At 43.4% G+C, this 247022-nt stretch overlaps 3 protein-coding genes across 8 annotated transcripts; 2 read left to right on the forward strand and 1 right to left on the reverse strand.

Annotated features, from left to right (window-relative positions):
* Positions 1-19764: 19764 nt before the first annotated feature.
* FAM72A (family with sequence similarity 72 member A) lies at positions 19765-26976 on the reverse strand. Its single transcript, XM_067531514.1, has 5 exons — positions 26884-26976; positions 26186-26407; positions 23726-23803; positions 22406-22530; positions 19765-21361 (listed from the first exon to the last, which is right to left on the reverse strand). The coding sequence occupies exons 2-5, from the start codon at positions 26335-26337 to the stop codon at positions 21267-21269; spliced, it is 450 nt and encodes a 149-aa protein (XP_067387615.1). The 5' UTR covers positions 26338-26407; positions 26884-26976; the 3' UTR covers positions 19765-21266.
* Positions 26977-27321: 345 nt separating this feature from the next.
* On the forward strand, positions 27322-194125 carry SRGAP2 (SLIT-ROBO Rho GTPase activating protein 2). Of its 6 annotated transcripts, XM_067531798.1 has the most exons (23): positions 29090-29607; positions 94350-94542; positions 108523-108685; positions 129340-129402; positions 139145-139360; positions 140220-140348; positions 145122-145346; positions 148256-148357; positions 149577-149774; positions 154153-154237; positions 156930-156957; positions 158698-158728; positions 162433-162493; positions 165170-165247; positions 167176-167310; positions 168771-168876; positions 173357-173581; positions 177134-177213; positions 181211-181391; positions 181862-182008; positions 184592-184919; positions 188181-188606; positions 193601-194125. In XM_067531798.1, the coding sequence occupies exons 1-22, from the start codon at positions 29541-29543 to the stop codon at positions 188562-188564; spliced, it is 3225 nt and encodes a 1074-aa protein (XP_067387899.1). In that variant the 5' UTR covers positions 29090-29540; the 3' UTR covers positions 188565-188606; positions 193601-194125. The 6 variants fall into 6 exon arrangements, with proteins under 6 accessions (XP_067387902.1, XP_067387899.1, XP_067387898.1 ...); XM_067531801.1 differs by lacking the exons at positions 29090-29607; positions 193601-194125 and adding an exon at positions 27322-27339 and having other exon boundaries at positions 188181-190508; XM_067531797.1 differs by lacking the exon at positions 193601-194125 and having other exon boundaries at positions 188181-190508.
* A 15544-nt stretch (positions 194126-209669) lies between these two features.
* On the forward strand, positions 209670-238003 carry IKBKE (inhibitor of nuclear factor kappa B kinase subunit epsilon). The gene is made up of 20 exons (XM_067531504.1): positions 209670-209756; positions 211171-211311; positions 212030-212159; positions 213106-213287; positions 213944-214104; positions 215415-215525; positions 219174-219353; positions 220162-220358; positions 221659-221723; positions 221818-221909; positions 222690-222791; positions 225110-225185; positions 225304-225416; positions 228282-228358; positions 228569-228608; positions 229591-229692; positions 233695-233791; positions 234131-234243; positions 235081-235152; positions 236169-238003. The coding sequence occupies exons 1-20, from the start codon at positions 209670-209672 to the stop codon at positions 236200-236202; spliced, it is 2172 nt and encodes a 723-aa protein (XP_067387605.1). The 3' UTR covers positions 236203-238003.
* The last annotated feature ends 9019 nt before the right edge of the window (positions 238004-247022 follow it).

Here is a 247022-nt window from a genome sequence, read left to right on the forward strand (position 1 = left end):
GATTTTAGAGCAGAGAGCTGTGCTCCAACACACCATCCTGTTTGCCTGATGAGATGGAAAGCTGTGGCCACAGGATGTCTTCCAAGCTCAAGGAGACATAAAGCAAGGTAGAGAGCTTCCTTCAGTTACTCCCTGCTGCAGCTTCTGTTGACCAGCTGCCCTTGGCAATTGCTGCACCTTTACCACCCAATCACCCTGGGCGATTTAGGTACCTTAGCTACCTCACAACATTCAACCCTGCAAGCAAGACAAGGTCTGGCCAGAGACATCTGAGATTTGCGGGAGCGTGAGAACAAAGCATCCCCTTCCCGCCTGCAGCCTGGTATGCACTAGCCCAGGGGTCATTGGCAAACTCATTCAGTTCAAACTGATGCAAGTGCAAAATGTTCCTGATGAGGTTCTGGGCTGCCTATGGGTGTGTCTGCTCTCAGAGCTGGGGAGTGTGATGACTCTGCCTCGGATTGAGCGAATGCACTAAAAATAGAGGGTGGCCCCAGCAGCTGCCCCAAGTAGGTACCTACGGTCTCGGACGGGCACGTGCTCGGGGCCTGGTTGTCCCATTCATAATGATTTAGAAGGTGTGTCATGCCCTGCGTGAGTTACAGGGTACAGATTTGGAGTCATCTCTTTGATGTGAAAGCTATGTTGCATGGTTAGCACCGTTGGCCTGAGCCTCTTCATCCCACATGATGCCATGATGACTTTGGAAGGGTAAGTTCCAATCATGCCTGGACACGTGGCGGCCTGGTCTTCACATTGGAGTTGCAGGAGTTCGGCCCTGCTGAGAACCTGGCCATAGGACATGGCTGGGGAAGATCTGGATTCAAATCCTGCCCCAGATCACAGAGTGAGTTGGGTTTGATGTCTGTCTGGTCTCACTCTAAATCCAGTCCAGTACAACAGGCGCTCGGCTCTAAAGAGACCCAGGTCTAAAATATCAAGTCAGAGCTGTCTAGTGCCCGTTCCTCCAGAGGTGGCTGCAGCCAATGTCCTTGATCCCTCACTGGCGTGAGCACAATCGCAAATCTTTTTAAAGGGAATCCAGTGCTGGTGAAGGGGTGGCTGGCAGCCCTGGAGATGAACACTCTTACCTACAGAACTGCTGCGGCCCAGGCTATGACTCAGAGAACAACCTCTAGAGGGATCCTTCCCCCTAGGAATCCCAGCAAGGGGGATAGGATGGAAGGAGCTCATGTGAGGGTGACTTTTTACCTGCTCACTAGGAATTGGACTGGGGCCACCAAACTTAATTTACACAGGCTTCAGAGCAGCCGTTGTTGCTGCAGGGCTGGATTGCAAGAGGCATCCTGCAGGCGAAAGACTCTTCAGTCTCAGACCACAGACTGCTCCGAGGTGTCTGTTGTATCCAGACAAGGGTGGGGCTCTGCATCTGTGGTTCTGGTTTCAAACCATCAAAACCTGAATAAAATTTGCTTGGATTCATTAGATGATCCTTAACCAGTATGGAGAGCCTGGCTGTGATCCTACACCCACTGAAAAGCTCTTCCACCGATTGCAGCAGTGCAAGATCAGCCCTTAGATGAGGAGCTAAGCTGCTAACCCAGTGCTGTGTAGAGGCTCCAGCCTGCCTCGTATGCCATCCATACCAATTCTCAAGGTATCTAATTCCAACCAGTGGCTTAATTCAAGCACCTCACCTTGTGCAGGGAGGTGAGAACTGATGCAGTTTCAATGAGAGGAGAGATTTACAGCTAACTGCCAGATCAGAAGGAAACATGAAAGCCACCCTTAAGCCCCTCTGCATTCATCCAAACAAAACAAGGAGAACTGAACCCATCCTTTCTGCTTCAGGGACCCAGGCTCTGGAGGCTCCTTTGCTTTGCTGATAATTAGATTATTGTTAAGTCCTCAGTAAACTAATCACGCAGAGAGGAGGGGGTAAGAAGATCTCTGCCTGATGTGACCTGGGATTAGTGTTGTTGCTGGTGATTGGATGTGTAATTTTGATACCCTCACAATATGCACTGCTATTCACAGGGCATGGTTGGTTTGTCAGCCTTTCCTGGTTACATTCTAGGGCCTCACTGGACTTGAAACACAGCCCCTTAAAAGGGACTGGCATCGAGGCACTGCCTTGGGACTATCCGCAGGGGTTGGGCCTGGAACCCTAACTCTGCAGCACCAACCTCTGCCACTTGAGATAAGGGCCTGACCCAACGCCCATTGAAAGCGGGCTCTGGCCTGCCACACAGGGCATTTCTACCAGGTCTCGAGGGGGCATCGGATGTAGTCTATAGTGTGGTAGGTGGAAGCAGTAGCAGGCAGCCGTTGTTTTGTTTGTTGGCTTGGTTTGTTTCCTTTGAATAATACCTGTTAAGGTGAATTGGTTGTTAATGGGTGAAACATAAAGCTAATTGGCTGGTGGTGGTAATAAAGCTAGTGTAGTGCTTCTCATTTCTAGATCTCCAAGCAAATTGCACAGGTGGGTGGGTGGTATCGTAGAATCATAGAAGATGAGGGTTGGAAGGGACCTCAGGAGATCATCTAGTCCAATCTCCTGCTCAAAGCAGGGCCAACCCCAACTAAATTATCTCAGCCAGGGCTTTGTCAAGCCAGGCCTTAAAAACCTCTAAGAATAGAGATTCCACCACCTCCCTAGGTAACCCATTCCAGTGCTTCACCACCCTCCCAGGGAAAAACCTTTTCCTAATGTCCAACCTAGACCTCCCCCACTGCAACTTGAGGGCATTGCTCCTAGTTCTATCATCTACCACCACTGAGAACAGCCTAGCACCATTCTCCCTGAAACCCCCTTTCAGGTAGTTGAAGGCCATTATCAAATCCCCCCTCACTCTTCTCTTCTGCTGACTAAACAAGCCTAGTTTTCTCAGCCTCTCCTCATAAGTCATGTGCTCCAATCCCCTAGTCATTTTTGTTGCCCTCCGCTGGACTCTCTCCAATTTGTCCGCATCCTTTCTGGACACATCCACTTTGTAGATGGGGAAGCCAATGTGCAGAGTTTGAGTGATTTTGTTCAAGGTCACAAGCAGTATAATGATGGAACTGGGATCTCCAAATTGGCAGGCTGGTGCCCCAGCTGCTAACCCATATTTCTTTCCGTCCCACTGCTGCTACGGTAAGTGGCTCTTTTGGGTTCTATTCCTGGCTCTTCCACAGAGTTGCTGTGTGACCTTGGGCAAGTCATTTAATGTCTCTCACTTTGTTCGCCTGTGGGCTGGGGCCTCTTCCCTCTGTAGCCTGTTCCTTTGATTGGTTTGTTTATTTAGTGTGAGGGAAGGCTGTGGGTGGTCTCGCGGGACTCCAGGGGCCATATCTGGGTTGCCTGTTGGTCATGCCTGCTGTATGGTGACAGTGGATTTTCAGAACTTTTCACTGACTAGCATGGGTGAACTCAGTTTATTTTAAGTCATTGTATGTAAATGGCTTTTGCAAAACTTGTAGCCTGCAGCTTGGCCACCATGTGCCGTGATCCCCCTAGATCTCACAAGCTAAGCAGCATATGGCCAGATGCATTTGAGGACGGGAGACTTCCTCCAAGGAACACGTCTGTACCTAAATGTGTTGGTGACTGAGGAGTGGTCTTCCCTTCCTTCCACCTGAGTCAGTGGTGAACCAACGTCCCCAGCAGGATGTTAGGAGACTGACTTTCATGTGCATAATAAAATGAATGTATACCTCTGGTCACTGAAGATCCCACACAATTTTATGTAGCAGCAGGGTGTGTTAGCCCTGATGCCTTGACTAAATCCCAATTTGGCTCAATCCCAATACCACAGGGAAGCAGAAATTCATTCAATTCTCCTTGCATTTTTTTTGCAAGATAAGACCTTCTGTCCTAAGCTGTTGTGTAGTGTTGCTGTGTGCTGTTAAGCGGCTGCTAGGTCTCACACCAGGGATGGCTGTGCTTCGGTGGTGGGTGATGTGATGCTTTATTTATATAATCTTTTGAAATGCCTTGGGATGAAAGATTAGATCACTTACCTCTGAAGTGGGTCAAGTAATACTTAAGTCTCACAAGGGTCTTGGAATTAAGTGGCTAACAGCTGATCTGAGGTGCTTGGATAAAAGGTGAGATGGGAGTTCCGGTCTTGTTGATTTGGGGTGAGATTATGTGATGGTAGCAGAGCGCTTGCTGACTGACTGCTCAGGATTTCAATCTTCATGTTACTTTGGTATCAGAATGCAGAGACCCTCTGGGAATGTGGCATCCAAGATGTTAATTGCCCTGAGGATCTATAATACCCAGGGTTGAGACACTAATGAGCTCTTGTGCTAAGTAAGTAGAGAACCAGTCAGTGAATGAGTTTCAGGTTTTCATCCCGGTCACAAATCCATTGCGTGCTATTTGTAACCATTTTGCTGGGTGTTTTTGGCAGCAACCCACCTTGCCAGGTGCACACTCAGCTGACTGGCACCAGCTTTAAATGGTGCGTGTCTGGTCGATAACCAAGTCATGCCCTTCAGCAGCGTCTCCTCCTGAATAATAACGTTCTGCACTCCACAGGCCCTTCCACATCTCAGTGTTTACAGGCAATTTGTGAAACCTTTCAGGAAGGTGTCATCTCCATTTTACAAACGGGGGGGTGGGGAGGAGGAAAGGAAGCACAGATTGGGGAATTACGCTTGTAAGAGCATTTGAAATTCCAATTGGGCACCTATTTTCAGTTACTTTTTGGTGGAAACAGGAAGAGAACCAGGAATCCGAGTCCCCATTCTCTGCTCTAGCCACTATGCTAAATTGCCTAAACTGAATAAGACGCTATTTAATAGGAATATCAGATTTGTAAGTATCTCTTTTTATTATTTGGGGGGCACATTTTTCATTATTCCCAAAAGAGTTGCCCACTTAGATTTTATGTTGTTGTAAAGTGGAAATAAACCTGAACAACACCCCTGATCAGAGTACCCCTCCCCCAAATGTATGACTCCCATCTATCTCTGGTAAAAGTAACCTTCTCCCTGGGCATCTCCTTGACAGCTGTTTCTCTTTCTCTCTTGGCTTTCCTCTGCAGCACCAGAGAAGGGAGCCTACTAATTAGGGTTAAATGATTCTGCAGTATCCATTCATTTCTTGATGGTTTGTTTTCCCCAAGAGTGGCACTAAATATTCATTGAACTTCTAAGCAAATTAACAGGGAAGAAGTTTGCTTATTTGAAAGACTAGTCAGGGAACATAATGGCCTCCAGCAATTACCCTGATTTGGCTGGTGAACAGAAAATAATATAACTTTGGGGACTTCTTAGCTGTTCACAGCTCTGACATGCTTGTCTCTCACCAAGAGTTAAAATGATACCTCCCGCAAGACTTGAAAAGCTATTGTTCTCCAGCACTAGCCAGGCCAAAATTTGCCCAAAAACTTGAAATGAAATGAACTTCTGAGGCTGAGAAGAGTTTGGTCAACTTTTTTTCCCTTCATTTTTGTTGCATGTGCCTCTGGGGGCATTGCAGAGGTGGAAGCAGCCCTGATGAGCAAGACGTCAGGAGTGGTTCACTTGGAATTCTCGGTGAAGATTCAAGTCAATGTCTATTTTTGGCAAACCAGATTGCCAGACCCTAATATTTTTTTTAACATGGTGCTCGCTTAGCTGTCCCCTCTAACTTTTGTTGGATGCTGAGAGATGGAATAAAAACAACCAGCTGCAATCATTCTTGTGTTTAAAATGATAGCTATGGTAATCTACATATGTATGTGGCCTGGCCTCTTTACGATAGCCTAGAGGTGTCCCAGAACAGAGGTCCAAATTCTCTATGGGTGTAAATTGCTGGAGCTCTGTTGACTTCAGTGGCGATGCGCCAGTTTACAGCAGCAGAGAATTCGGCCCAGAACTTTCATCTAAAAAGCTTACAGTCTAATGCATTAGAGAAGAAACACAGCATGAAGAACAGATCTTACGGCTGGGCTGGAACCCCCTTCTGTGTGGCTGTTAAACGTTTTCTCCCAAATGCAATATGGAAGGCAGCCCTGAAAACCTGAATGCCTGCAAAGATGCAAATTAAGATGAAGGGAAAAGGGGTGCGTTACATAGGCCACATCTACTGTGATGGGGGCTGAGACGCAAAGATCCAAGTCAGTTTGTAAGGTACAACTGATTGTAATGTTCACATGGAGCAGTAAATCCTGCTCCTGCTCCCACTGAAAACTCCCGCTGACTTCATTGGGGAGGATCTGGCCCGCAGAGCACATAGCTGGATTAAATATATGAAAGAAGAAAAGCCTTAGAATAGGGAACTGCTGGGCATAGTCTCTGCCCCATCCTGTCCCACTTCTGTTCTAGTCTATAAGGTCCTGAACTGCTCTTTACATTGGCAGCTAGTCCGCGCACTGTGTCGGATTCGCTTTAGTGATGATGCTTTGAGGACTGAACTGTATTGAAAAGGTGCCACAATGGCTTGATTCAAGCCTGTCTCAGTTAAATGAAAATAGGACCTAATGGATTGAGACTAAACTAAGCCTAAATCAGGGCCTGCCAGGGCTAGGCCACGATACGGCCTCTTGTAGGAAGCTCCCTAATAGGGTACGGTCCTCCAGTGGAGAGAGGTGACCACGGCAATAACTACCAGGAATGGTTTGTATTACAATTGTGCCTAGAGGCTCACAAATCCCACCTTTTAAAAGAAGTTAAGGCATCTTCAATGTGTGTGAGACTCGTCATGCGTCCCAAGAGCTCTTGGCTACTGCTGCATGGTAGGATTTTCAATGGGGAGATCGGCAGCTGCCGTTGTTATCCAGGGGCCTGAGGGGAGAGACCTTCTCAGTTTTCAATGGGAGCTGCTGGGTGCTGAGCACAGGTGAAAACCTGGCGCTACGGGTCTTCACTCCGCTCGAACTTACTTCAGGGAACGCTCAGATTCAGAATTAAGTGATCAACTGGTGTATAATGAAAGGGGGGAATGTGACATGGTGTCTGAACCTGAATTCTTATTGCTCATTGCCAGCTGTCATACTGTAACATTGGAATACCGGGTCTTAATGAGAGTGTATTGTGGAGGGGCACCGGGTTACCCAGCACTAGTCTAACTGTTGATTTTGCTGCCATCTGCTGGTCTTATTCTAGGCCACCTGAGCTCTTCAAACAGCCGAGAGTCAGCTGCTCCCCAGAATCCTACTGTGAAACTCAATGCAGCCCCCCCCCCTTTGAAGTCTGTCCATGCGGACGACTGACCCCATCACGTGTTTGGAATTTGGATTCCATCCTCCTGTCGTCTGCACCCTGAGTCCTTCAGTTAAAGAGGGAATGCTTCAGCACCCTCAGTGCAGGAGTCTGGGCTGTGCCCCGGGCCTTCTGGTGAGTTTTCTGGTGCGTAGCCTAGTCCTTATTTTATTTTTGTTGAGTACTTGCGCAACTGGAAGACCTGAAACCCTCTTCCCATCCTTCCCCGCCTCCCTCCCTTCCCCCCCAGGTGTAGGACTTCACATCCCCTTGTGGTCAGAGGTTGCTGAGATTGCCATTCTTATCTGGCGCATCCCTCCTACATGGCAAGTGGCCATGCAGACCGATGGAGGTATCCTGTAACTACCACAGTGTCCGGCGGCTGCAGGTCTCGAGGAGTTAACTATACATACGACCTTTATTTTTCTAGGACATGAGGTCAAATTCTGTTTTGGGGACCTGCGTCTCTTGTCCATTTATTCAAGCCTTGTGTCTTGAGCAAGGGCCTGGAGTGGAAGGGGGAGCTCGCTTTCTGATAGTGTGGCCAGCTAAAATCCCATTGGGGTGAAATCGAGAGGCAAAAAGGGCCCCTGCCTGCCATTTAGTGCCTTTTGCCCTGATGGCATCTGCTTTCCTCCTGCAGAAACCATCTGGTTTAATGGCCAGCTTGGCCGGGACAGGCTGGGGCCAAGGGGGCAGCGTTTGTTCAGCATTTCTCTAATATTACTGCTGAGCAAAGGTCCTCGGCTGTGAAGTGCTCTGCTTATCATGTGGGTACAGCATGGACACCAGCAGTGCAAGCTGCCACCCATGCTGCCCTGCCCGTGCATCTCCACCAGTGACTCAGAGGACCTCTGTCTTAGGTGATAAGGGAATTCAATCTGTATGTCCAGCTTTCCCAGGCCTCTAAACTGGGGTGTGTTTTGTGCCTGGGTGGTTCCTTTTCTCCTACTGAGAGCATCTCCTTTCCAGCATCCTGTGCGCTTTCCTCCCTGATCACATGTTTGAAGATCTGACACTTTCAGCAGAGACCTTTACCAATCTGAACACCTTTCTAATGTGAGCGCTGATAACCCCATGAGTGGGGGCCCAGAGTTGGCCCAGTCTCAAACTTATCCTCCGTCTGCTGTTGTGCAATGTGTGAGATGATTACCAACCTCCCACCCCAGAGGTGGTTGCCTTTCTGTGGTGCCATCTGTAAATTGTACACGGCTTTGGGATCCTTTGCGGGTGAATGTTGCTGTAGAAAGGGAAGATATAGTTCCTGCTTTCTTAAACACGATGTCCTTCCCTAATCCGCTTTATTAGATGTCGGCATTGTCTGTCAACTGAATGAATTTATTGCAAGATGCTCTTTTAACCCACAGTGGTTCGTATGGCTGAGTTCCTACCATCTCCTAGAAAATGTAAAAGGACTGGGTGACAAAAAGGGTCTGTTTTGAGGGATGTAACCAGAACAGGAGAGTGGTACAATTCACCCAACCCTGTGAACACCACATCATGTCCCATGCGTAGATTGTAAACTCTTTGGAGCAGTGGCTGTCTTTTATTAAGTGTTTGTCCAGCATCTGGCACAATGGGGCCCTGATTTGGACTGGGGCCTCTGGGTACTGCTGGAATATAAATAATAGATTTCTCTGTTAGAAAAAGCCTAGGATGAATAGAAAGGATTCAGCACCAGACCAGTGCTGCTGATGGAGGTTTTCACACTCTATGCTATACATAGCACAAAGCGTGGAGTCGTAGCTGAGGAAAATAGGGCAAAGACGTACGTGTGTATGGGGGGGAGGGGTGTTAAGTGCATGCAAGGGATTGAAAAGAGATGATGAAAGAAAGTTGAGGTCAAAGGGTATTGGAATGAAGGCATGAATGAGAGAATTTATTAAGTAGCATGTGAGTAAAAGACCTTGAGTTAAATGATACCGGTATCTATTTGCAAAGCCCATATATTCTATACGTGGGGATCTTAGGGGTTTTTTGTTTGTTTTGTTTTTAAATTTAAATGTGCTATAGATCAGCCTCTTAAGTCAGTGGGCATCTTTTTTTCGGTTAATTTTAGTGGGCTTTGGATAAGATCCTAAATAAATAAATGGCAGGTACACAGCAGCACTCCGAAGCAACCCCACAGTAACAAACCAACATGTGCCTGCATCACTCAAGAACAACTCTACGATAACCAAGAAATGTGTGTGCAATTGCAATTACTTTTAAGATCCCAAGGATTCTCACAAACAGAAGGGAGTGAGTGGGAATCTATATTTTAAAATTATGAAAAAACATTTTGATGGGATTTGTTGTCTCTCCCTCACACGCCCTGCCGTCACCACAAATCCAATTCTCATTGTACGGCAGGTGGCGCTACAGCTTCAGTTTCCAGACTGGAAGCTGGACTAGCAAGGGTGGTAAATTTCCTGGACCATGAGGCTGCAGAGAGGCAGGCAGAGCAAGAGGTGGCTTTGTGAGGCAGAGCTGGCTTGGCGTTGGCTGACTGTACAACATCTGGTTTGAGCATTTGGAATCTGTTATTAAACCCGACAAATGACAGATCTCGAAAGGAAACGATGTTCAGTCAAGCTGAAGCAGTTTGATGTCGCTGCTCCATGGCAGGAAAAAGCCATTCCAGCTCCGTTGATGCCCTGGAGGCTTCTCCAGTTTCCACCACAAGTGACAAGGGAATTACTGTTTGGTCTGTTGCTCCTGCCCAGACATGGCCCCGGTAGGATGTCAGACGCTGGAAATGGCTTCTGCAGGCTGTGAGGATGCTGAGGTCACACACAGGGCCTTGGCGTGGCTTCTCTTCCACCCTTGCTTCGGCTTAGCCGTCGCAAGTGGCAGACCAGCCTTTCAGTGCTACGGTTTGCTGGACTGACTGTTTCTCCCCTGTTGGTGGAATGCATCTCACAACACTCTGGCAAACCCACAGGGTGTTGGCTTTTTGGCACCAGGAGAGCATAGTTGCTGGCACCTTACAAACGCCGAGATAGCGCTAGCTGATTGCCAGTCTCAGCACGTATGCTCACTGGGATGTGTGCAAGTTAAGCATGTCTCTTCTTTCATGCCTTTTATAAGGTGCCCATCGTCGCCGGAGTAATTTAAAATATTGTCACAAATCCATAGTCACCGAGGACTTCCCCACTTGCCAGTGTGCGGCACAACATATCCATTCAGAACATACTGGCCACAGGGGGGCTAGCACGCTGATCCTTCTGGTACAAAAACATGGGCCCTGCCACATGAACTAAGGGACAATCTCCATGAACTTTTAGGAGTATAGGAGCTATCACACACCATGGAGCTTTTGACCGTTTGAAAGCAAATGGTTGTTGCATGTTCAGTACAGTGTTTGGTTTTTTTTTTTTCAGAACAGGGAACCTATTACGCCATCTAGTCTCATCAATGGTGAGATTTCCATGCTGGACAAACAGAACCAGAATCTTTCAGGGCACGGTACAGGACCTGTCCCTTTTCTCAGACTTCAGCTTGTGGGCATGTGACTGGGTGGATAGGTGTTCAGTTGATTTCCTAGGATGCATGTCTTTTAACTCATGCCTTGTTACATCAATTATTGTTTTGAAATAGTGCATGTGCCTGGGGATCTTGTGATGGGCGTGTCTTCTAATCCAAAGCTGGAGAGGCAGCGTGCTCCAGTAGGTGCTGGTCTGGGACATAGTTTCTGGTCCGACTCTGCCACTGATCTCTGTGGCCTTGGGCAAATCACTGTGCCTCTATTTTGCTTCCCATCTTCTGTCTGTGGACACTGAGAACGCTTAGGAGCAGACAGTGTCTCTTACTAGAAGCACATGTACAGTGCCTAGCACAATGAGGCCCTGATCTCACCTGGGACCTCATTGTGCTTCCATAGTACAAATAATAATAAACAGGCTGTGGTACTATTCCCAGCCACGCACAGGCTGGTGGCATTTTTGTCTGTCTGGGAGCACATGCAATGCTATTGTGTGGAACAGAGTGTCGTCATTTTAAATCCATTATTTTAGATGCTGACATTGGAGATGATGCCTCATATTCTTTGGGCCATCACAGGTCGCGACTGCAACCTCCCAAGGAAAGCAAGATTAGGATGTCGCACCAGCTAATTCTGGCCAGATCCCTTGCAAACGATGCCGGGGTCTTTATCTTGAGAATGGCTGATGTGATGTTCCCTCAGTGATGTATAGGCAGGACTCTTCGAGCAGCTAAATATTGTGGCTCCAGCTGGGGAAACGTTGACTATCTGGAAGGAGGCTTGTTTTGTTGGAAATGTCTGAATTTTCCCCCTGGGGGCAGGAGGTGGGTCATGTGGTAACTTGGCCAAATTCTTGAGCTGTTTTTAGTTCTATCAATGCTTTATAGTATTAGCTGGCAGATTTTTTTGCATATTTGTTTTTCTGCCAGGAGTAAGGTAAGGATAATCTAATCACATGCTTCAAGCTGTGAAAGGGAAGGGGACAGGCACCATGGTGATGGCTGCATTAGCTATACCTGTGTAATGTGTTTTTTCTTTTGATTCTCTTTTTTGTTCATCTTCCTCTGAAGCTGCAGTTATAGGCCATTGCTCCAGGAAGGATGTCAGACAGAGACAAATAACATAGGCTGCACTCCTTAGGCTAAATTTTCTTTCAATTCAGTGGTAGCTTCCGAGTAGTGAACGCAGGGTTGACTCTCAACCCTGCATGGCAGATGCTCTGTTGCTATAAGAACTGATGGGTTAGTTGGAAGGTCTGATAAATGTTGACATATCTGGTTTGTGATCTGTTACTTGGTTCCCAAGGATACTGCGTAAGTTATAATCTAAAATAAACTGCTTATAACCTAAAGATGAATGCTTTAAAAATATCCGTGCCCCCTCTTTTTTTGCATCAATATTTATCTCTTGCTCCTCCTAGCCCCCCTTCAGCAATCTTTATTTCACACTGTTATCTGTGAATAAATCCTGTGAATTCTGCAGAGAAGAAGCCTTTTTTTATAGATTTTATAGATGGAGCCAGATCTTCTGTTACCACATTTTATGTAAATTCACTAAGCACAATGCTAATATCTCTTACTCGTTTACTTGGTGTGCTGATGACAGCTAGGGAATTGAGATCTAGAGACAGAAGTTCTCTAGCTATCCATGGAGCGTGTGCATGCGTGCAGTGGCAGTGCATGCTTTCTCTCCCCCCCCTTCATGCGCTTCAACCTGGTTCTGTAGAAATTACCTTTAGAGGTAGGAAAGGAAGATCAGTCTTCGTGGGCTGATCAGCTCTTGACCTCTCTGCTAAGACTGCCAGGAAGTGGGAGGGTGGCCTTGAGATGAGGCCTTTCCACTAGGAACCGAGCTGCACACCAGTCCTGGCACAGCCATCCGAGGATAAATACTTGTGGTCTCTCCCAACCTAGGCTGAGTTTGAACAGGTGACTTTGAAATAAAAGGCCCCATATCTTATTAAATAACAGAGTTCTAAGCCACTGCCTCCTGCATGTCTCCCTTCAGCAGGAGTTCAGGTTGAGCAAGCCTCAGCAGCAGGAGAGGATCTTGTCTTTCAGTGTGAACCAAGACAAGAAGGATACTCGAATCTCATCCCTGGAGATCTGAGGGGTCAGCCAGTCACTTGCAGGAGCTCCATGCCTTGTGTGGCTGGAGAGAACCCTCTCCTGAAGCCGTGCTGGCCAAGGCTGGAGGACCATCTTGGGTTAGACAGACCAGCCGTCTGCTGAGGTTTGGCAATTGCTTGATCTCTGTAACGGCACAGATGGGCTGTGTTGATCTGGCTGGCGTGCCCGCACTTCACTTGCTGCAAAGAAGCCTCTCCCCTGACCAGCAGGAGGAAGGGTGAGCGCTGTCAACGTCCATGGCTCTGTCCCCCTCCTCTCCCCTGGGCACGTGCCAGCTGGCTCAGCACCCAGTGTCAGTTTTTTAAGGCATGCACAGATCTTGCAGGCTCCTTGACAGATATGACCGACTAAACGTGTAAAGCCCCTTGGTATTTCCCCTCCCAACTTCTTCATTAACTCTCTCCCCATGAGGCCCCTCTTGCAATTAACACCTTCCCTTCCAAGCCCATCCATGCTGGGCGGAATGAGGAAATGGAACAAAATTAGGCTGAATATCAAGAAAAACATCCTGACCCAGAGCCAGTTTGGATTGTGCAATCACCTCCCAGAGCAAGTACGATGTGTGATGTTGCATGATGTGTGCAGTGTGACATGCACGTTGCAGTGAATGGTGGTCATTGGAGGCTCTGCACTCCAACTCTTCCATGAATATAACCGCCCCAGAGCAGAGCAGTGGTTCTAATCCGGTATCTTCCCTCTTTGTCCCTAACAGTAGCAGCTGCATCAGAGGAAGATGCAAAACACCTATGCAGTAAGCAGCTGGAGGAAGGTTCTTGTGAACTCCCATTAGTAAGAGGTTGTCTTTTATGCCCTGAGGCATATTTCATTTCAAACTGGAAACCTCTGCCCTACAGCCTCTCTCACGCACTCAGATACTGAGCAGTACTCCCTTTGGGCTGTTACACCAGGCTAGCACAGGAGTGAGGTGGTGTTTGTAATGTTTCGCCAGGAATTTTTCATTTAATAAAAAGCTGTTGCTTTGCTCCTGGATGAAGTGACCTGTCATTTATTCTCCAAGAGATACACGAGCCTCATCTGTCTTTCTTGGGGACTGTGGCGACTGCTGGTCTTGCAACTCCATGAACAGGCAGTTAAGGCTTGGGAATGGGTCCAGGTTTGTTCCATGGCAGCAAAGTCAATGCTATCACTAGTCTCCTGCCCTTTCAAAATGCAGTCTCCTTGGCAAATTGTTTCTGGATGGATCCTCTCGCCTCTAGGTCACTTCTGACCTGAGTTGTGTTTGAAGTAGTCACTGAAAGTCAGTTTGGCTAGTGTGGGACAGTTTAGGGATTCTGTGCACTTCCTAGTACAGAAGTGCCACATCATAATTGACTGACACACACACACACACACACACACACACACACACACACACACACAAAAATCTGCTTCATTGAGGCTCTCTGCAGAGATCATCAGGGATTAGATGGGTCATGGAGATGGAATTCCTCTCCGTTCCCGATCATGGGTCAGACACGTTAGCAGGGACAGGATGAGTGGAAGTTTGAGCTGCCTCTGCCCATGCTGTGGAAAACTGGAGGGCTTTGGTTTCCTCCAGGACTGTCCATCTAGCCGCCCCCTCTTTCCCCCCCGTCCCCAGTCAGCCCCTGTTTTCCCCTTCTCCCGTAGGGTATTTTTAGTAAAAGTCAGGGACCGGTCACAGGCTTCTGTGAATTTTTGTTTATTGCCTGCGACCGGTCCCTGACTTTTACTAAAAATACCTGTAATCTTAACCTTAACGATAACATTTCCATACAGCAATCTCAAAGTGCTTTATAAATAGCTAATTAATGGAACCATACAACAGACCCATCATGCAGGGTATTATCCTTCTCTTTTTAAAGGAGATTTGTATTTGCCAACCTGCCAGCCCATTGTAGCTTTTCTTGGAATGCACAACACTTTAAAGTGGGTTCTTATGTCTATTTTTAATTACACCGTTCCAATAACATGCAAGTCTCCAAACAGTTCTATTTTAGGCCAAAGCCTGTATAAAGCTCCCACAATGAAGATGGGCTCTTCTCACATTCATAGTGGTTTGCTTTGAACTGTTCTTCTCTGTCATGCTTGAATAGTGATTCCACACCATCTTGTTGTGCTTACCCAGGTGGCTTTTTAGTAGGGGGGATGTTCGGTAAGCACAATGGGCCAGATTCATCCTTAGTTGAACGCCAGTAGTTTTAAGGTTGAACTTGGCCCTGTTGTTTCGTAATGTAAAGGAAAACATGTGTTTCATAAAAGTGAGGTGCTGGTGGCAGAAGCGTAAGTAAAGTGAAGTCAGATGGTGTGCAAGCTTCCTCCACCGCAGCACTGCCAATACACTTCAGTCCTGACCTCTGTCGCCCTTGCAAATCCTTGGAGCATGGAGTTGGCTCTGTGATGTGGGCCAACAGCAAGAAGGGGTAAAACTAAGCCCGTTTTCACTGGTGACTCAGGAATGACTGTGAGTGGGAATCTCAAATGCCTAAGTGACTCGTGCACCAATCCCATTGACTTTGAATAGGTCTTGTGCGCCTAACTCGAACTCCAGTGCTTTGGGAAAATCCCACTCTGAATGCCCAGATGAACTTCCCCCAGCCAGGGCAAATATTGTTATACTGGAATAGGACATAGGCTAGGACCCATCTAAGAATAATAAGCTTCTGCTATAACACAGCACCAACTAATTATGGAGCAGTTGCAGCTGCATCTAAGTGATGTTCATGGTATTTTAATAAGCACTTCTTTTGGGATTTATCTTCCACATTTCTCTGACTGCCCCATAGTCTCTTCATATCAGGGTTGCTTCACGACCTTGCACACACAATTCTGACATACCTCGACATACAGATGGAAGTTGGTAATAGACATACAGACCTAATTTCCCTCGTGTGGTGTTACCCAGAGACGTCAAACTGTCAGTAGTGTGAAGAGCTGCAGATGACATGGAAACTGAATCACCAGAGATTTTGTTTTGTAGAGTTCAGATCTGGACCTCTCCCTGCCCCCCACTGCTGTCCAAAATGTGAGACATGCTTTCTAATGGGAAATCAATACGGAGTGCAGGCCCAGTTTGTTCAGTATGCATTGGGCATGAAGTCTGACAAGAGACATCATAGATAGCAAAGCAGTGGCGATGCCCCTGGCTAATCGCTGCTGTCAAAATACTGCTGCTTTTTCGTTTTTCATACTATATTGGATCATCCAAAATTCAACGATCTGGAGTTACTTTTGCATGAGATATGCAAGGCCAAGCCACCTTATGCACTACTGTTCCCCTGTGATAGCCCTTGCATACTACATGCTTTGGGAAACAAGTCCTTTAATCTCCTGAATGCTGTGTTTCCATACATAGGTGTGGCAACCTCTCTCCAATGGGCTCCCTATCTTCGTTTGGGGTATTGGCTATATCCACCCTTTCAGGATATGGTAAGGCTGAAGAAATGTCAAGAAAGCAGCAGAAGGATGCTATGGGAGGCCACCAGAGGAGCTCCTTGGCCCCAGTGCGCTTGGACAGTGAACCAGTTCTTGGTGTCCAAATCCATGAGCTGGTCATGTTCACTAGCCCGCAGATGCATACTGGAGATGGAGGAGGAGGAGGAAACTGGTGTACAGTCGCCTTTCTATACCCTGCAGCCACTGCACCATTCTAGGTTGCTTACTGCAGACTTGGGGATCAGGATTCTCCTTCTCAGACTCGCTCAGAGTCTGCACCTCTGACCTGCTATGCACCCTTGGCCAAGTCACTCTCCGTGCCTCTGTTTTCCCTTGCACCTGTTGTCTGTCTGTCGCCACGTATTTTGATCGGAAGCTCTTTGGCCCAGGGATGATTTTTCTCTGTGTCGAACACAAAGGTCCCTGTCTCTGTTGGAATCTCTAGTGCTGCCCCAATACAAATGATAGGCTTTTTGTGTGGCCTGGGTGCTCCTCTTAGGATATGCTTTTAGGGGTCTACTTAGATTACAGACTTAATAAAACATGGAGAAACAATCATGTGGTTTATAACATATGACAATTATGTCAATCGCTGGTGCATATGTCAATTATGAGCATAGCATAGAGGAGGGGGCAACAAAGCAAAGCTCCATACCACAATGGCTGCTAGAGCTGCCTGGCAGAATAGCTCTCTCTGAGATACCTACAACCATCGGTTCCAATCCCAGCAGAGGTGACTCAGCCCATCTGTCTTCAAAGTTAAAGAAAAGCTGCATTCCAACCTATATACAGAGCAGGGCATCTTTCAAGTTCAACCCTCGATAATCAAGGGCCTATATGGTCCATGTGGATGAAGATCATATGCCAACGTTCATTACAGGATGGGGTATGCCCAGGTGTTGTGGCAGCATGCTATCTGCCTGGCAGCTCCTCTCTAGCGTGGCGTTGGCTGTATTTCAATGGCAAAAGGATTCCTGTCTGAGTATCATTTCTGAACCACTTAGGCATGAATGATGTGATATAAATCTAAGATTATGATTAGGCATTAATTTATATCTGGGAATAATGAAGAATATTTAATTTTTTTTTGTTTCCCTTCTCCCTGGAAAAAAAACAAACCCTTGCAATTTATCACTGTCTCTGATTTTTGTTTTCTCCCCTCCTCCCTAGAATCAATGCTGAATTATGGAAAGAAAGGAAAGAAAATGCATCACCACTGACAGCAGCATTGCTGCACAAGATCATCATGAAAGCTATTTACTTGATTTTTTTTAATTCAGGTTTTAAATACCTTTTCATCCAAACCAGATCTGTGACCCTTAACCTATATCTACGTACTTTGTAATGTCTTAGCTGCATTGCTGTGGAGCATCTAACTGTTTAAGTATAACATGGTGTTGTAGCCAGGGTGGTCCCAGAATATTAGAGACAAGGTAGGTGAGAGAATATCTTTCAATGGACCAACTTCTGTTGGTGAGAGAGAGACGCTTCTGAGGCACACAGAGCTCTTCCAACCTGAAGAATTCTTCTGTTGACCTAGCACTGTCACTCTACAAGTGACTTAGGTCAGCTTAACACTGGTCAGGGTTGTAGAATTTTCACACCCCTGACTGATACAGTTAAACCTAATTTTCTAGTATTGACCAGGCCTAAGTTTAGGTCTATCTGTTGTGTTTCTTGTCAAATGGCTCAAACAGGCTTGTCTTATTGCTTGTATAATTAAATAAAATTAGAGTGAATGAAAAACTTATCTACTTGTATCTGGATGAACAGACTCAGTCTAGACAATGCAGCCGAAAAGTGATAGTCTAATAGTTCTCTCATATTTTAGAGGTATGGTCTGACTCCTTAAAGTGAGGAGCTGTGCAGCTCTTAACCCAGCTCCACTAACGAAACTATACAGTAAATCACTTGACATTTTAGCTGTAAAGTGAGGATAGGTTGCCTCCTAGGAATCATGAAAGCTGAGTATGTAAAATGCAGTAAGTATTGAGCAAAGTAACAATGGGAATATATTGTTTGAAAGACTATACTCTGAAAGGGACTCTATATATGAACCTGAGAACACAATGCTGTATAGAAATTAAAAGCTAATTTGAATTCTGTTGCAGTGTCTTGAGCATTAGACATAACGCTGAAATGAATGGGATCAGTGGTTCTGCGCGTCATCTAAAACAAACTGGTAAGAGGATTTCTTTGGTGTATGCATATTGACAGTGATGTACTTGTATAATCTCAGAGTGTAGTATCTAAAACAGCCCATCCTCACCCAATCAGAAAGTATAGCACACAGTATGAACCTGGATATTTAAGGCTTCCTTTTCAGAGTTGCTAAGCAGCTAGTAGCTCCCTTTGACTTCAACTGGAATGATGGGTGTTCAGCCTCTTAAAATCAGGCCATTACTGTCCATACGTAGTAGGGAAGATTTTAAATGAGCGTAGTTAGCTATAATGTGCTGTCATTATTTTTGGTACCTAACCACTACAGTATATCCTTAAGTATAAAAGTTAGACAATCCCCCAGCTACATAATGTGCACTTAATACATCCTCCAGAAGAATGTGGGTATAAATCAACTTTTATTTGACGCACATGTAGACGGCACACAGTCATAACAAGACATCCAAATACAGAAGAAGAGCGAATACACATTTTAGCCAACACAGAAGAGGTAGTAACACCAATTGAGAACAGATACAGTGAAGTAGTAAAACGAGTCTGCTTTCACTGCATCTTTTCAGAGCCTAACAGAACATACAAAATGTTAACCTTTTAGTTTGTTGCTTTTAGTAAGATTTGGGAAATCCAGCCCAGCCGATCATGCGCTACTTCACTTTTGTATTTTGTAAATGCATTTTCAAGTGACGTACCTTAGTCTAACTAGATCTAGCAAGCCTACATTTGGTTTATGAATGGAATGTTTTGGCTTCTGAAACGCCCCTGATCCTTGTGCTGGCGGCTTGTTACAGGGAGCAGGACGCCTGCACTTGCCTTTCTATTGTATTCTTCAGTGTCTAAAACTGTTTTTTTTCTATGACTGTTAAGCATGTTTTTGGTATTGAGGCTGTGGAGGTAGCTAGTGGCTTATGATAAAACAAGGACTTTATAAAAAAAAAAAATTGACTATCAGAAGTGGCCTCAGACAATTCCTATGTGAGAAACTCATTTAACACACAGATTTCCAAGGCAGTCCTTTGTAGGATCGGAACCTGAGAGGCTTTGCATAATAGGCATTGAGGCTTGCAGAACCCCAATAAATGATGAGGCATCTACCTACATGGAGCTCCTTGGGAGCAGGACCGCTGACTTACACTGTTGGTTCTTCAGTTTAGGCACTGGGAATAGGATTTTCCTCAGTGCTTCAGGAGCACAAGGCCCCTTGATTTTCCAAGAAGCTGAGACTGGGTGATGGGATGGATCAGTCAATTGCTCTATTGTGTTCATTCTCTTTGAAGCACCTGGCATTGGCTACCGTCAGAATACAGGATACTGGGCTAGAGGGACCGTTGCTCTAACTCAGTATGGCTGTTCTTAAGTTCTTAAGCCTCCCCAGTCTATTGATGATATTTCTGCTACTAACTCACTTAGGCATTTCTGAAAATCTCACCCTATGTCTATACTTGGTATGTAAAGCACCATCTAGCTAGAGCCCTGTTCACATAAATGTAAAATAACCACTTAAAATCTTCACATTAAATAGCATATTTCTGCTTTGAAGTAAACTTTTACTTTTTTAAAAGCTGTTATTCAGATAAAGTTTTTTCTTTACAAAGTTATTCTCTTAGAACCTCCTATCATTGGAAACAAGAAAACTTCTTTTGAGAAGGTAAGCTTGCTGAAGCAATTACTTCATAGCTGCAAGCAGAACAGTACACCTGAAGCCAGATTTCACTCCAAACCCTGTCTGGCTGCCTCTTTTTCAAAAGACACCATGCTATCTTCCACCACCAGCTATGACTGGATTACCCACCTTCCAGCAGCATAGGAGCCAAATGGAGATTTTATTGAATCTGGCCCTAAACTTGTCTCACATGCTACTCCGGCATCATACTTACTGCTCATCTCATTTAATACTGACTAAATACACACATGATTACAGATTATATTGCTTGGAAACTATGCCTTTTCTCATTCCCACACATCTTACTGCAATAGGGAGACTTCTGCAGGGCAAGAGGAGTTTCCCTCACTTGTGTAATGTTTCTTAAAAATTATGCCAGTATTTCATTGAACGTGATCCCTTTACATTTAAAGCAAGGAATCGTGCTTGTTCCCAGCATGCTTCCTTGTTTAATATTTGTTAGCCATCCTGTTCAGTGGCAGCAAAAGTAATTGAATACATTTCTTATGCAGCTTAGTTTTTAGCAGAACTGAGTGCTTACTATGCTTGGAGGAAAAACTCAGGCAAGAGACCTAGACTCAAGAGCATCCCAACACTCATCTCCCTAGTGGTTTCACAAGCAAACAAGTCCAAAGCAGGAGGAAGAGAAACAGCTATATGATTTCAGCACTCACTGCTGGCCCACTTTTTCAATAGCACTGATGGTGGCTTCAGAGGAGACTCTGCATATACCTTCTTCCTGACTATGTGTGGAATGGGAGGAGAGAAAAGGCAAAATCCAGGAGGCATAACTGGTCTTGACGTAGAGCCCATAGAAATCTCTTCTTAATGTCATAGCTCACCCAGAATAACTATTCCTCCACAGTACTACACTAAAGGTAAAAATTAAATTCCTTTCATCAATGCCAAAAGACTTTTGATCCACCACTAAGCTGTTAGTTAGGAAGGAAAAACAGGCAGCAGCTGGCACTTGTGGAAGCGTCAAAGCACGTGTTCTCCTTACCTGCAGCTGTTCAGACTGAGAACTACAAGAACAAAATAGACCTAAAACCAGAGGTAGCTGCCGTCTGTATGCCATTCATTTTCCAGATAGGTGCATATTAAAGCTGAGGGAGACTCTTATAAGGCATGCTACACTGGATTAAGACAGCTTCTACCCTTTTTGAAGAACTGTTTGCCAGCCTTCACATTTACAGTATTGCTTGAATTTCTATGTTAAGACAGTGGGAAGAAAGCTGCAATACACAGTAACATGGGAATACACAGTGATGCACATTGCTGATATTTATCTGATATACTCCTCCTCAGAGATGTCTGACATGTCTTCATCTGTACTTTCCTCCAAATCTGGTAAATTGCCCCAAAGCAGTAAATTCACTCCTGGAAAAAAGGATTGTAAATAATGTAATTTGTGTTCTGACCTTGTTTGAGTTAGATTAAAAAAGTGAATTCATTGCCACAGAATGAAGGGCTCTAGTCCTTGCAAAACTTATTAGATGAAATTAGATAAGGTTGCCCAGGTTTAGGTTATTTTCTCTTCATTCAAAATAGATCTCTAGAAATATCCCTTTGAACTACACTATAGTAGCAACAAGTTCTGTGTGAAGAGTAATATGAAATTGTCATGTAGCTATTGATAACCCCCAATGGCTGGGTTATATTCATAGTGTTGATTTGAGGCACACATGACGTAGTGAAAGTGTTTAAACTAATTCCTCTTGTGTATAAGAGAGAAATATAGACGGTACAGTGAAAGACCACATACTTTGGGGAGAACCCAAAAGGACAGATTGCTAGATACTTGTAGTTTGTGTGCCAAGTAGCTGTTTAAAAGTTGCTCAGGCAAACTAAATTGTAAGTATCGGTTGTGACCTCAGCCTAAGCTAATGGGGATCAACAGAAAGTGATACAGGATCACAGTGACAATACAGTTCAGCTCAGAGTGATCAGTCAGAGGGTTGCTTCATAGCACAGTGAAGCTACACATGCTGCTATAAATAGTATCTGGTGGTTCTGCCATTTACACAACTTGTATTTGTGCAGTTTAACAATATTGCCTCAGATAATCCTGACTCCCATCAGCAAGAGGTTAGAGTAAATTTTCTGATCAATTAATCTTACAGCCTGGCGACTTTTTTTTTTTTTTTTAAAGACACAAAGTTTGAGGTAGCTTAATAATGCATTTTAGATACTTAAAGCTCAAGTGACGTCAATAGTTTCCTCGTACAGCATTCCCTCCCCAGAAGCCTCTGTTAGAAAGGCAACTCAGTATAGAATGGCTATATGCCTTAAGTCAACTGCATATGCTTTGAGACACTTTGCTATATCGGGGGGGGGGGGGGGGGTGAGAAAGGGGAAGAGTTGCTAGTTAACTCTCCTGTGAGTTAAATAGAACTTCCACATTCAGAACGAAGAGTTCCTTACCAGAGGAGTCTAGTCTGTTTATACCAAAGACTGCTTGGCTGTGAAACATCCAGAAATGCCCATTGTTACAGGACAGCAGACAAGGTTTGCATGGCGCAATCACATGATAACCTACAACATTGCCACTAGAACAGCAAACAAACAAAATAAAGAGCATGTACATTCTTGGATGAAAAATACTTTGAGCTGAAGAACCAACTAAGATTAATGTTAACCATGATCTAACCTCTTTACCAGGCAAATTGGTATTCAGTGTTCCTATCTGGGGAAAATTTAAACAGTGAGTTTTTAAACAGGTGCATCAAGTGCATCAAGATTTAAATGGGAACAGATTTTGGCCCAATTAATTTACCTGTAGATTCCTTTCACTCCCAGTAGCACACCCAGAAGAAAGTGTGTACTTTCTGTTTCAGCATCTGGACAAACCAGAATTCCTTGCTACCCAAGTATTTTTTTTTTTTTTTAAGTAAAAAAAAAAAAAAAAAACAAACTTGTTTTTAATCCAAGAACCTTCCTTCCAAATCTAAGCAAGCTGAAATCTTAGATATAAAGCAGCCAAGTGTCCTTTTTGAGCAGGTCAGCAAAATTTTTTTAAAGGAACAGCTTTGGAATCATAAGTATCAGGCATTAATAAAAATAAGCAACAAGCTCCAGGAACTTTTATGTTAATTTTTTCCATCTGCTAGTGAAGACTAGGTCTGCCAAGAGCATGTTCTGTTACAGCAGAACCTCAATTTTATGAACCTGTTATACAAACCTACTGTAATTGAGATGTTGAATTTTATGAACTCCTGAATCCCCAATTAGTTCATAAAATAAACATTCTCCACTGCATGGGTTTTAATAAAGTGGAAGATGAGTAACTGCATTTCACTGTGACCTTATTCACACAACTATCTCAAATCAATGTTTTTTGGAGTCAGTCAGGTGCTATACAAGTTTCCTATAGAACTCCAGCTTAGGGCTTATCTATACTCACACTTATCCTGGCAAAAATGTTGTCGCTCAGGGCTGTGGAAAAAAAACGCCACTGAGCGACAACAGTTTTGCCAGCATAAGCGTGAGCTTAGACAAGATCTTAATCTTGATACGCATTGTCCCATGCATTTCTGCTAGAGCTTTCTACAACGACAGACTAACAGTTGTGTCCAAAGGTAGTGGGCCAAGTTTCCACTAAGCAATGTTATATTAAATTCACTTCATGTGTGACCCAGGCACTTGACTCTAGTGATCAGTAATGAGATGTTGAAATGTTGTTGCTACAACACATGCACCTCTGAGCAGGTGTTTGTGTGATCACACGAGACTCACATTACTTACCATTTTAAACATGCAATGTTCTTCAGTTTGCATTTACAGATGTCAGTGAAATAGCAGCTTCCAATGAAGTCAACAGTACTGGAGGGAGAAAAAATTGTCACAGCAATAGTTTAGACATTTAACGTAACCCAGCTATCTGCTCTTGTTGTAAGAGAGACTTCCAACAAACCAACATTTGAAGTTCTCACTTTTTTATTTATAAACACCTCTCCGCTGTCATCCTGTCTCCCTCTTCCCCCCTCTATCACCTATCATACAAGCATCAAGATAGCAAAGATTCCTATATACCACCCACACACCCTCAGCCAGCAGCACAGTGGACATGTGCAAGCTTCCACCAGGAACCTGCTACCTTCCACTAGAAGCACTGTGTTAGTATATCCTGTTGCTCATGAATCTAAAGAAGATGCTATTGGGAGCACCTTTGGGAGCTTAGGACTGCATATTTAAGTTTCAGCATAAGAGCACAAAATGCTATTGAAGGAACTACAAGTCAGTCCCAGCAGCAATTAAAAAAAGTCAGCCTCTGATTACACAATTCCTATTCTTACACTGGGGCCAGGAAAATGGGCACATTTCAAAGTTGTGAGCTAAGTGATAGAATGCTAGTATATTAGCCCTGTTGTACTCCTCTCTACCTCTTGAAAATAATGCCTCCTCAACAGCTCATCTCTAGTTGTCTGGTAGGACAACACAATACTCTATCATCTAGGGTCAAATGTGCATTAAAGTGATCTGTGTGGTTACAAGTGTAATCCACAGTTTGTGTACAATAAAAATTAACTACACAAATGAGTTTAGGACAGTCCGTAAACCACACACTTCATATGCAAGTTAAAATAGATGTGTGTTTTAGTGACTCAGGAAAAGATTTACTGGGATGTGATTTCCTTATACTGTAATCATTTTTTCCCCCCATGGCAAATGATCGTTTGGTCAGGGCTGAGTAACAACTAGCATTATATGAAAGACATTTCACACCAGTTTACACATCTGTGGCAGGAACTTGGTGTCTAGTGTATATCTCAAATGAGACCACAAAACAATGGCTTAGTGATTAGAACATGTTCAAAAATAAACCTTTGTTTTTAATTAATTTTAGTCCATCCTATTTTATGTTTTAAACTCATGCTTACAGATTAACATATTTAAATATTAAGAATGTAAATTAAAGTATCTAATTTACTATTTAAATATTACTTTCCCATAGTTACTCATCCTCTGACTCCAGATTAAATTTGATTAATTAACAAGAAAGATTTGTTTTTTAAATCCTCCCCTTGCTTAAGCCTGAAAGCCAAATTGGGTTATATCTGCTTCTTTCATCATCACCAGTACTCAACAAATCTGTTGATGTATGAGGCTAGGCCAAATAGAACACAGCCTGCATTCCTTGACTGATATTGGTTCCTGCACAATTGAGAGTAAAAACATGTTTGTATCCATAAAATAAACATTTGACTTGAAACAGAACAAGCAGTTGTATTTGAGCGTGGGGAAGTTTTTAAAGAGCTGGTTTTCTGACCACAACTGAATTTTAAAGAAAAACCAGCATTTATTTTTGTCCAGCTGGACATACAAGATATGCCAATGAACAATCTTATTATCCATCATCAAAGTCATTAGCTCAGAGAGTGTGTGGTCTTGAAGGTAGAGTAGCAGAACGGGGAGCAGGGCTGAGATACATTTCCAGCTCTAATACTATCATGTTCTAACATCTTGTGGCAAGTCATTTCAGGGACACTGCTTATGATGAAAATAATTTTCATATATATTCTTATTTTGTTAGTAACTCTTGAATACAACAACTGAAACAACCGTAGAAAAATCTAGATTACTTTCCATCATTTAGGCTACCTACTTTTTGCTTTTCACCATGCTGATAATAGATGGTTTAACTTTTGGAAACATCCTACTGAAGCAGGGCCTCCTGGGTTTATACTGCACCTGCCGGGGTCTCTAGGGGTGTTACCCTACTACAAATAAAAATAGACTAGAAAGTGGCTTTAAACAGGAGTTTAACACTGACACTTTCACTTCTGTTTAAAGGCTAGTTACTTTCTAGAAGAGACTTTAACACAACACTACAGTGATTGAGTTACAGTTCTCACAAGAGTCTATTTAAAACTAAACATCAAGAAAATGCCACAGTTTAAAGGGGAAAAAAATTGAGTCGTTTATTATTTAGAGTTGGTGTAAAGTATATATATATATAAAGTACCAGTCTGTGGTTGAAGGCTGTGCCTCAGGTCCCATTGCTGTAAAACGGGAATAATGATACGTGCTTGCCATGTGGAATTATAAGGAATAGATTGAGAGTTGGGGCAGGAACTAGGCCTTTTAAAGGATTCGCATGGTACCTAGCACAATGGAGGACTCCTCCTGAGAAGGGTCTTTGGGCACTACTGTACCATGAGCGAGCTGTTGAGATGCCTTGTGCGGTAGCTGACGGGGATGTACCTGGTGGGTGGGATGTCAGTGGAGTACAGGTCAATCTCTGTGTTGGCCAGCAGCACAGCCTTCATGCCCCGTGAGCTCAGCACCTCCTGGCAGAATTTGCAGCACAGCACTGACACACATCTGTCCTTGAAGCTACAGCCGCTCGTGGACATGATGGCTCCGGACCACAAGGGTCTGTCCCGGGTCTCTTCCCAGTGAGTGAGGCGGGTGCTCCCTGTTGCTCTGAGGGCAAAGGGAGCCAAGACCCACTTAGCTGCTGCTAGCCCCCAGGCTGCCACGCTTCTCCAGCCCTTCACGTTCCCCATCCCTCAGGATCCTTCCCCCAGCTCGTTCTCCCTCTGCTGCTCCTCCCGCCCCCACTGCCCCCTCCCGCAGGGCACAGCCCTGCGCCCTCACCTCTGCCTTCCCCTGCAGATTGACTCCCCTTTCCCATCCCACTCCCCTCCCCCGGCTCCAACTCCGCCCCGGGGGGGAGGGGCCTGTACTCCCTTTGCTGCGCCCCCCCAGTAGGAGTCTGCTCTCCCCCCCAGCCCACCCCACCCCTGGGGACCCCGCACCCGCTTTTATACTGCCCCCCACCCCCACCACCCCTGGGGGCCCTGTGCCCCCTTTATACTGCCCCCCACCCTCACCACCCCTGGGGGCCCTGTGCCCCCTCTGCTCCCCCCCCCCCCCACTCTGACTGACCTCCCCCTTACCTGCCACACCCCCGAGACCCTACTTACTGCCCCTCCCCGGGCTCGGCTCGGCGGCCCTGCTGCCGTTAGACCCCCAACGGGCTAGCCCGTGCGAACCCCTTTCTTCAGAGCTGTCAGACGCCGTTTGAATGCCCATCCTCGCTTCCCATTGGAAGAGAGAGGACACGCCCTTAGTGCCGGATTGGAGGGAGCGGGGCAAGGGCCGCCTCTCCCAGCACCTGGGACCCGCCCTCCCGCTTCCTAATTGGAGGAAGCGCGAGACGGAGGCGGGAACAGGGAGGCCAGCGGAACACTGCCATTGGTTAGGAGGGTCGCCACTCCGGAGCATCGCGGCTGCTGATTGGTGGAGGAAGACGAGGGGGCGGGGTGGGTGCGTAGCCTAGGCTAACAGTCGCGGAGGAAACTGACCGCGGGACTGGCTGGAGCTGGAGCGGAGCAGGCTGCGCGGCGCTGCAGGTAAGAGCTCTGCCTGGGGCCGGGGCGTGCGCCGCGCCGCGCGTCGACCTGCGCTGTCCTGCCATGGGCGTGTCCCAGCCCATAATACTCCTGCCTCCCGGGGGCAGCCGCGCAGTCTGGGGGCCGGTACCGGCTGCCCCGCGTGCCCGGGGCTCGCCCGTAGTGCTCCTTCCCCCCCTGCCCCCGACGGTAATTCTCCCTCGCCCGTCCAACGCACCCCCGCGGGCCGAGCCCCCCCGGTGTGTCTCTCCTCCCTCACGGCGCCCCCCCCCCCCGGTGCGCCCCCTCCTCCGGCCCCCCGGTGTGTCTCTCCTCCCTCACGGCGCCCCCGCCCCCCCCGCGGCATAGCTCTCACAGGATCGAATTCCCAGCCCATAAATCCCCCCCCCCCCCCCCCCAGCCCATAACGCTTCAGGATCGATTCTTCGCCCAGCCCCACGCGCAGTGCCGCTCCCACACCTTCCTCCCCACGCCACGCTGCAGGGCTGGTTTCCCCCCATCCTTGGAGCTGATCTCGCCGCCTCCGTTCCCGGAGCGCCTTTTCTCAGCCTTCAATGCTTTCTTCCGAGCCCCTAATGCTCCCCCCGCTCCCCCCCATCCCTTCTGCCTGCTATGGCCAGCAGCAGGAAAGGGAAGACAGGGCTGGGCCCTTCATTCCAGAAGGGAAAAGCAAATGTGGTTTAGAGGGGCCCATGGGGTCCCCTCCTAAGATGGGGTTTGCGGCAGCCGCGATCCCAAGGTGGGGTTGGTGGTGGGGCCAAGAGGGTTTTGCAGTCAGCGGTGGGGGCTCTGGTGGCTTCTCCGTGTGTTTTTGGGAGAGGTTTAAATATGTGTATTTGTGTAGTCCCTTTGCAGCTGGGGGGATAGTACTGTAATTGCATAGAGCAGCTTGGAATATCTTCCAGTCCCTCTGTAACTATGGGCGGAAGCCAGCCACACTCTTTCTGTTTGTTTTCCATTTAAATGCTCTAACTCTAGTCTGTAACCCTTTCCCGTTTCCTGTCTCTGCTAGCCACGTTGTTCCTCTTGATGTTGGATGTAGATCCAATTGTTGGCTGGGTTTTTTTGTTTTTTTTAAATGGATATCTCTATTACTAAGACCAGCTTGTAACCCCCCACTCCTTCCTCACACACACCCAAGTTGTGGCTCTGAATTCCCCCTGGTGAGAGATTTGCATCTGCTTCGCACATGCTGGGCTGCATTTCCCTTGGCTCCAGATCCCCTTTGATGTCTAGAGAAGATACCAAACAATCATAATAACAATAATATGTAATTAAACAAAAAAGGTGCCTGTCTCTCGAATCAAAGGCTGCTTTTTTAGCTATGCCAAAAGGGATTAATTTTGTTTATAAAATGGTTTGTGGATTCATTTTTGAGCTCCTGCAGTTCATGTAATTTAAGGATTTGGGTCTAATTTTTCAACATGTCATGTTGCTGCTTCTCCAGTGTCTCTTTTGTCCCTGCTCATTTAGAGAAGTGATTTTTGCACAGGCTACTTTCCTTTCACGCCTACTCCTTTTTCCCTGGGGAATAAGCTTTCCAAATGTGAGAGAGAGATATTTTGGTGCTTGCTAGGATGCAGGCATTTTACCTTGCTTACCTGGTGGCTGTGCGTGTGTAGTAATCTGCTGCAGTTTAAAGAGGAATTTGCAATGCTAATGCAGCTTTTCTTTAAATCTCAAATTTTCTTCACGGCTTGTAACTGACAGCTTAATTTTTTAAAATTTTTTTGTTTACAGGCAAAAAACCCAAAGAAAACGACATCTGATCCTTCATTTCTGCTCCCCTTTGGGATTTTATTTGCATCATCTTTGAGTCCATTTAAAAAAAAAAAAAGGCCAACCAATCCCATACAAAACATGTTGTGCAGAAGGACTTCCACTCCCTGACTGTGCTATTAATGTTAGTGATCAGGAAAAGCCTTTGGGGGCTACAGGATCTAGTCTAGTCTGATGCTTGCTGCTGCTGAGGCTTTTGGTGCAGGGAAACAAAACTGCCTTTTCCACCCACTGATTTCCTAACATCTGCATGTTTCTCCTGCCACACTCTGTCTCACACCCTCTTCCCATGGACTGATTTTTTTTTTTGAAAGGCGGAAGGACAAGAAAACAAGGTATTTATTTGGGAGAAACAGAATTGCTTTTATTTGTTGCATTCTGGTGGATCTCTTCTGAGATTAATCTTTTTGGAAAGGAAAAACATGACGTCGCCAGCTAAATTAAAAAAGGATAAGGAGATCATAGCAGAATATGACACTCAAGTCAAAGGTAGGAATAATTTTACATCCATCTATATTGTTACAGTTTTGACAGCAAATGCAGGCGTTTGCATTCAATATTTGGGTGTGGACGTGGAGAAGCATTTGCAGGTCACCAGGAATTGCAGTGTTTTCTGATAATGCAACCTTGTAAGGGATTTGCAGTGTGGGGTGGGTTTTGTTTTGTTTTTTGTTTTAATTGGGTGGACTTCTGGTATATTAGTGCTATTTTAATGTAATGCATCCTAGTGAGAGAAATTTTTTTTCTGTCTATGAAATACCCTTGAGTTTATAGAGAGGTTTTTTTTCTGGGTGCTTTAAAATATGGTTAGGTTTGAAATGTGATAGGCAGTGAATAGCTTTGCAATTTCTTTTTCCCCTAGGGAATCTTTTAAAACCTGTGTAGAAGCAGAAGAAGGTATATCACTTGCCAGTATTGTGGACCCTTGTGTACAGGATCTTTTCATAGCTGTCTGTGCCAAAAAGCTACAGTATTCAGGCTTTCACTCTCAATAAGGTCACACACCAGTGTTTGTTCATAGAGCCTTGACTTTTACACCCTATGTTTGCTGTGCATATATGGACCATTGTTCTGTAATTGATATTTGCAGTGGCAATAATTTTGCGTGTGTATTCCACAGGAGTGTGTGTTGGTGCAAATGGCCGTAAGGCTTGGTCAGATCATCACATGCCCTGGATGATGAAGAAGGTCGTGAAATGCTAGCACTTAATGTGTTTGTTTGTAAAGTTAATTTTCCTGAAAATATTCTTCTGTGCTTATGACTTTGCAAATTGTTACTGGTGGGCAATCAACTGCATTTAGCTGTCTAAAACTTGTTTGGTACATTGGTTGTGGGGTGGGGGGGAGAAGATGGCTTTGGGGTGGAGGCAGAGCATGGGAACTTGGATAACTGAATTTAGCTGCAGTCTTATTGTGTGACCTGTGCCAAGTCACTTACTCGCTGTGTAAAATAGTGAAGAGTGTGTTGCTCCTCAAATGGGTGCTGTGAAGCCTAATTCATTAGTGTAAGGATTTAATGCTTTGAGATCCTTTGGGTGGGAGGCAACAGAACTGAAAGCTATTGATCTTTTTTATTTCCCCTGCATCTCTTCTTCTTTAATGAAACCTACGTTAACTTGAGAAGCTAGTCTTGTGCAATGTCATAGCCAGCAGGAGGTGCTGCTTCAAAAAGATGGACTTGGTCCAGTGATCTAGTGGCTTGAAATGTGACGTAGGTGGTCCTTAAAATGCAGTAAATTACAATATGCATGGAGATGTGGTTTTATTTTTCCCCACCCCTCCTTGTTTCAAAATGGGTTTGGTGATGGTTCCCTCCTCCAGCTTTTGGAAACAAGGCATTTTCCTAACAATGAGTATTTGAATATTGTAGCTCGTTTCTGTTGAATGACTGCTCTGGGAAGGATTTAGAGGAGTAAGCGTGTTTTTTAATTATTACTCTTAAGGTTTGTTTCGCTAGCTTGCTATCATACACTCTCTAGGTGTGGTCCCATCAGCTTTCCCACCAAAGTAGGATCAGGTCTGGTTAGTATTGGAATGGAAGCTGTGTAAGAAAATGCCAAGAAGCAGTAGGAAGTAAGTCATGAGATGGCATTCATTATCTCTCTAGAACCAGTGCTCCAGCACAGTGATTGGGGCACTGAACTATTGAAGAGACTAAAATCCAAGATTCTGACCATTTGTAGCTATTAAAATACCCATCATCCTTGTGTAGCAAAAACTGTTAGGCTAATTGTGGTGCCCTGGTCAATTTCAAAATCCAGTTAATAACATGCTGCCTCTAAACTGCTCCCTTAGTTACATTGGGATGTTGATCTTCTCATTTACTCTTTCTGTTTAGTAGTGTTGCTAAAGGCATTTCACCCCTGAGGTGGCTGCATCAGTGGTAGCTGAAATGAATCGTGTTTGTCATACTTGGATGCTGTATAAATGGTAAGATATTATCTGTCTTGCTCAGATATGAGAAAATTCCTCTATCTTTGCTGGCATTTGAAAACCTGCCACACTTTTTCAGCTGCATTCCTCATGGGGATGATGCAAGATGATGATGAGACTTCACTTAAAATCATTAATTTACAAATGCATGAGTTTGCATGCAAGCTCTAACCTAAAAGGTGCAAATAATCCCTGAACTTGGTTTGAAAAATTCATTAACTACTTGGACTTGGCTAATAAAAGACAATATGAAGAAGGGCATTAGTTTATGATTAATAAGGTCATAATTGCTCGTAGGTCTGTGGTTCCGAGCCTCTGAGTGAATGTGATCTTCATATTGTGAACATCTTCAAACAAAATGGCATCAATTAGTGGGAATTTATTGTTCAGAATTAGTTTTGACATTGTTTCCTTTTTCCCGCAGCCATGATCATATCCCTTTTGAGTTGCACCTGTACTCATAGGTGAGCTTTCTCTTCACACTGACTCTGGTTCCCAGCCCACAAGTAGCTATTGTGCAATCTGCAGATCAAAAATGACTTGTAGCCTCCTCCCTGGAGACTAGGAGTTTGATCTCCACTTTGTAAACAACTTGGAGCAACGGCCATGTCATCTTCCCTTTTTAGATCCAGCGTCTAACATAATAGGACTGTGACTCTGTGTGTGGTCTGTGGGTGTTAATAATATCTTTGTGTGGATGTTCAAATGTTGGCAGAAATGTAGAACTCCTGTGTCTGGTGGCATCCCATTGAGCAGTCTAGAGATTGTGGCTCTCCAAATCAACTTTTAGTGGTTTAACTTCCCCCATTTGAAACATAGATGATACAGATGAAACAGACCGAATTTTATTGGTTGGTTTGTGCTTTCCTGAGCATCAGAGTATTTTGCAGTATTTCGCTTTGAATAACTGTGGTTGAGAATGGATGTAGGGTTGGAAGACTGTTGTTTTAAAATAGCGAGTTGAAATTCTCCTGAGAACCAGGAGTGAAGCTGGAGGGGAGAAGGTTGTCATGCCATGTTTCTCCATTATTTGCTTATAAAGATTAAGAGATCTGTAGAGTTGGAAAGTGAGAATCCATGGCTCCCATATGCACCCTTTGACAATGCAAGCCCATCTTCTTGCTTGGATTGCCTTAACCCTTTCACCACTTCTTTGTACTACTTGTGGTAGGGCAAACAGATATGCCATGTAGCATGCTTTCCATATCTGACCCGGACTACTGCACATCTGGGTCTGACACAGACCACAATGTTCATTTTTAACTTAAATATGTTGGAGTGCAGACTGAGGGAAGAATGGCCAATGCTTTATGCTCTATTTTCTCTCTCCTTCCCCCTCTAATCTCCAGAGAGCATATTTAATCAGTTTGTGGAAAGCTGCAGTAAATAGCTCAAATGGTTGGTGCTACAGAGATCTAATACTAGAGCTTTTAGGACAGCGAGGGTTCCCAACAGCATTTTCTTTTTCTCTTGGAAAAGTAACATCTAAAAAAGCCCTTAAAAATCCCCCCTCCCCCCTTTGAAAATCAAATCACTTGACACAGGTCCATTTAGTTCTGTTTTTCCCCCCATAGTCCTAGTTAATCCATGACAAGAAAAGAATGTGTGCGCATGGTCATGCAATCAGCTGATAAATAGTTCTAAACAAAACTAACAGAAGATGTTTGGCTGATGTTCCTATAGTTAAAAACTTCCTCCATATGTTGTCAAATTCAATCTGCTGTAAAACTTGCCTTACTGATCTTTCTTTCCAAAATAACTCTACCAACTTTCACATACATCCTATTTCTCCCTGCTAGGTAGAATTCCAGGTGGCTTTTTTGACCGATGCTTTCCTTTAGCTTTCACCACTGTTTGAAATCAGCAAGTGACTGATCTGTAAATTAAGGTGAACGGTAAGTGATGGTACCTGGATTCTTAATTTTGGTCAAGTCCCTTGAGCTGTATAATACTTTCCTTCATGGGAACTACTGTGCTACCTTATAAGGGTCATGGTGAGATGGGACCCCTTAGAAAATTGCTACTCTGTGGAAGGGAGAGTGGGGACCAATTATAACTTTCTGCTTATGGTAACTTAATTTTTTTTAATTCACCATCTTGTTCATAGACTGACTCTTGAAAGGTCCCTCCTGAAAATTTGAAATCTTAATACTGATACTGTGTACAAAACAACTGTACAGAATGGGGTTACTTGCAGAGATGTCTTTTGTTTAGTATCCTATTGAGATCTGATAGGTTTATTTTATGGGTCTGGGATTGGAGGCAGGAGTTGTCAGCATTGTCTATTGAACCACTTCTGGGATAAATGTCTTTGTGGCTCTTTTCAGAACTTACAAGTCTCTTGTTTATATATACATGTACACATGCATTCGGGAGTTGCATTTGGACTTCGGGGTGTTTCTTTGGCAATGGCTGCTCAATAAACTATGTAAATAAATAATGGAATCAAGTTTTCAGTTATTCACTTTGACAGGGCTGAGTGGACTATCTTAAAATTTCCAGTTTGTATATATTGGATTACTGTTTACATTTTAAATGTAAAACTATCTTTTAAGGGTTTTACAGTTAATTATTGCTCACTGTGTATAAGTGATTCCAGTTGCTCGCAGCAATGAGTGACTCCAAACCTCTGGGTATGGAATTGCTTTAGAAGTCATCTGTTTTCCTGCAGTTTTTGATAGTGCTAATCCTCTGAGCTTTGAATCTGTTCTGAATGTGCCAACTAAAAAGTTAGATCCCAGATGGGGACCCTATTGGGAGACTGGTGTAGTGTTACAGATATTATTTTGGGTTTTTTTTTTTTTTTTTTTGCTGGTGATTCCCTTCCCTCCCCTCTTTCCCTTCCCCCCCCCCCCCACACACACTTTGATGTGAGCTTCCTACTAATGGATTATGAAGGAGGAGGGGGAAAGGGGAATAAAGCTATTTCCTACTTCATGCTCACCTTTCTCTCCCCCTAGAAACCTTAGTGTATGTCTAGTCTTCTCCAAATTCATCAAACATTCCAAGGCTAAAATCCAAAGCTGATCAAAAGACTTCAATCCATATCTAATGGGTATCACTGTTGCTTTGGAAAGCAAGAGAAAATATCCTTGCAACTTCTGCTTGAGCTCTTATAAGTAGGTGTGGCAGAACTAATCTTTTTAAAATTATGGATAAAAGTGATGCTGATATTTAAACATTTGTTCTTTTTATTGATTCTTAAATTTTCACTGTTGCAGGAAATTTGGGGGGAAGACACCAGTGGGAGACAGACAATGATGATTTGATGATGGTAGATGTTGAGATTCGAAAAGCTAAACCTTTTTACCGTTAACGCACATTGTCAACCTCTCACACAAGATATACAAAATAAATACCCTTAAATGAAACTCTAATAATTTCTTAAGCAGCATTTATTACTTTGCCTATCTGTAAATTTCTGTTATCAATGGAAGTACTTTTTGTCAGTTTGTCTGCATATGGTGAAATTGACTTTTACTGACCCTTGCTGGTAACAATCTAATCCTTACAAGCCTGTTTATGAGCCTGGCTATCCTTATGCCTCTTAATTTAATCCAATTAAATAACTGAATTTAAACCAAAAAAACCTTCCTTACTTTCATTTCTGGGGGATTGCTTTAAGACCATAAATTGCACCCCCTTCCCCTTGCATTTAAATTCGCAAGAGGGAAAAATCTAGACTCTGAGCACACTTATTGAAAAGATGAAGGTTGGAAAGCAAAATCCAGGACAAGGGAGAAGTACTTCATAATCAATTACCAATCTCCTGTGCGTGGATTTACCTTTAGAGTAGACAGTGCAAATAGTTAATCAGTATTTCTTTTCATACTTAGGAAAAGGAAAACTGCGTAAGGTCTCTCAAACATACGGAATATGAAGAATTTCTGAAATGGGATGTCTCGACTGTTCATTATTAGTTTCTGCTAACCTAAGAGGTTCTGTTCTCATTGCTCATGACTGAAAAACTACCAACTTTTCCTGAAAATAATCTTATTAAATTGGCATTTTCTGAACTTTAAATGTGTGTGTGCTTGGAGGAAGCAGCTGGGAAACTTGGATCCCTAGCTCTAGTTGAGTGGGATTATTTTAATGTGCCCATCTGTCAATTAAAAGCCACATTTTATTCTCTAAAAACGTACCAATCAGTGGGCAGGTAACCAGGAAATAGCATGGAAACTGGAAGCTGGTATCATGCATTACAGATGTTTCAATATCTTTGTAAACAGGCTCATTTAAAAGTTTAGCATATGGAACATATTGGCCAAAAATACAGATCAGATTTCTTTGACATGGTTTCAAATGAGTAAATTGTGTGCTGTCATGTGCTGTATATACCAAGGACTTGATCAAGGCATTTTCTTGTATTCTTCTCTTCTCCCCCTCCCCTCCCATAACAGGTGGCAAAATTTGAAGCTGGAGCATGACCCAAGGAAGAACCCAATTGACAGTTTGCATAACTGTAATGCGTAGCCACTAAAAATGGTCCACATCCAACCACACCCTGACATTTGTGGAAATTGGACCTGCAGCTTGACCTCACTTTTAAACACAACAGCTTTAGTCTTCTATATAACTCATTTTGGATCAGGTTCTCATTGCTTATGCCATTCTTATTTTGGGGCTACTCTGTGGACTTAAATAGTTATTTCTGATTTCCATCAGTCTGAGAAGGAGAATTAGGCCATTCTCACCGCTTCACCATTCAGACAGCCTGTGCAACCCAGTATGCTCTGGACTAGGCATCAAGATGTTCAAAAGGGCTGGTCTCTCACAAATGTCAGTCATGAAATTACAAAGTATTTAGGATGTTGCTGCTTGTTCTCTCCCCCTTCCCCCCCCCCTCCCAAAGCTCTTAATTTAGCAAGTGTGTTTATTCCAGATTTTATTCCCTGCTCTGGTGACCCCCATGACAGCCAGATTGATTTGAAAATTCTTCAACATTCAGTTTGCTTTTAACTTCATGTCTCTGCTTCTCCCCACTCCCATCTCTTTGTAGTTAAACAGTAACGTAGTGGGAGAAGTTTATACTCAACTGCATCCGCCTACCTAGTTATGCTGAAACATTATGTTCTTCTGGTCTCCTTGGATCCTCTACTTAAGTAGGCATCAGTGTGGGGAGGGTGTATCATTAATCACTGGCGGATGAGCTCTTTCTTGATGACTTTGTGCAAAATCTCTACATTTCCTTTCCACTTGTCATGTCCTTGGTGGCTTTTGGGCGTCACACTGATAATTGTACATTTAATGTCAATTTCAGAATTAATACATTTGTTCAAATTAGGTTTGGGTCACAATCACCACATTATAGTTAGTTGTGATGTATCCTACTTGGATTGTGGTGGTAGTGTGATAAGACTAATGCTTTTGAATTTTGTCACACCTTACTTCTGAAGAACTGTCTATTCCAAAGTGATCGTATTAGTATTTGGATGGTGTGAGGATTACCTTCGATATACAGAGAAGGGCGGGAGAAACAGACAATGAACAGTGAAGTGACCTGTCGAAGGAGTGAAGGCTGTATATGGCAGAGATGAGCATAGTAGTCCTAATTTCAGTCCCGTTGTTTAACTAGAAGGCCATTCTTCACATTTTCTGTACCTTCCCTCTCCCCAATAATTTATTGTAGATTCTCTGTAACTTGAGTAGTGAAGTGTTTGATGTGGACGTTTTACAGCCAGCAAACATGTGGACCTCAAACATTTGTGTTAAGGAAACGAAACAGCTCATTTCTTTCCAAAAGTAAACATCACTCTACAGATGGATTGAGTTCATTTACACCAGTTATTTCTCACCATCAGCGTAAATATTTACCTTATTGCTGTTACACTGTGGGGCTTGTGATCCAGAAGTGCTGCCCTGAATCAGTAGCATGCGGGTTAATCATTCCTTGAGCAAAAAGGAAGGATTTGGAAATTAAAAAAATACCTTTGCTGCACGTCTAATATAAAATGATCATATGTTGAGAAGAATAGGCATTATTTGAGAGTGCAGCTTGTACTTGGGATGTGACAACAGTACTGTGCAGTCCGTGACAAGTCTAGATAAGAATAAGCGATAGGCAGTTCAGTAAGGCTTTAAGCATTGGGAGAAATAAGCCTACATCTTGCTTCTACCTCTATATTAGGAATGACAAATATGTATATGTAAATGTGGCTTGGGCAGTAGGGAAATATCCTAAACTGGATAGGTCTGGCACAATTTAATGCAATGTGTACATTTCTGTATGCTCCAGCACGTTCTATGGAATAATGCTGTAAGTCTTGGTTGTAAAACAAGCAGTAAAACCTCTGTCATTGTTTTTTTGGGGGGGGAGGGGAGAGGGGCGGGGAGATGGGTTTTTTTCCCTTCCTTCTCTCCTGCAAGGCACTAGTAAAATGTGGGGGAAGCCATACAATGACAGGATCCCAGAAACAGGAGAAAAGTGACTATTAACAAAAACAAAGCTGGAATAAAGATAAGGGCGTATGCCGGACCTTCAGTAGAAAAGCCTGTTTTCACTTTGTCCATCATGCAAGATTTTGTACTTTGTGGGAAATTGAACTTTACTTTCCTTATGTGGAGGAAGGGGAACCCTTCAGTCTTGGACTGGCTACAGGTTTTAGTAGCAAACTTCCTTGCTACTGATGTTCAGCTCAGTCGAAGCATAAGTTTTCATCTCGGAGAATCCTTGATCTGATTGTGGTGAGTGCATGAGTTGGGAGGGTGAGAAGATTAAAGCCATGTGGCGTGTTGGGGGAAGTGGTCATAAAAGAAGGCTTTGAGCTGGTTTACTGAGGCCCATCCACAAAACAGAAGATATTGATTTGCTGTCTCTTTTTCTTCTCCTCGGATGTGGGTGGACATGATGTTGCTTTAAGCACAGCAAAGGACAGGAATTGGTGCGTTCTGTTCTGCATATAGGAATGCTATCTAAAAGCGATGAGGCATTCGTAGAAATATGCTAGCTCAAATGAAAATTGCTATGTGAATGTTCTTGCACACCGCATGTCTTGAGAGGGGAAAAAGGCTCTTCTGAGGAAACCAGGTCTCGGTGCCACTCAGGTTTGGCCCAGCTGCTGTAATGCCCAGAGTGGGAAGCCAGGCCTAGGCAAGCAGACAGGAACTGTTGTGGGGGGATGGGGGGGAAGCGGGGGAAAGTCTAGGGTGGGCTTGCTCTCCAGCATCCCCCCCCCCCCCCTCCCGCCACCATCTGCTCTGCGCTTCCCCTTTGCATTGTGCCAGGATTAGACTTGTGGTGCTAGGATGGAGGGTGCTCCTGCGGGTGGGGTGAGGAGGTGGTTAGCGGAGGAGATAGATGATGCCTATGGTCTTGTGCACATGCGTGTGCCGCTGTCTCTCCTCCTCCTCCCTCCCTCCCCCCGCCCCCCGATGGGTTGCAGAAAAAGAGAGTTGACAGGTTGCCTTGGCAGAAAGTTTGGGAATCGCTGAGCTAGAGCTCTGACTATGCCGGGCTTCTCCTACTGTGCGTGGTTAAGAGCTGGCAATCCTGTAGCTCAGTTTCATTAACGCTAATATCTGTGCACTTTGGCCTGCCAGCGTACATATATATAGGTTACATAGCTAATAAAAGTGCCAAGATTTTTTTTGTAAACCTAAACTCCACATTTACTTGCCAATCCTGTCAATTGAAAAAATAACCCAGACGAGGGTCCCTCGTCCTTTTGTATGTCAATTAAAATTAGAAGTGGGCGGGGGGGGGAAGCTGCAAGTAATGGCTGTTTAATGGTAGATGCTTGGCTGACTCTGGTCTGGTTTGGTGAGGGTGGTGGTTTGTGCTGCCTGGCGGTAATTCCTGACTTCATTCAGAGGCTGCTGAGGTGATATTTTTGACTGCTCTAAAATAATCACCCTGAAATCTTTTAACACACTGTTAAAATTATTTTGGTATCCTATTTATTTCTATAAAATAAACTGACTTAGACAAGGGTGAGGCTGCTTACTTGAGCAGACTTGCTTATTGTGGTGGAAATGTGGCACATAAGCAGCTCCTGGCATCTTGACTCTTAGTAGGTAACTGAATAAGCAGATTAACTTTAAACCAGGAGAGGATTTTGATCTACGGGAGTGAAGTGGTGCAGTGAAGGAATTTAGACAGCACTATTAATTTTAAGGCTTATTTTTTTTCTTATTCTAAGAATTTTCAATAATAGCATCTTGGCTTCCATTCTCTCTCTCTAATCTAAAATAGTGTTTTTCCGTCTACATTTGGACAAGTATTTTCACGCAAATTAAAAATAGAAGAGCTTTACGATTTACAGATGGCAAGAGCTTACAATTTGATTCTACTTGAAAGAAAATTAAAAAGGCTAGAAATTGTAGCCTGGAAATTAGTCTTTGACTTTATTTGGATAGCTGCCTAATTCCCTTTCTACACCATTCTCTTCTGCGTCTTTGTGAAAAGTAGTTCAGTTTCTGCCAAACTTGTCGCTGACTTAGTTGCCCTGAACTCTCTGTGCCTAAGTCAGCGCATCTTTGTTTTGTTGGTGTGTTTTTGTTTTTGTGTTTTTGTTTTTTTTTGCCAAAGAGGCAGCATTTTTTTTGACAGGGTAAATTAATCTGTTTACTTGCCATTGGATTTTAAGTTGTTAATACAGGTCTCTCTCTGACAATTAGTCATGAGTATTCATTTTCAAAGTGTGGGTGGGGTGGGGTGGGGTGGGAGTTATTCTATAAACCAGCCAGAGACTAGTACTTCTATAATAATACTCATCTGAGACCTTGATTGGTTTGATGACCATTCAAGCAGTTTTAGGCTTATCTTCTAATTTATTTTAATTTTTTGCTTTATTTTGAAATGGCTATTTATACTGAAGGAATATATAAAACATTGCTGAGGAGAGAACCATCTCAAGCTTTCTCACTACTAATAAAAATATTAACGAATTCTATTGCCAGTTGCGTGCTATGGCTTCTGTATATGCATGCAATTTTCCATATGTGGTGTCTGGACACATGTAATACAATGATGAACTTGTAGCATAGGATGTAGAAGCATCTGCCAATCTGTGGATTGCTTCATCATGGACTCCTAAAATAAAGGGAACTGCATGGCTTGAGGAGGCTAATATGGGATCAAGAGCCTTTCATCTCTGGGTTTCCAGTTGGAGTCTAGGTAGTCACTGAAGGGGTGTGCTTCTCCTCCCTCTCCAAAAATCTTTCCCTAGTGGTAAGAACAGTGCGAATGCAGACAAATTGCTACTGGTGAGTGATGTTTAACCCCGGGGTTATTTAGGTTGGCTAAGGGCATATCCAGATGCAGTAATATAAATAAATAAATAAAAAATGTCAACAGTCAGTGGTGCCTTGTCTCTCTTAGCATTACCACTGGATGAGGTGCACTGTTGATGAGAAAATAGCTAGTATAGACAAGGACTTCAGAGCAGTTACTCTGGCTAATTGACCTGTATGGGACTAGGCTGTAGGTCTGTTTTTAGTGTACACCATTGCATTTTAGGGGCTAATTGATCCACCCTCCCTCCCCCCATTTCCCATCTCAGCAGAGGCCAAAAATGGAATGGTTGGTAGAGACTGAACTCCTTTATGATGCCTACAAGTGATCTATCCAGGTCACAGGGAATGGTAACTTACAGGACACCTATGAGGATGCTTCTGTTGCTGCTGTCTATGCTGCTGCCTATTATCATCGTTCTTTCTTGATCAGTAGATGGTTTTATAAGGTGACCCTCACTGTGGTATCCAGGGGCTTGTAAAATAATAAAACTTAACTAAGTGAGGCAATGCACCAGTCTTGCCTAATAGTGCTGAATCAAATTGGGAAGCTCTTGGAGAGAGAGAGGTGCATCTTACCATGAACTAATATACTTGAAAGACCTGACATGTCAGAGTTATCAAGAAACTGAAGCGCACTTTCCTTCTTTGAGTGTCACTAGTTGTTCGGGAACACCAGTGGACCTCAGTGCACTGCAGCAGAATTTACACTCTCTTTGCACGTGTCCAAGTTAGTGCTTAAGCTTATTTCTATAGGAAGTAAGTTCCAGAGGCCTAGGCCTGCTTCCAGGAATACCTGGCACCTGCAAGCTTCATCCTTACGCCATACCTGTTTCTGTGGATAAGAGGGCTTTAGACCCCTGGGCTGTTGAACTAGAAGCATGGATTCCACTTTAAATTTCAAAGAAATTAAAAAAGTCTTCTAGACTGAGATGAGGACTGGATGGTGGGTTGGAGAAACATCCAGTAAGCTACTAGATGCAGTTCTTTGATCAAAACAGTACCGACGTGGTAACCACAAGTCAGTCAGCAGTAGGCTGCTATGCAGCCAACTCTTGGAATTCTTCCTTCTCTACCCAGTTCCGTTTGTGGAGTGCAATATCTCGAATTCTTTTTTGGCAACTACTCGTATGAGGGCATAGCTGCTTCTCCCAAGGTGGTGGTTGTCATTCCAGATAATCCTCCTGGAAACTTGAGTTAAGAAACAAAAAATGAAACTGCACAGAACATGGTCACTGTCCTGCTTTATCTAAAACCCAGCGTGTCGGTTGTATTATTTTGGAGCTGAGGATAGAATCATAGAATCATAGAATATTAGAGTTGGAAGGGACCTCAGGAGGTCATCTAGTCCAACCCCCTGCTCAAAGCAGGACTAACCTCAGGATGTTTCAGCCCTCCTTTCCTTTGAGAGAGGTTTGGTGATGCCTTTTTGTTGATTGCTTTAAAGTGATACACTCTTGATCACGGTTTGATGCATCCAATGATTTATAGTGTTGTTGTACTTTGTCAATGGTTGGAGGGATTGCCTGAGCTGAGAGCAGTAAAGTTGTGAGCCATAAAGCAATGAGACCCTCTTGCTCTATTGCCCCTGGCTTGGATTGGAAAATGTCCTTGGAAAGCGTATTAACTCAAGGTGGAGGCATTGGGCCATTTATGTTTGTGGAGTGCAGATGTTGATCTTGAGTGTTTTTTAGTGTGGCCTGGTTTGTAGAGTTAATACTTCAGACTGTCCTCCAAGATGTTACTCCATTGTCGACACATGGAGCCAGACTCTTGGTTATAACCAGAAAAATAACCACACTGTGTACGTTTCTTGAAAGCTATAAGAAGCTTTCTTTGCTGTGCTTTGTTAGATGTTCTTTTGTTAGCTTTTTCTATTCCTTCAGAGCGGTTGCGTTCTGTTTTATAAAACTTGTTTTCCACGTTCTGTGAAAATACCCAGTGTATTTGCCCATGGACAATAACAAATCACAAGGAAGGTAGCGGATTGCCTGTTCCTTCACTGTGCATCTCTTGATGAAGTGTCGACTCTCTGATGTCCCTGCTCCTTCCCCCCCCAACTGACATAAAGGGGTCTGTTTCATCAGTTGTCCTTTTTAAAAAAAACAAAACAAAAAACCAGCATGCTTCCTGTCTGTCTGTCTGCTTAGTAGGCTAGTTATACTAGTTTCCATGTGATGTCTCAGTAGGACTGTCTGCAGAGCACTATGGGAAGATGCTGAAATAGGAACAAAAGACTTTGTAAGTAAAGAACTGAAAACTGCCTCTGGAGCAGGGGGGAGAATCTTCACTGCAGAGAGGGAGGAACAATTAAAGCATTACAAAAGTCACACGACCTAGTAATGATGTTTGGATGTGAACTTGCTTTGAATGAAAATGTGCTCTCTGCTGTTCAATCTTGACAGGGTCTGAAGGCTTATTTTCATATTTTTTCATGCTGTGGGCTAGTGAATTTCCTTCAGTTGTGCAATAGAAGTGATGGATTGGAGGGTGAACAGTAAATGTGCAAACAGCTGCTGCCAAAGGCTTTGGCTCATTAAGGCTTAGTCTACAACTTGTTTAACAGTGTGATATTAAACCCATTTCATTTCAACTGTTTAATCTTTTGCATGTGGACAACCATAGACCTTGTCTAAACTAGACAAACTTGTGCATGGTTCTTCTCCCCCCCCCCCCCCCCCCCCCCCCCCCCCCAGCAATGATGTGACTGCACTCTTTGCTACTAACGATTTTAAACTCTAGTGCAGAAAGGGTTACCACTATTGTATCACCTATTCTGAGCCTGTGGCAAAAAACCATCAGAGCCCTGCCTATGTTATCATTTGAACCATTGCTGAGAAACAGGTGGTCATTTTTCTTAGATGCGTTCTCTGTGTCTTCACTGCACAGTTGACCTGGGTTAGCCTATCCTGCGTTCAAACATCCTTACCACAAACCATACCTGCATTACTGTGTGCTTTATTGTTTCTGCTGTTGCCTGTGTGTGTCTGGGGGTGTATCCCATTGTTGTTGGGCTGCAATATTCTAGGATTATTTCCTGGCTACTTGTGTCAATTGTAGGAGATCTTGTCTGCCTTTCAGGGCAGTTGTGGGAAGGGTGTTTGAGGACTAATGGCACTCAAAAGAATTCTGCCTGTGTTCTAAATACAAAGTGGGTAGCTTCAAATCTGAGTTGAAGTGGAGCATGGGTTGTAACCTATATCTTCACCCATGTAACCTAGCTCATGTTTTAAGCGCTTCTGAGCCAGAGGTTTTGGGGGGGGGGGGGTGTGTGTGGGGTGTGTGTGGGGGGTGTGTGTGGGTGTGTGTGTGTGTGTGTGTGTGGGGGGGGGGTGGAAATGGGACTAAAACATGGGTGAGAGCCCAAGTTAACTGCGGTGAAGGCACTCTTTATGGCTATGTCTGCACTACAGGCTAGGGGTGTAGTTCCCATTTGGTTATACACATTCATCCTAGTTTGAGTATCAATAGCTGTGCAACTTCAATCGTTCGGCTAGCAACAGTGGAGGCATGGCTGAGCTGCACTGAGCACAAACCATTCTGAAAGTTGTGGGCTGTGCCGCCGATGCAGTTAACCTTGCTACTGTGGCTGCGCTATTTATACTCAAGCAACCATGAATATGTATAAATAAGCAGAGGCATCCCGTTCCGGCTCATAGTATAGACATAGCTTGTGAGATGTGGAGAGGTTTTAAGAGGTTAAACTCATGCTAATGCTTTAGTTGGAGTCGGAGATTAAACTAACGTACAAATCTGCTTTGTCTGAAAAGATTGTGCCCCTGCAGCATATAAAGCACAATTTTGTTGCTGCAAATGTATACTTCAGAGTAATAGAAAAATGAAGGGAACCTGATACTTTGTTGCCTGAAATTTGGAGACTGCTTTCCTTATGCAACTGGTCCCAGGACAAAACTTAAACGCTGCAGCTGGGAAGCAGATTGTATTTGTCACTCCAAAGAATTTTTAGTATTGAGCTTATTTCCTGCCCCATACCCTGATAACATTTCCTGCATGGTATGAATCTTCCTCATTGTGCTCTTAAATCCCACTAGACTTCTCCTCCCCCACTTTTACCTGATCCAAACTGGCTACAGGGCCTGTGGTCTCTCTGGAGTTGGTCTGATCTCTGATCAATACATTATGTAACTCCCATTATCACTGCCGGTGGGAGTTAGTTACATAAATCACTTCACGCATTAATGGAATGAATTCTGTTTTGGCCAAGGCCTCTTACTCAAAATGTGTCCCACCTTCATATTTATTTTGATTTATAGCCAATAAAGTTAAAACCATCTTTTTCTCCCAAATTAGAAGAAAATAACTAATCAGAACAAAATCAAACACTCCAACAAAACTCAGTTCACCCCAAATGCTAGCTTTTATCCCTTCCATCCTAGAAGCTTTGGTTAAAAGATGTGCTATGCAGTATGCCCTAGAAGTCAACATATATGGTCAATTTCAGGGAGGGGAGTCCATTCCAAAGTAGAAGGCACCTCCTGGAGAATGTCCAACAGGCAGCTCCTTCTCCTGTACCAGGGAAACTATACCAGCTTGAGTGCTTCTGGTCACAACAGCTGTAGCAGTAGGGCAAGGAGGGAGCTGGTCTTTTGAGGCTTCAAAGGTCACCGCTAACACTTCAAACTCCGTTCTGAAACCAGATGATGCAGATACACGACACTAGGTGTTCCACCCTCCCATCAAGCTATGTTTTATTAACTGCCAACTGCTGTATTTGTCATCGGTTGATTTCTAGGTTGATGTTGGGGTGTAATTGTTGAGGTGACAAAGCATGGATTACGGTGTGCAGGGTGTTCTTTGCCACTGCTGCTGTATGACGATCCCTGGCACTTCGGTGTCCAGCAATGCTCTCTAATTGTGAAGGTCAGTTAAAAAAAATAGCAGTCTCTCACTCTCCGCTAAAGGGGCAGCTGTAATTCTCTACAGAGCTGGTGGCTTTTCCCAACCCAAGTGCATCAATGTAGTTTTCTCAGGATTGAGCTTCTAGCAAGCTAGCCCACATCTATGCCCCCGTCTCTTACAAATGCAGCTGAGGCATTCAACAGCAGTGGTTGGATTTTTTTTTTTTTTTTTTTTTTTTTGAGAGAGAGATTAAATGGTACTGCCACTACTTTCAGTTTAATAAGTCTGAATCTTTCTTCCTGCCGGAAGCCTTGCTGTTGTCCTTATTGGTGTGGAAAAATACTTGTCTCCATTTTTAAAGAAAGGAGAAACATTTCTAAGTGACTTTTCGTATGAAGTAAGTCAGGGTATGAAAAAAAAGTGTGTACTGAGGTTGTTACATCTGCCTTAGGAAGAGTCAGATGATCTCTTAAATGGTTCAGCATTTAACCAGCCTGACCTGTATTGCTTCTCATGAGAAGGTTAAATGGTGCTTACAGAATTACTTTGACTCTTTGACAATGACAGTAAAAATAAATTAGCTCTGTGAATAGACAAAGGGTTGTCTGGTGTATTGGGAAACCAGCTCTTTTCCCCCCTACCTCCCTTCCCCCCCACCCCCCCTTTGCTTCTAGCTCAGTGGGTTTCTCAGCACATTCTTACTATGTGAAAATTCAAAAAACCTTACTGGTACACCCTTGTAATTTTACAGTCATGATATTAAAAGCTGTTGACCTCTGTGTTCAGCTTGCGCACACTGCTATTTCTGTAATATGGGATGGTTTTTCTGCAGACATGTGAAGAGCAGCCTTTTAAAATCTCCAATTATGTAGCCTTTACTTGCTTGTGTGGGGGAGGACTGTGGCGTAGAAATAGCACATTGAGCTGTCTGGCTTTTATATACTCTAAAGTGCTATTGAATTAAATGTTTCCTGATTTATTTTAGCTTTATTAGCACACTTCTTAAATCTTCTTTTTCACTTGAGTGGTATTCACTTTCTTCCATGCGATCATTTGAGATCAGCAACCCAACTGCAGTATGTAACGTTTTGAATTCTGTTAGCCAGAGCAGCTCAATTGAGATTTGGCATGCTGTCATGTTAAGGAATTTTAAAAAACCTCCCTCGGACTATAGACACACAGCATTTTACAAAATTGAAGGGACTTGTCCTCCATTTTTCGTTTTTGTTTTGCTTTTCCTCATTCGAACGGAACGAATCTGTGTAATTTTTGCACTGAAGTTGGGCTGGGTGAACAGCCCTCCTCTTCCCTCCATCTTCATCCAAGCCACAGGACAGCAGCCCCACCTGGGCTATTTGAGCTGTAGGCTCTTCGCTACAGTGTGTGTCACTCCCCCACCAGCCCTTGCGGGGGATGAGCTTAACCAGGTTGGTTATATGCTGGACAGCTTTTGAATCTGACAGAACACGCTGAAGATGTTTATGAAAGGGGATTGATTACAGGACCGGTGTTTGTCAATATTTCACGCTACCTATGATACAGTTAATCACCAGGGGCTCTTTGCCATGGTTCTCTGTGCAGCCCCACTGAGTACTATGGCTCTTAAATTGCCTTCTCTGATGTGTGGTACACTTGAGTGTCATACTTTAACATAGTTGGTGGGCAATTTAATCAGTCCAGATGTTAATGTCCTCCCCTCTTTGTATTGTCAGAGGCTACATATGGTAGGCTGCACTTGTTTGCTCTTATGGTTCCAAAGGTCTGACCTATGACTTTAAAAATAGCAGTGTAGGTGTTCTGGCTTGTGCTGGAGTTACAGCTTTGAAGCCCATCCACCCATCTGTAGGCTTTAGAGCATGAGCTCCAGCCTGAGCCAAAACATCTGACGAGCCTAAGTCTGTGGATCTGAGACTTGCTGCCACAGGTGCGTGTGTGTGCAGTGCGTGTGTGTGAAGTGTGGCCATAACCAGCTGATCTGTGTAGATGTAACACATTAGGGGCTCTGATTGAGTTAAAGGACACTGCCACAATCTTCCAGCAAAAACAAGGAAGTCAAGAGTTGATATTACTAATGGGGGGATGGAATCTTGTTGGTTGCTTTTACATATCCCACCTTGCTGGTAAGAACTAAGTTACCTAGTGCACTTTAATCTCACATCTCGCTCTCAAAAAACCTATCCAGTTTTGGTTTAAAAATGGCCAGTGATGGAGAATCCACCATGAGGCTTAGTAAACTGTTCCAGTGGTTAATGATTCTTACTGTTGGGGCCTGTGAGAATTAATTTCTTTTAAAAATCTGTGCAAGGAGTAGGTATATTGTTCCATTTTTTTTCCTCAGAAGATTTAGTACGTCTTCCAATCAGCACTGTCAGGTTTTGCAAATCATTGGAATGAGATTCTGGAAACTACTTCAGTGTCCGTACTCGTTTTGCAAATTGGCCTTGGGGCTCACCTTGATCCTTCTTTGTTAATGATTCTAGAGTTGTTTGTTTGAGAGACGCTTTGCTACAGGCCTTAGCAAGTCAAAGCCACTCCAAAAAAAAAAAGTGAATTTTCCTTTTTCTACTGCATTTTCCCTATTTAGCCATATGTAAAGGGTCATATACTTGACTCCTGTAGGTAACAATGTGCTAGTCTATTTAAAATGGCAATGTTTTTCTGCCTACATACACGTATCTATACTTGCATTCCAGCTTTATAAGAGACTCTGATCATACTACTTGAAATAAATCTGAGCATATTCCAGAGGTGTTGAAGGATCTTAGTTCCAGGCGTAAGTTGTGAAAGGACACAGCCCTCCACAGCATTGCTCCTCCTTACTTACCCACGCTTGTCTTGGGATGAAATCATCCCATCCTCCCTACTCAATTCGGGATGCCCTCTTTTTTCAGCTTCTCCCACAAATGTCTGTGCTGCCCCATTAAGCATGGAGCCCACTCCCTGAGCTGATCTATAAGTCTGCTATCCTCTCCTTCTGCTCTGTCTATCTTAGGTGTTTAGACACTACACTAATAGGGACTATGAGTGCCTCACAATCTAGTGTATTGATTCTCATAACACTGGCGCAAGATAGGGAGTTACTATTAATACCTAAGTGACTTGCCCAAGGCCATGCAGGCAGTGGGTAGCAGAGCAAGGACTAGAACCCAACTTCTACAAGTCCTAGATTAGTGCCCCAACTCCTGGACCGTCCTTCCTTCCCAACACTCATTTCTTCCAAGATGTCCTAAGAAATCTGCCAACGAAGAGTGGCTAGACTGTATGTTCGATCCAGTACCTAAAGCAGATGTGTACATATAATAGAAACTGCACATATTTTGATCCCTTTCTCCTCTCCGCCCACCCTTTATATGTTGCTTGTCTTGGTGAAAAACCAAAAAGAAGCTAAAAATATGTGCTTATGTTCACCCTAACCATTCTGCTTATGTATTGTATTCTGCTCCTGGTGTATGTTGCTTATTTTTTTAGATATTGAATGGTCTTGGACTGGGACCATGCTTTGCTATAAGCTTGTACAGATCTAGCCCATTGGGGGAGGGGGGGGGAGCAGCTCTGATTCAGTTAAAGGGCACTGCACAGTCTCCCAACAGAAACAGGCAAGTCAAGAGCTGATATTTCTAATGGGGGATGGAATCTTGTTGGCTTCTTCTATATATCATAAAGAAGCAAAAGGAGGACACGTAATTTTTCCTCCCATTTTCAGATCATCTTTAGAGTAATGCAGCTTTGAGACTTCCTGGGTGTTCTAAACACTGTAGACTGTTTCTCCAGGCCACGTTGAAGTTGGACAATCTTAATTGCAATGGGATATGTGTGTGTATATAATTTAAAATGTGCACTTGGCATTTTTCCCTTTTAAAATACTTTTTTTCTCTCAAAGAACTTAGAGAATGAGGAATAAACTAAGTGTTCTTGCAGTGACCATATACTACATCAAATTAACTTTTTTACTGGTCTCAGGGTGCTTCCTCTTACTTTTGCATTTGAGTGGAGGAAGAGACCCTTCTAGATTCTATTGTGTTAGTTTTGAAGCATTTCCATTTACTAAGTTAGTTTCTTTCTGAAGAAAAAGAAGTAAAATCTGATGGCATTGTGTTGTAAATAGACTAAATAAACAAACACAGAAAAAAGATTAAGGGGTCATGAAAAATTGGGAATGACCAGCAAGGTTGAAGAGATTCAGTTGTACATCATGCACAAGTTAAAGAGCTTATTTGGGCTTTTAAATCTGGAAGTAAAGAGGGCAGCGTTAGGGAAGACGTGCCTTTGTTTCTAAGAGAAGTTACTCTTCCTATACTGTTCCTTTTGTTACAAAATGGCAAATTCCAGCATTGTTATGAATGGAATGAGGATCCAATAGCCAAACACTGGCTGGTCCAAGTTGGACAGAAATAGAATTGGGGAGGTTGTAGGATGTGCAGTCTGAAGCTTAACTCCAAGATTGGCTAAAGCACAGTGAAATGTGTTGGGATGAACACTGTTTATCTAAAACTGTCTGAACAAGTTCAAACCTATTGAGACTGGGTTTCTGTTTTCTAAAATGTTTGAAATTAATTAGTTTTGTTTTCCTTGTTCATGAGCTTTTACAGGTCATGTTTGTACTAGAAATTCAGCTGTTGGACTTGTCACATCAAACCTAGCACTCTTATTCTTTTGTCTTGGCACTCCCCTACCCCAGGCTTTTCCCTAACCATTTTCATTACAATTCATCCACTAGCAAGGATCATGCCCAGTCCCGTGATGACACAGTGCAGAGAACATATGCTGTCTCAGGCATCATTGATATTTGTGCTATAGCCAAGCTATGCTCAGGTTCCTTCCAGACAGACACATAGTTGACATTGTGTGAAACCCAGATCTTGCCGAGGTCAACATCAAAACTCCCATTGACTTCAGTGTGTCCGGATTTCACTTGTGATCCCTGCCTCGGAGCTTACAGAACTTTTTGTTCGAACGGTTTAAATTTCTTTACAAATAGGTCTTTTTTTTAATGTTGGCAGAACTTTTTCATAATCTGAACTTTTTTCATGAATAATGGCTTTCATGGCGTTTGTCTCCTCCTTTCCCCTTTTTTGCTATTGAGAGGAAGAGTACAAAAAAGCCAAACCTTTAACTTTTTTGTAAAATCTCCTTTAGTCTAAAGATTTTAGGTGAGACTCAACATATGTCAACCAACAGTGAGGTGAGGACAGTAATTGAAGGAGGATAAGGGGTGCCGAATGAAGCTGAAATTCTAGCGCGCACAGGCCCAAATATGTCAAAAGCAATTTGCTCTCCTACCTACTCCTCCACAAAAAAACCCCAGTCCAAATATATTACTAGCTAGGTAACTAGGAGGTTTTTAAAACGTCAACAGTGTACACAGAATTATAAAATACTCTTGTATTATCCCTATGTTTGCCCCAATGGGAAAGAATCTGCAAGGATTTCTTAAAGGTTTATTTTTAGGAACATAAAAGTTTAAGACTTAGTGCTGGCAAAAGATATCAGATGGACAGAGCTAGACTTCAAAGGTGTGCATTTAAATTTAAATCCTCAATCTGCCAAGAAGATAGAACCGTTGAAATTAGAGGACCTAAGAGATGGTTATTGCAGTCTTTTTTTTCCCTATTTTGATGATGATATTGTAGATCATTCATGTGTTTAAAATATATATACATACATGAATCCCTCAAGTGTGCCAGGGTGTAACATCCTTTTTTCATCAGTGTAATCATGGAAAGGAAACTACTTTTATGGTGGTGCAGGGAGGATGAGCATAGTAGTAAAGGACTTCGAAGATAAGCTCTGTTCAAAGGGGGGAGAAGTTAAACTTTTTAAAACAAATTTCCTTTCTTGTGTTGCACATAATTTCTTACAATATCAAAACTTAAAATCTTCTTCTTTCTCGCACTGTTTTTTGTATGTTTTAGTTTGAATAGTGAAAATAACTAGTCAGTTTCACTTTTGTTTGTTGTGTAATCCATTTATATATTAAGGCCTCATATACTAGAACAGGGTTGCAGTGGTTGGGTTTAAGTTACTTTCAGGAAAGCTTTGAATATACATCCCTACTTAATTCCGTTGGAGTTGGAGTAGGGGAGAGAAGTAAAGGAAAGCCTGCTAGTCTTAGGTACAGTAAGTGATTTGACTTGATGTTTTTTTAAACCAAACCTAAATTTGGATAAAAAATGTCATGGTTATGTCCTGTTTAATTGCAATGCATAAACTAGAGAAGTCTTTTTGCCCTCAGCCTTGGGTCAGGGACTCGATGTCCTGTTTGAAGTCTGAAAGTTTGTTGAATAGCCTCTTTGCAATGTGAATAAATGAGATGATGATCATTCTGTTCTCCCCTTGGAAGTGGAAGGTTACATTAGAGGTTTTCATACAGGTGCTGGAACTTTGTGGTGCTTTCGATTTGAATTAGGAACAAATTCATGTTTTGAGCTCGTTCATAGAATTTAAACAGTCCCTGCTTGGTGATAGAATAAGCAGGAACTGCCAAATGAGGGCAAACTACTTCAGATTTGTACAGTGTCCTTTTATTTTACTTGAAGTGCTCATACTGGTTTGAGTACACTGGTTAAACTGTACTTGATGTCCTCCTCTGGATATGTGTGTACGTTGGTTATATTGATGCCAGAATTAACAGAAGAGTTGGGTCTTGGTAGCTGCTTTATTGAGGACTCTTGCTCCTCTCCGTATTTTCTACAGAATGTTTTGGGAGTCCTCTTTTTTTTTTGCTTTCTGGCACATGTTTATATTGGCAAGCTGTAGACCCAAAGGTGAATAGGTGGAGTGAGGCTGGTATTGAGCCCACTCTTGTCAAACGCTGTTTACAGAAGCTTTTTTGTTGTTGCTCTCAAATGCTATTAATCCAGGCGAATGCTTCAGTGCTTTATTTTCTTTTGCAGTTTGGAGTGGTGAAGGGAAGCAATCCAAAGGCCATTGCACGTGTTCTTGGGTAGAGGGGAGAGGTACCTAGAGCCAAGAAGAAAAAACCTGGTGTTAGACATAATTAGTGCAAACTCATGAACTTCACTGATGCATAGGTGTTCAGACTTCATTTTCTTCATGCCTTCGCTTGGTTTGAGGTTAGATAGTTCTTAATAAAATATATCTTTTAAACATCAGAATACAGCTTGAGTATTTTACTTGAAACATAGAAGTGGCTAAAATACCTACGTTGCTTATATTCTAATTCCTGTGTTTACCCTATCCATCCATTCCCTCCTCTCCCCCCCCCCCCACACACACACACACACACACACACAACCCTCTGAACAATGGTGACAGTGGGGATGTCTCTTTATCGCTAGCTGGACTGAGTGGCAAATGGACCAATAATGTAGTTACGGTAGAGCCTCAGAGTTATGAACACCTTAGGAATGGAGTGGTTCATAACTCTGGAACGTGGGTAGCTCTGAACAAAAGTTACGCTTGTTCTTTCAAAAGTTTACAACTGAACATTGACTTACTGCAGCTTTGAAACTTTATTGTGAAGAAGAAAAAGGAATTCACTGCACTGTCTTACATTCAGTTTAGTCTTTTTCTTTGTCACTACTTATATACATTGTGTGCAAACTTAGTTGGATTGAAAATCACTATCCGTTGTGTTGAGCAGCAACCAGCCCTTGGTTGGGAGGTACTGGATTATAGGTCCCCATACTGGCATGTTGGGTTTCACAGGAGCAGTTCTAATATCAAACTTGCAGCTTAGAGTGTTTAAATAGCAGATCCAATTCTGAACTACTTCATCAGTGGGCAGAGTCTTTGAAATACAGTGATTTCAAAGGAGGCATTAGCCTGGCTTCCCATGTTTAGGTTGTCTTTTAAAATGTGAAACAAGCAAGTTTCTCTTTGAATAACCCTCAGATTGTAACATGGATAGGGAGCAAACACAATACAGTGGAGACTGCTGGAGTATGTGGATTCTGCAGTTCTATTATTAGATCACAATAACCAGAATGAAAAGCTGTAGACACTGCCTCACTTTTGAGCCTTTGCGTGTGAGTGATGTTTTTAATTCTGTGAGTCAAATGTGAGTCATATACCAGATTTTTGGGACCTACTCTTATTTTTCTTTACTAGAATGCGGTGAGAGTTTTGAAGGGCAGGGGCTGCGAAGTGGTAATTTAAAGCAATCTTGTAAAATTGTCCCTGCGTGTGGTGGTGGTCTGATAAATGGGATAATGTATCAATAAGGATTTCTCCCTGTATCATTATGGTACGTGGTGCGTGAGTATTTGTCTGGAATGGGACGTTTTCATGATAGTTTTGTAAAGATTTAAAGAACGTGAAAGTTGATAAGCTCAAGCCATGGTCTTCCTTATTCACTTACTTCATTGATATGCTCCTGTTTTCAAAAAGACATTTATTTCAGCAAAAGGGTTACAATAGTTTTAATCTAATGGTGCAGACACAGCACAGGATTGCTTGTTCTCTCGGGGAATTCACAGATTTGGGTTTACCGAGTGGCATTCTTGTTTTGTGCAACCAAAGTCAGGAATGAATTTGACTCCTTGCATTCAGATGGCTGTCTCTCATGGTTTTAGAAGCACTGATGTCTTTACATTTTAGGATCAGTGCACTGGTTGACACAGCATATGTGGACATTACCCCTCAAAAGAAAGTAAGCTATATATTTGGAACCTATTTAAACGGAACATCCCCTGTCTAAAGCTGTTTGTAAGCCAAATGATTGATGTCTTTGAATTAATTTCCAGAGAATAATCAACTGATGAATCCAAGCAGTCAGTAGAAGATCCTTCATAATGCATACTGACTACTATGTTTTTATGAAAATATTGTATTTCCTGATAGGAGTGGCATATGCTGATGTTCAACTCCTCCTTTTCCTACACTTCAGGTGCATATTGTAGCAGTAGGTGTGGAGTCAAAAAACTGACTTAAAGGGGAAGGATACTTGTTTATACTGGCAAATCTTTCCTATAGTCTGGCTCTATTCTATATAGTCATTCCTCTGTGTCTCTTGGGGAAAAGAAGGGAGGTGCTTGGGGAAGAGGTGAGGAGGAAGGAGTTACTAATTTCCTCTTTAGAATTCATTAGCTCTCTTTTAACGAGACCAGACACTATTAGAGGTTTCTGACTAAGCAAGTGTGCAGATGATGTTACAGGAGGGTTGGGATGGCGGTTCTCCCAGCTGTAAATTAACTGTCATTCAGTTGAGTTAATTTACAAGAGTCAAAAATATAACTGGGTAAGAGTGCCCGATTATGAGGGCCCACCACTTCTAAAACCTCATCCACTCTGGAGGTCTAATGAATATATTGTAAAAAACCCAGTTTTTAGCAGAATATGGAAACTCAACTGAGAATACAGGAAAAGCAGTTGCATCTTATTTCTCACAGCAACCTCTTATGCTAGATGCCTGTCTCCTCTCCTCTGACCCCAGAACCAGGGTGGATAAAAATCAATGATTTAAAAAAAAAAATCAAATAAGATTTTTATTTAAATCGGTTTTTTAAAATTTTTTTAAATCAATAAAATACTAAATTTCCCTCTTGTTTAATAAATAAGTTGCAATTAAATCTCATCACAAACATGCTAAACCTACACTTAGTCTCAGAAAAATGAATTAATGGTTCTAGTCTTTCCAGCTTAACTACCAGCTCTTGCCCAGAACTTTCGAGAAGCTTGCAGTTTCTGAATTAATGGCACTACTCTAGACAACAGAAGATGGCGTTGCATATTTTTCAGGAACAATAGATACACCAGGAAATGCCCACACAACCGAATATTTAAAAGTGGCAGTGAAAGCTGTAATAAACTGAACAAAAATTTAATGCTCACGTGCGCAATTTGTCTCAGACAATGTAACATTTAAGATTTAGTTTACTAAAATATGTGCTATTGTTTGTGTGATTTAGTTCTTACCATTTTTAATATACTGATGCTGCATCTGCAGCTTGACACACGAAATGAGTATTATGTACTATTTCCTAAATTAATAAAAATCAAGTTATCTAAAAAATTACACAAGTATACCCTTCTAGATGTTGTAAAATGCTGAATTGAGTTGTAAATTAACTGTTTTAGTGATCAGACTTGCACCATTGTTTTAGAAATACGTGAAGTAGTATCAGTGGGGAAACTTGATTTAAATCAATGACTTTCTCTTAGTGATTTAAATCAATGATGTAAATCAATCCACCCTGTCCAGAACCCTAACAGAAAGAGAGAATAGCAGCAGGTATATACATTACATTTTTACTTTCCTTCCTAGTTCTAGGAAAGATGAAGTCATTCAAAGACACATTCAGCCTGCTGTCTTGTGAAAATGGCACATTTCACTGCAAATTCTCTGGAGTTAAGTACCTCCTACTGTTTAAGTAGCTCCAGACCTACGTTGCAGTTCTCTTAGCAAAACATTTCAGGTTTGCTGAAATTAAGTACCTGGCACCTAATAAACAATCCCAATTGTCTTGAAGCAGTGGAGTGTGAGCTGTGAGTGAGTGAACCAGTAACTGAGTTTAGTTTCACATCTGATTTTGTTTATAGCAGGAAAATGCTTCCTCAGGGCTGAGTGCAAGAAGAATGCTTCATCTCACCTTGCCGAGGGAGCACGTAACGTTCTGACAGATGCCCCTTTCCTCAACCTAAGGTCCATCCTTATCCCTCTGCCTGTTGGCCCAGATTCAGTTGGGCTTTGGTAATTTATGTAGAGGAGGCACTCCCTGGAATGCAATGTAGAATATTGCTCTCTGGCTTCCTGGAGGCTGCTGCCAGTGCCTTGTGCATAAAGCCCAAAGAAAGCTTGCTTGTTGCTGTAACATTACTTGTAGTCCGTGCAGGAACCAGAGCTCACTCCCACAGAGTGTCTGCTAAACTGCTTAACCACCACTCTCTTGCCTTGTCTGTCTAGACAGCCCCTCATCACTGTATGTCAGGGCTGATGAAATTTAGAAATAAACTTGATTTTGTATGACTCGAGGATTTGAATAAATGTTTTATGCCAAAGGATAAAGGCCCACAGTAGGCTTCCCTCTGACTAGTGTTACCTGAGAATCCCTTCTCAATGCTGAGAAGGGGAGGAGAATCAACCTCCGAAGGAGAAACCAAAGAAGGTAATAGGAGCCGTGAAGCGCAAAAGGTGATAGATAGCCTGACGGCAGAGGGGTTCAGTTCTGCCTCCCAGGTATTTTGCTGTCTAAAGTTGGCGTATAACACTAAATTCAGAAACAGTAAGTGGTCTGGCACACCAGAGTACTGGGTGATTTCGAACATCGCAGTGTGATGGAATTCACACTTGGAGTGGGCAGGGCTTGGATTGGTGTAACAAGCCCAACACTTTTGATCTGGTAACCTCAGTTACAGTGCCAGGCTTCAGCAGCGCTCCTCGTTGTTTAAATGTCCAACCTGCCTTTCAAAATAAAATACAAACACACGCCCATTCTACAAACCAGCCAGATGGCCAGTGTCATCGTGCCAGTGAGCAGCTAACTTTCCCCAACCGAGCTCCTTTTTCATGTGGTTTAAAACTCATTATTTTTGTATTCCAGGACTGTTATAAGGTCCCCATGAAATAATCCAGGTGCATTTGCTCAGTGGTTAGTGTTTATTTCTGATGGCTTAATTTTTTGGCACCATCTGGTGGTGATGGGTTATGGTGAAGGAGATCTTAGATGTTTTACGTTCCAGCTGAAACATTTTGTGGTGTTCATCTGTTATCGTTATCACACAAGCTAGAATGATTTATTCAAATGCTTTAAAGGAGGAGAAGCTCAGAAATGCCTTTGCCAAAAGCTAAATATTTTGTGTTTAAAAAAAAAATAAATAAAAAATACAAGTATACATGTCTAGTTTATTTGTCCTATCTTCCTCTTGTGATAGGAAATGGAGCCAGCCAGCATTTTGTGTATGTGCAATATTTATACTCTGCAGAATGGGTAACAGTTATGTGGAAACTGTACCTTCTGCGGTAACATTGGTATATAAAATGCTCTAAATATGTAGCACTTTTACAGGGCCAAATTCTGCTGTTTTTAGTCAGGTAAAACACCCACTGACTTGAATGGGAGCTGCTGTTGCTCAGTATTTCTGGTTATTATCCCCTTATATGAATGGCTTGTTCCTAGTATGAGGTTAATTTTAATTTGCATATGGTAACAGAACCAAATTTCCTACTTCAGTATTTTTCATGAATCAGATCATACGCTCATGCATTCCACGCAGAAAATGTTTTTCTCTGTTAACCTCCAGTTTAGCTGACCTCCTAATTGCTTTTGTTTTAGAGTTGGTGGCCAAAATTTTCAAACCTAGAGCTCCTCAAGCCATATATAGACACAAATTAAAAGAGCTTGATTTCAAATATCAGTGTACAACTTTGTTTCAAAGGCTGCCTTTGTGCCTCATTGTCTCAATTAGTCTTGATAAAGAGCCAGCTCATCCTAAAACAAGAAGGTCAGTTTTTCAGTTGTCCAGAGATTTTGGCTACCTGTTTTGGCGTTCCCAGTTGGAGTGAGACACACTGGCCGGTGTGGGTGGGTGTGGGTTTGTTTGCTTTGTTGGCTTGATGATGTTGTTTCAGAGGTGCCTACAATTCCCATTTAGCTGGAGCTGGAATTTTGAAGTATTGAGCCCCTCTGAAAATCAGGTTCTCGGGGTCATAAATTGGGCCATGAAAACTGGAAGCATCCAAAATCAGTGACAACTTCTGAGAATGTGGGTGTAAATTCATTCTGAATGGAACAGCTTTGTCCTTCCTCATTTTTAGAGCTATGTCAAAAACCACTTGTGAACAGGGAACTGAAACCTCTTCAGGGAAGAATCTTGTATACATCCCATTTCACAATATATGGCTGAAAAACCAACTAATATAACATTGAAACTGGATTAACTCATCATTTACCTGAAACGAAGTTCTATCTTGTAACTGTGATTGGCCTTCCCTTCTTTTGTTGCAATGTTATTTGGCTGGACACCCCATAATAAGGACTGGTGAAGCAGAACAAATGTTTGTGTGGAAATGTTACATGGGGAATGTGGGTGTGTACTGAACCAACTATATATACAGTTGTATCATAATTGTGCTAGCTATGGTGCAGCTATGTTAAATATGTGCTTTGTGATGCACCCATTGCAACAGATTGCCAGTTCACTTTCAAGGGGCTTCAGAATTGAGTATAATGGAAGTCTTGAACAGAAGTATTGAAGAAGTGGCAGGGCTTAGACTTAACACTGGGGAGGACTTAGTTTTAAACCCAATTGTTACTACCAAAGATCTAGTATGCTTTTGATTGCATTGAGGACAGGACTGGGTCGGAAGCAGCAACAGCATTTGCCAACAGCTGATATCAGTCCTCACAGCCAGACCTGACTTAGATCTAAGAACCTGCTGCATATGTACTACTGGATGCTGTTTCTAGACATGGAGTGTAGTTCACTTCTGTTTTCATAGTTCAGTATGTTTTTATGCTTTGTGTAGTCTATTTTGAGGATAGTGTCATTAGAAATTATATAAACCTGCAACTTTCTACCCTGGCCCAAGGCAAATAGATTTCTACCAGTTTGCCATAAAGGCTGTAAATGCAATCTGACTTTCGGGACTGGAACATGTTTTAGGCTCCCCATGAAGTTAGGTGGATTGTCTTCTGACTTCATTCAAGTTTGGAGTCTTCAGTACATACAATCTGTCTTCTAGATAAGAGCATGACTATTAACAATTTGCTAGGGTTGGATATTCGATTCTGGAAGAGGATTTCCAGTTTTACTGGATTAGGTGCAGGTTGTTATAACCAGGAGCACTGGGGGAATTTGTCTTATTCTTACCTCATTAACTTTGTGCAATTCCCAAGTCCAGCAAGGGTCAGAGTAAGTATCTTTCAGCAGTACTCTGACAGCCAAATATAACAGCAGCAGCTGTGCTGAACACCAGTGGAGTTCCTACAGGGGATTTTTCTCACCATGCTGTTTGGGCTGCCTGCCTACACACCCACAAGGAAGAATGAGGGATGCTGTAAGGTCAGGGGAACCAGGCTTGAATTCCTTGTATTGCAAATGTCATGTAACTGGACAAGTGACAAGTTCCAGGCTTTTGGTCCTGCAGTGAAAGGTAACATCTCTTTGTCGTCGGTCGAATCTCTTGCTATTGTACACGAGACTGTGAAAGCTGCAAGAGCCTCTGCAATAATGCTTGGATATCCTCTGATGAGCTATAAATGAAATCTGCTAACTTCGCTCCCTTCCGCACCCCCAAATAGATCTTTGTTGGGTTTTTTTTCTTTCCCAAAAACTGTTGGACATTGCTATCATGTGTAATTGCACTCCTCTTCTCCTGACTCTGCACCGCTCCTCCCCTTAAGACTCCCCCAACCACCACCACCACCAAAAAAGTAGAAGTAATGGTTTAGTAGGGTTAGCTTTGAGAAGGGTGAGGACAATAGGTTCCTATGACCTCAAACATAATTTTCAGGAATGTTGGTTAAGCTCCATTAGTAATAATACAAGATGTTGAGATAACATGATAATATGCATGAAATAAGAACCTGAGCTGGACAAGATATATTCTCTGCCCTTACTGGATTTTTTTTCCCTCCTTGTACTATGGTTGCAGGCACGGTATCTAAGAGTTGAAAGCATACTAAATAAATATCAGTTAAAATCTGTTCCTCTATGGCATTTGTTGCAAACCTATTGTACTGTTGAGTACTTCCATGCTGGTTAACTTACCTTGTGATCTGTGGTCTCTCTTAAGGCATGTGAAATGACTGTGCCCAATAGTTATTTAACCCAATTTTATGACTTTGCTGTGGTAATAGGCAATTTTGTAGCACATGTGCAGGTCTGAGTGCTTTGTGAAAGTGGGTGTTATCCCCATTTTACAGAAGAGGAAACAGAAGAGCTACTAAAATGACCACATCGAAAAGAGGTGCTCAGTTGAAGGTGGCTAGGTAACTAAAAGAATCCCTGATGATACTAAGGAGTGATTGAGGAGCAAGCAAAAAACCCTGCATCTAAATTGTGCTTGTGGTTCGTGGTTGGTTTTGCTGGACTTGTAGAGAAAATTTGCAATGTGACTTCACAGCATTGCAAATCTGCCTGTTCAGTTTGGAAAAGCTGTTCTGGCCATCATCAGCAGTCTAACCAGATACTTTACAGAGACATTGTACTAGAGAATTAAATGGATAACTTAAGAGAGACATACACATACACGCAAGCAGTTGTTAATGGGGGAATGTGACTGCTCATTTAACGTCTTGTAAGAAATCATAGGGCCATGTGCTCTATCTAAACCTCTTATGCACTACATCGTATCGGTTATGCATCTGACAAATGTTAAGACCCATAAAGGTTATATAAAAGCGGATCCCAAAAGGATTCCAATTTCCTATGCCTTGTGTCTACTTTCAAAGGCTTCCTGGCAATCTCCAGCACAGTGGATGGATCATTCTGTGCCATTTGCTCTGTCTGACAGTTTGCTTCAAGATGTCTTTTTTTTTTTTCTTTTCTTTTTTTTTTAAACCTCTTGTATGTCTGAATTATTTCCCCAGATGGTCTCAGTATGAGGCATAGAGTAAGGTATGATGTCTTATTTTGACATGGTCGCACATTGTGTTGCTCAAATAGTCTAACTCTGTTGTGCTATAGACCAGATCCTTCTTTGATTAATGTTGATGGGAGTTTTGCCATTTGACTTCAGTGAGAGCTGGATCAGGCCCAAGCTGTCTTCTTCCCCTTCCCCAGTTACTTGGATATTTCTGACTGGCTGGATGAGCTGTATAGTGTTTTCAAAAGCTTCTGCTGACTTCTGTGAAAAGCAAGAACCAACCGCTACAGTCGTGGTAAAATGGGTCCTGTGTAAAAACGGGGGTTAGATGCTGTGTTATGGTGGGAGCTGGAGTGGAAGAATGTTTAAAAAGTCTTGAAAGTCTGCCTTCAAATTCAAAGCCACTGCCTTGAGATGAGCTCTCTCCTTCTGGAAAGTGAACAAAGTAGAACTCCTCTGCCTTTGCTGCTGCTACAGGAGAAATGGCAGTTTCAAGGGCTCAAATGTCCCACGATCACATTTTATTTCCTGTGGAGGTGAGGAGGAATTTTCTTTCTAGGGGCAATAGATGTTGTTGGAGACAGCATAGTCATTGTGTATACTTAGTGTGCGGAAACATCTTTTGGTGGTAGTTCTCCATAATCTACCTTTAAAAACACGTTTGTATGGTGAAACAGACATTTTGTCCTTCTGTGACTCATGCTCTGCTCCAAGAACGCTAAAATTCGCTAAAACGCTAGAAGTGAAAGCCCTGATGTGGTTGGGCTGTCGCTGTTGTGTTTTCAGCGCAGAGGTATCTAACGCTGCACAAAGCAACAGGCCTATTCTACAAAGGGCTTTAAATGCTGGCCGGAACTGGAGACGAAAGTCTGTCTGCTCGGATGTTCCCAAAGTTGCTAGTGCTGCAGCATCTTCGGTAGCATATCATTTCTAAGGCTTCAGTTGTAGCTGCATTTAAAATAAATAAACTGTGCTTTATTTTCCTTCAGTTTGCATGGAGGAAAGGAATGGAGGGGAATGTCAATAAACTTAATGAGCCTGCAGAAATGACTGTTCCCAGGTTAATTAATGGGGCTGTGATGTCTGTGGTTCAAGACTCAGAATTTGTATAGCATGTTAGAAGTGTGCTGTAGTAGCCTAGAGCATTTAAAGAACATGGATAACTTACATTTTCCCCAAAATCAATATTTAATTAAAAAAACCAAAACAAGTCTTTCATTTAATTTTTTTAAGGCCAGTGGAAAAGTTGCTCTAACACCTTTTTTTATAATTTTAGTGAAAATAGTTGTTAAACTAACTTTCTTCTCTAGTGATTAGGCCCCGTTGTGCAGAGCTGATGAAACAAGTTAGCACTACAAAGTTATGACTTCCAAGGACCAAATTATCTGTATATAAAACTAGGTATAGAGAGAAACCAACATGACTGATTATTCAAAGCTGAACAAAGGGCTTAAATACTGACTAGTAAATGAATTGCAAAACTATTTTTCTTCAGATAATTGAAGTTGCTATTAACACACACTTCTTGTTTATCAAGTTGGAAGTTGATAGTTTCTGTATGGCAGCACCTGCTGTCCTTTTGTTTTTCTTTAGGCAATATTTTGTATTGAACTTCCTTCAGTCTCCTTGTGGCCAAACTACTACTTACATTGTAAAAATCAAAACATCTTCTGCATTTAAATCAGGCTGTGAACCACAGATGCTGCTGGGTTGTTGAATATTACGGTTAATCTGATGTCGTGCTATATAAAAGCTTATGAAGAGCTCTATATCCTTTTTCTAATTCAGAAGTGGTGTTCCATGAAGGGATTGTGTTCAGGAAGCTGTCCTGAAATACTGCTGTGCCTTTGCCTGATGTCGGCAATGACTGCTCACTAAAATGCTCAAGCACTTAACAAGTGGGCAGTGCAGAGATTTTAGAAATAGTTAGCAGGTTGTAGTTGCTGGTAAGTGAACCAATGTAAACACTCCTTGTAACAAGGCTTGGCAGAGATGTTCAAGCCAAGCACTTTGCTTCTGGCTTCCTTGTTGATGCTGGCTAGTACTGCATGGTGCCTTTTGAAGAGTTGAATTTGGCTGATTTGCTGCAGCTTCAAATAGTGAATGTAAATTAGTCATACTCTAGAGTGAACTGTAGTAGTTATTTGTAACAGGCTTTGTGTAATTGGGTTCCTTCCTGCCCCTAAATGGCCTTCCAAACAGAAGTTGCAGAGAGACTGAGGTGCTTTTTAGTACAGCTGCAATAGAAGTCAAGGATTAAAATGTGAGGATGAGTTTTAGGGCAGGATCGAGGTAATACATTGATAGACCTGTACTGGGGAAAATTTGTACAGCACTTGGCCATACGTTACCCGGCTGTGGTTGCTATCTTCAGTTTTGCACTTTGAAGATCTCTTGTGCAGTCCAAATTCTTTTGGAGTGAAATGAAATAACTTAAGTTCAGCATCCTTTGGGAAGGTCTCACATCCAAAAGTGGCTGTGTAACATTAGGCCATGTCGACACTAGCGAGCATACAGTAAGTAGCTCAGCTGTACTGATGCAGCTGCGCTGCCGTAAGATCACTCGTGTAGCCGCTTTCCTGCCGACACAGTGTTGTCCACACTGCCACTTATGCTGGTGAAATTTAGGCGTGTTTTTTTCTATATGCTCAAGCAGCATAAGTTTTACCAGCATACGTGGTAGTGTAGACATGATGTTAGACTTGTAAGAAGATTCCATGTGCAGAAACTACAAAAACATTCATAAAAGCTTTGTAGGCGTAATGGTCAGAGAAGGCATGCATTCTTCTAAAAGTAAAAAGGATGCAAGAAAACAAAATAAGTAGTATCATTACATGGGGATTCTTGACCATTCCTCTGAAGTAAGTGGCATGGGCCATTGCCAGATGATATTAGATCAAATAGACCATTAATCTGATCTGATGTGGGGTTTCCTATGTAATTCCAAGTCCTGCAAAGCCCCGTTTTACAAAGTCTAATAGGAGATAGTTTATAGACTTGAATTTCTAATGTTTTCACCACCTCAGACCGAGATTTTTTTCCATTTGAAGAGTAGTACATCAGAAGCATGCTCAGGAAAAACAGTAGCAATTTAATAACCCATATGATGTAATGAGAGCTCGTGACACGATTCGTGAAGAGAATAAAATGGATTTTCAGTCCATAATAGTCAGGTGGATTTTTTAAGGCTTTATGTGACATGGAAATAAAAATAACACCTGAGTGTGTGTCCTTGTCTCTGTGTGACTCAGGTTCCCATTTGCTCCTTCAGAAGGGCTGAATTTGGTCTGACATAGATTGGGGGGAAACAACTTTTTGACCTTAATAGGTGTTGAAGCACTTCAAAATCCTAATGTGAATTTTTATAATGGTGACAATGTTCCTTAGTCAGGGGGAAAAGCCACGGGCATGGGTGTTTCTGAAGGCTGTACCTTTTTTTGCTTTGTGCAGTTGTATCCAGAGTTTAAACAAATGCTTTCTTTTAGGGATTCTGACCTCTTCTGGGTTTTCACAATAGAACGTAGCCCTTGAAATGCACTATTGGACCGAGAGTTTTTTTCCTCTTCTGTTTGAACTGAAAAAACCATTGGGATTCTTTAAAAATAGATAGATGATCCTAGCGTCTTACACAGTCTTCCCTTTCTCAGTTATCTGATCCTGAGTTCTGCTCTTGTCGATACTTGCTTGTCGAGTTTGTAACTACGGTCTATAATCCATTTAGTGCTTGAAAATCGGATTAGAATTTTGTTTTCAGTAGCACCTTACTTACTTGAGTTACTGTAAATAAACTGCAAGATTCAGCAATCGAGCTCTAAATTTAAGATTTTTGAGTCATCTGGTTACAATTGATGTCTCCAATGAAGAAGCCTTGAGCTTCGTGCAAGAACATACAAGAAAATACAACTGTTGCCGCTGAGTTTTGATCACGTTGTTTAATTTTACATGCCAGCAATCTAGTTCCGTTTTGGTTTAGGTATCGGCTCCTCATTTTCCCAAAAGGTTATCCCTTTCCTAATAAACCTCAATTCTTCCTCCAAACACCATCATCTCATCCACCCATTGAGACCCTGCAGTTCTGCCTGTCTAACTGGCCCTGCGCTTGGAACTGGAAGCATTTCAGAGACTGCTACTCTGGAGATCCTGTATTTTAATCTCTTACCTATAGTCTAAAACTGGTATCCAGGAGCTCTCTCTTCTCCTTCCCTGTGTCATTGGTACCTCCATGTACAACAGACACCAGCTGTTCCCCAGCACTGCATATAAATCTATCTAGATGTCTCGAGTGGATGGTAACCTTCACACCCGGCAGGCAATTCACCATGCACTTCTCCCGGTCATCACAAATGTGTGGATGTACATTTCTAATAATCTAATCCCCTGTTGTTGTTGTTGTTGTTTTCCTAATAACAAGGGTCCCCTCCCCCGGAAGGGTATCCTCAGGGTGAGAGGCTACCATGACATCATCCTAAAAGTAGGGTCCTAACTATGGGATCCTTTCATCTTCCTCAGCAGCACAGAGGCTGGGAGATGGGACTGCTCTATGTCCTGGTCTAGTCTGTGTATCTCTCTGTCTCCCTTAGCTCCTGCAGTTCAGCCACTCGACTCTCAAGTGCCTATAGACTGTGTGTGAGGGCTGTGAGCTGCTGACACCACATGGATGCACACATACCACCTGCCCACAAGGCAGGTAATCATACATGCTGCCTTCAGTGCAGTAAGCTGGAAACCCTCGCTCTGCTGCTGGACTCGTGCCTGCATTGTTTACTCTTGCGATGGGTTTGCGTGTGTGTGCCTGCCCTTTTGGTGGGGGGGAGATTATTGACCGAAATGGAAAATGTTTGTTAGGTGTTTCTGATTCTCATGCTTCCTCCCTGAACTCCCTTGCCCAAGCTCTCCTGGTTGTTTAGGAGACGATTTTTAAACCTCTGTTCTCTGAGTTAGCCCCACCCCTTTGTCAGGGGCTCCTAAAAGGATTAGGGATCAGAGGATGGCAGACTAGAGCCGGGTACGGAAGCTCTCAGCTTTGCCTAGCAGGCCGTTCGCTTCAGCACACAGCCCCCCCAAACAGGGGATAATGGACAAATTGAGAGGAAACCCGTTGATGCCGTTAGGGATTACATGAATGAGGCATGTACCCACCTTCAGACTGGCCAGAAGTAGTCCAAGCCAGCTGTGGACTATCTTCTGGTTGTTCATGATCTAGCAGGCAGGTCTCTCCTGGCTGCAGTCTAACTAGTTGGGCAAGATCAAATCCCACCTTGCATTACTAGAAATGCTTATCTACAGGATTTTAGGGGGCGTCGAGTTTTGATGGTGGCTTGTTGGTTTCTAACTGTGGAAGTATAGGAAGGGAGTTCACACTTGGAGGGGGGAACATATTGACAGTATAGAGAGAGGTGTTAGTTGCCATGGCAACTCATCAGGAGTGGTAATGCTGGCTCAAGGTTATCTTGCTGCAGTGGTGCAGCAACCCGATTAAAAAGAAGCCTCATCCTGCTCTTTGCTACTGTGCCTATATGAAATATCACAGGCAGAGCTTTGTTCGGGTTGTCTAAATATCAGCCAAAACATGTAGCAGGTTTTTAAATTGCTGACGTGATGAAAAAACACATGCCCTAGATCTTTTCCTTAGTTGCTCATGACAACTGAAAAAGTTGGGAATGTGTTAGAAATGATTTCTAAATATTGTTTTCATACTGTCAAGCTTTTGATTAGAAATGTTGCAATTTTCTCCCTTTTAATTTTACTACTTGATCATTTATGCATATTAATGTCAGTTAAAGAAATCTTGAGATGAAACTAGATCAGAAACTAACATAAATCATTAACATTAATCTGTTTGTCTCTGACTAAATGACACCCATCATCAAGGAATTTTTCTCTTCCTGGAGAAATTAAAACATTACCCCCTTGTAGTGCTTTTGTTTGAGCATCTCAGTTGGGCTGACAGATTATTTTAATGCTACTAAATCTAGGATGTCCACCAGAAAGCCTAATCTTTGTAGCTGCTGTGTACTCTCACTGCCTGTTGATGTTAGTGGAATTTGAGAGTGCAGAGCACCTCGCTACATCTTCACTGGTTGGGAAGTGAAGTATCCAGTAACCAGTGAAGACTCAGCAGGAATTATATGCAAATACTGAAACTGGGACTCTTACTTGTTTGTGGGAGGCTTGTAGGTCAACTTGCTGGTCTGAGTAAATCGTAATCTACCCAATGGTCTTTCGGCAGGCTACTAATAGTTCATTCTCTTTAGAATGTCTTGTGTACGTGATCTTGAATAGCAGTGAGGTGAAACTCCAGTAGATGTATTTAAAATTTAAGATCAAATAAGGAGCGGTCACTCAGTACTTCTTGACACTCACTGTTTCTCCAGCGAACTCAGTTATAGCAGAATATAAATGTATGGTTTCCTATGATGTCTAGACAATTTGAACAGAATTAATTTTAGACATTTTGAAAGTAGTACTCCAACACAGACATGCTCAAAAAGTCTTAATTTGAATGAGGGAGTGAAACAGTTTTAAATATTAACCATCACTTTCTATTTTCAATTTAAAAAAAAAATACACTACTTCAATAAAAACACAAGTGGCAGAGGGGGAGTGGGGGTGGGTGGAAGAGAGCCTGTGCGTGTGATCTGAATCAGATGTTTGGCAAGCTCAGTAGTAATAGGAGATGGGAAGGAAAATTTTTCTAGCTACCAACCAGTGGTATAGGAGGTTTAGCCAAGCGATATTGAGTTTACTTACTGTCTGGGATAAATTAGTACCAGTACCTAGGCAGTTTTTATGTATGCATGTTTTCAAGGACCTGAAGATGGGGTATTTAAAAAAAAAAAAAAAATTGACCCGAAGGACAAAATTTCATATGAAAAGTCAAGCTATTGAATTTCTGACTAGCAGGCAAAATAGTTCGATAGCTAACGCGTTAGATTACCATTCCCGTAAATAATCAGTATCTTGATTGTGCTAATGACCCCTGAGACAGGGCATTATCTTCCCTTCAGATAAATGAGGATGCTTTCTCTAAGGTTTGGCTGGAGAGTGGGACGAGAGGAATTTCTCCTGACGACTCTTAGAGCAGTTGTAAGCAATACTGGTATGGTTTAGTAGACTGTGTTGGAATCCAGAGCTCAGGTATAATTGCAGATTGAAAAAAGGGCTGATTGGGAGAATCACAGACAATAATTCTTCAACGGTTTGAGAATCCTCCTATGGCACCCCTCATCCAAGCGCATCTGGGCACTTTCCGAACTTGAAGGTTTTCCGTAGATGCGTGTTTTTTCCATGTTAGATGAGGAAACTTGACACGGGGGAGGAGGAGTTTAGTCATGTTAACTAAGGTCCAATAATGGTTCAGTGGTGGTTGGGAATTGCACCCAGGAATGCTGGCTATCATTCTTGTGCTCCATCTACTAAACTCTTGTTGAAACAACGTGGATAGTATTTGATATGGTGCAAAAGAAATTTGCAAAGTGCTTGCATGGAAGGTGTGTGTTCCATGTCCCTCAAATACCCGACTGACAAAGAAATTAAGGAGCAACTTTGCCTGCCTCAGAGACACAGCCCATTCACACTATCCTTCATCAGAATTGGATTGTGACATGGGGTGCTGGAATTAAAATGTATTGGGAGGGTAGGGTCAGAGGACATGTAGAGCTACATAAATAATTCCATAAGGGCAAGGGAAAAGGCACAATGGTCTTCAACATTAACCATTTGGTAAGACCATTAGGAGTGCACCTGTTCTACCAGCGCCTGATACTCTAGCTTGGAGGTTGTGAACATAAGGAACAAATGAACTTTGCATTGTCATTCAGGCCTAATCAAATCATTGGTATATCGGGGAAAAAATAGCACATAATGACAGATTTTCTTCTCATCCCGGCAGCCTCATTAGTGTCCTACTGTTCCTTCTTCCATGTGGAGGTGATGGGGCCTGAACTCAGCATTTCATGCTGGGTCTCAACCCTGCATGTGTGTATTGTTTCTCCTGTACACGTCTCCTACAATCAGCACAGTTACTAGTTGCTGGCTAGACGCTGATCGGAACCAGCAGTCCCAAGCAATGCACAGTGTTTCAGAGGCAGCTTCTTAGCATTCCAAAAGCTAGAGGAAAGAAGGATGGAAGGGGAAGGAGAAGAAGCTATCACTAAAGTGTAGCAGTTGGCCTTCCTCAGCTATATTTAATTCCCATCTGTCAGTATCGTTAATAGACTTTCTTTGTGGTGGGTGCTACGTGACAAGCATGACACAGTCTCAGTCCCCGTTCCCCCCGCCCCAAATTCTTATTTAATAGACCACAGAAATGAAGACTTGAGGAGATGGAACAAAGCCAAATAATTGAGTAGTAATGGTTAGAATGCATTGTTACTGCCCCCAATTTTTGTAGATTTTTTTTTTTCTTTTGCACCTTTTTAGAGGAGGATTATGATTTGTGGATCTTGTGGAGGACCGTATTCAGTTCCTTAGTTTTTAAAATGGGGCACGTTCCAAAAAGAATACCTAATTGCCTTGAGTTATTTAAAAGCGAATTTCATTTTTATTTTTTTGCATACAGAAACTTGCTGCTGCTGCTGCTCTTTCTCAGATCTATAACTTTTGAGGTAAAACTCTGGAGGGATCTGATGGTGCCTTAACACGTAGCATGCTCAGTACCAGAGTAGAAGGATGGATTAAAGATAGAATTTCCCTGTGTGTGGGAATAGTTCTGTCCCTTTTCTTTTCTCCTGAATGTGCTGTACATGCTGAAAGCACATCAAGGGCTTGTTGATGCTTTGCTACAAGTCCCAGGCAAGGGGCGGTGATTGGTTGTGCTGGTGCTGTCCCAAAAGCAGACCAGGAAGCAGATTGTGAGTCTGAAAGTCTCACTCTGGGACCTTGTAACCCCACTTGTTCTGGGAGGGTTTTATCTGTGTATCCCGATTACCTGTCTGCTAGGTCAGCTGCACCATGGAGTGCAGTGATGGTGGGCAGCAAAGTCTGTTCCACCTATTCTCCATTCACAGGAGGGGGAGTAAGTGGCCCACAGAGGTTGCTCCCCTGCATGTGTTATACTTGTAAAAGAGGGACAAGGCAGTATGCCACGTTTTATTGTACATGTAAGAATATCAAAAAGCAGTCATTCACACACACATTCATAAAGTTCTGCAAGCTGGTGTGATATAATTACCAGCCCTTCTATGCATTGCTCGAGCCGGCCTAGTGGCCAGCTAGGCTGGGCACGAGGAGGGAGCCAGGCCTCTGTCAGATGCGAATCCGATGCTCCAAGATGACAATTGCAGAATGAGATGAGACCCAACGTTTCCATGTTTTTACCCATCTTGACGCTCATGTAAGTCTATGGGCCTTGCTGTGTCATGCTGCCTCTAGGTTCAGTACAGCAAAAACAAGGCGAGTTCTATGGCACTTGAAAGACTAACAAATTTATTTTCAGCGGTTTCAGTTTCAGCAGGTTCAGTATCGTTGTTAATCACCAGCTAATTGAAAGCATGACTGGTCTCTTATTTCTGTACTTTGTTTGTTCCCAGGGTGGATTCTTCTGTACTTCAGGGTCGTCTATTTGCACTTTCAGGTCGTTGATCGGTATTCTTCAGCCTTCAGGGTTAGGATGGCAGTTGGTGTCTTTACTCCCCTTTGTGGTGTTACAGCAGTTTATGTTGGTGTCGTCTTGTGCCCTGCACAGACATTCCTCATTCTAACAAAGGGAATTTATCAAGCTATTTTTAGGTTCAATAGTACAAGTTTCAGGAAAGCTCACTTCAAGAAACTAACAAGATGGAGTCCTCTTATGCCACACTACATAGTATTATACCATCATCATGACAGTAAAGGAAAAATTTCTCTCTCCCTCAATCTCACTTATACAGTAAAACAAGGAATCGACATCTGATTTGTTTGCACAGCTCCTGGGGATGGCTCACACATGCTTTTATCCATAGTGTGAGTAGCCCATGTAAAGTAGTAAGAGGATGGCTTGTGTCCCCTTGCTGCCATGCACAGAGGTGAAAGGGGCTCACAATTAAGCCCTAAAAAGCAGCAGATTTAAAATGACTATCACTGTCCTGAAGAACTCTGCAGCACTGAAGACCAGTGCAGTCTAACATCACAGAGGTCAATGATGTGTACAGTGTAGTGCCTTGCTGTGAACCTAATTTGGGAATTCTAAAATGAGTTGAGGTGGTGAGCACCCATACGCTGTACTCCAGAAATAACAATCACATTACACAGCTTTCATGAATAATTCAATTCAGTTTAATGCTGTTCCGCCATGCAAATAAAATCCGTGCAATATTTGGCATGTTGTAGCCAAACCATTTTATATTTTTTTAGAAGGAAGAAATAAGGAGCCCTTTTCACTTCTATTTCTAACATCACTAACACAGGGAGCCTTTACTTTCTGCTCAGTTGGAATAAATAAATATGTAAAACCCTGACCGGAGCTATTGGTATTAAATAGTTCCTGTTGGTTGCGATGTGAGAGTACAGAAGGCAGTGCTGTGGTCACGAAGGATAGCATTGAGCTGGGAAGATGAAATGTTCCTGTTTTTGAAAAAGGAGTGCATTCCAGACACTGATGAAAGCAGCCGAAGATGGGAGAAATAAAAGCAGCCAAAGTCAGGGAAGTGTGCAAAAAAAAAAAAAAAAAAAAAAAAAAAGTGGGGGTGGGGGGAAGGGAGATGCAAGTCTGGGATTTTCAGTAGGTACCCTCAGCTCATTGAATTCCTTAACTCTTGTGAAAATCCCACCCTATGCCTTTGGTGACAAAGGTGAAATTGTGTTCTTGTGAACACCAGGTGAACATTTTGCAATTACAGCATGCCATTCATGGTTCTCAATTTTATAGACACTGTAAGCTTTACAGAGTCCTTTGTAGTATGACATTATACCCAATTTTGTAAATGTGGAATCTAAGGCACAGATTGAATTACTTGTCGAGGGGAGAGAACCTGGAATGGAATTCAGAAGTCCAGATTTAACACTTGGTAGCACTGCCTCATTGTGTGTAGACAAAAATTATGATGAAAATTTTAAGCTTGAGATATGAAACTGTTACATGGGAAACAAACAAAGGTATTTAAAATAAGTTACCTTCTTTAAGGTTACATAGATTGTGAAAAGATAATAGTATAGTTCTTGGTTGGAACAGGGTCTGAATGAAATGCAGGTAACCAAACCACTTGCTGTTTCTTAAACTGAAAGCTAACATGCCATATAGTATAGTCCTTAAACGCACGGATGGATGCATATAACGGTCTCCTTTTTGGGCCTCTTTTGTGTAGCTCATGATAGAAGCAGCTGCAAGCTGCAGAAATACCTGCTGTCTAGGAATCTTTCAGAGGCATAGGCATCTTTGTGGTGAGACTTCAGATGGTAGTTTTTGCTTTTCATTGGCTTTTTTAAAGTTTGCTTGCCTTAACACGTCTCTGTAGAACACACTTGCAGATCTCTGACTGATAGGGCCATGAGACAAACCAGTACTGTGGAGAGTAAGATGTTCTGCAAACATTCTAATATATTGATCTAGTGTATTCCTTGAAATCAATGCATCTGTTCAAAGGCTGTATTCACCTATCGCTAGGAAATGCAATGAGGCAATGGCTTTTTAGCAGTGCTTCTGTCTTCTTCAGACCTGTTCTGCTGGTCCCTGCAGATGGATTTCTTGTACTGGAATGAGCAGATGTTTCTGTTGGAAACACGTGCCAGCCTCTCCGTGCATACATCCATTTCACATCCTTTGTTTAGTAGTGGCACAAAATACCGCAGTACAAGATGCTTTTTCAGCCAGGCCTCTGTCCTGTCCATTAAACTAGAAGAGCTGTGTGAGTGCCTTGGTCCCCTTCCCGCCCCTGTCCAGCTCTTCAAGAAACGAGAGGACCTCACTTTCTGAAATGCATTGTCATGGTTTCGTTTGTTGTGGTCACCTTCAATGATTTTAATGGATAAAATGAGCTTGGGTTTGTAGTTACTCTTCCTTCTGGAATTAAGAATACCTCACTCTTCCACAGCATTCCCTCCTGACTGTCTCAAAGTGCTTTACAAATGAAACCACAGCGCTCCCTATGAAGGAGGGTATTGTCACCCACTGCTGAACTGTAGCCAGTTCTGGGGTGGAAAGTGTCCGTGATCTAACAGTAAAAGCAACTGTTCAAATCAGGAAGTGAAGAAACCATATCCCACTGTAACTGCAGAGGAACTGGAGAATTTAGGTTGGCAGAATAAGTGCTTCAAATTTGCCTGGGATGCAGGAGCCAGAACTGAATAACGTTGCCCAAATGACCCTGGGATTGTTCACATGTGGTGATCGTTAATGAAGTGGTTTACATATCTTCAGAAGAGGCACTATTCCGCAGTATTGGTTCATTACTGACTTGGGGAGGGGTGGGAGGAGAATGACCCTTTCTGAATTACCAACACAGTTTCTGGGAGAACCTAGATGTTCCAGGAAGATCTCCTGCTCAAGGTGTGACCTAACTTGACACTACATAGCCTGTGAGATCTGAGAAGAGTACAGCACGAGATAGTCTGTCTGGCTGTAGAATTTTTCAGGATGGGCCATTTTTCTTACAAGTCTAATTTAATTGCATTCTAAATCCTTCTATCTTAGAATATTGTTGGGCCGTTACCCTGTTCTTTCCCCTGTCCCTACTATTGATATTTTTAAAACCATGTTAAAACCTAATCTTCAATTTTGTGGTGAATAACTCTGTCCTGTACCTATGCCTAGCCTTGGAAGGATGGATTAGGTTTTTATTGATAAATGTCGCTTTCACCCTACACACAAACTAAGATGAAAAAATATTTCCATCAGTAATCAAAATTTACAGAGACAGTGTAAAAAAAAAAAAAAAAAAAAACAAACAAACAAAAAAAAATCTGCTTGAGAGCTTAGGGGTTCAATAAAGGATATTTGTTTGCTATATTTTGACATTTGGCATTCACAACTTGTGTTAATGGCTATAAATGGTTGTAGCTGTCTGTCATTAAATAATTGTGACTCCCCCTCATTGTCTGATGCCACATTTTTCTGAATTTGGAAATTTAAATCAAGAAACATAGAAGAAAGTGCTTAAAACTAAACATTAATATGTGTTGCAATTGTTTGACAAACAAAATTCTGCCAAGCTTACATATGCCATATGCCCTGGGGAGTTAAGCTGGAATATGATTGGAAGAAAAACATGGTGATATGTTAGTATCTTGCAAAGTACAGAGAAATGAACTGTTGGTGAAACATTTGCAGTCTGGCACAGCATCCTCTATGTTGGTATGGACATTGAGATGATTACATTCATGTGACTTTTCTGCAGTGATAGTTTTTTCCTTAGCATTTGAAGACTTTTCTATCATTTTGAAAAAAAAATTAAATGGGCCGTTGCCTCCAAATGATTTTGTGCCTACGTGTGTGAAACAGCCTTCCTGAGCACATTCACAATGCCCTCCCTCTTCCACAGGGGTCTGCTGGAGGGACTTAGATATCTATCTGGAGTCCTGTGATAAACTTGCTAGCTGACATATTTGAAGAGTACTTCTGTCATTTCCTTGTCCTATATTGAACAAAACTATGTGCTTGCTTCCTTCCTCTTCCCAGCTATTGGTTTCCTTGGCCGTCTTTATCCTGAGAGATCTCTAAATAAGGGTTTTTACTGCCTTGGCTGCTTGCAAAGCACCTAGCTTGATGTAGGTGCTGCAGGGTAGAAAGAATAAATGTACTCTATTCTTGTTAGAAATTTTTCCTCAAAGGAGGCATATTGGCTTATGGGACAGAGAGGTATAAAATTCCTGGGGTTCTGTTGCCAGTTCTGCAATTGATTTGCTGTACAACCACATGCAAGGGGCTTAATTTCTGTGCCTCAATTTCTCCATCTAAATGAGTATAATGCTATTTACAGAGATGTTGAGGATTAGTTTTCTAACTTTGGTATAACAAAGTTCTGGACAAGTGCTTAGTATTTTACACCACAAATCTGAAATAGAAATATCAAACGCTGGGGGCAAGAATCTTTTTTTTTTTTTTTTTTTTTGGCCTCTTTTTTTTGCCAGATGTTGGCACTTGACCTATCTGCCTCCCCTTGCAGCTGCTGTTTAACTGAGTCTTCAGATCAGGATGCTTTTTGGGCAGATGGATTTGATGGGAGTTTTTAATGAGCCTCACTGCTGTCTTACTGTATATGCCCAACTAAGTTAAGAAGAGACAGTCCGATGGCTAAGGACCTTGATTTGTCTGGTCAAAGTAACAGACTCTATCAGCTGTCGCAGAGTAGTATCTTTTCCCTTTTAATCCTGACCCACATCCCTGTGGCGGCTTGTATTTATTTTTCTCTTTTTAAAATAAATATAATGCTAGTGAAAGGGGCAAGATGGACACCCCCATCCATAGGAAAGGTCTTAACACAAGCAGCAGCAGTGCCGCCTTCCCTGCCAATGTGTCCCAACCCTGCCTTAGTGGGGAGTTGCATGTTGGTTGGGGTTGGATTTGATGCACTGACCTGGGGGTGAAAAGCCAATTTTCAAAGCTGCTCAGTCTCTCAAGCCTTCCACTTAAACAAACAAAACCAAAAACCAAAAAAAACCCCCAAACAACAAAACAAAAAGTGGCTCATGTAAATGGACTGTCCGGGTCACACTAGCACCTCTGTGTTGTGATGATCACTTAAGGCATGTCTACAGTGGACAAAGTTAAGGAGAATCAGCTGACGGTGTGAAGTCAATATGGGTAAACTAAAGCATGTTAACTTGGCTTTTGGATGCTCTCACTCAGAAATAAGGTGGCTTTAGTTGGCTGTAACTTAATCCTCTGGAGGACAGAGTAGCCCTTACTATGCAAGCATGTATGCCCAATCCCTAACATGTATTGAAGGGGAGTAATGCAAGTATCATGCAAATTACCTTCTTCCCATGATCAAACCCTGATATCTCAAGTGGCTCTGCTAGCTTCCCCTTGCCCACAGTATCAAGTCAAAACTGTATCCTCACTTTCAAGAGCCTGCATCACTCCGTCCTGACCTACATATGGTCTCTTATCCTTTTATCATATTCCACCTTTGCCTCGGTGTCAGCATCAGCCTCCTTCAGTCTTTGTGTCGTCTTCCATGTTGCTCCCTATTCCTGGAACAGTTTCTTAATCCCAGTTGGCTGGGACTATACACTTCTGTTGTTTGTCATTGACTGTCTCCATGTCCTTCCTAAAGATTTGCTTTTTCTGCAATGTCCATAAATGAAATAGAAATGGAAACACAAAGAAAAAGTGGGGTGGGGGGTGTGTGGAGGGAGGGAGGGGGCAGAAGGCAGTGATCAGGCGAACAGTTTGTAATACCTACAGTAACCCCACTACATTCCAGGACTCCCAGTGTGTGTTGTCAGTCTTCATGTGCTTGGTAGTTTGTAAGGCAAGCTGTCTTAATAACGTGGTTGGGGTTATCTGCTCTCAACAGGGTTTTTGTGGACAGGTTGGTGCTCATGAAACATGCACATGTTGTTGTAATCCTATCAAACGTGCACGTCTATGTAGTCCTAGAAAGAATCAGAGGCAGACAAGAACCCTCCCTTAGCTTCCAAAATGCTGTTTACTCCTGTTAAAGTCAAAGGGAGAATTGCTGCCAATTTCTTAAGGAATCGCCTTGGGTGGTGTAACCTTTTTTTACCTTCAGAAAATGACCATTAGGGGTTTTATATGGTCCCTTGAATGTCTCCTCGTTGTGGGGGAAGTTGCATTTCATGTCCACATCAACTATGTTGAATAGTCTTTTTGGAAAGACATCCTAATCAGTCACTTAAGTGTGTGTGTGTGTGTGTGTGTGTGTGTGTGTGTGTGTGTGTGTGTGGGTAAGGTTGAGAATCCTCTGCCTGGAATGCTCAGACGTTGGCTTTTGTCTTATTAATGGCCAAATTCCAAAAGCTGGGGCCATTTGATGATGATTTTGCAGTTGGCAGGAGGCAACACAGGAAGGCTAGTCACAATAGGCAACTTCTCTAGAGAATCTCTCTAGTAAATGCATCTTAACCTGGCAGAAAAGCTCTCCATAGCGCTTCAAAGTTTTGTTGATCCAGGTCACTCATTCCTTTTTCTATTTGATGATATAAACAATAAAACCATCTGGGATAGACGAGTCAATAGTGGAGCTCTGCCTGTAAGACTGTCTGGCATTTAGATCTTCACTGCCTAGACACATGGATTATGAACTAGGCACAGATAGACCAGTTCTATTTTATTCTTTTTATGGGTTCTTCCTTGCCAGAGTATCCCCTTGTGAATTGAAATCCTGTCTGGTGATTTCTGTAGGCTAGAGCGTGAGCTGCTTATGCTCTCTAGTGAAAGACATTTCTGTGAGCTGAGAACTCGGTGCTGCTATAACAGCAAGGACCTTATTTACAATTTTGCTTTACAAGCTAGTGGGGAAACTTGAGATTTCTGTCTCTAGTTTCAGTTTTGCATTCTAGCCTCTTCTCCTTTCATCAGAATATTCCAATATGGTTAATGGCCTAATGTTTATCTCTTGAAAGTAATAGGTTTCGTTTGTTCAGGTGGTGCTCAATTTTGGACTTAAAGTCATGTCTTTAACAGTGTAATGATTTTCTCCTTGAGTTCTGGTAGCTCTTGCCCTGCATTTCCTGACATCCTTGGTATTTGAGTTTTCCACCCTATGGGGCAAAATAGTGGCAAAAACTCAAGTAGCCTAGTTTTTTCCAGACACATTTTTAGTAGCTTTCATAACTTTTTGGCCCAAAGTTTAAAAAAAGAAACAACTTTTATGCTATATAAGAACTAAGCAATATTGTTTGTTGCACTAAATGACTTGATAACCTACCTGACCTCTCTGCAGTGCAGAACATATCTGTGAAGCTGCTCTTCTGGTCTGGATTCTACCTATATGGAAATGAAGTGATCATGATACTCTGCAATGATGTGTAGCGCCTTTTATCAGGATCTTAGTGCTTCATAAAGATAGGTATTATCTTCATTTTGCATATGAAGAAATTAAGGCACAGTTAGGTGAAGTATGGTATTTAAATAATATCAAGGTAGATGGATTTTTCTTAGGTCCTGCTGTGAGATCAGTGACCATCAGGATTGGAATCTTTTGTCACCTGGCTCCCAGTCCCCTTACTCTAAGGACTAGAATACTGCCTCCAGGTAGTCCCCCTTCTTTTCTTCCTTCCACAAAGATGGTGAGGTATTCAATTCTGATCCTGTTGTTTTTTTGTTTCCATGGACAATTGTGTAAGCATTTAACTGGGGCTCTCTTAATAGAGCTGTTTAGTTGCTATCAAAATGCTCACTTACTTTAAGAACATTTGTTGACGCACAGTTGTTCCCTGAAACATCAGACAAGCTAAATGTATTTATTGCCCAACTGACGAGTACCTAGACATCAAAGATAATTTATTTTCTAGTCGTGCTGGATAATACAGCGGGAATTCAAGTTGGAAGGTTAAATGGTAATGACAGGATTGGTTTCAGAAACCATGTTAATGGGAGGTTGTTATACTTCAGCACAGTATTGTATGGAGCAGCCTGCCAGAACATTGTCTAGCTTCATCCAGGAGGAACTAAGCTTTTTTATTTCTTCTTTGCACAGATGTATTGTGCAACCACCAGGGGGAAATTTCCCCCCACCTCAGGGGAAAGTTTATACAGAAACTTACATTCTGTTGTTTGTCTTATACCTCATGAGAGTCAGGGTGTAGGCTAGCTCAACATGCTCAGCGATAGCATGTGTTTCAAATCCTCTTTTTATCGTAACTCAGCTCAGAATTGGCCACGTGTTTTGTCTCTTTGGTTTTTGTGGCTGAGAACGCTTTGGGAGTTTCCTCAAACCTCTAGTTGTACTAAAGGCCACTTTTTCTCCTTCATAATTTGCTCATCAATCTTTCAAGAAAAGTTTCCTTCAGTCCAGATCCTGATCACAGGAGGACACTTTCAAACTGTCATCGAAGATAACATCCCGATGGTGGAAAATAAATATAATTCTACGATTTGAGAGAGACTGTATCTGCCTCAAGCAGTCCCAGGCTAGCAGCAGAGAAAAAGCACAACTGAGGCAGAACAGCTCCTCTTAAATTTAAAACGTTTACTAGCCTCCTTTGCTCCTCTCTATTGGCAATGGCTTAATAGCCCTGAATAATAGGTAGGAAGCTCAAGCAGTTATTGAAAAGTTGTTGTTCTCTGAAAATGTCTAAATTTAAATCACATAATGTACAATATGCTTTACCTTCCAAAAAGCGCAGATATTTTAGCTGTGCAATAATGCTTCTCAGGATGCAGTCAGCAGACAACATATGTATTGCTAGTGAATTGAAGGTTTGAACCGTTGTGTTACCGGTCTCGTGCATGCTAATGGTTCATGTGTTGGATTGGAGTTTTAATCCTATTTGTTACACAGATGCATGTCACAATTTTAAATGCATACCGAAATTTAGTTTTTACTTTTGTCCTTAAGATTTTACTACAATGTATACTTGTTTCATATTTCGATTGTATCTTACAATATCAAATCTGGGGGATTGCTCCTGCATTTTTTTTCTTTAATGATTGATACCAGTAATTCAGTTGGATAGTAAAATCCTATCTCTAGAACATCTTTAGTGGGAGGGGAGGAAAAACATGCATGTTTAGTAACCCTTAATGATTTCATTGTGCAAGCCTCCTAGAACAGTCTGAGCTTTGTAGATTGAAGTGACGGAGCATAGAACAATTGTTTAAATTTTGAAGTACTATCTTGTAACAGTGGGAAACAAAATATCCTGTAGAGGCAGAAAATAAAAGGCATCTTTGTAAGTATAACCTAATTCAAAATGATCTCTAATGAAAAGGAAGAACAGGTATCCTCTGAGTCCTAGAATGCTCTTCTACAATTGTTGGAAATGATGTAGAACTCTTCTAGTGGAAGACTCACCTCTTTTTCCCTGTAGCTGTCTGCAGCTAGCTGCTTTTACAAAGTGGATCACGCCCCCTCCCTACCATCCCAGGAAGTTACTACAACACTGAGCCCATACTAACTTAGACCACACCTTAACATCGAAAAGGTACGAAGTGTAAAGAGAGGTTTCTTTTTTAGATGTTTTCAAAAGGTGGCCCCACTCCATTCATTATACACCTTACCACAGGACATACATTTACTTAGAGACTGAGAAACCTTTTAAATGCTGTAGTACCTCATCCAAAGACAAGTATATGTAACACTGATACTGTTGGTCCTCCTTCAAAAAATACTATTTCTAAAGGTATTGATTAAAGTTCTCAGTGGCTTTGACTCTCCCTCAGCTAGTTTTAGGACTTACAAAGCAGAAACCCCTTCATTTTACTACCCTTATGCTTCATTAACACTCAACTTCATGTGGTCATCCATGACCTCAGTGCCATTTAACAATCCAGTTTAGAGGGAATAATAGCTGCAAGTGTCTACAATTCTATACCAGCTTTTATCCAAGTACTTAAAAACCCTTTAAACTCTCATACTACCCACTCCCATGAGGTAGGGAAATAGTAGTATCCCCATTTTTTAAATGGGGAAACTGAAGCGTGGAGAGGTGAAGTGCCTCTTTCAAGGTCCCGCAGTATGTAGTGGCAGGGTTTGAACAAGAAGCTAGATTTCCTGACTCCTATTCCTATAGCTTACCCAAAAGACTAAATTCCTTGCTCTCATTTTCCTGTTTCCACATCCGTGGTCTAGTCCCTAGATTCCAGGGGATGTCTAGTGTTGCTGTTTGTCAACAATGTGCAATTTTATGCGCTTTGTTTGTTGAAATTCTGAGTTTTTGACTCAATCAAAGCTGCAAACTTTTCCAAGCCATTTAATCACCCAGTGGTATTTAGATTTGCAGACTGATCGAGACTGTTGCCTGTATGTATATTTTGCTTATTTCCTTTCCTTAGGGTTAGATATTGATTTTTGTATACAGCTCACCTCTTTGTTCAAGAGGCCAGATGCATGAACATGATGCTTCTTTCTGACTGATGCACAATCCAATGGTTGCCAGTTTGAACTCCGGCTCTTCAAGGACTGAGGGCTGATTTCTGTTTTGCCTGTCAGCAAGGGTGGCTGGAAGGTATTATGGCTCATAAGCTGCTCTGTTTCACCCATAAACCTGGAAACATACAGCCTCTACAAAACACATTAAATCCATGGGTTTCCGGGAATGAGTAACAGTTCTAGGGTTGCATCCAAATAACTTGCTAGAAATAGCTTGGAAACAGTGTTTTGAAGGTACAATATCCGTAACATTTGAAATCCAGCAGTGGCCTAGCAGTTGAACTTAACATTTAACAAATCCAAAGGGATTGGCCAATTTTAATTGACTACATTATTTGACTCTAAAGTTTGATTCTCCTTTTAATTCCTGCTCAGTCTGTGTGTGCGTGTTAGTTTCATTTCTGCACATTACACCATTTCTTGTCACATTACATCGTATTTTGTCAGACTTCTCTGGTGGCTTCCTTATGTAGCCAAAAATTATTTTTTTCTTTTTGTTATTTTTAGCTTTAGGTACTTTTTTGTTCTGCCTGTGGTTTTTTGATTTTGGTTAAAACTTGAAATGGGGGGGGGTCAATTTTTATTTTAAACCATAGCCTTAACTTTAACGTCCTTGGAAGGTTTAAAGGGACAACCGAAGGTCTGCATTATTGCAAGGCTTACTCTGACATTTAGAACACAAGTTAATTATACCTTTTGGGAGATGGGAGTTTTTGTTTAAGAAACTGATTGCAGGCAAGGTCTAGGATCTAAAATTACTATTTTAGCCTACTGCATAATGTGGCAGCATGTTCATCTTGCAGCCCTTGGTCTTTGTCATGCTATAGTCGCTTGAAAGAGAGAGTATCCTGGCGAAGCCATGCTTGTAATTTAAAGTATCATTTAAAAAAAAAAGTCAACAAGCTTTATGTAGTTGCTTCCCATGCTCTCGCTTGTGGGCTGTAAAATTAACTCGTGACTAGGTTGCATTTAAAGCTCTTAAGTCTGGTGACCCTTCCTTCCCTTTCCCAGTCTTTTTTCCTTTGACTTCAGTGTCTCTGCTTGTCTTTAATTTATGTGGAAGTTAGTCTGGGAGAAGGACCAATGCTCGCAAAGGAGTCACGAGGGACTTTTCAGGCAAGGCAAAACTGTTGCGAATTTTCCGAGCTCTCGCTCGATCTGCTCTGCTGTTAAGACTAATCCATGTGGCTGGTGAGAGACTTTTTAAAAATCTGGGTGGGTGTTGGGGATGCTACTTTTGTTTGGTTGCCATCCCAGTCCTATCTTAGGTGTCTGATAATTTTAAATCGCTTGCCCTCTGGGACAGCTTTGAAAGTTCAGTGCTGTTACAGGGCAGAGGTAACTGGAGAGTGAAAAGCTGTGCTGGCTTCTTGTTCTTCCTCCTGGAATACTGAAGAGTAGAAAAATGACCATTGAAGAAACTCTTCATAAGGAGATATCATGCCCTTTTTTGTCTGCGTAGAAGCGTGGTGCAGAGTAGAGAAGGTGACTAGGAGTAAGGATTCCTGGGTTCTAATCACATCTGTTGCTAGCTTACTGTGTGACACTAAGCAAGTCACTTGAGCTGTCTGTGCTTCAGTTTCTACACCCCCAAAATGGGGATAATACTGATTTCAGGGGTGCTAAGAGCCACAATAGTTGGTTCTCAAGTAATTTCAAATGCTCTGGTGCGAGTATAGAAGAGAAAAGCATTATCCTCCTAGTCTAGACTCTAAAGTGCCTGTGTTAAAATGGTTTTGAAATATCATCTACTCCAAGACACATCTCACTGAGTATTTTTCAGGCATGCTTTGATGGGCATTCAAATAACGCCATTTAAAGTCATACTGACACCATAGGATCTTTTGCTCTCTCTGCTTGCTAAGCAGTTGAACTTCCCCATGAAGTTTCCCAACTCTGTAAAGTGCCATACACCACAGTTTATCTTGTCATTAAACTCCCTCCTAACTGATGATCAGCTGGAGAATGATTTTAATTGCAGTTCCAATTGGTGGAGTGGGAAGGGGAAATTCTGTAACTTTCGACTTAGACACAGGATCTGTATGAAGATATACTTAACAAACAAAAAAAATCCTTTGTATAACTGGTGTCTGGCAGAAGCAGCTATGGAGAAGCAGATGTTTTGAATGATGTAAAAACGAAACCTGAACTGTGAAATAGTCAGTCCTCCTGCTTAGAAAGGGAATGGTCAAATCAGCTGCTGGGTTGTTTGCTGAGTAGAGTTAAGCAGATTAAGTGAAGATAAAAGGTGTAAAGAGATGAAAAGTGGAGCCATGAGGACTTCAGCAATTGTATTACTGCACAACAGTCAATGTAAAGGTATTTAATTTCTCCTCAGATTCCTGAGAGGATAGCTGTGTTCTTGTAACCGGGCAAAAAAAGCAGTGACAGGCTTCTTAAGAGGGCGGAAGAAGTGCAGCTGGCTGGTAATGACCTGCTCTTGTATTTTCTGCCTCATCCCTTGAGATGCAAGACAATCCCTTTCATGTAGAGAAGTACTAGCTGTTCAGAATGGGCTATATATTGCATGCGATTCTTCAACTTGGGTCCATGGAGCACTTCCAACTTGTCCCTGAATCTGCTTCTGTCACATTGGTGAAGCATCTATCAGGTTTCAAAAAGGGGACCTTATTGCAGGCCAGGACTCCTTCCCCCGACCCTGCCTTAAGGTTTCACCAACTAGACTTGAGCTCTTCTCTGCACCCTATGTGGCTGCTTCACATGCATCTGTTCTCCTTGGTGCAAATGTAAATATGGCCAAACACGTAAATGCAGAAGGAGAGAAGGATGTAATAAGCAGCTGTATCCATCATATTAAGGGACTTGATTTCAAGTTGTCTCATTACCACTGATTTAGGATTACTTAGATTCCAGCACTCTGATGGCTCAGGAAAATGTGGTAGGTTCGAATGGGGAGTCCTCCACTGGAGGATCCACAATCTGAAAGTTTTGAGAACTCCTGCTGTCTGTCTTTGTTCATTAGTTTGTGTGATATAAAGCAAGGACTAATTTATTCCTCTGCAGACTTTTTTTCTCAGCTTTGTTCACTCATATTTCTAAGGAGTAACATAATTATAGGGAAGCCATCAATTTCAAGAATGGTTTTGATTCTGTATTGATTAAGCGTAATGACTGTTCATATTTCTGTACTTTGTGCCAATCAAGTTGTTAAATGGCAACTAGTGATAAAACAGAGATGCAAACCCACAGTGCAATAATGACCCAGCTTTCGAGGTTTGTCCGGAGCTCACTCAGAGGGATGCAGTTGGTTAATACGGGCTTCACATTCGCCTTTTTGTCTGACTTTTTCTGTTACTGAACTGTAGAGTGGAAGTGGCTGTGTAGTTGAGTTGAGAGTGACTCTAGTCATAGTCACTCTTTCATTAACACATCAGAGGCCCCCTCGTTTAAATGCTACTCTCGAAAACTGCACTCTTGTGTGCACAAATCACTGCACTCATGGTGAGGGTGGGCCATCAGTGCTTGATGGACTTGAGGGGAAAATAACTTCTCCAGTGGGAGGAACTTCAGGCAAAAAGGTGTCATTTCCAGAGCTGCAGTTGGTCAGGGCTAGCAAACAACTTCCCCCGGTTTGGTGCTCTAACCGGACGGAGGGAATCTGTCAATCCTACATGCTTCGCAATAGTTACTAAGTTCTGACTCACCTATCTGCTTTAAGGGTTGAGGACGGAATTCCTAAACTTTGGCTTTCTTAGCTCACTTTTCAAAATGAAAAAAGAACTTGCAGCATATTTTATCTTGTATAGGAAAATAGCAACACACTTTGAGCTATGTCATTTGCTTTTTAGCAGCTGCTTTTTCATGTTTTCCTTTCATTCAGTCTGCATCTGTACATGGGATTCACTGGAAAATTAACAAGAAAAGGGGAGGAAGGGAAGCTATTTAGTTAGATGGAATCTGCTTAATGATAAATTTATGAATAAGACATAATGCAGAGCGTCAACTCTTTCCCTCTACTTAGCTTAATTCACAAATTACAAGACAAACCAGATGGCAGTTAAGGCCTTTCCTTGAAGCTACTTACAAATGTTGAAGTACTGAAGATGGCTAGGGAAGGGATTGATATTGTACTCTTCACCTCTGCTTTTTATAATGAAGGGTCTTCATAACATGATGTTGGAAGTGATGATATGGTTTCCGGTTTTCTCTTGTTACTTTTTAATCTAATTGTAAATAGATGGAACCTTTCTTTTTTCCTCCGACCTTGAGAGACTTCTGTGTATGTATATCAGCTATGCTTTGTTTGTGGGAACCAGGTAGCTTGGTCCAGTATTAGCGCGAGGCACTGTATTTGGAATAAGAAGACTTGAGGTCTAAGTACTGGTTCTGCCACTGACGCTGTATGACCCTGAGAGTCATTTTCCCTCACTGTGTCTCGGGGTCCCCGTCTATAAAGTGGGGGATACTTATTCACCTTTTGGAAGCAGCTGAATGTGGAAAATGGCAACAATTGAGGATTAATTTATTACGTGGATCTAATTCCCACTGTAACTTCAATACCAGACAAATAATAGCAATTATTTCTTGGCAGTGACCAACTCAGCAGGAGAGGTTCATTGAAAGTACAGCTGCTTAGAGTGCTGATCCCACTGAGGTGTTGGGAAAGCGAGTACAAGAATCAGGGCAACACATTCCTTTGGCTGAGGCTGGGCTGAGGATTTCCATACTTAGTGCAATCAATTTTGGGGGGTGGGGATTGCCTCATATTCTGCAAAACCAAGAAAGAGTATGTTACCATGGGTGGGGAAAGGAAGGCATGTAAATGTCATTGAAGCCACCCTGCTACTAACCTGTAAATCCAGCAGTACAGTAATAGGGGCCGGAAAATGTCCAAGTTTGAGAATACATGGTGACGGATGAGGTGAGATTAAACCAGTGTGTGACATTAAAATTCTGGATGATTCTGATTCTCTGACTTGGCTTGCAGCAAATGGTGGTATCAGCAAATGATCAGTGGGGGCTTTAATTTTTGGAAAAGGAGCGGAATGAGGTGCTTTAAAAAAAAGTGGGTAACCCTAATTTGGGCTGTGTAACTAAAGGATGCTAAACCAATGAACTGAAATATAACATCTTTGTTTATTTTGACTGCTATGTTATAAAAGCTCCAGTGTAATACAGGAACCCACAGTTGAGAGCACACATTGCCTTGGTATGTTCTGACAGTATGTCTGAAAAAATCCTCGTGCCTGTGTAAGCAGTGGGATAACAAATAGACGTCTTATAGCCTAGAAAACCCAGTGAGTCTCAGGAAATTCCTGCATTCTTGAATTTATTTTATTTGTAGCCAGAGCAAAGGACTGTTTGGGTTTTCTTTTTTTTAATGATCAAGGTTGCCCCACAGCCTGGGTGCGCTGGTGTTCAATAGCCTATTGTTCCCCACTGTGTAGCCCGATCAGCTGTTGCTTTTCCTCTCGCAGAAACAGTGAATTTATTTACAACAAAAGTCCTGATGCAGCACATTTTGCTAGAGGGAAAGGTTACAATTAGCCTTGGTGTTTAGCAGGAGAGGTGCATGTAAGGCAGTTTGAGAAGCATTTGCTTAACTAAAATTAATATTGGATTTTAAATGATTTGTAGCACTGTGTGCTAGTTTTTTGTTTGTTTGTTTTTGAAGACTTGTGTTGGAAACCTTAGTTTGTTTTTAGTTGGATTTGGCACCCAGCTTCCTCAGGGAACGAGCAATGTTCTTTTTTGCGGTTGTCTTTAAGTCAAGAAGTGGGTGCCCCCATGCCACACTTCACGTCCCCCAGTGTAAACAGTCTTGGAATTTGGAAGTGTATGGATTTCAATCCTGGATTCAGATCCAAACCTGGGAAACTTGAGCCTACCAAAGGCCTGATTCTGCAAGGCACTGTGTGTCCTCTTTTCCCACTGAAGGCGTTTGGGAGTTGAGGTCCTTCAGCATGTAGCAGGATAGGAGGCTGAATTTTTTGCAAATAACCCACTCACTGAAGTTCATGACTTTTCGTCTTCTGTCTTAGTCCTTTGTCCCTCATGTAGGTCCCCAGTGCTGTGAATTACTGAAATCAGTGCCAGATCAGGGTGCTTGTGAATCAGTTACAACGGTGGTTCTCAATCAGGGGTATGCAGAGCTTTCTCAAGGGGGTACATCAGATCATCTAGATATTTACATAGTTTTACAACAGGCTACATAAAAAGCACTAGCAAAGTTGGTACAAACTAAAATTTCATAAAGACAAAATGAGAAAGCAAGCAATTTTTCAGTACTGGTGTGCTGTGACGCTTTTGTATTTGTATGTCTGATTTTGTAAGCAAGTAGTTTTTAAGTGAGGAGAAACTTGGGGTATGCAAGATAAATCAGACTCTTGAAAGGGGTACAGAAGTCTGGAGAGGTTGAGAACCATGGAGTTACAATGCCTTGCAAAATCAGGCAGTCACTGAACTCTGTTTTTCCCTCCCCCTTTTTTTTTCCCCTCTCCCCTACTTGCTATGGAAGTCATTTCCTGAGCAGTTACAAGAACATTATTGGTGCATAATTGTTGAGCTTGCCTTACAGCTACCTTCCGAAGAAATAAGTGACAAGTTAGCGGGAGGTGGGAAGAAATAACTAATGCAGGGAATGTAACAACACCATTACCACTCTTGGCTATATCTTTGTCTTCCACTCCACCCCCATCCCTGTCTTGCTTTCTGACATGTCCTCCGCATTGCTTCCAATACCAGCTATTGCACTTGCATGTGCCAATGGAGTAGCTGACTTCCTGCCTCTCCCCCCTTCACCTCCCAGATAAAATAATGCAGCTAATCAAGCTCTAAATGTGCAAGTAGATATCTGAGGGAAGCGGTGGCTGAATCTGAGCTGTGTGTTTCACTTCCATATCTGTTTAACAGAAAATGCCAAATCAGCTTTGTTCTGTTCACATGATGGATGTGATTGTAAATAAGCTTTTGTGACAAATGACTGTCATAGCTTGTCTAGGTGTGGGACAGCGATTCAGCCAAGAGACTGTTTAAAGGAGTAAACTAGCTGTCATGTGGCTACATCCTAAAATGCAACTGGGAGTGGAATTCTAGATGGGCTCCATCTTAGAGAAACGAAGTCTGTCCTGTGTGGTGTCTTACACCTGATGCAGTACAGCAGGAGGCATATGGATTCTAAATAAGAAACGTATGTTTATATATTTAAGAATATCATAACATAAGAATGGCTGTACTGGGCCAAGCCAGTGGTCCATCTAGCCCAGTGTCCTGTCTTCTGGCAGTGGCCAGTGCCAGGTGCTTCAGAGTGAATGAACAGAACAGAGCGATTATCGAGTGCTGTCCAGGCTCCACTTCTGGCTGTCAGAAGTTTAGGGAGATGCAGAGCATGGGGTTGCATCCCTGATCATCTTAGCTAATAGCCATTGATGAACCTATCCTCCATGATATAACCAAATTCTTTTTTGAGCCTAGTCATACTTTTAGCCTTCACAGCATCCGCTAGTAATGATTTCCACTGGGTGACTGTGCGTGTGTGAAAGTGTTTCCTTATGTTTGTTTAAACCTACTGCCTATTAATGTCATTGGATGACCCCTGGTTCTTGACCCCTGGTTACGTGAAGAGGTAAAATAACACTCCCCTATTCACTTTCTCCATACCATTCATGGTTTTATAGACTTCTGTCAGATCCCTCTTGGTTGTCTCTTTTTTCTGAGTTGAATAGTTCCAGTCTTTTGAATCCTTTCTTATACAGGAGCTGTTCCTTATCTCTAAGCATTTGTTGTCCTCTGTATTTTTTTCCACTTCTAATAACATTTTTTGAGATGGGTGACAAGAACTGCATGCAGTATTCAAGGTGCGGGGGTGTTAGGGAGGGAGAGAGGGGAAAAAATGGTATTTTCCATCATCTTAGTCTCTTTCCTAGTGGTTCCTAACATTGTTAACTTTTTGACGGCCACTGCGCCGTGGGTGGATGTTTTCAGAGAACTATCCATGATGACTCCAAGATCGTTCTTGAATGGTTACAGTTAATTTAGGTCCCACCATTGTGTATGTATAATTGGGATTGTTTTCCAGTGTGCATTGCTTTGCATTTATCAATACTGAATTTCGTTTGCCATTTTGTTGCCCAGTGACCTGGTTTGGTGAGATCCCTTTGTAACTCTTCAGTCTGCTTTGAACGTAATGATCTTGAATAATTTTGCATACCTGCAAACTTTGCCACCTCCGTGTTTAGCTGCTCTTTTAAGATCCTTTATGAATATGTGGAATGGCAGTAGTCCCAGTGCAGATCCTTGAGGGACCCTGCTATTTACTGTCCTCCACTGTGAAAACTGACCATTTATTCCTATCCTTTGTTTCCTATGTTTTAGCCAGTTACTGATCCATGAGAGAACAGTCTGTTATCCCAGGACTGCCTACTGTGCTTAAGAGCCTTTGGTGAAGGACTTTGTCAAAGGCTTTCTGAAAGTCCAAGTGCACTACGTTGACTAGGTCATCCGTCTCCATGTGTTTGCGCTCCTTTCTGCTTTTCCTCAGTAGGATTTCATTTTCAATTGTTAAGGGATGTCTTTTTGTGTCTCCGTCTAGCCACGGTGGCATTTTTTGGTCCTCTTAATGCTTTTTTTTTTTTTTTTTTTTTTTTTTTTTTATTTGAGGTATGCAAATCATTTGAGTTCTATTATATTTTTTAGAAGTTGCTACGCAGCTTGCTGACATTTTCCTCTTGTGACGGTTCCTTTTAATTTCTATTTAACTTGCTTCCTCATTTTTGTGCAGTTGCCTTTTTGTAAAGTTAACTTGAATTGTGGTGGGCTTTTTCGGTATCTCTCCCCCCCCCCCCCCCCCCCCCACACACACACACACACACAAGGAAGTTACATTTAATTACATAATGGTCACTATTACGGAGCAGTTAAGATGTGTTCACCTCTTACGCCTAAACCTGTGCAACACTTAAGACTGAATCAAGAATTGCCTCTCCTGGTAGGTTCTGTAACTAGCTGCTCCAAAAAGCAATCATTAATGTAGACATTTTTTTTCTCTGCATTCCATCCTAATGTGACATGTACCCAGTCAATACGGAAATAGTTGAAATCCACTATTATTATTGGGTTTTCTGTTTTATGTGGCCTCTCTAATCTCCCTGAGCATTTCAGTCACAATCCACGTCCTGGTCAGGTGTTCAGTAGTATATGTCCATTGCTATGCTCATTATTTATTATTAGTCAAGCTTGGAATTTCTATCTGTAGAGATTCTATGGTATTGTTTGAATCATTTAAGGTATCTTACTATATTTGACTTTGCTTTCTTCCACATATCATGCCACTTCCTCACCAGCATGACCTACTCTGTAATTTGTATACAAGCGTTTATCCAAGTTGTCAATATTTAGTGGTCTGCATTCATGTGGTGTAATTTAATGGGACTCTTGCCTTTCTTCAGTTCCTGCCTATACTTTATCAACATCTGTGTTCTCCCCTTTGCTAGGATATAGAAGATCCCCTTTAATAGATGCTCCCCAGATGATGCGTCTGTCTGAATCATGTGCTGCTTGACACCTGTCGTCTTTCCCCAGCCCTTATTTTAAAAACGCTTCTACGACCTGTTTAATTTTACCTTTTAGCAGTCTTCCATTTTGGTCTAGGTGGAGCTCATCCTTCCTATACTGGCTTTTCCTTTCCCCAGAGATTCCCCAGTTCCTAATAAACCTAAGTCTTTCCTTCAAACACCATTGTTTCATCCACACATTGAGACCTTGCAGTTCAGCCTGTCTAACCGGCCCTGCGCATGGAACTGGAAACGTTCCAGACTAACATATTTTTCTTCCACAACGGTTAAGAAATTTGAAGGGAAAAATCGTGCCACTTTTAGTGCTTTCTCAAGTCTTTGTAGTGACAGTTCACTATTATACAAACCTGTCAGGAGCTGTGCTGCAGTCCATAGGATCCGGTGCACGAACAACGAAGTCAACAAAATAAGCCATTTTAATTTTCTACTACTATTTTGGAACTATAGGGTGAAAACAATCGCCAATTTGCCAAATGTAAAATAACATATTACAAAAACAGGGAGGAAGCGGCATTTTCCTTTCCAGGCATTTGGAGGAAGCATTTCTAAGCAGCAGATCAGTAAACTAATAAATAACTTTGAAATCTATTCGGTAGGGCCCTCTAAAATTGGGATGTTCAAAGAGGGCGAGGGTTTGAGGTAGTACTGGGCACTGCCATGTTCCTCCCCCACACTCTGGTAACAGAAACCCTCCTTTTAAAAAACATTTCCTTTCTTTTAGTAGGAATGCAAGTGGTTGCAGTTCAATAGTAGGAATGGTTGTTGGCAACCCACTGACCTGCTGCATGCATGATGCAGGTGCCATTTTTACTGGAGTGCGTTGCACAGATGGGAATCTACTTTTCAGGTGTCTCACCATGGATGCGAGCTACAAATTTTATACCTTGGTAAAGGTATAGAGCCTGAGCCAAAGTTCATTGAAATCAATGGGAGTCTTTCCTTAGTTACCACATAGCAACACCACCTGACGAGGTGGGACCATCAGTTTTACTTGAGGAGGTGGGGTGTGTGGGGGAGGAGGAACTCGCTAATGTCAGCCTTGCAGCGTGGCAGGTTGTTTGTGTCAGAATGCCATACTCGCAAATGAAATGAGTATTAGGTTAAGTGGTGAGGAGACTGATTCATTACACCAAGGAAGCACTGAATTACTGCACATTCCTTAGGGAATGCAGTCTGCGCCTCAGTCTGTTGTGTGTAGCTGACTCACCTTCTGTCCTGTATCAAAGTCTTACCGACAAAGCCACAGACGGCAAAGAGGTCTATTTGCATAGCATGTTATTAAGCTCATCATGCACACAAAGCTTTGAAAATCCATTATTGCTTTAGTAATTGGGGAAAAAGCTGAATAGGAAGAAATGAAGTGTAGACTGAGCGTCAACCAGCGAACATTAACAGCCAGTAAACTTTGTGTGTTAGTATTAAGTGTTTTGCTTCCTCCAATCTCTGTTAATCCTGAAATATTACTGCCGTGTGGAAGTCAATGTGCAGCAGGGTAAGTGTATCACAAATTGGTGAGAGAGAGAACAGGTCGTTTTTTCTTTAATGCTGTGTATATACAGGGTACTCCAGAACTTGTTGCATGCATGGTTTCATTGGCCGTTTTCAAGAAGCCCATGGGTCACACTTGGTGTACACTTAAAAGAAGACGGTGTGCCACTCTGTGTGTTGTTGGAAGACTCCATTGTGGTCTCCTCTGACTTAGCTTCTGTGGAGCTCCTGATGGAAATGGAAACTGACGCTGACTGCAGAACAGATGGGAGTTTTGTAGCAGGGTTAGACTAGGAGAAGGAAGTGTAAATGACACCTCCCTTCGCCTGAAGGGATGAGCATGGCTCTAGTTTTCACGGATAATAAATGTGCACGACCTATGAGCTTGCATATTTGCATATACTTGTAATGTGTTTGTATACTGCTTTGATTTCGCAGAGCAGTTATAGGGAGAGAGCGCGATCCCCTGCTGCTCTAAGTCCACAGGCTACACCTGCTCCTTGAGCTACATATTGCGAACTGCCTTGGATGGGATACCATTGGAAAAGCGAGGCTTCCAATTTAAACAGTTTTAAAAAGGTCAACTGCAAATTTGAGAGCCTTAAGTTCTCATGTGACCTGAAGGAAAAATGAACTAATACCCTGATTGTTTGGGGGGGAAAAACAAAACCCTGAAACAAACCCTCCTTCCACTGCTCCCTCTTCATCCTTTCCCCACACCCCCAAAATAAGGGTTCATGATCACTTTGGTTGAGAGTTGTCACTGAACTCCCTGAAAATGTTTTTTATTCATGCTGTCCTGCCGCTATCTTTGTGGTGCATTGGCGAGGGTAAGGATGTCAGAGCTGTTTGAGTTTGTCATTGACAAGAGGACAGATGTGCTCAGGGATCCAAGCAAAGATGGTTGCTCTAATGTTTAAGCTTACTCATCTATCAGTATGTACTACCATTAAAAATGGTCTTGTTAATGTACTTCAGTGTCTATTATGTTTTTCAAAGGGATCATTCTAGAAATAAATACTTTCTTACCACAACCCCGGGTAAGACCATTATCATAAAGTTTGCATGTGTACAATCCATGGCTATAAATAAAGCTGTGCATATAGAAGAAGAGCTGAATACTAAGTACTTCATTTGTTAACTTATATTGCTGTTTAAATTCAGTCCTGGAACAACATGTTTTTTAAACACTTTGGAAAAAGCAGCAGCAAATCACCAGTGATAGGCAACTCTAATTAATGTTTGAGTGCCCAGAGATCCTCAGATGAAAGTACATATAGTATTATTTTCTTGTTGTGGTGTTAATTATTAGAGTTGGGAGCTAAATAATCTTCTAGTAACTCAATAGCCACAAATTCTGATTATTTTTTTTAAAAGGCAGGGAGCTGTGACATTTCTTCCTCACTCTGATTCACTGTGTGAGGGTGGGCTTACTTATTAACCTTCTGTGCTTCAATTTCTCCATCAGTAAAATGAGATTAATAGTCTATCTCAAAAGGCTTTGAGGGTTGATTTCACATTTGTAAAATGCCTTGAAATCTTACATGAACTATGCTATATAAATTCAAACTGGTATTGCTGCCAATAATTCTGCGTCATGAACAGTATTGAACACTTGTACCTGAAAATGCTTGTGGATGGTATACGTGTGTACCCACATTCCGAAGGATCCTTTTTTAAAGAAAGTGTTCTTTCTGGAGGCCTTTTCCCAGTGGAAATCTATCTGATGGGCTCCTCCAACAAGTGTTTTATCAGTTGGGCCGTGTGGTGTTGTTAATGGAGGTTGCACAGCTGGAGTCCCAGCACTTAACTGGATAATCCCAAATTGGTGTCTTTTGGGAATACCCAACACACACAGCTCCTTTGGTTCTGCATCAGGAATAGTCAAAGGAATTGGATTGAAAGACTTGATGGAGTGATTTCTGAGCTGAGGTGGGAGCATTGCAGTCTTGATCCAGGCTGAGATAAAGGACGTTTTTGGGCAGAGGCCACTTCTAATGCCAAGTATGCCCTTGACACTTGGGCCTTGTCTACACTAGCACTTAAGCTGGCAAAACATTTTTGTCACTCAAGGGTGTGAAAAACACCCGCTTAATCAGATGCTTTTGTTGATTTCTTGGTGGGGGGGAGCTTTTTAACCTTGATTTAGTAGGTGACTCATTTGGTTTTCCTTCATTGGGATTCTATTTAACGCTTGGTGTTTTGTTTGGTTCTCTCCTTGCTCAGAGATTCGCGTCCAACTCATTGAGCAGCTGAAATGCCTCGATCAACAGTGCGAGCTTCGAGTCCAGCTACTTCAAGACCTGCAGGATTTTTTCCGCAAGAAGGCAGAGATCGAGATGGATTATTCGCGGAACTTGGAGAAGTTGGCTGAGAGATTCCTGGCGAAAACGAGGAGCACCAAAGACCAGCAATTCAAGTAAAGTTTTGCAAACGTTACTTCTGGAGGCTGGGTGTGGGGATGGGAAGAAAGAGCTGAAATAATGAATGTTCGGGGAGTGGGGGCAGCATGGTGCTTTGTTAGGAGCTTGAAGGGAAAATATTTGTTAGCCCAAGTGGCCCATAGTTTCCCTTTTATGTGCTAGTTTATTAGCTATTGCTGGTGGATTGTAACTCCTACAAGGAAGGGAATGGTGGATTGTGGAAAACCGAGAATAACTTAAGGAGGGAGCTGACACACGTAAAGTCAGAAAATTCTCTGACCAGAGATGGATGGAATGGGAGCCCTTTCTTAAATCTGTGTAGCTTTTATCTTGGCTATTAAGGGAGTAATTTTTTCTAATATTATGGATGTATTGTGTTTGCCATATAACTCTCTAGTTAAAAATCCATTAAGTAAAACTCCTCCGCTCTTGCGGGGGAAATGGACTCCTAAGAAAACCCTTACTTCTACAATGCCATCACTTTTGATCCTGGCCTCAAGAAGAAAGCAGCATTAAGCGATGGAGTGGTGGAGTTAATGGTGTGTTTGGATGGAGCTGATGTTTCTAATTTTTGTATATGGTGCCTAGATACCAAGGTGATGGGCAGATGAAAAACTCTTCAGCTAGATACCTTGTGTGTCAGACAAAAGTATGATTCTTCAGTGGAGTTTTCATATGGTCCACGTCCGTCTGCAAAAGATTGCTTGTTCCTTTGCTTCTGCCATGGTGATGACAACATGAAGCTGGAGGAAAAAAGAGAAGATGATTCATTTATTTATCAACGTGGGTGTGTAGGGTGTTACCTGATTGAAGAAGTGCACTGAACAAGCGAGTCCCTACCTGAGGAGTTTGTAGTTGAAGACTTTGTGCAAAACAGGACAAGCCAATACAGTTCTGCCCAGATGATTTTAGGTGTTTCCGTGGTGCAGCTCTTGTTTTTAGATCAGGGTTTGCACTAGTCTCACATGCTTGAAACATAAAGTTGTGGTGCCCTTGGCGGCTGCCTTCCCTCCTCCTCTTTGTTCTGATGAGTTCAGTGCTTGAGTGGGATTAACCAGCATGTGATGGATTGCTGATCTTTTCCTTTCTGCCCTCAAGGCAAGAATGTATATTCATCATATTAACTGTAATTTAGACGAAGTACGTATCCGCAGTGTGCTGTGGTGGGGGTGGGAGTGTGCGCACAAATTTGTGGAATGCAGAGCAACTTAAAATTTGGAGACCATCTTGTGGCCAGATCGTCAGAACAAAGGAATCCCTTATCCTGGCTTTCTTGCATGGAGTTGCTGCAGCTGATATCCCAAAATGCACAAAGCTTGTCAAGTTTTGTTGTCAAGATAGCAGCTGTGGTGGCAACTCCAGGCAAAAGCAGCCTTGGGCTATGAATCACTTCAGTTTTGGACAGATCAGCCTGTCTTTGCTGAAGGGATCCATCTGGATCTGCCTCCACCCAAAATACAGTTTATTTAAATTCTAGCCGTGGTTGGATCATGGCAACATTTTTTATTGGGTTTTTTTAATTGCTGGGGGCACACGTTGTTGGTGCTGGTGGGGGAGCAATTTTCCTTTTTACTAGAAAGCTTTCTCTGGAAGCCATTAAATAGTCACCCTTTGGCTTCCTTTCTCTTACATAGCTTTGATGTAACTCACCTTTTGTTCTCTGCCAAACTGATACTTAATGCAAACATCCTCATTAAAACATACACTGCAATATATCACCCACAAAGTCTGACCTCTAAGCAGAGCTATTAAACAGAGGTTGCCAGAAAATTCTTCTATGTATTTATAGACCCATAATTGTGCCTTTAAGATTTTTTTCTGTCCTTTCCAGAAGCAGTAAAAGCTTTTGTAGAACTGTAAGCTGTGCACATTCTTCAGACACGACTAAAAATGGGCTAAAGAAGTGATGCCTTTAACACTGATTAACTCTGCTACAACCTGATTGGACTGTCCTTGGTTTTTCCAGTGAAATTTGAGAATATAAATGTACATTAAATGATGGTATAAAGCCTCCCAGTGAAAATGCTCTTGTATTAACAATATTTGAAGGGTATATATTGCTTTCCTTGTGTTTGAGGCTTTTGATTGGCTCTTTAATATGGGAGCGATTTAATAAAAATCCGGTAGGGTCCTAAATGAGACTACACCATTGGCTGTTCAAAGGTGTTAGGCAGAGTGCTGCAGTTAATGATTTCTATGCATGTGATCTTTTTTTAGAGAGCTTAATTTTGTATTTCAAATAGTGCTTTAAAAATAAAGATCAGTTTTGCCTGGAGGCCAAAGAAAACAGTCTGTCTGAGCTGGTCAGGCCATTAACACACACTACCTTCCAATGTTTCTGTATCGGGTGGCTATCCTCTTCCAGGTGCAATTCAAGGTGTTCTCTAAATGTCCTGAAACCTGATTACTTTAACTTTTCACGTCACATCCTGTAGCCATGGTTAAGGCTGGCTGTAGGACTTCTGTTGGTCATTCCTCATGCTGATTTTTCCAAGCCAGAGCAGAGCATTTTCAGTGGAAAGTCCTCTTGCCTTTTGGAAATTGCGTGCTCTCTCCAGTAATTTGTTGGTGCCTATACTTGACCGTCCTTACGGCAAAAATTTGCTCAGACTTTGTGCTGTTTTTCCCCTTTACTCCTAGAATGAGGATAATCTAGATGTGGATGGTTTTCTGGCCACAACAGTGAATATGGATTTGCAATTACCCGTTCTGGGTAGCTCTCTGTATTGTTTGGTTGGTGGTCATTATCTCTTGTAGATGTTAAGGAAAGCAATACTTAAAAATAATACCTCAGGAAGTAAGCAACCTATTGATTGTGCATGCTTGGTCACTTGGATGGATAATGACAGTTACCATGCTCATGGCTAGTAGAAGATGGGAGGGGATAAGGCATGGCTAGAATACCTTGTACTTGGATAGCATCCCAAAGCCCTTGAAAACTCCAGGGACTAAAATCCTGTACTCATTTTTGGCCCTTGCAAAGCTCATACAGGAGCTTTATGTACTGTAAGGTCTACATGAGTTAGACCTAGATGTACTGTAATAGCTTAAGTTAAACCTACCACTGAAGTGCAGCCACTCTCAATCTCTGCAATGGTGCACAACAGAATTAGGAGAAAAGTTCAGTATTTCAAGCATTGTCTCTTGCTGCGGGGTGTCATAGTTATAATTGTGCAGTGTGTAGGAAAGCAAGGGGATAGGAATTTTGAATGATGGGGGTCAGGGAATAATATCGCTATTTAAAAAACAAAAAAACCCTTTAGTCTCTCCTCGGACACAGTATCTGTCTTCAAATCAACTCACTTTAAAAATTAACCAGGTTTTTTTTTATTGCATAAAGCTGTGTATAGATGCCAGCATATGGTTTCAGTGGGACCTGGCTTGTTTACACCATTCCTTAGATTGGCTGGATGAGGCACAATGAACTGAAATGACTTCTCTGAGGTCACATACCATAATGACTCATGGATTCAGTGTGGAGTAAAGGGATGGGGTTCTCTTGGATCCCAGTCCTTTGGCTGTAACTATTGAGCATGTGATCTCCTAGTCCTTGTATGTGGTTCGGATGGAAGGGAAGTCTGGGTTTAGGTTAGCCACTTAACAAATGTTGCTTTTTTTGAGGCCCAGCAGGGTGCTTGGATCTTTACAAAGATGACAGGCTCTTGGCCCTAGGAGCTTATTGTCTAAATTGGACGTAGACTAAATAGATGAGATGCCCATTGTTTTCCAGATAAGGGTGTATGTGTGATATAGAAGCCTTAAAAAAGTTTATTTTTGAAAGGCTTCACAGAGGTGCTTTGAAGGATTCTTGATGCATTGGGAGAAGGAGGCTGCTCTGGATGTAGAGGGCAACATGGAAGAAGATGTGAAAATGGAAGTGGAAAAAGACTACAAAGGAAGCCACCAGAAAGACGATAAGCTCACAAAGCAATTGATCTGGAGATTGAAAAGAAACAATAACATATGCAGGAGTGGGCCTTGTGGGGGAGAACAAAAACAGGAGACCAGTGGAGCAGGCAAGGGGAAGTCATTGAAAAGCTTTAACGTGGAGAATGAATCAATCAAAGCTGTGAAGGAGAGGCAATTTTCAGTAGTGTTTTGGATGGATTGAATCCTGCTGTTTGTGGGATCATTTTGGTTGTCTACATAATCTTGCTTTGTACAAGCATTGCTTCCAGGGTCCATAGTGAAATGTGTCCAGTTGTCACAGGCCATTTTTAGATTGCCTAACAAACTTATAGAGGAGGAAATTTCAGGCGATGATCCTATAATTTGCATGTACTTTGATAATCAAAAGCTACCATTAATTGCCAAGTGACTGTACATGAGTTCATTTAATGGAATGCTATCCAGGGCAAGAAGCCCAAAGTTTCAGCCTTGAAACTGAAATGATTTTGCCACCACTCTCACTGGCGTACGAGAACAGAGCAGTAGAAATGGGTACGGTGAGGTGCAGACTTCTGATTTCAACAAACCCACTGTATTGGGTTTATTTTTGTTAGGCATGGCCACTTCACGAGCTTGGTTTTGAGACAGCTGCAGCCTTCGTTTGAGTGGCTATTTTGAAACCTAGACTACTGGCTCCTTGCAATAAACTACAAATAGCAATGGTGGAGTTGAAAAGTGGTAGGGGGTGTGTGTGTGTGTGTGTGTGTGTGTGTGTGTGTGTGTGTGTGTGTGTGTGTGTGTGTACGATATTCTATAATCACCTTCACTGAGCATCTGAGTGGTTTACGAAGGTGGGTGACAGCTATCCCCATTTTACAGCTTGGGAAACAGAGGCACAGATTGATTTAATTAACCAAGATAATGCTTGAGTTGATAAGTCAGTATGAGAATTCAAGTTTCACTTGCTTTTAACCACTAGAGCATGTCTTTTGGAACTGTCAACTTTGACTTTTTTTTTTTTTTTTTAAACGGGACTTTCAGGTAGAGAACTGAAGAGAGAATATTTGTGTCCAAAGTATTTATTTGGTGAGTACTTCTTAGTACCCCTTACTTATATATTCCCTTAGAAGATGTAATGTTCAAAATGAGCGGTTTCCCTTGCAGCCTAGCTTCTCTACCTGCTGCAGCCTGACTTTCGAAGAGTAGATACTCGGCACTTTTTCTAAAAGTTGGACATTCAAAAATTGAGGCACCCAAACACTAGTCACTCTTGACATGCCTTCAGTCTTGGCCTTCAGTCTGGAGAGGTTCCTTAGAGAAGCAGGACAAAATTTGGAGTGTAACTTCTACCATCTACTGAAGGGTTAATCGAGCACAGTGGAATATCTTAGACCTCAGCCCTTGCACCTTTTAGTCTCACATTCAGAATTCTGAATCTTTCGTGGTTTGATCTGCCCATTCATCCATAGAGGCAAATAGCATGAGCAATATAAATAGCATCTCATGTGTTCAGTGATTTCCATAAAGGGAGGAATTAAAAGACTAAACAAATATAAGACTGCTGACTGTTTTAAGACAGGATTATGAAATAGCTTTAGAGAACCAGGATAATCTTTGGAAGTAGGATGCTGAGCATCAATTGTCAACTGCTGAATAGTGGAATGGCCAGGACATCCCAGTGTGAGATTCAGATGACTTTCTGGCAGCCTCTGTGCTAAAGTAGAGGATGCAGAACAAGTCTGGCAGCCTTCAGGCATAGCAGTTGTAAACAACAGATGTTCGGATCTAGAGTCTTTGGAAGGAGGGTTGGAAAGCAGGGGTATGTCAATGCTTGAAATTCTTTGAATTTACAGCGAGCACGAGCAGTGTCAGGAAGGTTTTCTTCTGATAACCAAAATTTTAGATGTTGAGAATCTTCATACATTAGCTTTTTGGGAGTGCGGGCAGAAGGCAGGTTTTTGGGTTGATTTGGCAAAGTATTTTGACGAGAGGAAGACACTGTTAAAAAGTGTTAAACCAAGATGAATTTTATTAAGTAATTATAGTGCTGTTTTGTCCTTTTAAATGTTTTTCATTGGAAATTGGGAATCATATCTATTTGATTTCTCATCCTAGTTGTATTGGCCTAATCAGTGGCCTTGTCTACACCTGCGAAGCTAGGACACATGGTTCTCCACCAGTGGAGACTTCTGTACACACACGGAGTGTGCAGGTTATTTTTTTTGTTACCACTATATCATCTGTCATTGTCCTGAGTAGGGTTAGATAATGCAGTGATGGTTCAGGAGGCTTGTCTACAGTACATCTTATACCATTGTGACCAGTGTTGGGTCTGCACATGTGAGGAATTATGGAACCTAGTTTTTTTTAGCATATATGTAGCTTTTGTCTGTTTCCAGCCCTGCTGGGTCATAAAATAGACTTCAGAATGTCACAATTCTAATGAATCTCTTATTTCTCTCTCCTGCCTTTGACACTGTGCTTTGAGCAGCCACTACGCACAAGCTGATGTGAGTAATGCTGCATACAATGTAAACTAGGAAGTTCTAAAGTCTGAGGATGTAGAGAATTAGTTTCTAGATCTCATGATTCAAAAGATAGTAGCTGCTCCATTAATGTTGGAGTTGACATGAGATGGGGAATTAGTAAGATCATAGTCATGATGCTGTGACTAGAAAGATCTATCACTTTCCAGGTATCTATAAACATGCTTTATACGTTTGGATAACTGAGATTCCCCTTTTCCAATGGGGGGAAAACATTAACTTCTAGCCTGAATGGTGTATGTTGGCATTTGAAGACAGACTGAAGGATCTCAGACAATCAGTACTATGGTTTTGGCACTGGCCCAGAACTAAACCCAGTTACACTGGCCCAAAGTCCGCAGTTACTTCCATTCCTTGGAAACCTTTTGTTTTCAGCAAGCTCTAGTTCCACGTGATGTACATGAAGACAAGCTTCTTGTGTTGCTAGTTCCTCAGGCATAAGACCTTGTTCTCCATCCCCACTCTGACAGAAAATTAAAAGTCTCCTTTAATACTGAATAGAAGCTTTAATTAAAGCTGTGAATGTTTGGTATTTCATGTGACCTATTTTTTATTTAATTTCTTTTTTCTTCTGTGTGCAAATGCTATACAACCATTCAGATGGATGAGGTTTCAAAACAAAGGCTTTCATGTCATTTTCTCTTTATTAACAAAAGAAAATCATTGCATGAGCAGAGTTGGATAAAGCATGGCCTGAGCAATCGGTGCTAGAGCCTGGAAGTTTTCCCCTTAATAGATAAGGTTTTTCCTTCAAGGAGGCATTCAAAATGTCCGGTCTTAAGGAGGAAATGTTCCTAGCAGCAACTTAAAATGCTGTCAGTGACTTGCCAGCACTAAGAATCCTACTGTTGGTTACCGTCATTGAATTTTTGCCTGTATTGGCAATGGTGCAAAAATGTAGGCAATCAAGTCTAGTGTAGATAAGGACTCAGTGACTAATGAGGCTACATGATCTGTTGGCTACGTCTGTATTGAATTGAATTGAATACAATTGTATTGTATTGAAGACTGTCTTTCCTATGCAATCCCCAGGCTTTAAGGTGACACACAAAAGATGTTCTTTAAAATATTTGAGCTTGTTCTTTTTTTGGCTTTCTTGTGATGTATTAATCCCAAGAGGCTGCTGTTTTTCAGCACTAAGTCCTGCTTGAGCACCTGTTTCTATCATGACAATGGAAAATTTGCTTATTAATAACGACATTGAAGGGCAGTTGGAGAACTGTACTCGCAGAGGTGACATTCCCAGGGCAGTGTTCACTTAAATGCTAAAATTTTTACAGGCTTACATTGGTTGCAAAGCTGTTCCCTGGTGCCGCATTCATTCTCCTCTGGCTGTTCCCTGATCTTACCTCACTTTTCTCATCCAGATGTAGTCTTCTGAGCACCTTTTCTCTGACTTTAAGGAGAGTTTGTATCTGGGCTGAACCTGCATCCTGCATGTGACTACCTGTAAGCTGTGGGGGAAGTTCAGATCCAAACTTTGCAGTTTGGGCTCATGTATTTTAAATTAATTTAACCAGATCACCCATTGTAACAATTCTTTCAAGCCTAGAGGGCTGGTGGGGGGGGCTCATCCAGTTTCCACATTTCCATCTCCTTCGTGGGTGACCCAAAATCAGAAACAGAATAAAATGTGCCGGCCCCTCTGAGAACTGCAGTGAGCAAGAATAGCTGCCATTCTGCCTGTAGTTGTGACTGGAAATTGTATTTTTAACATCCTATATTCAACGGTTGTGTAGCTTTGCTGTATGCTGTGACAATGGCTGCCACACTCCACCCCAGAGACTGCTGCAGTTCAGTGGAAATGTGAGTGTATCGGGCAGCTCTTAAAAAAATTCCCTCCCCCTTCATTTATCCTCACCTCTGTATTTTCCAGTGCATCCTCTCTTTCCAGTCTCTCTCTTCTTGATTGTAATCTCTTCCATGCAGGGATTGTCTTTATCTTTGTCTATTAATAGTGCTGAGCACACTGTCTGTCAACCAAATAATGAATTGCATTTATTTGTAAAGAGGTTGGAGTGAAAGGTAATAGACTTGTAAAAATGCAAGAGGGTATTATTGTAACAAGGCACTGAATGGGTTAGGGGAGCCCACAGACAGAAATCAACAGAATTTTTAAAAACTCTGTTAGAGCACAGCTGTGTTGTAGCTGTATGAGGTTGAGATTAGGGGTGCGGCACCAACTGTGCAGACCTTAAAGTGACAATCCCAATTAGAAATTAGAATCATGTGGGGTTTGATTATTTTTTCCTGCAAGACTGCCTTTCATGTGTAACCACATGGAGTGTGTCAATGTGCTGTCTGGCGCCATTAGATACCAGCCATTTTAGTCACCATACTTTCATGGGCTCTTGGTATTTCTGCTATGTGCAGCCTTAGAATAGCTTTGGGTGTTACGGTGCAGCAGTTTGGACAGCTGGGAATTGTCCATTTAACTTTTTAATCTCTTATGGTTGTCAGATTTTGTGTCTGGGTTTATTTAAAAAACAAAGCACATCTTTCAGGCTGCACTCTGGCCTCCTGCATAGATTCTTGTCTGGTGCTACATACTTAGTCCGCTCTTGCAAACTAAGCAGGGTGAGGCTGGGGTAGCATGTGAATAGGAGATGTCCAGGGAACAACCAGGTGCTAGTGACTTGGTGAGCAACAGTCTTCACTAAGCCATCATAGTTCTGCATGCTCTTTATTATCTTTAATGTCATCTTTAAATGTAAAATCTAGTTACAGATCATTGATCTGTGTTCAGTGGTTGATAGGATGGCCAATGTGGTAGGTGAGTGTGGGTGATATTGTGGTTACATGTGTTGGAAAGCTGGCGTGATGGAGGTGGACAGGGACCCGAGCAGAGGTTACTAGTGGCTGAGGATGCAATATGCAGGCTGGCTAGCAGGCTTCACACAGGTGTAGCTGTGCTGGCTGAGCAGGGAGGGTCTGTAGACCTGTACTGGTCTGTGTGAGAAGAGTGAAGAATGAACTGGAAAAGAAGCAAGATATCCTCCTCAGGACTTAGTGCAGAAAACTGCAAGTCATCAGATGTGGGTTCTATTTCTGGACCTTCCACTGACGTGTTATGTGAATAGCTTCATCTCTCTGTCTCAGCTTCTTCATCTTTTAATGGAGGCTGTTAATCATGCTTTGAGATCCTTATCAGAAAGGCTCAATGTACACACACCGTGTTGTTCTCGCTTAAGGGTGATCTTACAAATCCTGGCAATTCATTTTACTTAATTTCTATGTGTGACATTGTCATCACAACCTCTTTTGCAAGTTGTCTAATAGAATTTGCTGTAAAAGCTGCATATTCCAACAGTAGTTTTCATTAGCTTGCTTCCAGCCTTCTTTCATTGGGTTACAGATTAGAGATGGTGTCTCTTGTCCTGTGAAAGTTGAAGGCATGTTCTACCAGACCCGAAGCCAGCTTTAGAGAAAGGGTTTTTTAACATAGTAAAATATGCAGTTAAAAGTTTTCACTACAAGAGAAACTTATCTGGGGCCATAAGGAGAAGGGGCAGGATATGGAACGGCTCCTCCTTATGTGTCATGGAAGGACAGACTGAAACATATTCACATATACATACACACCAATATAGAGTATAAGATGCAGAAAGCTTCCCTTCACGGGCAAGAGTCTGTTACCAATTAACTCTTCAGGTTAACAAAACCGTCAATCACTAACTGCACTGCAGATTTCAGGTTATCTGGGCAGTACAGTAGCAAGCATTGATTTATATAGCTTAATGTCTAGCAGTTTCAACTTGAATCAGTTCTGCATTTTGATCATTCCATCAGCTTTTGTCTGTCAGCAGTACGGGCAGTGTAGTACATAAACTACAAAAGCTAATGCTCTCTTTAAATAAAATAATCTTTGCTCTCTCACCCTTGATTTTATTTTCTTTAAATCAAAGCACTAGGAGAAAATTAGGAGCCCAGAATGTTACCGGCCCCCTTCTTTACACTCCAGACCTTGAAACAATCCAGATCACAAGCTTCAGTCATTTCCTGTGGTATGTTTTTTAAGGGTAAGAAATAAACATCCAGATCAGCTGCTTTGAAACTATTCTTCTGTTTTCTTTGTTCAAAACATATCTATTTTGTATTGGAGATCCACCCCTTGCTTTTATTATTAATCATATTTATTACAGTAGTGCCTGGGGACTGGCTAGCATCGGTGTCCCATTATTCCAGGCACTGGACAAACAGAATAGGAGATTGTAAACTCGTTGGAGCAGGAACCATCTAAATAGACAGGGTGGGGATATGGGTATAATGCACAAAGAATGTACAAAATGTGGTAGCTGCAAACATCATGTTCTCCTGTTTGTGGGGTTTTTGCTTGGTTCATTTTGGGTTGGGTTTTTTGTGTGGATTTACTTAGGCAAGAATAAACTAAATGGAAAGAAAATGGGGTTGAGGGTGGCAGGGCACAGGAAGGGAGGATAAAAGGGCGGTTGTGGAAAGTAACTGAAGGGAGATGGAGGAAGGGGATTGGCACAAACAAGTAATAAGCTCAGGCCAGAGAGAGTCCAATCAAAACTGTAGAAAGTTCTCAATGTCCAGAGGCCCCTGCTTCTGCTCTGTCTCCCTGGAGTCTCTGGCCAGCTCCTTTCTGCACATCTTCAGAATGCCAACAACAAATCTTGTGTCTTGGAGTGGTTGCTGTCCGTCTAATGAAGGATACGCTCTGAATTTGTGGGAACTGCATCCTAGTCTTGCAGAGTGATGGGGTCTGATGTAATTTTACGTCAGTTCCTGCTTGACAACTCTTTCATCTCTCGTGTAAAGCCAAAACTCATCTTGATGTAATAATCACTTTACCGGGATGTCTAGATGCACATATTTAACAGACCAGGTATGTCTATCAAATACATATAGTCAAAAAAATTGGTGCTAGGTTTTTTGCAGGTGAATGCATTTGTGTACTGAATACATGGATATTTGGTTACCTTTTATCTGTCTCTGTCTGTTTTTCCTAGTGTGTTATGCTATTGCAGTGTGATAACTTTTCCGTAACTACGGCCTGCCATATTTTTTTGAATCATCCTTCAATGGTTGGGCTATTTTTTGTTTTCCAATGAGAGGCTGCCAATAGCCAAGAAGCTACTAGCAGATGACAGATTAACTTTGTTTCCTTTTGCGTGGCTATTTCCACTAGGAGGATTACCAAGGGATTATTTGATAATAAATATCTAACAATTTGTGATATTTGTTAGTAATTTTAACTTTTATGCATGTTTAATCTTGCTTTAAAACATGAGCACATTACTTCATTATAAACCCTGTATTAAAATATGCATATGTTGCTTCTCCCCCCCATTCAGGTTTTGTTCAAAGGTCAGGGTGAGGGCGATGTAGATATTTGTTAGTGTGAAATCTGAACGCTTTTCTTCTCGCTCAGAACAGACTCCGTAGTGCCTCTTAATCATACAAAGAAGGGTGATTTGACAAACGCATTCCAAGCCATACTACTGTGCTTTTAGAGCAGCATGTCAGTGAGCCAGTGAGATTGCTCTTTTGAAAATCTTTCCTGTGATCTTTAACACACAAAGTCCTAGCCACATGCCTTTCTAGTTTTCTACCTAAAGATCAGTTTGTTTAATTTTGACAGGTCTGTTGGTAAGAAGAAAATTCAAATGGGGTTTTTATCTTTGTTTTAGTAGAGATGAGCTTTTCAGGCCATTTTGCAGCTGTTGGACACATTCTTGCCATCGCCTGGTTTTAAAAAATATTTTAAGTTTTGTCTCTTCCAAGAATGACACAATATAGGAAAAAAGAACACATGTAAACAAATGATAAACGGGAATTAAGTATTCCAGCCAAGAAAACAGGCCTAGGCTACATCAACCCAGTGCTGCAGAATCCCTCAGGTACTGTAGAAAATCACAGCTTGGCTCTTTTCTTGCGTTCTGAAATGAGATTTCCTAAAACCTTCTTCTGCTTAAATTATGCAACTTGTCACTTGTGTTATCTCTGCAGTGAGGTAAGGACGATGTCCTCCTTACTTCGTTGTATTAGCACTAAACATTAATCTTTTTTTGTAACCCCATTCTTTATAGAATAAGGGGGAGAAAATGGTATAAGCAAAGGAAGAATCAGAGATGGGATCATGTAGCTCCCTGATAAATTGTAGAGGTGCCATTATTCTGTTGTTCACAGTAGGTTTAGATGCAATGGAGCTATGTATAAAAGTATTGCAGAAATGCATATAGTGGCTGCGCTTTATATCTGCCAGTTGGTTATTTTGATTGGAAATTAATGAAACAAAAAAAGCCCTAAAGTAACTCTTCATAAAATGTCGGGTAGTAAAACAGAATCTTTAAAGGCTTAAATTTGCACAGTGGATAAAGCTAGTCTTTTAGGCTATTAATCCATTTTCCAAGAAAACAGCCAAGTGGAGTTTTTTAAAACCGAATTCTGCCCTAACTTGATTTAATTGTGTGCACACCAAGGTAGTATCTGACTCTTGATAAAGCCTTGGTTACTCATTAGGTTAATATCTTTCAAAGTATGTGTAAATATTGAATTTATACTGCAAACCATTTCATTTACCAAATTAAAAAAATTCACACAATATAGTGTTTAAAATAAAGCTGATTATCCAGATTTTCACGGGAAAAGTGTAAGTTTGCTGAAGGTTCAACTACCAAAAGTCCTAAAACCTTTGAAATGCATTTCTGCATGCTGCAATTGAATAATAAGGCATGGGTATAGGACAAAGCAAATGTTTGTGTGAAAGAGGAGGGAGATGATCAAAGAAGCATCATGTGCTATATCTGAGTCACTGTAAACCACACATAACATGTTCTACCCTCTGTTTCTGGAAATAAAGATTCAGTCAGAACATTATTTGTCCAGATGAGGGCAGTGACCTGGGAGGTGCTGGATTCTTTGAATTAGGGTAAGGTAAGCAAATAATCCTTTACTGTTCTGTGCAACCAGCTTGGCTCTGTTTAAAGTACTATGAGAGGCTTCAGACTTCCTGAATACAGAATTGGTCCAGAACTCTTTTTATTGAACAGAAAGTTTTCTGGTGCAAAAGCTTCATTATATTCTGTGGCTTATTGTTTTTGGACTGAGAAGCATGTTATAACTGTGTAAGGACTACCGAAAAGGAGCACACCTGTTGAATGTGTCTAAGAAAACCGTCCCTCTCCACATTTATCAGAGGCAATCTTGCTAGAAACTAGCTACCAGCAGCTTTGTTTAAACTTGGTACGGTGTAGGTAGCATTATTCTGCTGCCAATGTGGATGGTGCCTGAATGATGGGATGTTAGAAATCTGATTACACCATAGACAAGAAACAAGTCTGTGGATAAAGCTTGCACAATCCCTCAGTCTGTAGTTGATGCTCTGTCTCTCCCTGCTGCAGCTAACAAAATTCAGAGTTTAGCGCACAAGAAGCTTGGAAGCTGCATATGGGATGTTACAGTAGCTACACGTCTGGTGTGGAACCTATAGAAAGTGTTCAATTGAATCATTTCAGCCTGCTTGACCTAAAGTCCTGTCCCCTCCGCCCCATTGTTTCCATTTTGCGTTCCCTGCAGGAAGGATCAGAATGTCCTGTCTCCAGTCAACTGTTGGAATCTCCTCTTAAACCAGGTGAAGCGAGAGAGCAGGGACCACACTACATTGAGTGACATCTACCTGAACAATATCATCCCTCGGTTTGTCCAAGTCAGCGAAGATTCTGGGCGACTCTTTAAGAAGGTAACATTTTCTCTGGCCTTCTAGAGAAATAAGCTTCAGGTGTCTTTTCTGCTGTGATTCACTGACGAGCTGGTTTGCTATCTTGTCTGCAACTCCGAAATCTATTTTCATCCTATGCAACTGTACTCAGACTTCCTTTGATGCTTTGGTAATTACACTCTGATTTTTGTGGCTTGAGGATTCTCCTAAAAGGAATCTGTCAGTTTAGTTGAGTCTGGTTATTGGGCTCAATACAAGGGTAACTGAGTGGTGTTTAGTGACCTGTGATATGCAGGAAGTGAGACTAGATGAGCTGTTGGTCACTTCTGACTGTAAAACTCTATGGCCTTATCTACACAGTAGGGTAACGTGTAGCAAGTCAAGGTGTGAATCTACAGCACAAGAGTTAGCTGAGCACTAAATCGCCTTGTGTACAGTGCTACAAGGCAATGGACGTCTAAACGTGTGGCCTGAGGCTCCATAACACGAGTTCATAGACACCAAACATGGCCTGACTCTCTCCTCTTTGCCTCCTTAAAACATGCAAATACGCATGCACACCCACAGAGGAAGAATTACATGTGATTTGTTTCAAAACAAATGTTTCAAACCTCTAACTTCAATAACAAGAATAAGCTGCCAACACTAATAATGTATTTATGACCAGCCTTCCAATAACAAACCTGGGCCAGCAATGGAGAGATTTCTATTAAATCTTGGGTTTCCATTTTGCCAAATGATGAAGAAAACCATTTTGAAAATTAGATACGTAACTGTCTTTGAAAACCGAAGGGAAAAAACCATAAAGAAAAAAGTGTTTTTTTTAGAGATTACTTATCTTGGTAGCACTTGGAGATAGGTTTGGGCGGTGGGGGGAGGGTGACTTGTGTATTAAGAAATTTATAGTTGTCCAGCTGATGAAATTTGATGCAGAAGATTTGGAAAAACTTTAAACAATAATGCACTGATCTCTTGAGATTTCTTGACATTGAGCCCTCTGGCTGGTCAACTTACTAAAACCTGTGCAGTTTTAAAGCATGGTCTGTCTCTTGGTTGTGGCGTGATTCCTAAAAGAGTTGTTTCCATTGAAACTATGTTGGAAGAAAGGACTGCAAAGTTTCTTGTGACTATTTAAAGAATAATCACATAGGCACTCATCCTGGGCAGTAACACTCCATGTTGGATACGCATGAGGACAGTTCTGACAGTATTTCCTGGCTGACTTTCATATCTGTCTCTTGCTTTCTGAGGTTCTAATTGGTGATATGCTAAAATCAGTCTCACAAGTTGTGTATACGTGACTTTAAAATGTAAATCTATCTAGGTGAAATCTTGACAGTAATTGGGGACCTCCTCAGCTTTTTAGTGTGGTCTTGACAGCTGCTTGAAATGTCTTTAGAAAGTGTTCAGTCACTCTGAGCATCCATATGTGCTTTTAACCGGTTAAGACACTCCATGCAATGCAGCGAGGTTTCGACTACTACAGAATTCACTGGAAGGGGCAGGGAAATCTTGCCTTCTGATGATTCTAAGCAGTCTTAGTTGCGGTATTATGGACGTTTTTTGATAAGGTGGCAGCTGCCTATGGGGTGGAATGAAAATAAGTGGCATGAAATGTGCTCCTTTTGGAGTCTGTCTGTATACTGAGCATTAATGTTGTTCCACAATATGTTGGAGCATGTCATCTGATGCAGAAAATTTAAGGCTAGGAACCACATCAAGCTTAAGTTTCCTTTGACCTTTTTTAAGGTTTCTGTGTTCATTGGGTGCCTCCTAAATAGAGGTGGAATCACATTGGTTTTTCAAGTAATGTAACAGCCAGACCTTTTTTTGAACTTTTAAAAACTTGATGGTAATTAAATTACAGTTGATTAGATACTTACATGGGATTATTAAATAGCATCCACTCTTTAGTTCCTCTGATCCTTACAGAGGATAAGTAATGGCTCCTCTTTGGGTTTCAAGAGGAGTTCTGCAGGAACAATGGCTGAGAAAATGTGTGGCTGAGGAAGTCCCAGGGAATCTGATGAACTCTGGGTTGGCTGGAAACGAACATTCTCACTTTCAGACCTCTCCTCCCCTATGCAAACATGTTCTTATCCTGTTTTTATTTTAGTTTGATCAGTGGAATTTGATACATTAATAAAAAAAAAAAAAAAAAAACCTTGCCTTGTTTCTCACAGACTGAGTGGAAGCTTCTCAGTCTCGTGAAGACCGGAGACCCTCAGTGTCAGAAATGAAGTAGTTTGGATTTAGTAACTAGATAGTCCAGGCTTGCCAAATGGGCTTAATGGCAGGGCAGGTATTTGAGTGAACCTCTTGTGTTTATGCTGTGTTGCTAGAAAGGAAACTTGCATGCAAGCCCTATCTAGGGAACTTCACTACTGAGCTAAATGCCAAACGTTAGATGGAAAAGATTTGACTGAACTCGGAACATTGAGTATTGCACCTTTTTTTTTTTTTTTTGGAATCACTCGGCTTCCTGAGCCACAATCAATCTGACAAGTGTGAACTAGCACAACTGCTGATAAAGGCTGGAAATAGAAGTACTCGAACAGATTTGTTAGGTGGGCTGTAGAATCTCTTCTCGGTTCAACAGTTAAATGCAGAGTCGTGAAGTTCAGCTGCACTCTTGTGGGTTTTAAGGTATTGCAGTTTATATAACTAACAGTATTTGGCATGTGTTCCAAGAGCTTCACAGACAACTAATTAATCTCCAGAACAAACCTGTTCAGTAAGCAGGCAAGTAATAGTAAGCCCTTTTTGACAGGTGGGGAAACAGACCAATGGGTGAAGTGTCAAACAGAGTCACGCAGCAAGTTACTGTCAGAGCCAGGAGGCTTTCCTTACTGTCAGTCTTGTGGTCTGTTCCTCCAGACCAGGCTGTCTTGAGTTTCTAGGCCTTGGGAGGGGAAGAAAGGTACAGAATGCATTTATGTCTTTAAAACACGTTTAGGTGGGATATTGTCTGGAGCCCTACGTTATTGCATGATCCGTACATTGATGGATATAAAGATGTTCTTGTAACTGCCCCTGGGCCTCTTTTGTGCTTACTGGGCTGTCCAGGGATGAGACTGTGCATTAACTGAATGGTAGTTTGTTATTAGGCACTGTCCCTCCCCCATCAAGAGGAAATCCTAGAAGAGTAGGACTGGAAGGAAGGGACCTTGAGGGATCATCTAGTCCAGCCCCCAATAGCAAAGGAGGAACAACTAAACAGTACCATCACTGGCAGGGGCTTGTCTAACCTATTCTTTTATCTCCAGTGACAGGGATTTCCCAGCCTTCCTCGGAAAGTTATGCCAGAGTTTAACTACCCTTCGAGTTAGAAAGTTTTTCCTAATATCTATCCTAAATCTCCCTCCCTGCAGATTTAGCCCATTACTTCTTGTTCTACCTTCAGTGACACAGTGAATAATTGACCACCGTCCTCTTTTCAACAGCCCTTAACATGTTTGAAGACTATTATCAGGTCCGTCCCCTTCAGTCTTCTTTTCTCAAGACTGACTATGCCCAGTTTTATAATTTTTTCTTAGAGGTCAGGGTTTCTAAACCCTTTGTCATTTTTGTTGCTCTCCTTTGGGCTCTCTCCAATTGGCCCACGTCCTTCCTGAAATGTGTCACCCAGAACCGAACACACGACTCCAGCTGAGGCCTCAGCAGCACGGAGTAGAGCGGCGCAACTACCTCCCATCTCCTCCATACGAAGCTCCTGTTGATATACCCCAGAATATTTGCTTTTTTGCAGCTGCATCACGTTGACTGTCTATCAATCTGTGATCCACTAGAACACCCAGGTTCTTAGCAGTAATGATGGTCAGTTAGTTGAAAGCGGGGTAGAGAAGAAGGCAGTTGGCAGGAAGCAGCTCGCTAGATAGTCTATGGCAGTGGCAGGTTCTCTTTGGGAATCAGCCACTGTTACACAGAATTTGGAAATAGTAACACCGTGCACCAAACTTGTATCCATACTGGTGAGAAACTCAAGGAAGACATTTTTCCTCTTATCTTTAACTAAGGTGTCGTGTCGTCATCTTTACATTTTTGATGTAGCGGGAGTGGCGGTTACAGCAGAATGCGACAGCAAGCCTCATTTTAGCAGTCTCAAAACAGATCCACTTTGTCCAGGAGGTGCAGGGGAGATAAAGCTAATGAGAGATCTCTCTTGCAGTTTGCTTAGGGAAATCCGCCTTTTTGGAGGGAGCACGTCAAATACAGATGCTATTAGCTTGGTTTCTTGCAAGGGTTTTTATTTTACTGTGTGAATTGGAAAACATAGCCGTGAGGACAATATGGCCAGTCTCTCCCCTCATTTGGGATATGGCTGTTCTTTTGTTGTGGCTCAGGTCACAGAATAAGACAGCGAGCCTGTGATGTAAGCAGAGGCATGTTTACCACCTGGATGTAAGGTATTAGGAAAATGTAAGTCATCACCACCACTTTAAATGGCATCCATTCCATGTAGTATGTCCTGCCCATAAGAAAACCGTGGAAGGACCCCTGTCATTTATTAAAGCATGCTCTGTTTTACAAGGGCTGTTCTCTTTCTCCTAAGTGGAGAAAGCAATGTCTTCAGAAGTATGCTTCTGCAAGGTTGGCAGCACCTGCAGCCGTGTTTATGTCCACAAAACATTTTCAGCTAGATCTACGAAGTGTGTGAAGTGTGTGTGTAAATAGAGTGAGAGCTGTACCAAATCTTAAACTTCATTTTGTATGTTTTCACATCTTGCTGTTTGTGGAAATGTTGTGACATGCTCTTCTGTAGCTTGAGCATGTGAAAACATGTGTTTTTTACATGTTTCCTCCAAGAAAATCATGTGGAAAATAGCCATTTTCTTTCTTTTTAAAGGAGAGAATTCATTTAATGGTAGCAAATGTTAGCTGTGAAGAGATTGATGTCCAGGAATGACCCGATGGGATTGAACTCCTGCAGTGGAATGTAGGGAGGGATGTGATACGGGTTGTCCTACTCTGCTTCAGGTAGAGGTAATGGAACGCTGAGCCATGACATTGCAATAAGGGTTTAGGTCAGCATTTGGGGAACTGCCTCTAATTTAGTGCTTCATAGCTTATAACTAGCACCTTCGATTCTACCCTGAAATAAACAGGCCCGCAGCGCTGGGCATGGAGCAAATCGAGCCTGCTGTAGTAATCTAGCCTTGAGGCTATAAAGACCTGAATAGCTGTGATAAGGTCCACATTAGAGAAACAGTCGCATCCCATGGACCAACGCTAGAAGGAAAAAAGGCAGGCAGTCACAGCTGTCATCTGAACACGGGAGCAGCAATGGATCTGACATGGAAGGATCTAGTCTTGCTGTGGTGGTTTTTGACTGAAAGCAGCTGTGGCAGTTTTGGAAATGTGGGTTTTGTCTCCAGCTGCTGGAAGTAGGTGTTACAGCCCTTTGGCAGAAAATCTACAAGTTAAGACAGATTCTACGGAGTTGCACTCAAAGACCCTCTGTTGTAAAAGGAAGGTGTTTATAAGAAGGAAGCAGCATTGCAGGCTGTCGAGCACTGGCATGTTTTTCTTTAATATCAATTTCTGGAATCCCAGGAGTGATTCTCCTTGAGTTGCGTGTAGCTTTTCAGATGACTGCTGGTTTTAGCTTGCAGTGTTGGGATTTGCTGTGCCGTAGGACTGCGTGGTCTGGCTCTATCTAATGAAGCCTTTCTCACCATATCTTAGAATGAAGAGATCGCTTTTCAGGGCTCTGATATGATGTGAAGGGCCTTATTTGTTTGAGCACTAGATGGAAAGTTGCCAACCACTTCAAAGGTATCTTCGCTGATAAGGGGAGTCGGATTTACTGCCAAAGCCAACATTCGAGAGGTGTCAGACACTCAATGTATTGCTGGTGTTTCTCATTGGCTGCCAGTCCTGTTTGCTGCTCCATTGAGGCTTCCCCATAGACGGTTTAAGTGCTCAGTACCAGCATGTCACATCTGTTTGCAATGGACCCTCTCTGGAATCAACGCAACCATCGAAAAGCGAGGGAGAACATGATTTAAAAACCAAAGGAAGCAAAATGTCTCTTGCTTTGAAAAATAAGGAGTAAAATCTGAGCATTTCTAAATAAAGAGCTCAGCAGATAGCACCAGTGCCGCCTCATTTGGGCAGCGAGCATGAAAATGCTCCAGCTTCCCATTCTCAGCCTCCATTGTTCCAGCCCAGCCAGTCCCATGATGGAGACTGCTCAGTGGTGCTTTGGTTTCCCTTCACAAGTCATGCAACTGTCATTCACAGGGTGAATAGCAGAAAGATTAAGGCAAAGACTGGGCACATGGCCAAATGTAGAGTTTGTGAAAGCCCTAGGTTGGGTGGAGAGCAGCAAGAAAGACTTCAGAAAATGTGGCGGAAAAGGGTCATTTGGGCTGATGAAATGGGGAGGGAAGGGGAAAGAAACGTTCAGTATCTTTTTTTTTTTTTTTTTTGTTTTTTTTTTTTTTTTTTTTTTTGTTTTTGTTTTGTTTAATTGACATGAAAACAAAATTGGACCATCTCCTGTGTGACAAGCTTTCGTGCTACACAGAGCTCTGTGTTGTGCTAAAGTGTGTCTCTCACCAACAAAAGTTGGTCCAATAAAAGATACTAAAATCCTGGGAGCGACATGGCATCAGCTACATTGGGTACATGAAAACAAATGTAGCTCAGTGAATTCAGATTTTTCAAGGACTCTATTTCCTGGAGCCAGGAAATGAACAAGGGCCAGATTCACAGCTGATGTAACTTGGACTTCAGTTGGGCGACACTAGCTTACAGAAGCGGAGGTTCTGTCTGTTTAAATGTGACGCGTTGAGTGGTTTAACTGTACCATTATATGTCCACATGGTGCATTTTGTTCCTCTGGCACATATTTTGGAGAGGTTCACTGAACACTGCACTGCTTCGGTGCCCTTTTATCTTGGGGCTTCTCTGCAGGGCTCTCCCGGACAGACTATTGGCTGTGAGCTGCAGCCTGCCCCCGGTACCTCGTTCATGTTCACTTCATCCCGTTTTAAACAAGCCTAGGATAACATGAGTTTAGGTACCTTTTATTTTGCACTAGCAGGGTCTACACGGGGTAGTTGCAGTGCAACATGTTAGTGTGCCCTGCAGCTTAAACCCCCTAGTCCGCACTGTGTGGATAAGCCCTTAGTTTCATGTTATAGCAGAGGAGAACAGAAACGGAAAAATGCAGCCCGAGACTTATTTTGTGTTGAAGGAAAAATGATCTTGTAAATAATAGAAAGGAGCCTGACCCTGCTGCCATTATTCATGTGACAGTCCCATTGACCTCCGAAGGAATCTGACCTTCCTTCACTTTATTGGAGCCACTTGTGCTAGTAAGGGTGGTAGCATCAGGCTCAGAGCTTTGTGTGCAATTTTTATGAGACAAATAACAGAGGATCTACTGCAGAATAGCTGATCATTCTCTGTGAATAAACAAAACCAAGTGGAAATTGCAGATCGTCTCTGGCCATAATAGCAACAAACCGGTGCTTCTGTGGATGAAGTTAAATTGTTTCTGTTCTTCCCATAATTAATGACGTAGTCCTGTGTTCAGATACTGTAGGGTTCAGGTACAAAAGCCGCCGTGCAAGCCTGCATATCCATTCTGATGTTCTCACCGCCTGTCTTGGGAGAATGTATGGCTTTGATGCTAGGTTCCATTCTTGTGCAGGCTGCTTTTGATTCCCTCTATCTTTGTAGGAGGCACTCCTTTGATTTCTCCCTATTTATCTTCATTGAGCGTGGTCTTTTTAAAAGAAAAGACAAAAAAAGACTTGTCCATTTGAGTTGGTTCTCTTGATTTCACCTTCCCCTTCTCCTCCCCTCCCTCCCGCCCCTTTCTCTTTATCCCCCAGCTGACCTTTGGTTTTTACATGGACCCTTGCTTTCTCTGCATGGTGTAACCTTTATATTTCTGATATGGTTATCAGATTTTTCCCTATTGATGACTCTCTAGTGGGGTCCCTGGATATTATTTACACACACGCGCTTTTGAGAAGAAGCCTTTTCAGTTTGATCTCTTTAATCACTAGTTCTCTGCTGCTTGTTTGATGCGATTTCCATCAAAGCAAACTGATCTCTTGTGTTTAAGGAAAATCCTTTTTTCTAGAATACAGAAGTCTTAGTTTTTATCTAGTCGCTGAAAGTATTTTTCTCTAGTACTTCCAGCTGACTGGCTTTCTGTAACACAAATGTCAAGTTACTGAGTGTTTGTGTAGCTCTGTCTTGGTGCCATAATTTGCTTCACACTCAAGTGGATGATTTTGTAAGTTATCGGCTGAGGTGGAAGCAAAATGTTGAAGTGAGGAAGCAAAGTTAATCTAGTCACTCTGCCTGCTTCAGCACTCACTTCCTTCACTGGAGGCTTCCAGGGTACGATCTCTGCCTCTTCCCATGACCTTACTTCCGGATGCTCATGCAGAGGCTCCAAATTACTCCTTTTAAAATAACACGCCAGTATTTTACAGTAAAAGCACAAAACATGACCGTATCAGTGCTTGTCCTTTTCCCACTGCATCACCCACAAGCAACTTGTCTTTGCTTTCAAGGGCCTTCGTAGCCTATCCCAGTGTATCTATCATATACGTGATTGAGATGTTGACTCCCACCTCTGATCGGCTCATGATACCATCCTCCATTGCCCTCTTGTTAAATTTTCAGACAAGCCCCTCACACTTGGAAGAAGCTCCCCATAAATATCGGCAAAGCCAACTCATCGTCGTCCTCCAAATAATTCTTTAACTCATTTGCCGTGATGCCTAGAAAAACTTAACTATTAGGCTGCTGGCATATTGAGACCCACTGCCTCTCATTCTGAACAATGTTTTTGTTGTTTCCTTATGCTTCCCCTCCTGTATCCACCTGTTGTCTCTGGTCTTACATATAGATTGTAAGATCTTTGGGGTGGGTACCATCTTCTTGTTCTGTTTGTACAGCACCTAGCATGATGAAATCTTGATCAATGACTGGGAAAGAAATTCATGGAACACCGGAGTTTTTTGAACAAACAAAGCCTTATAAGTGAGTCTTGGACTCAATTTCCATGTCGTACTTGAGGAGATGTGATCATGAAAGGTGCTCTGTCGATGTGGTGCACTGTATTTGGTGTGAAATCTCAATCCACAATGAGAACTGGTCAGAAGTCAGGTAATATATGAAACAATACTACATCAATAACTTTCTAAAAGGGGTTACCCAAGACCTGACATACACTAAAATTGTGATGTTGCTAAGATGATGTGGGAGCCACTGGAAAACAAATAAAAATATTTTTAAAATCTAGCACATGCAGATAACTTATTAATAAAGCACGCAAATTAAGACTAATATCCAAAACATCAGATCCTTCCGAATCTAGGCCTCCCCACCCTTCAGTACAACACACAACCTCTCTATAGAGTGAAACTGTCACTAAGATGGTGATGGTGGGGGAAATACATCTTCACTCCCACACTTGCACATTTTCCCACTGAATCACCTTCTGCCTTACACTCTTGCATGTTACTTTTGTTACTAATGATGCTGTTGAATTGAACAGGCAGGAAAATAAATCATGTTATTGCTGTTACCATAAACAACACTAGTGATAAAATCCATGTTTGTCAAATAAGAGAAGACACAAACTGTAGAGGAAAATCTTACCGTCCAAATTCTGATGTTTCAGATCCGTTGGAGAGTGATTTCTGATGACATATGTGACTATTGAATTTTTTAACCCTCTCCTGAAATCTCCAAGGGCAAAATTCTGTTTTGAAATGACCTTTATCTGCCACTAGTAGAGTTAAGTATCTTCTCCCCTCCATCCTTCCCACCACATTTACTTTTCTTAGAAGAAACTGCATTAAGGAGAGGAATTGGTAGAAATTATTTGTATGTGTTGGTGTTGTTGAAGCTAGCAGTATGTCTCTGCTCCAGGGCCAGAGAGTTTAAAATGGTTTTTTACAACAGAGTGGATGATTATTGACAGGCTATTTGTGCTCCGTACCAAGTCACGTAGAACGACATGGTCAGAGCTCATTGCCCCGGGAGAAGCACTGCATAGCTCAGGGCTGTAGCTAAAATATTTCTGTTCGCTGTGTTTCTGCCTGAAAATGCTATTCCTGTTGATGGAATGGACAGTGAATGTGCTGCCCTTTTCAATGTATGCAAAATGAGTAGTCTGTTACTGCCACGTTTTTTCTCTTTCCCTGTAGTCATATGTGCAGCCTGTGTTGTCCTGTTTTATAGCAATGTACCTCTCTTTTATCCAGCCTTTTGTACATCAGTTTGAATTCAGGTCAGCTGGAGTCTGGGTGACAGCATCTCTGAGCCTGCAGGTCAGTCATGCAGCTGTGATGCCTCTAGTCAGCCATGTCAAGAGAGATTTCTCTTAGCAATTTGAGAGAGGGCATCGGAGAGAGGCGGTAGGCCAAAGCTGTCGTATGCTGCAAGGAGATGGCACAAACAGGATTACAGGACATTACTTCCAATATTTCACAGGACTTCACAGCCTGCTGGTGGGTTTTGCCACCTTCTGTAACCCTTCTCACATCTCACTCACTTGATAGGTGGGTCTGTGTAACTGGCTTCACAATAAGAACGAGTGCTGTCAGTCGTAAAATTGTTTGATTTACTGGGGGTTGGGAACCCGAAGCCTGAGACTTGACAGCAGTGCTGTCGAAGACAGCAAAAAAGGAGCAAATAGGACCTATTTGGAAATCAAATTTATGGTCCAAAGAGTGTAAGTGGCAGTGTTATGATAAGGCATTGCTGTGACCTATTATGGCTGTGAGTGGTTTTTTCACAGCCCAGTGTTTTCACCAAGTAGGAGAAATTCCTCTGCGCTAACAAAACAGCCAAATGAAGAAAGTAGCAATCACTAGTACAGTTGGTGGGGAGAATAGGACAGTACATAGATAATGAATGAACCTTTTTGCATGAATGATGCAATTGTATTGGACCATTGTAAAGATATTAGTTTGGTTTCCCCATCATAAGGGGCATGTATTTTACCAGGTAGCTTGATTTCCTTGATTTTCGATTTTGTCTCTAAATCAGAGAAAATACTAATGCAACAGGAACAGCAGGAAAAAACCTTAGGAGATCTTGTTATACAGGGCCGGGAGGTGATAAATAAACAGACCATACATAAAAATGGTGAAGGATGGAGTTCTATAAAACATGTGCAGGCACAATCTATAGATTCCATACACACAGCATTTCCTAAGAATAGACCTGTCGGCAGTAGACCACCTAAACAAAAGTGACCAAATATAAACTCTTGGTAGTTCTGTGAAAGGGGGACCTGATGCTGGTGAGAGACGTATCAAACTAAATGATAGTGAACCACTGTTCTGTGATTAAACCAATTGGACTTGGGATAAAGATACTCAGCTGAACAGCCCAACTTGGGTCAAGATGCTCATGCTAGACTAGAATTTCAAGGTAGGATGTTGATGAGTTAGCTTCCACATGCTAACATTTTAAGTCATGTTACCTTGAACTTGTGTTATGTTGGTTAACACCTGTGGTGGAGCCTGTGCTTTAACTTGACCAGTATAATGTGTTAAAGGCTTTCAAGATTGCCTAAGTCATTTTGGCACTTCTGGAGAATTTTGCCCAGTGTTCCTTATCTGCGTTAGCCTTTTTAAATAGTGTTGGCTAATATCCCGCCCTCACATTCTGGTCTAGACATGGTCTTAACAGTCCAAGAATAAAAAAGCATTGCTATTAGACTTGTAGAGCTTTAATGATAGCTGAAAAGGTATTCCCAAGCTATTTCTGGTTTAGTTTTCACTCCATTTTTAAGTATTTTGCTTAGAAGTTGAAGTGCTTGGCTTTTGCAGTTTTTTAATACTATCCTTGTTTATTTTTTCACTTTAATGTGGAAGAAGATGGTCTCGTAATTAAGGGAACGGGTTTTAGAGACAACAGGCTTAAGTCCTAGTCGCAGCTCTACCACTGATGATGACTGATTTCAGGCAGTGGAGTAGAACCATCTATCTTAGTGTTTTGTATGTCCAGCCATCACTGCAGAGCCTGAGAATCTTCCACATGAACCCCGTATCAGTAGGGAACTTCATAGAGTGATTATTTGAAATCAAAGAGCCTGTCCGTCTTGCTAACAGACTGTAACCATGTTGAGAAAGTAAGTTTTATATTTGGAGCATAAAATGTAGACAGCATTCTTTAACTCTTGCTTACTGCCACCCTAAATATTTTCAAGCTGAGGTGGTAATGTTCAGTGGAATGCAAACAGCCAAGTAAGCCTTGTTGTAGATCTCAAAAAGTCTTGATGAAATTAGATGGGGGTTGGGAGACGGAACAAAGAGAGCGTTGAAGCTGGAGCAACATTCTAAGAATTAATGTTCCAGTTAAATGTGGCAGCGACCTACAGGTCTACCCATGGTTCAGACACAGCCCCTTGCAACAAAAGATTGTGTGTGCACGTGCGTGTGCGAGTGAGAATGCACTTGTGGCAGCTCTCTTGGCTTTCTTGTCCTGGGCTGGAAAGGATGTTGGAGAAGGGCAGCTTGAAAGGAAAATGCTGATGATGTGAGTCAAGAATGCTAATGACAGTTGCTCCTCTCATTTTGCTGAATTTTTTTTTTTTTTCTGATGGGTGATGGTCATCATGTCTCCAATACAAACGGTGTGGGGGGTGGCTTTTTTGAGTCCAGTTACTTTTTCTTTCACATTCTCTCAGCAATGCATGTCTTCGCAGCAATACAGCTAAATCCATTGTGCTTGGCACCCCTTCTTCCCTGTCCGCCAGCCCCGCGTGTTTGGTGTGCTCTTCAGATGACGTCCTCCTTCAGGAAGAGTGTAAATGCAATTCATTCAACTAGGTGACCTCCCAGGTCAAGAAGACACAACTCATTGTTTCTTCTGCATTAAGAACTTGAATGTGGGAAAAACACAGAATCTACCTAAAATGTCACTTTTTAAGCTAATTAGAGGGTGATGCATGAGATCTTATGAGGTATTATTACAACTGAGCCTAGATAACTAAATGCGTTTCCAAGTTCTGTTTCAGTGTTAGTTAATGCTTCCTGTAAAATGGGTTACAGCTTCAGGTTTTTTAAACTTGCAAGTATCTGGATAAAGCAAACATGGATTTAAACAAGAACCTTTGCCTCTCTCCTCCATCGCTTTGTCCTTTGCAAACGCTGTTAAATTCCTTCTTCCTCCAGCTTTCTTGCTTTCTTTCCATCGTGAAAGTAAATTGAATAGAAATGGCAACAGCGTCCCTTCATAACTTGTGAACTCAAATGGAAGTCTGAACGCATGCCTCTGTTTCTTGTTTTTGGGCTCAGTACTGGGGTAACTGGGAAAAATCCAATTGTCAATGTTATGCAGGAGGTTAGACTAGATGATGTTATGGTCTCTTTTGGCCTTCAGATATGTGAATCGTATTCTTGACTGTGTCCATTTTGGACCACCAAGATGCAGCCCAAGTGCATTATAGTTGGACTGCTTGCATGGCTTCACTGTTGTCGAGGTAAACATTATCTCAGTTGGTTACAAGTGATTTGTTTCTACCCACTGTCAATATTCAGCATGACAGATATTTTCTCTCCACAATGAGCTCTATGCTTACACGTGTGCAGATGTTTTCCCTATGCTTTGCATCGTATATTAGTACTGTACATGCATATGCAGCCTCTCATTTCAAAGGCTCCCAAGGCACTATAAAAATAACAACCACTTCACCCGCTATTGAGAGGGAGCCAGCTCTGGGAAGGAAAATGGCAGCTGTTTAACGGTATGTAGGAAGTGAAGAGCTAGCCAACTGGAAATGGATTCTGCTTCCCTAAACTCCCTCTCTAATTACCCGGATTGGAAGTTGTCCAACTACCTCTATTCCTCTGCAAAGTGCCATGGGATCTTTTAATAACCACAAGGGATCAGAACGAAGTCTCACCTGGAAGAAGAACCTCCAATAGTACAGCCCTCACTTAAGCACTGTGCTGGGGCATTGCTTCCATACGGGGAATGAAGAGCCCCTGTTGTTGAATTGCTAGTACCACCTTCTGTAACATCTGGCTCCCTTTTTGGGGGGAGGGAGAGGGGACTCTTATCACCAAGTCTCCGCCTGTTCAGAGCTGATTCCTGAAGATAGCATCCATTGCCCCCGCCCTTCTTGCAGGTCTTCTATCCACATTCCTCCATTATGTTCAGGAGGTGCCTTGAATCAGTGAAGTGCCTCAGTTGGAGTCTTCAGTCTGCTCATGGGGTGAGGGTTCAGCTCAATGGTCTCTGATCTGGAAGCACTCAGTGGCTAGACCCTAGATGGGGGGGGGGGGGAGGGGGGAGGGGGTTATGCGCTCTCTCTGCTTCAGGCCCCTCATCTTTTCAAGCACTCAGGGATTTTTACCAATGCCTGAGGCATTTCCTTTCGTCCTTGCCTTTCTGACCGCTCTACTTCCTGCAGTACACTTTTTTTTTTTTCTCTACACTTCACTAGCACAACCAGCTTCTAGGTCAACTCTTTCAGCTCCCATTCCCTCAGCCTCACGCAGTGGAAATTGTACTGGGAATAGCATTATGCTAGCATTGCCCCATCCACAGCTCCTGAAATGGTTCTTTTTAGAACACTGATTTTTCTTACCTTCATTTCCAGGCTACTTGTTCCACCCAGTGAGCATACTGCTTCCTCCTTCAGAACTCATTTGCAGTGCTAGAATTTTGTACTGTCTATTTGCTCTCCTGTTCTTTCTTTCCTCGTCTCCTTCACCCTGAACTTGAATTGCAGAATCTTGGGCTGGGTCTGCCCTGCAGCTCGAATGAGCCTCCCTGCCTGGGTAGAACTTTTGAGCTACCAGCGCTCAAGATCGCATGCTAAAAATAGCAGTGTGGCTGGTCCGGCTCTGGTAGAGCCCTCCTCATTCCCTGTGCTTGAGAGCCTGAGCTCCAGCCTGATCTGGAAGATCCACACTGCTAATTTTAGCATGCTAGCTTGAACCCCACTAGTGCAAGTCTGTCTGCCTGCCTGGCCGGCTCACTCCCAGCTGCAATCTAGACCTATCCTTGGTGGCTTCTGTCTCTCCTTAATTAGTTGCTGCTTCAAAAGTTCGTCCAGTGGATGAGCAATGTTCCACAATAAATAAATAAATATGAAAAGAGTTGGATGAGAGATGGCTGGTCCAGTTAGGGCAATTTAGCCAACACGCTGGTTTAAAAAAAAACCTTTTTCTGTGTGAGAAGATCAGTGTTTGGTGCACTTAAAACAGAACTAGCCATTCAGTTTCATTAATCATCCTTAACATGAAGAAAAGGGCAGTCATAAAATCCTTAGGCGCATATAGCTGCAGAGAAAGCAGCATCTCCAGCTTTCCTCGGCTCTTAATGATTGAAGGAATGTGGAGAATATTACTGCAAAACTCCTTGGAGATTGGAAATCATTGATTCTTCCCCCAGACCCCCTTCTTTCAGTTACAAGTCTAACACTCAAAAAGCAGAGTACTTGTCTTTTTTGTCATGGCTCTAGCCAAAGTTTATTATCTTAGCAGTCCATCTGGCCACCCAGAGATGGGGTTGGAGCGTGTGGGACTGGAATATGTGAAAATTCAAACCATCTGAACTCAGCCTTCAGATGGTTCTACTTAGTTTGGTTTAAGAATATTTTTATTAGGGTCACAAGTGGATAATGTTAATTATTTTCACTTAGATACATTATATGCCAAGACACGGATTAGGTCACAGCGGTCAAAGTGAGAACATTTAAAAGTTTACATATGTCAAAATGCAGAAATGGAACAGTTCTAATACCTAAAACGTCCCAAAGTTTGGTATATAATCTGTTAGTGTTGAAGCACTGCTTTTTCTCCAGTCAGCTGCATAGTGTTTCGAACATTTAATAAAAGGCTTATGAAGAAATTTCAGGTTATTCTTGAACTATCCAGTATGTGGTTTCTGTGCCACATTCCCTAAAGCACAGGGCTTTTGTCAAAGACAAGATAATGGACTAGATGTGCCACCATGCGTGTGTGATCTAAGTAACGAAGTATTTGCCCAATTTCAGAAACACTATATGTTCTTAGCTGTGTTAAAATAGGAGATACATCGGAATGATTTACAATTAGACTATATGTTGTTCTCCTTCTTCCACTGTAAATCATCAGTATCGGTCGTAGTAATTTGAGCTATATGTTTTGGCTAGGAGATTGAGGACCAGTTAAGTGTGTAACTTTTTTGGGAGCAGGAGGGGGGTTAAAAATAAGTGTGGGTCAACTTGGTCTGTCTTCACTACAAAAATGTTGAACTTGTGTGAGCTGCTTGACCCCTGTGGATATGATAAAAACTTCTTTGTTGAATCTGGTGGACCATGTGGGTTCAGTCAGATCAATAATGAAGTTCCACAGATCTACACCTGTTAGTTTGAATCGAATAGTTCACATGCAAGGAACATGAAAAATCTGCCAATGAAGCTATCAGAGCTTCTACATTCAAGGGAGTAAAGGAATTGGTAAGTCTAAGACCCTTGCTTCTGATCCTCAAGACTGTGAACGTAGCAACTGGGTAGGAGTCTTACTGAGTGGAGGACTGGATGGGAAGAGGTCCTGTTCATGTCAGAACATTCATAAGGAAGGAAGTGTGAGCTGAGTGCTCAGTGTGTTTTTGTTTATAACTGTAACATTTTATTACCCTGTTTTAAAGGAGGTGAGGTGGAGGATAACTGTCTTAACTCTCCCTAACAGATGCAGAGTACCGAATTTCCAAGCCTCCATAACATAATTTTTTAGCCTTCTTTTAGGAAAAAGGAAAACTCACTGAATTTTCATGTCTTCTAAAAGATACAGTATATTATTTCCATAGCACAGTGTACTGTACTAAGCAGTTATAGATGAGGTCCCTGCCCAGGAGAGTTTACAGTCTAAATCATTTTTAAAAGATCACTTTAAAGTCCTTCTTAAAGCATTGCCTTGTGTAAAAATGCAAATAAAGCAATGAGTGTCTTTCCCTAACTTAAATGTGACCCAACAGGTTGCTCCTTAAACTTGGGGCTGGAGGATGGGGGGGAGAGGGGATGTGACAATTGCTCCTAGTCTTCCAACTTTTGTATGCTGAACTGCAGCTGAAATATAAACCTCTGGACAATTGGATTCTCTATTAAAAAGGCTGGTGTACAGAATGGTGCTGCTGCTTTCATACCTAGTGAATAGAAGAAAATCGGGATGAAATACCTCTTGCCGCATGTTGAAATAGATGGAGTCACCTGTTAATTAAAATAAAAGCAGAATCAACTGTTAGTTGCATGTGCTGTGAGCATGGTTGGCTTCTGAATGAGAAAGTGTGGTGAAATAGAGGCATTGTCGTCTTCCCCCATTTACTCTCTCCTCCACAAAACATGATCTGGATGTGCTTCATTTTAAAACCCTTGGAAGTAGAAATGGTCAGTGTGTCTTTGAATGGCCACAGCTATTAAATTATAGATGGAAGAATTAAAATTTTAAGGGTTAGGCTGGGAGTGCTAAAACTGGCCATTTCAGAGCAAGCTGCTGGTTTTAATATTGAGACCTCTTTCAGAGGAACACAGCTGTGCAAGAATGCCGGCCCCCAGGGGACTACTGCAGGAGCCTGAAGGAATGCACAGTCTAAAGGGACACAACCACTGATCCTCCTTTGCGGATTAAAACCCTACAGGAAAATGACTTTTTATTTGGATGGGTTACAAGTACGGGGGCTACTGTTAAGCTCTGAATCTAGGCCTCTTTCAGGCAACAATTTGAATGCTGATGTGAAAAAAAAAACACGATGGCCCACAACAAATGTTCTTCCCTTCAGTGTCCTGAGCTGTTTAGATGACTCATTCTTTAACATGAAGTTTTTAAGAAAAGAGAGATTTTGTCTGATAACGTACAAAGGCAGCTCTGTTTATTCTTTGCCTTTACTCCTCCCCCTTTGGAATGCAGTTCATGGGATTGCTGGGAAGAACCAATGGCTTTATCAGAGGGATGTTACCGGATTTCATAAGGGAAATTGTCATCTCGTCTGAGGTTAGGTTTTCATTGGAGGAAATTTTCCCCTGGAAATCCGGAACTTCCTTATAATGTGATCTGTGGGGGCTAATGGCAGTTAAGTGCATGTAGAGCACTCTGTGGATCAGAAAGTCTATCTACCGTCCCAGTACCTTTTCTGGAAAGCAGGACAGTCTTGGATGCCTGTTACAAGATTGTGATTAACCGTGTCTGTCTCAGCATCACTTTGAGTTTCCAAAGGCCCCTTTTTAATTAGAATTTCACATTGGTTATCGAGCACAATCATGTGCTCCATAGGGAATTGGATCTAAAGCAGAAAGTCAAAAGCCCTTCTGCAGCCTGTTCAAATAAACAGGGATAATAGGTGAGACGTTTCTTCTTCAAAGTTGTCAGCAACAACAAAGGAAACATCTGCCTGGGCTTAATTGTAATTTTATTGGCTTCAATCTTTCAAGTACCGTAGGTGTTACGTAAGTTGTATACTTGTGCAAGTCAGCTGTAGAACAGAGATTTCTCTTGTTCTCTCACGCGTTTGCTATAGAAGAAGTTGCTCAGGCTATCAGAGAACTGGTGAGCGGAGGGAAGATGAGATGTCCAGTGATGGGTGCATGAGATGGGGTGGGGTAGGGGTGGGTGTACGTGCATAAACATTCAGGTAATCCAGAAAATTTTAAGCAGTCTGACTGGATATACCCAAAAGCACATTCAATAAGGGTCTTAAATGTCTTTCTCATTCAAGCGTTTCAGATTGCAGAGAGAATAAACTGCCACTTCCCTGACCACCAGTTGTAGGCTCAGACCCTGTGTGCTTTGAAGTTGAGGGCAAAGCTTCCTTTGAACTCAGAGGGAGCAGGACCAGTCCATTAAAATGGATCCAAATGTCTAGTACAAGAAAACTTTATATGCACAAGTATTGCTTTTTAGTGATGTGAATGTAAGTAGGTGGCTCATTTGAATGTGCATAATAGAGACTAGGCTGCAGACTGCCTCACTGCAAAGCTTTAAAGAGTACGCGTCTTCCCACATGAAGTGCAGAATTACTACCTTGTGCAGGCACCATAGGAAAACTTAATGTTTGCCACTCGTGAATTATCACAGGCTACTTCTGGTAGCCACCTAGGCTGCCTTGTCACCCTTGATGATGATATAATCACAACACTCTCTTTAAAAACCCAAGTCGCCAAACACCAAGCAATTTTGCTGTAGCAATGGGTGATGAATAAGCGCTGATCCCTCTTACCTAGCTGAGTTGTGAACGTTGACAACTGGAGTTGGGAGGCGGGGGCTGAAATGCCCTTTTCATTAAAGCTGAGATGCTCAGGCACTCTCTGTTCCTGTGTTTAGCTAAAGCTGAGAGCTTGCTAGTGCGGCACTTTCATATGGCAGCTTCATCCAGTCACAAGGCAGAAATGCCTGCTTAATGTCACCTGCCAAGGATATAAAATACATACAATTTTTTTAAAATTGACACTTGGCTGCTGGCTCATTGGAACCTTACCCAGCCTTGACAACTAATCATGTTTCAGTGCAGCTCCCTCTTATTTTTCATGAGTCGTATTACTTTGGCTATAAGTCAGCAGCTCAAAAAAGGAAGTGTCCTTTGCTTGGGAGTGATGTGTGTTCATACATTTAAAACTGTGTTGTAGTCCTTGCAGTTAAAAATAGCTGTTGGTGTTATCTGCTGGGACAAATCCCAAGTCTGGCTTTATAATTTGAGGTGGAAATTGGGGGAGTTGACTGCAGAGTTCATAAATATAAAGTAGAGTAGGTGGGGTTTCCTTTTTTTAAACCTTGGCATTACCACTGCATTCAAAACTAAGTGTCTAAGATAGTGGTTCGTACACTCTTCCGCACGCAGTCCCCGCAAGCTGCTGCAGGTCAAACCATAGCCCTTTCCTGGGTTTGGTTTTAGTCACAAAAAGCATGCTGAATGAAACGCACAAATAAGCGCTGCTTTCCAAGAATGCTCACCCTACACCTAACTAAGATCCTCCCTTTCCAGGGAGCCATTTCCACCTTGTGTCCAGGTGCACGTATCCATTGTCTCAGTTAGTCAGCCAGCTAGTTAAAATAAGGTTTAGCTCCTGGATGGGTCTCCCCAGCCTGTAATACTTGTAGAATCCCTTTTGAGTGCCCCCATTTAGTAAATAGCTGATATTATCTGAATTGGCACTGATTACTGATGCTGCTCTCTGTGACTTACGGAACGTTAAGGATAGCAAGGGCAAGAAGAGGGCACTGAAGTGTGTGCATTCGTACGTGCACATAAATGAGAGACAGCGAGCAATGGCTACCCTACAAGAATCTGAATTTCAGGTACTGGTATAGGCTGCTGCTTTCCCAGTATATAGAGACTAGTTTTGTTAAGGAGCTAACACACTTGGTCTTTAGCTGTAGGTGAGTTTTTATGGAGACTTACGGTACATGCCCTACTGTCCTGATTCACTACTTTGGCAGTCACACAAGCGCTCATGGACACCACACAGTGTGTAAGCATTTCCAGCCTTGCATTATTTGTCTGAGTAGGGCTTCTCTTTGTGTTAGCTGAGAGAGCCATTGAAAAATGAGCAAGCAACTGAAACTTCCCTCATAACTATGTCTGAGCTGAGTAGTTACTGGATTTGCCAGGTTAAATGGTGCCTAATTGGGTCTAGATTGAGTGTGTGGGGCGCATCCTCCAACCATTCCCCATTTTCACTAATGGACCTTTGGTTCTCTTTGTTGTAGAGTAAAGAAGTCGGACTGCAACTCCAGGAAGACTTGATGAAGGTCCTGAACGAGCTCTACACGGTAAATCAGATTTAATTCATGAGTTCTTTTCAGGCATAAGGAAGACGTGTTCGACTTCTGCGTGTTGCTACAGCTGTTGCAGCAGAGACTAGGCCCTACGACTGACGTATGTCTATGATTTAAGTGATTTGAGGCAGCGTATGTTCACCAGTCAATACTGCACCAATAATTTTATTTTCACTCTAACTTTATCTCCGGCTGTATCTCTGTCTGATCTGTTGTTGCCAAAGAATGTTCCTCGGGAATTATGGAAAGTATCCAGTTTTGGGCTAGACTTTTAGTTGTGTATATGTTAGAGTACTGTGGTTGTGAGCTTTCGATTTCTGCAACAAACAAACCCGAGACAATTGGCTACATTCTCTTCAAATTGGGCTACGGTGCCTAATGTGACAGGTCAGACTTCACTGTGTACTGTACCTTTTCCCCTACTTGAGGATTTATTGGAGATTTTCCTATTTGGTTTATCTTCTAGATCCTGATTTCAGCCAGGTTTGTCTGCAGTGGGTTGGGGAGGAAAGGGATTTGAATTCCTGAATATGCCCAAGTGTTTAATATTCTAGTTCAGCATTCGGTTTCATACAGCGCTCTGAACAGGACCCTCCTCTGGGTGAAACTCAGCCGAGATGCAGCCTTCTTTTTCCTGAAGGCCAAACAATCTGTTTTAAAGATGTTTTGTTTTCTGAAATGTGATGTCTCCATGCACAAGATTTTTATGCACTCACTTTTAACAAACCTCTCCCACAAATATATTGTTATTGTATCATTGTAAAATAGTACCACTAATGTGCAGGTAATCTCTAAATGCAAGTGTACGTTCTCTAATGCATCAAGTGCAACGCACAGCAACCTTGACAGTGAATGATGTCTGACTCCCCGCATCCCAGAAAACATTAGATACTTCTCAGTACCCTAAGCAGTGTTTTGCCCTATTAGCTATAAAGGTCACCCATTTTGTGTGCTACAGTTTTAGCTAACCCATGAGAATAGGGATCCTAATTTTGGGTGTGCCATATATTTATATAGCACTCATTAAACTCTCTAGCAGCTGTATAAAAAGTTAAAAACAGTATAATTCATAACTCAAAGGACCGTAAACAGACATCTCCTTCCCACCATGGCATATTCTCACAGCTGCTTAACATACCTTTTTTCTGTAATTACATTTATTATACTTCCCATTCCAGCATACTCCAGTGATGTCCTCAGATCTGCACTTTGGTGGACAAAGGGTTGAGGAGAGTAATCGCAAAGACATGGACACTGTCCCACAACTCCTTCCCCTTTTACCAGGAAGTGGTCGGGTGCCCACCTGATAACATGGGGATGTTTTAAAAATGATGAGTAGAAGTCCTACTGGTAGAACATCTAGCCGTGCAGACCAGATGGTGGCTGATAAGTAACTGCTATTCTGACCCAATATTTCATGCTAACAGTGATCTTGCCATTAAAACCTGAGTCTAGAAACTGTTCCCTTTCTTGGTGCCTGTAGTTTGTAATTGGGATTTGGTGAGATTCAGTGAGAAAAAGTCAGAGCAAGGATTTAAGATTTGCTGATTTTAAATACAGAAATATCAGTTGAGCAATGCTGTTAAAGAATTTTCATGTTCTGGGACATGAAATTCACTATGACTCAGAATTTATTGGAATCAAAAACTGGATAGTGGTCAAAGTTGACAAAACTGCGATGTCTACTCTCAGCCAGACTGCTCCAAGAGTCTAGGGAAAAATCAAACCTGCCCCAAGAAGTGGAGCATTTTCAGAAACTGCAAACATGTCTTTCTTTGAGAACACTAACTTTGAAATTGGAATGCCCTTGGAGAATCCATTTAAAATGAGCATGAGACAGCCTTTCTCTTGGAGCCCTCTTTCTTGGAAGCACCCCAGAAGAGCCACATACTGGTTGCTGCTATTGGGCAGGGGGTGTCACACAGTTGACTATTCAAAGCTGTGGTCAGTCACCAAGCCGGTCTGATGCCCCCTTTTTCAGTTTCTCACCCTGTGGTCACGTCCGATGGTTCTCTGGAATCAGGTTATTCCCTCTTCATCACTGAGGGGCTCCCTCTGTGTGGTTCGGCCCTCCGGCCAAGTCACTTTAGTCCTATCCCAAGTCCCACTGGATAAACTGTCTCTGACTGTCTTCTGATCCACTGCCCAATCTGTCCCACTTTCCCAGCTGCCAGTTGGGGAACTTGGGCCCTCCCACTACTCCAGCCCAGGGACACTATGCCCAGCAACCACTGTCTGCTCAAGCTCCAGTCTTGTTGCTGTTCCCCTGGGCTTTTTCCCGCCTTTCTCCCCTATCTTCAGGCCCCCTCTGGGTTACTCTTAGAGCTTCCTCTGCTCCCTGTGACTGTTTCACACCCTGTCGGGCTCTTGCCAAAGTCTGTGTTCCAAGGCAGGATCTCAGGCTTACTCCTTCCCTCAAACTCCTCCTGACCTGTTGCCAGCTCCCCTCCTCTCTAGGGAGTGACTGTAGAGTTCTTCCCTTTGGCCCTCTCTTACCACCACCTTCCTCTTTTTATGCTCAGCCCAACTCCTCTCCCAGCTCAGCTTCATCAGCCATTAGGCCTTATCAGCCCTGACTCTCCTCCATGGGCAGCCTGTCACAAGGGTAATTGTCCCATTTTACTTAGTCTGGCTTTGTGTGGGGCAAACACCCATCACAGGTGATAAGTATTAAATGAGGATCCCCTGCAACTTCGGAAAGTCTGATCTCCTTGACCCTTTCATCCTTGTATCTTGACACTTACCATCTAGAGCTCTTTCTGCCTCCATAGTTTCCCATTTCTTCCCTTTTGTTTTTGTTTTAAACTGTCTTTATTTACAAATTTACAGATAGGTTTACAAATCTTAGCCATGTAAATATCAGAGACAGTACAAGAATTATCACAAGTGACTTTTTTGTTTAGAGAAACATAATATAGTAATATAATTATTGGATCTTTCTAACTAGGTGTTACCATATTACAAAGTAGTGTCTTCACGTTACCCATGTCATGTCATTTCTAGTGATTTTATAAAATGTAGTGAATTTTGACATTTAACAAACCAGGCATATCTATCAAATATTAATAGTTTAAAAAGACACGTGTTCTGAGTTTTTTGCCGGTGAATGTATTTGGAGTACTGAATAAATGGTAACCATATATCTAAGTACCTATTTGTCTTCTGTCTAGTTTGCTGGGTATGTAATTGGTGAATAAATTTTTCCATAACCGCCTCACATCTTTATTTTTTTACGAGGCAGGTTATTGGTAGCTGAGAAATTACGAGCAGATGAGATTAATTTTCTTTTCACTTGTGTACCATTTTCTCTAGACTGTCCCAGGAGGGTTATCAAAGGGTCATTTAGTTTAAAAAAAAAAAAAAAAAATCCAATAAGTTGTGATATTTGGTTAAAATGACACCCCAGTACTCTCCAGTGACTGGACATATATGCATAAAATCTACTCTTGAACCACAATTTTTCTAGCACTTATCCCCATTCTATCCTGATACTTTTTCAACAGTACCTCAAACCTGTCAGGTTGAAAATTCTATCTTAAAGAAAATGGCTTTCATTGTGCTACAGATTGAAGTTGCTGATCCCTTTTTTCCGGATCAAACCCCGTTTTTGTGGGGTGATTTGTCCATGCAGCAGTTTCACCATTTCTTGATGATTCAGTGCTGCATTGAGGCTACTCCTGATTGCTGCCCAGTTCCCAAAGATCCTGCTTGAACTTGTGCCTGCTACCAGCAGCAGAGGCATTTTAAAATGAGGGGAAACGAGGCATAACAAATGATTAAAAGAACCTCAAATGCCCTAAAATATTTGAGGGTTTCTGCTACGTGAGTCAGACAGGCATAGTGATTGCATGTGGCCAGCTTGAGGAAAAAAAACCTTGTTGCAGAAGAAAGCTGTGTGATTTCAGTGGAAAAGACCACTGTGTACATGTGCTACTCCTGCATGCCAGAAAAACAAGTGACACCAGGGAGTCAGCCACCATCTGTCCTTTGCATTCTGCAGTGTATCCGGCACACACTCCAAGGAAGAGGCATTGCCTGGGGAAGGAGAAGAAACATGTTCATAAAGCTCACATGCTGTTCTGAGGCTTTCCTCCTTGCACAGCTGAATGAAATACGTTTGCTGTTTGATGAAATCTGTCCTTTCCTCATCTGTTGGTGGGTTGCTTCCATTTTAGAAACAAGCCCTGCAAACATTTTTTTTTCTGTGGGGCTGTTGTACAGAACACCTTGTTTTTTGCCTGATTCTGGGTTGCTGATAAGTTGTAGTGTAAATTCTTTCCCTCGCCCCTCTTCTCCCTGAAAAGATGCTTCGGGCACGTTTTGGAAAGTCAGAACACTGACCTTAGGGTGGAGCTTGGGTGTTAACGGCTAACATGAGAGTAGAGAGGGGTGTTGCTCTGAAATTATATATACCAGCAAAAATGTCAAAGGAGGGAGTTAAGCATTGGAGTGTTAAAACCAAATGTTTGGACTAAGCATGTGTGAGAAGACAGTAGAGTTCAGGAAGGGAAGAAAGAATTCAGCACACACCAGAGCTCTTGGTGCTGGAACAGTTAAGCTGGAATTTTTAATGCTATACCACAGAAACGCAGCTGCCGATGCATGACAATTTTGACATTCTGGCCTGATAACTTAGTGGTATTGCTCTGCAGGAGAGTGAATCGTGGTGGTGGTGGATCTCACCCCGTGCTCTCCCCTGGGAGCAGTTAGGATTACTGAATCAGCAAGCTTACCCCTGCGAAGACCTCTTGTATTGCTTAAAGGCAACTCCAAGCAATGACCGTTGAGTCCCAGTGTGATACAAAAATCTGGATGGAATGTCTACAGAGTCTAACGGACTAGATGACGTCGTCGTTAATGCTGTTAGACGTCCAGCATTGCTTTGTGTAGCCGTGATCTTTGCATGCTTTACTTGTTGATGGCAGCGGAGTTCAACCAAGAATAAACGTGGCTCTATAAATTATGAAATCAGGTCAGGTCATCTGGTTTGCCTGCTATAGGAATGGCCTCTCATTTGCTGGCTCAATCTCGGCTTCCTTAGTGTTTGTTTCTCTCCTCTATTATATTCTAGGGTAAGGGCTCCTACAGTAGAAGAGGTCTGCCTCCAGACACTTGTCTTTCAAGTATTTTGATTAACTTAAATTGCACTAAGTATACACAGCACTTGAGATGGTAAGATGGCTGTCCAGAAGAACTCCTGTGCTCAGACAGGCATGTTGAGGGCACCGGTTTCTCACAGGTCATTGTACCAGGTAGTGAAGGAAGTTACCTTAAAGGACTCATCATGGGAAAATCCTTTAAGTCAGACTTCACTAAGCAACCCAATGATGAACATTTTATTAGTGCATGAGTCATCTTGGCATCCCTGTTGATGGAGACTGGAAGTACATTCTTTCATTTTAGGATTTCAGATCATCCCTTTTCTGAACATACTTTTCAAATTACAAGGAGAGCAATCCCCACCCAGCCATACAGTGAAGTAGCTTTCTTTCTAGGTGGATCAAGGGTAATCACCAGCCACTCAGTTTCTTGTCATTTTTGCCATGAATAACATGCCATTAGCAAAATGAGTGCATGAGATGGTTACATCATGGGGGCCAGATTCACACCTGGTATCACCCTATTCATTCTGATGAGGTTGTTGTGCCCATCGGTGTCAAAGGCTTAATTTGGTTCAAGATATTGACTGCCTGGGCAAGAGAGAACAGTTGTAGTTAGGATTGCTAGAAATGTCTTTGCCTATGAAATATTCTAGCTACTGAGAAGAAACTCACTGCCCTGTTTCCTTTAGGTTTCATCATGGAGGGTGTGTGTGTGTGTGTGTGTGTGTGTGTGTGTGTGTGTGAGAGAGAACGAACAGGATTCAGTTAGAACTTGTGAAAATGGTGTAGTATTCAGTTCTGTTACAATTGCCTTTTCTCTAGTGTAACTGCCCTTACTAAATATCTTTTACAGGAATCAGTGGACTAACCATGAAAAAACAGTCTAAACTAGCTGCATGGAAGTTTCTGTTCAGCTGCCCAGTTTGCAGAAATGATGAGCAACTGTCTCGAAACTAGATGAATCATTGATTGGGATTCACAGATTTCATGCAATCCTGGGCAAATGAATGCTTTGTCCATTGATGTTAGCAGCATTTGTGGATGTTTTATATACATCAATCAGGCCTAAAATAATGTTTTGTATGAACTTAAAACATCTGATAAGACCAGTTGATGATCTCTCAGAGCAAATGAGAGTTTTATGTTCAGTCTAGTTTTAAATTCAGCCACATCACTGTTTATCCCTTTAATTTTGTGGCCAAACATCACATTTCAAGTGAAGCACAGGCAATCTGGGGCTTAAGTCATTACGTGAAACCCAATGCCTCACCTTAGTATTCCAGTCTGTGTCTATATTTGGATCCTGTGAAATTAGTAGTGGTGCCTATGACAGATAAAATACTAAATAACTTCAAGGTTAGCGGATTATCAGCAATATTGCACTCTGAGATCTTGCTCAGCTCTAGCAATCCTGCATCTGAAAATTCGCATGTCTTGTCAGTATGCCTGATCCATGCCATCCCTCTGTTTACCTGCAGATTAGCAGCCAAATGAGTTGGGAAAGGGAATGTAGCAATTGCATCTTCAGTCTAAGATCTTGTGCACCAGCTTTATGAATTTACTATCTGAGATCACTGATCACTATTAACTGAGTTCTGCTTTTTAATTTGCCTGGGGCAGATTTTGCTCAAAGAAATAGTATTATTTTACCACTCTTTGGCGGCCCCCCCCCCCCCCCCCATTTCTTGAGTTTTTGAATCATTCACGCATTTTATAAAGATACTATATAACCTTTAAGACTAGTCAATAAGATGACTGATATTTAATGCAACAACATTAATACCTCATTTTCAATACCGTGCAGAAAATTCACAATGTGAACATGAAATGAAACAAAATTGAATCTCTGGCAAATGCCTTCAGGAATCTATTTTATTTACAGTGTGCCCTCGGAATTTTATGTCCTGTTCCTGCTTTTGTATTAATCTGTTCTTTGGCTGTGGTTTTGACCTCAGCTGGCCATAGTGAGTCAGCACTGACCCCATTGCCAAATATGGAGCAGACGCTGAAGCATCGTCAGCAGGATTTAATTAAAATTGGGATTTTATTAATTTCTCCTGCTGCCTGCCAGCTCCCTTTCCAGTGATAGAGGAAAATAGACTTCTGTGCAGTTCACAGCTACTATAAATGCCTGCTTTCTAATCTAGGCATATGTTGTAGTTCAAAGTCTGTGTGTAAATTATTCAGAAGGTCTCTCTTTATTCTCATGCTCTTTTATGTTTAAGTATAGCTGTTCTCTGTAACTGAGAACCTTTGCTGATCCTTGAGTGAGGAGACAGCATTCAAGTTCAAACTAAGGTGAAATGGTCATAAATGGTTTTGCATCTTCAAATGAAATGGCTGCCAAAGGAAACTGGGCTGAATTCAGAACTGCAAGATTGAGCCCTATGCTCTGATAACACTTATCAGCCTATTATTAGCATCTACTTCCACTACAAAATCCTTTTTAATGGAGGATGGACAAACCAGTTGAGATGTAATGCCCTTTCACTTCTCTTCTCCTGATTTGCATAAAACTAGATCCAAGTGTTCTCTGAAACGAAAATACATGGAGGTTGTCTTCTCTCCGCCTCTTCCTCCTCCCCTCCTTAGTTTCCATATTCCATATTCATTGTGCAACTCTGCCCTTACGGGTTCCAACTCTGGTAATACCTGCAACTCCCAAAAGACAGTGTTCTTAAGAGACTTGCAAAGCCTAAGGTTGCAGATCCAAGAGGTTCATATCTGTATCTGACTGACTAAGGTTTGTCCATCAGGACTTTGCATGCACAGGACGTCGTATCTCACTAGGAAACATTTTGCGGGATGAAGGTCCAATAAATGCCTAATCCTAAAATTTAAATACAAGAGGCCCACAAAGGCTCAGCCGCTCTAAAAGCCTGTGGCGACAAGTTCTTCCTTTTGTCACTGCTAAAGAACAACTGTACAAATTGTTTTCTGACACTAGAAGCCTCCAGGCCCATTGAGCTGCTGTATGAAATATGGATAAAGGCACCTCTCATTTTTACATTATGAAGGTACATATTCGTATCTCACTATCAAAGGGCTGATGAAATGTCAGTGTGTTGCACCGACAAAGCATCAAATCAGAGGATTCTTTGTCTTTACTCTCCAAGTACATTTGAAGGTGTAATAATTTAGCAAACCTGGCATTTGAGTCGGAGTAGCTAGATTTTAGAATGTTTCTGTAAGTCATTTTTTATCCAAATGTTTCTCATTACACTACTCTCCTTAAAATGCAGCTGTTCACTTAAAGCACTTCCCCATCTTAACCCTACAGTGCATCTCTCCCTAGAGTCTGTTCCTTTCTCTCTCCATCATTTTTCTATTTGGATCCAGCCAACAGGACCTCAGCAAGCAGCATTATGCTGTTGGTTTATCAGCAGATAGTACAAAAGAACTGATTCTGGGCCTCCAACACTACGGGAGTGAACACTTCCATGAAAATATGTACAGAGGATGATAATTTTTCAGTGCGGTATAGTCCCCCTTAAGGAAATCAGCTGGTCCTTTATTAGTTTTTTACTTATAAAAACTAACCAACAAACAAAAAACTGTTGACCTCAAATTGTATTTAAATAAATGTGGGCTCAGGCCTGAGTCACAGAGAAGTGACAGGCAATTGCCACTGAAGTCTGTGGGAGCAAGTCACTGATTTACACAGGGCTGCAGGAGATGAGTGAATCCCCAGTGACTGGTTTCATTTAGTTTGGAGGCTATAATAACTCAAAACTTTTGAAAGCCGAGCGGATGACCCAAAACTACCATGCAGCCAATTTAGAGTGTTCCTCCTCCCCCCACCCTCCCTGGGTTAGTCCGCTTGATTCCACTAAAAGGAGCTTAACAAGATCAAAATTACTTGATGGAAAAAGCACTCCAAATCAGAGCTGAATAATAATAACCCAGTTAGACTCCAGAAATACTCTGAGAACCCTTTTCGTGCATGCACATGCCCTGTCCCTATTCTGGATAGGACGTTCTTGTCACCATTAGAACTTGCCCAGTTGGGATTTTCTTTCTATCAGAAACTATTGCTGAGCCACTCGTCACTGACAAAATGTCCTTTCTTAGCTATAAGGTGGTGGCTGGCATGAAATAAAATATTGTGGTCTATAGAGCTATGAGTGTCCGATAATGAAGCATATTTTTTCAGGGACAATGGGTAGCTGTTTTGAAAGCATCTTCAGTGAAGAACTTTTTGCCTCTTTTGGAAGTGTATTTGGCTGTCTTGAAGTAATGTTTCTGATCTGTAGAATGACATCCATTTGTTTTAAAGATGAAAGCACCGCTTGATTTCCCCAGCCATCCCCAGTAAATAACCTCTCTAAGCACCTAAGGCCTAGTTTATACTGGGGATTTGTCCCAATTTCAGCCCTCAGTGATCAGCCAGTGGTGCAGAAAACTAGCATAGATGGCTATAAGCAAGGGTGTGCGCTGGTGCTGCTCTTACTCCAGGATTACAGTTTAAGTGCAGCTATATTGGAGGCTGAAACTGGGGCAGATACTCCATGTTAAGAAGCCATCCCTAAAATATGTGAGCATCTAGCATGTTTGCCTTGGGTACAACATGTCCATTCTTCTCGGAGCATGTGAAACCGTGCTGCCATGTGACTGTTCAATGATGTCTCTTGCAGGTGATGAAGACCTACCACATGTACAATGCTGACAGCATCAGCGCTCAGAGCAAACTGAAAGAGGCAGAAAAACAGGAAGAGAAGCAGATTGGGAAGTCGGTGAAGCAGGAGGACAAGCAGACTCCACGCTCCCCTGACTCCACTTCCAACGTTCGGTTTGAAGAGAAACACGTCCGACGAAGCTCTGTCAAGAAAATTGAGAAAATGAAGGAGAAGGTATGTGAGTAGTAGCACTGTGGAAATGAACCATGTAGGGAGGAGAGCTCTGCAGTTGTCCAGCAGACTGACTGCGGAGAAGTTTCCTGTTAGTGATACTTAAATTCAAAACGCAGCACTAATGCCTGGGTAAGGATGCACAGTTAGGGAATGCAGAGATGAGCAACATCATTAACTTGGCTGGGTAGCAGAGCAGCCAAGTTCTGTAATTATCTTCGTTATGCATAGAGGCCGCAGAGCCAGAGCCTCTTCCCGGAGAGGGATGAGGCCAGAAGGTAAGGATATTTTCCTTGAAGTTGCTACTGGGCAGGTGATTGCCTTCTCATAAACTTCAGTGGGGTAGTAAGATGTGGGGGCCAGATCATTAGCTGGTTTAAATTGACCACTGATGTTGCAGCACATGAGGGTCAGGCCAATGGTGTCGGGGGAGACACAAACAAAGCGGGGCAGATGTTAATTCCTAGCTCTTTTCTTAAGCAGATCCAGATTCTCTAGCAGTCAGATTAAATAGCCCAGAGGACTTGCAGATCTGGAGGTCGATTGAAATGACATCTAGTTTGTAAGTCACCTTACAACCTTGTAAGACCCATCTAAGACTTCACCCCTCCGCTTCCTCTTGATTTCTGGGTTGCTTTCAGGGAAAGCCTTAAATGCAGGGTTGTCTGGTTAACAATCTCAATGCTGATCTATATTAAGTCTTGGAATTTTGTGAGATGAAATGAAATCCTAAATGAAGGGAAGTGAGCATTGAGATGAGGTGTAATTGTTCTGAAGGCGCAGTTTGGTCTGTCACCAAGAACGTTTTTCTTTTTCTCTTTTCCTTTTTTTTTTTTAAATGAACTCTTTGGTCTTTTTTCAGCGCCAAGCAAAATATACTGAAAATAAACTGAAAGCCATTAAGGCAAGAAATGAGTATCTGCTGACTCTGGAAGCCACCAATGCATCTGTGTTCAAGTATTACATCCACGATCTGTCTGATCTCATTGATGTAAGTGCACTGCTATTTGGGCACCTGTATTAAATGTCATTCCCATTAACCCCACTGTGTACATCTCCCTCTTTAACCCCTTTTGTGCTAGCATCCTTTGCAGCGCCTCTGCAATGGTGACCTTCAGTGATGTCTGTCAGTGCAGAGTGGAGACCATGGGGAAACACACCCGGTACAATAGTCAGTAGTGAAGCAGCTCGGGAGGCTGCTCTTAAACAGTTGTTCGGCGAAGGAGGTTTGTACCCTGTGTACAGAGTATAGACGTTTTTGTGAAGAGGGAGTGCTTCATTGAAGGGAAACTGTCAGCTCAATCGGCTTTACGTTTTATGCGTACTGTTTTAAGAAATCCCCAAGCTTCTAATTCAAAGAGGCACACGTTTCTTAAAAAAAGGGAAAAGTGTTTTGTAAAACCATAAACCAGTTGGCAGAAGGACTAAGAGGCGGACATAGCTCCCGAAACTGCTTTTAACTCATTTTTTGAAATCCTCTAAATTAGAAATGTATGGTCTCTTTTTAGAATGATCAATGAGATGTGTAGAGAGCCATTCTCCTGTATCCAGGACCTTCTGCGGGTTCAAATGCACACAAGTCTACAGTGACTTAAGGTGTTTCCAACAGCAGCTATTTGAACTACATAATAAGATTCGCATTAGACCTGTTCCAGTGGTAAGGTGTATGTAAGACCAACAGTCCCGCAAATTCCCACCCCTAGCTCAATGGTAGTCTCAGGTTTCCATAGCCCATTTGTTTCTTCATGCCTTTGCTAACTCTCCTCTTCCTTAGTAGAGTCCCATCATGCATAGGGTTGAGGCAGATTGTCATAAAGCAGCATGTCTGGGTAGTTGTCATGCAACTGCCTATGTGGTGCACGTTCTGCAACTAAATAGGAGACCTCAGTCTGCAGGGCTGGCAATTCAGCATCTTTCTCTTAGCACTGTATTTGTTTTATTAAAGGAATAAACTGAATAACAACTTTTAACATCTCTACCTTAACATTCACACTTGCTTGAAACTCATGAAAGCCACTTCAGGAGTCTGAGATGACCCAGGGCTTGTCTTCACATGCAACTAAGCTGTTGTAGCGAAGCTGCTCTTAGTCTGACAGGCAGTGACTATGTCCTAGCGCTGTCTACACAGGGGGTTCAGTCAGTATAACTACGTCGCTCAGGGGTGTGGATAGGGTGTAGACCTGGCCCCATGTCTTGCAGAGCTAGTGGTGTTGGATGTTTTGCCTAGTGTGTGAATGCCCTGCCCCACTTGACAGAACTGACACATGAGCTGCATTGAACTAGTTCTGCGCATCGAGTCAGGGATTGTTGGGTCCCACTTTGTTCCATTTCTTGATGACAACCATAATACTACCCTCTAATTGAGGTTTAAACCATATTTGCTGAGCCCTGAGGGAAATTGTTTGGAAGAGGGAAAGTGAGTGGGGGGGAGGAGGATTGAAACGAGAATTAATTCCCCTTCCCTGATCACTCTCCATTGCCAGTTCTTAATATGCCTCCCATGAGGCATGTGTACTGAAAAATCACACAGAACCCATTTAGATTTCCTTGGTAAGTCCTTAAATCTTCTTTGAACAGCAAGGTGATCCCAAGGAGTTTTGGGTGAGTATAGTAGCAGGACGTGTCTCACTAGGAGTGCTCTGGCTGTCACGGGTGCCAGGAAGAACACAAGTTTCAGCAGTTTACTATTCCTTGATGCTCAGAAATCAGTAGCTCAGGTGGCTACAGTTCTGGCCATGTTGATATACAGTGAGAGAGTTAACCCTTTAGCTACTTGATTAACTGTGCAAAGCACATACTTAGTGACTATAGAACACTTATCTGTAGATCCCCAAATGCTTTACAAGGACTAGGTAAGCATTATCAGCTCCATTTTTCAGAGGTGGAAACACAAATGAAGGGACTTGCTGCGGGGTCATGGAGTGAATCCATGACAATGCTGGAAACAGAACCAGGTACTCCCGGTCTAACAATGACACTTTCTAAACTGCAATGGTTCAGAAGGAGACTTAAACCTAGCAGTGGTAAAACCCTGATAAAGTAGCCTTGAGGGTCTGATTTAAATACTCTCAGGATCTGAAAATCAAAGCTGCAATACCCTGCAATATCCTCCATAGAATAAGTGGTGAGTGTTGTCCCAGCCCTGTGTCAGTGATTCTGAGTTTCCTGCCTCTTGAGACTGAGGCAGATCCTGAATGTTAATGAAAAGTATTTCACGAATGGAGAAGTTGATCTTGAAAGATGTCAGGTTTGAGCTGCATTTGGGAGCCTTCTGCAATCTGTATTTTCTCTCAAAAAAGCCAGTGGACCACAAAGGCTGAGAAAAGAATGGAGCGAGTGGATGTTTGGGTGAGTGTGTCTGACAGCCTGCTTTTAGGATGGTGATGCAATCCTGGGAATAAACAGATCTCTTCTCTCTCAAGAGCTCAAACTTTCCCTGCTCCTTTCCTTCTCCCTTGCCACCCTTTCCCAAAATAACACAACCTCCCTCCATTTCCTTTCCCCTCTCCCAAAAAAACCTGAAAGTGAGTTTTAAACCAGTTATTTTCCTCGACTTTGTATTCGGGGTTTGCTTAAAGGCCGCTTGCTGGCAAAGAGTTAATCAGCTGTCGTGTTGAGAAATGAATTTGGATGAGCTATCATTAAATTCTTATAAAAAATTGATTTCCTTGGAGAACGTTTCCATCAAACATTTATATAACCCAGAAAAGGCCGGTAAGACTGACACACTTATAAATATGATATTCTGGATGCTTTCAAATGTTAAAGTGAGGGAGGGGCTGAAAATGTTCTCTGCCACTAGCTTCTATAAAGGAGAGCTGAAAGAAGTTGCTGTCTTAATCTCATCCTCCTGATTTCTTGTGGAGATGGGCTATGAAATATTAAGTCTTACTTTACTTTCCGATCCATGAATGAATCCTTTTGCCATAAGCTCAGCCCTCCTCTCAGATGCCCATGTACATTGATGTAATTTGGAAAATGGGCAACAGTGCCGCAGATGAACTTGTTACCATGTCTAGGCTCTATGGTAGATTGACCCACATCTTAAACAAATTGAGTGTCAGTCTTTATAAATACTCTGAACAGATTCTCCGCATTCGACTGTTGGTTCAACTGAATCTGACTTCTCTCAAATGTACCAAGCAGCAGTAACATGAATTTTAATGTGCATACGGAGCAGCAGTAGCTTGAATGGCTCTCTACCAGAGAACCTCCCGCACGTGCAAATTCTCCATCAAGCAGCTTTTGTTTTTGTTCTCAGGGTTTTTGTTCTTTCTGATTGAATTTAATGTCCTTTAATTCTCTGCTTCCAGTTGAGCCAGCAACTGCTGTTCCTTTGCCAGGATGCCACACCGGCCACCGGCCATTGGCACGGTACGCAGGCATGTAGTAGCATTCAGTGGCAGAAGTCTTGTAAAGAGCAGGGGAGGGGCAGGATCTGTGTCTCTCTATTTGAAGGCATTTACTTACAATAGGACAATGATGAGACCCAAATGATGGGGGGAGAAGGGGAGGAGAGTCTAGTGATTTTTTGCTTACAGAGCAGCATAGCAATCAAGCAGATGGTCTCTTTCTTCTTGGATATTCTGCGAGCATATTTAATCTCACTTGTGATTCCTGGAAGGTGGACATTTCTCTAGCAGTATTTATTAAACATCTGAAAAATTCAGGCTGTTTCTGATGAAATAATGAAAAGCCCTTCACTGCCGTATGAAACATTATAGCACTTGGCTGTGAAGGGAGGGTGCAGATGAGGCTACCTGATTGATTGGCTTTCAGTGAAACCATGCTAATGTTAGTAATATCCAGTAAATGCTTGACTATGACCTTCTTTTACCTGAAGGTTTTTGTTTGCTTTCTGTCTCACCCTAGCAATGAAACCATTCCAGCCATGCATTTTGAGGGGCGCTCTTGGGCTTCTAGGGTGGCAGAATTCATTTGGCCTTTGTCTCAGTTACCTGGGTTTAGCTGACTACCAGCAATGTGATGAACTGATCCTCTGAGCCAGTTGGCACTCACTCAGATGTGTTAATGCCCTCTTATTTGGCTAGCTCTTGATTTGAGCATCTAAATGCAAAATGTGGACATCCTGTTAAAGCCTCTACTTATGGAAACTGGGCTTCCTGTATACTTTGAGGAATGCCTCTGTGCAAAGCATATTAAGATAACCCCATGAATGTAGTATTTGTAATACGTGTCCTGATCAGTTGTCTGGATGCTCAACCGACACCAGCTTATTGTTCCTCCAAGACCATGTGAAAAACAGTGCTCCATGGGTTTAGAATATTTGTATAGAGTGCCCTTTAGCCCAGGATTTCAGAGTGCTTCCAGTGGGAACCTATTGCCTTAGGGAGCTAGGTCAGGGATAGGTAGGAATCCACTATTGATGGCCTCCGTTTCTAGGGTGAAATGTGGCTGGCTGTTCACAGCGCACAGCGACACTTTCACAATTTAGGGCAGTCAACGAGGAATAATGTATCCAGTTGAAACTGTAGGGGGATGTTAGGGAGGCAGGTGGTCATACCTGAGTTGGAATTTATTCACCGTCTTGTATTTACCAGCCCTCCTCTTACACAATGGATCATGAGATCTCTGAGAACCAGTGATCAAGACCTCTGCTTTGGATGGGAGATAAGACAGCATCCATCCTAAGAGTACCACTTAGTATCCATGATTTGCCATCTGCTCCGCATGTCCCTAACCAGGGACCATTTAGTTTTAGTCTCTCTTCCTTTATTCACGTAGAATTGTGTCTGTTTTCCAGCAGTGCTGTGACCTGGGATACCATGCTAGCCTCAACAGAGCTCTCAGGACGTTCCTGTCTGCAGAGCTGAACCTGGAACAGTCAAAGCACGAGGGCCTGGATGCCATTGAGAATGCAGTGGAGAACTTGGATGCCAACAGTGATAAGCAGCGCCTCATGGAGATGTACAACAACGTCTTCTGCCCGCCCATGAAGTTTGAGTTTCAGCCCCACATGGGAGACATGGTCAGTTTATCTCCATGCCTTCGTCTGCTCTTGTTCTGTAAACATGCACAGAAATCTCTGACCCATTTAGTTGCATTTAAAAGATTAAATCTGTAATAAAACAAACGTCCCTGCCTGTTCGGGCTCAGTGGCATGTTCTCTGTGTCACTGGGTTGGAGATGAATTGTGGAAGAATGGCCGCAAGACTTGATTGTCACAGGACAGTGCTGGCTAGGTAGAGGAGTTACAAGGACTGTAACCTCTTTGTAGAGTGTATGTAGGTGGGACAGAAAACTGCTCCCTAGGATGAGATGGGGACAATGCAACTTCCATAAGCGGTTTCTTCAGCTATCCAAACACAGCAGTTCTGGCAGCGTCCTCAGAGGCCATCTTTTGGATTCCCACTTGGGAGTTGAGAGGGAGGCCTTGGAAAAGGAACCCAGTAGGAAAATATAAGCTCTGGCATGGATATCTGTGGACTGTAATTGACTCATTTTGAGTAATAAACCAGCTGAAGATGAAAATACCCAGGGAGCTGTGATCCTCAAGACGAAGAGGAAACACTGTTGTTCCCTTCCCATCCATGCATCTTCTACCTACCCAGCCTTTGTAAAATTGATCAGGCATACCAACAGGACTGCTGAGGCAAGGATTCTCGAAGTAGAAGGTTGACATAACATCTGAAGGATTTAATCATCCTATACTTCAGAGCCCAGCCCTGCTTCTGCAACCACGTTGCCCTTGGCTGTCTGCACGGCAGCCCATTGTAGTTGCCAGCGTATCAGTGACATCACTGTTCTGAGGTCAGAGTCCTTTCTGTTCTGGGTAGCACAGACTAAAAGAAACAGGCAGCGTATGTCAAATAGGATGTCTACAGACATCACCCAGCCTCTGCTCACCAGTCAAATGAGTTTGGTTTTGGGGTCTTTTTTTCAAGTCATTCCTAAATCTATCACAGCATATAGCTTGCACCAAAGTCATCAGGTCAGCTGTAATGTATTAGAGGAAATGGTGCCAGCACATCCCATGCAAGAGTGAGGAGTGCGAACTCTTCTAAAAGGAGCAGTGCCTGGTCTCTTCCTGTCTCTTGTGTGTTGTCATGTGGACATCCTAAATAGCTTCCCTCCAGTGAACACTGCTTGACGCACTTTCTGAATCCATCTCGCTCCCAGTCTTGGCTTACTGTAAAACTTCACTTCCATTTGTTGGCAGTCATTTCATGTGTCATGCCAGCCTCCTGTGTCATCCTAGATGTAGTCCTTAACGTAGGTCAAGCTCTTATGGGTAACTTGGTGCATTCCAGTGATGTGGGTTTAGGGAGGGTGCAACAAGAGGAGGCAGAGTAGGCTAGTTACAAACTGAAATATCAGCTTGATCACTTTCTCTCCCCGTTGAGACCCCATTCCTAAGACTGAATTGGGGAGCTCTTGCTTGCCACACTCCAGTGGAGGAATATTGTAGTCTTCTATATATAGCCTCTTTTTTATTAGAGCAACTCTTGGGACGAAAACCTCCACTGCAGAAAGAAACCAGCATTCAGAGTCATTAACCTTTGTTACCTAAATTGATTCCTAGAGCCTGGCAACTCCCTGAAGAAAAACAAGACGACACGCAATTTAAATGCAGTTTTATAAAGCATTTGACTGTGTAGTCCTAAAGCACAAAGGGTTTATGGTGATAAAGGCAGTCGAAGGATTTTCATTTTTGGCAATGAAACTGTATTGCCTGACAGCTTTATCCATTCTGTCCATTGATCTGGGAGCTCTGAAGTCACACGAGCTGAAGCCAGCTCACAAATCTAAAATGGGACTTGGGGCAGTTGGCTGGAGGTCTAGATGATCCCAGCGAACATGAAGGAAAGGCTAGAGAGATGCTCCCTGATTGCCAGTGTGCTCTTTCATTCCAAGACATAGACGCAGCTTAAGGCTGTCTGTCTCTCTTCCTCCTCAGGTGATGGAAGGAAGGGCAGGGAGCATGTGTGAACCCTGAGTTGGCAAGTGGCCTTTCATCCTATCCTAATGCACAGATAAGTGTCCCATAGATCGCATAAAGGACTGCTCCCCAGCCCACTTTGCTTCGAGTCACATGTCTTCATTCCCCCCACCATATCCCTAGGGATGAGATTTGACAGTGTCCTACTGACTTTGATGCATTACGTATGTAGGATGAAGGTGTGTTTAGTTCACCTAGTATTGCTGGGGTGGGCATGTATGCATCAGATTTACGTTTTATATACGTGTATAGTTTGGTTTGCAACTTGAGTCTTGACAAATCATAGCTTTGGCATGTCAGCATTTTATTCTTCCCAAACAACATGGCTGCTGTGTGCTGTGAAACGTGAGCGTTCACACCAGTACTGAGAGAGCCCAGCGTTGAATATGTAAAAAGGTGCTTGCCCCGCTGTCATTCCCTAAAACGTAGTGAACAGGTGTGATCCTCCCTGTTGCCATGGGGAATAGATAGCCCAAGTGGCCAAGACAAGCCTGTTTTTTCCTTTTACAAAGTACTTGACTCACAGTACCAAATGCTTCCCTGCCATAAGCTGACCTAGACCCCGAGAAGCCCTTGGTTGCTGCTTAGCTCGTAGTTGTAGTACTTGAGAAGTCCAAACAAAAGACAAGGAAGTGCAAGTCGGATCTTTCAGAATTAGCTCATTGAAAGTGACTCATTTCTTTTAGTCAATTCTTCCTTGTCTTTTGTTTCCCCTCCTACTTTGTTTGACTTGTGGGGTGGGGGCTGGGGAATTTTAATTCAGTAAAACCTGGGGTTTAGCTGTACTTTGATTAGGCCTAAATTCAGAGACTTCTAAAGTACTAAAATGGCGAGCCTCGTTGGGCTGTTCGTTGAATGCCATCGTGAAGTAAGTATGATTTTCTTGGTGTTGAAGGTACTGCGGCTCTCTCCAGTATGCTGGTTTGTTTTGTTTACAGGTGTCACAGCTGTGTGCCCAGCAGCCGGTCCAGAGTGAGTTAGTGCAGAGATGCCAGCAGCTGCAGTCTAGATTGTCTACGCTCAAGATAGAAAACGAAGAGGTGAGCTAACAAACCAACCAAGAAACCGCTTGCAGCATTTACAATATTAGATTCTTCACACAGCCCAGGGACAAGGGAGCACTCCATCTCAATAATCCTGTTTGCGGTGACCTGTGTAGGAAGATGTGGAAGGAGGGCAGCAGAGGGCTTCAATATGTTAGTCTGTATCGCTGCCTTCCCTTCCCAGCAGCCTGTAAAGTGCTTTGCATGGGGCAGAAATGTCTAAGACAAATCCAGTGTTATCCCTTTTCCCAATCTGAATTGCTAGGCATGGCCACGTCTCAGGCAGCCACACCTGAATAGCAAAGGGTCAATGATCTGTCTTGTTTTTAAAATATTAAACCTCAGGCGAGTCCTAATTTTTGTTTCACTTGGGTGCTGAGCTCTCATGTAAACAGCAGATCTTGATTTAATATAATTGTCTTGTCTTCTCATGGTTTAAAGCAAACCTGTACTACCCTTACTGCTACTGTTGAACTTGTTTTGTATTCAGCCTGGTTTGGTGGATCTTTGGTGCAAAAGAGAGGGAAACTATCCTTTGGATCATATTGGTGCAATGAGGCTCTCCCCCTCTTCTATGTTGCCTCTTTCCCTCCTCCTCTTCCCCTTCCTTTCCTCCTAACCTCAAGGCATTCATCCTATCAAGGCCTAGTATCCTGTGCAGCCTTAGACTTGAAAGGATTAAATGAATGGCATTCCTTTGGGAGCCCATCAGAATATCCGAGGCACACCTCCACCCCCCCTGGAATTTATAATCCTGCTTGTGTGGCCCCTTTATAGGCCCAAATCAAGGGAAACGCCTTCAATAAAAGACCTAGCAAATTACAGCAAGGTCCTATTTTAATCCAGTGTTCATTTGTTTGAAGCCCAGTAGATTCAGTGACAGGAGTAAAATGATTATGAGCATTCCATCATTCCTTTTAACACATCTCTTTGCTACATGGGTAGATTTCCCCTAATGCCCCCCACCCTCCAGCCGGGCAGTGGAATAAAACTTGCCTAACTACAGGATTTATATAGCATACAGCAATGCAGATTTATTCTGCAGCTACCAGTTGTTTACATGGACTATGCTCTGTTAATTAGCAGAGCTTGTACTGTGGTTACGGCCCATAGGACTCGAAGGCAGCCCTATCAGTTCATTAATAAAATGCTCTGGGGCATGGAACCGCTGTTTTTCATTTACTTTATTTTAATTCCTTTGTCCTTGCTGAGGCAGGTTAAGAAAACCATGGAAGCCACGCTGCAGACTATCCAAGACATAGTCACCATTGAGGACTTTGATGTCTCTGACTGCTTCCAGTACAGCAACTCCATGGAGTCTGTCAAATCCACAGTCTCGGAAACATTCATGAGCAAGCCAAGCATTGCCAAGAGACGGGCTAACCAGCAGGAGACGGAGCAGTTCTACTTCACGGTAAGGGGCCTGCCCTGCAAGGTGTTCACAACGACCTGAAGCTCTCAGGAACATCTTGAGCTGCTTCTGTTTTAATTGCCCCATTATAGACACCCATGACTGTATTCTTGTTCTCATGAGTTTTCCTGTCTAACCTCCTCGGGCAACTTTACGTTTTATAGGAAGCCATTTGAATCCACTTCTTAGTTACGTTGGAATATAGATAGCTTTTCCTGAAATTCGAAGATCTGCTTGTTACCAGGTTTACACCACACAGAAGAATTAAAACAGAACAGATTGAGACCCGGTTTAGTCTGAGTTTAAAAACTTAAAGGGACAGTATTTTAAATTCTGGTATCACAAGCGTAGCATGTTTTGCTATACCTGTGCCTTCCCCCAGTAGGTGAACACTGATGACTTTGTTTTGCTTGTTGCTAATACGGAAAATACTGCTATGGTTCAGTTTTCGCTTTTTTCTGAACTCCAGCATCATGATATAGGCCCCAGTCCTGTAGTCCGTGGACAGAGAGCATCCAGTGGAGGCCCATGAGGTCATGGGAACGCTGCATAGGTGCTGTGGTTGGCCTGCATGCTGCAGATAAGCAGGAACTTGCACAGTTCCTGACAAAATTATCTGCTGTAGAGCCATGAGAAGGGAAAATAAAAGCACATCCCTGGTTTCAATATAGGTCTTACAAAAAGTGTTACTTATTTTTTGCTGCCGCAACCAGAGCTGGGTTTGTTATTTCAAAAACCAAAAAATGTGCAATTTGAGTTTGTGTCCTTTTTTAAAACAAAAATCCTCTAAATACTTAGTCTGAGTACAATTTAGTGTTTGGATTGTGATATGGCCAGGCTGGGTAAAATCTAGTCTCTCTCATCTGTTTACAGTGGAGCTGAGTGGACAGAGTTGAAAATTGTGAAGGGAATTTACCCCAGTGCGCGCACCCATTTGGTCTGTGAGGGAAAACTGTAGGTCACTCAGAGTAAAAATTCAAAGTATCTTTTAGCTTTACTATCTTTTCATACCAGTGTGTATTTTTTCCTGATGACTTATGTTGAGCCACTGCATCATTTAATATTTTTAAAATGTCTTCTTCCAGTGAAGGATGAAAACCAAATCTCTGCAATTCATTACTCTGACCCTTTTTGAATGCCTATTGCTATATTTAAAGCTTTCCTATTCCTTTTACAAGGATGCTTAAAAATAATGCATTACATTAAAAAGTTTTCTTCTAAAGTGAAACTGACATTCAGCAAAATGTGGGCAGGCAAACTGATTGATTAAGAAGCAATGGCTGGCCTACCTGTGATTATGGAACTAGAAAAATGATTTTTTAAGTTTAATTTCAGGCAATCTCTGGAGAGAGAGGAGATACTGTATGTTCAAATTTGCACGTGCACATAAGTTTAGTTTACTATGATTTTATCTATACATAGTACTTGTCCATTTCACAATGTTAATTTCCAGATCCAATGCAGCCAGACCAGTGTAGTCCCTGAAGGATTGATTGTAGGGCTGTCTCCAAGAAATTAAGGTACTATTTATCGTGTCATGCAACCCTGAGAAAATAACTGGGAACTGAATGAGGCTGATGTATGAAGGGCCCCATAACCAGTCAAATTAGATACTTTATTGATTTTCTTATTGGAAGACTTATAAATATCCGTAATAAGAATTCCAGACTTGGAATCTGTAAAGATTGGTTGTTTCCTCATACATAGAAATGAGCTGATGAGCATTAATGAGAACTAGAACAAAGCCATGGTGGATGCTGTACAGTTAGAAGAGAGGGAACCAAAACACAGACCTTCTAAGGTACAGAACAGACCCATGTAAAGGAAAGACACCTATCTCCTCATTTTATATACTTGCAGATGATATGTGATATATGCACGCACCACATTCGTGTGTGTATACATTCACACACACATGCATAGCGCTCAAATGGAGGATAACAGGAATGAACTTTAATGAAGTATCAACATAATCCTTTGTCCCAAATCAGTATTTACATACCATAATGTTTGTTTTGGAATTCCTCTGCATTCACATACCAGGGTGGTGGTGGTGGGCAGTACTGTATGTTAGAGGGATTGCATTCAGAAAATCAGTTTAGATTTAGTTGTCTGTGTGAAGGGTATGAAAGACGGCGAATGACTGCATTTTTCCCATCACTAAAATGGAGAATTATTTTGTCTTTATAATTATCATGGGTTTTCAGATAATATTAAGGAACAGTACAATGCTTGCTCCCTTCAAAGTGCTTTACAAATAGGAATTTGTTAATAAAACTTGACAAGACTCAATACAAGTATTTATAATTCCATCGATAATCAATTTTACAGAAATGTGCTGCTTCTCTCAATGCCCCGCTCTTTCCCTTTTAATCGCTACAGTGGTGTAGTGATCTGATTGACTCATTGCATTCTGGGAACATCCCTAATTGAGCTGAATGTCTGCATCCACTGTTTTTTATTTTTTTTGGGGGGGAGAGGGGGTGTTTGGTTTTTTAATAAAAAGCTGCTCTGCCCAGATGTGAGATGGAGCCAAGAGTATGGGACATGTGACAGAAACTATTTACATATAGTCTTGAAAGCATAACTGTCTGCCTTGGCAGCAAAGCAGGAAGATGTACTCTAGTTTATGCTTTGCTCTACTATTATGTGTTCCACCTGACAGCTGTTTCCTGCTAGAAAAATTGAAATGGGGTGGGGGAGGGTATTAAAGGTTATGTGGATGTGGGGAGACAGCCATTGCAATACATACATCATCACTAGTTAACATATCCTTCTTTCTGATGCCTTTGCAATATGGGAATTATATTATGACTTGAGTTTCTCTTTGTTCTCTTGCGTCTGATTGTACTTAGATTATATCTAGACCAGAAATGAAATCCTGTGGAGTTCACGTGAATGTTGTTTTCTTTGTTTTTGTGATTTGTATTAAGTTTTGGAATAGAATGCTGCTGGCTTTTCATAATTTGTCAAGAAATACCTACAGTCTTGATTTTAAATTAGTGTTTTATATTTTGCCTGTGTTTCTGGGAGGTGACAGGCTATGGAAGGTCGGATTTATTGTAGTCTGAAGAAGATATGAAATATTAGTCGTCAGTAGGAAGCTTTGTTTTCCTTATAGCAACAAGAGGAAGAACTTTGCATTGGGCACACAGTGTTCCTAATGTAACCTGCAGAGATCCCTCACAGCCTCAGGAACCAGAAAGAATGTCAGAGAAAGGCATAAAGGTATTTCTCTGGAACCTGAAATGCTTGATAAGCTCTCTATATAGGAATCTCATTTCTCACCCCTGAAGTGTGGCCACCTCTGGAATAAAACAAGGCAGGTCAGAACAGTACCACACAAAGTTGAAGGCAGGAAGTGACATTCATCATTTCCTATTCTAAATAGTGGTGAACGAGTATGTGAAATGACAAGGGTGATTTTCAGGTAGCATGGCTCAAATTCTGCTTTGGCCATGAGGCTGGAGCTAAACTGCATCTACTTTACTCAGTGAAAGACAGTGGACAGAAAGGAGGTAAGATGAGGACAAGAGTTGGAACAATTTATGATTATATGGTATTGCCGTCACTTGAGCTCGCTTTTTATTGGTTCATTTGTAAAACGTTGGTTGTTTAGAATGGTTGTACTGTATTATACAACAAAGTTACTCTCAGCGCTGTACTATTTGAGCAAAAGCTGGTAAATGCTTAAACAGTTCCAGTTGTTAACTTGACACTGATCATCTTCTGTACAGCCCTCTGTACATTTGCAGCATGTTAGAGGTGAATAATATATTGTCCTCCAGAATAAGGGATGAAACAGATTTATAAATTTCCTCTGAAGAGCTGGAAAACCTATCCAGCTCAAGAGAAACAAATCGAGAATGGTCTGATATTTCAGCCTGAGATGAGCAGAGCATATCTGAACTCAAATGTCATCTTAGTTGTTCTTTTTCCTTTACTTATTGTGCATTCAGAATAAAGGCAGACACTATATCTGACGAGTAAAGTGGGGTGAGAGAGGTTAAGTGAGAGAATAAGCACAGTAGCAGCCTTTTAGTTTGCTAAAACAGATTGTTCATTCAGTTGTCGGTGACACGTGATGAAAGCGCGTTTGTCCCTCTCTGTATCCAGAGAGCAGAGTGTAAGACGGCCACTTAGATGTCTCAGAAATGTTAAGCATTTAGCAGCAAATCAGTCCATATCGAGAGTGGGGCAAGGGAAATCAGATGGCAGATTGCTTGGGGGAATGGGCTGAGATTCCGATGGTAGGTCTGTAGATTGAAATAAATCTTCTCACTATAGAGTTCACAGTTGTATGCAGAGTCCAGCAGACTGAAGCTTGTCAACTGAGATATTGGCACCCCATTGATGGTCTGCTTTTTGTTCACCCCAACAGAAAATGAAGGAGTACCTGGAAGGCAGGAACCTGATAACTAAGCTGCAGGCCAAGCACGACCTTCTTCAGAAGACACTGGGAGAAAGTAAGTCTGGGACCCGCTTGTCACTGTGTTAGGCGGTCAGCTGTAGTTATTGAATTAGGCGGCTGACTGATCACGGCAGTCCTAGATTACCAAGGCTAAGTGGACATACTCATGTTTTATGAATTTATTTTTCTGGCTTGCTTGAAGCCAAATGTCCTGTATATGTGTGTGAGTAATGGTGAAAGGCAAATGCTTAACGAGGCACTAATGCGCCTCATCTATTGGTTTAAATGAAGCATGTGCCCATTCAGCCCCTCTTTCCCTCTCCCCTTAATAATCTGAATAGTGGTAAACCTTGTGATTTACTGTTTACTACTGGTGTTAGAAGCATTGCCTCATTAGGATGGTAGAAAGGTTTTTTGCGTGGTAGATGAGCTGCTTTTCACCTATGTAGGTTCAATCCCAACCAGGCTAATGTAGCGGAACATGACCTTTATTAGTAGAATTGTAAACAAATTTCAGAGTACACAGATGTGTTGCCCCTGCATCTACATTAGCTTGGCAGGAGGTAGAAGCAGTCAAGATTGAATATCCATCACTGCTAACCAGATATTCTCCCCTCCCCTCCCCTCCCCTCCCCCCCCCCCCCCCCAAAAAAGCATTGCATCCATGGCACCATGCAAACCTCCCCAGCCTGTGCTAAGCGGATGGGTTGGCAGTCTGAGTACCTCTCTGAAATGGCTTGGCTCAGAACCTTAGGTTTACATGATCGCGGGGCCTGCTTCTCTTAGGTATCTGAACTGAATTCCACACAAGTCTACCTCTGGATGAGAATTTAAACTGTGTGCAGGTTTTACAATGTTTGCTTTCAGAATAAAAAATATTCTCTTTTTCTCTAAGAGCTTCATGTTAATCAGACCAAACCTATAGGAAGTGGGGAAAGGATTAAGTCCTGTGAAGGCGTGGGCAGGAGGGTGAGGGGAATGAAAAGCTGTTTCTTTAGAGTATTTTTCCTGTTTCTAAACATCTCCAAATGACACCCAATCTTCCCCTGTGACTAATCACATTCCTGGTTTCTAGCTGACCCCAGCATACCAAGACTATTTCCTCTTAACCTGCCTGCCCCTTGAACTGATTTCAAGCTGAGGGGCGGAAGGCGGGAGCAAGAGGAATGTTGAATGTGTTGGTTGTATCTCTCTAGTTTTAGCGGCCCCTGCTGTTTGTGGTTGCTTTGCAATGCTTGAACTTCTTTGGAGCAGAGCTTATGAAGGGATCCTGGTGCATGTCAGACTGTGAGCTAGAGCCACTATTTAAAAAAAAAAAAAAAAATCTGTTATCTGTGAGATCAAAAGAAACTGAGGTGCATTTCGCCTCCCATCCAAAGCAAGGATATCAGTGGGATGAACAGAGTTGGGCACTCAGCATCCAGCCCCATTTATAAAATATCTTTTAACTGGGAAGGGGAGAAACTAAAACCTTTTTCCCAAGTTGAGTCAGCATCTCCTCAGGAAGCTTTGCCCACTGAAATACAACACACTGCTCCATGTCTCCAGACACTGGGGAATGCATATGTTTCTATTTTGTTTTGTTTTTTTCCTTTAGGTTACATTTTATTACTTCTCTTGCAAATTACCTTAATCTAAAGATGACAAATTCTGGTAATAAAAATACCAGCAGGTCTCCTTTTCTACAAGTAATTATGTCCCAGATTGCTGTATACATTTGTCACTGTAATGTAAGAGCCCCTTATTGCTGTCAGAGCCGTGTAATGGGTGTGTATGAATATTCTGTGATGGCAACGGGACAGATAGTTAGGAACTCTGGTTCTGAATAACATTTTTATAAATTATGCACCATTTTGGTTAAATTAGCTTTTACATGCGGAGGGGAAAGTGGCTGCTCACAATGTTGTATTGATTCTCAGCAATTGACAATTAGCTCTTTTCCGTCATTCTCTTCTATCCAGGATCAGGGAGGTATTAAACTTGGGGGGAGCAAAGAGGGAGTGTGGAAGAAGAAACAAATGATCTGGTGGTGTAAATCAGCGTAGCTGTGATGTTGATTTACACCTCCTGAGGATCTGGCCTGGAATGTTTGGTTAACAAATGTACATGCCAAATATTGTGTCTTATTCTTATTCTGATTGTGCTGTGCTGTTTTAAAATGCTTCCTGTATCGTCAGCAGCTGTGGTAGCTAGGCCCCTCCTTGAAAACAGAATGAAAGTTAATGGAACGATTTTGCAAATATGATGGCGGAAAATGCCATTAAAGCGCTGCCTACTGAAATAGCTAAATACTAGCATGTGGAGCCTGTAGGCTAACAAATCAGAGAATGTTTTCAATCTTCCTAAGTGGTTTCATAAAGTATAATCTCTCTCCCCACCAGCTCCCTTGGGAAGGAGGGAGAGGCTGACAAGCCTAGTTTTTTTGGCAGTGGAAGTCAACAATTAGAATGCACGGGGAACCAATTTTCTGAAACAATGCTTTCCAAAGAAAGAGTCCTGAGGCAGCCCAAGCTGTTTTCTGCATTTCCTGGTCAGCCAGGGAGGAGCCTTGCCAACAGGGGTGGGCTGTTGTGATCTGAATAGCAGTAGTTCTTGGGGGAAGCAGCCACATTGTCACTTGTTGAAGTTGTTCTTCCTCCATCCCAGGCCCCCTTTCCAAGTCAGGGTTTGCATGTCCGTCAAAAGCATTTTCCCGTTTCTGTTCCCTGGTGCAAGACTTTATATTTCTTCATTTGTCTCCCTAACAGGTCAAAGGACTGACTGTTCCCTTGCCAGGTAGGTGTGGCTAAAATAAACATTGGTTAAAAGAAAGCCTCCTCCAAAAAGACAGCTGACAAAAGGGATCAGTTACCAACTCAGGACCTCTGTAGATAGGAAAATGAGGTGGGGTTTCCAAACTTCCTGTTAGGCAATGCATCTTTTGGCAACACAACAACCATTGCTTTTGTCTCCTCTAGATGCCAAGTAGTGTTTAACAACAAGTTCTCTAACACCACATTGCTAAACAGTGCCTCGTTTTTCTAATCTAGATGGGGCCCTTGACTTTTCAGGATTTATCCACATCCTCTGGGACAAGAAGGCAAGCAGCATCTTGAAGTGCTTTTGATTGCTTAATAGGAGGTGTGGGGGAAGGGGCAAATGGTCATAAAGGCATTTTCTTTCTCCTTGCCCTGCTGACCTCCTCTGGCCTGATGTGGAATTGGATTGCAGCATAGATAGAGGCCCAAAGAATAAATGTTCTGCTGTAACTGAGGCCAAGTATCATTCACGGTGCCATAGAAGTCACCAAATATGTGAAACCTAAGCTTGTCATGATAGGCGGGGAGAAGAGAGATGCTTTTGATGGGGGTTTCTGTGAAACATAACAGATTTGTGTCTCTGAATTTGTTTTCTGGGGCTGTGTTGGCCACAGGGATTGTGCAGCTTGCTGCCTTTTTAACAAAGTGAGGGTAATTATTGCTGATCTGAAATCATTACTTCATTTCCTATTCCGCACAGTAAAACCGAGCTGGCAGGTCCTAATTAGAATCTGACATCTGTAATAATAAATTATTATTCATTGTGAAATAATTTTAAATATCAAAGAATCATTTTCACAAATAATCTAAAATAGATCTCACTGCCTCTGATAGCTTATGAAATATGCTTTCTCACTTCCTCTCACTACAGCCATTCTTTTTAAAAATAATAAAACATTTCTGCAAAATGAACACTCTAATTATGGTGATTCTTAAACACAATAAAATTGACATACTTAGAATTCAGAAGCCTACTGCCCTGGCAGGCAGTAGGGCTGAATGATCAATTAGGTCTTCTCTAGCCTTATCTCTCATGATTCAGTTTTACGGAAAACAAGAATTTCTAAATCCCAGAAATAAGATCAAGGGGAAGGACGTTTAGCAGAGTAGGCTCAAACCTCCTTCAGATTGAGCACTAATATCCGCCTGCCTAAACAGTAATCATGAACCCATTTGTAATCATGGTTTTATAATTTGGAAATGGTTTAAACTGGCTGTTACTAATGAATTTTTTATCACAGGTTATTATAAAGAACCCATTAATATGCTTGTATTAACAGCACAGAGGGAGACCATTTCGCTTTTTTCTCCCTTCCTCCCCGTGGTTTTAAATCACCCAGTAGAATGGACCCATTTTGGAGAGGTGCTGTCTGAAAATTATAACCAATTTGATTTGGAGTCAAGGGATTTATATGCTGGATTTCCATATGGTTGGAAGGAAGAGGTTAAGTATAGTCTTGTGTCAAGGCTATCAGCTCCCTTTCAGGATTACAGTGCTTCTATATTAAATCACTTAGTCTTTCCAGAGTTCCTGTGAACTGACAGTGTAAATTATTGAAATTGTTTTCCATGTCTGGCTTCTTTCCCGACCAAGAATGAGAGCAGTTTTTCAAATACCAAACAAGCAGTATTTTGGTTGTCAGTGGTCAACTTGACATTTGCCTGTGTTCTTTCCTCTCCATCTTCTACCGATGATCCATTCTGGGCTTCTGATCAGTGGCAGACGCAGCTCAACTATAAGGAAGCAGGTAATAAGTCATTGAAGCATGAAACTCTTGTGTGGGGGGTAGGGATGGGGGAGGGGTATTTTTAAGTCTGTCTCTTGTATAGTGCTTTTTTGTATGTTGTTTTTGGGTTTCTGGGAATCCAAGAACTGAAATGGTGAAAACCTGGATCTTCCATAGACATTTTGCATTTACTTGGAATAAGATTTCATTTTTAGGTTTTTTGGTATTTTGAGTAAGATCTGGTGTCCTGAATTCCATACAAGTTGAATGTAGTCCTATTACTCCTGGGGCTGTAACTTCTTCTGGGCAGACACTGGTTGAGATATTGAAAGCCGTCTGAGTTTTTGACACCTATCTTCCATTAAAATTAATGATGACTTTGGAAGTCCGGACTTAATCTTTTTGTGTTTTATATGGTGTTGAGTGGAAATTGGAAGGACTCGGAGCTCAGGCATTCCCAATTACTGAACAGTTTTGGTTAAAGGCTGATCGTAGTGGTCTACTGAATGAGCTCAATAACTTTCAGTTATAATAGTACTTGTCCTTCTATAGAACCTTCCATCAGAGGGCCTCCAAGCATTTGGCAAACATTCATATGTTTATTATCACTGTGTGACATAGGTCAGTATTATCCCCATTTTACAGATGGGGAAACTGAGTCACAGACCTTAAGTGATTTTCCCCAATGTCCCATGGAGTCTGGAAGAGTTCAGAATAGAACCCAAGCCTCCTGACTCTCAGGTGCTTCTTGAGCCACCTACCATCTTCCTACCCATCATGTGGCATCATTAACCTCTGGCCCATAGTAGTTTCCCTAAAGAACAATAGGTATGTTGGTTACATGGTTAATCAGATACATAAATTCAGCAGGCTCTTGTTGAAGAATATACTTTCAGTCTGTTAACTTGTGACAAAATAAAGCAATGTAATGAACTTGGATCATCTCCACCTATGATAGGTGTGTGTGTGCTTGTATTGCTGTCTTCTACTGGTTGAAATATCAGACCTGCTTCTCTTTGACATTATTGCCCCCTAGGAGCTGCAGCCTACATAAACGATAAGCAGACGGCTACACTAGCATTCGTAGTTCATGCTTTCCTGCTGACGTGTGTTATTTGGGCTGCTATTTAGTCTTTAACTCACATTTCTATTAAATAGAGTTGTAACTGCATGCTTTTCTAATAAAAGTGACTCCAAGGAATTCTAAGGATGCTTTCTTTTCTGTCCATAGTGATGACTTATTGCCTTTTAAATGTTGACATTTTAATAACAAAGGAACTAGATCATGTTATCCTGGGATAGGGAGGAACTGAAAAAAAATGATTTCACAACCAATAAAGACAAGATTTGACTTGAAACGTCATTTCATCTGCTCTTTTTTTGGTCCCTATTGCATTCTCAAGCTGTAGCTTGCAAAATCTCTGTCGGTTGGTATTTTTCATTAGCAGGAAAGTAGGTTGCAGTTGCTGTTCAGCGATGTTATGTAGCAGGCTAACCAGTTCCATGCGTCTCTTGTTATTAGGTTCATAGTTTGAGGGAAAGACAGACTGTATTTTAAATTTTTTCTTTCCTAGTTAGGAAATTCTAGGCAAAATATGTCTCTGGCTATATTTTGAGCAGTGATTATAAGCTACATATAAAATCCAATATGTTGTTTTTTGAAAACCCAGCTTCAAGATTTTTGGCTTTATCATACTTCAGTATGTAGGTTGCTGAGCTGAAGTTAGATGAAAGGTTATAGTAGTAGTTATTTTTGGATGCAGAGGAGTGGGAGACAGTTTGTGGAAAGATCTGCAGTGAAGAAAAGCGATATACATTGAATGAAAACCTGAATCTTCATTCTCTAATGCCACATGTAAATAATTTGCATTTCCTGTTTTCTGCAAACTCTCTTGTGCAGAGCTGTATCTTTTCAATGCCCTGAGTTCGTCTGTTGTGGAGATGGTTGCTTTGTTTACACACTAGTCACAGACTCTTTGCTGTACAGAAAGTGAACTAGCTGCATGTCGGCTTATTGATAGCCATTCACAGTAGTGTTGGAGTCTCACAATGTATTGTGTACTTGATTGGAGCTGACATACTATGTACCCTGTGACTTGGAAACCTAAACAAAAAGCTCATATGTTTGGAAAAAAATGTCACTGTGCCTCAAGTAATCCGCATGAAATCACTTGTGTGTTACCTGTAATAGTTCTTTTGAGTGTGCCCTAGCCATTTAAAGTGCACATCGTTCTGAGATTGTAATCTCTTTGGGGACAGAAAATGGGTGCTTCTCTATAAAGGCATCAGATGAACTTGCTGAAATGAGCTGTGTAAATCTATGGTGGTGTTTGGATGATTATTAATAAACTTTGCCATTAGCCAATTAAGCTGCAGGTTTCCATAGTATTCCAAAGCGCGATTGTGTGAAGTGGGTCCTCTTGTGCAACTTGCAGGAAGCTAATGCAGTCCAGCTCATGAGGAAAAAAGTTGTTAATTGCAAAACTACATGGGATGTTTCCTAAAAATTCTGCTCTAGGAATTATTTTGGACAAGTTCTCTGGTCTGGTTTAGACAGGAGGTCAGACTAGATGATCTCAGTGGTCCCTTCTGGCCTTAGAATCTATGAATTCAAGGTGGTGTTGAGCCCACTACAAGGAAAATCACTAAACCTTTTAAAAAAATTGAGTTGTCATAACTTCTGTGCCTTAGTTTACCTTCCTCTAAAATGGGAACAATAATACCCTACCCCACAGATATTGTTGCAGTCTAATGGGTTTTGCAAATGATTCTCTGAAGAAAAGGGCTAGAGAAGTGCAATGAATTGTTCGCCTGTTACACAACTTGATGACAAACCTTGCTTACGGCAGTGTATCTGACAAACCAGAAAGTGTCATTGGGCCAGGGCCAGAACTAAGGCAAAGAACAGTCTGCATCCCGTGCTGTCATTGTGAACTGGTGTTTGTACGGTACGCAGTGCTTAGCCCAGAGGTCTGTGAGCGTATGACGATGTGCCATCTCAAATGTCAAGAGCTTGTTCTGCAAAACCAAAATGTGTCCTGTTTGGGATAAATGGAAATCAATCTGAAAAATGCACAAATGTGGAACCCAGGGAGCTGACTGTGGAGAGACCTCAGCCAGAGGGCCACGGCTTTGTGTGGGCATACCATGCAGGAGAGGAAGGGAGGGCATAGTAGCTTTTCTCTCCTGTCACTTCCATGCACCTTGTGCAGTAGTCAGGCGCAAAGTTATGCAAAGTTAGTCATTACGGCAGCATTGGCTTTCTTGGAGAATGAACTTGGCAAAGCTGGCGTCAGCGGGTGTGACACCCATTAGTGCTATAATGTTGTTGCTTCCAGAGGCATTACATAGAGCTGTGCCCTAAAGATATTAATGCACCCCACTAATTGTCTTCTACATGGAGTCCAGATCAGAATTGCTGATCCTTGGTTTTGACTTGGTGCTGGCTCATTGCACTTAGATATATTTATTCCTGTATAGCTTGGAGTGGCAGTTCCCATTTCTGCAAATGGCAATGTTATATGTCTCTAGGGTTCATCGCAAACCAAAGAATACCTCCTTCAGAGGCTGTGCTTCAGGTGCTGTGGACGGCTCTGTTCCCAGTCCCTGGCAGAAGGTGTATCACTCCATGAAGTTTGCTAGTAGATTTCAGATTGTGCTCATGCTATTTCTCAGTCAGCTTTGTGCTTGATGGTTTGTTTTAATTTTCTTCCTTGGTTGCTCAGGACTCCAGCCAAGCCATTCCCCTCGTGGTGGAGAGCTGCATACGTTTCATTAGCAGACATGGTAAGTGTACAGACAAGTCTTTTTTTTTTTTTTTTTTTTTTTTTTTTAAATGCCCCTTAGCAGAATGAGGCAGGCAGCACTTAGGGGGAGGGAAAAGGCGTTCCAACTCAAAATGAGATGCCAGAAAACCTTGATTTGGATCCCACCTCAGAACTCTAGGAAAACTCACAGCCAAACTTCATACCCGGAGTCCGTCCATCTCTAATTTAAATAAACCACACCAGTGCTTCAGTGTGCAGATGTCTTCTGTGGATGTTCAGAGTCGCCTGGCACAGAATGTTTGTGTGGGAATCCTAGAGCAGGCACTATTAAGAGCTCACCACTGTCCACTTGGAAGAATCAGTGGTGCTGCACTATTGTCTATCCTAAGCCTAGGAAGAAAGAGTGGCTATTGCAGATACTTAAACTGGTGAATGCTAAGCACTAAAATAGTGCCTCCTGCATGTATCCTTCCTTACCAGTGAGGATTACTTTGCTACTGCAGAAGTCTTCAAGTTTCCTTAGGTTTCTTTCAACGTGCGTCCCATATCTTCTTGTCTTGAGTCTTGCATGAAGTTGGAAGATTTCCCCTTTGTAGCTTCCTGACTGGGGCAATCTTACCAGGCCTTTGGGTTCAAGTGGTTCCTATGCCTTTATCTCTCTTCTTGTCATGTACCCTTCTCTCCCCCTCCCCCTGAATATCTGTCTTGCCTTCTTACAACTCTCCCCTGCTTGGAGGCCTGAGGTATTGTCCTTCCCCACAGTATTCAAGTGGCCCTTCAGGGGAGCTGAAGTGTACATTTATTTGCTTGGATAAAAGATAAATGCATGATTTTCAGATAAACAACTTCCATACATTGTTATTCTTGTGGGTTTTTAATTAAATGTTATTAAATAAATAGCATGAAGAACTGCCAGTCAATAAGCTGGTACAGGGATGGAGTTTGTTTTCATCTAACTAGTACACAGAGTCAGAGAATAGGTTCAGTTGTACTTTCCTTTTGTTTGAATCACTGTTGCACTTCGGAAACTACTGTATAGATTCTCCTCACCTTTCTCCCCCCTTGGGGAGAAAATAAAATATATGCTAAACAAAGCACAATTTAAGATTAGAGAAATGTGCTCTTCTCATACAAATCTGTCAAAGAAGAATGAAAGAGAATTGATTGGTTGACCCATTAAAGTTCAGGTCTGTAACGTGGTTATTACATCTTACAAGTAAATTGATGCTTTTAAATAAAAATTTCCCTGTAGATAGTGCATTGATTCTATTTTCATTCTTAGTTGGCTGCATTTGGGTATATGTTTTTGTTTTTCACTGTGCAATATGATATGTGTGCTGATGATACTAGGAATAATTAAGAGCCATATAATACAAGAATGTCATTGCCTGGGGATTAAAATACCATAAATTATGAGAAGGGCTGGCCACAGATGATCCAAGATAGTTTATTAGTTAGATATACAGTGCTATAAACATATATAGAGCTTTGCAAAAGTCAAAATCCCTGCTCCCATCCAAAGACTTGAATGGATACAACCACTTCCTTGTACTGAAATTATTTTATAAATTAGAATGTTTGTTCGGAACATTTGCTGCTCATATTTCATGTTCCAACAAAGATATTTTATAGTAATATATTGGAATCCATCAACTACTTGCCCCCATCAATTTAATGATTTTGTAAATACTACTGGAATATCCTGAAAACTCCCCTAGCATCCCAAATATCCAGTCATACTAGTGGTTCGATAGTTACATTCTGTAATTTCAACTGATTAAGTTGCTCTTCACTTCTTGTTCTAACGATTTTCTAATGTTGCTGCTAAACAATAAAAAGTGGCTGTGGTTCTACCCAAGAAGTGGCTGCATGAGCAAAGTGATGCACTATCTAGATTGTATATGAGTTTAAGCTTGTAGAGTACTTTGGAGGTACTTCAAGAGGAAAGATCTTATAAAAATACTAAGGTACTATTTATTCTAGTGTGTATGGGAGCGAAGTGAATATTTTTCACTTTGTTTCTGGTATAGAAGGAGAGTTACGTTCTCCTTTATCTCTGGTTGTGTTCTTAGATTTTTGCAGAAGGAAATTCTCCAGAGGGGAGAATTTGGCCTGACCATCTTATTGGCATCATTGTAATGTTGTAGATACATGGGATCTAGGCCTGTGCCTAGGCTGGGCAGAATTTTATTTTTATTTTTTTTATAATTTCAACAGATATCCATGTTTTTATTTTTAAGCTTTTTTTTAACGTAATGATTTTACATTTTCACAGTGGCACAAAATTATGGTTTTAAGCATTTAAAAAAATGTATCCATCATAATTTTCCCAGTTGTGGGAAATTATGGAGCGGTCAAATGATTATTTAATGACAAACATTGAGTTTTAAGTTTATAACACTTTAGCTTTTTGAAACTCAAATTGTCAACACATGTCAAAATATGCGAAGTCGATATTTATAAATCAAGCTAAGTTCTCAAGCAACATTTTTCTTTCTTGGTCTATTGGTAAACTTCAGTTATTATCAAAGGAAATATATTTTGTTGGTTTGTGTGTGTATGAGGAAATAGACATTTGCTGACATTTACCAATAAAAATCTAATCCTTCTAAATCTACTAGGCAACATTTCTTTGCCAGATGTGGAACTGACTTGTCTTTAACTGGTATTGTGGGTTTCTTTTATTGTCCTACAGGGCTGCAGCATGAAGGGATATTCAGAGTGTCTGGATCACAGGTTGAGGTGAATGATATCAAAAATGCATTTGAGAGAGGTAAGGTGGGAGGATTCTGTATCATACAATCACCACTTTTATTCATGTGTTAGAATTACCATTCTAAAATACCTTTTGTGTTTTGGTTACAACTGATTGTGTCCTTTTTAGCTGGTTCTTTTTACAGTTCCCCATTTCATAAATGACTCGATGCAGATAATTTTTTCAGTGCTCGCTAACCTGGAACATATAAAGTCACTTGATACGTTATGCTTCATGTCTTGCCACATTACCGTATAATAATCATTCAGACTTTCAGCACCTGTCATCTGAGAGTTCAATGACTGCACGCATCTCCAGAAGTGCAGAGCATTTCCTTGCTGGGTTTAACTACCTCATCTGTTTTCCCTCACCTTGTGAATAGATTCTCTTCCATGCCCAGGGTGGGATCTCTTGCCCCTGACCTCTCTTGTGAAGCAATATTTAGTCTAATCAGCAAGTGGGAGAGTCTATTTCAATTCACTGTTCATTTGACTCTCATTTGGAGGGCTTTTGTTGGGTTTTTCAGTCTGAATGTGGAATTGGCCTTATGCACAAGCAACCCCTTGGGGACCCTCTGACTCAGCAACTCCTGTTTGACCCAGACTCACTGCTGCAGTGGGACCAGAGAGAGGGTTAGCTTTCAGGTCAATCCTAGCAGTGTGAGGACTCTTTCTTGCTTGGCTAGTCCTGCCTGCTCATACGTTTCATGCTGCAAATGAGACACGAATTGTACGTTCTCATGTTGACATCTCTCTCCATCACAGATGTGGGAGCATAGCAAATTGCCATCGGTGGGTGGGTGACTGAGAGAATTGAGACAGGTTTCATTTTATTCTGCCTAACAGTGCGATTGTTGAAGTACCTTGGAGGACAAAGGACATGCATATGTTGTGGGGTTGAGGGCCACCAGATTCAAAGACCACCTTTCTGAAAGTAAAGGACAGTTGCCAGACGTGTCTGGGAAAATAGCTGGTTATTTCAGTACCACCACACCGCAATACATAATATTGATTTTCTTAGCTTCATCTTTCTCATCTCTCTAAAGAGGATGACATACAGAAGTGACTGAAGTTAACAATAATGTCTGTGCAGTCTGTTACTTCATCCAGAACCCTTGGTGGCAATTAATGTCCGGGATAAGGTTCTGGCTCATAGTGGGCCGTTTATTATCCTGTGTGGTGTTAAGGTAATAGGCAAGCTTTGGTAATTTCAGTCACATAATGGATATATATTGCTTCGATTTGAGGTTTGCCCCATCATTAAATCTAATTACATTTGATAGAAAGTTCTCCCTAGGGAACAGCTCCTTAAGTGGCTGTCTTCTTTCTTGTAATAGACCAACTACAGTCTAGATAGAGTTAATTTGTGACCGTGTCAGAAACTTGTTTTCTTACCAATCCAGCACCACCTGTCTCTTTCCAAGGCTTGTACAGGTGGTGACTGGCACAAGCATTGCCCTGTTGTGCATATCCCCGAATCAACCCCAGAGTGACTGGGGGGGATGGAGAATTTGTGGCAATTTGCTCCCTGCCTCCTCTAATCCCGTTAAACAAATGTTGGGTCTGTTCCTCCAACCCACTGATGTTACCACAGCTCCAGGAGTCACTCCACACCCAGTGTGGTCATGAGTGGGGGTCAGACAAGAAAGTCAACACCTTTATCTGCCTGACTGGGGCCATGCAGCCACCCCCAGACTCAGAGGTTGGCTGCTGGGAACTTGTTTCTTGATTGCTGTCCTTAGGGGAAGGCTTTCCCAACCTCCCATTGCCTGCTGGGTATTTTTTTTTTGGGGGGGGGGGATAGGGAGTGACCTTTGGGTCCCATGGATCCTTCACTATGGCTGAGACATGTCCTTCTAGCGGAGTAGCCTGATCCTCTCTCTACCAAAGTTCTTACTTTTCCTCCACACCTCCTTTTTTAATGGTTTGTTTGTTTGTTGTAACTAGGGGAGGATCCATTGGCTGGAGACCAAAATGACCATGATATGGACTCAATAGCAGGAGTTCTGAAGCTCTATTTCCGAGGGCTGGAGCACCCTCTGTTCCCAAAGGAAATCTTTCATGAGCTGATTGCCTGTGTCAGTAAGTAAATCAAGGAATGATCCTTTTGGTTTAAATGGAAGATCTGCAAAGAAACGCAGATGACCCTTTATCTCTCCATCCTCTGCCCCCGGTTCCCAAAAAAGAGCAGTTTGTGGTAATTAGCACAGACTTGGTATTGCACCGACAACATTGCTTTTATTTTCCACCACAGCCCAGAGAACTTCCTTTGAGTGTCCTGTTTCCATCCCCTCATGAAATATTGATCCTAATCCTTTTTAGCCTCATGGGAGGACTGCTCAGAGCTGTTCTTGCGGCACTCGTTAATCTCATGACCGAGCCCGTCTAGGAAAGCGAATCAGAGAACAGAATTCAGTGGGTCCCTCAGGAGCTGCCCCTGCTTCAAAGATGGTGGCCACAGCACCTTCAGATCCAAGCTTCCCAAGAAGTTTTAAAAAAATAATAATTTGCACAAAATGCTCCTTTAAAGGCCTCAACTCAAAACATGCTCGCAGCTGCCATCTTGGAAGCCGGCTGTTGTAGAGTTTTCCTGTCCAGTCTGCTATCACTAGTGCTGGGGACACTGCATGGACATGCAGCGTATCTATTCTGGTGCATGCCATATATTTCCAGAAGGGAAGCAGCCCTGTGTTTTAACCAGTCTGAATAACCCTTCCATAACCACGAGGAAGGTTTCTTGTGGACTATCGCTACAGAATGTATACTGTGAGAGCAATCACAGTGCAGGTATCAACAGCTTAGATTACTTCAAAGCTTTTTCATGCTGTTTTTGGAAACCAAGTTTAAATGGTCCCATTATTGCTGAATCATTCAGCAGCAAAGAATGAATCTATTGTCCAGGCAGTGGAATAGCCATCACAGCGGCAGCTTTTGAAGTGGGGCAAAGATGATTACTTCCGAAACAACTCATGGTATTCTTCTCACAGTAAATGAGTTTACAAAGCTTAATTCATATTAGATGAAAAGAAGTCTGCTCCCAAATAACTACATCCTTCTAGGGCTGAGGATTTATGCTGCCCACTTTTTTCTCAGTAGTCTGCTGTACCCAGAGCTCTTAACTCACCCTTCAGCTATGGTAATCTATCTTCTGAGTCAGACAAAGGCTTTTTTCTTTCAACACTCACTTTCCGTAGCTAACTGGAGTGAGCTATTGTGTTGCATCTAGTGAAACAGGCAACACTCAGTGCAGCCTCGCTGTAAAGGAACCTGCAGATAGATTACACATACTGTGCACTGAAGGGTTTTGCGGAAGAGGTGATGCACACATTGCATCCTCCTTTAAGGGATTTCTGACATCAATGTGACAAAAAGCAGACAGCCCTTTCCTTCCCCAAGTTTCATGCTACTGTGTCTTGGATCCTGTCTTTAATTTACATGCTAGTGTAGGGAATCTCAGTGTGCCACAAATGTGCAGATTCAGTGGCTTCAGGTCTGGCCATGGTGATCTAATAACTCTGTATGGGGCTGTTTCTTCCTTTCAGCAATGGATAACTTACAAGAGAGAGCACTACACATTCGGAAAGTCCTTCTGAGCTTGCCTAAAACCACTCTGATTGTGATGAGATACCTCTTCGCGTTCCTCAATCAGTGAGTATCCCTGAAAGCACCAGAGCTCGGCAGTTGCTGTTGGGGTTCATATAAATGTGATGAATGAGAAGACGGGAGATTTGACACACTGCGGTTTCTGATCAGAGCAGCAATTCAGGATGCAAGTGGCATTCTCTTTGCTGGTAGCAATCTGTTGCCTCTCAGCCTGCTTACCGAAGTATTGCATCTACTTTGCTGGGCCTGTGATTGCGTATGTTGACTGTTGAGATTGCTGACATTTTTTTCTAGAGTTCTTGAAATGAAAATGAATAATACTGGAGCTGGCCTGGTAACCTAGTGGAAGTGCTATGTGAAGGATCAGGGTCTGCGTCCCAGGCTAGCAAGAGCTGTGGGTGCTGTGTACTCCATCCTTGCTGCAATGGTTGGGCTCAAAATACTTAAGATCCTTACTCCCCATCTGGTGGGAACATGGAGCTCTGCTGGCAGAGGGAACCCAGTCGTCTTGTTGTTCTTGCGTGTTATGGGCTCTTGAGGGTGCCAGGAGGAGGAAATGTTGCAGCCAGACAGGTACTTGAGCCCTTGCGTATATTCTGTATGGCAGCTGATAACGTCAAATGGGTAATCCAGTGCTGTTGTCCATCATGTTCACAGTGGGGCAGGTACAAAAAGAGACACTGTATTTGAGAGAGGATGTTAAAATTATCTGTGGCATAGGCACAGCATTTGGCTCTGAATCAAAACACCAGATTGGCGTACTAAACTCAGATTCAGAGACTGAATCTGAATTTCACATCTGGCACCTCTCTAACAGACTGAACCAAAATTTTGGATCAGAACATCCCCAGATTCTGGGGGCGTTTTGGATCTGGAGCTAAATTTTGCAGCCTCCTTCTAGAAATCACCAAAAGTTGTCTAAAATGATATATACAAAATCAAGCAATAGCAAACCACGCACTGTCCCAGTGATTAGATGTCGGCATCTAATGGCATCTGTGGATTCCTGTCTGATTGACCTCTCTCATCAGGGGCATTGATGGTACAAGAAGATTCAACCGTCCATATTTCAGAGTTGAATTCTGAGGCACAGCTCTGCAGACCTCAGTCATCTTAATTTCATGGTTTTGGCAGCTTGGAGGATAGATGTCTCATCCTTTTCCTCGTGATGGGTTTAGCATCTTACACTGCAGTTTGAGGTTTCAGCTATAAATAACTTATAGAGGAATATGGAATCTCTTGCCCTTTCTCTCATCAGTGTCCCACAGGGCATTAAAACTATCTAGACAAAGCAGCCCTTTATGACCTTACTGTGACTCCAATAAAATGGAGGAACATTGGGCTTGCGGAATGGATGAATGCTCCCATTGGAGAAATAGTGTATGTTTAGTTTGTATGGCGCTTGGGAAATAAGATTGCTCAAAGCAGTTGTAGAAATGTATTGATTTTAACTAATAAGCAAGTATGCTATGGCCATTGAACAAACAGTGCAACAGACATTTTTCAGGAAATAAAGCATCGCCCTAAAACTCAGAGGACTGCACTGTGCTCAGACAGGCAGACTCCCACTGACTTCTGAAGCTGAAACAAAAATCATTGTAGTTTGTTCAATTGTGTTGGCTCCTAATTAGATTAGCAGCACTTCTAAAACTGACTGACTTTAAAAGCAAAAGACTCTGTATAAGCCCCCAGGCTGACTTCATAGCAAAACTGAAAGTGATGTAAATCCAATCTCAGCCGGCAGACATGTCCCCTACAGTTGTCCGGTCCTCAGTATTACAAACCCCTCGCAACATGCTCTCTTCTCTTTCTATCCTGGAAGGTAGCTTTTCTGGTGGCCATAACTTTGGCCAGCAGTGTGTCTCTCGTGTCGGAACCTCCTTACGCAACTGTCTTCAAGGACAAGGTTCAACTTCGCCCTCACCCAACCTTCCTTCCCAATTCCATACAAAGCAGGACATAGTCCTCCCGATCTTCTACCCAAAACCACACGCCAACAGTCGGGAGCACAGGCTGCATTTTCTGGATGTCAGGCGGCCTTGGCTTTCTATATTGAGAAGACAAAACCATTCAGGAAAACAACACCACTTTTCATAGCAAGAGCAGATAGCATGAAAGGCCTCCCTGTTTTCTCTCAAAAGATTTCTTGACGGATCGCGTCGTGTATCCGAACACGTTACGACTTGGCGAGGGTGCTTGCTCCAGCATTGATGGCTCATTCCACAAGGGCACAGGCATCTTTGGCAGCATTCCTGGTCCAAGTCCCGACCCAGGACATTTGTAGAGCAGCAACATGATCATCTGTTCACACTTTCACTGCACATTGCGCTATTGCCCAGCACGCCAGAGACAATGCTGCTTTGGGCAGAGCGGTGCTACAATCCATGGGGCTTTGAACTCCGACCCCTCCTCCTATGAGCCAACTTGGGAATCACCTACTTGGAAATGACACAAGCGAGCACTCGAAGAAAAAACTGTTCTTCAAGAGGTGTTGCTCCTGTCCATTTGAAGACCCACCCGCTTACCCCTCTGTCAGAGCCAGCCAGCAAGAAGGAACTGAAGACGCAGGGGGGTCAGCAGGGCCCTATATGTGGTGCCATGAGGGCACGACTCCAGAGGGCATCAGAGCTGATCCTACGGATACCACTAGGGGAAAAGCCTTCCGGCGACTGTGCATGCGGCATGCACACACCTGCTTGGAATGGACATGACCAACACCTCTCGAACAACAGTTACAGAAGGTAACCGTTTTTTCCTCAGAGCATTTGTGCCGCTGTGTTCCACCTCAGAGGTGGCTGCATTTCTCGGGGGGAGTGAAGTGATTGCTGCATATGTATATTTGCAAAGCACTTCACGCTTCTTCTTGATGGAAGAACGTTATTAAAGTAACACAATATTGTTTTGGTTTTACTGCTTATATGGTAATCTACATTACGTAATTCAGAGACTTGAGTCCTATTACCTGAGTCTGAGGCACTAGTACATCCATCAGGTCCAGTCTCTTATGTAAAACTGAGTAGTGTGTTTAAAGACCCTTATTAAAATGCTCCAGGGCATCTGTTGAATCTTATATATATTGAAGAGAGCATTACTGCACAGTGGAAAACCAAAACTACCACTATCTTTTCTTGCTATGGCATAAGGAAGAGAGACTCTGTAGTGCAAGAAGCAAAACTTTCCATAATAGTGTTGTGAAACTCTTTGATGCCTTGGTATTCTAATTCTGCAGATGTCACTTCTGGAGTCATAGAAGTGAATGTTCCCTTCCAGCCTTAATAGCCTTTAATTATTCCAAGAAATGAACTGGAAAACAGGACATTTTAAGGGGGTTCTACTGGACTTTAGCTCTCGGTTTGGTGCTTAATCATTAACTGGTGCCTCGGCAGATTTAAATGACAGGTTTGGGGTACAGATTGATTCAGTTTAAAGAAGTGTTGCTGTGCTTAGACTCGGTGTTCCAGATGCTCTTGGGGAATCCTACAGATCAGCTCCAGGAAAAGCTCCAAAGCAGCAGCATTTTGGTCTTTGGGAAGGGGTTCAGTTTAGAGAATACTCCAGTGCTACCAACCCCGAAGTTAGGCAGAGGAGACCATGCTTTGCCCTGGACCTGGGTGCAGGGCTGCAGAGATGCGATTATAAACAGCAGTTATACAGCAGGCTGTGGTTCCGCTTGTGAAGTCAGCTCCCCAATGTCTTTCAAAGCAACATGGTCCCCAAACTACAATTCCTCTGCGGTTTCCAGCTCTGACTGGCCTTGCTTTTCAACGTCAAAGGATTTCAGTGTCACTGTAGCTAATGCTAAAAGATCTAGTGGCTGCTTCCGCAGTGAGCGCTGGCTTATTCTTGTGCTATTGGGAGCCTTTGGATTTGGAAAGAGCTCAGGTTCAAGGAGGGTGCAAATGGAAAGAAGCAGAAGGACTGTCTTGGTTGCCAGCTCCCTCGCTGTGTGCAGTGCTGCACGCTGTGATCTGTGGAGCAGCCGTGACTCATCAGACCTGTGCTGGCCTCTTGACTGGATGTAAGGTGTTACTGCAGCAGCTGCTATCCGCGCAGGGTGCGTGGAGTCCCCCGCATGGAAACAAATCCCCAGCCATGAAATTCAAGCTGCGTGAAGAATAAAGCTATTGAGAAGCGGGAACAGTCTGACGTTTTCTTTCTTTACAAATGCTGCGTGTGCTAATCGAGGAGTATGGTCAGAAAGTGGAAAATGCCTTAGCGATTCAGTAAAGAAATTGGCATGTCAGCAAGCAGCCAAGTTTTCTCTGTTTTTCAGTACAGATTTCAGCTAGGAATCTCGGTATGCAAGCTGACTCAGATCAGGTTGTCAGATCCTGGAAGGTGCATACAGAGGAGTTCCCCATGCCCCAATAAATGCCATCAGTCTTATTTTTCCTTTATTGACCCAAAAGTTCAATTCCCAGCAGAAGGGGGCTTAAAGAGCAGAGCACCCAAAGCTAGCAGGAGATGTCAGTATTGTTTGCTCATATTAACCCTCTCCCTGCCCCCTTCTCCCTGTCTCCTGCAGTTTATCTCAGTTCAGTGAAGAGAACATGATGGATCCCTACAACTTAGCCATCTGCTTTGGGCCCACACTGATGTCTGTACCTGAAGGCCACGATCAGGTCTCCTGCCAGGCTCATGTCAATGAGCTGATCAAAACCATCATCATCCAACATGAGAATGTCTTCCCAGGACCGAGAGAACTGGAAGGTCCAGTCTACAGCCGGGGTGGAAGCACTGAGGATTACTGGTACAGTAGGAGCCGTTCGAGGGCAGATGAAGGGTGCCAGCTTGTTCTTGCTTTGCTCATTTTTCTGCCCATTCTAAGTGACTACTTCAGGGGCAGGATTGATTGCAGCTGAACCTAGAAAGCTGTAGCATGCTTTAGTTTTCAGGATGGTACTGATGAGGGGGGGTTGGTGGGAGGGGGGGAATAAAAAAATCACCATTTCCATCCAACCAAAACCCCAGGCGGCCTGGCCATGCGTTCTGTCAGAAGGCAACATCTGGAAACAATTCAGCCAGAGCAGCTCCTGTCATCTGGGGTGGAAGGTTGTGGATGGAGGGGGAAGGGAGGTGTTTGCTTTCCTAGTGGTTGAATTGATCTCGCCCACCTTCCACTGAGAGGAAGAATGTTTAACTGTCTCCATGCCCTTGTCCGAAGTTCCCCAGGAATGCGATGATTTTCTTGTTGTCATATTGAAAAAAAGTCACTTCAGTGGCAGAGCTAGTTCACTTTGATTGTTCTCCTGTATTATAGAATAGGATAACTCCACAACCATCTGATTGCTGTAGAGATGAGCTGTGAGGAGATACTGTTTTATACAAACTGCTAGAAGTTTTAAACCAAGGGCTTACTGCAGTGGCAGTCTCATTCTTTTACTCTTCATGGCTAGGATACTGATCTTCCATTGATTTTACTGGCTGGCCGACTTTTTAAAATTCTTTCAGAGACCTGTATTTTCATCATATGTGAGGTTTGCCCATAGGCGGATGGGAGGAGCTTCATAAGGAATGAAATGAATAATACGCTGAACATTTAACATTATTGTATAATTTGTTAATACATTAATTGTAGTATATACATTATTTATTGTACTAAAGTGTACATGGAACTTGACAGGGACTTGTAGAAGAGAAATCCATACTCCAAATAATTAATACTTAGGCAAATACAGTACCTGGTGAAGGGTACTCTGGGTTTTTGTAACATGTTACTCTAGTGTCTGGTTTCCAAGTGCTTTTTTTACTTAGAACTTGCTTTGGAAAACATGGGGGTACCTGGCCTCAGACATGCCCGTGGATCCACAGCTGAGAGAGTGACCATGTAAAATCATGTCCTCCTTTGCTGACCCACTTTGAACAAATCTGTCACTGCATTTTGGGGGTGGGGAGGGAGAGTCTCATCTGCCTTAAAAAGTGCATTAAAATGTCCTTGAGGTTTCAATCATGTATCTCAATTTATTTTGCTTACCTCTGTTTTTCTTCTAACCATCTCCATGCCCCCCACCTTGTCTCCTACTTATGGGGGGAAGAAGGGAGGGGCAAAGTTAAATGTGACTTAACGTGTTTAAAGAAATTAATCAGGGAGAAGCATTGGCTACCATTCAAGTCTCATCATACTCCTGGAATTAAGTGGTGGTTACTTATTGCCCAGAGGGCTTTCTGCGGTAGAGCTTGCACATGGCAAAGCGGATCCCCTCGTGGCTGAGCTGGTTCATCAGACAAAGGGAGATGAGTACATTTGCACCTGAAAACTTGCTTCTTCTCCCATCCCAACCTCCGCTGCCTTCTCTTGTCCTCATCTAGTAACTTATGAATGATGATGCTGTAGGGCGGAGGCGCCTGTGGCTAGGAGCCATTCTTGATGTGCGCTGTGCACATTGCTTTCCATGCTCTCATTGCGTGGCAGTCACTTTTAATCAGCAGCTGCTGCGGAAGATGAAAACGACTTGTGCTGGGAGCGGAGATGGCGGAACACACAATATAGTTCTCAGTTAAGATTTAGACCCTTGATACAGACACCTTTTGATGGAATCTTATGAGAGAATTGAAGAGAAGAAGGGAGTTTATAAAGATGCTCAATTTAACTTGCATTGTATGTTGCCAGCACTTCCTTGGTCTTTGTGTAGAAATCCAGAAGCCTAGCTCTTCTCGGTAGAGCATCTAAGCATCCACAGAGAGTTAGAGAGAGAGGATCTCTTTACAGCAGGGGCAGGGTTTTTTGGCTGGAAGTGTTCTACGTGGGGGGAGGGAAGGAATGTGACCCTGCTTCTCTTTTCGCACTGTTTAGATCATTAGAGCTGGTTTTATGCTACATTACTTCACTATGAGTGAAACTTTATCCGGTAATATTATAACCCTCCTGGGGCTTGCTGTTGGCTTTAAATTCTTTTATTAAACTTTGCAGAGTCTTTATCCTGCCTAGTAAAGGATGGGAAAATTAACTAATGCCTCCTGAGGTATGGTCTTTGAAGAGGACTAGGAAACTGAGTGTTTGTTATGTGTATTAAGTGTAATGAGATGCTGGGATTGTTGAGCCTCCTCTTTTTCTTTTTTTCGTAACAGAGGGAGATAGATCTCACTAAAAGATTCTTAGAAGGAGAGTACGAGGCTTCAGTGAACTCTTACTCTAACATTTCAGGGCCAAAAAGATTGATCAAGTTATGACCCTCTGAAGAAACATAAAAACTACTTTTTGAGATGATTTAAGACCTGCTCAGTCTGGCACTTGGAGGCCATAAACCTGTCTACAAAGGGTCTCCAGTCCTTGCTTCATTCCACCTTGAGCAAGTGTAGGCTCTAGAACAAACAGGTTTTCTCTTCAACAGCAGATTCTTGCATAAGGGAGGGGAGTGTGTTCCTCATACAAAATTGTTGGAGGCTAACTCTAAGGGAGCAAAGAAACACAGACCTTCATCGCTAACTGGCAGTTCAGCCCTGCAGGGTCATTTGGGAGAGTGCGTAAATTCTCTCCCCTTTCTTTTCCACTTGTTACACGTGTGATCTTTGTAAAGCTGTCTCATTTAAAATAAGACAGTGGTGCTTAGACATCTGTAAATAAAGACTTAGGCCAGTTAATCTGATATGGGAGTCAGTCATTTGGTGAAATGAAGAAAAGTACATTTTAAACTTATCAGGAAAAAAAAAATCTGAAACATCCTATTAAATGATGGAATAATCTCCTCTAGGGAAAATGAGACATTCCATAAATTGGGTAATGAACTAATTAGAAAAATGGATAACATCATATAGAGAATAATCCTTGATTGGCAGAGAAGATGAACTAGACCTATTACGCCTTTTCCATCTGTAACGTCTAAAATGTCCCAGAGGCTGGACTGTGAGCTTTAAACTCAGGTTTCCCTGCCTGCATTTCCTGATGTATATAAGGTGAAGAAGCTACTCCAGGTGATCAAAGAAGTAAAAACTCACCTCGATTTTCAACCATATTGTTTTTAATGCATTCAAATGCACCCACTTCTAAAGAGTGGCCGACACAGTGGAATCACCGCATAAAGCTCTGAATATTCATAGACGCATAGAAATGTAAGTGTGGAAGGGACCTTGCGAAATCATCAAGTCCAGCCCCCCTGCACTGAGGCAGGAACAAATATACCTAGGCCATTCTTCACAGGTCCAACCTGTTCTTAAAAACCTCCAGTGATGGGGATTCTACAATCTCCCTTGGAAGCCTATTCCAGAGCTTAACTACTGTAATGTTAGGTGTGACTGGTTTTGTAGATAGCAAAATGACTCTCCTCCAGTATAATGCATTGAAATGTATTTCTTCACACTGCAGTGAAAGTCCTCATGGAGACACGGCCTCGGCAGAAGATTCAGTTCAGGATATAGCAGCTGAGCACCACACCAGCGATGATGGTATGTGAGGCATGTTAGGTGGTTTGTTAAGACTATCCAGGGGGTTTTCTGTCCCTTTTTTTGGGAGGGGAAGGGATGCGGTCTTACAGTTTAAATTCTAAGTGCTAGTAGTATGTTGGGGAATTGAATCAGAATATCTGTTTTGTTTGTAACAGCCACCAAAAAATTAAAAGGGACACTGTCATCAGGAATCTTTCAAAACCGACTTCTTCAAAGCCTTCTGTTTTCCAAAGGCACCTTTCCACAGCAGCAAGCCTGGATGTTCTGCTGTCTTACAAAATGCTCTGCACAGGTTTTTCTGCTCGCCTGTTCTTTGGAAGGGTCTTTGAATTGGGAAACATGAGCTAAGCAGAAAGCCGAACAGTCAACATGTTTGAGCCAGCTCTCCCACTCCTCTGTGCATGTGCTGTCTGCCAGGCCGCTTCCCTTTCAGTGGCCTTGGCAGGCAGCAGCATGTTCGTAAATTCCAATTGCTTTGTTTAAAACAAGCAAGCAAAAACCCCTTCTGCTTTGTCCCTGGCAGCCAGTCCCGGGGGCGGAGAATCCCTGCTGATTCCCGCTTTCAGTTGGGGATCTCCACTGCCCTTCTCTTGGCCTGAGTAATTAAGAAGGGATCCCAGCCTCTCACCACTAAGCAGCTTGTACTGAATCTTCCCACCTCTTTCCTGAGTCTCCCCAGCCTCGTGCAGGCCAGGTCCAAGGAAGAAGACACAGCACAGCACCAAACTCACTGATGGTGAAAATGCCCTCTTCTAGGGGTTGGAGTAAAGCATGCACATGAGCTCCTTGCAGGAGGCCTATGTTGTGAATAACCGCATATAACAAAAAGTGCAACTGCCCGTCTGAAGCAGCAAAACTGACTCTGTGCTGAGCAGTGCCCAAAGCAAACTGACCAAGTAGAAATAAATGTGTTAACGTCTGCCTGTTGTAATTGTTCTGGAGATGGCCTGTGACTACAGGAGTTGCTCCATTTTCAGATGAAAATGGGATGATTTTTCAATTTGATTGCATCTCTTCTTGAGTTCCTCTTCAGCAGCCTCCTCAATAGTATTGGCTTGTTCTCCTGCGCTTCCCCTGCTGTCTCGGTACCAGCGGTCAACCAGCTCACCTGTCCCAGAGCTTAGACAAATCCATGCAGGTTAAGTGATGCTGGCACACTAACCAGGAAGTAGATACTGAGTCGTGTTGTCTGCCACCTCGGTTAGAAATGTGGGACGCTGTCTTTAGAGGCATGTTAAGGAGCATAGGGTGGGTTGCAAACTGCGTCCTTTCACGTTTTGGTTCGTGGCTGGCTACTTGGTGAGAGAAGTTTATCCATCACTCATTCAACACACAACCACCTTGCTGGCTTCAGCATGCTATTCAGACCATGGGTGCCTGGTTTAGCAGATGTCTTGTAACAAACATGAGTCTGGATAATCCTTCACCATTGATCTCTAGAGAAGGTTCTGGAGAGTTAGAAGAAGGATCATGGGGCATAGAATCAGCATATAAGAAAAAGGCTGTGGTTCTGTTTTGCTTAGTCTTTTGGTCTTTGTTCACAGCTCTTTGCTCAGAGCCTGAACCCAGTAGGGCAGCAGTACTGGAAATCTGAGTCTGAAATCACTTGTCTGGCTAAGAGCCAGAGTCCTAAAAAGCAAATCAGGAATGTAAGAAACCTTAGTGCACTGCTCATTTGGAATAATAAACAATTGTTAATGAAACAAAGATGAAATTAAAGAGGAAAAGAAGCTAGTCCTCTCTTGTAATGAAGTGCAAAAAAAATGAACATCACTTTTTAAAATGGCATGAATGAACTGGCTCGACGAACCAAACAAACAAGAGGGAACACGGGGGCCAGAAGCAGATAACCACACGCTCACGGGAATCTGGACTGGGAAAAAAAAAAAAGCTTTCCAAGCTGAAAACAAGCAAAGCTGTTTTTCACCCTTGCCAAACCCCTTGCAGGCTGTTGTGGGCGGATGACTGAAATTCTTTGTGGCTGTCCGTAGACCGGTCTGAAATGTAGAATTCAGTGGAAGCTGTGCAGTCTGGTTTTGTGTTAGGAAAATCCATCATTGAAGGCTAAATCCAGCAAATGTTGGGGCCGCTTGGCCTTAGCCCTCGTCTGTCCAAGCTCAGCAGCCACAGATGCTAATCACAATTCTTGGGTGGGTGATAGTTTTGTTCCGCTGCTTGACTGATCAGACAATGGTACTACAACCCAGTTCACTCTGCAGGATTTATGCTGCTTTCTAAGAATAATGTCCAGGCCACTGCTGATCCTGCTCAGGGAAGCCCTCGTTGGCCTAATTCTTGCGCACATTTTCCCTAAGGAATAACTTTGAGGGCTTGCTTCCTGATGTTTGCTCATGGTCATTTTTGGCTGGCCATTGCACTGCCGAGGGCAGCCCAGGAGAAGCCTTCCCTAATCCTGACCGCAGGGTAAAGACCAAATAACAGCACATCTCTCCTTGGCTTGCACCAGGAGCAGGATCTGTCACACCGGAAGGGTCAGGAAAAGGACTATGTGATCCCTGAAGTCTGCTGCTTTATAAAGAAGGCAAAACTGCCATCAAGAGGCAGCTGGCACCAAGCTTCTTGAAAGATTCTTGCAAACTGTAGATCATTAGGGAATAGGCAGCCAAGCTCAGCCCATTACCTGTTCCAGTCTAGAGTTTTAATTTGTATCCCAGCTGCAAACGAGAATTAGACAAGGGCAGAACTGTACATTTTAAAACGATCCAGGCAGTTTGAGATGGCTCAATCTGACTGTCTAGACACCTATCCTGTCCTTCCCTCTGTAGTATCCAAGTGGCACAGGTTGGTATCTGGTCACGCGGTGTTATGAGACTGTCTGTTTTAGATTGTAAGTTCCCTAAGCAGGAGCTGTCTTGTTCCGTGTATCGTACAGCTCCAGGTGCTCTTAGGTTGTGCTTGATCAACGATGTGAGCATTGAAGCCAGTGGTGTGTGGCACTCTGGAGCGGAGCGCCTTATCATGAGCTCATCATAACGTGCAACCATGAAGGCATTTAATATTTTTATTAGCTTCCATGGCCGGCCAGTTGTTGCTCTGAACACATCAGCCTCCCAGGACCTGTAGTCTTCCAGGCCACAAAAGCCCCACCAGGCAGCAGAAATATTCTCCTGAATAGAGGCCTTACTTCTGAAGCAGCTTGAATCCAGAGGTCTTTCCCTCCTTAAATGCTAATGAAAACTCCTGCTTGCCAGCACAGGAGGTTTTAGTTAGCTATCTGAGGAAATTTACTCTAGATTGCTTTTGTCCGAGAGCTTGTTGTTTTTGGTGATCTTACATTTGAGTTGTGGGTTTTTATTTTCCATTCATGCTTTTCTTCTCTGCTGCAGGGAGAGATTTTAGGGCAGAAAATGTGGATGTGTATAAGTTAGAGATCAGCTCAATCCAAGAACCGCTGACCCGTAGGCCTTGTCCACACTAGCAGTGGTATGTATGGTACATGTAGCTACATGCCACAGCGAAAAGGAGGCTGGGTCCTCACTGCAATGTGTAGCTGCATTCAGCAGGGGAAGGGGAAGGCAGCGGGGACAGTACACTGATCTAGATAGCAGTGTAGATGGGGGAGGCACTTCTTGAGCATGCAGAGAGTCATGTTGGGTACATACAAGAAGGCTCTGGTACGTCTGCTCTACTACCCTAAGGAGTGTCTCTGTCTACACTGCTATTGATACCTGTGCTAGGGAGGCGTGCGGTGGCTGTAGTCTACACACGACCGTAAACGTAGATGTAGTCTTAGCTATAAAGGTCAAAATCGGAATGCTTGGACCACCCCTCCCCCCTCTTCATTGTTGTGCGGTGATGCTTTATTCCAGATGGTATGGTTACGTCCCGTATTTGTTGCTCTGTAGCTGATGTCCAACACTGAAAGATTTAAGGGAAGGGTTTAAACTCATGAATTCTTCTCCAACGCTGTGTTCATTAAATAGTTTTTTTTTTTTTTTTTTTTTTCCCCCCCCCCCCCCCCCTTTCTCTCTTCTAGAGTGTGAGCCGATCGAAGCAATAGCAAAGTTCGACTACACTGGCCGAACTGCACGAGAGCTGTCCTTTAAAAAAGGGGCATCTCTCCTCCTGTATCATCGGGCCTCAGATGATTGGTGGGAGGGTCGGCACAATGGCATCGACGGCCTTATCCCTCATCAGTACATTGTTGTTCAAGACACGTACGTTACCTCTACAGCAATCCAGGGGTGGGTTGCTGAATGCTTGGAAGATTTGAGCACAGTTAAATCTTTTTCTTGTGCAAGAAGAATTTTTCAAATTCTGGTGTCTCTGTTATGGTGCCCAGGCCTGCATTGTATTGGGGTTACTTCGTCCTGATCCTACAAGCTGCTGCTCCATTAAAGTCACTGGGGCACAATGCCTGTTGTGCATATAGGTTGGGTGGCTTTGTCATCTAGAAGCAATATGTGGGTGCTGACGTGAGTGCCTGCCTGAGGAATCCCAAAGCACAGCGGGGCTCTCAAAGACAGGCACAAAAATTGGATTTGCTAATTTGGAGCAAAACTTGTCCCTCACAATGTAGTGGTGATAAAAAGGCGGGGGAGTGGGTGCAATAGAACCCTCTGAAAACTAAAGTTGTGGTTTTTTTTGTTTGTGGTTTCCTCCCCCCCCCCCACCTCCTCCTCCTTAGTGAGGATGGTTCCTCTGAAAGATCCAGCCCCAAGTCGGAAATAGAAACCAATTCTGAGCCACCAGAAGAAAAAGTTACAGCTAGAGCTGGTGCCAATTGTCCGAGTGGGGGTCACGTTGCTGATATTTATCTTGCAAACATCAACAAGTAAGAGCAGTCTTGTGTTTTTCTACTTAGTACAGAGATCTTGGTGCTGAGCATTGTGGGCCATTTCTCTCTTGTAAGAGAGGTGTAGGAATGAGTTCTACCATTTCCTCTGTTTCCTCCTCCCTGTACTTGTCTGCACCCCACCACTGCCTCTCTAACTCCCTCTTTCTCCAGCCTGGCCCACTGTCACCTATTCCCCCACTTCAGTTCCACATCATCCCCTGTCCTAAGCAGATGAAAATGTGAAATCCCCTAGTGCATCCACTAACCTTTAAACATACTGTGTGTGTATGTAGCAGAGCCTCTTGCACTGTTGTTGTTTATGTTTCTACTAGATCATGAAGGTAATGGAAAGCAATATACTGAGGAGAACGGTAGGCAAGCAGAGGATAGACAGCGGATGCATGGAAGAAATTAGGGGGAGGATAAATGATAAGCAAGCTAGAGAGCACACATGAGGAGAGGCAGGATGTGTGATGATGATGGGAGAAGAATGACAAGCAAAGAAAGCATAAGAGGGAAAGGGCATGAAAGACAGAGGATACGATAGAAAAACTGTCGAAGCTTGAAGAGAAAAAAGGATTAGAGCGCCAAGACCTGGGAACCCGTGCCTTGGAATAGAAGGAATGGTGAAGAATTATGGGCACATCCAATCAGTGTAAACGGGGAAAGGAGTTGAGAAGTAAAGTGTTACATTACAAAGGCTCCTGACAGGATCTGTTCTCCATTGTGTGAGGCACTGTACAAGAGGATGGTCCCACCCTGCCCAGAAGAGCTTACAGTCATCACATGACTTTTTTTTAAATAACCCCCTTTCTCCCATTCTGACCCCATTGTTTGTTCTTATCATTTGGTGCCTCTTGTTTAAATTTTAGAGGATTTGCTCTTTAGGACAGGGATTGTATCTTCTTTGAAAAACATATTTTGTAAAATACTTAGCACAGTTTTGGTTGCTAAAAAGCAATAATGAAGGATACATCCTCTGTCCAACTTCCTCAATGCATTCCAAAAGATCTCTCATTTATCTAGCACTTCTCACGCAAAGCAGGTTACTAACTGTGTACGTGCAGTGCTACTGAAATGACTAATCTTCTCACTTCCTATTTTATCTGTTAAATGAAAAATTGTTATAGTAGCCTGAGGCCAAGTTGATGAAAATCTGAAAAATGAAACTGGAAGGAGACTAAATGCATCACTTTTTTTGTATTTATTTTTTGAGGTCGAGTTCTCCCCCAAATCTTTCAGATTCTTCCATTATTATAAAATAGCATATTGTGTTGCTGAAATGTCTTTCTTCAATAGATCTCAGTGCCCTAAAGCTATTTGTACTGATAATTCTAATGTCCTAGAACGGAATGAAAATAATCAACCTTTAATTAGCCTAACATGGACTCTAGGGCCAAGATAGAAAATAATAATTTTAAGCTTGCCACTGTTCGTATTAAATAATGGGTGAGATCCTCAACTGATGTCAGTTAGTGTAACTCAGTTGATATGAATGAAGCTATATCACTGTGCACTAACTTAGGATCTGGCGTTTTTATGTTTTATGAGCCATTGAAGTACAAAGCTGTACCAGTTATGAAAGGAGTTGTATAATGAGCACATGCGTTTTGGAGGCTCACCATCTGTTACGGTCACTGCACCAAAGGGCAGAGCTCCTCAGTTATGTTGGTAGAGGGTTTGGTTATGCTTAGCCCGTGTTTTCCTTATACCAGAGAAGGTGTGATACTTAGCCACAGGAGCATAATATTCATGATGTCATAGTTCTTTATAAATGCATACTCTGAGCCGAGCACTGACAGATTTGGACAAAATAGATCAGATGGTCTCACGGAAGGAAATGTGCCACCCTCTCAATCGTTTTTCTGATGCCAAAATCCAGCTGGAACGAAAACGTCCTACAGTTACTCGCGCAGGGCCTGTGCTATATATAAATTAATCCTCTTCAATGGATGCAAAGATTCCTGCCTATTGCATGACACATTCCTGCTTCAATGACCGTACATCATTTGCTTGGAGTCGTGCTTTCAGACTGATGCTACTGGGTGGAGATAGTTGTTTTGTTTTTACCGTTAACCTATTTCACAACACCCTATAACACTATATCATTAAGCCATCGTGGTCTTGTTCAGTATAGAGAAGATACATTTACTATAAACAAGAAATGACTGGTATTAACCCATAGGACACTAGCCATACCTGAAGCACTGTAGATAATACCTTCCTGCCTCTCGCTCAGTTAGATTAGACTTTCTACCCTGCCCCTCAGCCAAAAATAGTAGCTCTGCTGTTCTCATGTGATAGAAACTGCCAGCCAAACTAGCTGATGACACAGAATTATTTTTGTTAAAAGTACAAAATCTTTGTTTCATAACCATGTTAAATATATTTTCCATTCAGTCTTTGGGTTTTATTATAAGTGGTACGATAGTGATTTGTGTGAGTGATAGTGAATACCTGGCCATCTTTAGATGTCTTTCCATTGTCTGCTGTGTTGTATCAAGGGACTTCTTCTGTATTGAGATATGGCCAATCCCCAACACCCTCTTATATTGACTTGTTTTGCGTCTGTGTTTGAAGGCAAAGAAAGAGACCAGAGTCAGGCAGCATCAGAAGAGCATTCCGTCAAAGCGACAGCCACGGACTGGCTAGTTCACTGGTAGAACCAGTCTCCCCAGGAGCCGCAGCTAGTTCTAGACCCTCATCTCAGCCCATTATGAGCCAAAGTCTCCCCAAGGAGGTACCAGATAAATGCTCTATCAGCGGCCACAGCAGCCTCCATTCTATCAGCCGGCACTCATCTCTGAAGAACAGGATAGACAGCCCACAGATCCGTAAAACTGTGAATGCAGGCAGGTCAAAGAGTTTCAATAACCATCGGCCCATGGATCCCGAGGTCATTGCGCAGGTAAAGGGGATTGGTTGGCATAAAGAGTTGAGTGAAGTTTCCGTTGTGTATTTGTAAAGGAAGAGTTTCATGATTTTAAACCTTACCAAACTCATCCTGAGTAAACCACTCCTTAGTGCGGTGGTTCTGTCCTTCAGGCCTGGGGAGAGGATTTGCATTCCAACCCTATGCACATGTAAGCATTTTCTGGGTTCATAAGTGGATGCTGAATTACCCGTGCTTGTCACTCACTCCTCTGCATAAGCAATGTGGGTATCCACCCGCCTAGTTATTTCCCTAAATTTCTCATAGCAGTTACTGCACAACAGATGCACTTGGCTGCATGGGCAATACAAAGAAGTGAGGAGGTCGCAGATGTACACAATTCAAAGTTTGGCTGTCTGTGTTTTTGACCCATCTTCTGTTTGAGTTGTGGCTTTTCTTACTGTCTATGCAGCTGAGACACATGTTGCAGGATATTGATTGGTATATTTATTTATAATTGGTGAGGCAAGGAAGCAAGAGTTTGTGATAATGCCTAGCTCTTTGGCTTCTTGTTACAATAAAAGGTTCAAATTCAAATTCTGGCTTAGTTTTACAACTTGCATCCTTTGCATTGTCTTAATGAAATATTACCTCCCAGCTACAGGGCTAGACTCTGATCCTGTAGCCTTACATCAGGTAAGTCAGTGAGACTCCTCCTATGAGTTAAGATAAATGGATGAGTCCCTTACTACATAGAAACTCCGCCACATTTATTATTTGTATTCCACAGTTTCAAAGGTTCAGGTGTCCATCACAGAAAGTTATACTCTGATTCCAAAACTGTCAGCAAAATATTAAATAATCCAAACTCCAGGGCATGAGAAAAGCAGGGTATTTAGTGTCAATTTTAAAACCTTTCACCAGTTGAGCAAGCTTGTTGGACTGTGGTTAGGTGTTAGAGGCATATGCAATAGTGTAATCAAAATAAGAGCAGACGGCCCCCTTCTGTTTTCATAGCGCTGCATCCTGGTATTTATAGGTTTCAGTGTGTGGTCAGAAGCCCACCTTCAAATAAAATAGTCTTGAAGTTTTGATTTCTTTAGATAGGTGTTTGAGGAATGTGGCAGGGTGTCTCACCAATGTGTACACAGCTGTTCCTTAACCATGGAGGGATGGTGTTCTGCATTTTAGACAAGCCAACATACAGTCTGCATGACCAGGAAAGGGAAAACTCCCCAGTTCTCTCTCTTTCTGCTCAACAGAGGGAAAGGGGGCTTTATTGGTTCATCTTTAAAACCCTCACTGTTTTGTATCTCCCTTCCACTTAGCTTTAAACACACACAGTTTTCTCACAAAATCCTCATCTCTATTCACAAAATCTCTCCATCTCTCGCTTCTTTGAGACCATGGGCCATTACAGTAATGACCTATGTCAACAGAAAAATCAACCAGAAACGAACAATGAAGTCTCAGCTTGCACTGCCTCAGCTTGCACAAAGCAAATCTAAAACACCCAGGTGCTTGAAGTAAAACCTAGATTGCAAGGCATGAGAGCTACTGATGCAGATAAATGGGTAGGTATTACAGGCTGTAGCTGACTTCCTCCTAATCACTGGAGGGGTCTCCCCTTGCCCCCCATTCCCTACTGTTGATGGGTCTACACACACACACGTTTGCCCTTGCCAGCTGTTTAGTGTGTGTGATGGATCTATCTAAAGCTAAGGAACTCTTGGCTCTCCGATTACCAAGTCAGCTCTGAGATATGCAAGAAGGCCAATTTCTAGTGTCTTCCTGAATAAAAAGTAACATGATTTCAAAAGCACCCCAAAAGGAGTGGATAGGTGAAACGAATAAAACACCTTTTTACATGCAAACCAGTGGTATTTTATACTTGATATTCAGTTATTGTAATATAAACATGGGCCTTTTGCCCAGAATCTAAGTGAATATCTGTTACATCCTCTCTTCTGGGGAGCTATATTTTGTCCTTGTAGTATCTTTAGCCCGCTCTGTTCAATGAGACGGTAATGTACAGGTCTCGTTCCCTGGAGGTTTTTTTTTTCTTGTGAGGTTTGGTTGACACAGATCAATCTTCGATTTTTAATTAAACTCACTTAGATTTTTTCTCTTCAGTCTCTTCTTGTCAGAATATAAAGTCCAATAATTCATTAGTCTCTAGCAGAAACAAAAGTTTTTTAAAAACTGGCTGCATTAAGTTAGAGCTCCCTTTCATGCCATGTCCTGTCTCAGTTCAGACACTGATAATCATCTTACAATTTTTTTATATATCTTTCATAGTTGTGTAAGGGTTTCTTAAAATCTGTTTGGTCTTGGGATATGGTTGGAGGTGTCAAGCTACTGGCTGTGGCTTCCTCCACCACTCCTTGACTGATTTACCTCCCCCTGTACCTAAAAAACCTTCCAAAAATGTTGTAGCCAAACTGAGTCATGGAAAAGCTAAACCATTCCACTTTCCCACGAATTCTGTTCATGGACTCATTGGACTCCAACCCATAGCTGAGGTCTTAGCAAAATTGCAGGTCTCAATGTAGCTGAGACCAAAACCCACTCACTTAACACCTACTTACTACTGGCCTTACGAAGGTCTTTATACTTCCTGGCTAATACCTACAGTACTATAAGCTGGAAGGAAAACGCTGACAACTTGTATTTGACATATGTCTCCAATATATTTTATGGATTTTAAAAGCTCAATATGATTTGCCATGGCATTGCAATATCTTCACGGGGGATGACAACCCCTGAATATGTGCAGATCCAATGAGATGGAGAGGTAATACATTGTACTCCAGCATTCTAGGATGCTATCACCCATATAAGGTGTAGGAAGCAGTGAACAGCATGATTTCGTCCTTTCGAGGAGTTACTCTATACTGTGCCGTTAGCGACAAGAATAGATATTTATCTATTGAAACTACAGGTTTTTCTCTCTAATTCAGCACAGGAGGGATTTTATTTGTGTCTTTGTTGTCCTGGTGAAAACACAGGAGAATTCAGGAATAATCAAGTGCAAAACTAGCTTTAAAATTTTTTTCTTGATGAGTTTGTTTCCTACTGATGGATAATGTTCTATTACTAATTGATTTGGATATGTGCAGCTAGATACACAGTCAGTACTCGCAGCATGTATAGTCTAACTCTGGTTTTGCTTTATGGTAATTAAGGTCATCTTAACCCTTAGCTGCTGATGATTTGCTGATCCCTTGCGCCGAATGATGTGCTTGTTTACGTGTGTCTAGCCCCTGCGATCGTTTCAATCTTCTTTAATTTTTGCAGGACATTGAAGCTACTATGAACACTGCTCTGAATGAACTGCGGGAGTTGGAAAGGCAAAGCAGCGTAAAGCACACACCAGATGTTGTCCTCGACACGCTGGAGCCTTTGAAAACCTCCCCAGTTGTGGCACCCACCTCAGAACCTTCGAGCCCTCTGCATACTCAGATTCTCAAGGACTCTGAACCAGCTTTCCAGCGGAGTGCCAGCACTGCTGGTGACATCCCATGCGCCTTCAGGCCAGTGAAGTCAGTCAAAATGGCTGCCCAGGTTAAACCTCCAGCAACTAGGCCAAAGCCTGCAGTTTTCCCCAAAACAAATGCCACAAGCCCCGGTGTTGCTGCTTCAGCATCTCAACAGCCTACTGACAAGTCCTGTACTGTCTGATGAACTAGAAGCCCCACTGTGGATATAATTTTGTTGTTTCAGGTGAGGGGGTTATATTAGAGACACATGAAAATTCCTATTTAACTAGTTTTGGGCTTCTGCTGAAAGTTAGTTTGTAAGATGTCCCTGCCAGGAGCACGCCCTGGGAGTGAAGATATGGATAGCGAAGCCTCTTCTCTCATACCCCGCTTATGAGATATAGACTGAAAATCAAACATCAGGTCACTGTGAAACTGGGAAGGACAAAGCAAAGGACTGATGAATTGGTTCTCAGTTTATAGTTGATGCCTTGTTCAAGTGTTTGGCCGCTGAGAGAAGTACTCAGTGATGCCACGTTTTAGATAATGGTGTCGTGACTTATATATTCTGTGCTTCAGTTGCCACAGGGAAACAATACAATAGGTTTTAGTCGACTGCATGTTTTGGTACCACTGGTTATGTGGAGCTTGGACATGCCTGTTCCTTGTGCATTATTACATTGCCTGCTGGTGCCACTGCTATTAAGGGTCTGTCTCAATTTCCATTACATTCGCTCTTTTTCACAGTCTTAATCCGTAGCCATGTCAAGCTCTCCCTTTCGCTGAAATTTATCACGAGAAATACTCAACTCTGGAACATGATACATGTTGTGTGTTGGTGCAGATTTAAATAAAACAAATCTATTTCTGAGTTTTAGAAGGGGAAAAAAACATGAGCTGCTGATTATGGCACTCTGCAATTGTTTTGTTTTGGTGCTCCCAGATTTAAAAGCAGCTTTGTTCTTTTTAAATGAAACGTTCAGAATGTTAGACTAGAACATGGTGTGTGCTCTTCAGTAGGGGACTTGGGAGGTGGAATGTAAAAACGAGCTACCTTCTGAAAACCAGCTACTGTGCTCTCACAGGAATGGCATTTCCTAAAGGGATCATAAGTTGAGATGGGCTCGAACTGAAACTGAATGTCCCTAGAGCTTGGTTCTGAAAGTCTTTGCAGCTTGGCCTTGTTTTTGATTTGTAAAGTCTCTGTTCTATGGCTATGACGGCTATGAACTATTGTGTAAGCAGAGTGGTGGGAACATGCTCCATCGGACATTGGCAGTAGCGTGTCCAGCTCCTAAATGGATTAAATATGTATTTCTGTGATAGACGATGTCTCCAAAGGACGCTGCTGACAGTTTAATGACGACTTAGTATGTATGTATGTGACAGACTGTAACTGCTTCAGCTACGAGCAGGCTATATGAACTCTTCTGTACTTCCATGGGAAAATATTTTCCAGACTGCTGCCATTTATTTAATATTAAAAACAGGCAAAAAGAAACGTGCACACTGTGTTAAGGTAATGAGTCTCAAAGCCCCATCAGACCATGGGATCTCTCAGCTGACTTTCCATCCTTACCTTAACCGTCATGCCCAAGTATTGCTGGAGTCTAATAGTCTCATCGTACTTACTCAAGCAAGAACAACATAAGGAAGGTCATTCTCCCCACCCTAGTTGAGTTTCTTCTGATTTATGTGGGTTCGAGTCACACCTTAACTTGATGGTTTAATGCAGATTGTAATTTTTAACTAGCATTTTAATAAAAACAAGATATGTTGCATCTCTAAGAACAAGTTGGCCTTAAACATCCACTTCCAATTCCTTTTAAAGGAGGTTACTTGGATAGACACTGGTTTTTTTATCTCTTAGAGAGAGATTTTTTTTGTATTAATGTTCATGTAAAAAGGACTAATTTCCTCTGTGCCCTAAATTATGGAGACATGACACGTTCATGGACTATAGGAGGAAAAAATCCCGAAAAGGATTTGTTGGGACCATTTTGATTTGTTTGTTGCCTTAATTTACGTTTAGCGGCCCTTACCTTTTGGAAACACTGCACTGGGTGTGTTACTTCTGTCAGATCTTAACTTGATCCAGATCAAAAGGAATGAAACCCGACTGTGTGACCAGCTCGCTTACTCTCAGGTTCACATGGACGGACTCCTAATGCCAAGGAATCGCAATCTCTTTTTGGAAACTCATAATAATTTTAAAAAGCAGCTAGTGATTTAGTTTTCACTCTGGCAAGGCTCTGTGGCCAATATTTAACTTTGGGGGGATCATGCCTGGCCAAATGGAATGCATGTCACTACACAGGAAATGAACAGAACAGGAACTCTTCATGAATTCACTTGGACTCATTGTTAGCAATGCTTTATTTTTGTTTTATTCTTTGCATTCATGTTACCAAGGCATAATGTCCAGCCATACAAGGCACCTTAGGACAAGATGTCATGTCTTCAAGGCTCACAATATAAATGGAAATGAGATTTAAAAAAAAAAAAAAAAACCCTTGACATTACTGTAACAGCCACTGTCTGTGTATGGAATTACTATGCCTATCTCTAGTGACCACAACACTGGGAAGATCCTACTGACAAAGTGGAATAAGAACTTACAAGGATAAACAATATCCTGTGCAAATCAACTGGAATTTCAGTGTGCACTCTGACTTACACTGAAAACATACACCTAGCAACATGGCAGTCCGAAGGGCGTCTTTTCTCTTCTGTGTTGTATGGGCCTATCTAACCAGCAGGAAACACATAGTAAAACCACTTGTGGCTTAGGATAGTTTGCCACAAAGAGAGATCATTTGTTGAGGGAGGGAAAAACTGGAAGACTGAACATGTCCACTGGGTATCCTACTGAAGAGATCAACATGGCATGGACAAACAGGACACTGTGTGTTGGGTGGGGAGGTGTATATGTTACTTCATATTCAGAAGAAATATTAGCTCTTCTGGAGAGATGCACTTACGTGATGTAGGTAACGTGTGTGTCAGATTAACAGTATAGCCCTTTAAAGAAAAGGAGTGTTGGTAACTGGAATAATGTATGTCTGCTTGGTAATACTCTGTAAAAAAAAAAAAAAAAAAAATAAGACCTGTCACTTATCAAATGATGGATTAGAGTAATCCATAGCGAAACTTTTAAAATAAAATAAAATTTTAGATGAGTCAATATTTCTGCAGCACTAACCTTGTATGTTTCACATCCCTAGTTGGGAGTTAGGCAACATGCTTTAATGATAGCCAAATTTCCGTCTCTATGGTCATCCAAAGGCTCATAATTTATTACCTCTAAAATTATTCTGTCAATGAGACATGACTAAAAAATGTTTTGCTTTATCTGTATTGGATGCTTGATTGCAATGAAAAGCATTAGATAATTACAGTACACTGTGGCAGTGCAAGAATTCTCCTGTATATATTTTAATGCCTGTTTAAAAGGAGAGAGTCTTTGGGCTTCCTGTGAAGAATACCTCATATATTGTTTTTTAATCTGTGTTTTTGCACATTACTGTGCTGAGGTAACAGAGTTCTGACAAACTCATTCACAAAATCATAGCACTTGAAAGTTCAGGCAGGAAATTCTATCCATTTAAGCCTCTCCATCTTGTTCTATTTTAGTATTGGGTAAGTTTATCACTAAGGCCTGGTCTACACTACAGACTTTTTTGGTTGGCCAAAGTCAGTTTTTTGAGCCAAAACAGTCTGCAATTCTCACCCCCATCTACCCCCCTGCGCTGATTTTGCAACAAAATAAAACCACCTACATGAGAAGAAAGCATTTTGCACCAAACTTTTAGCAACAAAGTATAAGTGTAGACACTGTCATAGTAAATGGTCTCCAGGAAGTGTCCCACAATGCCAATCCCTACCGCACTGGCCTTCAGTTTGAACTCTGCTGCCCTGTAGCTATCCGCCCCTCCCCCTTAATGTCCCAGATTTTTGAAATTCCACTTCCTGCTTGGTCGGTGTGCATCTTCCCAGCTGACCATCCTGGCTCCACACACCAAATGCTCTCCCGCTTGGAGCTCAGCGGAGCTTCTGAATCAGATTGGCTTTTGGGGAGAGGAAGCTGTGTAGTCCCAGCTCTGCTCCAGCCGAAGGAACTTCGATACATACGGTCATATTTCTCGTTTAATGGCAGAGAAGGGCTATGAATGGGACATGGTTGCAGTGCTGTGCAAAAATCAAGCAGCTTCAGCAGGGGTATCAAAAGACGAGGGAGTTAAACCGTCACTTTGGTGCAGAGGCAAAACGCGGTCACTTCTATGAGGAGCTGGAAGCCATCCTCAGCAGACACCCCCACCTCCTCTGCCAAGAGACCTGTGGATACTTCTGCTGGCCCAGAGGCAGTGGACACCGGATTCAACCTCAGTGAAGAAGTTGTGGATGAGGAGAAAGGAACCGTGTCTTTTGGTGACATGAGGAACCAGGACATTTTCTGGACCCAGGAGAGTTCGGGCCAGTCCCAGCCCTCCCGCTCTGGCATGCAGGATGCAGAAGAGGGGAGTTCGGGTAAATGATTTTTTGTCTTTTGAGCTGATGCTGCTTGGTTACATGAGGTACAGCTATCCTTTGCTTTGTTGCATTATACCGGTAGTTGAAGGCCTAGAAATGCACAACAGTAGCTGTGTTTGCATGTGCTTCCTATTCCCCTGTTCAACTAGGCAGTGTAGTGGAAAAGTGTGTTTAATGCACGCCAAGATTTCACGGGAATCCTCCAGAGAGATCTCTAGGAATATTTCCTGGAGGTACTTGTCAATCCTCTGCCGGAGATTCCTTGGCAGAGCTGCTCTGTTTCTTCCCCCGTTCTAGGAAACTTTCCTGTGCCAATCGTCAATCATTTGTGCAGGGATCAAAGCAGCAGGCAGGTGAGCAGCATTGGGACGTGGTTTGAAGCTGCTCACACAGAGAAGATGCACCCTAGCATCCCTACTTATTCTCAGGAGTGAGATATCGCTTCTATGGCCCCTGTCTGTGGAAAATGGTGACACAATTTGAAACTTTGTCCTTACCTACCTGCTTCAATACCCCAAACAACCACCCAGAACATTTTCCCTAGCTTCAGTACCCCCTTCCCCCAGGCACAACTCACTATATGCTGGTTGATCGTTGAGCTGTCTGCTTGCCAGGGGATAGTGAGAAGCGGTGTATTTTACAGTAATGCATCAATGCTGCTGTTGCACTCAGTCATGCTTCTGTTCATTGTTTGTTGTGCTTCTACAGATGTGCCCTTGAAGAGATACCGCCTCCACACTTACCAAGTGCCTGCAGCTAAGAAAGTGACCATGAAGAAGCAAAGAGAAGCTGTTCCAAGAACTCCTCCAGCCTCCCAGAGGCAGAAAAGGGGAAAAAAGGCATGGAGAGACACTGTGTTGAAAATCAAAAAAATTGATAGGCAGTGGAGGAGGGAAAACCAGTAGTGAATGATAGCAGGTCACAAGCACATAATAAAAGCCATGAAGGAGCAAGCAGTGCTGCTAAAGTCACCATAATAACGCTGCAGCCTGAATTCATACCTGCTCGCCCTCCCTTGCAGCCACTATAGAACTGCTTTTCATGCCTTCCCCACACTCCACCCACAAATTCCTACCAAACTCCTGGCCCTCTCAGTACCCCGTTCACTCCACCCCTTCAGACAGCTTCCAGAACAAAAGCTGGACTTACACCCAGCTGTCAGAGCTCATGCTGCCCCTCACTGCTTTCTCCCCTCCAGCCCAGCTTTTTGTGTGTTGTGAATAATTACTTAATAAAGACGTACTCTGTGAAGGCAATCTGTCTCTTGCACACAGTGGTTGCACCTCACATTGATACACAGTGCAAATGGGTAGCAGTCATAGCATGGCACAGGGCTGTTTACAAATGTAGACACTTTATTGTTGCTCATTATCAAAATGGCTCCTCAAAGCTTCCCTGATTTGAATGGTCCCCCATTATGCCCCTTGAATAGCCCTGATATCTTGTGGTTAATAGTCAGCCACAAGGCGATCCACCTCTGCACTTCACCCAGGGGGGAGCCTTTTCACCGTTAGCTTCATAAATACTGTGGAGCACACAGCAGGCGGCTATAACCAGGGGAATATTTTCTTCATTGAGGTCTAATCTGCCATAAAGGCATCGCCAGCAGGCTTTTAATCTGCCAAATGCACATTCAATAATCACCTGCTCAGCCTGTTGTTGAAGTGCTCCTTGCTGCTGTCCAGCTTGCCTGTATAAGGCTTCATGAGCCGTGGCATTAGTGGGTACTCTGGGACTCCAAGGATCACTGAGCATTTCAACATCCCCTATTGGAATCTTGGTCTGGAAAGAAAGTCTATGCTTACAGTTTTCTCTACAGGCCAGTGTTCCTCAAGATGCATGCGTCATGCACCTTCCCTGATCAACCCGCCATTGATGTTGGTGAAATGCCCAAGGTGATCCACAAGCGCCTGAAGTACCATAGAATTATCCCTTTCTACTGATGTACTTGGTCTCACGATGATCCGGGGCCAAAATTGGGATATGCGTGCCATTTATCGCCCTGCCACAGTTAGGGAATCCTATCACTGCAAAGCCATCCACTATTTTGTGCACATTTCCAAGACTCCGTCCTTCGTAACACAACACGATTAATGGCCCTGCATGCTTCAGGTAACAGAGCTTCAATGGTGGATTTCCTGACTCTAAACTGATTAGCGGCTAACAGGTAGCAGTCTGGAGTTGCCAGTTTCCACACAACGATCGCCACGCACTTCACCACCAAAAGGGCAGCGCTCATTCTGTGTCCTGGCGCCACAGGGCAGAGGCGAGCACCTCACAGAGTTCCATGAAGGTGGCTTTGTGCATTTGAAAGTTCTGCAGCCTCTACTCATCATCCCAGACCTGCATAATGATGTGATCCCACCACTCAGTGCTTGTTTCCCAAGCCCAAAAGCGACGGTGCCCTATGTGCAGATGCTCCAGTGAATGCAAACAGTAATCCAGCGTTGTTTGTTTGCATGGCGCACAGCAGGTCAAGCACCTCTGGTTCCTGTTCCGATTGAGAGCTCATGATATATTGCATGACCAGCTATAACGTATTCAGAATGCTAACAGCAACAGTGCTGGTGGGCACATAGGAAACGGGGGCTGTTGAAAAATGCCACGAAATACATTCTGAAACCCATGGAATGACGGGATGGAAATCTCTGCATTATGGGACTTTGAGCCTGAACCCAAGGTGCACTGCAATCCTCTCCACCGTCCCACTGCTCCGAGCGGCACAAAGTGGCGACTTGCACAGTGGGATAGCTGCTCACAGTGCACAGCTCACTGGCAGTGACAGAGCACTCAACTGGGGACGCGCTTTGGCAGCACAATGGGTGCTGTGTGGACAAGCACAAGTGGTGTAGTTATAGTGCTTTTTGATCACTGGAGCTTGCATTGACAACACTTTCTAGCATAGACAAGGCCTTAAATACGTTCCCCACATCAGGGAGAGCTTGGCAATATTGGATAAAGGGATGGAGTTTTAGCCTTAACTCATTTGTATGTGTTGTTCAGAATTTCAACACCTAGTTGAACACGGCGTGGGCTTTGGAACGTCTGTGAGTGAGAGAGAGCTCTTTCAAGGTTTTTCAGCTGAAATAGGCTTCCCTCCAGCAAGCACTTCACAAATTCTTTATATGTATGTCTACCTGATAGACTGAGCTGGCTCTGTCTATTAATGAAACGTATTGAGGCTTTTTTTAAGGTAGATTATTTCCGCAGGAGGATATAATGCTCTAATAAAGCAGGTGGGGATGGGTAGATATCTGTTAGGCAATTTGTTCAATAGATCTCGGCAGATGCTGAGCACTCGGATCCCGATCCAGTAAACCAATAAGCATGTGCTTAACTTTAAGCATGTGAATAGTCCCTCGGAAGTTTAGAATGTGTTATTGACTTGTTGGACTGCGGTCTAGTGGATTTAGCACTTTGTAGGATTGAACCCTAATGCCATAGGGACTCGTACCAAAACACAAATAAATACCCAGTTATGAAAACTGCAAAGCTAAAATGTAAATAGAAACAGGCTGGGGGGCGTTTGGAACAGAAATTAGTTTTAACATAATGTTGGGGGAAAAAACCTCTCATAACCCTTTCTGTGAAATCCTCTGTTAGCTGGACATCCCACCAATGTAGCATTAGTTACCAGGAGACCAGACTTCACCAAAAGGAAATGATTCTTAAAATGTTAGGAGTTAAGTTCATTCTGTGCTGAATGCTTCCTACATCTGGGTGAGAGGCGGCAATAAGCACTTATTGGTGGGCTTAACTCCACTTTGGTTTCAGTTTGACAGGTCATCTTTTAAAGTATTCTCCCCCCTTTCCCCCCCACATCATCTCTACAAAACGTACAACCACCTGTATTGGGAAATGATACTTCATGCACCCTCTTGTGCCCATTGTACACAAGGGAGCCATTGTAATCAATCTGCTGTGCAATGCACAAATTACTGTGTGTGCAGTAGCTGCTTTTCAAACATTCACCTCTGCCTCTTCACCTAAAAATGCCGAAAAGGGAGATGGATGGATTTTCCCAAGCTTTGATCTAAGATTCTATTTCAGTTGATCTAGGGGGAGCCGAAACAGCAGTTTAACAACTGGAAAATTTGGATTTTCTCATGCAGTATCTCCAGTAACATGGTTAAGGTCAAATGGATTCTTGGTTTTTGTTTGGTTGGTTTCCAAAAGCAGATCAGCAAGAGGAAGAATCCTTTCTGTGCAAATACTTGATAGGCCGAGTGTCAATACTGAGCAAAGGTTCAGCAGTTTGCAATGGAAATTAGATGGACCCTTCATTTTAGCAGCATTATACTAAGTAGACTTCACCAGCCTTTCTCTAGAGGCAGAGTGCTATAATTTGCATAAACTGAGTTCCCTGGAACTGGGCTCAGCGTGTGCCAAACTGCTGGAGCAATACTTGTAAGCAACAGGTTCTTTAAGAGACCAGCTCTGATCAATGTAGCCAAAATAGGCTAATTGATGAAACTGTCACTTAAAAATTTGAAGAATAGCCGTGATATCTTGATTCTACTGTATGTAAGAAAGTTGAATTGCCAAGTCTAGCAATCCTTTTAAAAAAAAAAAAAAAAAACCCTAATCTCACAAAGGTGGGCTGGGGTTGGTAGAGTGCATTGTTCTTTTTGTTTTTATTAACAGCCGCTGTTTAATGGTTTGGGATGAAATGTTCTTGTTAAGGCAGTTTCCATTGTTTCATGTCTTCTACACCAATATATATCTGGTGTACATATTTACTTTTAAAAAACTGTGTAAAATTGTACTTTGTATATACCACTCTGTACAATATGGAGGTGCATCTTTTTTCTTTTGGTACAGCATTGTACAGTATTAGAGGCGTACATGTGTTGGAATTGGTAAAGCCGTACCAGAGGAAACCATGTGTATCCATTGTTAGCAATAGTTTTGGAGAAATAAATGTTTTGGGTATGATGGAAATGTTGAGCTACAGGCAACAATAAACGTGGGGGGAGGGGGTGAAAGAGAGGGGGACACACACACACACCCTGCTGTCCTGGCTGGCAAGAAGGTGAGTGGGTGGGGTCAGCCAGGAGCACTGTGTTCACCTTTGGAACATTTGCATTTTCTTTAAATTCAAAATCACTTTGAGGCACCTGGCAAAATGAAGTAGCTGAGGGAAGATCACAAGGCTTCAGTAGGAGTATGTCCCATCCATAGATCTCCAAATGCTTCACCAGGGTGAATGAGCAGCAGCATCCACCTTTTGCAGATGGGCAATATGGAGCACAGGCAGGTGGCATGACTTGCACCAAGTGTTAACCAGGAAAGGTTGCAGAGTCAGGAGCAGGCCAGAATGGCTGCTCCCAGGTCCGTGCTCTCTCCATTGGATCACATGGCCTCCCAGATTCAGCTGGAAACATGGCAAAGTGCAGTTTGTGGCCTTTTCTACCTCACACCCGTTATAAGATGCTCATGAGAAAAACACCTTCTTGTCCAATCCTCCCTCCATACATGTGGACTTAGCAGAGAACATTGTTCTCTGGAGTGGAGTCTGAATTACGCTTTAACACCATGTCTTAATCAGCCATTGAATCTGCTGCTAATCTAGTCCCCTGACTGCAATGTGATGGTTCCACACACAGCCTAACGGGGCAGCAATAAATCCGTGCTTGGCAGACCACCCACCATAGACATTCGTCTTCAAGTGCAGCTGTGATCCAGTTCCTGGTCCAGCCAACTGTGAAGGAATTATTTCTGAGATGGGAGTGGAAGCCTTTCTGCGTGAGGGAGGTTGCTGTCTAGAAGAGAACCGTGTCTGCGTGTTGGGAATGCTTTGGGCAGGTCTGTGGATTACGCTTACTGCCACAAGAAGCCTGCGGTGATGTTACTGTCAACGTAATCAGTCTCCAGGACCGGCAGGGTAGCAAATGCTTAGAGACGTGACGGAGGGAGGGCCTACAGTGCAAAGTTATTTCTACTGTCCGGATAAAGGTCCTTTGGAAAGCAGGCTTAGTGGCATTGTATTATTCCTGTAAGATCTCCCAAGCTACTTGTGTAGGGGCCTGTTTTTTTGATGTGTGCAGCGTGAAATAGTGGGTATTTGCATTCCCTACCAGCAGCAGTCAGTGGTGCAGTTTGTGGAGGCCTTTTTTCTGTGTGATAAGGCGAAGGAGATTAACCACCAAATGCTGGTCTCATGGATTTTAATGGAATTAAAGGATTTGGCCTTAAAATTGCTGGTGAATGTCAATGAACCGTGCCTGCTCATCTATCAAGTAGAGGCAAACATTTCATGGCAGAGTAATTTTGATCCAAAAAAGGTACAAATGACTATGCAAACAATGCGTGACCTTCAGGCTCCTGGGAAGGTGCCAGAGGCACTCCGCTTTGCAAAGTTTAAGGCAATTCTGTACGTTTTCCAAAAGGCTTTTGTGTTCTGTAGAGTGCCCCCTCCCAGTTCCTGTTCTCTGTCCTGTTACTAACTTTATGGACCTATACGCTTGCATCCTGTTCTCGCTCTTTATGTACGTGGCCCTAAGTCCAACACAGCTTCATATAAAAAGAAAAATACTAAATAGGGGGGAGGGGGTTTAAAAATCTTAGTTTCGATTTATTCCTTTTTACGTAATAGAGGGAGTGTTGCATAGAAAAATGGGACTCTTGCATAATGTCACCGTGGGCCAGATTTCCAAAAGAGCTTGGTTCCTATTTAGTCCCCAAAAATAAATGGCCAGATAGTTCAAGACAGCTGAGCTTGTTAGGTGTGCTTTGGGTGATTGGTCAGACTTTCAAAATCGCTCCGAGATGTGACACTGAGAGCTGCTGAGCACTGGAGAAAATCTGGCCCTTATTTAGCTGCCTAAATCTGCATCCAGTTATGGGTGCTGAGCACTTGAATATCCAGACCTACAAGCAGTGGTGTTATGCTTGTAGGGAATCTAAGCAAAGAAACTCCCTCTTCCTCCCCATCCTCCCTTCCATCTGGGAGTCTAGTCTGTCTTCATCAGCTGCAGTTGCAGGGGGTGCTACTAGCCTTGGGTTCCCCTAGAAGGCCATAATTCCAATGGGAATAGTTGTTGAAAGAGCTGCTCCTCTTCCCACTGCAGGAGAGGGCTAGTTCCTCATCCCATGGGAGAAGAAGCTGTAGTAAGATGGGGAGGCAGGTTCCCCTCCTGGCCCGCCCACCCTCACACCGAAACCACTTAAGTCATTGAGAGCTTCTCTCCTCACCCCTCCAGTTGCAACGTTCCAAGATGTTTCAGCTCAGTGGAAACTAATCACAGTGGAGGGAAGCTTTACTATAAGCACAATGAAGCTTGACTCTAAAGAGGGAAAGTCACTGGACTGCATTGAAGCAAAAGAGATTTCTCTTCCATTTTAATAGCAGCATGACCCACAATCCCTTGACTTCACCAGGAAATCTGTTGACTTTAGTGGGTTTTGGCTCAGGCGCTCCGGAAGAAAGCTCTGCTGTTGTATGTAGTGATAGTCCAGAGTCTTGGCCCTGCACTGACCGCTTTTCAAAGTTCTGCCTGTGGCTGTTTTTTCCTTACTGACTTAACTGGAAGGAGGCAAGGTAGAGGCTGCATAAGGGACATAAGGGAGTGCTTTGTGTCTCTTTGTTGTTCTAAATGGGTTCCTTGTAATTATTTATTTTTAAGAAAAGTTGTGCAAGGCTATCACTAGCTCAGCGGGTTGTAATGATATAAAGCATGACTGAGAAGACTCCGAGCGATTTATTACGTAGTGATCTTAATAGCCCTGGCGATGTTTACACTCCCATTGGGTGTGTGTTTCGGGGTTGTTTTTATTTTATTTTATTTTTTTATAGCTGACATGGATTGAAATAAGTTAAAAGGCAAAATACTGCCTTAGGCTCTGCTGGCCATGCCCTCCCTGTTTCTGAGCTAACTTCCTGTCTGGAATCCATTGCTCTGTCTCCTGCTGCGTGTCCCTGGCACACCTAAAACCAAGTAATGAAGGGCCTCGTCTTGCAAAATGCTGAGGCCGCTGGGCTTTGAAGGGGGCTCGGCACCTCACTAAGTTGGATCCTAATGCATTTTTCATGCATCTTCAGCTGATGTGCTGGAGCTGCTTCGTTCTCAGAGGAAAAGTTCCACCAGGATCCACTGAGGGTAGTCTGCAGAGAAAGGGTGCCCTTGTGGTTAAGGTGATGGAGCAAGCTCTGTGTTCAATTCCCAACTCTACTATGGATTCAATGTGATCCTTGAGAAAGTAATTTGATTTTTCTTTACCTCAACTCTCCATCTGTAGCGTGCAGATACTGATATTTCCACAGCTCACAGGGCAATGACTGTGAATTTATTGAAGGTTTGTGGGGCATTCAAATACTATGGGGGTAAGGCCCTGTGCCGGTAAGTATCTTAGTTGATATTGATTAATATCTGCTCCTAGAGAGCAGTGTGTAAGGGTCTTCTAACAAGTTTTTGGAGGTTTCCCATCAGCATGGAGTCGATGTCTAAATCAGTACAACATGCACAGTAAACTGCAAGGCCCCCAGTGAATCCATGGTGGAAAGGAGCTGGTTCAGCTCCTTCCAGATTTCTTGATTCCAAAGAGCTGGCAATTTTCAGACCTTGATACCACAAAGCCACTGAGACGTGCCTCCCTCCAGGGGCTGTTTGCTAACTCTGCTGGCCTTGAGCTCAGGCACAGGAAGAAATTAGTATCTGTTAACGGACACCCAGGCTGCTAATATTTTCCATGTTTGCTTATCTCCCATCCAGTTGGGATTAGACACACCTGTTCGGATACAAACAGGATTTGGTGGAGCATGAACTCCTCCTGCAATAGGCTGATTTTAAAAAATGTTTAATCTCTCTGGTGTTTTCATGGAGAGAAGGGGGCTCAAACTGCCCCGGGGGGGAGGGTCAGCCATGTGGATCCTGGGTTGGAGTTGCTTATTTTTTTCAATATTTTGTTGGCGGTGGGAGAGGAAGAGATGGAATCTCATCGGGTTTTTGTAATGGTGGGTTAAACATCCTTTGTTTAGGTTCCCAATAGGTAATTATTTACCGTAGGGTTTGGTATGGGGCGGCATGTTTGGTGTTGAACCAAACCGTTTTGGGTCGTGCTGGAAGTCCGCTGGGTGCTAGCCACGGACACAACCACTTGTTGAAGTCCCATCAGGAGGGAACCTGGCTCCGTCTGAAACTGCTGGGGCTGGAGAGGGTGGAACTGAACCCTAGCAAGACACCCAACATATGTAATTGGTCATGTCATCCCGTGCCACCTCTCTAACGCAGCTGGTGTATGGGCGGGTTAGCCAAGAAGCGGGGCATTCAAGGGAATCCTGCGTGGACGTGATCTGATCCATTTCTTTCCCTGCCTGGTTTTGTCTCTATGCTTTTGCTGTCACAGTAAAGCCCATGACTGGAAACCACAGCCGGCCTATTTCCCCTCCCAGCCTGTGGAAAGATCTAGCGCTGTCGGTGAGCAAGCCTGTGACTTGGTCTGGGCGCCCACATACGGGAGTAAGAACCTTCCATGCACCCCTGCGGCAGCCACCTGCATTTTGGGTCCAGAAGTGTTGGGAGTATTTGTCTGGCTGTTCCTCCTCCCTTGAGCGGGTGGGTGGATAGATACTGGGCAGAGCCTGGTCTCCACTGCTCCAACTCACAGGCCGTCGGAGCCGAGCCAGCTCCCGGTGGCTAGGAGTCACTTGCTGATGCAGGTCAGCAGAAAACGAGTCCCTTCCAGGAGCCAAGAAGGAAGCATGGCATAGAATGTACTAGATGCCCTGGTAAGTCATTTCCATCTGATTTCGGCCTCCCATGATGCTGCTTAGCACACTGTGTGTCTATGCAAGAGGACGCGGCCCAGCTAAAATCACGCTGTTTGCAAATGTTGTCCCTGGTATGGTTACAAGTAACCCTGAAGGTGACTCTTGACTACTGTCCCTTTGCTAATGTTGTCTCCCACCCCCGTTTGGTTTTGTGCAGTAGACAGCATGGCCGATAAAGGGAAGTGATTGGCCTTCATCTTTGTGGTGGTGGTGGTGCCAGGGAAAAGTGGGTGGTAAAAACTGTGCCCCTTCCCCACATGGCTGACAGATGCGGGCATAGATCTTGCGCCTGCACAGTGCCTAGCACAAAGGGGCCTTGATCTTGGTTGAAGCTTCATGGTGCTAGTCGAACACGCATAGCTACAAGCAGTGCAGGGGGCAATGCCTGTGGTTATGGCTGTGTATAACAGAGAGCTCCATTAAAGTAGAAATGGGCCCATAAGCATTTGGGAAACTTTTAGTCTTCCAAGCTAGCTACTGTTGTCCTGCAAATCCTCCATTGTCATCTGTCAAAGAATATCGGTCACGTACTTTGCCTTCCAACGCACAGAGAGCCTCCACCGGGACCCGGGACTCTGCGTTCCCTACAGACTTCATCATCTCCCCAACAGGAGCCTGGGCTTTTAAGGAAATCAGGCTCCTCGCTGCTCAAGTCCTCTTCAATAAACCAACAAGCTGATTGGTTTGAACATCCCTTTCATTTTTATGACTCGTCAGTTAGTCTCCATTGATTTCCAGCGGGCTCAGGTGGCTCCCAGCACACGTCTTTTTTGAGCGTATACGGGAAGCAGCCAGGGAACGGATTAACAAATAAAAATGAATTTTGATTTTCCATTAGTGCGGTTGCTGTCCAATGACATAGACTCAGATGCTGTAATCTCTTAATCAGATCATTTATTGCAACTTGGGCATCTAGGGAGGTTGGAACCGTTCCTTTCCCCTCCGGAAACACACTGGATTTTATTTTTTTTAAGTGAAAAATAAGTGAATGGGTAAATTACAAGTAAAAGGTTACAAGAGAGAGGCCCGTGGGCGGAGGTTGGGAGCTGAGAGTCAAGGAGGTGACTGTGATCCCTCTGAACCATGGGGAGATGCCAACCTTTCAGCAGGTGCCACCCTATGTTTCTATGAGCCTGATTCCACCGTCCGTGCTCCCACTGGCATAGCACTTTGCTCTGTGAGCAGCCCCAGAGAAATCAATGGGCCAGGACTGCAGTCACAGTTAAAGCCAGCTCTTTCTTCTCTTTGCTGCAACCTCATGGCAGAGTTACAAATGTAAGGGAACTGGGAGCTTTTCCCGTTGTGTGTGATTCTCTCCCTTCTGTCTCCTTCGATTTACTGCAGCAGTTACAAGGGAACACCGACTGGAGATCTGCTGTGTTTGAGGCCCCCCTGCCTTGGGGGTGAGGCGTGAGGGCATGTGTACCTACCGCTGAGATTCACTTTGCATTTGCTGTGTTGGTTTAGTGGCTTAAGCACAGGACTGAGATCCAGGCTATTTAGGATTCTAATTCCAGCTCTGCTGCTGAAAGTCGGTGTGCGACCTGGAGCGTCCCATGTCACCGCACTGTGCCTCAGTTCCCCCATCTCTAAAATGGGGAGAGGCTTGCCCTCTGGGGGCATTGTGAGGCTTAGTTATTGTGAGTAAAGTATGTTGAGGGTGGAAAGCACTGATGAGGGTGGAATGGTGTCATGAAGTTGGATATTCCAAAGGAGCGAATGCCCTTGTGCAGGTTACTGGTGAGGCTGTAGCATTGCTGTGGGAAGAGCAGCCTTCTCTCTTACACAGTTCAGTGCTGGCTGCAAGGGCAGAAGTCCGCGAGGGTGATTGCAACCTGTGATTCTCCATCACCCTGAGCAGCGTGCAATGGGCCTAATATCTTACTGGGTCTCACTTCTTACTGTCAGAGGGCCCAGAGGGGGCCTATCAGCAGTGTCTCACTTGGTGCCTGCATGTACAAGTCTTCTCTAAGGTTTTCCCACCTCGGAGCATGTGTGAAGCATCCCACTGGATGTCAGTTTCCACCTGCGTCATTGGTCTGGCTAAAGATGTCTGGCCTCCGGGGGTGTCCCCCGCCAAGGGCCAGGTCTGGGAGGTAGATCGGCACTGCAGGCCGGGGGGGAGACACACACACAGACACACACAGAGAGAGGTGTGGGGTGTGTGTGTGGTGTGTGTACACGTACACGCCTTTAGAGTGTGTGTATGGGGCGGGGATTGCTGGCCTGAATCCTGCTCCTCAGGGCCCAGAGCAGGCAGCGTACATCCCCACCCTCCTTTCTCCAGCTTCTATTTTTTGACGCTCTACTGCCACCTTGTGTAGTCTTTTTTTTAACAACAATTCAGATTCAGGGAGATGATTCAACATTCCCCCCACCCCCAACTATACCCTTGCTGCCAGTGTGAAAGATGGACCATCCAGGTCTCTGTCAGAGAGAAGGTCATGATGTGCAGGGATAGACCTTATCCCTGTGTTTGGAATTGGACCCTTGTGTCCATTCCTGCTCCAGGAGGCAAGTTTCTGCGTAGCATGGGGCCATCTTGCTCCTTTTTCCCGGGGTTGGGCATATGTTAAGCACTGTTAGAAAGAGGATGGTGATCAATTGTTCTTCATGTCCACTGAAGGTAAGATATAAAATAATGGGCTTACTTAAATCACCCTTGATGCAGATTTAGATGCTAGGAAAAAAATTCTAACCATATAAGAACAGGTAAAGGCTGGAACAGGCTTCCAAGGGAGGTTGTGGAAACCCCATTGACATCGGAGCTTTTTAAGAACAGGCTAGACAAACACCGGTCAGGGATGTCCGAGGTTTACTTCAGCACTGGGGGCTGGACTTGATGACGTCTCGAGGTCCCTTCCAGCCGTATAGGTCTATGGTTTTTCCTCTTGGCTTTTTAATGAAAGGTCTATAATTGTGATCAGTAGAAGGAATTGAGCATCTGGTTCAGATTTGATGCAGGATGCTGTGTTGTAATGGGTGGGGTAAACTTTGCACTGTGTGGAAAAACCACAGGAAATGAAGTAAAAGCTTTAAAAGTTAAAAAGCAGAGAGAGCACGCAGATACAGGAAATGTGGATCTCGTCCTTAACTTGAAGGGAACTAGATCCACCCTCCTGCCGGGACACCCATGAAGATCATTCTGTCAGCACTAGATCCACACGTGGGCAGGTTATTAACTATATTTACTGTAGTGCTCAGAAGTTCTGAACAGGGTCAGGGCATTACTGTGCTAGGCATTGCACAGAGAAGATGAGGCGCTTACAATCAAATTGTAGCTTCCCAAAAACTGGAGGAATTTTAGATCTGAAGTTGTAGTTTGAGGCCACCTCTGATTGAAGGGGGCGTTTGTTACTCTGTTGGGTCTGGCTCGGAAGCTGTGTTTTTTAAAAGAAAAAAGGAATTGTTGCATGACCTGAAAATAGGTTGTGTTTTTGCTGTCATAAAATATATTTTAATTGCGTCCTTCCTCTCTATCTCATCCCAGCCCCCCAGTTCAAATCCACAGAGCCACACGTGAAAGCTGAAGAAGTGTAGGTAAGTCCGAAGACACTAAACACACACACGGTTTTGAGCGCTCTGGCTTTAAATACTACTGTTCTGGTTGCACTTCTGAGATGTGGGCTCTGGTCACATGATCACCGCTGGAATTTTTTCAGGCCCCGTGTGTCTTCCATAGGAACGGTCGGGCCCCTGTTCATGGAACATGTTTGGCGTTCACGGTCAGCTCAGGTGGCCGGTTCGTTGGAGTTTTTGGAAGCAAGATACGGGAAGCCACTGTGCATGAATTGGACTCCTTGACAAGTGTGTGGTGGTAACAGGAGCTCATGAGAGAGTGATTAATTAAAGCTCAAGATTGGGCATCAGACCTGGCATGAACAGATTGGTAATGGCAGATTTACTATGGCATGGAATACACTAAACTAAGGCTTTCCTCTGGTGCTATGTCAGGCCCTCTATGTGGCTTGGAAATACACTTTAAAAACAAGCTCTCACCCTAGAAGTTGAATGCAGGAGCAGCACTCTGCAAACCTGAAGTGGGGGTGTTTATAAATAGTCAGGTGAGTGAGCATGGAACCCAGCATTCTGGTTTTGTTCATATCACTCTGCTCTTGGGCACGGATGCATGGGAAAATTGCTAGGTACTGCAGTGGGAATTCCCCTTCAGACATTTTACTGGTAGAAGCATCTTCCGTGTGTTAGCTGCTGTTTGCAAAGCCACGAGAACAGAAACAAATGGCAAACTTTTCTTCAGGGGTAGAAGTCCAAATACCCCATGTACACAGGTCAAGACCTTTGACTCCTTTGAATGAATAACATGGAGCAGTCCATCCAGTGTGGACCATGCATATTTGGTTTCAGAAGTGGAGTGAATTTAAAACTGGCTTTCGAAATCAGCTTGGGGGCTTTAGTTGAACTTGGTAGGACCTGCAGATCTGTATTAAGTGATGTCACCGGGGTAGGTAAAATACAAATCTGATTTGCAATAGGGAGAAGGAGAGAGGGTGTGTGCTGCCCTGGATATCGACTTCAGTTCAGTTCAATGGGTTGATGATCAGGGTAGGTGAGGATTCTTACTGGAAGTCTGTGCAAGCAGGAAGCAATGATTTGCATTGATTTGCATCAGCTCGGTGAAAAGGGGCTACAGTTTGAACCTTTCCCTGCATTCAGACTGCAAGGGTGAAATGGGCAGTGTCCCTTTAAGAGAAAAAGAAAGCAGGAAGTCTGAGCAGAAAGAGTCTCAGCCTGAGCTTTATGATACTCCAGCCTGTATGTGGTCCCTGTCAGGCTGCTCTCAGGTGAAAACTGCCCCCCCACCATGGCTCCCAGCCCGTGCACTTAAGGATTTTCATTGCATACATTGCTGCTGAGCCAGCTGCTGTCTTCAGGTGAGTGGGAATTTCCTTTCCTGTTTGTAGAGTCTGTCTTGCAGAGGTAAATGCTAAGAAATGCTCCTCTCTTGGAGTCTCTGCTGGCTTTATTATACTGCATTGTGCTCATGGAGGTGTATGGAAACACCTGACGTGCAACCAGTTTTGCAGTTATTGCCTGTGTGTGTGTGTGGGGGGGGGGGACACATTTTTGTAGCCTGGTGTTCTATTCCAACAACATCACTTAAATGCATTGTTCTCCTCACGCACGTGATAGTGTGAGTGGAGTACAGTGAGACAAAGATGGATGTGCCGATGACAGCTGCGAAATGAAGCATTGGCGGGGTGTGAAAAAGAGGGAGACGGGAGGTGCTGTCCCCATGATCAATAGACGTTCTGCACTGGAATAGAGCCAACACTCTCTCTCTCTCTTGTTCGGGGTGAAAATTATTTGCTTTTAAATCATCTGGTATGATCTGCTATACCGTGTTAATCTTGACAGGAACATGAGTGGGCTCATTGGCTCTTTTTAGCAACATATGCCTTGAGAACATTGCTGTATCGATCGGCGGATTGGCTCAGACACTTCCTCATTTTCTTCCCTGGTGCTGATCTAAGGGATAGCAGCTGTCTTGTGAAACTGGGAACACAGCTGGATCCTCCGACATTCATGAGAGCATACTGAGTAACTAACCAAAACATCGTGCCTGTGCACGCAACAGTGCGATGTGTATGGAGTCCCAGGGCCAGGCCGAGGTGGGGTGGCAAAGAAGGTGCCTTACGTGGCATTGTTGTTCTGTGAGGGGACTGTATCAAAGACCAGCAGGAAAGCGTGCACGTACGTGCTCCCCTAAAACAAACAGAGATGGGCTCAAGTGACAGAACCGCAGACGTTTGAAGTTCAGTCGTGTTTGGACCTAGAGTTTTGGTTGGGCTCTTTGTGGGGATGGGGTCAGGTGCAAACCTTGGATCTAGATCCCAGTTTGGACGTTGAGCTGCCCCCCAACGTCCCCAGTGCCCAAGTGCAATCTCCCACGCCGCTCAAGTCCAGGATGTCCCAGTGTGGAACTTGGCACAAGCCCATTTCTAAAAACCACAGGAGCCTGAAGGTTTATTGTACTGAGACGCTGCTGCTGGTAAGTGAGCTTTGAACGCTGAGTCGAGAATGCTCTCAGTCTGGGAATTTTTTTTTCTCTCTGGACAGGAAGCTGAGTGCTTCCTCTTTAACCCGTGGCTGATGGCTGAGAAGCTGGTGTTGCAGTCCTATAGGTTTCTGTTCTTGCAGATGGGAGGTGCCTCTCTTACCTTCCAGCACTCAATGCATAGCATTTTTCTTGCATCAGTCAGTGTTTAGTTACCAGCCTGAGAGGCTGCTGACTGGGGGTTTCCCTGCACCAGGTCACAGCTCCCTCCCTAACCCCCTTCTCCCATTCTTTTCTGAGCTCTGCTTTCATGCTGTTGGCAGAGGGAGGCTGGGGGCTGCTTTTTAAGGGAGACAGAAGGTCTTCATTTTCCTAAGCTTTATCAAGAAGCAGCAGATGGGGGGCAGTGAGTGAACACAGATAGAAGACTGGGTGGAGTGAGGTAAGGTGGGTCAGTATAATGAGGCTGGCTAGAGCCAGAATGGTCCATGTTATGCTGCTTTGTACTGTCTGTGCACCGCTGTCCTCTGCCGGATAGAATCCGACCTCGACCGTGTGTCAATTCTCATCTCTTCGGCTGACGGCGGAGGGAGATTCTCCTTCAGCTCCAGTGGCAGCAGAATGGGTATCAGCCCACGGGATCAGAGTCCTTAGACAAGCTGCTGCTGTGAACTTGTGTTGCATCGGTGACACCCGTTCAGTCCTAGGTGTGTCTGGCTGCGTTGCCATCTACTTCTTACGGAAGCAGCCCTGCTCTGAACAGTCCACGCTGTGGGGAGCTCAGCACCTTATCCAGGCTGTGTCTTGGTCCAACATCCCATTTTGTGGTGCAAGGAAAGTGGAATGAGTGTTGGAAGAGCAGGGAGGCATGTGGAACCACACTGGGGCTGGTATGATTGTACTGTCTGGCGGGGCCGGGGTGTGCAAATGGCTTTTTTTCTCACGGACTTGTTCTCTCTTCCCACCTCGCAGCGCTGAGGTTCATGCTGAAAATGCAGAGCACATTGAACTATCTCTGGAACACAGAGGATGTGCTGGGCCAAGGAGCTACAGCCAGTGTGTACAAAGCCCGCAATAAGGTGAGTGAGGGGCAGGAAGCCTAAGTTTCTTCTGTTGCACACACGTGCTTCTCTAAGGTGCATTTTGCTGGCGGTATCACGGCCCCATGTGCTCTCCAACTTGATGACCCTCCATTCTGTGCAATCCTCCTGCTCACCCCCCAGTGACGAATGACCAAAAAAGCCTCTGTCCTCCTCTCAGCTATACGTTAACTAGTCCAGGGTGCCACTACTATGGCACCACGTCTTGCTGGTGCACTGCAGCCGTTGCTTCTAGCCACCCGGCCCAGCGAGCAAAGCCATGGCTGGTTCTGCTTCAGCGCTGTTGATCATCACTTCACAGACCGTGTGCTGCTCTTTTCCTCAAGCGAAGATGACAGGCTGTAGAATCGACCAAGGCAGTGTCTAGTTATCATCTAATCCAGGCCCCATTTTCATTCTGATGCAGACTTAGACCACGCTTTTTAAGGGGTAATTTAGACTAAGGATATGGGCTGGGTCTTTCAAAATGCCTTGGCTTATCTGTGCTCCCCTTCTAGGTCAGTGGTAAAACTCCAGCGAGCTCAGTAGGGGAGGAGTTAAGCAAATACTGAACACTTCTGAAAATGTCACCCATGGTAATGGGAAGGTGTGCTGCGTGAGTCCCGTGATATTAACCCACGGGACTGGACCGTGGGTTGTCTGTGTTCAGGGCAGGGCTTTGGAAAAAGATTCAGTTTAAAGGATGATGTATAATGTAAAGCACTAACTTTCATGGAGGAAAGGCTGGGGGTGATGGTTTCAGGCCTAGCTAGAGATGATTTACAGAGCTGAATAAAGAGTTTCCACCGTCTCCCTGTGCTTCATGGGAACGTGATGAAGTGCTGTAAGCATCACTGTCCTAGCTTTACAGATGGGGAGGGCAAGACGCAGAATGGGTGACTTCTTGCAAAGAAACACAAATGTTGTCAGAGTCCTTTGCTCTCCACACTGCAGCGTACTAAGAATAGCTGAGCTGCTTGGTTAGGACAGGAACTGTACGAGAGCGCCGGGCGGGTATGAACTGGGGAACAGAACTAGGGAGAGAGCCAAACCACCAGCTACTGTACTGCAGCCCTGAGCAGCATCTGTGAAGGAAGGGTGTGTTAACGGGGCTACTGTTGATCATGGGCGGGGGGGAGGGGCGGGAGTGTTTAAGATGGCATGATGTGGAACTTGATTTTCAAATGGGAGCTGGGCATCTCACTGCCCTTTGTGCCTTTGAAAACCTCCCCCTTTCATTCCCGCATGGAATCCCAGCTGCCTTCTGGCTTCATTTTTACCCTCCCTCTAGGGCAGAACCGTACCCAGTCGACAGAGCGTGCGTTGTCTGCTACCCTCTTTTCCCGGGGGCTTAGAATTCCTCCTGGGGTGTGCTCTCTGAATCCACCCTGTTCCTTTTCCCCTTCTCATCCAGAAATCGGGGGAGCTGGTGGCTGTGAAGGTCTTTAATAACGCCAGCTACCTGAGACCGCAGGAGGTGCAGATGAGAGAGTTTGAGGTGCTGAGGAAATTAAACCATAAGAACATCATCAAACTGTTTGCAGTTGAAGAGACTGTAAGTTGGTGGCTAGCTGTGAACGGGAAAGGTGTGGCGTGGTGGTAACGGAACAGGCTTTGGCTTGTAGTGTCTATGGCAGAGCACCTGTTGCCAGGCTGTGCTGTTACTACAGAATAGCCACGGTATCTTCTTGTGGCTTTTCTCTCCCCACCCGAAACCCTCCCTCCGGTTTCAGCTCAAAGCACTTCCACAAACATTCACTCGTTACGTCTCCCAGTGTCCCTGCGAGGTAGGTGGTCGTATTCCCCTTGGACTCGCAGAGAAACCGACGGCTGGAGCATTGAAGTGGCTTGGCCCAGGCTGCAGGCCAGCTGAGGGATGCAGCTAGGAACAGAACCCAGGTGCCCTGTCGTCAAATCTGGTGCTTCGACCATTAGTCTACACTGATTTCCAGGCTCGAGGCGATGGAGCCAAGTGTCCTGGGAGAGCCCAGTGAAGTGGGTCCTTTGTACTTCCTTTGCGTTCTGGTGTGGGCTGCATTGTGTTAATCCAGGACTTGTTTTTAGGCAGCAGAGCTAGTTTTCCACCCAATATTCTCATGCCTCTGCTGCCGGCCTCTTGGACGAGGAAGGGACCCTGCCCTTCCGCTGCCGGGGCACGGGGTGGAGCGCAGCAGCACGCACTGGGTCCCTGTGCGTCATGCAGGACCGCGGGGTTGCTGTTCCTTCGAATCCTGCTGAGGGGATCCATCTCTCCCTCTGTCCCCCAGACTCAGGGGAACAGCAAGCAGAAGGTGCTGGTGATGGAGTACTGCTCGCGCGGGAGCCTGCTGAGCGTGTTAGAAGATCCAGAAAATGCCTTTGGCTTGTCTGAGTCAGAATTTCTCATCGTGTTGCATTGTGTTGGTAAGTCTCGGAGCAAGTGGGGACATGAGATTTGCGTTCGATACCCACTCTCCTCACGCCCAGCTCCTCGATGGATCTGTTGTTGTGTCAAGGTGTGGATGGGGGAGGAAAAAATTAACTTACTGGGAGCCTAGAGATGCACTTGACGAGGCGTTGTGAATGTAGTGGCGGTTTGGAGAGCGAAGCCCTTTGCCCGCGTATTCAGCAGACGATCTGGTCTCTCCACCTGCTTTTGATGTGCCTCAGTCACAAGCGGGAGGGAGTTGGGGGGGGGGGAGAGACATGCACTTCCCTGACCCACTCAATCTGCTGTGGAGACCAGCTGTGACCATCAGTTCCCGTAAGAACCGAGCCTGCCAAAGGTCAGCCACTACTGACCCGGGCTGCATTTGAACCAGTGAGGTGGTAGGTGAAAGACTCCATGTCCCAGGTATGAGCCCCTGTGCTGGCCACTTTCCCACCCTGAGAGGCTGTTGGATGAGTGGGTATCAATATGAGCCTCTAGCTGCAAGGATCTAGGTGCTGCAGTGCTCTCGGTCACTGGAACAGGCCTGTCAGGAACGTACCCCTGAGCGTCTCCACCGAAGTGCTTGGCTTCTGATGATGCACTCAGCATCCTGAGGGAGCTGGGAGATTTAACTGTACAATGATAGTGCATAGAAAGTACTCCTGACAGACAGGGAGGTAGGATATCCCCCCATTAGCGCATGTCTGAGAGGGTATTGCTTTGCCTGTGCACGCTTCCCCTCTTCCGGACGGACGTTGTGCTAATTAATCTTCTCCATCTTTATCACAAGCCCCCAAGTTCACGTTAGCTTCACCAGCTCTGGAAGCTAAGCCCAGGCCCATCTGCCTCTAGTCCACTCCGCTGCCTGTTGGCAAAGCCAGCTCAGAGAAGCTGATGCCGTTCTAAGCAGTGTCTCACTTCCCCCCCTTGTGCTCATAGTGTCTGGCATAAACCACCTTCGCGAGAACAGCATTGTCCATAGAGACATCAAACCAGGAAACATCATGCGGATGGTGGGGGAAGACGGGCAGAGCATCTATAAGCTCACGGATTTTGGGGCCGCTCGAGAGCTGGACGATGATGAGAAATTTGTCTCCGTCTATGGGACAGAGGAGTATCTTGTGAGTAAAGCAAAATGCCAGTTGCTTATTGAGCGGGAGTTGAGGAAGGAAGTGCTGCTCTTCTCAGCATAAATGGTCTGAAGCTGAAGGCTGTGCTATGCTTAGCATATAATAATACCTAGCTCTTCTGTAGCACTCTTAATCAGTAGATTGCAGAGCATTTTACAAAGAGCACCCTATCATTATCCCCTTTTTAGCAAGGGGGCAACTGAGTCATAGAGAGAGGGACATGACTTGCCCAAGATCATCCAGCGGGTCAGTGGCGGAACGGGGACTAGAACCCAGGTCTCCAGAGTTTCAATCCATTGCTCTGTCCACTGAGAAGGGTGGACCTCCTCTCTGTCTCTGAGAGTTTCATCCCTAAGGATTCCTTTGTTTGAAGTTCACTTTCTGTGGCCAAGATTCTTCAAAGTGCCTGGGGATTTGGAGTGCCTCCATTTTGGGGAGCCCAACTTAAAAGGGCCGAGTTTTCAGAGCATGGGTGCCCAGGTTTTCTGAAAACGAAGCCCCTTCAAGGTGTCTTGGGTTGAACACCCAAAAAATGGAAGAACCCTCAGTCACTCCTCACTTGGGAAATCTTGGCTTCCAGGACCAAATACCTGCTATAAATAAAGCTGATTCATTCACGATCCTTTTCTTCCACTTCATCCCATTAGCACCCGGATATGTACGAGCGAGCGGTTCTGAGAAAACCCCAGCAAAAGGCTTATGGGGTGACTGTAGATCTGTGGAGCATTGGGGTAACCTTTTACCATGCTGCTACGGGCAGCCTCCCGTTTGTTCCCTTTGGCGGACCTCGCAGGAACAAAGAAATCATGTAGGTAGTGCTGCCGACAGGAGTGCGGTGTTTAAATGGGCTTTATGCGGTCTGTCTTGGGTGAATTGAATTGTGTCCTACAGTGAGACGCTGTCATGATCAGTGAAGAGTGGACAAGGTAGGCAACGTGCATTTCAGCTGACCTGCAATACCTCCTGCTATGCCGATGCTGCTCCCCGCTTCAGCTCTCCAGCGCCTCCCAGTCCTTGTGTTGCATCCTTTTCTCTAGTCCTGGCTTTGCCCTGATAGGAGGCTCTGAGTCTTAGATGCCTGCTGACAACCCATTCCGGCTATTGACTCCTCCTTCTCTTTGTATGCATGTGGAATTGACAAGGTCCATTTGTGTTTATGCACCTTAGTTTACTGAGGACGTAATCACGCAGATTCTCGTGGATACCTTAGATATGCCAGAAGCATGGCCTGTGGCCGGCTTCATCTGTACTTCCTGGCATACCATGCTGCATGGTGTTCTTAGGAAAGGCCTCTTGGAACAAGATAGAACACGACATGGGAATGGGAGTTTCCAGGGGGCTGCCCTGTCTTGGCGAGTCACCAATGGCAGTCCCTCCTATAGACCACCCCTGCAGTTATCCCTACCAGCACCAAAGCCTCCTGGCAGACCAAGCCGGCCATGTTGCCCGTAGATCAGTACACGAGGGGCACGTTGGCGTTAACCAGGTTCTGCATCTAGGCAGGAAGCCGGCAGAGCTGCAGTTGGCAATCAGTGCCCCTTTCTGTGATGCCTTTGCCCTGTTGAAGATGTTTCTGTGGTTTTGTGGTTTAACGGCTGAAAGACTGGGCAGCATCTGACTTGACTTAAGTCAGCTTTTCCCCCAAGGGGTGAGGGAAACAGGGTTTTGATTTTTCTTTTCATAACTTCGTACTTGGGGGCGTTTTTGGTGGTTGGTTGTTTTGGATCACAACTTCAGAAAGCAGGTGCCAAGATTGTGTCTATGAAACAGGCAGGTGCAAAACCAGATCTAAGCATGTGAGGATTATGCGGCTGCCCATGCAATTGCCCCGCTTGCTTAGCTAGCATGCACGGTCTCTGCTTGCTTGTGCCAATTGGTCTGGCTTTCCAAGCACGATTTAGGCACCTCTCGTTCGTCAATTTTGGTTCTGTCAATTGAAATGCCTCCCTGATCATATGGGAAGGGGGAGGCAGATTTTTCTCCTTAGCTGATCCATTTAACTCCCTCTCACTGTCCCCGCACACTTGCCAGGGAATTTGCAAGCCCAGTGATTGGAACGTATGGAGGGGGAGGCCCGTTGTCCAGTTTCCACACGACAGAACTTCTTCCTTTCAACAGGTACAAAATAACCACTGAGAAACCTGCGGGGGCTATCGCAGGCGTCCAGAGGCAGGAGAACGGGCCCATTAAGTGGAGTTATGAATTGCCCATCACATGCCAGCTGTCTGTGTGAGTCTTGGAGGGGGTGGGGTTACCCTGTTGTCTCTGCTCCCCCGGAGCTCCCCCTTCATCCTGCTTTTATCATAGAGGGTCCAACCAGTCAGAGAGTTGCAGGGACAGAAGTGCTGCTCCGGGTTGGAAAAGAGCCCAGGGACTCCGGTCTGCCCTCAGCATGCCGTGCTGCAGGGGGTAGTTCTGCCATGCAAACACTCTCTTGTGCTAGATTTCCTCCTCCCATGGTGCCTGGACAAAGTGAGTCTGCAGTAATACTAACAACTCTCTCTAGAAATGGTATTTTTGTTCAAGGCCGACTAAGGAGACGTAGACCTTTTTGTTCCCATTCATTTCAGTGGGATCTGGGCATTGAATACCTCCGCTGTAAAAGCCGAACCGTTGCATCTGCTGAGTTTCTCCGTGCACCCCATTTTCTCTGAGCTGATTATAAGCTCTCGCGGGGAGGGACTGTCTTGTGCACGTCACCCAAGCGAACATAGCATAGCTGTGCTTCCCCCTCTAGTGGCAGGACTGCCTAGGTTTCTGAGTTGGCCGCATCCTTTGAGCCAACAGAGTGGGGGCGTTCAGCTCAGGCAGTACAGGCTTTTGCTTTTAGATCCAGAGGCGTATTCAATCGCACTTGCCAGAGACCCTCCTGGGTGCACCATGTTCCATACAGCGCTGGGCACGTTGCTGGTGCTGAAATAAATACAGTTAGGCATGATTAAAACTTTCAAAGCAATATAAGACTCTTAAAAAGCCGCGGATTGCAATCTCACAGAGAAGGTGTGGAGCCCATGGCTGTCTCCCTGCCCTTCATTAGAGTCCTCTGTGACTATATACCTGTCCTCTGTGTTGTACACATGAATATGTACCTGGCGCCGGATTCTCATTTGTGTTAACGCTGGAATGGTGTAAAGGGGGCCTTAGCGTAAATAAAATGACTCAAAGGCGCTAGTGTGTGTCCCATGCTATAAATCTGGAGCGAGAGGATTTGCGCGTTTTGACACATGATCCCCCGCAGTTGCAGTGACTTGACATTATTTTGGTTCGTTCTAAAATTTCCTGCTATTGACAATGTCCATAATCATCGTTCCAAAGGCGAAGATGGCTTTGGTACTTCAAATCAGAATTTACGGCGTAATCGTGCCACGAGTCCTTACTGAAGCTAGCAGTCCTATTGAATTATCCCTAGGATCAGGCCCATAGCCATTGTGTGAGCATATCTGATAGCAGTGTCGAATTACTGTAATAAATAACTCGGGGAGATGTCTCAAAGGCATGTTAATGTGCAGAAGCTGCACTGCTGTGTGCTGTTTTAGTTTAATACTTCCTCTAATGTGTTCTCTCTTTCAAGCTAATCCTGAAATTTCCACACTCTCTCTCTTTCTCCAGGAGCTAAATGGTTAATCTTAAAGCCACAGCGAGAGGTTTTTTCTTTTGTCAATGAGATCCCCGCCTTCTATCGACTCCCTCTTCCTGTGTCTCGGGGTTGTGTATTGCAGAATATGCACTAACCACTGCGTTTGAGTTAGCACAGGCTGGTAGTTAAAGAATGAGACGTCTGGGCCAGAACTCCTGGGTTCTATCCCTAGTGCTGACTCGCCGTGCAGCACTGGGCAAAAATAAATGTGGTTAACTTGGGGGTTTTGTCATTTTCCTTCTCTGTGCCTCTGTCTTCTCATCTGCAAAATGTAAATAATTATACTCCCCTAGTACACAAAGGAGTTTGGATTCATTCATGTTTGTAAGTGTCAGGATGAAGTGCATTATGGGAGGGAATTGGAAAAGGTTTACATCACTGGCGTGCTCCTTTTTGGAATAGTCATTCTAGTACTTTGCAGCCTCTGTCCCGGTGTCCTTTCTTTTAACATGCTTTGAGGTGATAGAAACTTAAAAACTTCCCCTCTGCTTCCTCTTCTCATGGCTCTTGAGAGGAAAAGAAATGAATAGAGTACACCATTGCAATTCTATTTCTTTTATACAGTGAGTGGGTTTCTTTACAAGTTTCCCCAGAAACATCAGAAGCTGGAGTTTCAGTGCTAAGGCACTTGAACCTATGCAGCAAAAGACCACGTTTTGTATCTCATTGCCTTCAAACAGCTGATGAAAATTAAAGAAACCAAATTCTGTTGTCACCCTTCTGATGGTCCCTGTGAAATACATGTCCATAGAATTAGGCCAGTTCCCAATGGGCAAGCATCTGCATTGTAAAACACACCAGTATCATAAAAATGATCCCTGCTCCTTCCAGGTCTGTTTTATTCAGGTTCTTGTACTATGCCCATGACGGTGCTGTGTGCACCTGAGGTCAGGGTTGAAACCTAGTGATGGGGCAAGGTAAACACTTGACCAGAGCTACGTGAGAAATGGCTTTCCCGTCCTGTGAAAATTTTCAAATTTTTCCCATCCTAAATTGGGAAGAAGAGAGAATCTAGAAAATGTGCCTGACTCAAAACACTTTTTTTTAAAAATGTTCCCTTTTGTCAATCAAAAAACATTTTGTTCTGATTTCAGCTTTTTTTTGCCTAAAACCCTTTTTAGTTTAAATTCACTAAAACTTTGAACAAGTCCTTTCAATTGGAAAAAACAAAACCTTTCACTTTGAAAATGCCAAAATGCGGCGTGTCAACATTAAAAACAAACAAAAAACACCAACAATAATTTTTTGAGTTGGGAGATTGAATAAAACTGACCCTTTTTCACAAACGGCTTCAACTTGAACAAATGGGCGAAAAATCAATTCATTAAAAAATATTCCCGAGTGGCTCTGCTCTTCACCTGCGGCTGTCTGTGCCTTCCCTCTCGTGTGGATAAAAAGGGGATTTCGGTCTCTAGGGCTGTCAGCCCGGCACTTTTTCACCAGCACTCCATTCACCTTAAAAGGAAATGCATTCATTTCTTAAACCCCCCGTTCGCTCCTCCAGCACAATCCTTCTCTCCTGCCCATTTCCTATTATATAAAATGAGGCTTCAAGGATTGCAAAGAGGCTTATTCAGTCTGTCTCTTCCTGCCTGACAGCCTGTGAACCCGTCTATTTATTCTGTGTTACATCCCCAGGGAAATGAAGATTGGGAAAACCAACTCTCTGGGTCCTGAGTTTGATTCATTTGTGAGGGCGAAAATTGTAATGGAGCAGCTGGAGAAATGCATGTGACAAGCCCGTGGATGCGGGATGAATATTGTATGGGGCTGTGTCAAGGAATGCTGAACGAATGCTTAATGATGACAAAGCACGAGCCACGTGTTCCTGAGAGCTCGTGAGGGAAGCTAGTCGGCCATGCCATGAAACAGGGAGTGAGTGGCATACAACCTGATGATACGTAGTCCTCATAATTCCCAGTCCAGCTCACTTTGAAATGGATTGGAAAGAGGGCAAAGGGAGTTGGATCAGGATCATGTAGTGCATGGGTTCTTAACCCAAGGAGTGTGCGTTTCATGGGTCTCAAGGCACTTAACAAAAGAAGGTCTAGCATTAGCTCTGTTTTACAGCAGCACAGAAAGGGGAGGTGATTTGCCCAGGGTGGCAGAGGTTGGCAGAGGTGGGAATAGAACCCAGGTCTCCTGATTCCCAGTCCAGCATCCTATCCATTGGAATACATTACCTTCTGTGTGGGTGTAAGTGGAGAAGTAACGTCTTGATTTCCTTTCCTTTGCTTCAGGGGACTGAAGAGCCAGCTTGTCCCCATCCTGGCTAACATCCTGGAAGTTGATCAGGAAAAATGCTGGGGCTTCGATCAGTTTTTTGCTGAAACCAATGACATCCTGCACAGGATAGTGGTCCATGTCTTCTCCCTGCAGCAAGCTGCCATGCACCGCATCTACATCCACTCCTACAACACGTAAGCGCGGCTTAACTCTGGTAGGGAATGCCTGGTTAGTGGCAAATCTGAGAGAAGAATCCAGGAGTCCTGAGTTGCAGGCCACATTTTCACTACAGGCTTAAAGTTCCAGAGGGGTAGCCGTGTTAGTCTGTATACAGCAAAAACAATGAGAGTCCTATAGCTCCTTACAGACTAACAAATTTCTGCAGGCATAAGCTTTCGTGGGCTGCAACCCACTTCGTCAGATGTATTTTACTACAGGCTTACTGTGTGAACTGGGGAGAGGCACTTGTTCTCTTTCCACCTCTACTTAAACCAGCTGGAAAAACTGGTGGGAAAAGCAGAAGGTTCAGTTTAATGCTGAGCTGAGCTTTCCAAGGGAACTGCATTAGCTGGAAGGGGTTGCTTATTGCTGTCCCCGTATGCCTGCTCTGCTGCCCCACACTCCACTGGAGGCTGCGTTTCATTGGAGGAGAAGTTATTCTTCAGTGTGTTTAGCTCGTATCGGGCATAATCCAAAACCAACTGATGCCAAAGGAAAGTCTCCCACTGACTTCATTGTGAGTTAGGTCAGGCTGATACAGCTTTGAAATGACATGCTAAAGCAATGGCGATCCACATAAACATCCGTGTGAACAAGCGTGCTTCCAGAAAGCTGCTGCTGAATCTCAACTGAGCTTCCTTTGGTGAATGATCAACTAAAGAGCAGTTTTTTGGGGGGCGGAAGAATAGCCAAACTATAGACTGTTGTTTGAAATCATCTTGGGTGCTGATGACCTCATGTCCTTCCCTTCCTTTCCCTTACTTGTTGTTGGTTTTGTTTCAGTGCCACCGTATTTTTAGAAGCTGTCTTCACACAGACAGATATAGCCCCTCACCATCAAGAATATTTTTTGGAAGGTCACCCATATCAATTGGAACCCAACCTACAGGCTCACGATTTCTCCACCACCACAGAAAATAGCCCTCTCACCTTACTGAGCATAGAACCGGAGGAGCCCGTGGGAGTGAAATTCAGAGATCGTGAGTACAGTTCTCTCGTAAAATGGAGCCTTCTGCTTCCCGTCCAGCCACTTGAGCTCTTTTAGTGGGTTTCATTTCCGCCATCTGTGTATGCACGCATAGGGTCACTCTTGCGATGTCCTCCTGTTACAGGGCTCTTGGTCATTTCATCTGGATTCTCATTGGAGAGATGGAAATTATTAGGGCAAAGCTCAGTGGAGAAGAAGAGATGGTTTTGTGGTTAAGGCATTGATACGAGACTGGGCTGGGTTTGGTTTTCCATCTCTGACACAGATTTCCTGTGTGCTCCTGGGGAAGTCATTTAATCTTTCTCAGCCTCAGTCCCCAAGCTGTAAAATGGGAATAATAATAATATTTTCCCATGATTTGTCTGTCTTGTCTGTTCAGATTACTTGTTAGGGTGGGAACCATCTCCTGACGTCTATGTAGAGTGCCAGCACCATGGGCCCAGAACCTGGCTGTGACCTTGAGTTGCTACTGTCAGACAATATCGTCTGAGCTCTGATCTGCTCCACTGAACCCAGAGATGTGGGCTAGTGATCTGGGTGCAGGACTAGGAACAAGGAATTCCTGGCTTCTAACCCCCTATCTGACACAGCCCCTGGACGGGCTTGAGTGAAACTGCTCTGCCTCTCATTCTCGAGCTGTAAAATGGAGAAGATACTTTTTAGCTATGTCTTAAAGGAGTGAAGAGGATTAATTAGTGAATATTCATAATGCACTTCAGAGATAAAAAGTGCTCTATAATTGCCAAGTACTTTCATGTATTGGGATCCACGCTGCAGTTCTCTGCTTTATAGTCTCTCTGTTGCATGCACAGAACTCCAGGGCAAAGTGTATTGCAAAGACCCACAATGTGAGCTGAAGAGGAGAATGTTATCCTTCCCATCAGATTAGACCGAGAAGTGCCTAGAAAGCTTTGGGGAAGGATGCCTTCTGTGTTGTCTGTATGTTAAAACATTTGTTGAGAGTGGAGCCAGTTAAATTCCTATTTGGGTTTTATGCACAGAACCTGACAGTACAACTTCCAAGATGTAGGGTAAAATTTTATACATCTCCTAAGTAATTTCTGAAAGTAGAACTTAGGCTTCTGAGTCACGTGGGAGATTTAGAAAAGGTTACCCTACATGGGGTGAGTGTAATATCTGTGGTTTGCCTAAGTGAGCACTAGATGTCAATGTTGATCCAGCGAAGTACAACTGCAGGAGTCTGTCTGTTAATGAAGCAAACATGCCTGATGCGAAGCACAGAGGTCTAGCTGGGGGATATGGGATCTGAATGACGTCTCTTTTGTTTTCAGCGGCGCTTGACTTTCCAAAGTTTGTCCCAAAGGTCGATGTCCTAGCTGACTGCAGCACGGCAAAGGTACGTTCGGGATTTCAGCTCAGGATTGAAGTAGGCTTTGGAAATCATGCACAGGTGAAGGAGTAATCATTGGTGGTGCCCTTTTGCATTCTAGGCTGTGCTGAGTGCAGTTCACCAGACGCTGAGGATATCTCGGTCACTTCTGACATGTCAAGAGCTTATTCTGAGGGGGCTTTACTGGGTGATGTGAGTACATGACGGCCGGCCTACCTTGGTGGTGGTGTGTAAGGAACAGTGGGAGTGGTTTGATTTCTTTTCTCGCTGTGTAGCTGATAGAAATAACTCGTGTTTGAGAACCAGATGGCTTACGTGTACAATCCCCCAGTCGTGTGATACAGCGGTACCCCAGGCCCTGTAGTGTCACTGTGTAGCCTTCAGTGGTTTGGCCCAACACTATGACGTGCGTGCGTGCGCGTGTAATGTTAGATGTAAAAAATAAAACCATTGGGGATAGTCTCTCTGCTTCTCAACTACAGAAGGGTGCGGGTGTGCATGCGTGTGCCTATTAAAGATGCAGCTGAGGGCTTCCAGCAGATTTATCCAGAACATGTGTTCCAGATGGAATCCTTGTCCCCATACTGGCTGTGCTCTAGTCACAGTCGGACTCTGATGGGTCGGTTCAGTTCAGGCCATGGGGGATGAACAGAGCACTGTTAATGCACCTAGTACAATGTCTTGCCTGTTTAGACTGTGAGCTGTTTGGGGTAAGAACTCTCTCTCTCTCTCTCTCTCTCTCATTGTAAGGCCCCCGATAACAGGTGAGTAAACGATAGAGTTGCATATTTACTCACATATTCTACCCTTCATAGTTACAAGCTCCCAAAGGAAACCCTGACACACAAGGCCGGGGTGGGAGGGTGGCGGGGCAGATGTGGCTGAAAGGAAGTTGAGTTGCATTGCACCCCTCAGCTCTGCATGGAGGGCGAGGGGCGCTGGGTGACGTCAGACAAACCCTTCTCTTCGCAGTAAGAGCCTGAAAGCTGAGTGCTCCCGGGTTCTGGAAAGAAAGGAAACAGCCGTTTCGATGCTGACCTGCTTGCAACACACCGAGGTGAAGGCTTTCATGTTGTAAGTGTCACTTTGTTGTTAGTTCTGCAGCAAGGTGTAACGCAGGCGCCGGTGCTGGGCGCTCCACGGCTGCACACGGGCTGGTCTGATAAGGGGCAGAACTCATGCACCTCTGCTCCTCATGGGCACAGGCGTCGGCCCCTGTCGTTTGAGCTTGAAGAGACGCTCTTGTAGCTCTCAGGACATTAGGGATGAAGAGGGGAAGTTTCAAACACCCCTGCGTGACTCGGGAGCACAAATCTGACTGAAAGCCATGGGGATTTGTGCTCCTTCAGTTCACACTGGTGCTTTGGAAAAACCCAGCTGAGGTGTCTTTGGCGGCCCCCACCTACTGGACTGGGGCATCAGTTAGAGGGTCCTTGGATAATATAAACCCAAAGGACATGTTCTCCTCCCCGGACGTGGGCTGATGTAGGTTTCCCACCTTCTGTGTTGAAATGTCTCCTGCTCTCAGGTGTGACGGAAAATGGGTAGAGCTCTGTTCACGTCTCTGTGGTGAATCTGGTGCTGCCTATTTAAATCCAGCTCACCAGGTTAACAACAAAGACCTGTTGCCTCAGATGAAAGCACAGCCACAGAACCTGTGACTGAACTGACTGCAGGAGACACAGAATCAAAAATAAGGGCAGAGGATGTAGTTCACAAGATGCAAACAAGGGATCCAGAGGTGAACATCAGGCAGAAAACCCCGCTGACCACCAAAGAGGCTGAGGTCCTTTATTATCCACAGAACTGGTACAACATGGACAGTGCAAGTATCCCACCTCTGCCCCCTGCCTATTTACCTCCACCCCGAACCTCTGAACCACCTTCTCATTCTGTCTCCGGGGCCCATTCAGTCCTTGTCTTCTGTGCCGAGATCTCTGACCAGTGGTGGCAGTTTTGGTGGTGTGGACACCGGTCCACTAGAAACTGGATCTAGCTCACCACACGAGGCAGCGCTTGGCAGCGCAGCCTATGGGATAGAGCACTGGGCTGGGACTCAGGAGACCCAGCTTCTATTCCTGCCTCCTGCCCCTTGGTAACCTTCAGTGAGTCATGGTCTCTGTCTGGCCTTGGTTTCCCCATCTGTAGAAAGTAGCTAATGACACTGACCTCCCTTGTAAAGCACTGTGATGTCTACTGATTAAAAATTGCTTTCTAAGAGCTTGATGATATTTATTATTATTCCTAAAGTGAAGTGACCAAGGCAATGCTTTGTGTGCAGGAGGAACTTGTCAGGAGCCATTGTCGGTCATTTGTTGGTATTGTGCACTTGAAGATTGGGGCACTGGAGAAATAGACCGAGGAGCAAACTGGGTTGCTGGATAGTGTTAGAAGAATTCCTGCAATCCTTGTACCCGGGGAATGCTCGGGAATGTCTGAGCTGAATGGTTATCTTATTTTCCCCTTGGATGATCAGTCTCCAGTTTCATAAGAACCTGAATTTTAGTCCCTGCCGGTCTGGCTGCTCTCTGGAGTTTTTCAGACGGAATATTATAGGGTATGGCAAACCTCTATAAGCCACAGAGATGAAGTCACCGCATAAATTCAAGGAGACACCAGCGCTGGAATCTTCAGCTTAATACAAATGGAAAAAGAGAGCCTTGTTGCTCAGGAAAATTAAAATCATGTGAAGAGTGGCTTACGCTGCTTTAACCTAAATCCTAGGGGGAGGTCTGTCAGACTGAGACATGGTTTTCCTAGGAAAATGGGTGGAATCCCTGTCCTTTGGACCAAGAATGGACAAAACTCTGGAGAATCTACTGTAAGGAACAATCCTGCGTTGGCTAGGGAGGATGGACTAGATGACTTAATGTGCATCTTTTTTCCTCTAACCTCTAGGATTCAAACTCATTTCAGTGCATTTCCACTGAGCACCGCATCCAGCCTGACCGCACTCTTTGTTGCTGTGCCTTTTATTTCCTTTCAAGAGGCTCCATTATTGGAACTTGCATCAGAGACCAAACTAAAGGGAAATATCAGACAATCCTGCTAAATACATCCGTTGCTGTCACTGCTGCTTCAGTGAAATCTGAACCCATCCTCAGCTCTTACGTCTTCCTTTGTTTTATCCTCTCTGGTGGAAAATGGTTTATTGGAGTTGGGAATGGGTTATTTTATTGCTGAAAGAGCTGCCTTGGGGGATTTAGATGTGACTCCCATTCACTTCAATGGGAGCTGTGCATCTAAATCTCCTAGATGCCTTTGAAACTACCAGCTTAAGAGGATGGTTTTCATTTGCCCAGGTGATATCTGCTCCTCTTCCCCAGAGCAGGAAAAACCCTTCTGAATCCACCCTCTGGTTTAATAAGCTTTGATTTCTGTCTTTCTCACAGGTTTGACTCTGTTTTTGGAGGGAACAAGATTCCAGAGCTGAAGGATCTGGCTGAGGTGAAAACAAAACTGCAAACTGTAAGTTGGAGTGTGTAGTTCCAGCTACGGGTGCTGGGTGGGAGGAGCTGAGAAGGCCATGTGGAACTTCTCTGATTAATGGAGGGACCTGATCTGGACCTTTTCTTTCCCACTTTAGGTCACTGAAGACCTCTCCAGATGTTCCCACAGCATCTCGGAATATCAAGGGACACTGGACTCTCTCTTGTCTGAGTTGTTAGAGCACAGGAAACAGGCACATGAAAACAGAAGGTTTGTGGCATAAATGTCTGTTTAATAATGAAAACGTTAATAGGTTTTCATATGCAATTGTGTGTATACGGCTGTACACACCTCCGTATACATTTGTATTCACACACACTATAAGTTACAGTACACTACCAATATTTGTGTACACAGTGAATGATACAGGTTTTAATATTAATATTACTTTGCATTTAAGTGCAAGATGTTGATAACAACTTTGTCAAATATAAGTGATGTACTGTATATATGTGCATATAGAGTTCCAGTACACTGCCAATATTTGACACATTTTGCACTTGAATATAAAATAATATTAATAGCTGTATTGTTATAGCACTAATATTACTTTGGACATACTAAAATGCCTTTCAACCATACAGCTCAAAGCCCTTTCTAAAGGTATCATTGTCAGAGCTAATGGGAAAATGTTGAAAAATTGGCTCCAAATATTTCAGCATTTTTCCCCATTTTCCAGTTCAATCTAATAATTACCCTCATTTTCTCAAATGTGGAAAATGGAGTCAGTGGCAGAACTGGGAATAGGACCCAGGATCGTCACACACAACACAACAAACCCTGCATCTTGGCAGGGGGTTAGACTAGATGACCCTTGTGGTCCCTTCTAACCCTATGGTTTTATGACTGTCAACTCGCCGGCCCAGGCCCTATCCACTGGCCCACACTCGCCTGTAACCTTCTAGTAGCGTTCCTGGTGCATGTGCATTGGCTTATTAACGCCAGCTGTGATTCTAGGGAGTGTGAGTTCACTCCAGGCTGCTTATTTGGAACTTGTTTCACTTTCTGCTATGAGAACAATTCAGTCCCAGCTTCTAGGAGAAACGTGCATCTGAACTGATAGAGGAGCTGTGTGTATACACTGAAGTGCCACAGTCTCTGGTGGCATTTGATCTCATGGATGCTCTTTATCATTCTTATCTAACACTTGCACTGAAGCTGCCAGTTTCCTGGATTAGAGTGCTAGGGACTGTTAGCGAACAAAGCCAAAGCCTGAGCTTTTCCCAAGGAGTCCAGGAGCCAGAACAGACTGTACTCAGAAACCTCTGTGTTTCCAGGTCATTGCTGTTCAAACTAAGCTATAGTTAGAAGGCAGCTTATTTTTATAATGTCCAACATGGAAAGCCTTACAGTATCCATGATGGGTGATGGCTGATGATAAGCTAACGCAAGGCAGAGAAGTTTGGAGGGACGGGACATCCATTTGGAAGGAGATGGGGAAACGGAGCAGTGCGAATGAATCGACAGCTGTAGAGGATGAAGGCGGTGCTGGGGGAGGAACGGCCAAGAGCCGAACCTAAAGGAGCGGATGGAGAGGAGGTTAAATGGAGACTCGGGGGGCAGCATGGGTGGAGATGTGAGGCTGGCAGAGCACGTCTCTCGGGCGCTTGGACAATGAGAAGGTGGTCTCAGACACGGTCTCCCAAACACACCCACCTCTGAGTCAGTCTGAGGTTTTCTTGTCGGACTCCCAACTTCCCCGTTAGCTCAAGATCAACAAGCGTGTTTAAATGCCTGCGCTTCCCCACCTGCACCCAGAGGCGGTGCTGCACCAGCCACGTCTGTGGCTTTTGTTTGACTGCCAGAAGGGTGGACCCATGAACGATGCCCAGTCCCTGCACCAGGAACAAGCAACACCCTAAATCAGAGGGGCCATACGCAGGGGGTAAAGTAGATTGAGTCAGGAGGGGAGCTCTCACTGCACCAGCTGAACTAATAGGGGAGGGAGACCTGCTGTCCCCAGGCCTGGGGGGGAAGGGGCAGCAGCACCTATCTGCTCTGGGCAGAGGTAGGGGAGCTGTGTTCCTCTCTGTCCCGCCACCCAACACCACAATACCAGGGGTAATACAAGCTGGGGGTGGGGGAGAAGAAGCTTGCAGTTGTCACCACCACTGGGAAGTCTCTTTGGGGCAGGGGCTGTTCTGCTTGGAAAACGCCTTGCAACACTGTGGGTGCGCCCAGAAACAACCACGATAACGGGTGTGTTTTTAAGGATGAATCAGCCTGATCCTGGCCCTCTGGGGTAAGAGCTGCAGGGCAGCCTTCTTCGGCCAGCCTTTGCCTGCTGATGAATTCCTGGCTGGCTGGAGCAGGGGGAGACTTGAGTCTTGTCTGCACTGAGCTTTTATTGAAAATCTGCTGGTGCCTCTCACCTCTGGTAGCAACAGCGTGTGGACTGGATAGTGGTGTTTCAACCCCTGTGTCATCTAGCCCCACTCAGGGCAGGGCTAAACAATGCAGTGGCAAAGACACCCACTTGTGCTCTTTCTACGCAAAGGCTTCTGCTGGGGCAATGCCAGAAAACTTAACACAAGGCTCAGTGTAGGTACAGCCTTCTTGAGATCTTTAAAGTCTTAGCTTCAGCCCAGTGAGAAGCCCAGATACCCTAATGTCAGGAGCCAAGTAAGTGCTAGGAGTAGTCATAATGAGGAGGGAGTTGGTGGCTCACTGTGTGAGGAGACAAGTGAATGCCTAAGAACTGGTCTTAGCTACCTGGATTGTAAAGTCCCACTAGGGTAATAAATAACGCTTTTGTGTAGAGCTGTTCATTAGTCAATCTCAAAAGGCTTTACAAAGGAGATCAATACAACTATCCCTATTTTAAAGATGGGAAAACTGAGCCACAGACAGGGGAAGTGCCCAGGGTCACCTGGTAGGCCAGTGGCAGAGCTGGGAATAGAACCTAGGTGTGCTGTATCCACTAGGGAACACAGCCTCCCAAGGGCAAGGGATGTCTGGGCGCTCTGTGCAGCTCATAGGGAAGTGGGATGCTGCAGACCCAGCTCCTCGTCTGAACTGAGGTTGAATTGAACATTGGGATGGAAAGAAAATGAATCTCATGTCCTGGTTCCACAGCATCCGGCAGATGGAATGCTGCCTCGAGAAGATGCAACTCCTATACAAGCAATTTAAGAAGGCCAGGATGAGTCTGCGTAAGTAGCTGAAGTTGGTGAGCTAGGCAACCTGCTGCCATTTACTAGAACCTGCTGTTTGAAAAATGGAGCTGCAATTTTTGTCTCGCAGTCTCTTGCTATAGAGCAGTCGCGGTGCGTGTGCGCCTCTGTGTATCAGTCTGAATGTGGGAGGTTCCAGCGTTCTTTCCTGGCATGTGGCCGATAAGTAACGAGCTCTCTCTTTTCTAGGGCTGGCCTATAATGAGGAACAAATACACAAGCTGGATAAGTAAGTAAAGTATCCATTGTTTGTGTCTTTACCACCTGGCCACAGTTAATAGGGCTGCTTGATGTTTGACGTTTTTTATTCATTTTGAAGAGACGTAAAACGTTCAGATGATCAATGCTAAGCATGTCGGGTTTTAAATGACTTCCCTGTCAATCAGTTTATTGATCCAGGCCCTTTCATCCCAACCAACCTACAAACTGCTTTAGAAGATGGTGCATGAAACCCCATAGTGTAAATATACTTGGCCTGTAAGATCTTTGGGGCAGAGACTTTTTTTTTCATTATATTATACAGCACCTAGCGCAAAAGTATCCAATCCCTGACTGGCACTTTGAGGGGCCATCACAATAAAAATTAAAAATAATATTCATGGATAATGATGAAACAACCTGCCCAGAGGTTGCTGCCCACCAGCAATTAGTGGCTGGCTTATGTACGAAGACCGCTGTTCAGGAAACCAATTAAGCATGTGCTTAACTTTCAGTGACAATTAGGTGCCTAAATGGCCCTTGGGCTTTAAAAAATCTCCCCCAAACCCAACTGAGGCCAGTAGAACTTAATAAAATACTTAGATGCTCACCTGACATGAGAGAGTTTATACCCCCTGTATATTTTATCAGATCCAATGTAGCTGTGGACCTTCTCCTTAAACTTTAAGGTGGAGATTTTCAAAAGCGCCTGTGGGATTTAGGAGCACAAGTCCTACTAGCAGTCAGTAGGACTTGTGCTCCTAAATCCCACAGGCGCTTTTAGACAGTTTTTCCCCACTAGAGAGTTTTCCTACAAGAGTGTGCCTGGGACTCATTTGTTCTATACACCACAGCAGAATTCGCCATCCCTTCAGAAAGTCCAGCACCCTCTCTCCTTTTCTTGCTGGAGATGACCTCAGCCTTCCTGTCACTAGAACCATGGGATTGAATCCCACTCATTTAAGGACACAATGCTCATTCTCTTTTTTTCCTCTCTGCCCCAATCTTTTCAGGTTGAATTTAGGGCATTTGGCCAAAAAAGTTCTGTCAGTTTTCCAGGACGACTGTGTACAGAAATATCAAGCTGTGCTGGCTACCCATGGGAGCATAACCAGGTAATGGCCATGCTCTCTTCTTTACCTGTGGTCCTGTGTGTCATAGCAGGTATCTGGGCTCTAGTTTTCCATGTAACCAGAGCCGGTACTTTGGTGGGAACCTCTGTGTGTTCACATCTGTGGGATTCAAGGTGGGTTGGGATCACCCTGGTGCAGGCACTTCGGTTCCTATGAACATCAATATGTAGAGTCGTCCTTCCAAAAACCCCTCGTAGCTCCTAAAGGTCTCCAAGCTTTACGCTAATGCTGGGGCGTGACACAAGACAGATGACTAGTAACTCCCACTGGGGTTGGGGAGGAAAGAGTAAGAGGCTCAAAGCTAGTAAGAAGCCCTCTAAGGCAGCTACTGCTTCTCCCGTGTTTTTTATCCTATGCTAAATATTTCTCGGCCGTTGCTCTGCAGAAGAGCTTATTAAGAAGTCTGGTGGAGAGGCGCTGACGGCGATGTTCCTAAAGGTGCCCATGGCTGTAACTGGAGACTGGCCCAGGTCTGAGCCCATGTTCTAGCCTGTATTGATTTCTGCGATGGTCTGAATCCGAAGAACCCTGGGAAAGACTGAATGTAGATTCAGATTGTGAACCCCCCGCCCCCCAACTGTTGGATTGTTTGGATGCAGGTCTGGGTTTGGTCTGCAAAGCTTGGCTCTGGATCATGGGGCTTGAGGACCCACCTCTAGTTCGAAGATATTTCCTATGTTTATTATTACGCTAATTTGTATTGCAGTAGCACCTTACAGGCCGGGTCAGGGATGACAGCCTCATTGTGGTAGGTGCTGTATCTTAACATAACAGACCTGTTTCCTGCCTGAAAGAGCTTATAGTCTAGGACCTCACCTAACCTCACTGGGCTGTTTTTAGTGTCAATAGGCTTTCAACGTGTGCGTAAGTCATTACAGGGTATTAATAATACCCGGCTCGTTTATATGGCATTTTTCATCAGTAGATTTCAAAACGCTTATTCGAAGGAGGGCAGTATCACTGTCCTCGTTTTACAGATGGGGAAACTGAGGCATGGGAAGGCAAAGTGACTTGCCCAAGGTCAACCAGCAAGGCAGTGGCAGAACCAGAGCCAGAACCCAGGTCTCTGGAGTCCCCGTCCAGTGCTCTGTCCAATTGGCTGATCAGGGTCTAATCAGAGCTGATCAGAGCACAGGAAACAGTTATCAGTGGGGAAGAGGAAGAGAAAATTAATTCCCTGGCTGGCTAAGTACTGAACAGAGTTGAGGGAGAAGAGAAAAGGGGCTGATTTCTCTGGCTGTCCCCTTACACCTCTGTATTAGGGAACGCCCATGTGGCAGCATTTAAAAAAAATCCAACTGACCCTCCCACCCAGTGCAAAACTGCCACAGCTTCCCTTCAAGTGTCTGCCTTCTTTGTTCACTCCACAGGAAGATTTCTTCTACCACAATGAAGCTGCCATTAAGACGGAGAACTCCACTTGCAAGGAATGGTTTTACGTTAAAAGGTGTTTGGGGAATATCGCTGAAAGCAAATTGCCCTACGGTGATTGAGTGCTGCACAGTGATTTATTACAGCAAAAAAAAGAAAAGAAAAGTGGAGTTGCTTGGGAGAAGTGGTTGTTGTCGAGATTGAGTTTTCATTGCAAAGTGGCTTTTAAACTGGAGCATCTTCTCCCCAAGGCGTTAGGGGTGTGGGAATGATTTTCTAGAAGTTAGTATTAGAACTTGCTTTTGGTTTGGCGCCTCTGTTTCAGAGATGGGTTTGAGTTGAGTAACGTTTATTGTGGGGCGGGAGGAGGAGGAACTTTTAGGACAAGATTGGGAGTGAAGCTCCTCCCTATAGGTGTATCTCAAAGAGCCTAGGACACTTTTTTTCAGGAGCAAGCATCTGCCTTGGTGTCCTTGGCTACCGTTTTCTTTCTTTGTCCCGCGCAATTGTGCCGGATGCACAAGGTATCCGTAATCCTGCTTCCTGGGAGAGGTGGACTAGACAACCTCTTGAAGGGCCTTCCTTCCCCCCCCTTTTCTGATTCTGTGATGTGCAGCCATTTTGACTAGCTGCCCCCCTGTACCCGAAGGTGGCTGCATTTCCTGGGTAGGGGAAGGAGTTCTTGAACATAACAACGGATGCGATCCTGCAGTCCCCATTCCTTGTGCCGTTGAATCTCTTGTTGACTGCAGTGGGAGTTTTTTCTCGGAGGATGAAATTTACCCCTTTGCAGAGGGACAATCTGAGGCCTCTGCAGCAGGAAAGTCCCATTTAGGCTTCTGAGAGAGTTGCATGGGTGCGGGTTTTTTAAAAGATTCCTCTTGTTTCCTTTTTTCTTCTATCGGATTTCCCTTGTTTAAGGTCAGAGTTGTTTTTTACTTTCACGTTGTTTTTAATTGGCTTGTTTGGGATTGGTCCTTGTTCAGTGGGTTGGGTTTTGTGGTGTGATGGGGTGGAGGTGGACTGTTTGCTTTTAAATTAAAATAAAAATAAAGCCGAAACAAACTTAAAATCTTTTTCCGTATGAGGAGTGTTTCATCTGTCATATTCCTCCACTAGGAGGCACTGTTGCACTCAGGCATGTAGCACAGGTGAGAACAGGGTGAGTCCCCCAAAGGTTGTAGACAGATTCTTGGTCTGAAACGCACCGGTGATGCGGTTGGTGATTTGCATGTGCCAGCTGTTAGTCTGAACAGAAGGACCGAATACTGAGATCTGCCCACCTCGGGGGTGTGAATAGCTCCGTTAGGGAGGTGGTCTAGCCATTCACCTCCAATCATTCTGCTTGTCTCGTGATCCCGTCGCTTGGGAGTAATCTGAGCTCCTTGGGGCAGCGACTGTTCTCTTGACTTGTCTGCACAGCGCCTAGCGTAGCGGGACGCTGATCCTTGACTGGGGCCTCTAAGCCTTCGCATAAAGCTACTACTACTAATATGGGGATAAAGTCAGCGGTATTTGGCCCTAAAGTAGGGAAGCAGAAATCAGGATTCTGGGATATGTCTCTACTGCCTTGTCAGACCGGGTCTGTGGGACCTCAGCTTGTGGACGAGGTGTTTCCAAACCTGTGCTTGAGGATCTGGCTGGGTTTACAATTGCTGGAGCCGGGTCTCTTAGCTGTGATAACACATCTATAGCGCACTACCCAGACCTTCTGATATGGTCTGCTGCTTGACTTGAGTCCACACTGCAAAATGATGGGGCTTGAACCCAAGTCCTGACAGGACTCCGGCTCTGACCCGCTCCACTGGTAGGGTCCTAGGACCCAGGTCCTAAGTGCTTGCTGACCCAAGTCAGATTGATCTGTGTGTGGACTGAAGCAGGGCTTAGCCTCAAACCTGAGTCAGAGCCTGGCTTTAATGTGCAGTGTGGACATAACCTAAGGTGCTATTCCCAGCTCAGCCATTGTTGTGCTGTGTGACTTCAGGCAAGTCACTTCACTTCCCTGTGCTCCAGTTTCCTCAGCTATGATACTGACCTCAGCAGAGGCACAGTAAGTGTTCGTGTATTGCTTTGAGACAGAAGTGCAATATATGCTTCACTTTTATGCAATGCCTATTTTTCTTTCTTATCGTCTGCATGGGGATTAAGCACATAAGACATGATCTAAAGCCCATTGAAGTCAATGGGAGTCCTACTAGCCTAGGGGATTTAGGATCAAGCTCAAGGAAAGGAGAACGCACCATTGTTAATTACAAATTTAAATGGCCGTTTAGAGTGAAATTTACCCTCATGAAGAAGATCAGCACGAGGTGTGTGTGCACTGCTTAAATTGTAAATGATGGTCTCTGGTTATCTCTCTGCATAGGGTAAATTTTCCCCATTAGTTTACTGTTAGTGATCTTTGCACAGCTTTGCTTAAGGTGGTTGCTATTCAAACAATTGAGGAGTGACGGTAAATTATAACATGGGTGTGACAATGAGAACCATTCATCTGCTTTCTTGGGAGATTTTAACCCAAATCCAACATGGTTTTTAGAAGAAAAAAGAAATAAAAATTCCCATTCTTACCAAATATTTGACTGGAGTTTTTGTTGGTTTGTTTTTTCTGAACAGGGAAATTTGGCAGATGAGAGAGCATTTGAAGAAGCTCAGCAACTCTATAGCAGCTTGCGGTGTGGAGATGATGGGATGCCAGGAGTACCTCCATCACGTACGGTTTGTTCTAAACCCCTCTCTGCTCGGAAGATGGATACTACACTGTAGATTTTTTTAAAATCAAGCTAGTATCTTGCATTTGTAATCTTGGAAGCGCTCACAAAACTCCTGTGATATAGGTAGAGGAATCATATTAGTTTCCGTTTTACAGGTGGGGGAAAATGTTGCTTTCCCTGGAGAGGTTTACGCGATGGCCATAGTTATCTGCACACTCCTCTACTTCAGCATTAAAAACCCCCTCACTATTAAAACCTCTAAGCATCGAGGATGCTGGAGTTGAATATAGGAGAGAGCCTGTCATTTGCAGGCTGTAAAGTCTCCATCTCTTCCACAGGCTTTGGACAAGTTATCTCAGAAAATCCTGCAGGAGAAACTGAACGTGGCCCAGGTCTCTTCCGCACTCCCACCAATTTACACGAATCCAGCACATCAGGACATGGTACTTAGGTGAGTCCAGGAGAGAAGGGAGCTGGAATATGTCAGGAACCAATGAGAAGTGCTCCTCCTGTGTGCACCATTACAAGTTGTTCCCTTATGCCTAGGTATAGGCCGGAGTCACAAGCTTCCCCATAGTCCGGTTTAGGCTTGGACTAGGGACCAATACCAGCCATGTGAGAGTTAATGGTCCCCCTTTATATTAAGGTGCCATTTATAAATGGTTTACGAAGGGTGAACAAGTGTCATACGTTTGTATGTGTTTATAAATGGATTGGAGCACATCGTGTTATAGAGGGTTACAAGCCGCGGAGATAAGTAGCCTGTTGAACTCTACAACAATTGATACACAATGTATTCACACCTCTAGTAACCATCTGTTAACTCCTCATGAGCTGTTTATGAATGGAACCGTGATATGAAGCGTGACTGTGTTGATTTTAGGTGTAGGTATCTGAACAGAACAGGCTTGAGAACTTGGAGGAGCAGGGGAGACCTTGTTTGTTGTACAGCAGACAGAGTTAACCAGCTTTCTAGCCCTCCCACGGGTGCACAGGGGTTGAGGGAGAAGGGGACTGGAGGCCAATGCAGGAAACTCCAGAATAGCAACCTGCTACTCAGAATGGGGGTGTCTTGAAGCAGGGGGGCTCTGTGCACTGTACTCGCAGGACTGGCTTATACCTCCCTCTGGGGAATGTTTCTCTTGTGTTCTTTGCTATGTTAAGCCATTTACTTTTGCACACACTGTTCTCCTACCTGAGGGTGAGGACTTCCGCTTCCCTTCTGCAGGAAACCCTCCCACTAGCAGCACAGCATGAGTATTACAAGACTTGTTTGTGTCTTTATCAGAATGCAGGCACTTCGGAAGCAAATGAAATCGGTAGCTGATGACCTCGAGTGTAACAACAGCATCATTGAGCGGTAAGAGATGCAGCAGGGATACTGTACTGAGCATTTACTTGCCCCCTATAATGTCGAGACAGAGCTTAGCCTGCTGCCTGGGAGGAGGATGGGATGGTCTGATCTGGGGAATAGTGTTGATCACTCATACAGGAATAAGATAAAGTAATATTAGATCTACAACAAAGTTAGGCCAGCCAACTGAGCCATTTTTCACAGGGAGATTAGGACTATACTAAATTTACCTCCTGATCTAGCAGTTCTAAAGAGGTTTACTTTCCTTGGAAGTTATGCCTGCCCTTATCTTACATGAATACCTACCTACAATTCACCGTGCCATTCAGGCATTGCTCTGCGCTGTTAAACAGTTGCTGTTTTCCACTCCAGAAGTGGCTGCATTTCAGTGATGGATGAAGTGTTTCCTGCAAGCATTTGGCAAATGAGTTGAAGAATTTCTAGACGAAACACTGTATGTGTAAAATCAAAATCCTACTAGTAATAAAAACATCTGGCACTTCTCCTGGGCCTTGAGTCTTAGGATCACAAAATGATTTAACAACATTAAATATATTTCTGCTTACAGATAGGGAAACTGAGGCAGGGGAGGGTTAAATGACTTGCCTAGGCTTACTGAGCAAGTCAGTGGCAGAGAGAAATAAAACCCAGGAGACTAACCTCCTGCTTTTATCCTAGACAACACCACCTCAGTAATCATGAAAGCGTCTGAATACTAAGAATCAAAATGACAATATATTTCAGGCTATAATTCAGAGGGAGAAAAAATCCTATTTTGTACATCATTATTAGCATCCTTGCCTGCTTTTAGAGACATGAATACCATAGTCCTGGTCATGAATGAAGAAGAGAGAGTGCAGGTGTGTTTTGGAAACAAACAGCTTATTTCAGGAGTTGAGGGAGCAAGCTGCAAAGTTTGGATTCAGGTCCAAATTCTACCCCGGCGTTCAGGAATGCATGAATCCAAGAGGGTTGCTTTGTGTCCCTTCTCTAGTATAAACCTTTTGATTTTGTTCCCACAGGTTAAGTGGGGTTGCGTCCACTCCAGGTGTGTGAGGGAGATGTGATGGATTTGGAGCTGATGAAATAGTATTTAGTTTTTAAATTCTCTTTCACACTTTGGGTCAAGATCAATGGAGAACTTTAGCTCAAAGACATCACCTTATCCTACCTCTCTGCTCCAGCACTTTGGCCCTGTTCACCAGCATTAGTCTTACATGGGCTTCATGCCTGAAATGCTTGAATTCTGGCAGTGTCCCTAATATTGTTCAAATGTTACCTTGTTTGGTTTCCTTTGTGAAAATGGATTGTTCCAGTATTGTACATTTCTTTCTTGTTCCCATCAAATTGCTGACTTCATCCTGTATCAAGGAGGCTATGCTCTGTTAGATGAAATGGGTTGTTGAATCAACATCTTTAAGCCACGTCACTTCTCTCCCGCACATGGAATACAAGCAGAAATCTCTTTAATTTGTGACTCCAGCATAAAGATGATTTTCCATGATGTGATCTCCCAGCTGCTTTATCTTTGTCAATTTTGATCATCACTGGTCCTTTCCAGCGTTGACCGTGAGTCGTGTGCAGGAAGGATACTGGACTCAAAGGACCAAAGCTCTGCTCCAGTTGGGAGAAGGTGGAATATGGGCAATACAGGAATCAACAGCACCAACTCTTTCAAGCGCTTCTCTCTGGAGTGTGTGTAGCTGTTGTCAAATGTCTGCTGAAGACTGGAACATCTGGTTGTGTTTTGTCACTTCTTCTCCACCTATGTCACGTATGTTCTGATTACTGATGGCCAAAAGGATATGAGACTGTAGGAAGCTTCTGTTGCGGTGTCTTGTAGGTACATTGCCAAAGTGATACATGAGATGTGCACTTACTTACACATGCACACGCTCCCTGAATAATTCCATATTGAAGATACTGTGTAAAATCCTTGAAATGTGACTTCCATGGGCTGCATCCAAAAGCATCTTTACCAGTGAAAGAGGGAGGTAATTTTTGTTATGGGTTGAATGGTGGAAATCCGTGCCAAGCAGCCAGATGATCTAGCTGTGAAATCCTGAATCCAGAGAAGGCTGGTCTGATCGCCTTATTGGCAATTTAATTTAAACCTATTAAATTTGCATCCCATAAGGGACCTAGAGTAAAATGTTAAAAATTGACTTGGGGGCCTAATTCTATTTTTAAAAGGGACCTGGGCATTTAGGAGCCTGTGTCGTCTTGTAAGTTAATGGAACTTTAAGCTCTTAAGTGCACAAGTCATTCTTGACAATGGGACTCTGGCTCCTAAATCACTGAGCTGCTTTTGAATATTTGACCCCAACCTGGCATTTGTTCACAGAAAGCCACGCAAATTAAATGGAAGATACTAAAAAAAAACCTCTTTGTGGGATAATTCCACTACCACCAAGTGTTAACATTCCTTGACAGTATGGGCCAGATCCTCAACTGGTGTCTTCACTGATCAACTCCAGCTCTGGCCCTATGAATTTCAATCTTGTTCTCAATTGGGGAATCTCTTCTTCCCTGAATCTAAGCTTTCAGCTGCCACCAAAGTTAATGAGAGCTCTGTGCACATTTTTAGGTCCAATGTATGTGACAGAATACGGATTAGCCAAATACCCCACTCTGGGCACCCATTATTTGAAAAATCAAAACATTTGGGAGTACAGTTTATCTGGATTGCCCCGATGCAGAAAATGCGTTTCTTTAATGCAAACCAAATGTGAAACGCAGGAATGGTCTGGTTTGTTTGGAGAACAACTTGTAAATGGAATTTGTTTCCTTGTTTATTTGCTCATGTCTGTGATGTCCCTTACGGTACACCTGATAATGGAATAAATGGTTAAAGAAATGGTTATTAAGGTTATTTATAAGGCCTCTGCTCCAACCTGCAGAATAGTTTCTCCACAGTTTGCAGATCTGGGGAATCCCAGTAAGTCTGACTTCCAGGGAAGTGCTTTGTTTGCCTTACTGGGGTCCAGTGTTCCAGGGAAGTGCTTTGTTTGCCTTACTGGGGTTGCTAATGCACGTTGACAGTGAATTTAAAGGTGCCCTGATACATGCCCAGGCCCTCATCCTGCTTGGGCAGACTCCGTGTACTTCAGTGGGGTTCTGCAATGGCACGTGGGTCTGCCTGCATGCACCAGAGTGCAGGATCGGGGCCGTAATTTTCAGGCATGGTTTTAAAGATAAATCTGCGTGAGAACACAGTGAACTATGGGTGTTTTGTGTTGCTGTGCACAGAGTTGATTATAAAATGTGACTGCATTTTTAAAGGAGAAACAGATTTTTTGCATGTTCTATAGTTTGATTTATTGCAGATCCCCAGCAGGCCTTTAAGGATTAAAGCTTATCCCAGAATGAGCGAGGTTGGGGCCTTGAGACAGCATGACCTAGTGGATAGAGCACTGGGCTGGGAGTCTAGAGACCTGGATTCTGTTCCTGTCTCTGCCATTGGGCTGCTGGGTGTGACCAGAAAAATCTGATCATGCAATGGGATTCCCCTCCTACACTCTCTTCCTGTTTTGTCTGTTTGGATCCTAAACTCTTTGGGGCAGGGACTCTCCCTTTTGTCTGGGCAACATCTAGCACAATGGTTCCCTGATCTTAGCTGGGGCCTCTAGGCTCAACTGTAAGAGAGACCGAATAGGTATAAGCAAAGGAAGAACAATTTCTCATCTTCTGAGTTTTGAAATAGAGCAGTCTGTGGGTCAGAGAGAAAGAGGAGGGAGCTGTTGTAGAAGGCAGGAGCTGCGGAGGAGGAGGTTTTCACACCGCCAGCGTTGAGAGAAGGGGCCGACTGAGCAGGGAGAGAAGTAGTACGCGACTTTGTGGAGGACTTAAAACTGGCCAGTTCTGAGCTGCTTGATGAAATGAATGCTGAGCCAGGGGAGCTGTTTGAAGATGCCACTGCTGCTTTGGGTGTGTGAGGACAGCCCTGGTCCTTAGTCTGTATTGGTCTAAGAGCAGGGACTGAGGGAGAAGGCAGTTAATTGCCATCTTAATTGTTGGCCAGGAAAAACATGAGATCTACTCAAAAATCCCATTGATTAAAGTCAATGCTGATTCCAAATGCTTTGCCTCAAATATTTATTATGTCCCAAACTTCCTACCATGTTTTAACCTTGGGCTTTACAAGGAGTTGTAATCCTCAGCGGTGATCTGCTGACTCGGCTGTTTGCTAGCTGCAGTGTGTCAGGTGGTGATATAGGATGCTCCAGGGGGCAAACGTTAGATGACATCAAGAAGCTATTTGCAAGCAGAGTCAGATACATTGTCTTTTCCTGCACCCTTTTCTATCTCCCCACTGGGTGATTTATGGGTGAAACCCCCAGCGGAGGGGAGCAGAGAGAGAGCGAGAGCCATATAAAGGTCGCCAAGCTGCAAATGGAGCTTAACGGCCGCCCACGGAAAGTGGGAGAGGAGTGGGCTTGGAAATGCAATCCGTCTGAAAAGGGTCATTTAGAACCTGGGAACTGATCATTTAACAGAGGAGGGGATTCCCTTGGCTCTCCGCTCTCCCCTCCTCCTCCCCCTCGCCCACACACATTTAGAGATGAATCACTGCCCATGTCCCCCAGACAATCCATGGACTTTTAATTTTTATTCTAGAAAAAGGGAACTATGCTACTGATGCAATATATAGAGTGTGTCGATGAGTCACTAGCAGCAGATGCAGACTTGCTGCACTTCTTGATCCTTTTAGGCAAAGGTTTATAGCTAGTTAGCTATGGTAAGTGGAGAGACAGCGATATAAAGTGGGTAGGGAGCCAGGAGACCTGGTTCTATTCCCGGCTGTGCCACTGACCTGCTGGATGACCTTGGGCAAGTTGCTTCACCTTTCTTCCCCTCCAACCCTGTCTAATCAAATTGCAAACTCTTTGGGGCAGGGACTGCCTCTGAGTGGATCTCTACAGCGCTTGGTGCAATGGGCCTCTGACGGTTTCACAATGCAAAGAAGAGGTGATTTTTGTCCTGGATTCCAGCGGTACTGCTAGTAATTCATCTCCATGTCTATTAAGACCATAGCTTCCTTGTGGTTGTGGGTTTTCCCTCCATTGAATAGCTGTGCAAGCTGTTACGAGTCAGGGCAGATTGAGTGTTTCAAAGACACGATGGAGTTGAACGGCCCCTCTGTATTAAGCTTCCTTGTCGGTTTCCCATGACTAACTTCAGAAAGGCACTTTATTGGAAGAAAGCGTCTCACTTAAGAAAACTAAAATTTCAATGTATTTGTTATTCTCTTCCCCCTTCGTAATAGTTTTAGCTGTTGGGGCCAATTATTAAAGATATTAGTATTTTAAAAATATGACTAGCTTGATACTTTTAAGGGAGGAAGGTAGTAGCCAATGGTTACAGCAGGGGACAGGGAACCAGGACTCCTTGGTTCAATTTCCAGCTCTTGAATGCAGCATTGGATCAGGTGCCCAGAGGAAGGGACTAAGAATCAGCATGTCTGGGTTCTGTTCCTGGCACTGGATGAGGTGATGGGGCTCAGTCACCGAAGGAAGGGATTTGAGAGCTAGGACTCCTGAGTCCTAGGGGATTTGATTTTTTCTTAAGCAAGTCACTTCACCTTCCTGTGCTTCAGATTCCACACCTCCATAATGAAAATAGCAATGCTTGGCTGGCTCCGGAGATGGAGGAGTCCGGGTGCTTTGACAGCTTCTGAAGAAAGCACTGGAAAAGTGCAAAATGCTTGTGGTGGTTAATGCTTTCCAATAACTCTGCTGATCCCCCATCTAGAAAAAGAAGCTGAGCTGTTATCCAAGCATGAATGTCTGAATCAATTGCAAACAGGGTACCAAAAATGACTGACTGTCCCAGAGGATCTGTAAAAAAGCTGGTTCTTCTCTTTCCTTCACCTCTCCTACAATTCCCCTCCCAATACCTTTTCTGTGGCTAACCATTTGTTTGCTAAACAGTAAGCCTTAAACCCCCCTGTCAAACCTCAACCCCCCAAATGAATGTTTTGGTTCCAGAGTGCTGACTTTTATGTCCTTGGAGCAGTCGCATCCTTTGGGGTCAGGCGGCCTGACAGGTCGCTTTGTCATTATGATTTAAAGAAACTGCACATTCCCAAAGTGCTGTTTAAGCTCATACACTCAGCCATGAGCATATCCTTCACTCTCTGACAACAGGGTGGTGTCAACCTTAAGAGAAATTACTAGCCTCACAGTTTTAATAAGCCTCCACTGTGGTTATTCTTGGTGGTGCTTTTTATTTCTTCCCCTTTCTGCTTGGGTGAGGCTAAACACTATAGTTATGCATCTTGCACGTGATGTGTGCATGCATAGGGATGCTGCCTGGTCCCTGGGTAACAAGGGGTTAATCTCAGATGTGCAAACCCCGGCTTTTGAACAGCCAATTGAGGGAAGGACTATAAAGAGGTTTCTTTGGGGATAAAGATGGGGCGATGTCTTAAGAGGAAATCAGGATCCAAACCCCTAAGGGTCATAGAACTGGGCTGGAGACCAGAAGTGGGAAATTTTCTACTTGGGTTTTTTCTGGCTTATTATTAAATACATGTATTGTGGCAGTACCCAAAGGCCCTGATCAGGGATTGGGCTTCATTGTGCGTGCGTTCAGAGCGTTCACTATTGAAGTCAAGAGCAAAGGACAAAATGTGAGTACAGTGAAATGTGGTAACAGTGAAAGCATTAGTTAGGGTCACTATAATATGCAGTGGTCACATCACAAGGGCTTATTTTGCTTTCTTGGTGCAAACATGGTCCCTGAAGGAAAAGACTTGTATTAAAAAAATCAATCAGGGGCCCACAACATGCATAAAATGAGCCCCAAACTCAGCTTCATAGTGGAGAAAATAAAAGCCAAAATTTTCAGAAGTGGCCCCTAACCTTAAAGTACCAGCCTTAAACACACTTAGAACTCTGGGAAGAGCAGAGGACTAGAAGCCATGCTGATGTACGTGAGCACAGCACCCTTGACTTCACTGGAGTGACACTGATTTACGGCTAGCGAGGGTTCAGGCCAGGAATTTGTTTGACTTTTTTGGCAAACTTTCTGAAGGGCTTCGCTAAGGGCTCTTGAGCTGTTTAAAATGCCGTAAAAGAGCAGTCAGAGGAAACTCCCTGAATCTGCATGAAACAGAAATCCTCCTGCCAAAATTATTTGGCTTGTAATTTTCCTGTGTTAACCCCTGATGTGGAAGCTTTCTTCCACACACCCTGCCCCCTGCCATTTCAAGCAGCTGGGGTGAAACCCTGGCCTCCTTGAAGGTGCTGACAAAACTCCCGTTGCTTTCTGTAGGGCCAGAATTTCACCCCTGGTGTTTGGAATCTCTCAAAGCAAAATCAACAGTCTCATAGATCTTATTTTTTTAAAGGAACAGTTGAGTCGTGTGTGTGTGTGTGTGTGTGTGTGTGTGTGTGTGTATCTGTCTCTCCCATATATATCTTTTGCTAGTCACCTCATGATTTTCAGACTTGGAGGATGAGATGCACTGGTTCTTAACGGTTATTTAGGGTAGGCTAACCACAGTTTCTAACCAGCCTTTTCCTGGCAAATACAAACCTGCTGACAAATGAAAATGGAAACATTTTCCTACTGAAGAAAATGTATCATCTTCTCTATAAAATAGAGATGAATGGAATGTAGCTGTCCAATCCAGGAGATGTGGGGAAAGAGCAGGGAGCTTGCTTTTTCCTGAATGCTCTAGCGTGGCCAGTGCCTTACCCCAGGGGATAAACCCTAGTCAGTACCCCCAGGCAAGCTCAACCTAGCAATTTAAAGAGGCTGTCTGAAAAGTTGTTTTTTAATGCTGCATTTTAATATCTAACTGGGAGGAAAGGGCTGTTTTCCAGCTCATTCCCGTACAATAATGTTTTGCATTTCTATAGCATCTTCCATCCCAGGGACTAGAAGTGCTTAAGAAACATTAATTAAAACACATTGAACTGCTCTGAATCTCCATTTTATAGATGGGGAAGCTGAGGCATAGAGTGTTAGATGACACGCCTGAGGTTACACATGGAGTCTGTGGCACTGCTGGGAGTAGAGCCTGGGTGTCCTGATCCTGTCTCGTGCTTTTGCTCTCAGAACCATCCTTCTTCCCAGGTGTTGGGAAATCAGGTATTTGATTTTATCCAGGAACAAAGTGATGCCAGTGCCAACCGCTTTTAAGAAGCCCACCCAAACTGTCTCACTCTACCACGTCTTTTGGAAATCACTGATTTCTGCGCTCCATTTCCTATCACAAATATGGATTCGTTATCTCCACTCCTTTCTTTGTGCATCATTATTACAGAGCAGTGTTCCTTGTGGTTAGAAAACTTTCCCACTCCCTGGCCACAAGAGCTAACATGCCTGAATCTCTCTCTCTCTCACACTCACACACACACACTCACACATGCACACGACCTGTAGGTAGAAGGTTTACTGTTGTGATGTAATGGGACTTTCCTCCAAAGGAAGGATCAGCTTCTCTGATGGAACCCCGCCTCTGCAAAATTTCCTGCTGCCTTCCTCCGGCTATGCATGGGCGTGTGCCATTAAACAGGGCCATTTTTCATTGCCTCTTCACACTATCAGGCATGCACAGGGGATTTCCTCTGGTGAGAATCATTAACAGATGGAATCCCCCAAGTTCTTACTTTATCTTGGATTGTGAAACCGTTTGAAAATGACACTGTCCTCCTGGGTTTGTGGCAGAGGAGCAATTGACCAAAACAACTTTAATCCTCTCAACTGGACTTAACCTTTGTCGGGCAACTATCTGTGCTCAGAACACCCACGGACTCAGCCACACACCCCCTGTGTCAGGTAGAACAGGTCTGGGTGTGACACACACAGCTGACAGCTCAAGAGGCACTTGAACTGGTGTGTAAAACACCACCAGGGTAGGGGTGGATGGAAGGTCAGAAGCTGCCTGAATTGCCATCATCTGATGGGAAAAACCAAGTGTGGGCTCCTGGTGGGAAGTGACTTTTACTCTGAGCAGGTATTGTATCCCCCTGTAAGCTCACATTATAAAGGTGTTGATGATGCAGTGATCACAGTATGTCCACACACGACACTATAGTAATGCTGGGTGGCGGGACAGGTTCTGATGCTCTGCTTGCTCAGAAGGTAGACACTAAAGAAGGTGGTATTTGTATTTCACGTTCAGGATAGATAGCCAGTTGTCTTTAAGCATGTCTGCTGCTTTCTCTCAAGTGAAGGTTCATTTATTAACCTTCACATGTGGCAAATAGACCTTTAACAAGCTGTATTGGTCCATAGGGAAGTGTTGTGTTTGTCTTGAAGCTGCGTATGCATTTTTTGCTAGTGGAAACATAAAACCATACAGTTCTTTACAGGTAGATTTACTATTGATTAATATCTGCCAGGAAAATATTCAGATTCTGCATTAGGACGATGGTAAACATCTCCCATCAGGTCACAGATGAGAGCTGAGTGAACAGCTGCCTTTTTTTTTTTTCCCCCCATGTCCAAAATTAACTTCATTTTGGGTGGAACAAAACATCATGTTTACCTGAGGTGTATTTTTATTATTATTTTTATTTAATTTTGGTCTGTCTTAACCTTTTTGTTAAATAAATCTAGCTCATTTTTTAAACACAATGTCATTTTGAAATGAAAAATTAAAATGAAAAATGTTTGACTTTTTCCTTTTAAAAAAAAAATTTGCCCAAAACTATTTGCTGAATTTGGCCTGAAGTCGCAAATAGTTTTGGTCAACCTGAAACTGCATTTCTAGGCAAAGAAACTATTGGTTGAGAAAATTTCACCCGGTTCTGTCGTACATCACTTCCTTGGGCAGAGGGGCAGGAGCGGGCTTCATAAATAAAATGATGACATCAGCAATGACATCCAGGCCATGCTCACTGCATGGAAAAGCAAACGGGAAACACCGTATTGTGTTCAAACAGTTTTCCCAGGAATAAATGTTGAGCTCTGTAGACATAAGATAGGCATTGGGCCTATCTAAATTGCACCTTCAGTTCCACCTGGTTACAGGGTTCTTTTGCTCTAAACGTTGGTGTAGTGGGGCGCTGTGCAGCTGCAAAGTGTCCCCTCAGAGGTTGCTGCCTTATAGTTGGGGGCAAAGCGATTTGTATGCATAATTTGTAGATCTATTTACATATGCAGGAGACTACATTGCACTTCATGAATACTAACTCTCAGAATCCATCTCCATCTTTCAGGTATGTAAATGTCCCCATTTTACTGATAGGGAAACTGAGACAGAGATTGAGTGATCTGTGCAAGGACATAGTCAACAGCAGTATCATAACAGGATTGGATCTCGAGTTCCTGAGTCTTGGTCCTGTGTGCAGATCATGAGACCAGATATTAAGAGGACAAGTGCATGAGAAAGTTGAGTTCTTACAGCCAGCAGCCACATAAGTACAAAGGACGCATGTGACTGGAACAGACTCAGCATCTAATGGGGAAATTGTCACACAATTGTATAAGCAAAAAGTTTTGATTTACTCTTCCTTGGGCCCAGGTGTATTTTAACTTCTGTTGGTTCAAGTCCCACGTAAGATTGAAGTAAAATCTTTTATGAAGAAGCCTCGATATAACATACATTTGCCTGTCACAAATATTCTCCAATTTTCTCCTTTTACAGGTTTGTGTGGGCGGGTGCGTGGGCTGCAGCTGCATTATAACTCTGTCGTTTCAGTAAAATGCAGCCCTCAATTTCTGAAAGGCTGCGATTATATTAAAATGAGTTGGGATCCTGAGCATTGGGGAGAAGGGATCTTAAAGCACAACAAAACAAAACAAAACTTTGTGCTGAAATCAGGAATGAAACTAACCTTTTGCAAGCTGGATTGCTGTTTGCTAACTGACTTGAGTTTTAACCTTATGCTATCATGGCATTAATAGCTTGTTACCCAGATCCAGATCTTTGGATTTAAATACCTCTGGTTCAATCCCTAACTCTAGAACTTGTGAAACAGACACACTTAAGAACTCAAATTTACTCTCCAGTACAGCAAATGAAAAGCAATTATCTCGTTACATAATCCACCTGATTCTCTTCTAACTGGAACTTATACAACTTGGGAGCAACTCTGTTGAAAGCAATGAAGTGATCCCAGTTGTACACCAGTATGAGAGCAGACTCACTCCTGGAAAGAGAGGATGGTGCAGTGGTAGGAGGGTCCAGGAACACCCAAGTTCAATTCCCTGCTCTACCACTCACTTTTCATGTGACCTTGGCCAAAATTCTAGAGTGGCTAGCGATTTTTAACATCTCGTTGTTTAAACGTCCAACTTAGCTGCCTTAAACGGGCCTGAATTTCAGAAAGTGTGGCGCATTCACCTTCTGAAAATCAGACGGTTTTAGCCTCTGTAATGCTGGACAGACAAAAACTGCAGTTTCCAAAATAGCCAGTCATTTTTTTAAACCTTGGCTGAATTTCTCTCTCTACCTCAGTATCTCTCTGTAAAATGGGGACAACAGCTGCCTTATGGGCACTAATGAACCTTCACTGATGTTTAGGAAGCGTGTGGAGTTCCTCAGTCGAGAAGCACTGCAGAAGGTATGATATTACATTTAATGGTATGATTGGCTTTTGTTCTCTTTCTCTCTGGATTTAAAAGGCATAGAAAATAATAAATTTTGCAAAGCAGATATTGCAGGAAGGTCTGAGGAGGAGGCAAAATCAGCTGAGGCAGCAGCTTGTTTTGCCACCCATATTTTTGTGTTCCCTGAAAACCTCCTTTTCTTAGCACTGGTGAATGCAAATCGGGTGTCTAGATATGTACCCCCACTCAGGGTGTTTCAGCTGCCTTGCGGGCCAGGCTGGAGCTATTTTAAAGTTTGGTCCATAATATTTTCCCCTTTGATATACAAGGCACTGGCAATAGAGAGGTTTCAGCTTTCTAAATGCACATAA

This window comes from Emydura macquarii, unplaced genomic scaffold (assembly GCF_026122565.2).
Source record: "Emydura macquarii macquarii isolate MOO-44397 ecotype Brisbane River unplaced genomic scaffold, CSIRO-AGI_Emac_v2 contig_3220, whole genome shotgun sequence".
Lineage (NCBI taxonomy): Eukaryota > Metazoa > Chordata > Testudines > Chelidae > Emydura > Emydura macquarii.

Bases quoted from the DNA above. Each gene is read 5' to 3' on its own strand.
- IKBKE (XM_067531504.1), top strand. From the start codon at position 209,670: ATGCAGAGCACATTGAACTATCTCTGGAACACAGAGGATGTGCTGGGC. The intron at 211,312-212,029 runs GTAAGTTGGTGG...CCCCAGACTCAG, and splicing joins TGTTTGCAGTTGAAGAGACT to GGGAACAGCAAGCAGAAGGT. The intron at 212,160-213,105 runs GTAAGTCTCGGA...TTGTGCTCATAG, and splicing joins CATCGTGTTGCATTGTGTTG to TGTCTGGCATAAACCACCTT.
- FAM72A (XM_067531514.1), bottom strand. From the start codon at position 26,337: ATGTCCACGAGCGGCTGTAGCTTCAAGGACAGATGTGTGTCAGTGCTG. The intron at 23,804-26,185 runs GTACATCCCCGT...TTCTCCCTCCAG, and splicing joins ACTGACATCCCACCCACCAG to TACTGTTGACTTCATTGGAA. The intron at 21,362-22,405 runs GTAAGGAACTCT...CCTTTTTTCCAG, and splicing joins AAACAGACTAGACTCCTCTG to GAGTGAATTTACTGCTTTGG.
- SRGAP2 (XM_067531798.1), top strand. From the start codon at position 29,541: ATGACGTCGCCAGCTAAATTAAAAAAGGATAAGGAGATCATAGCAGAA. The intron at 149,775-154,152 runs GTAAGGGGCCTG...TCACCCCAACAG, and splicing joins CGGAGCAGTTCTACTTCACG to AAAATGAAGGAGTACCTGGA. The intron at 165,248-167,175 runs GTAAGGTGGGAG...TGTTGTAACTAG, and splicing joins CAAAAATGCATTTGAGAGAG to GGGAGGATCCATTGGCTGGA.